At 33.1% G+C, this 288358-nt stretch overlaps 1 pseudogene; it reads left to right on the top strand.

Moving 5' to 3' along the window:
* The first annotated feature begins 5970 nt into the window (after positions 1–5970).
* On the top strand, positions 5971–7517 carry LOC149577789 (T-complex protein 1 subunit beta pseudogene; annotated as a pseudogene).
* The last annotated feature ends 280841 nt before the right edge of the window (positions 7518–288358 follow it).

Genomic DNA, 288358 nt, shown 5'->3' with positions numbered 1-288358 from the left:
TTTAGATTTAGTACTCATCACATGAGCACCCTTAGTCAAATAAGAAAACGTGCACTTATCTACCACACCATATCGGATCTAACCATTGGAAATTAGAAAAGATATGCCCCAAAGGTAGCTTCAAAGTCTACATGATGGAGAAGGGGCCACTTGCATTGATAGTATCCATCATTCAACACATTAGTTACACAACTTATAGAATAAACAATTTGTTTTATGTGCCAAACGTGTATCATGTACTTGCATCCATATCTTACTGGTTACAGGTCCTCTCAAAGATTGGACCAATACTGAGTCATCTTCTCCCTCTTTACTCTATTTAGTCATCCTTATGCATTCTATCAACATTGCTTCCTCACCGAACTAGCACTCACTACAGTTTCCTAAACAGAAAAATTACTATTTCAATACATAAATTAAACTCACTCTAAGAAAAGATAATTACTAACTATCTAGCTCATCAACTACTAACTAATCTAGCTACATTGCCATGCTTTTACATTTAATATTTTAATTACTATAATTACTATACTATTACATTTACTTTTTACATTATTACATCTAATTATTCACCATAAGCTCACTTTCTCACTATCAATATTATTATTATCAAAGCATGTTAAGATTCAAAGTAGTTTCATAGTACGAATTAGTAAGCACATAAAATGAGGAACTCTTAGTAAGTCTAAGGGCCAATTCAAAGTACTTAACTCAATAATAATTCACGATCTATATTTAAACACATCCTACTACACCATCGTATTGAGTGTGTGAATTTAAATTTGTTAGATGAATTGTTTATGAAAGGATTAGGTGCAAGCATATAAATAAGGTTTGTATATAACATACCTTGTCATTCTGACATATATGTATTCATCATTTCATGCAACTAACATAGTAAAATGTAATGTGTACCATTCTGTCACTTAGGAAATATATTAGTCTAGGAGACTCATTAGTCTCTATATGCTATTATTATTTTTATTTTTATTGGATAGCAGTCTAGAATCTGGGAATATTCTTTAATGTTTTATTGCTCTATATTAAGGAAGGGATTTATTTGCCTTTACCATACATTTTCTAGAGAGGAAAATGCATACCTACAGCAATGTATCTCATAGATTTTATTATGTCTTCTATTACAACAAACTTCATTTTGTTATATCATGAAATTAATTTGATGATTTCATTGCTTAGAATTGCATTAAGCTTGGTAATTAAAATCAATGTTATCCATGCATGTGATATGAACATAAAATTTTCCTTCCAAATTATTGAGTGCACAATAAGATTGTAAGCAATCTACTAAGTTTTAAATTTAGACAATCAATGGTATCACATAACATCTATGGATTGTTATTATCAACTAGTCATTTACAATACCACAAGGAGAAAACTTTCTTTCACATTTTCAAATGATAACAATGATGTCAAAGCAAATCTGTGACTCATACCAATGCTTTCATAAAAATATAAACTCCAAATGAAACATGCATATACAACCTTATCAATTATTTCCTCTACACGTACATTAGGTAACAATGATACACTCTCCTTCCATCACAATAACGCAACATAAGGGACTTTTCAAAATAATAAGGAACATGAATTGTGTAATTTCTTCCTTCACATCATCAGATAGCTTCTTATCAAAATGTGGAAGTCTCCCACCAAATGCACATGTTTCATTTTGAAGAGGATCATCAATTTTCTCTCGTCGACTAAGTGCTCTTCTCAAAGTAGTATGATTTAGATTGAAATCAATACAAGTTTGTCTCATATATCTACCCTTTCTCAAATGATGACTTACCAAAGAGGTTATAATGACCCTTCGAGAAGCTCTATTATCCTTCTCTCTACTACTTTTCCCAATGCTATTGAGAGCACTAAAAAGATTCTTCATGATAATGGCATTTCTTTCCAAATTTTTATTGACATGAATCTTCAATTTGGAAAGCATAGGTCTCATCTTTTGCATCTTTAATAAGTGCATGAAAAGCTGACATTGCTCTACCACTGTCTTGTTGACGAAAAACATCTGATATAGTCTTGAAGCCCATAACCGAATGGTTCTTTCTGATTTTTTTCCTTCCAAACTAGTAATAATCATTTCATCAATTTCAATTATCCATTTTGGTGTTTTACAACCTTCATGTTGATTATAATTAGGAGATATGTAAGGTTCTTGTGCATTGTCATCTTTGACATGGTCAATTATGCAATTTGGATTATGACTTGGTGGCATTTCTTTTTCAAAATTTTCATTCTCCACATTTTCAATTTTGACATTATCATTTTCAATAGGTACATTTTCATTCTCCAACTGTACATATTCATTATCTGACTCTATGATTTCACCTTCGATTAATTCATCGTCAACTTGGCTAATATTTAGCATACCTTGTCTTTTTCTTTGGTGTTCTATTTTGTCCCTTTCCCTATATGCCACAATGTCTTCATTGGATATCTTCCTTTTGCATTTATCCTTTCGATGACTGCTGTTCCCCATTTAGATGACAAATTCAAACACATAAGGTTATATTTTCAAATTTTTTTTATTGGTTGGGCCCCAAAACACGACTTTTTGCAAAACTCGTAAAAAAAGAATTGAAAAGTTGATGTTGTCGGGTCTACAGGGATAGGGAAATATTGGGAATTGGTGCCAGTAAAATCCGATATCCGATTTGAAATCGGATATCCAATTTTGTAAAGTAAATTTTTGGGCGGAAAACTTGCTATAATTTCCCTCCTTTTCCATAATTATATTAATATTATGAAAATCATTGGAGGTAAACCGACTTTGGTTTATTACTAAGCTAATAGTATAGTAGTATTAAAATATAATAGTATTAATATAGAGTATCAATAGTATTAATATTATTACTATAGATATAATAGTGTAAATATTTAGTGTTTATTTATATTATAATTATTATGCTACAATATAGTATTAATATATATATAATATTATTATAGCTATAATAGTATTATTATTATTACTATAGATATAATAATATTAATATTTAATGTTTATTTATATCATTATTATTATTATCATAAAATAGTATAAATAGTGTATATATATATATCCTTTCATTTTTTAACCCATATACATACGAACGATTCAAATATGTCCGTAGGGGTCCTAGGACCCCTAGGGACATATGTCATTGTTTAATAGGTCAACGCCCCTTGACCCATATGAATGATTCGAATATGTCCTTAGGGGTCGTAGGACCCATAGGGACATATGTCGTCATTTGTCCTAAGACCCCTAGGGATATATGTCATCATTTAATGGGTCAAAGAGGGTCATAGGTCACCCTATGACCCTCTTTGACCCATATGAATGATTTGAATATGTCCCTAGGGTTCCTAGGACCCCTAGGGACATGTGTCATCATTTAATGGGTCAAAGGGGGTCATAGGTCACCCTATGACCCACTTTGACCCATATGGCCTATTTGAATATGTCCCTAGGACCCCTAGGGACATATGTCGTCGTTTAATAGGTCAAACGGGGTCATAGGGCACCCTATGATCCCCTTCGACCCATATGAATGATTCAAATATGTCTTTAGGGGTTCCAGGACCCCCTAGGGACATATGTCATTGTTTAATGGGTCAAAGCGGGTCATAGGTCACTCTATGAACCCCTTTGACCCATAGGAACGATTCGAATATGTCCCTACGACTTATAGGATCCCTAGAGACATATGTCATCGTTTAATGGGTCAAAGGAGGTCATAGGTCACCCTATGACCCCCTTTGACCCATATGCATGATTCGAATATGTCTCTATGAGTCTTAAGACCCCTAGGCACATATGTCATTGCTTAATGGGTCAAAGGGGGTCATAAGTCACCTTATGACCCCCTTGGACCAATATGAATTACTCGAATATGTCCAGACATATGTCATCATTTAATGGGTCAAAGGGAGTGATAAATCACCTTATGACCCCCTCTTACCCATATGAACCATTCAAATATGTCCCTAGGGGTTATAAGATCCCCAAAGACATATGTCGTCATTTAAAGGGTAAAAAGGGGTCATAGGACACTCTATGACCCCCTTTGACCCATATGAACAATTCGGATATGTCTCTAGGGGTTCTAGGACCCCTAGTGACATATTTCATTGTTTAATAGGTCAAAAGAGGTCATAGGTCACCTATGACCCCCTTGACCCATATGAATGATTCGAATATGTCTCTAGGGGTCCTAAGACCTCTAGAGACATATTCAAATCATTCATATGGGTCAAAGAGGGTCATAGGTCACCCTATGACCCCATTTGACCCATATGACCCATTCGACTATGTTCCTAGGGGTCCGAGGACACCTAGTGACATATGTCATTGTTTAATGGGTCAAAGAGGGTCATAGGGTTTGACCCATATGAACAATTCAAATATGTCCCTAAGGGTTATAAGACCCCCAGAGACATATGTCGTTGTTTAATAGGTCAAAAGAGATCATAGAACACTCTATGACCCCCTTTGACCCATTTAAAAAATTTGAATATGTCCCTAGGGGTTCTAGGACCCCTAGAGACATATGTCATTATTTAATGGGTCAAAGGGGGTCATAGGTCACCTATGACCCCCTTGACCCATATGAATGATTTGAATATGTCCCTAGGGCTCCTAGGACCCCTAGAGACATATTCAAATCTTTCATATGGGTGACCTATGATCCCCTTTGACCCATATGACCCATCCAAATATATTCTTAGGGGTCCGAAGACCCCTAGCGACATATGTCGTCGTTTGATGGGTCAAAGAGGGTCATAGGGTGACCTATGACCCCCTTTGACCCATATGAACGATTTGAATATGTCCCTAGGGGTCTTAGGACCGCTAGAGACATATTTGAATCATTCATATGGGTCAAAGGGTGTCATGGGTCACCCTATGACCCCTTTTGACCCTTATGAATGATTCAAATATGTGGGACCAACATTGTCATTCATTTTTGTAGGGAGAAATATACCATGCATACAAGCATCGATACTCACCATTGATAGACCTTGCGTCATCTCATGCTTCATCCTAAAATTTGGCATCAATGGATCCAAAATATTATAAAATCACGTAGAGGAGATGCAAACTCCACTGAAATAGGTAGTGAACAAATATTTGGTCTTGTGCAACCCATGCTCATATATACAACACTTATAGAGCTGTTGTAGTGATGCTTAAAATTGAATAATCCAAGTGCATGAAAAAATAGAAATTTGGTGACAGAAATCAATAGCAACGAAAAAACTAATATTGATAGGATTGCACCTCTTGTCATGGAGCTTTGGGAAGTTTCCATGAGAGAAAGGTTACAAGACGTGAAGGGTATGTTGGAATTTTTAAAAGAGTTGCTAAATTGGCTGGAAGACATGCAAAGTTCCAGTGATATGCAACAAGAATTCAATATAATAGGTGCCTTGAGTGATGCTCTTTCGGGTGGATTTTCCTGATTCAGAGCTTGTGAGATAAACTACACCATATCAATATTGCTCATCACTGCTCTCAAAAGAAGAGCTTGGGATTACCTACCATCGTTCGGACATGACACCTCCAAATAATGCATGACCTGTTATCTAGTGGATCATGCGCTCAAGGTAGCTCTTTAATTAGCACAACACCTCCTCTTTAATTTGAACTTGCCTGTACAATTTTCATCGAATCCCTTGTGTCATTTATCCATGGAATCATTAATCAATCATAGAAGAAAAAAATATAAACTAGATTTTTCCATAAGATTTTGGAGTTTAAAATATAGGAAAGTTTTCTTATATCAAGATTGTGATAAGCTGGAATTAAGCCAACCCTCGTCTTCTACTTTTGTTTTGCCTACAAACACTTTCTCCATTACTTTTGCAGTTGGCAAGTATCAGCAGCAGCAACAGCTTGAGTGGAAGTTTGACAACTGATCTTTTTATAGGAAGAGTGATACTTTCACCTCATTAGTACTCATGGCGGATGACAAGTTATTCAAAGATGAGGCCACGGATGAGAAGGGTGATCGCGCTGGAATGACATCATTTATTAGTGGCACGGCAGTTGCTGACGTTGTGAAGACAACATTAGGGCCTAAGGGAATGCATAAAATTCTGCAATTGATAGGTAGGGGACACAGTGTGACTGTGACAAATGATGGTGCGACAATCTTGAAAGCTCTTCATATAGATAATCCTGCAACTAAAGTTATGGTCGACATCTCAAAAGCGCAAGATGATGAAGCGGGGAATGGAACCACTTCTGTGGTTGTTTTGGCAATGAAGATCCAACCAATGACAATTATATCTAATTATAGAATAGCTTTTGAATGTGCTCGTAATGCATTAGAAAAGTGGGTCTGGGACAATAAAGCGAATGTAGAGAAATTTCATTCAGATCTGATGAAGATTGCAATGACCACACTAAGTTCCAAAATTCTTGCACAGGACAAAGAGCATTTTGCAGAGTTGGCTGTCGATGCAGTAATGCGGCTTAAGGGTAGCGCAAATTTGGAAGTAATACAAATTATTAAAAAGCCAGGAGGGTCATTAAGGATTTATTTTTGGATGAAGGGTTCATATTAGACAAAAAGATTGGTGTTGGTCAGCCAAAGCGTATTGAAAATGCAAAAATATTGGTAGGTAATACTGCTATGGATATTAACAAGATAAAAATATATGGAGCTCGTGTACATGTAGATTCAATGGCAAAAGTGGCAGAGATTGAGGCAGCAGAGAAAGAGAAAATGAAGAGAAATGTGCAAAATATCATTGCACATAGAATCAAATGTTTTGTAAACAGACAGTTAATATATAATTTTCCTGAGGATCTTTTCGCTAATGCTGGTATCATTGCCATTGAGCATCTTGATTTTGATGTTATTGAATGTTTGGCTCTTGTAACTGGGGGAGAAATTGCTTCAACGTTTGACAATCCGGGGTCAGTTAAACTTGGGCGTTGCAAACTCATTGAAGAAATCATGATTGGAAAAGAGAAACTAATTCACTTTTTAGGAGTTGAGATGGGGCAAGCATGCATCATAGTCTTACGAGGAGCAAGTTTCCATGTTCTGGATGAGGCTGAGAGGTCTTTGCATGATGCATTATGCGTGCTTGTGCAAACTATGCAAGATAGTAGAGTGCTTCTTGGTGGTGGTTGGTCTGAAATGCTCGCGGTGAAGCAAGTGGATGAGCTTGCAAGGAGTACACCTAGAAAGAAGTCTCTTGCTATTGATTATTTTGCACATGCACTCAGGCAAATTCCAACCATTATAGCAGACAATGTTGGATTAAAGAGTGCAGATTTAGTTGCACAGCTTCGTCCAGAGCATTAGAAAGAAGTCAACAAGACAGGGATCGATGTCATCACAGGAGCTATTGGAGACATAGAAAAGCTAGGAATTTTTGAGTCTTTCAAAGTAAAACAAGTTGTTCTGCTTTCAACAACAGAGGTTGCAGAGATGATTTTGAGAGTAGATGAAGTCATTAGTTGTGCTCCTAGAAAGAGAGAGAACAGAATGTAACACTAAGAGGTCTTACAAAATTGTGTTTGGTAACTTTTTCGATTCAATTAGTAATGCTAGAAAAAATATCTTTTTACAAGTTCCTAAAGTTTTTAGTTTGCATCAACTGCATGTTATTTTGTTTATTCCTGGGCCATTTACTGTTCTTGGAAGCCTCTGAATGAGCTTGTTTTATCATCAACTGCTAAGCCCAGTCATAGTTACATGCTAGGTGACTACTAGTTATATTCTCTTATGATTTGTTGATGTCACCAAAGAGTGGGATTTTTGCACTACATTCTCTAAAGCAATTTCCTTTGTTCCTATTATAAAGTCATAAGCTTCATCTAATAACAATGGATACACACTAAACTCATCTCCGGCAGCTATGGTAAGTCTATGTGCACAAATACAGCAAAATCAAGAGAAATGCACCAACCCCAATTTAAAGTTCGTTGTCTTCAAATAAATTCAAACAGCCTATTGCAGCAGATAACCCTGCTTTTCCTGTAAGAGAATCCTTCGGCAATAGTTTTGAATATATTATCCCTTAGTTTGAGAGCCTTATTCAAGTAAAAATGCCAATAATTCAAATGGTTAATACGATCAAATATTCCAGGCTATTTTCGGTGGATGGAAAATGACAGATGGGATTCCTATAGTAACTGCTAAGACCAGAGAATATACAATGCAAAAATCATCCGAATTTCCATGTGTCCAAATTTTCATTTGGTGACATCAACAAATCATAACAGAATATTAGAAATATATAACTGCACAAGAATTTCCATGTATCTAAATTTTCCAAATTTTAACCCATGTTATAAGGGTTGTAAAAGTGTCATTTAGATCTTAGGTCATGTACCTATGATCTTGTTCATGAAATATCTCTCCTCTGTGTTGGAATATTAATTATTGTTGGTCATTTCTCCCTGGAGCCAAATGCCCACCTACCACCTGACGACCATCAAAACAGCCAGAAAAAATTAATACAGTTAGGTGAGTTTTTTGAATTGGAAATGAGAGGGAAAACCACTATTCCATTCAACCAGAAAGAAGAAGGAGAAGAAGTGGAAGAGCTCAGAAGTTGCAGAGCAAAAAAGAAGGAAGAAGTCGATTAGCAGATCCAGTCGTCAAAGTGCAGACAAAAGGAAGTTCATTTCATGCCTGTAGTTGCACGTGTTCATTCTTTGATCATTCTGTACGTTTATTGTTTTTTTGAGTTTCTCTTGTTGAAGCAGTGATTGCTCCAGGCACCATTGTATGCAGCCATTAGAGCTGCAAGTTTAAGGTTTAAAGTTTAAAGTTTATTGAAAGTTTGAAATATTATTAGTTTAGGGTTATTTTAGGGTTTTTTGGTTGAAGCCAAATGCTCCCAAATTTTGTAATAGTTTAAATCTCAGTTGAATAGAAAAAAAAGCAAGCATACTTGAATCTATCTTCCTCTTCTATTCATTGCATTTGACAAGTTTGTTTGAAAGGTTAAAGCTTGGCTCTCTGGTTTTAATCGTGAAAGTATTCATTTTAGATTGTTTCTAAGTTATAAATTTTATTAGTTGGAGCCGACCTTACTTGACATCCATTGTCTTCTTTGAGTGCCAAGCTAACTCGACATCTACTAGATTTTCCTTTGTGTGCTGAGCTCACTCGGCACCTGTTGCCTATCACTCGGCAGCATCAAGTCCCGAGCAATCTGTCACTCGACACCTTCAAGTGCCGACCAAAATTGGCACTCGGCACCTTCATGTCCGAGCAAATATTTATGTGCCGAGCAAAGATTTTTGAGTCAGGGTTGTAAGTATTAAATTGAATTTGATAGTTCTCACATGGTATCAGAGCTTTGAGGCCCCACATCCACAGTGAATTAGGGCATTTTTTTTCTTGTGATATTTGATGCAGGAAAGATATGGCAGCAACCACCACCTTTCAATGGGCAAAATTATGATACATGGGCAAAGAAGATGAAGGCCTTAATGGTTGCAAATGATTTGTGAGAGTTTCTGGTAAATGGATTCAATGATGTGACTGATCCAACTTAGTATGCTGCCCTCAAAAATGCACAAAAGACTCATTTGAAAGAGTCGAGGAGGAAGGATGCTAAGGCATTAAGTTTGATTCAAGAAGCAATGATAGAGACTATATTCCCTAAGATTGCAACAACAAATTATGCAAAGGAAGCATGGGATATCCTTGAGATGAACTTCAAGGGGACTAATAAAGTCTATACTATAAAGCTACAAAACATCAGGAGGGAGTTTGAGAACCTTCAGATGAAGAAAAATGAATTAGTTGCAGACTTCAATTCAAGGACCTCCAATGTGATTAACCAATTGAAGTCAAATGGAGAAGACTATCAAGAGCAGAGGATGGTGAAAAAGATATTGAAGAGTTTACCTCATAAATATGACAATTTGGTCATGACCATAGAAGAGGCAAAAGACCTCACTATTTTGACAATGGATGAGTTGATGGGTTCTCTTCAAACCCATGAGCATAGGATCAATAGATCTACATCTTCTACTTCCCAAGAGCAAGCATTCAAGGCTCAATCAAATCCAAGAGGAAGGGGGAGAGGAAGAAATGGCTCAAGCAGAAACTCTAGAGGTAGAGGCCGAGGAAATGGAGGACAAAGAAATGCTGCAGCAAAAAGCTCAGGAAGAGTAGATGGAGCAAGTAGCTCTCAAAATACCTCAAGAGGAGGTAAGAAAAACTACAACTCAAATAAGAGTAATGTAGAATGCTACTACTATCATAAATATGGGCATTATGCAAATGAATGCTGGAAGAAGCAGAATGATCAGTCAAGACAAGCAAATGTGGCTGATGTAAACATGGAAAGTGGACCCAATGTTGCTGCCTTCATCATGTGTAATGTTGGTGAAGAAGGAAGCCCTAAGGTTTGGTACCTCGAAAGTGGATGTAGCAACCACATGAGTGGCAATGAAACCTTCTTTTCATTCATTGACAAGAGTTTCAAATCTAAAATTAAAATGGGTAACAATGGAACCCTACCAGTTGTGGGCAATGGATCTATTATGGTTCGCACTAAGAAAGGTGAGAAAAGGGAAATACAAAATGTGTATTTCACCCTTGGTGTGAAGCACAATTTGATGAGCATTGGTCAACTCATTCAAAATGGATACAAAGTGCTGATGGAGAATGACATGTGTATCATTCAAGAAAAGGATGGGAGCAAGAATTTACTTGCAGCAGTTCAAATGACCAAGAAGAAAATGTTTCCCTTGAGGATAGAGACATGTTTCTCATCTCAAGTTGGTGCTGCACCTCACACACAATCAGCTCTAAGGAGTGTGATTGAAGACCCCTCATGGCTATGGCACCTCAAGTATGGTCATCTAGGCTATGCTAATTTAAATTTGTTATCAAATAAAAGAATGGTAGAAGGTTTGCCACGTATACGAAATTCATGTGACAAGTGTGAGGCTTGTATTTTGGGTAAGCAACATAGGCTTCCCTTTAATTCTGGAAATTCTAAGAGGGCTAGATATCCATTAGAGTTAGTGCATACTGACCTAGTCGGTCCTATGCAAGTTACTTCCACTGGGGGGAATACTTATTTTATGATATTTATAGATGATTTCAGTCATAGGACATGGGTATATTTCTTAAAGAATAAATCTGAAGCATTTTTTAAAAAGGTAGAATTTAAAGCCCAGGCTGAAAGAGAATGTGGACATTATATCAGGGTCCTAAGATTAGATAGAGGAGGGAAGTATACCTCCAATTCTTTTGTAAACTTTTGCAGGAAACATGGCATAAAGAAGGAGCTCACAGCTAGCTATACACCACAGCAAAATGGAGTGGTTGAAAGAAAGAATAGGACCATTGTTGAAATAGCAAGGAGCATGATGAAAGAAAAAGGTCTCTCAACTAAATTTTGTGGAGAGGTTGTGGTAATAGCGGTTTACCTAATTAATAGGTGTCCTACAAAGGCAGTCCGTGATAGAATTCCAATGGAAGCATGGTCACGAAGAAGATGGATAGTTGAACACTTAAGGGTGTTTGGATGTGTTGCATATCTACATGTGCCTAAAGAGAAAAGGCAAAATTTAGATGATAAAGATGTGAAGTACATCTTCATAGGGTACAACTTAGAATGAAAGGCATACAGATTGTATGACCCATTGAACAACAAGATGAATCTTTCAAGAGATGTGAAATTTCTTGAAAATCAGTCTTGGTATGGTTCAATTAATGAGTCATCGAGCAGTTCAAGTAAAGTGTCAATTATAAATGAAGAGGATGCTAATGAATAGCAAGAAGAAGGAGCAAATAGAAGAAAAGGCAAGCAATTTTAGTCATTTTCAAGCTCCTCTAGGCATGACCGAGTGTCAGTGTCAAGTACCAGTGAAGACCAAGCTAGTCGACAATGCAGCAGCAGTGAAGATTCTAATCCTACACTCTCCTCCCTATTACCAAGAAAGACCAAGAGTCTTAGGGAGGTATATCAAGATGAAAGGTATGAAGATTATGATGAGAGTGTTAATTTTGCATTATTTTCTCATAGTGATCCAATTTATTTTGAAGAAGAAATCAAGGAGAAGAAATGGTGTAATGCCATGGATGAGGAAATAGATGCTATAGAAAGAAATGAGACATGGGAGCTAACTGAATTGTCTCCAAAGAAGCAAGTGATTGGAGTGAAATGGGTCTACAAGACCAAATGCAATGTTGAAGGTAACATTGATAGGCATAAGGCAAGGCTAGTAGTCAAGGGCTACAAATAGCAGTATGGAAGAGATTATGATGAAACCTATGCCCTAGTTGCAAGAATGGAAATCGTGTGTGCTATCATAGCAATTGCAGCTTAGCACAAATGGAAGGTATTTCGAATGGATGTGAAGTCTGCCTTCCTAAATGGTGTATTGAAAGAAGAAGTGTATGTAGAGCAGCCACCTGGTTATGAAGTTGTAGGTGAAGAGAATAAAGTATATAGATTGAAGAGAGCTCTTTATGGGCTCAAGCAAGCTCCAAGGGCATGGTACAGTAGGATTGACTCATATTTGATGAGCAATGGCTTTAGCAAAAGCAATGGTGAGCCTACTCTCTACATCAAGGAAGCAAATGGAAATTTTTGATTGTTGTCTTGTATGTAGATGATTTGATTTTTCAGATCTATGAGATTTCCACAATCCATGAATATGAGTTTTAGTTTTTGGATTCGATTGTGTGTAGTTTTTTATCATCAATGTTTCGGATCATACTACATGATCCATCATTAGGATGCTAGAGAACATGAAGAACAAAAAATGACAAGGCTCTACTTGGTGATTTCAAAGAGAATATGAAAAATGAGTTTGAAATGATAGACCTAGGTCTCTTGAAATACTTTCTAGGCATAGAAGTAAAACAAATGCATGATGGCATCTTTATCTCTCAAGAAAAATATGTAGGGTAGATCTTGGAGAGATTTAAAATGAAGAATAGTAAGGTAGCCCCCACACCAACAATAATAGGTCTGAAGTTGAGCAAGGAAGACTCTAGCAAGAGAGTAGATCCAGCATTATACAAGAGTATGGTTGGAAGTTTAATGTATTTGACTGCAACTCGGCCAGATCGACCTAATGCATGCAGTAAGTCTACTTTCCAGATTTATGGAAACACTAAAGGATTCCCATTGGCAAGTGGGAAAGAGGATCCTAAGGTATGTGAAAGGTACCAAGGGATTTGGGATTTTGTATACTACAAATGATGATTTCAAGTTGGTAGGTTATACTGATAGTGATTGGGCTAGAAGTTTAGACAATAGGAAGAGCACTTTCGGATACATGTTTCATATGGGATCGAGTGCAATTTAATGGGCATCCAAGAAGCAACCTATTGTTGCTCAATCTACAACAGAGGCTAAATACATAGCAACAAATGCAGCAGCATGTCAAGCAATTTGGCTAAGGAGGATCTTGACAGATTTGAATGAAAGGCAAGAGGATGGAACCACAATTTATTGTGACAACATCTCATCAATTGCATTGTCCAAGAATCTAGTCTTCCATGGGAGAAGTAAGCATATTGAGATCAGATATCACTTTATCAGAGAGCTGGTGGAGAATGGGGATATCAAGATTGATTTTTGCAAGTCTGAGCAGTAGCTAGCAGACATTTTCACAAAGCCATTAGGCATTGGATCTTTTGCACACCTAAGAGAGTGTCTGGTGTATTTGATTTGGATCAGTAGTGATCCTTCTTTGTTTGGCTCAGGATAAAGGGGGAGTGTTGGAATATTAATTATTGTTGGTCATTTCTCCTTGGAGCCAAATGCCCACCTACCACCCGACGACCAGCAAAACAGCCAGAAAAGATTAATACAGGTAGATGAGTTTTTCAAATTGGAAATGAGAGGGAAAACCACTATTCCATTTGACTAGAGAGAAGAAGGAGAAGAAGTGGAAGAGCTCAGAAGTTGCAGAGCAAAAAGGAAAGAAAAAGTCGATCAGCAGATCCAGTTGTTAGAGTGTAGAGAAAAGCAAGTTCATTTCATGCCTGCAGTTGCACATGTTCATTCTCTGATCATTCTGTACGTTTATTGTTTTGTTGAGTTTGTCCTATTGAAGCAGTGATTGCTCCAGGCACCATTGTATGTAGCCATTAGAGGTGCAAGTTTAAGGTTTAAAGTTTAAAGTTTATTGAAAGTTTGAAGTATTATCAGTCTAGGGTTATTTTAGGGTTTTTTGGTTGAAGTTGAATGATCCTAGATTTTGTAATAGTTTAAATCTCAGTTGAATAGAAAAGAAAGCAAGCATATTTGAATCTATCTTCCTCTTCTATTCATTGCATTTGACAAGTTTGTTTGAAAGGTTAAAGCTCGGCTCTCTGGTTTTAATCGTGAAAGCATTCACATTAGATTGTTTCTAAGTTATAAATTTTATTAGTTGGAGCTGACCTTACTCAGCATCTATTGTCTTCTTTGAGTGCCAAGCTAACTCGGCATCTAATACATTTTCCTTTGTGTGCCGAGCTTACTCAGCACCTGTTGCCTGTCACTCGACACCATCAAGTGCCGAGAAATCTATCACTCGACACCTTCAAGTGTCGACCAAAATTGGCACTCAGCACCTTCATGTGCCGAGCAAATATTTATGTGCCGAGCAAAGATTTTTGAGTTAGGGTTGTGAGTATTAAATTGAATTTGATATTTCTCACACTCTAGTCTTGCAGTTATTATAGGAATCCTATTTGTCATTTTCCATACCCAAAAAGGGAATAGCCTAGGGTATAACTTTTTGATCTTTATTAAATTATTATATACTTAAAACTTTTCCATATAAACTAATACTGCATCTGATACTAACATAGCATTTGTTACAATGTTCTGCTAGCATTTCTAAAATATTTACTAATTATTTTGACATGGAAAAATTTTGATGATTCTTATATTAACCAAAGGACTCAGAATCATCTATCAAAACTACAATGTTAATTATTTTCACACATTTTCATTTAATAATTACTCCTAACCCTTGAAATAACCCAGGGCCTTTTAGAGCAAGCCATTAACCCTAACAATATTCCAAAGCTTAACGAAAACAAATGCCACAAGGACTAGCATTAACCTAAAACCCCTTGTAGCCAATGGATTTCAAGATAAACTATAATAGATTCATATACATGCAAAAAAATGTGAATGACTTCTCTCCAGAAAAAATAATACATATATACTTTTCCAACCCCAATGAGTTAATAGTTTTAAAAACTTGACTAAAAATTCAATATTAAAAATGAATCGGACTTGATCCAAACTAAGAAAATGCGCTTACTAAGATCTAGGGTTGGAGCACGCATAGTTGCAGATTCTATTCAACGAAGGGACAAACTATTGCCAAATGTGAAATAATATCCCTCAAGATGAGAACTCCAAAACTCCAAAAAAAACTTGGTGGACGCCTGTAGTAGTCTAAGTTTTAAGTTTTGGTTAAAACAAATTATCCCCATTTTTTAATGAAAGAACAATTAGGTAAATCTTTTCTTTTTCTTCAATAGCAATGATACTGGTTCATTTGGCTACGGGAATAGGAATGGCTATTCTGGAATACTTATTCTAGAATAGAAAATGGGGCTATGTATTCCTATTTTCCATTTGGTTCAACCAATATTTGATGGGGAATTCGCAGACCCCAAAATTTATGTTTTCTAAAATAAATAAAAGTGGAATAGGAATACGTATTCCAATAACACCTATTTGGATGGATTTGTAAAACCCCATTTTTGGGCCAAAATTGGAATACGTATTCCTATTTTACTTCGTATTCCAATTTTGATTTAGTGCATCCAAAAGAAGAATTCAAAATTTTAAGAATTTACATATTCCTATTTTGCTTGTATTCCTATTGCCAAATGGGCCCCAAAATGTAGCAATTTGGATTACAATTGGCTAAAATAAAACATATGAATGGATCACATTATAGAGGGCCACAAGATGGAGGGTGAGAATATGAGAGGATCGAGGAAGGTTAATAGATATCAATAACATCACATTATTTCTACAATAATGAGAGAGTGGAGGAGCCATGGGAAAAAGAGATTAAGGGGGAGGTCCAAAAAAGGAGAAGAGTATCATATACAAAATAATACAAATAAAAATACATCATATTGTTGGTCATTACAAGATGAAGTTGCATTTAATCTCATTTGATGAGAAAACCTACTTTACTCTATCCAATTCACTTCATTACATTATATTTTCATGTCTTTCATGATTGTTCAATTATAGTGGTTCTAGCATTCGAATTTGATAATTGAAGATATTTGAATAGACTAATTCAGGATACCTATTTGAAATAAGTAGGATTCTAGTGAATGTTAATTACTAATATTAAAGAAAATATGAAGCAAACAATATTGATAAAAGTATAATTAAATTAATCTTTTGAAGAATTGCCAGATGTTATCCATTTAGGCAACCATATTTAACAAACTAACAGGATCATAAACACAACCTCATTGAACCCCAAATAGGGGTAAACAATTCATTTCGTTCATAGCCACAAATGAAGAAAGGCACACCAAGAAAATTGATTACCTGTATAAAAAATAGGCAAGGGAAGAAAACACAAAACACACACTACCAATAGGGAAAGAAGGTAGGGGCTAAGAGAGATGCATAAATAAATAAAGCTAATGTACAAAGCCATTATTCGTTGCCAAACACTCTAGCAAAGGGCCAACCATAATAACAATAGTTATTTGCAAAATATAAGGGGAAGCATGAGTTGCACCCTAAGCTCTCTAGTTTATTTTTTTATTATATTATCTATATAAAATATTAATTGATATTAGTATAATATAGGTATTAGGACAATTTAAATAACTAAAATATATATTACTTATAAATTAAATCATTATTTCTATTTTAATTTTAAGTTTTTAAGAGATTATTTTTAATTTTAAAATAATTAATCAATGTAAGCTTATTTTAAAATAAATTTAAAAAATAGATATTAATCCTAAAATCTATTATGATTTAATTTTCCTATTATTATTTTTATTTACAAATAGAATCTTTCTTTTTCTATTTCATTTTCTACGCGCATATAATTATATATTTTAAAATAAACTATTCTATTATTTTTCTCTATATAAAATCAGAATCTTTCTAGTATATTATTCTTCATCTTTCTCATGATTTATAAAAATTGAATGGAAATCATTACAATTTCTTAAATTGTGAGAGCTTTTGTCAACAAATCATTCAACTTATGATATTTTTTATGAAAAAATAATATTTTTAATACATTTTTAAAAATAGACATGAAATCTAAAATATATTATGATATAATTTTTCTATTACTTTTTACATATAAATATAATCTTTGTATTTTCATTTTGATTTTCTACATGCACATAATTACATGTAGTTTAATCATTCCAAATTATAAAATTAAATGAAGTTTTATTTGTTTTAAATGATGTTAAGATTTAACAAAATTGAATGCAAATCATTACAAATTCTTAAATTTAATTTATTTTCTAATTTTATGACTAATAAAAATTGTCACTTTATTAAGGCTTTTGTGAAAAATTCATTCAACTTAAAATGTCTTTTGCTAAAGAAAAATTATTAATTTTATGAAAAAGACTTCTTTCTTTTGAATTGTGGTGAACATATGTCTTAAAATTGTGAATTCTAATCTTTCTAAAATGCTTTAGAAGTTAGCCTCTTTGTTATTATTGTTGTTTAATATTGATCTTAATCTGAAATCTTTTAAAGTCTATTCATAAGCTTGTTAAAACAAATAAAACATAAAGGATTAGATTTGAAGATCTAACATTTAAATCTATATTTGTTTCTAGTTCATTTGTCTTCCCTCTTTCTAAGCATTGATTAAGATCATGCATTGCAAAAAATAGTTCCTTCTATATCTTCCCATGTTCATGCATGTAACAGTAGTGTATCACAAAATTGGGATATTTCTATACATCATTATTTTGAAGAGATTCATTAAGTTAAACCATTGAAAATTGATGTACAACTTCTTAATCACATAGTGCATTAAAAACTTATTTTGATATGAAATTTTATCTACAATAGAGAGATGAGATATTTGTAAAGTATATTGTGAGATAGAAAATTCAAAAAAGTTGCCTCCAATAAATTTGCAAGAATCCTATGAACTTCATTAATACATGCATGAGAAAAATGATTAAAAAAAGATAAGAAAAATGCAAAACTAAAATAAGAAAGATGAAGTATGAAAATCCATCCTAGTTAATCTATGTTATTTAAATTGGATGCAAAGATATAAAGAAAAAGCTAAATGCTTAAAAGCTCTAAGATGCTAAAAGAAAATTCATTACGTAAACTAGTAGCATAACAATAGCACAAAGTTGGAATCCTTGGAAATGTGGTAAAGTCTCCCTTTTATAGATTGTAGAAATATTTGGGTAGTTGAGATGCAATAATGAGCAATGGTTGAGATTGGATTTTTGGTCATCCACGTGCTCATAGTTTTGGAAGTTTCCTAAAAGGGTGTACTTAAGTGGTGTCATTTTCTTTTCTTTTATTTTAGAAATTAATTTAAATGTACATTTTAGAAGAGGGGATTTAATTTATTTAATTAAAATGAGATAGATTCTTTTAATGAAATAAACATTTCATTAAGTGATTAAACTTTAGAATTAAATCAAATTAATGATTTTGTGATGAAATGAATAAATATTTGAATGAGAAATTTAATTGTGAAAATCTGATTTAATGCATAATAATTAAGTTTAATATTCAATTTAATTTAATTTAATTCGAATTGGGAGCTCTTAGTTACTAGACCAAAAATAGGTCATTACAAGTATCAACACCTAATTGCAATATAATAATAGTATTAAATGTAAGAAGAATAGAATTATCTTTTGTTAAAATGATAGTAAAGAAATAAGATAAATAAATACATGAAATATAGTTAAAGGAGTAATATTCATTTATTTAGTCATAGAATTAGTCATTTATTTAGTTATTTTTTATTTGTGTGACTAATTATGTAGTTATAATTTTACCCGATGACCAAATTAGTCATTTATTTAGTCATTTATACTTGTAAATTACAAGATATTAATAAAAGTTTATCTATTTTAGTCATGTGACCAAAAGCATTAGTCACGTGAATAAAAGTTTTGGTCGTGTAGTCATTTATTTGTTAAATTTCTACTAGTGTCTTAACATTCGATTAGTTGGTCTCTATTGTAAACTATTAGCTACATTAACTAGTTGTCCACTGTTCTAACATAATAGACTTGTGTTAGAAGTTGTAATCTTTCCTTGGTGTGTTTATAAACCAAGGTTAGATCTCCTTTCTTTATTGTTGTAATATATTAGGATATAAGCCAAGGTATCCTAATATATTTCTTTTTTGTCCTTTCTCCACTACATCTTATTTTGTCATCTAGTGGAATATGTGAGGACAAATATATATTGTAATTTCTAATTTTAGATTATTCCTCCTTAAGAGGAATCTCACACTTGGCCTCACACACTTATGAATGGTGGCATTCATAGACATGGGAGTTACATTCCAACTCCTCTCTCTCATCTCTATTTAAGAGATGACCCTCCTCTCTCATTCAACAACAATGAGGTTTCTTCCTCTTCTCAAATATTGTATGAGCCATTGCTCTTTTGCTCTCTCTCTTTTTCTTCTTAGGCTTTTCATGCCTCATTCATAATGTCACAAGGGGTTTTCTTTGCTTTCCCCTTTCAAAATATCTTGTCTCATGGTGTTGGAGCTTGAAGCTTTCTCTCTCCTATTTTATGGTAATATCTTTTCATGCATTTACTCACTTAGATTCTTTCCTGGTATTGCTTATTTACAGATTTCTTTTTCCATTTCTAACATGGTATCAGAGCAGTTTAATCTTTGTTTTGAGTGTTTGCATGAAGGTACGATTTGAAGGAGACTCTTGAGAGAGATTTCACTAATTTCTTCTCTAATCTTCTTAAGATGGAAGAAATTGAATTTTTTTTTGAGTTTGGTTGGTTTACCGCCAAACCCGATTAACTTCTGTTTGTTCTAATTTGCGCAGGTTACTTCTTATTTTCTATTAGTTTTCATCTAACTCCTTTGGAAGGCTTGCCGCCAAAGCGTTCACAGTTTGTTTTCAAAATTTTATTTATTTATTTTTGCTTAAGATATGGTTCTCTGACTATATATCATGCTTCTATGGTTTTTTGTCTTTTTTTCCATCAACTACTCAACTAGATGCTAGTTTTATCTATTTGGCGGAAGCACTAAGCTCGCTTGTGCATTATATTCTAATCTTCATCTCTTCTTGGAATTTAGAATATATCTCTTTTAAAATTTAAAAATTTATTTGAACCATCCGCAAGAAATTTCTACAGAAAGCTTGCGAAGGGGACAATTTTTGAACTTCTCAGTTTTGGTGAGGCAGTGGCAATCAGTCGGAGGGCACCCGAAAAGCTCTTCAAGATTTTGGATATGTACAAGACATTGAGGGATCTTATACCTGAAATAACCTGTGTATTTTATGGTGAAATTGGTTCAGCAGTGAGGTCAGAAGCTTTTGCAGTTTGGATAGGTAGATTATTGTGTCAGGAGGATAACCCAAAGCTCGGAGAAGAATACCAACCTCTTCAGGCATAAGGGGGCATGAACCGCCGTGACGCTGAACTTCTAAATCAACACTCAGATTTCCTTGAACATAGCCATGCTTGATCATCCACAATCTTCTATGCTGTTTCATTTCAGTGTGCACATCCTGAAAAATTTTGGCACAACCATGATAAGCAAGTGCATCTTTCATCAGGCCAGGATGATAAACTAGGTAAGGCCTCCTAGAAGCTTGCAATGTTTTTACAATTCAGGTGCCAAGTTCCCAAATCTCTTGTCGAAAACGAAGTGCATGGAATGCTACTCTGCATCTAAGCCTCTAGTATTCCACCAGCTTTGGTGGTAGAATGGGCTACAAACAGCCACCTCCAGATACCAGGAGCCCAACTGCCTTTTTCTTTTTAAGACTAGGTAAAACTTCTTGAAGGTAGAAGTTTGTGGAAGCTGAATAATCAGGTGAGAAAACCAATAGGTCATTGTTCTTCCTAGCAGTCTTAAACCTTTTTGGAAGGCTTTTCACAATTAGTTCATCCTTTAAGAGTGCTACAATGAACTGCTCTTCATTGTAGAGGTATCCAAAACTCTTGAATTTCAAACTAATTCTCTTTGTACTTCTTGTCTCTTGAACTTCTGGAATGACTAAGGTGGCATTCAGAAGCCTGGCTACAACTACCACATCACAGATCAAAGTTCTGATCTCTTGGAAGCCTCCTTGAATCTTCACAAATATAAACCCATTGTTGTGCCAGCTTGCAGCTGGATAATTGTCGCTTCTGGGATTTGCAAAGGGCTGCAAAGATTGAAGCGATTTCTCAGGACCCCATAGTTTCCTATACTGCGAAGTCTGATTTCTTGCCCTGGGAACAAACTCCTCATTCTCAACCACAGGGTTACAAATTTCTATTGCAGAGATGGTTATTCTAGCTTATCGTGCATTTCTAGGTCGGTTTCAACATTACCTTTTTTTTTCCTTGTCGTTGAGAACTTATGGCAGGTGTTTTTTTTTTAGCTAGCTATGATTTTATTTGGTTTCATTAGTCTATTCTTGAAATCTATTATTTTTAGTAACGTTTTCTTGTCTTTTCATGCAAGATTCTTTTTCTTTTTTGAGCTCTTGACAGAGGCATCATTTGATTTTATCATTGCCTTTTGTCAACCTATTTTTCGTAGGTAATCATTCATTGTCAGACAAGTGCAATATTCTATTTTAAATCTCTCTTACACATTACAAGCTTTTATTCAAACATTTTTTAGAAAAGTTTTTTAACTCTTTTTAGTATATTCTTATCTGCCAGATCTAACATCTAGGGTAAAAGCACAGATCTGTGTCACCGTTTGTGATACAAAAACCTGTTTTGGTCAAATCTCATTTCTCTATCAAAAGTCAATTTTTTTCAAAAACTAAAAATACCCTTTTATAGATCTTAGATTCAATATCATCATTATATAAATTTTTGAGTGTTTTGATTAGTTATAATATGTTATAATCTCAAAATATTATAACTTGATATTTTAACATTTCAGAAGACGCTCTCTCAAAAAGTGAAAAAAAATAGTAAATCATATCAAAAAAATAAAAAAATTATATTTATCACTAGAGGAGAGAATCCTCTTCATGAATATGTAATTTTTTTTCAAGAAGGTATAGATTTGATAGGGAAGTTTTGACGGGAGGAAAAAACTATTGGATTCTGACAAGGTCGAACTTGAGTACTTATAACAAAGAAAATATACATCAAAAATAATTATTTCTTTTTTTGTTCACTAGCTATACATGTCATCTATAAAATATCTTCAAATTAGAACAAAAAGAGATGATTTGCACATACTTGTTTGGCGGGAACTACATCCTATATTTTTTACAATTAAAAAAGGGACTTCAAAATAAAATAAAATGAATAAATTCTTAGTCATAAAAATTATAAAAATTATAGGCAAAAAATTAATACAATTCTACAAATTTCATCAGTTTACATCATCTTCATATTTTAAACACAAATACCATTTTTTTTGTCATTAATGTTGAACTGTCACATTCTGATATCATGTTTCTTTATAAAAGGTGACACAGGTTTGTGCTTTTACCCTCTATCATTAATTACTAAGTTTTTTTAGTTATATCTTTCTTAATGTTTTATTTCAAAAAAAATTCTTTTTGAATCTCTTCCAATCTTGAAGGCATAGTATGAGAAAAATGGGGAGATCTTTTTGCCCCATGACTTTATGTTCTTATTACTTTGAGGTTATATTTTTGAACCAAGGTAAATATTGTGACTTTTTATAAATTGTGTCTTTCCAAAATATTAAGTATGGAAAGGTGATTATTTTCTTTAACCAATCTATTTTCGTATATATGGGGGCCCACATATATGCCCAGATAAATATATAATTTATGACTATAATATTTCAAAAATTAATATATACCTTTGCCAAATGAATTAAATACTCATGTTTACACTCAATGGAGTTTTATACCTGATATCTATATTTAGTTGATCTTCCTTAAATCATATTTACTTAATTGGATTATGAGTAATCTTACACATTTGCCTTCATTTTGATATTTTGATGTGCCCATAGTTGCACTTTTATGCTTTTATAGCATCATCCTATGCCCATGTTGGCACTTTATGGTTTTATACCATTGATCTACATGATTTAAATAATATTTTGAGTTGCATAGGGAGCCAATTTTTTCAAGGTTAACTATGTAGGTCCCCTCAGTATAACTGATACATAGTTTCCTTATCTGGCCCATGGAGTATTCCTCCTTCCCATATTGGTATGCACTCTTTTTATATGGAGTTTCCCTCCATTTGATCCTATCTGTTCCATTTTGATAGGATAATATTTTTATGGATTTTCCCTCCATGTTGTTCCATTTTCTGTTCCTCATGAAGAGGATGTTATTATTGGAGTTTTCCCTCTAAATTCAGATGATTTGATCCAATTTGAAGGCAATATGTTGTTCTATCCTCATAATCTATTCTTTTGATTATCCTAACAAATCATGATAATTCTAATTTGATCAGCATGTCTCTCCTTTATGTTATTTTCCTATATTAATGTGATAATGATCTGCATACATTATTGCTTAGATCATGAGTCATGCATGTTATGGAGGGACACCCCCATTAGCTTGCAGCGGGATGATTCATTAAGTGGACTGTCTATATCCACGTGATTGATGCAAGATTAATGCAAGTATCATTAGTTGGCCTTGACTGTGGTCATTTGTGCATTAGTATAATATTCTTTTCATGAGAGCATTGATCAGGCTTTTTACTCAATTTGTCCTTGTCGACAATTTTTTGAGCATATAATTTATCTTGATATCAAGTTATCTCCATTGTTTTGTGGTAACATGTTTTACTCAATGTTTCTCTATGAGAGTTTTATTATCCTTATTCAAAAGGATTTCGAATTTCCATTTCTAACAATTTGCATATATGATGGCATTCTACTTGTGGATATTTGTCTTGTTGTTCTTTTTTTTCAGGTGGTCCATCAAGGAACCTTCTTGGTTTTCCACATATGAAGAGGTGTCTACGCTTCCACTTGATCACATTCAAAGGACTCATGTACTTCTCTTGGATCTAAAAATGTTCCATATGGCTTGAAGACAATCAAATTACTTCATATTGAAGATTAAGTTGCAGATTTTTGTAAATTTGGGTTTAATATCCTTTGATGTATTTACCCCAAGTAAAGATTAAAGGGGGGTGTTAGAAGTTTTAATCTTTCCTTGGTGTGTTTATAAACCAAGGTTAGATCTCCTTTCTTTATTGTTGTAATATATTAGGATATAAGCCAAGGTATCCTAATATATTTCTTTTTTGTCCTTTTTCCACTACATCTTATTTTGTCATCTAGTGGAATATGTGAGGACAAATATATATTGTAATTTCTAATTTTAGATTATTCCTCCTTAAGAGGAATCTCACACTTGGCCTCACACACTTATGAATGGTGGCACTCATAGACATGGGAGTTACATTCCAACTCCTCTCTCTCATCTCTATTTAAGAGATGACCCTCCTCTCTCATTCAAAAACAATGAGGTTTCTTCCTCTTCTCAAATATTGTATGAGCCATTGCTCTTTTGCTCTCTCTCTTTTTCTTCTTAGGCTTTTCATGCCTCATTCATAATGTCACAAGGGGTTTTCTTTGCTCTCCCCTTTCCAAATATCTTGTCTCATGGTGTTGGAGCTTGAAGCTTTCTCTCTCCTATTTTATGGTAATATCTTTTCATGCATTTACTCACTTAGATTCTTTCCTGGTATTGCTTATTTACAAATTTCTTTTTCCATTTCTAAAAACTTTCATAATGTAAAATTTAATTAGTAAGACATCATAATAACATCCAAACAAGTTTGACACTAGTATTTAATGTGGAAACCCAATTCAGAAAAAAACACTAGCAACATGTCACCAATTTTCACTCTTTTGAAGTGAGCTCTGTTAGGAGCCAACACTATTAAAGCTTACAATACACATTGTTAAATGTGACCTTGTTAAAGGATATAATCATCCTATTAGGATTTTCCTTGTTAGATGACTTTAGAATATTACATTAGAATGTCACCTTGTTAAAGGAAATTTACAGACTATTAAGTCACTATGACTATTAGGTCAACCTTGATTAAAGGATTTCAAATACTATTCACAATGGTTAGAAAGTAACATGAGGTTTGATCTATTAAGTACAACACACTTTGAATGTATAGATGTATGTTCATCTCTCATGTACTAAATCACTATCTAGTCTCCATTGTCATCTGAGTTCTAATTTTCTTGGCAATGCTTTAAGAAATCACACTTGACTTCTTCTCAACTCAATGTAGCCTTCTACTTAGATTCACCAACCAATATCATTAGTAACAACTTCAACTCTCTATAACATCTCACACATGCATAGTCTCTCTACACTCTTCACTCTTTACAGAGTTCAACTCTGTACCTCCTTAAATAGGTAATTTTGATCTTCTTCCACTTAAACACTACCATAGATCTTAGGGTTCATGATTCAATCCATCAAGTTCAATGTATCTAATCACCATTCTTTTTATCTCTTATTTTCTAGAAGCTTCTATTGGAATCCATCTCTTAAGTCCTTTAAACCTAATCCTGTCCTGGATTTAAATAATTATCTTCAACACACTTTCCATATCCCAAGAAATCAGCTTGGTTGTCTATAAATTATGATTCCTCACAAACAATTAAAATGTTGTTCCTTAGCCAACAATATATTCTAACAATCACTCATCACTAGGTTACTCAATCGCTATTGAGCTTCTTTCTCAGCACATATATTGTCACTCGATCAATAATGAGGCTCGATCAACACTAAATACTCTAAATGCTTAATTTGGCTCAGTTGACACTAGGATCACTTAACATGTTTATCAAAATTCTTTAGTCTTCTACTTTGTAACTTGGTCAAGCCTATGCAATTGATCTATCTTTGTTCACACTTTCAAGACTTGAACATTAATGTCTTCTCCTCTTGCAACATGATTTAAAAAATCACTTTATCTTGTCAAAGTCCAACTAATCAAATGTCCATTTGTAGTTTCCTCTTCATAACTCAACCTATCCTCTATTGGAAATACAATAGGGAAGTAAACTCTAAGAGGAGGGGGGCTGAATCAACACTTAAAATTTTCAACCTCAAAATCATTCACCACACATTCTGTTGGAATAATGATACATTTTTCATTAGTTACAACACTTATTTGATTCTGAATGCTTACCGAGTTCACCACTCAGTTTACAGTTCATACCAAGCATTCGTTGGTTACCAAGTATGTTCAGCAGTGTTTACCGAGCCAGGAAGGTAAAAAAAGGTTTTAGTGTTTACCGAGTCAGAAAGGTAAACAAAGGTTTTAGTATTTACCGAGTCAGAAAGGTAAACAAAGCTTTTGGTGTTTACTGAGTCAAGAAGGTAAACGAAGGTTTTAATGTTTACCGAGTCAGAAAGGTAAATGAAGGATTTAATGTTTACCGAGTCAGGAAGGTAAACGAAGGGTTTAGTATTTACCGAGTCAGGAAGGTAAATGAAGGTTTCAGTGATTACCAAGATAGAAAGGTAAAAGAAGTATTCAGTGCTTACCAAGTGAATCGAAGGAGTTAGTTTCTACCGAGTGACACAATGTTTACCGAGTCACTAGTGGTTACTAAGTTCCAAGCTACTCAGTGTGATTAGTATGGACCGAGCCCCTACCTCTACCGAGTGCATGACGATGTCGTGTAATGTAGTGGATGCCAAGTGTCAGAAGGTCACCGAGTGAGTTTGAGGAACTTGAGTTTTCTACTATCTGGCCGACTCTGTAATGTTTTGTCCACTTGTGTTTGGCCGACCTTGTTGCTGTAAATATTGGAATGGTATATATGTAATGTATTGTGCCATTTGCAATATAAAAATGATGAAGAGAAGTAACAGTGAAGTAAGAGTGAATTGAAAGAGAATCAGCAGTGGAGTATTCAACAAGGTTATCAAGGAGCAACAAAGATATATCCATCACATCAAGTGATTAGTACATAAGATCTAATCAGCAAACTAGTTGCAAGCAGATCCACTGCTTCATCCTAACAGGTGAATCAGTTTTGTAAATGCTTTAACAGGGTAGACTTAACAGTCTTTTGTAAATCTCCTAACAGAGTACATACTTCATTGTATGTTTGTAAATCCTCTAACAAGGTGGATCTAGCAGTCCTACTTGCTCCTAACAGGGCAGATCACCAGAAGTGATCACTGTAAGCCTTAACCAGCCAACTTTATACTGCAGTATTGAAGTTTCGTGGGCATCATCCCCACCCCATTTTTACTTTCAATTTGAAAGGTTTCTGGGTCACCAAATCAGTTTGTTAATCTTTTCATGCGTTTAGTAAAGTAGATGAATGAATGGTGAATTTATTATTATGCTGAATTGGTTTAAATTTTAAAGCTTATTGATTCACCCCTCCCCTCTCAGTAACATTGTTAGACCTGAACATTTCCAACAATTGGTATTAGAGCTTTGTGGTTCTCAGGACAGAGCTTGACAGCTTGAGCAAAGATCAAGGACAATGGAGATATTCAAACTTGACAAAACTATTGAGAATGAGAAGCTAGATTTGGAGATGGCCATGGTTCAACTCAAAGAAGCAAAGGAACATATTTCTCAATCCCTAAAAAGAAGAAAGTAACTTGCAAGACAAATAAATGACCATTTTTATGTTGAAGAAAGGATTGAAGATTTGTTACCATCAAGTAATTCAGAAGAAGTTGACAAAGCAATCAAAGAAGTTTTAGAAAAGAATGGATCTTTGCAAGAAGAGGTAAGAAAGCTTAAAAGAGAGCAAGAAATACAGTCAATCAGGCTATGTGAAGTTTTGGAACAAAGAAACAAAGCACAAGAAGAATTGGAAGATAGAAGTCATGAAACTCAAAATCAATCCCTTGAACATGAAGATCTAGCAGATCAACTATCCAATGCAAATGAAGAAATCAAGATTCTTAGAGAACTAAATGAAAATCTATAGAATGACTTAAGAACTGAGAGAAAAATCAATGAAATCTTGGAAAATGATCTAAATATTGAAAATCAAGTCAATGAAAGGATGATGAAATCTCAAGCAGACATGAGTCAATTGAATCAGCAAAATGAGGAGAATTTTTATAAGCAAAAGGGTAAAGCTGGTCTTAGATACAAGGAAGAAGGTGAATCTTCTAAACAAGGTACCCAAAGGAATCAAAGACCCACTTGTAATCATTGTGGCAAGATAGTCCATACTTCTAACAAATGTTTGAGTAATGGTAGAGGTAAATTCAATGGCAAATGTTTCAATTGCAATCAGCATGGTCACAAAGCCAATGAATGCAAGGAGAAACCAAAGTTTGAAGGCAATTGTCACAAATGCAAGAAACAAGGACATAAGGCATCTGAATGTAGATCAAAATCACTCAATTCAGCAGAACAAATTGTCAAAGCAATATTTGGTTGGGATTACAATACTTGGTGTAGATTTCACTATTGTGGAGAATATGGACACATAGGAACAAACTATAGAAGGCATCACCTAAGGAAGAAATATACAACCATAAGATGCTATACTTGTACTGAACTTGGTCATATAGCCAGGAATTGCATGAATATAGGAAAGGTTGAAGATGAAAAGAAAACTAGAGCTGATAATATTCGAAAGCAAATGAAACAATGGTGGATTCCTAAGTCTACCGAGCAAGAAAATTCAAATGATGGAAATGTCACTCTAAGAATGGGTGACTCCACCATTCCTAATTAGACTTATCAAGAAGGATAAGGGACTGCATCTTCAAGCCATATCCTAAGCAGTTCCAGAAAGAAGGAGTGAAAATGATAAATCAGTATTATAGATACAAGTCATAATTCACAATGTCGCATCTACTGAGCAAGGTTGATTTTCAGACTTTACCGAGCTTGGTCGAGAAAATAAGAAAGGTTTTGTGTGTTCACCGAGTTGCAAGGTTTATCAAGTAAGTTAGTGACTATTTATAAAACCCTAATTCTCAGCTACCTTCATACCCGAGCATTAATGACAGGATTTCGATCAAAAGGGCAGAATTTGATCTCATTTTTCACCGTGAATTCAGAGTTCACAGAGCATATATATTTTCAAGTGCATCCAAGAAATTTCAAGTGATTTGAAGCAATTTTCCAGCAAAGAAATTGTGTTACAAAATCGTTCTCTCACCGAGTAGCAATGGCATCCACAAGCACTAGTGGCAGCAAGGCGAAGAGAGGTTCTGAAATGCTTGTGAAGGGAGTCGAATGGAAGGCGCTCAATTTAAAAATTGTTCCTGCCATTGCTGAATCACTCGACCCGCATGGAGCTCAATTGCAGATCCCTCCAAAGGTACTTCTAATCAATGATATTCGTACTCATTTCAAGTGTACTGTGCAAGAAATAGGGACACTAGATATGGATAGTACCCTAGCCGAGTTATGCATGGATGGAACCCTAAAACTTGAGTTCAAACATTTGGAAACCAAAGGCTTAACCCATATCCCACATCTGCCAAGGAGTTTCCAAGTGAAATGGATGAGTTATATCTTAAGCCGTGTGCATAATGGACAATTGTGGTTAGAACAACCCATCCTCATAACAAAGAAGATGATCCACAAGATCATGGGTTTACCAATGTTGACCAAAGCCAAAACCACCAAAACCCTAGGTCGAGATGAACTTCAGAAATTAACCCAAGCCGAATGGGATGGCAGAGGATTAAAGCTCAACAATGTTTTAGATATAGAACTGAAATTTGGTATTTGTGTTATTGCATACAAACTGTATAGTTCCAACAGGCTGAATAGTGTACCCTATGAGGCTGTAGATTTGGCATATAAAATTGTAAAGAAAAATATGGAGTTTGACCTAGCTTATGTGCTATTAAAACAATTCAATAAAAACATGGATAGCATAAGGACTGCAAAGACAAACCCTTGTAAATTTGGTTCTTTGCTAGTTTGTTTATTTTTCTATGTACAAAAATTCTTTCCATCTAAGGGTGCAGTTGTATGGAGGAAAGATAATCCAATTTTGTATCAAATAAATGAATTCATAGCAGAAATGGGTATGAATTTTGATAAGGTAATGGATAATTATTTTGAAGATTTCAAGGAAAGGATGAACAACAGGTTCAGCATACCTCCAAAACTTGTTGAAGAGTATAAGGATGATGTTTGTTTCATGGTTGACTGTGACAGAGTCTACATCCAGGGAGTCAAACCCCGAGTGGCATGGGTAAAACCATTTCCCTATGAGCTAAATATTGATGATGCTAGAGATATCATTGAGGCACTGGTAAATGAACCAGTGGATCCCAAGTTGCCTGAATTTGGAACCTATGAAGAGGCAAAGGTTAGAATAGAGCTTGAAATCAAGCTTCCTCAAGCAATCTCTAAAGGTAGGAGAAAGATAGAAAAGCTAAAAGCTGATACTGGACCTCTCATGATGATGAGGGTGATGACATTGAAGACATACCAGAAGACCTGCAATCATTAATGAAAGAGAAATGGAGGAAGAAGTAGCCTCTACTAGTGAGATTGTGAGCTCAATAGCCTCATCAATTGATCAATCTCCACCTGTCTCCTCTCAGCTCCAAGTTTCTACAATGCAAGTGCCAAGCACTTCATCTACCGAGCTAGCAGTCACTTCTTTAGTTATCGAGCTTCCAAGCACATCATCAGCCACCGAGTCATCCACTGCAGCAGTCACTTCACCTAGTGTATCTCTTCCACCTGCAGCTTGTACAGTAAGTCTTCCAAGTTTCATATCAATTTTGTCTTCCTCAGCCATATTGGCCCCAATTTTTGCTCCAGTCAGTTCTCCAATTGTAAATATACCAGTATGTACATCATTTTTGACTAGTACATCATTTTTCGGAAGTATATCAAGTTTTGATACAGCCAGCACTTCTCTTAGTTTACCTTTAGTTGGTCCCATTCCAGTTTTGACTGCTAGTCCTGCAGCGTCGACCATTGTATCTACTTCAAAAGGAAAGGAGGGAAGTACTATAGATAAACCAAAGACACCCATGAGACTGCTACTTACAGATAGTGATATAGATTTGGATAAAGAAATTGTCATTCCATGAATAAATCTAGAAACTGCTATAGTTAATGAACTGAGATTGGCTAGTCAGCATCTAGAGCAAAAGGCACAGCAAATGCAGTTAAGAAATGAAAGGGACAGAGAATTCAACATCATTGAGAGTGCTAAGAACATAATAACTGAGGCTATAAGTGTTGATGTGGATTCATCTGAACACATTTTTTTACAACTAGAAGAAGTGGTGAATAAATTCAATGAGGATATTTCAGGACAAGAAAAATTAATAGATAAAGCAGAAAGGAAATTTGAAAATAAGGTGCTTGAGAACATTGCTCAGCACTTAGCAATAAAATAGGATGAATTAACTTCAATTTTGTCTAACATTGAAAATTCTTTTAATAATGTAACCTCACTTTTTGAAAAACTTTGTGATGTTACCAAGTATAAAAAGGAAGTAAAAAAAAAGTTGAATAAAATTGATGCGGATATGAAGGTCAGTGCCCAAATGCTGCAATCTGACCATAGTGCAAGTTCATCCCATCATCTGAGAATCAAATTTTTGTTAGAGAAATAGGCAGAATTGCTGAGAGAGGAAGCAAGGATCAGGTCTACTCTGATTGACATCCAGAATATGATCCTTCCTGTCATGAACACAATGCAGAAGCACATTGCATATTCAAAAACATTGATCCATGACAAAAAGTTCTCTGTTGCAGACCATGTGATTGAACTTTTTGCAAAAGTTCAAGTAGCTCTCTCCACATGTAAAATCTTGCAAGACAATTGGGATAAAACTCTACAACTAATTCTTTAGGTACATTCTGAGTTTATCACACATTTTGGTGTCTCCATGTAAATACACTCTTTATTCTTTGGCATTATTGTCAAAAAGGGGGAGAAAGTAATATATAGAGGAAAATAAGACACAAAAGGGGAGAAGGTAATAAAGTAATAAAGAATAAATTCATATAACTCATGTAAAAACCTTGTGTATATTGTATGGGGGAGTTATATGTAAGGTAGCCCATATATATTCAGCACAACAGAATCAAATCAGTTTTGTCAGATCTTGTATATAAATTTTGGCTCATAAGTGTTTTTGTCACTAATGCCAAAGGGGGAGATTGTTGGAATAATGATACATTTGTCATTAGTTACAATACTTATTTGATTCTAAATGCTTACCGAGTTCATCACTCAGTTTACAGTTCATACCGAGCATTCGTTGGTTACTAAGTATGTTCAGCAGTGTTTACCGAGTCAGGAAGGTAAACAAAGGTTTTAGTGTTTACCGAGTTAGAAAGGTAAACAAAGGTTTTAGTATTTACTGAGTCAGAAAGGTAAACAAAGGTTTTGGTGTTTACCGAGTCAAGAAGGTAAACGAAGGTTTTAATGTTTACCGAGTTAGAAAGGTAAACGAAGGATTTAATGTTTACCGAGTCAAGAAGGTAAATGAAGGATTTAGTATTTACCGAGTCAGGAAGGTAAATGAAGGTTTCAGTGATTACCAAGACAGAAAGGTAAAAGAAGTATTCAGTGCTTACCAAGTGAATCGAAGGAGTTAGTTTCTACCGAGTGACACAATGTTTACCGAGTCACCAGTGGTTACCATGTTCCAAGCTACTCAGTGTGATTAGTATGGACCGAGCCCCTACCTCTACCGAGTGCATGACGATGCTGTGTAATGTAGTGGATGTCAAGTGTCAGAAGGTCACCGAGTGAGTTTGAGGAACCTGAGTTTTCTACTATTTGGCCGACTTAGTAATGTTTTGTCCACTTGTGTTTGGCCTACCTTGTTGCTGTAAATATTGGAATGGTATATATGTAATGTATTGTGCAATTTGCAATATAAAAATGATGAAGAGAAGTAACAGTGAAGTAAGAGCAAATTGAAAGAGAATCAGCAGTGGAGTATTCAACAAGGTTATCAAGGAGAAGCAAAGATATATCCATCACATCAAGTGATTAGTACATAAGAACTAATCAGAAAACTAGTTGCAAGCAGATCCACTACTTCATCCTAACAGGTGAATCAGTTTTGTAAATCCTTTAACAGGGTAGACTTAACAGTCTTTTGTAAATCTCCTAACAGAGTACATACTTCGTTGTATGTTTGTAAATCCTCTAACAAGGTGGATCTAGCAGTCCTACTTGCTCCTAACAGGGCAGATCACCAAAAGTGATCACTGTAAGCCTTAAGGGGCCAACTTTATACTATAGTATTGAAGTTTTGTGGGCATCATCCCCACCCTAGTTTTACTTTCAATTTGAAAGGTTTCTGGGTCACCAAATTAGTGTGTTAATCTTTTCATGCGTTTAGTAAAGTAGATGAATGAATGGTGAATTTATTATTATGCTGAATTGGTTTAAATTTTAAAGCTTACTGATTCACTCCTCCCCTCTCAGTAACATTGTTAGACCTGAACATTTCCAACACATTCATCTTACAATCTATGCATATAAACTAAAATACCAAATTAAGCATATACATCCATAGCATGAAACTAAAACATTAACACATGTATGCCACAAGGTATTTGGTTACCTAGAAACCCTCCAAGGAGAAGGTAAAACAAGGGTGGGGATGACACCCATAAATCTTCACTAATGTAGTAATAAAGTGTATCCAATAAAGGTTACAATGTTTTGATCATAAAACATTATCTACCTTTTGAAAGGTCTACCCCATTAAAGGCTTACAAAATTGTTAAATCTTACTCTATTAAAGGATTTCAACACCCTATTAAAAGTGTTCTCAGTAAAAGGACTTTAACTTAAAATGAAGTAAGCACCATATTAAAGGATTTACAACAGCCTATCAAGACTAATATGTTAAGAGATTTAACTAATCCAACTATTAGAATGTCTCAACAATGATCCTTTATCAAGCACTTTGTCTCTTGATGTCATATCACCTCTTTTCTAATGTGTACTTAATTCTTTCTGATCAGATGTATCTCCATTGTCTTATAATTCCTTTCCTCTATTATCATTTGACTGATTCTGTAATGTAACTCAAATTATAACTCCTTAGTCACCATGAATGCTCTATTTGTGCATGAAAACTTCTCTCCTTTCTCTATACACATTCATAAAAGTCTAGGGTTTTTCCTCCTTAAGAAGACCTAGGTGACTTAGGGTTAAGTATGTATCAATGATTGTGATTTACCTATATTACCACTTAGTCCTTCCTTATTTCTAATTGGATGCATGTAGTTCATAGGGATTCACAATTAATATTCATCCTTATCATCGAAGATTGTAAAACAATCCTAAAGTCAGCCCAAAAATGGTTTACATAAAAGTTTGTGTCATTAGAAACAACTATGTCAAAATTGTATAACTTGGCACTTGAAGTCCTTGATGCTTAGCATCAACTACAACTTTAATGTTATAATGCATCCTCTAAATGACTGAACATCCACTGATCACTCAACATCTAAATAGCTTGACACATACTCTCTGCTTGACATTTGAGTGACTCGACACTTGCTAGTTACTTGACACATACTAAAGATTTGTCACTCGACATATACTGTTTGACAACTTATGCTTAACATGTATTACTTTTTTGGCATGAACTAAGTAAATGACTTAAGTATATTGTCACTCCTTTGTCAAAACAAACCTAAGATTAACAATCTTCCCCTTTGATATGAGTAGCAAAAACACTTGGTCATGCATTAATAACTCTAGCTTTTCAAGAATAACTCAAATAATATCCAATTACATAAAAAATTTCAAAATTTCAAAGTTTTACAAAAACTTATGACTTATCAGTCATATCTCAAAATTAAATAACTCCCCCTGAGCTGATTGTGTTGTTCTATGTCTAAACCAAAATTATTCATCTTGCTGAGTAGATTTGCATTTGCTGATCTATGTACTCCATTTTTGGCATTGACTCCTCTTTTCACAAAAAATAGTAGCTCCCCCAAAAATATTATCTCCTCCAATATCTCCCCCATACTTATTTCTCCCCCTTTTTGAAACTAATGTCAAAGGCTTATACACTTATAGTGTGTTTGTCCAAAAATGTTTTGTGGACCTCAAGCATAATTTTCAAAGCAACATCTCAATCATCACAAGCTACCTCCAATGATTTGATTTGGATGGCTAGCTTGACAACAAGGTGAACTAAGCCTTCATGAGTAGAAAGATGCAGAGCTTTGATCATGAGTGTTTCAATGAAGGCTAGTTCCTTGTGCAATATCTCCATATGTGGAGTCAAGATAGATTGGATGCTGATTAGTTTAGCCTTAATGTTTTCTTCATCTATATGTAGTAGTACTAACTGACTTTGGGAGATTAGGATATTCCTTAAAAAAATTCACTTTGGGCTGGAGACCTTCACAAAGTTATACCAGATGACTGCATATAACTTCCAAACTCAGTATGTGGCTCTTAATTTCTTATGTGAAGAGTGTTGGATTGCCTAATTTGGTGTATAAACAGAAAAAGTTCTCTATTACCTTCTTCCATTACCAATTTTGGTTGCTAACTCAACTTGTGATAGTGCAATAGCACTTGATATATTTTTATTGAACTTACTTTGGAACTTTCTCTTAGACCATGCTAGTAATATCTCATTTGAATCCAAGTCTATGTCATTGACCTTCTCAACTAAGCTAGTTAGTTGCTCTATGATGGTCTTGGTTTCTTTTGGTGCTGGCAGATCAAATGCATCAAGAAAAATCTCCATGATATCTAACAAGGCTTTCTTATGCCTATGCTCCCTTTTGACCAATTATTGTTCCTTTTTCCTTACAAAAGAATTCTATAGTATGCCCATCTATTCAATAGTGATGGTTTCAAAATTAAACTTTTCTAACTCAATCGCATTATCCAGGTTCAGATCACTAGATGATGTAACTTCAATTATCTTAGATATGCTTTGAATCAACCTAGATGATTTTAGGGATATAGATTCTATACTTGACCTATGAAGAACTTGAAATGGAGGAGTAGAAGATTCTAGAAAAATCACCAATGTTTGTATTGCTAGTTGCTCCTCAAGTTTTGTAGTCATACCTAGCTCTTTAGTCCTATCCTTTGCTTGCTCTTTATTTGTAGATGCACCTTGATCTTGTGTTGTAGGTGTAGGAATACCATCCTACCCTATTTGTTCTTGTGTTCCTTTATTTTCTTTTGTTTCATCTTTTTGTTCTCCATGTGTCTCACCCTTGTCATTTTATATTTCCTTTTTATTTTTGGAGACTGGAGCAGTTTGTACCAATGTACTGATAGTAGAAGTTGTTGACTCCTTCCTTTAATATACTACAATAGGTAATGTAGTAGGTATCAAGGGGAATTGAGGATAGGTTGTAGATGTGTCTTATGTTTTAACTTTCTCCCCTGCAGATGTCTTGTCCTCCTTCTCAATCTCATTAACACTTACCAATACAAGATTTTCAATTTTTTTGCCTAGATGGTCGATTCTACTAGTATCTTCTTCAAGTCTTCCTTTGTAAGGGGATTGATGTTCTAAGTGATAGTATCAGAAACATCCTTTATCTTTACAGTATAAATGTCTATATTCAACTCATTTTAAGGACTCACACTCAACACTAGTGTATCTTGGACACTTTGTTTAGTCTTCTACTCATCTTGTATTGGTGCCTATGTGTCTTCATGTGTCTCAATTCCTTCCTCATGTGCAACTATCTCAATGTTAACTATGGTAACCTCAATTACTTGTTGTTGTTCATCTTTTTCCTCTCCTACCTCAATAGGTGTCTGTACTATTTCCTTGGGTGTTTTCAAGCCATATAATGATTTCCAAATCAAAGTGGTCTTCTATACAACATCCTCCATATTATTTTGCACTTTGTTTCCCTGCATTTTTCTTTATTTCCTTAGCCATTGTTTCCATATCTAATCTTTGCATCACTTGTGCAAGTGTAGTCTCTCTGATTTGTCTTTCTATATTGAGACTATATTGCCACTTCTACTCAACTCTTTCACATAGATCTTTTGTTAATGAGTTGGCAATCTCAATTGGAGTTTATTTGAATGTTTTCATCATGGAATATATTGACTCCTCTACTTGGTTCATCTCAACTTTTCCAATTTTATCAAACTCAATATGTGTGAGACCAGATAAATCAACATTATTCCTTATGTTCTCACATGTATTGTCTAAATCGTAGGAAGGATAGTGACTTACCACTTTGAATTGGTTGTTGCCATCAAATTTAGTCCTCTCTTCATCAAATTCAACTGGAGCAATATACTTTCTCTTTGGTCTCTTCTCAGTCTCCTCTTCTTTACTACTTCATTTTTCTCTCTTCTCTTTTGGATTTTATGTCTCTTGAGCCTTTTTTATAGTAACTCTTGTACTGGTTTGAGTTGCTTGTATTGAGGCTTACATTTTACAACCTTCCTTAGTTTTCTAATTGTTGGGGTTTTAGCTTTCCTCTTCTTTTTCTTAGGTTCTTAACTAGCTTCTTCTTCCTTGTTACCTTCTTCAATTTCTACCTCTTCTTGATCTACCACTTGACCTTGAGTTAAGGCTAGTGGTACTTGAGTAGGTATATCTTCTTCTTCTTCTTCATTTTCCTCAGCTCCTTCACCAAATTTCTCCTTAAGCTTCTTGAAAATCTTGTTTTTCTTTCTAATGACTAAGGTAGTCATAAAATCTATTGTTATCTTTGATTTTTCCATGTCATAATTCCTAAAGGCAGTAGCCTTAACATCTACATCTTCTGCACATAATGTTGTGATTGTTGTAGAGGATTCATCCACATTGATCTCATAGCCTAATGGCCTTAGCCACCTTACCCTTGGAACAATAGCTTTAACATATGTTAAACTAGTGTAAACTAGAAAGAAAACATCATTTAAATGTTTCTCAACTAGTGAAATTGGTATCCTTAGTCTCTTCTTCATTGACTACTTGAAATCTTCGAAGTAGTTGGTCATTACAAACTCAAAAATGTTTCCTAGTTGCTTAATATATTCACCTATTTGCACTGCAATTTAGATCTGTTTGTTTTTCGTGCAAGTTTACCAAAAGTAGGAAATGCATTATCTACATAAAATAATATGCATACAAGAATTGAACCAAATTTACATTGTGCACTCTTAGTCTTCCTCATTGCTCCCAAATTTTCTGACAACTATTGTATTTGTAACTCAACAAGGTCATAAGTATGATCCTTCTTAACTATTTTATAACCCATGTCAACAACAATACAAGGTACACTGGTGATCCTACTAGATTGATATAATTCATGTACTATTATCTTCACTATAAAAGAAATAATTGGATCTGAGATAGTGTCAATTTTCATTCCTCATTTGTTCCACACTACCCCTGTATTCTTCTCAATAACTTCCTTAGATTCATTCCTCATGGTTTTAGGTCAGTCAAGGGTTGGATATCTTGTTACTCTATATACAATCTTCTTTGTGATCTTTACTAGTCCATTATCCAACCATATAGAATTATCATTAATTTTTCTCAAAACTATCTTTGTTTATTTATTTTTGAAGACATTGGGGAAATCTAGGGCATGGGTTAACCATTTCATCTCTACAATTTGACTTCTTCTTTCAATACTCCTTTTTCACAAAATTTCCCATAGTTTTCCCTAATTTCCACATCACCTATGCTACCCACCTTACATGTATAGCAACATCTCACATCTTCAATTATTAAAACTTGAGGTGGTATCATCAATAATGGACCAAATGGATTTTTCTTGTAAGCAATATCAGGAATGGCTCTAATATTTGGTTGTCTAATCTCATTTCTTATCAATTGTACATTCAAACTTCTTTACCCTCTTTAACTTTAGGTGATAAATAACTCAGCACCATTATGAAAACCTAGGGTTTCCAAAATTCAAACTGTGTAGCTCAACACATGACAAATACCTTTGTAAATCTATTGAGATGATGTTAAGAAACTATTGAATCCTATTTGTAGACACTTGGAATGATCTCCTCAATTCACCTTTCACTCTTTGTGTTCTCCTTTCAAATCTGAATAATGTCAAATGAGTATAAATTGATCATATAGACCTTAAAACCTTGCATTTAATTCTTAGTGCTCACATAATTGTAAGCTTGTCGTCAATATAGATTTCAACTCACTCGACTTTCATGATGTTTTATTTTTAGTTGGTAACCACTATGTGCTAGTCAGCACTATTAGCTTTGCTAGCCTGGAATCAACTAACACTTCACTCAGCAAACATAGTGAATCTTTTCATGTTTGACAATAACATGAAAACTGACAAAACTTAAAGATTTCTTCGATGTTATAATCAACATCTTGCATTTTTCTTCAAGCATATGTAATATTTTCAAAACTAATTCCTTTGAACTGATGTATAATATATCTTTTAAACATTGCCCCATACATACCTCTTCATTTCCTAATTGGAGGTCATCTGATCACCTAACCCATTGGGTGATGTGATCCCATCTACATTCGATGTGTTGTAATCTTCCTTTCTCTTTCATGTCGTGTTCACCTCATCTCTAACATTTTCAACATATTCCTTTTCTTTGCCTTTGTTGAACTCACTTCCTGGTTCCTTTGACCTTGTTGGACAATTCTTTCTTATGTGACTAGTCTTCAAAGAGTTAAAACATGTAGTTTGACTCAACCATCTTTTGTAGTCAATTCTAAAATGTGATCTTATGCAATTTTAAGAAACATGTCCATAATATTGACCATAATGAAAACTATACCTATTATTATAATCCCAATTATAAGAATTACCATTGTGCTTTACTTTTTTCTACTTATTTTATGACCATTTAGGCTTGGATATGCACTCATATGCTCTATGTCCATACTTCTAATGGTCATAGCAGTATCCTTCAAATCTTTGTGTGTTTATGCTCTTGGTTCTCCATTCATGTGTCTGATGTCCTTGTTTGTTGCATTTGTGGCAATGGCCCATGAACTTCATCTTAGGATTTTTATTTGCAGTCTTCCTCCTACAAACATTGGTAGTATGACCTATCTTACCACAATTATGACAACTAGGTTTGGAATTCTTACCTTTTTTACTTCTTTCTTCACCACATTTGGATGATTCTCCCTTTTCGGTACTAGTGTAACCCAATACACAAGTATCACTGTTGGGTCTAGGGGATCTCATCAATTGCTCAAAGTATGGCTTCACTAGGTTTGTTGAAACTTTCAACAAGCTCTTTTTCTCTTTTTAGATTATTTCTTATTTGTTCATTCTACAATTTTAGTATTATGATCTCAATATCCTTTGTATTTAGTTCATGATTCACAATCATCATTTGACACAAAGTTTCCAATTGCATGCTAGCAATCTTATTTACCTCTAATTTTTTCTCTTCCACTCTATTGGTCAAAATCTATTTGTCATGTTCAATCATGACTTTGTCTTCTTTAGCTTTCTTTTTTTTCTTGGTCACCTCACATAGCAATACTGATTGGACTTCATGTTCTCTCTTGAGATTTTTGACCTCTTTAGTTAGGGTTCCATTCTTTTCCATCAGATCTACAACTACTACATCAAATTCATTGGTGCCTCCATCTACAAACAATTCACTTTTTGTCAATCCCTTGATAATGTGTGTCACTTTCTTCAATATTTATTTCCTTCCTTCTTTTCAATGATCACTTTAACTCATTTCTTGCTTCATTCAACTAATATATGGCAAGTTGTATTTCAATCTTCTATTTTTTAATAGTCTTTCACAACTTTTAGACTTCTATTTCCAAGATCTATCCTCAAAGTGACAAAACTTTACTTTCCAAAGAACTCGGCTCTGATACCAATTATTGGAAATACAATAGGGAAGTAAGCTCTAAGAGGGGGGCAGGGGGGTGAATCAACACTTCAAACTTTCAACCCCAAAGTCATTCACCACACATCCATCTCACAATCTATGCATAAAATTTTAAATACCAAATTAAGCATATACATCCATAGCATGAAAGTAAAACATTAACACATGTATGACACAAGATATTTGGTTACCCAAAAACCCTTCAAAGAGAAGATAAAATTAGGGTGTGGATGACACCCAAAAAATTTCACTACAACAGTAATAAAGTATATCCAATGAAGGTTACAATATTTTGATCATGTAAGATGATCTACCATGTGAAAGGTCTAACCTGTTAAAGGATTTCAACACCCTATTAAAAGTGTATGAGACTTCTCTATTAAGAGATTTAACTACTTCACCTATTATAATGTCTCAGAAATGATCCTTTAGTTAGCATTCTATTGCTTGTTGTCAAATCACCTCTTTTCTGGTGTGTACTTGATCCTTTTTTATTAGATCTATCTTTGTTGTCTTATGATTCCTTTCCTCTATTCTCCTCTAACTAATTTTGCAATGTAACTCATATTATAACTCTGTAGTCACCATGAATTCTTTATTTTCACATGAAAACTTCTCTTCTTTCTCCTTACACATCCATAAAAAGTTTAGGGTTCATCCTCCTTAAGAATACCTAGGTGACTTAGGGTTAGGTATGAATCAATTATTGGGATTCACCCATATTGTCAATTAATCCTACCCTTTTTCTAATTGGATACATGTAATGCATAGAGATTCACAATTAAGATTCATCCTTATCATCTAAGATCATAAAAAAATCCTTATGTTAGCCCAAAAATGGTTTACATACAAGTTTGTGCCATTACAAACAACTATGTCAAAACTATATAACTCGCCACTAGTTGTCCCTTATGCTAGGCATCAACTGCAACTTCAATTCTACAACTCAACCCCTAAATGACTTGGCATCCACTGATCACTTGGCATATGAATAGCTTGGCACACACTATTTTCTCGACACTTACTAGTTAGTTGACGCATACTAAATATCTATCCCTTAGTATATATTATCTGACAACTTATACTTAGCATGTATTACTTGTTTGACATGAACTAAGTGACTTAACTATATTATCACTCATATGTCAAAACCAATTTGAGATTAACATCCTCTAGAGATTCTTTTGTTATGAATAACTTCTCAAATCCTCCTCATCAATATAATAGGTATGACATTTAGATTAGATTCAAAGCTATCTCACCAATAGATTTGACATCAATGACAACATAACAATTGTTCTAGTTGAAGTTTCTAACAATCTTCATCTTTCACATTGATGGCAACACCTCACCTCAAAATATATTTTAGAAATAGTTCAAATTACCATACAATTTAGAAAAATTACATACACAAGCAATACTCTCAATGTATCTGATATTCATTAATATCCTTAGTTTCATTCAGATTCATATCTATGATTTGGAAATACTTCTAAAATAATATGAAATCCTTTTAAGTAATCTCTCCCTCTTCCTTAGCATGTATTTACCAGCTTTGACTATCTCTATCTATAGCTCTTTGATTATCTCTCCCACTTGATTTCTCCTTCTTTATGATAACTTAGCTAATATCCCTCTCTAAGATATTTTCTAATACTAGATTAATACATACTCTCCTTTGATTTTCTTCATATAAACTTTCCCTCTTGGACAATAATTCCAAAGACACTTTTAACTCATACATCTTTCTCATGTAGATACCTTCATGCCATCTTTAAATTCTTCATTTGTCATGTTTTTATGACTGTAGCATCACTATGTCTTGTTTCTTCACTACTACCTTAGGAAACTTCTAAAGTAGAACTATCTGCATCAATTTGTAAGATATTCTAATCAGCACATTTGATGTAATGCTTCACTTTAGCTTAAGTAACTTTGTCTAGGGGAATCACCCCTAGATTACCTCTAAGATATTCATGATCATCCTTAGGTAAATATTTAGTGAATATGTCAGCTATTTTCTCTTTTGTGTTCACATACTCCAATTTCACTTTGTTTTCTTGAACTATCTCTCTCAAGTAATGACACTCGATAGCGATGTGCTTTGTATTTGTATGCATAATATGGTTGTTTGATATGTTAATAGAACTTGTGTTATAATAATGGATAACCAATAGATTAGTAATGTCTTCCTTCATACCTTTCAACAATTACTCAACCCATATAATATTTGAATAATTCATTATTGCTTCCACATACTCGACTTTAGTTATTGGGAAATTTAGGTCTTCTTCTTGCTTGTCCATGAAATCAATCTTTTTCCTAGAAAGAATGTGCCACCACTTGTGCTCTTCCTATCATCAACATTTCCTACCCAATAAAAGTCACTGAATACCTTCAGTTCAAACTTATCATTATTTTTGTAATACAATCCATAGTCTTCTATTCCTTTCAAATATCTTAGTATCCTTTTTACTGCCATCATATTATTATATTTAAGACTTTCTTAAAATCTTGCAACTATCCTAACAACTAATGCAATATCTAGTTTGCTATGAAAAAATATTATTGTTTTCCAATCATTGATGTATATTATGTTTTGTTCACATCAATAGAATCATCATTCTTTGATAACTTATGTCCAATAGGCATAGGTGTACTCACTAGTATTGAATCTTTCATACCAAAAAAATTAAGTATCTCCTTAATATATTTGGACTGAATGATAAAGATATCTTGCTTCATTTGATATACTTGTAGACCAACAAAGAATTTGATCTCACCAATCATTGAAATTTCAAATTCCTACTTCATTTCATTAGAAAATGATTTGCATAATGTTTCCTTACCTCCAAATATGCTATTATCAACAAATTTTTTAGATAACAATACCTCATTGTCCTTTCCCTTCTATAAATATAGACTATTATCATTTTTCTTGCAAAAGCAATCTTCACAAAATTATAATGCAATATTTCATACCATGCTCTAGGGGCTTGTTTCAAAGCATATAAATCTTTGTGCAACTTACACACCATATTCTTCTTGCTAGGATCTTCAAATCCTTCAAGTTGATCAATTTTTACTTCTTCTTCAAGTATCCCATTCAAAAATGTAGATTTGATGTCCATTTGATACACCTTAAATTATTTATAATAAGAATATGCAAGAACTATTCTAATTCTCTCTAATCTTGCTATAGGGGAAAATGTCTCTCAATAGTCAACACCTTTCTCTTGTGCATATCCATTGCGTACCAATCTTTCCTTATTCCTTATGACCTTACCTTTTTCATTCACCTTATTCCTAAATGCCCACTTCATTCCTATAACATTTTTTCCTTTAGCTCTGGATACTAGGGACCATATTTTATTCTTTTCAATTTGTTCAATTTCTTCATTCATAGCTTGTATCCAATTTCCATTCTCATGTTCAATTTCTAGTCTAGGTTCTACATGCTTTACATTGCCTTCCTCTTCTTCGGCTTCACCTAGCTATGAATTGGCACCATTTACCTGTTGCTCGACACCAACAATCTACTGCTTGGCAATTAGTTCTTGCAACTCAAAATTTCTATTGCATTGAGGATTTGTAACATTTTTTCCTTGTTTAGGTGGAGTGCTTGGAGCAATATCATTCACATATATGGATGAACTTTAGTCTTAAAATTCTATCTTGCGTCCAAATTCATTTTTCTTTTTATATTTATCAAATTTAACATTTTAACTTTCTACAACTTTGTTAGTGTTAGCATTTATGTGAACCATTCTTCTCCATCATCAATGTTCTAGCATATTCCATTATTGATCTACTCCTTTTAGCTAGACCATTCTGAGGAGGGATCCTTGGTGCTTATATCTATCTTTTGATTATTCTGTCATTGTAGAATATGCTAAAGTCATTGGAAATTAATTCATCACCTCTATCAAATCTCAAGCATTTTTGACTCTTCCCTATCTCATTTTCAACTCTGGCCAAATACAACTTACATAGCTAAAAAGCATTAGTTTTTCCTTTAAGAAACATCACAATCATCATTCTAGAATAGTCATCAATAAATATAATCAAATATTTGTCTTCATAATAGCTTTGAACTCTAATAGTTCCACATAAGTCAATGTCAACTAATTCCCAAATATCATCAGATGAATACATTTTTTGCTTGAAACTAGACTTTGTCATTTTTCCCAATTGACATTGTTTACACTTAGCATTTTCAAGTTTCTTTAATTTTGGAAAACCTCTTACTCTTTTCATTTTACTAATGCTAACCAAATTGTCAAAATTTATGTGACATAACCTCTTGTTCCATAACCAAATATCTTCATGTTGTATGAACAAACATGTCTCATTAAATAAATCTAGATAAAACAAGTTACCTCTTGTTTAATTGCCACTTCCAATCAATTTACCATCAACATCAAATATTTTGTCCTTTTTGTGATGGAATTCAACTCTATAACTTGATTTGTTTAATTTTTAAACACTCAAAATATTATATTTAAATTATTCAACCCAACAAATATTGTCACATTTGATCTTGTTAGTTAATTGAATTGTCCCTTTACCATTCACAAGCCATGAAACATCACTACCAAATTTAACACAACCACCCTTGTATGGTTTGATGTCCTCAAATTTTCCTTATTCAACTTTGGTACCTCTCTCTTGTATTCCATTATCTTTAGCTTTGAGTACCTTCAAAATTTTACCTACAGGCACCAATTCTTTGATACCAATTGTTAGAATATTTAGAATAACTAAGAGTGGGGCGAATCATTTATCCAAGTTTGAAATGTACTAATTGAACAAATAAACACTTAAACAACTTCAAATTTTAAGAGTCAATTGCTTAGTCTCTACTATAAATTATTAGCAACATTATCTAGTTGTCCATTGTTCTAAAATAACAAACATGCAGAATGTAAATTTTAGTTTGCAAGACATCATAATAAAATCCACACAAGTTTGACACTAAGCTTTGACATGGAAACCCAATTTGGGAAAAACCACCGGAAAAATGTCACCACTTTTCACTCTTCTAAAGTGAGCTTTTTTTAGGAGCCAACACTGTTAAACGTTACACTACACACTATTTAATGTGATAATGTTAAAGGATTTAATCACCCTATTAGGAGTGGCCTAGTTAGAGGACTTTAGAACATTTCATTAGAATGTCACCCCATTAAAGGATTTACATAAATTGTTAAGTCACTCTGACTATTAGGTCAACCTTGATTAAAGGATTTCAAATATTGTTCATAATGGTTAGAAAGTAACAATAGGTTTGATATGTTAAGTACAACTCAATTTTCATGTATAGATCTATGTTCAACTCTCATGTACTGAATAATTTTCTGGCCTCCATTATCATCTCAGTTCTTATTCACTTGGAAACACTTCAAGATATCACACTTCACTTCTTCTCAAATCAATACCACCTTTTTCTTAGATTCACAAATCAAAAACATCAATAACAATTCCAACTCTTTGGAATTATTTACATGCACATAGCCTCTATACACTGTTCACTCTTTCAAACAATTTCCTCTATACCACCTTAAATAAGTAATTTTGATGATTTCCTGCTTAAACACCACCATAGATCTTAGGGTTCATAATTTGATCCATCAAGTTCTACATATCTAATTGTCATTCTATTTATCTCTTATTTTCTAGAAACTTCTCTTGGAATCCATCTCTTAGGTGATTTACATAGTCCTTGCCTAGAATTAAATAATCCAGCACATTGATCCTTAACTTCAACATGCTTTCCTTATCCAAAGAAATCAACTTAGTTGATTTGGAAATTATGATTTGTTGCAAAATAATTTAAATGTTGTTCCTTGACCAACACTATGTTCTTACACTCGGTCATCACTAGATTACTCAATCTCTATTGAAATTATTTCTCAACACATAAAAATTTAGTTTGTCAATATTGATGGTCAATCAACACTAAATTTTCTTCACACTTACTGCAGGTCAATTGACACTAGCATCACTTGCCATGTTCATCAAAATTATTTATTCTTCTATTCTATTACTCAATTAGGCCTATGCATCTGATCTATCTTTTTCACACTTTCAATACTTGAACATTATTGTCTTCACTTTCAACATGATTTAAAAAATCTTTTTATATTGTTAAAGTCCAACTAATAAAAGTTTTATTTGTAGTTTCCTCTTCATAACTCAACCTATCCTCTGGATGCTTTTGTTATGAATAACTTTTGTAATCCTCTTTATCAATAAAATACATATGACATTTAGATTATATAGAAAACTATCTCACCTATATATTTGACATCAATGAAAAGATACCAATTGTTCCAATTGTAGTTTCCAATAGGAGCTAGTAGAACCTTAGAAAATAAAAGTGTAAAGAATATCACAGTTTTAAGTTTGACAGAAAAAAAGGGAAAACTTTTTGATGACCTATAAAGGAAAAAATATGTGACGTTGGATAGTGTTGGTGTGATTTTTCATAGTATAGAAATATTCTAATATTTGGGGTATAAAAAATTAGTTAAGTCTTTGAGTCTTGCAGATTAAGGTTTTATTTTGTGAAATCCTAAAAACTATTAGATTACCCTAATTATGCCCTATTATGTAAGTTGTATCTTCCTTTCAATTTCTCAGGGTTTGGCTCTAAAATTATCCACAAAAAGGCCCTAAGTGTGTGAAAAACCCTTATGCCTTGTTTTTGTGTTGCCCTAGTTTTCAAAATTTTCAAAAGGTTATTGTTTCAAAGCATTTTGGCACGGTATTTTATCTTAAAGATTTGTTTGCATTAGAATACCTTTATTCCTTATGATAAACCTTTTATGTGCTCTAATTGGATATTTTATTACAAAAAGGACACCAAGTTGAAATGTTTTGCAACACCGTTGATTTTAGTTCAGATCTACGGTTCTCACATTCTCGCATTATTAAAATGCGCAATCTTTAAAAAATGTGGGGAAGCGGGCTCACGGTGCATGGCAATAGTGACATCATGGGCCCGCCTTTTGCAGAAAGGTAATTATGATGTGTCCTCCATGGAAATTTTCAAATGACATGGAATGAAGAGAAAAAATTTCATTGATCCATTCAGATTGAATGGATGCACAGTCATCACAAGTTTATGATCACCGTTCATTAAAGCAAGATCAAAGGTTCCCGCATTCTTGCATTATCAAAATGTGCGATCTTTAAATAATGTGGGCAAGCAAGAATGGTGGGACCTGGAAAAATCTCTAAGAATTATGTTGAGTCATGCCACATTGGAAAAGACTAAACGAAATGGAACATGCCCATTGGTGGTGGGAGACAGGTATGCCAAGTCGGAAGTGGCAATATCATGGGTGTAGAAACTTTAATTGCTGTCAGAAGCACATGGACAAAAGAGTAAGTTCTCATTGGTCAAGTTGATCTAGTGGGCTACCAAATAAAGAAATCTTAGTTCGCCTTTGATCAGAGTAAAATCGACAGTTCCCACATTCTCACATTATCAAGATGAGAGGATTTTAAATAATGCGAGCAAGCGGGTTTCCAACACATGTTTAGGGATCCTAAAGTTTTAAAAGGCATCTTATTTTTGAAATGAAGTCGTCCGATGCATGGGAGATCAACAGGTAGAATTCAAATTCAAGATACAATTTGAAAATAGCAGTTGTAGAAATAAATATGATACAGAGTTTCCTTCGTGCAACCTAAATACTCTGATATAGCATGCAAATTTGCTTTTGTTGAAGCATAGTTACAGATTTTTGCAGTACGAGAGGATTTCTAGAGCTAGGGCATAGAATTTTTCAAGGGTTTCAGCGTAATTCACAAAAAACATTGCAGAGAAAGGAGGGCAAATATAGCAAGTAAGTGATCTATAACCAGTAGAAATAATAATTTGCTGTTATAAAATTTTTGAACTCTTCAAGATGTCTCCACGAAAAGATTTTTTTGGGCAAACTGAATATTCAAAAAGGGGTGTGCATGATGATTTTGTAGAACAATTTCCTTTGTCAGTACATGAGATAACTAAAGGGAGGGAGTTAATTCCTAAAAACTCTAGAGTAGCTGTAGGAGAGGGTTTTTATGACAAGGCCAATTGGGTACAAGATGCTCAGGTATCCATGGGAGGTTTGGAATTATTCAAAAAGTGGTTTTCAGAGCGATAACTGGATAATCCTCTGAGTAATGTTTGGGAGTTTGATATTGGAAAATTGACAGTCCCTAAAATTTTATTTGATAGTGATTTATTAATGGATTTGGCCAAGAAGTATGACCCAATTATAGGGTGGATAAAGAATCATGCTGGAGTAAACCTCTTTAGGGTCTGCCCTGAACTGATTAGAGAAGTTTTCAATCTTAACCCTAACCATGTTGTGCATGAAACCATTGACATGGATAACCTACAAGCAAGGTATGATGCACAAAAAATCTACTTGACTTGGGGGCCGCTGCAGGAGCATGCTGCCAAGGTTGGTAATTTGTCTGTAATTACTATCAGTACCCCAGAGCCACTATTAAAAAGACATTTTAACATTAGGGCTAAGGCATTATATGTTTCCCTTTGTAAGATTTTTGGAATAGATGAGGTAGAAAAAATTCCAGGCCCCATTGTCCTCACCATAGCACAAACTCTTCAATTTGGAATGAGCTTCATCCTAGATTTTGCAACATTTGTCGTTAAAGAAATTCACAATGGTTTGGTTGGGATAGCAAAATGAAAAGTAAATAAACCATTCTGTTGGTATTCATTGCCTATGTATATGTGCTTGTACAAGGGATTTGCTTTTTTCTCCACAGGTATGGAATTGCAAACAACCAGGGAAGGGGAGAAGAATCCAATACAGTTATGGAGTGTAGATATGACCTCCAAAGCCACAGGGGCCAGTTATGTGAGGTTTGATAGATATTTTTCATCAAATCTTAGACTGCTTTTAAGAGGAGATAGCCCTAGAATCCCACAAGCATTATTAGAATTGGTCAGACCCAAGGACCATGCTAAAGGGCTACTTGTCACTCATAACTGGGGGGATATAATTCCCTACAATGTTTCAACAGTAATAAGAGTGTATGGTTTTTTGGGAAAACCTCATGTGCTACCATTTCATGTGCTATTGAAGATAGGATTTGTTGAGTTGTTACGGTAGATAGGTACCATAGATGAGAGGGAGTTGACTAGGAAGGGCACATTTTTTCCAATTGTTACTGTGGCCCATGATTTTGTTTTTGTGAGGAAAGGTTGGAAACATTTGAAGTTGTTTTTAGACAAATATAACATGGGAGAATCTCATGCCAGATTTATTGATTCGGAAGGTTTCTATGATATCTTCAGAGAGAGAATAAAAGCTTCTCGCATGGTCCAACAAGTTTATTATCTTGAAGATGTGATTAAAAACATTTTTACCTTACAAGAACAAGAATTGAGAAAAGAAAAGTGGATGGTGTTTAGCAAAACTCTTGAATTCATTAATGCTTTTGATCCCCACTATGACCCATTGAAAGAAAAGAAGTACTGGGGAGCCAAGATGTAGGCCTTGATGAATAATTTTGCTGAGATAACATAGGCTATGAATGAAAAAAGGACTACATATATTAAGGCATACCGAGACAAGGCTGCAGAAGTGCAGAAAAGAGTTAATAGTAAAAACATAGTGGCTCCTGGCCAATATACCTTGCAGAAAAGGTCAGGTTATGTAATGATTCAAAGTGTGCAATAGGGTCCTCCTCATCAAGGAAAAAGACTAGGAAGTCCATTCACAACCAGTGCTCCAAAAAGGCAGAAATTAGAATAGGGATCTTCTTCCTCTCTGCCAAAACAATATTCCCCGAGCCAATCCCCAATCAAGATAGATGATGAAGCATCTTTAGGGGAACAATTAAGACAAATTTGGAGAAGAAGGGGATATAATTGTTACTTCCACAGATCTGGAGATTCGGGAACCACAAGAACCCCCTTCACCTTCCTTGGAGCTTACTGTTGCTGACTATAAAGGTAAGGAAATTGATCCTATAGTTGCACAAGCCTCGAGAGGTTTGTAAATGATGAAAACTTTGTGAAGTCTAGAGCATTTGCACAATTTTTGTGGAGGCTGAATATAGGCAATTTTGAAAATACTTGTAACAAAATAAAAGTAGAGCAACCAGATAAACCAGACTCTGTTATCAAAGAATAGGTAAAATCTAAATTTTTGAATGATTTTGCCCAATTTACACCTGAGGTCAGGAGGCAATTAGTTAAACAATCAGGAGTTCTTGTCTTACCTAAATGGGATATTGTGAATGCTATGGTTTTTGATTCAACAAGAAAACAAAAGGATGTCTAGTTACAAACTGAAGAAGAAATTTTACAAGCTCATAGAGGAGTTAAATTTAGTGATGATCACCAAGCTTGTGTAATTTGGTCAATTGAGGAAAGAGATAAAACTAGAATGCAGGAGATCTCTACTATAGAACATACTGGTACATTGATAGTATACAGGGCTAGTGAAGTAAGTAGCAAGCAAATGGATGGCCTCAGAAGTGCTGAAATTTGGTGGTGTTGTATTTGGTAAGGAAGAAGATAGATTTACCCAACTCAATGCTAGATTTGAAGAAGTTTTAAAAGCATATGAGGAAAGGGGAATATAGATATAGTCACTAGAAAACAAAATGTCTCAAATGAAGAAGATACTTGGGAAGAGAAAAGTAGGAGAATCCAGTGCACCTAGGATTGCCTTCCCTTCACAATCACTTGTTGGAGAAACCCCTATTGTTGAAATACCAGACACCCCTGAAAGGCCCCAATTCTATACTGTAGAGTACTTTGAAGAAGAAAAAAACAAATTACATGAGTTGCATGTAGAATTAAAGAATCAATATGAAGGAAAATTGAAGCAGGGTGTGATGTGTTTAAGGGATAAAATACAATGGTCAACTTTCTTTGATCAGTTGAGAAGAGTTACAACTCTCATGGATGAGTTGAGCAGAGATGAGGTTAAATTAACTCCTCTGGCACAGAAGTGGAGGGAGAGAAATATTGATATCACATTCATGTGTATATCTGTTGTCCAATTCCCTATCATCAAGTAGAGAAATTTTTTGATTTATTAAATAAACTAGGAGATTTTGATGATAAGAGGGATTCTTTGTAAAAAAGATTAACGCATTGTTTTTCCAAAAATATTGCTGAAAAATTCATTTTATTTCCTTGTGCTTTAGAATCTGTTGACACAATAAAGGAGAAAGAAAAGTGGAAAAAAGAGTTCGATGAAATATTTCATGAAAGGATCAAAAACATCATGAATGAAACTGGTCACTAGTTTTGGGCAAGAACAAATGTAGAGTTGGCAAAGATATAGTTATTCTATAATGCCATCAAAAAAGAGCTTGATGATTTAGAGGAATTGGCAAATTCTTTAGTGATTATACAAAGAGAGGCTCTAAATTTTGATTAGCCAGATGATGTTGTTTATAATGAGTGGAAAAATTGGTTTTTTGTACAAATGTCAGAAGATGATGAGGAGGAAGATGCAAAAGTAAATGTTACCCTCATAATTAGTAATGAAGACATGGAAAATCCCCATATCAAAGTAAGTTTGCAGGTAGTTGAAAATGATACATCACTTTTTAACCTTATGGCCACTTACTCTGAGGATGAAGAATAAATGAAGAATCAGATCATATTCTTTTGTTTCAACAACCGAGAAGCATAATAGAAAGGGACCCACCAAGGAATGTTCAATGTAATAGATGTTCTATTGTTTGCTTTTGTCTTTTATGACAGACATTTGTTAGTGTCTTTTAGAAGACACATGTCACTTTCTTTTAGCCTCAAGCTTGTTGCATCTCACACTATTTATGTGAGATTCCAAGGCTAAAGAATGGTTCAAATTCTATTTTTCTAAGTAATATCCTTAGTCTGTCTTTGGCCAAATTTTTTGAAAGCAAATCTATGATGTATTTTCTCTGTCAATTCTCTGAGAATACATGAATATAGAATGAATTCTATTTCTCTCTAAAGGTTATTATGAGTTTATTGTAATGATATACCATTTTCAAACAAAATGAATACAAAATTGTGAACTATTCCCATATTATTCTTTTCTGAATCTTGTCTCCTTCCAATTACTTGGTTATCTTGATATTGTGTAAGTAAAGGCTTGTGCAATTGAATGCAATCTAGTTAGGTTGTATATCTATTTATCACTGCTGTTAATTCAAAGGATTAAATAAAAGCTTTGATGAATGTGATGAGGTTTCTTCAGTAATGGAAAGGATTTTGAATGATGAATTCTGATAAAAGTTACTGATAGGATTTGTTGTAAGGCAACGAATTAGATCTAAGAATTTTCTATAGACTCTGAACCTCAATGTATTAGGCACTGATCAAATTGATTTAGCTAAAGGGGAAATATATCATAAATGGTTATCAAAATGTAGCATCAAATCAAATTTTACTTGTATTTCCCGTAGATCTTCAAAGACTAGCCAGTACTTGTCTGCATGGAATGTTTTGTCCTTAGTTAGCCACTATTGTCAAAGAACATCTGCAGATCTATCTAGAAGAAATTTTGGCCATATCTGTTATATGGGATGTATTTAGCAAATTGTTATGAATTATGTATGTATTTGAGGATTTGAGATGAGAATCAAAATGAACTAAAAATAATCCTCATACAGTTTCCCCAATTTTGAATCATCCCTGGGTATACCCAACCTGGTTTTGCGGAGCTAGAAGAGTAGAAAACCACCTTTGGTTTTGTTGAAGTTGGGTCCAAAGGCGTTGCACATGTAATTGTTAAACAAGAATTGGCTGGTCTTTAGATTGTGTGAACAATGTCATCTTGGTATTAAGCATTTTGTTGCTTAGTAGTTTTAGTGCATTTTAAAACACCAACAAAATGGCGACTCTGCTGGGGAGTTGTCCAACACATCTATGAGAAAGTACTGGAGTTTCTTTGGTTCTGTTGTGTACGTGTGTGTCATTTTATCTATGTTTTGCCCATGGTTATAAGTGGATCTTTTAGTGAAAAACCTTGAGAATTTAAAGAAGATAAAGTCCAAGTACCGTAGCTACACACTGACGTATCCAACTTATCCAAGTGTCTTATCTAACAAGCAAGAGTTGCAGTCTTACGACATCATTGATTTGTCTATCTATGCCAGATATTTTTGTTTCTATTTGTGTATTGTTTTCCTTGAGTCAAAAAAAATTATCATTACATATTTTTCCGAAATAGGGTGTCGACTCAGTCAAGGTTTTGAAGCTAGTGCTTATTGTAATAGAAGGTGAATATGGCTGACAAGAGAAAGAACACAACAGCTTACATGAGAGCCAATCTTGATGTACCAATGTATACTGATCTACCCCAAGGTGGTAGAAAGAACCAAAATAATAAAAAGATAGATCCAAATCCCACCTGAAAACCCAGAGGCAATGCATCCATCAATTCCCAGTATCAACCAGTATTAGAAAGAGAGTCTTCTTCACTTAGTTCTGAATCCAAAACTACAAGACTCTTAGGAGGCATTTTCAATACCTCATTACCTGATGAGAGAGTTTTTCAAGATAAGGATGTGTCTACCATAGGAATTGCTTCATCAAGGCCAGATCCTGTAGTAGATATGAATTACAAGCTAGGATTTAGGAGCTCATTTGATAACCCTTTTAATCCAAGAATAGCCCCATAAATGGAACCAAACCTTATAGATTTGGACGATCCTGCTGATTCATAAGCTACTTTTTCTGATCCTAAAGAAGTGCACTCTGTGATAGGATTTTTTAAGAAATGGATTGCTGAGGAAGAAGCTAAATGCATTCGTCTTGAAAAGGAGAAGGAGAAAGCCACCTTGGATGCCATAATAGAAAGGGATACTTTGCTAAGAAGGAAGGCTACTTTGAAGGAGCAGAATAAAAAGTTAGAAGAAAATACCACAACTCTCCATATGGATGTATTTGGAGATGTAGAAAATCATAGAGCTAAAGTTCAAGAACAAGAAAAATGCCTGAATCAAAGGCAAGAACCAGTCATTGCTCAAGTCCAAGCCTATAAAATTGTTCAAGTGGACCCTATAGAGCCCATTGCAAAAGCTCCAGATAAAGGGAAAGGCAAGGTTGTAGGAATCCAAATAAATGAGCCTCAAGCTATACCAAGAAAACCCATACAACCCTCGATGTCAAAATTAGACTTATATCTGGAGAAGGCTAGAAAAGAGAAAGAAGATCTTGCAAAAGAGCTTGAGTAGGTTGAGAATGAAGCTCAAGCTGCAGAAACTAGGAGAAAGATCCAATTCATAAAATCTAATTCTGCATTGGCTTTGTGGCCTAATTTATCTACCCCACCTGCAATTCCTGCACCAGCTAGTGGTCTAATAATCTCAACTTAGGCAGTACCCCAATCTGCTCTTACCTCATCTTCCACTATTGGCACCCAAGTCCCATTTGTCTTGCCTCAACAATCCCAAGCTGCTCCTCTAAGCCAAGCTAATATAGCTAGTACCTCAAATGTTCCTGGTTTCTAGAAGAAACTTGTATACCTAAAAAAGTATAGATAAATGTCATTTGCTAGTATTCCTGGTGCCCCACATCCCATATCATTTGATTTAAGAGATAAAGTGGTTAATTTCTTTGGGAATAATGTTGTTACTGGTGAAGAACATCTAAGAATTTTTATTGATATGTTGAATGATTATGAAGTTGAACATGAAGATATGGTAATGAAATTGTTTGTGCATTCACTAATAGAGGATGTCGGAGGTTGCCCGATGATAGTATTACTTCTTGGAATGATTTGGAGAAATTATTCAAGGAGCAATATGGAGACAACACTAATGCAGGATTCATGTTGAATGAGTTCAACAACATCAAGAAGACTCCAAATGAGTCCACATTTGATTTCAATGTAAGATTCCAGAAAGGTATGTACAGACTATTTCAAGTTATGAGGTTGAATGAAGATGTCTATCTCATAACATATTTCAATGCTTTTGATAGAAAAATGGCTTATCAATTGAGGGATAAGGATCCTAAGACTTTAAGGGATACCTATAAAATTGCAGTAAATATAGAGAATAGTAGGAAGGCATTTGGAAAACTAGGTAGAAGGGATGATCTTAAGCTTTTCAATCCAAAGAACAATAACAAAAGAGAGGGTGATAAAACTCCTATAGGAAAGAAGCCCGAAGAACCTACTATAGGCCAGGTTTTGGAATTACTCAAAAAGATGAATCCCAGTAATTTTAATAAGCCAAATGTTGCTGAGAGAACCCCTATGAATAACAATAGTTTCAATAGGCAGCCTAGAATGCAAAATTACCCGTACACCACTCAGTGGAAAGATGGTAAGCTAGTTCCCAACCAGACCCAAAATGTGAAGGATAAGGGTACTCCAGATCCCTTGTAAAGGACTACTATGAATATGAATGATGATGTACCATGGTGCATTATATGTCAATCACCTCATTCTACTAATTATTGTGTTGTTGCTCAGTCATTTGCCCAAGCTGAAGGTGTGCAACCTGAAGAAGAAAGTGAAGAGAAAAGCCATGATGATATAAGTTGCAATATGGTAAGCATGTGTGATGATTTGATTGATTCTGATATAGAAGAGCCTGAGAATGATATTACTAGTCAGAGAATTGCTTATCATCTACATCATCAGCAAGTGCTTTCAGATGATGAAAGGTATGATACAGATAAGGTATGCAGTACATTTTTGATGTAGGTCTCATGAGCTTAAGAATGCCCTCCAAAGAGGAGATTGACAAAATTACAGCAGAAATGATTTCACAAGTCCATAGTAATACAATTTGAGAAATAGAGTAATAAATAATGATGTAGGAAAGCCATCCACTGTATTCATCAAAGATATCACTTATAAGATGAATGATCAAAACAAGAAAGTCAATGTAGATGTACCTAAGATCAAGGAAAACAAGGGTAAGAAGTGGGAACCAAGGAAGAAGGTTCAATTTCAGATAAGTGAAGCAACAAAACTAGTTATGCAACCAAAGGAATTAGAACTTGATACTATCAAGCAAATAGTGGTGCCTGCTGCTCAAAAGATTCCAACTCCAGGTACTCTTGTAAAACCCACTACTGTTGAACCTGTTGATATGATATCTATGTTATGTCAAATTACTATAAAAGTTCCCTTGTCTAAACTTCTTAGAATTGAAGAGCATAAGAACAAGTCTTTATCATGGTTGGGTGGAATAGGAGACCATAATACTATTGTAGATCAAACTGCTACCCAATAAACCCCATTAGTAATGGAGGAAAGTGGTATCATATCCTAGACTCCCCAGATGTTTTTAGATTTTTCCTCTGTGGCATTTATAGAAGATATTGACCCTTTTTTCCTTAGCCTAATCATAAAGGGGAAGACCTTAAAAAATTGCATGATAGACTCAGGAGCTTCCAACACTATAATGTCTTTCAAAGTAATGGAAGCCTTAGGTTTGAAGGTCGATACCAAGCAGGGCAGATGCAGAGGAATGGATGCTAGGGAAGTCCCAGTCATAGGTACCATAAATGCCTTACCATTGAAATTGGCTACATATCCTGAAGTAGAGTTAACCATGTCTGTCCTTGTGGTAGATATACCTCCACACTATGGAATGTTACTCTCCAGGAAATGGAGTGCTGCCATGGGGGGAAGCCTGCAATGTGATCTGACTTATGCCACTTTCTACATAGGGGATAGAGCTATTAGGGTAAATTGAGAACCAAGGGTTAATCACATTTTAGGAGAAGAAATTGATAAAGATGCCACTTGTTTCTTAGATACTGGGATTAATGCTTTCAGGGCTGAATTGATTATTTATGAAGTTGAAAAGTGACCTGCTATCATTGAACATGAAGTTGAATGTTGCATGAACTCACCAAAATTATGGACAATGTTCTTTGATGGGGCTAGTTCTAAAGAGGGTGCAGGGGTAGGTGTAGTTTTTGTATCCCCTAAAAATAACACTTTTAGGTATTCATTCACTTTAAAGTTTTCCTGCACTAATAATATTGCAAAATATGAAGAATTGTTGCTAGGACTAAAAGTTACCACACATCATAGAATTAAGAAATTATGTGTCATAGGGGATTCTGAACTAATTATCTCTCAGATCAAAGGAACCTACTCATCCAAGAATAAGAGATTGAAGCAATATAGAAACATAGTTTGGGATCAGATAGAATTCTTTGATGCATTTGGGATCTCATGGAGAGATAGGACTCAAAATAAGATGGCGAATTTGTTAACGAATGTAGCAATCAAGCCATAAGAGATATCATTTGCAGGAATCTCTCATATTGAGGTGCAAAATAGACCTTCCATACCTGATAAAATTGAAAATTGGTAGGTCTTTGAAGATGATAGAGATATTACAAATTTTTTGTTAAATGAAGACAAGTACCATGGTCAGGAAATGGATTGCAGTGGATTGATTGAAACCATAAATGGGAAGGAAGTCATTTTTGGTCAAGAGATTATGCAATTGAAAACAAATAAGGTGCCGAAGGGGTTAGTAGTCTTGGAAAATATTTTTGATAACCAAGACAGAGTAAAATTAGGAGTTAACGACCCCAAACCTCAGGATTTAGAAGAGATAAACTTGGGTACTGATGAAGTTCCCAAAAGGGTTTATATTGGCCAAAATCTGCCTATTAAAATCAAGAAAACATTTATTGACTTACTTAGAAAATACAAACATGTCTTTGCTTGGTCATATGAGGCTTATAGGGAGGATCTTTTCCAGCATGTCATACCATTAAAAGACAATGTAAAACCTTTCACGAAAAAATAGAGACCAGTGAATCCTACCCTTGCCCCAAAAATGCAAGAGCTGACAAAACTAAGGGATGGCGGGATAATCAAAACAATCAAGCATTCCATCTAGGTTTCAAACTTGGTTCCTATTAGGAAGAAGAATGGAGATATTAGGCTATGTGTGGATTTTAGAAACTTAAACATTGCATCTCTGAAAGACAAGTATGGCTTACCTAATATGGAAGCCATGTTGTAGCAAGTGAATGACTCTGAATTAATGTCAATGATGGATGGTTTCTCTGGATATAATCAAGTTCTAATAAAGGAAAGTGAACAGTTCAACACAGCCTTCACAACCCTATGGGGAACATATGTATATGTGAGTATGCATTTTGGCCTGATTAATGCAGGAGCTACCTTTCAAAGAGCCATGGATGTAGCATTTCATGATTATATTGATAAATTTATGGTTGTGTACTAGGATGATCTTACAGCGTATTCTAATAAGGCTGAAGATCACTGCAAACATTTGGAAAAAATCTTTATCAAAGCTCTGGAATATGGAGTATCTTTAAACCCAAAGAAATGCACATTCAAGGTCACAGAAGGCAAATTATTAGGACATACAGTGTCTAAGGATGGGGTGAAAATAGATCCTGAAAGAGTAGCAGCTATTGATAAAGTCTCCAAGCCAAAAAATGTGAAAGGAATTCAATCCTTCTTTGGCCAAGTCAATTTTCTTAGGAGATTTGTTACCAATTTTGCTGAAATCAATAGACCTATCTCAAAGATGCTCAAGAAGGAAGCCACTATAGATTGGAATGGTGAGCCTTCACAAGCATTCTAGGATAATAAAATTGCAATAAAAAATGCTCCAGTACTGAGAACCCTAGATTATGCAAAACCCATGCATATTTTTTCTTTTGCATCCTTCCACACTGTAGTTGTAGTCTTATTGCAGAAAAATCAAGAAGGATATGAGAAGCCTATTGCCTTTTTTAGTAAGTCATTGTAGCCTATTGAACTGAAGTATGAAATAAATGAAAAGAAAGCATATTCTTTAGTAAAGGCTATAAAAGCTTTTAGATGTTACCTAGTAGGTGCTACTGTTATCACTTTTGTACCTAGTGCTACAGTCAAGGATATATTTTCTCAATAGGAAGTATCAGGTAGGAGGTGTAGATGGATCAATAGAATCCAAGAATTCAACATTGATATACAGATAACAAAGTTAGTAAGGGGTCAAGGTTTGGCCAAACTCATGGCTAAAACTAATCTAGAGGCTAATCAGATAAATCTAGTAAATGATGTTCTCAGAGCTAACTTATGTGACATGGACTAGTGTGATTCGTACACCAATGTCATATATTACTTGCAACATATGGAAGCTCCTCCCCATTTTCCTAAAATTGAAAAGAGGAATACTAAATTGCAAGCCATCAGGTATGTAATTATCCAAAGCAACCTATGGTGGAGAAATTTTGAGGGAGTATTGCTGAAATGTGTTGATAAAGAAAAGGCAAAAGAGGTTTTGAAAGAAATGCATGCTAGAGTGTGTGGGGGACACTATATGGCCAAAACTACTGCACATAAGATAATAAGGGCTGGATTTTGGTGGCCTTCCCTTTTCAAGGATGCCCAAGTTATGGTTAGGAAGTGTGACCCTTGTCAAAGGTTTTCTGGAAAACTAAAATTCTCAGGAAATACTCCATTGAAGCTAGTGGAGATTCAAGAACCTTTTCAACAATGGGGTCTAGATTTCATAGGAGATATTTTCCCCAAGTCTTGCACTGGCTATTCTTGGATTCTGGTGGCTACTGACTACTTTACAAAGTGGGTAGAGGCTATCCCCACAAGAAACACAACAAGCAAAGTTGTCAATAATTTCCTACTGAATAATATTATTTCTAGATTTGGCTGTCCACAAAAAATTGTAACAGATAATGCTATGTGTTTTAGGTCTGAGGAATTCATTAAATTCTATGATAAATATGGAATAACAAGGTCATCATCTACTCCATATCATCCACAAGGGAATGGACAAGCCGAGTCCACAAATAAGAGCATGTTGAAAGTCATTAAGAGAACCTTGAATGATAATAAAAAGGCATGGGATTCCAAGTTATAGTTGGCAATATGGGCTAACAAAGTAACTGTAAAGAAAGACATTGGTGTGGCTCCATTTGATTTAGTGTATGGAATTCAAGCCAGAATGCCTTAGAACAACTTGATGGGACTCTACAATTACATCCAGTTGTATGATGAAGATACTACAGATGAAATGCAAGAAAGAATGGATGAATTGGTAGGACTAACAAAAACAAGGAGAGAAGCATCTCTAAAGAACCAAAAGTTGCAACTGCAAGCTAAGACACTCTATGATAAAAGAATTGTAAGCAGAAAGTTTGAAGATGGACATTTAGTCTTAATGTGGAATGCCACAATTGAGGATAAAGGAAAACATGGCAAATTTGATCCTATTTGGATAGGTCCATATTTGATTGAAAATACTTGGGGTGAGGATTCCTATATACTCAAAGATTTATTGGACAATATTCTCGAACTGCCAATTCATGGACAGTTCTTGAAGAGGTATTTTTCTTGAAAGATACTTATTTTTCTCCATGAACAGTAGTGTTAGGGTTTCTTGGTGTTTTGTACATTCTATTTATTCTGTAAATCCTTGTAAATAGCCTTGTGCAATCTATTTCCTTGTTTTTGTGTGTTCCTCAGTTCTCTCTAAAGAAGTTGTCATCTTTACCAAGTATGTGGTCTGCTCTCTCAAAGATTCTGAATTCTCACATAGACTCAGGTAGTCTATCATCCCCAGACAGAGCCACTATTGGTGTGATTTTTCATAGTATAGAAATATTCTGATATTTGGGGTATACAAAATTAGTTAAGTCTTTGAGTCTTGCAGATTAGGGTTTTATTTTGTGAAATCCTAAAAACTGTTAGATTACCCTAATTATGCCCTATTATGTAAGTTGTATCTTCCTTTCAATTTCTCAGGGTTTGGCTCTAAAATTATCCACAAAAGGCCCTAAGTGCGTGAAAAACCCTTATGCCTTCATTTTGTGTTGCCTTAGTTTTCAAAATTTTCAAAAGGTTATTGTTTCAAAGCATTTTGGTGCGGTATTTTATCTTAAAGATTTGTTTGCATCATAATAATTTTATTCCTTATGATAAACATTTTATGCACTCTAATTGGATATTTTATTACAAAAAGGACACCAAGTTGAAATTTTTTGCAACATTGTTTATTTTAGTTCAGATCTACGGTTCTCGCATTCTCGCATTATCAAAATGCATGATCTTTAAAAAATGCGAGGAAGCGGTCTCACGACATGTGGTAATGGTGACATCATGGGCCCGCCTTTTGGAGAAAGGTAATTATGGTGTGTCCTCCGTGGCAATTGTCAGATGACATGGAACGAAGAGAAAACATTTCATTGATCCATTCAGATTGAATGGATGCACAGTCATCACAAGTTTATGATCACCGTTGATTAAAGCAAGATCAACGGTTCACACATTCCTGCATTATCAAAATGTGCAATCTTTAAATAATGCGGGCAAGCAGGCATGGAGGGACCTGGACAAAGCTCTAAGAATTACGCTGAGTCATGCCACATTGGAAAAGACTAAACGAAATGGAACACGCCCATTGGTGGTGGGAGACAGGTATGCCAAGTTGAAAGTGGCAATATCATGGGTGGGAAAGCATTAATTTCTGTCAGAAGAACATGGACAAAAGAGTAAGTTCTCATTGGTCAAGTTGATCTAGTGGGCTACCAAATAAAGAAATCTTAGTTCACCTTTGATTAGAGTAAAATTGATGGTTCCTGCATTCTCGCATTATCATGATGCAAGGATTTTAAATAATGTAGGCAAGTGAATTTCCAACATGTGTCCGAGGATCCTAAAGTTTTAAAAGGCTTCTTGTTTTTAAAATGAAGCCGTCTAATGCATGGGAGAGCAACGGGTAGAATTCAAATTCAAGATACAACTTGAAAATAGCAGTTGCAAAAATAAATATGATATAGAGTTTCCTTCATGCGACCTAAATACTCTAATATAGAACACAAATTTGCTTTTGTTGAAGCATAGTTACAGATTTTTGCAGTATGAGAGGATTTCTAGAGATAGCGCATAGAATTTTTCAAAGGTTTCAGTGTAATTCGCAAAAAACATTGCAGAGAAAGGAGGGAAAATCTGGCAGGTATGTGATCTGTAACCAGTAGAAATAATAATTTGTTGTTATAAAGTTTTTGAACTCTTAAAGATGCCTCCACGAAAAGATTTTTCCAGGCAAACTGAATTTTCAAAAAGGGGTGTGCATGATGATTTTCTAGAACAATTTCCTTTGTTAGTACATGAGATAACTAAAGGGAGGGAGTTAATTCCTAAAAACACTAGAGTAGCTATAGCGGAGGGATTTTATGACAAGGCCAATTGGGTAGAAGATGCTCAGGTATCCATGGGAGGTTTGGAATTATTCAAAAAGTGGTTTTCAGAGTGAAAACTGGATAATCCTTTGAGCAATGTTTGGGAGTTTGATATTGGAAAATTGATAGTTCGTACAATTTTCTTCGATAATGATTTATTAATGGATTTGGCCAAGAAGTATGACCCAATTACAGGGTGGATAAAGAATCATGCTGGAGTAAACCTCTTTAGGCTATGCCCTAAACTCATTAGAGAAGTTTTCAATCTTAACCCTAACCATGTTGTGCATAAAACCATTGACATGGATAACCTACAAGCAAGGTATGATGCACAAAAAATCTACTTGAAAAGAGGGCCACTACAGGAGCATGCTGGCAAGGTTGGTAATTGACTATAATTGCTATCAGTACCCCAAAGCCACTATTAAAAAGACATTTTAACATTAGGGCTAAGGCATTATATGTTTCCCTTTGTAATATTTTTGGAATAGATGAGGTAGAACAAATTCTAGGCCCCATTGTCCTCATCATAGCACAAACTCTTCAATTTGGAATGAGCTCCATCCTAGATTTTGCAACATTTTTCGCAAAAGAAATTAACAATGGTTTGGTTGGGATAGAAAAAGGAAAAGTAAATAAACCATTCAGTTGGTATTCATTGCTTATGTATATTTACTTGTACAAGGGATTTTCTTTTTTCTCCACAGGTATGGAATTGGAAACAACCAAGGAAGGGGAGAAGAATCTAGTATAGTTATGGAGTGTAGATATGACCTCCGAAGCCATAGGTTCCAGTTATGTGAGGTTTGATAGGTATTTTGCATCAAAGCTTAGACTTCTTTTAAGAGGAGATAGCCCTAGAATCCCACAAGCATTGTTAGAATTGGTCAGACCCAAGGACCATGCTAAAGAGCTACTTTTCAGTCATAACTAGAGGGATATAATTCCCAACAATGTTTCAACAGTAATAAGAGTGTATGGTTTTTTGGGAAATCCTCATGTGCTGCCGTTTCATGTGTCATTGAAGATAGGAGTTGCTGAGTTGTTATGGTAGATAGGTACCATAGATGAGAGGGAGTTGACCAGGAAGGGCACATTTTTTCCAATTGTCACTGTGGCCCATGATTTTGTTTTTGTGAGGAAAGGTTGGAAACATCTGAACTTGTGTTTAGACAAATATAACATGGTAGAATCTCATGCCAGATTTATTGATCTTGAAGGTTTCTATGATATCTTCAAGGAGAGAATAAAAGCTTCTTGCATGGTCCAACAAGTTTATTATCCTAAGATGTGATTAGAAGCATTTTCACCATACAAGAACAAGAATTGAGAAAGGAAAAGTGGATGGTGTTTAGTAAAACTCTTGAATTCATTAATGCTTTTGATCCCCACTATGACCCATCGAAAGAAAAGAAGTACTGGGGAGCCAAGATGCAGACCTTGATGAATAATTTTGCTGAGATAACATAGGCTATGAATGAAAAAATGGCTACATATATTAAGGCTTACCTAGACAAGGCCGCAGAAGTACAGAAAAGAGTTAATAGTAAAAACATAGTGGCTCCTAGCCAATATACCTTGTAGAAAAGGTTAGGTTATGTAATGATTCAGAGTGTGCAATAGGGTCCTCCTCATCAAGGAAAAAGACCAGGAAGTCCATCCAAAACCAGTGCTCCAAAAAGGTAGAAATTAGAACAGGGATCTTCTTCTTCTCTACCAGAACAATATTCCCCTAGCCAATCCCCAATTAGGATAGATGATGAAGCATCTTTAGGGGAACAATTAGGACAAATTGGAGGAGAAGGGGATATAATTTTTACTTCCTCAGATCTGGAGATTGGGGAACCACGAGAACCCCTTGCACCTTCCTTGAAGCTTACTGTTGCTGACTATAAAGGTAAGGAAATTGATCCTATAGTTGTCCAAGCCTCTGAGAGGTTTGTAAATGATGAAAACTTTGTGAAGTCTAGAGCATTTGCACAATTTTTGTGGAGGCTGAATATAGGCAATTTTGAAAATATTTGTAACAAAATAAAAGCAGAGCAACTAGATAAACTAGACTTTGTTATCAAAGAAGAGGTAAAATCTAAAATTTTGAATGATTTTTCCCAATTTACACCTGAGGCCGAGAGGCAATTAGTTAAACAATCAGGAGTTCTTATCTTACCTGAATGGGATATTGTGAATGCCATGGTTTTTGATTCAATAAGAAAACAAAAGGATGTCCAATTACAAACTGAAGAAGAAATTTTACAGGCTCATAGAGGAGTTAAATTTAGTGATGATCACCAAGCCCATGTAATTTGGTCAATTGAGGAAAGAGATAAAACTAGGACGTAGGAAATCTCTACTATAGAACATACTGGTACATTGACAATATACAGGACTAGTGAAGTAAGTAGCAAGAAAATAATGGGGATGGCCTCAGAAGTGCTGAAATTTGGTGGTGTTGTATATGAAAAGGAAGAAGATAGATTTACCCAACTCAATGCTAGATTTGAAGAAGTTTTAAAAGAATATGAGGAAAGGGGAATACAGATACAGTCACTACAAAACAAAATGTCTCAAATGGAAAAGATACTTGGGAAGAGAAAAGCACGAGAATCTAGTGCACCTTGGATTGTCTACCCTTCAAAATCCCTTGTTGGAGCAACCCCTATTGTTGAAATACCAGACACCCCTAAAAGGCCCCAATTCTATACTATAGAGGACTTTGAAGAAGAAAAAACCAAATTACATGAGTTGCAGGTAGAATTAAAGAATCAATATGAAGGAAAATTGAAGCAGGTTGTGATGTATTTAAGGGATAAATTACAATAGTCAACTTTCTTTGATCAGTTGACAAGAGTTACAACTCTCATGGATGAGTTGAGCAAAGATGAGGTTAAATTAACTCCTCTGGCACAGAAGTGGAGGGAGAGAAACAATGATATCACATTCATCAGTTTATCTTCTGTCCAAATGCCTTGTCATCAAGTGGAGAAATTTTTTGATTTATTAAATAAACTAGGAGATTTTGATGATAAGAGGGATTCTTTGCAAAAAAGATTAACACATTGTTTTTCCAAATATATTGCTGAAAAATTCATTTTATTTCCTTGTGCTTTAGAATCTGTTGACACAATAAAGGAAAAAGAAAAGTGGAAAAAAGAGTTAGACAAAATATTTCATGAAAGGATCAAGATCATGAATGAAACTGGTCACTAATTTTGGGCAAGAAAAAACGAAGAGTTGGTAAAGATATAGTTATTCTATAATGCCATCAGAAAAGAGCTTGATGATTTAGAGGAATTGGCAAATTCTTTAGTGATTATACAAAGAGAGGCCCTAAATTTTGATTGGCCAGATGATGCTATTTATAATGAGTGGAAAAATCAATTTTTAGTACAAATGTCAGAAGATGATGAGGAGGAAGATGCAAAAGTAAAGGTTATCGTCATAATTAGTAATGAAGACATGGAAATCCCCAGATCAAAGCAAGTTTGCACGTAGTTGAAGATGATACATCACTTTTAAACCTTATGGCCACTTGCTTGGAGGATGAAGAATAAATGAAGAATCAGATCATATTCTTTTGTTTCAAAAACCAAGAAGCATAATAGAAAGTGACCCATCAAGGAATGTTCGATGTAATAGCTTTTCTGTTGTTTTCTTTTGTCTTTTATGACAAACATTTTTCAGTATCTTTTAGAAGACACATGTCACTTTCTTTTAGCCTAAAGCTTGTTGCATCTCACACTATTTAAGTGAGATTCCAAGGCTAAAGAATGGTCTGAATTCTATTTTTCTAAGTAATATCCTTAGTCTCTCTTTGCTCAAATTTTTCGGAAGCAAATCTATGATGTATTTTCTCTGTCAATTGTCTGAGAATACATGAATATAGAATGAATTTTGTTTCTTTCTGAAGGTTATTCTGAGTTTATTGTAATGATATACCATTTTCAAAGAAAATGAATACAAAATTGTGAACTGTTCCCATATTATTCTTTTCTGAATCTTCTCTCCTTCCAATTACTTGGTTATCTTGATGTTGTGTAAGTAAAGGCTTGTGCAATTGAATGCAATCTAGTTAGTTTGTATATCTATTTATCACTACTATTAATTCAAAGGATTAAGTAAAAGCTTTGATGAATATGATGAGGTTTCTTTAGTAATGGAAACACTTTTGAATGATGAATTCTGATAAGAGTTGCTGATAGGATTTGTTGTAAGGCAATGAATTAGATCTAAGAATTTGCTATAGACTCTAAACCCCAATGGATTAGGCACTGATCAAATTGATTCAGCTAAAGGAGAAATATATCATAAATGGAACTATCAAAATGTAGCATCAAATCAAATTTTACTTGTATTTCCTATAGATCTTCAAAGGCTGGCCAATACTTGTCTGCATGGAATGTTTTAGCCTTAGTTAGCCACTATTGTCAAAGAACATTTGCAGATCTATAGAATAAATTTTGGCGATATCTGTTATATGGGATGTATTTAGCAAATTATTATGAATTATGTATGCATTTGAGGATTTGAGATGAGAATCAGAATGAAACTAAAAATAATCCTTATATAGTTTTCCCAGTTTTGAATCATCGTTGGGTATACCCACCCTAGTTTTGTAGAGCCAGAAGAGTAGAAAACCCTAGTTTTGTTGAAGTTGAGTCCGAATGCTTTGCACATGCAATTTTTAAACAAGAATTGGCTGGTCTTTAGATTGTGTGAGCAATGTCATCTTGGTATTAGGCATTTTGTTTCTTAGTAGTTTTAGTGCATTTTAAAACAACAACAGATAGAGTCACGTCATAAACCCAAGGATACTAAGTCAAAAAATCTAGAAAATGAAATATCAAAAGTTGTGAGAAAATAAAGGAAACCTTAGAAGCCCAAGGTAGAGAAACTAAACAACACAATAATCGATGAAGGTAACTTTGTTCAGTTTAATAAGTTTTATTAGTTATATAGCAATTTTGATAAACTATAGTTAGAGAGTACCATAATTAGTTAAACGATTTTGAACTAGAAGAAATTTGAGGATATCAAAAAACAAATCCCAAATGATTTTTTTGAGAGAAAAATAAATAGAAAGAGGAGAGTGATGATCACTTGAATATATTATGAGGCAGGAGCATCCTAGGTGTAAGAGAAATCCTACATCACCCAAAAATATTTTATTTTGAGTCTTTTCTATTATAATAAGGACTGGTAGATAGGGTGGTTGCTATTTATGGGAACTTGCTATTTTTAGTAATTTTTTCATACAAGCTTAGAATGTTCTTATTTTCCAAATGAAGGGTCATTTTAGAGTTATAATCCTACCATAAATATGTCATTTCTCTAGCTTAAGTATCGGAGAAGTCATTGCATATTTTCGGTTGAAATATTTGCAAAAAAATATCCAGGTTCACTATTGGAGACCTTAGAGTGCTTGGATGAGGTCTGAAAACTTGTTAGAAGGGCACTTCCATAGTTTTGAGCCTATAGATTAGGAGCTAGCATTTCTAAACAGTGGTTATAATGGCCAATCAAACCAACGATTCATGAGTTATGGCCTTTCAAAGTTGGACTACCCAAAATATCTAAAATAATTGTCAAAGATATATTTGGCTGACTCTATATGTATTGTTAGGGTCCATTGGTCCTAGGTGTTAAGTTTCAATGTCTAGAACCTTCTTGAGTGGCATAAAATTTCCTATTTAAGAAAGGCTTGAACATTTTCTAGGACAACTCTAGGTGGTAGTTTGCAACATAGTCTTGCAGCTTACTATAATGAAGGTGCCAATGAGGGTTAGCATTTTGTACTTGTGAATCTATAATTTTGCATTTGCAGTGTAAATAAGATGTCCATATTTTGTTCTCACATTTTCTATTCTTTCTTTGTTTCTATTATGAATTTATGGTTTTAACGGGATCACCCTTCATCAAGTGGTATCAAAAGTAGAGTTCTTGAGTGTGTGAATAGATCACCAACTATGAGATAGTTTGCATGAGCACCATGCTTTGGGCTAAGCGTGTAGACAACATTGATTCTAAGGTAGTTTGCACTAGGGTTTCAGTGGGAGTTTGAAAATGCCTCCATGAAGAGAGGTTGGTAGAAGAGTTATAGGTGTTACACTTGAGAGTTTCCTAGCCCTCTAAAAATAAATGTAAGAATTAAAAAAACACATGCATAGAGGAATAAATCTTCTGAAAAGAGATGAAAGTTAGGATGAGGATAAATTAGAATCAAATATCGAAGTAGAGGTGGTTCTAAACTCAGAGGAAGAGAGGATTTTTAGGGTCATCTCCAAGATTTGAAAAAGAGCTAAGTTTGAGGTTCCCACATTTTTAGGAAATATTAACCTAGACCAACTAATTGATTAGATCAATGAACTAGAGGAGTACTTTGAGTATAGAGATATTGAGGGTCGTGATAGGGTCAAATTTGTGAAGGTGAAACTAAAGGGACATGTGAAGATCTGGTGGCAGAAGGTTCAGTTGGAGCAAAATAGAAAGGGAAAGGAAAAAATTGCCAAATGGGAACAGATAATAGCTAAACTAAAGTGATAATTCATTCCCATTGGTTATGAGCTTGATCTTAAGAAAATCTAAGGATTGAAGCAAGTGGGGAAATTTGTTCAAGAGTATACCAAAGAGTTCTACCAAGTTCTCATTAGAACTATACATGTAGAAGATGATAAGGAGAAAGTGGCCCATTATCTTATGGGTTAAGGTTATGCATTAAGGATGAGTTGAGTCTAACTTGAATGAACAATATTGAGGAGGCATACCATTTTACCCTAAGAGTTGAGGAGAAACTAAGCAAGAAGTTTGAGAACAAGATTAATAGAAGAGGTCGCTGTGGAAGATCTAGTAGATGATCTTATGGAGGCCATAATGATAATTAGAAGAACAAGGATGGGGCTAGATGTAGCATTTAGAACCAAAGGGGAAACAATTCCAATCATTTCCATAATCAAAATAATAGTGATTAGAGTGGAAGAGATAGAGGAAAAGGATCTGGATGAGGAGGCTTTTATGGGAAATGTTTTCACTATAGAAAAGAAGGGCACATATCGTTTGAATGTTCTCATAGTTTCACATGTTGATGAAGATGTTAGATCTTCAAATTTTGAAGATGTTGAAAGAGGAGAAGTCATAGTTAATATAAAAGTCCTTTTGAGTGGTGAGAATGAAACTAATCAAAGGAGTTTGTTTCATAGAAGGTTTAAATGTGAAGATAAGTCACATGATGTGATCATTTATGGTGGAAGTACTAACAATCTAGTTTCAAAAATGATGGTCACCAAGTTGAAGTTGAAGAGACAGAAACACCCACATCCATTACATATTGCTTGGGAGAAAGATGACCACAAGGTCATGGTCAATGAGCAATGCTCAGTGAAGTTCAAGATTAGAAGCTACTAGGATGAGGTACTATGTGATATCATACCTATGGGCATATGCCATATGTTTTTGGGTAGGCCATGGAAATTTGATAGGCATACTATACACGATGGGTGAGAAAATGCCCACACTCTAACCAATGATAGAGTGAAACATAAGTTGGAGTTGTTGAAGGAGAAAGAAGAAGAGGTATGTAGTATTGCAAGAATATGTTTTGTTGATGGAAAAGAGATTCTCAAAGGTATGAAGTGTGACCATATGTGTTTTTCTATAATTCTAAAAGACAGTAAAGAAGAAGTAGAGGAGTTACCTATAGAAGTTGTAGATATGTTGGGGTATTTTTCTAATATTGTATCAGATAATGTACTTGATAGATTCCCCCTAATCAGGAAGATCAGTCACCAAATGGATTTGGTTCTAGAAACCAATTAACCAAACAAGGAAGTGCATTGAATGACACCAATAGAAAGTGAAGACCTTAACAGACAAGTTCATGAGTTGTTGTAGAAAGGGTTGATTCAAGAGAGTCTAACTCCATGTGCTATACTAGCTGTATTAGCACCAAAGAAGAATGGAGAGTGGAGAATGTGCATAGATTCTCACACTATCAACAAGATCATAATAAAGTACAAATTTCCATTGCTAAGGATGGATGATATTATGGACTGTTTGAGTGGAGCTGAGTATTTCAAAAAGATAGATCTGAAGAGTGGTTACCATTAGATTCACATCAAAGAATGTGATGAGTGGAAGAGTACTTTCAAGACAAAAGAAGGATTGTATGAGTGGTTATTCATGCCTCTTAGGCTAACCAATGCACCAAGCACTTTCATGAGGCTCATGAATGAGGTATGCAAGGATTTTTTGGGTAATTCTATCATTGTTTACCTAGATGATATATTGATCTTTAGTAAGACATTGGAGGAGCATTTGATTCATATTCACAAGGTGTTTAATAAGTTGAGGGAAGGAAACTTGCCAATAAACCTAAAGAAGTGCAGTTTTGTAAAGAAGGAGTTGGTCTACCTGGGATTTGTAGTTTTAGTAAAATTTTTGAAGATAAACCCATAGAAAGTGAAGGCTATCCTTAAATGGCCTATTCCAAGAAGTGTGAGAAAGGTAAGATCTTTTCATGGACTAGCTAGTTTTTACAAAAAGTTCATAAGAGTTTTTAGTAGTATTTTTGAACTCCTAACTAAAAAAAGGAGAGGGGATAGGAAATAATTTAAGTGGATTGTAGGGGCATATAATATTTTTAATCTATTGAAATAGAAAATTACTAAGAAATCTATTTTATCACTTCCTATTTTTAACAAGTTGATGCTAGTGGTACTACAATAGGAACTGATATGAGCCAAGAAGGTAGATGAATTGCTTATTTTAGTGAGAAATTGAATGATGCCAAAAGAAAATATTCTATTTATGATTAGGAATTTTATGCTATAGTTGAAGCATTAAAGAAGTGGAGACACTATCTTCTTCCTAAGGAGTTTTCTTTGTATACTGATCATCAAGCTTCGCAATATTTAAATAGTAAAGGAAAATTGAACTAAAGGCATTTGAAGGGGGTTGAGTTTTTGTAGAGTTACAAATTTGTTTTGAAACATAGGAGTAGGAAGTCTAACAAAGTTGTAGATGCTCTTGGTAGAAGACAACTTTTACTTATAGAAATGTAGATAGAGGTGTTTGGGTTCAAGGAACTCACTACTTTGTATCCAAATGATCCTGATTTTGGTGAAGCATGGAAGGCTTGTACAAAACTTGTTACACTTGGTAGGAAAAAGTGGTTGGATTTCATGATCCAAGATAGTATGTTGTTCAAAGGAAGCCAATTGTGCATTCCTCATCAAAGAGAAGCATAGTAGAGGATTCACTAGACATTTTGGCAGGGATAAACCATTTCTTTCGTTTCTAAGATTTATCGTTGGCTATAGTTGCATCAAGATGTGAAGAAGTTTGTACAAAGTTGTAGAGTATATCAAATGGAGAAAGGAGTGAAGTAGAATGTAGGGTTGTATCAGCAAATACCTGTACCAGAGAAGTTATGGGAGGATGTCAGCATGGATTTTGTATACAATGGAAGCTGAGCTAGAATTCATTAATGTGCCATGTCACATATAGTGCCAAAGTAGAACACATTATAGTAGGTGTCAAGTAGGTGAGACCAATAAGTGCCAAGCAACTCAGGATCCAACAGGAGACGAGAAATGCAGTAAAATAATAGGTGTTGAGTGACACAAGAATTCTATAGGAGCTGAGTAATGCAGGAAACACAATGGATGCCAATTAATCCAGAATAGATGGTGTTGAGCATTAATATTACTACATGTTTTGAGAAAACCTAGATCTGCATGAAAGTTTGTGCAATCATAAAGAAAGATGTAGAATAGTTATGCATGACTCATGATAGGAAAAAGGGATAAGATCAAATCTGCTCAATTGTCTATGAAATCTTCATGCAGCCAATCAGAAAATTGGAGACTGCATGCAACCAATAGGTGAATTTCAAGGATTTGAGCAGGCACATTTGAATCAAGGATGCATAATGAACCACTAATCTTTATAAGGGAATCTTGACACCAATGAACATAGTGTGGATTCAAGAAGAAAGTGCAAAACCAAATACTAAGGTCATAGTAGGACATTGGTGTCAAAGAGTTAAGTGAAAAGACAATACTGAAACATCTAGTTGATTAGAACTGAACAACAAACACAATCAGTAGATCAGATCTACCAAAGATCAGATATCAAAGAGCATATCAAGATCTTAAGATCAGCATTAGAGTTTGCATTAGATCAAGTGTATTATTCTAATACTCTTTCACAATTGTATTAGGAATTTGGAAATCCTATTGAGTTAGGTGGGTTTAATAGCCTTATGTAAATCCTTTAATAGGGTGGCATTCTAAGTTGAATGTTCTTAAGTCCTCTAACAAGGAACACTCCTAACAAGGTGTAAAAATCCTTTAACAGGGTCACATTTAATAGTGTGCTGTAGATTTTAACAGGGCTAGCCCTTAATAGGGCAAACCATCAGAAGTGGTTGAAATCAATTGCTGTAGTAATTTTGTGGGTATCATCCCCACCCCAGTTTTACCTTCTTATTTCTGAAGGGTTTCTGGGTCATCAAAATTTCAAGGGTTATGTGGTGATGAATGTTTTTTTCTCATGATTTTTTAATGATTATATGCATGCATGTTAATTTTAGTTATATGTTATCAAGGATATAAAAGATGATAAAAGGCTAGTACTTCTGATTACCCCCCCTCCTCTTAGAAGCACTCTTCCCATCGATACATTCCAAAAATTGGTATCAAAGCTAAGTTCTCTCAAGAAGAAGCCTAATAGCTTAGAGGAAATGATCAGAAGATGGAAGTCATCAAACTTGGGAAGATCATTGAGAACTAGATGATAGATGTGCATCTCGCTCTACACAAGGTAGAGAAAGCTAGAGAGGAATTAAGAAAATCCTTAAAAAGAAGGAAGGAAATAGCTATAGCTGAAAATGATATTCACTACAAGGAGATTGACACCACACAAGTATTTTCCAAAGGAGATTCCAAAGAATTTGATGTAGCAATAGAAAAATTGATGGAGAAAAATAGAGTTCAGGCAAAAGAGATAAGAACTCTTAAGATGGAGCATGAATCACAGGCCATGATGCTATGTGAAATCACTAAGCAAAAGAAAAAATTAGTTGAGGATAGAATCATGATGGAAGATGACAAAAGAAATCTTGCAAACAGACTTGAAGAAAAATGTACTAAATTAACAAGGATCTCAAACATGCAGATGGATACACTTGCCCAACTAATGAACCTTCATCATGAACTCAATATAAAATATATTGAGATCTCTACTTTTAAGATGCAGAATGAACAACTACATAATGAATTAAAGAGAGAAAAAGAAATAGCAGAGAATCTCAATAAGTCAAGTGAAGCTATCAAGTACTTTGAATAGTTGCTAAAATCCCCAAGATCAACCCATGATACATCAAGACTTGGATACATCAGCACTAAAGCTGGCGAATCATCAAAGAAGTGACAAAGGTAAGAATTCTAAACCCACTTGTCATTATTGTAATAAAAATGGGCATACTGCTAATTTTTGTAGGAGTAGAAGGATCAATCAACCAAACACACCCAAAAGTAAGGGTTACTGTCACAAGTACAACATGCAAGGTCGCATGACACAAGACTATAGGTCCAAAGTCATAAGGACACAAAGATTTGATGGACATTGCCACAATTGTACAAAATGAGCCTATGTGTCTAATACATATAAGGAAGTATCAAACATCAAGCCCTAAACCATGATGAAGCATTGCAAAGTTTAAATCAGAATGAGATAAGATGCTAAGACAAAACTTGAATGATGATGCTGAGATGTCTTTGGTTGCCAAGTAAAATTGCTTTGGAAGCCGAGTTAAGAAGTCAAGTGGAAGCTGAGTAAAGATTGCAGTGCTTACTAAGTTATCTATGAAATTAGTAGATGTTGAGTGAGAATAACTGCCAAGTGGATGCCAAGTTGTAAACCTTTGGAAGCTAAGTGATAGGTGAAGGTACAAAAATACATTAAATGAAAGGTTTTTGATTCGCTTAAAGGAGAAAATTGATTCATTTTGAGCCATTCAAATGAAGAGCAATTAGCAGGAGAATGATTGAGAAATTTTTGAGCATCCAACTAGCGATTTGTAGCAATTCAACATCTACCTAAGAGATTTAAGAATTTAACCAAGTATTTCCTTCAGGGGCCGAGTTGTACAGTTTTAAAAGTTTGCTCTAAATGTCAAACTCTAGTTTGGTTAAATATGGCATCTAGTTCAAAGTCAACCCTAAGGAAGGAAAGCCATGAGATTTAGCTTGTCAGCAATGAGGTTAAACAACCCAAGTTTAGGCAAATCCCAGAAGTTGCATATAAAAATGATCCCGCTGGTACCCTATCTGCCATCCTTGATAAAGTCGTTATGGTTCAGGATGTGCATAAATGTTATAACTACAAAATAGGAGCCATACGAGACTTGGAAATCTTTAATGCCTTTGACAAACTATGTGATAATGGAATATTGAAGGATGAATTTTCAATCATCGAGAAGAAGGGTTTAACCAAAGCCCTAGTTTTTCAAATTATATTCAAAATTGAGTGGATATGCATAATACTTAGTAGAATTCATGATGGATCATTCTGGTTAGGGCAAGGACCAATTAAAATAACCAAGAAAATGGTTCATAAGGTTACAGGATTTCCAACCCTAGATCGGCTCAAGACATTGAGAAGTGACAAAAAGGAAACAATTGAGAAAAACACAGGAGTAAAGTAGAACAATAGAGGCATGACAATAGACACCATAACTGATCCCCTTCTAGACTTTTTTATAAGGATCATATCACATAAGTTTTATCAATCTAGTAGGTTGAATAGTGTACCCTTCATAGCAGTGGATGTGGCATATAAGCTTGTAAATAAAGACCATACCTATGACATTGCAGAGCTCATGTTGCAGTAGATTAATGAAAATCTTGGAGCTATTAGAAAATCCAAGGGAGCACAATGCAAATTTGAGTCAGTGCTAGTTTGTATGTTCTTCTATGTGATGAAGGAATTCCCTTCATTTTGAAAAGTCAACTAAAGTCAAAACAAAACAATTGTTGATCAAATAAATGAATTTATTGCACAAATGGGAGATAGCTTTGATGATCAAATGTCTATCTATTTTGATGATTTCAAGAATGCAATGAAGAAAAGAATGAGGATACCTATTTCATTGGTGGAAAAGCATGCAAAAGATATTCTTTTTTTGGTTGATATTGAGTATACTTATATCCAAGCAGTCTTCCCAAGAGTAAGATGGCTCAGACCATTGGGATATGAGCTTGATGTTGATCAAGCTTCTGTAGCTATTACAACATTACTTGCAAAGGAAATGGACAAATCTTTCAAGAAATTTAGAACTTATGACATTGTCAAATCAAGAGTTGTTATAGAACTCAAAACAGCCACAACAGTGAAGAAGAAGGAAAAGATGGTGAAGAAGATAAAAAAGAAATTTGGTATTAAAGAAACAAGTATAGCAGGAGAAGTAAAGGAGATTAGTGATGATGAAGAAGAAGGTGAAGACAAAGATAAAGAGGAGCCAGAACAAGGGCCACTTGAATTGTCACAAGGCCAAGGTGAACACAAAAATGAGAGTGTCGAGGAAGAAGGAGTCAAGGAAGCACCCATCAAAGGAAAAGATATCAAAAGGAAGGCAATGACACCTCCTGCTTCTCAGCCTACAACAAAGAAATCTTCCATGCCCACACCTAAGAAGCCAACAACTAGAGGTAGAACAAGGGCCTCCGCACAAAAAGACAAAGAGGAAGCTACAAAGAAGAAGAAAACAATCAAGAAGGAACATGAAGAGTCAAGGAAAATGAAAATATGTGTGGCTCAACTTGATAATAATGAAGAAGATTAGTCTAAAAATGTAAGTCATCATCCTAAGTCTTTAGTTGATACATTATGTGAAAATATTAGGAACGGAGACTTAAGTGAAATGAAAAAGATTGATTTCAATAAGTTCGCTAAAGAGGAACAAAATAGAGTAGAAGAATCAGTCTATGCATTAATGGCACAGTTCAAGTATACACCTCTTGAACTAGATGGACAATTTCCAAAGGAATTGTCTGAAATTGTAGAAGACAGGTGGCATTTTTGTTTGAAAATGGCTAAGGAAATGAGAGAATCAACCCTAGCAAGTATACTACCTGATTTGACAAGGGAATAGATGATAAAAGTAGTCAAAAGGCATAACACTAGGTTTACACCTAAGTATAGGGCATTCTCCATTCTTCAAAAAAAAATTGAAGAAGTTGTATAGAAAACCACAAGATCGTGGAAGAATTTATATAAGAAAATTGAAGATGTCCTTGAAGAGGAGTACAAAGAAGAAGCTACTACTAAACTAGAGGAAAGAAGGAAGAGGAGAGAAGAGAAGAAAGAAGTAGAGAAAAAGGTTGAAGAGGAGGAAAGCAAAGGTATTGATGAGCAAAAAACTATGCAAGACACACAACTACCACCTCCTAGTCCTCCTCACTCTACTATCACACCTGTAGAAATCATAAAGGTTAAGGATGTTGTTGACACCTCAAGTCAAAACATCAATTCACTCACTATAGAGGATCTCACTAAGATCCTTGAGCAAACAACTCTTCAAGCACAGTTGTGTACAAGTCCCATATTGGTCAATGTAGATGAGCTTCAAAAGGAAGTAGATAAACTCAAAGAAGCCAAGGTGTCACCCCAATAACCACATCAGATCACTCAAACTACTAGATTCCCATTTGTACTACCTCCATCACTACCAAGAATAGCCATGCAAGCTCATTAGGAGTCGAGTGCAACAACAAGGGAAGTCATAGGTACACTAGTACAGATAAGCACACCCCCAGTAGTAGTGACACAGGAAGAAGATAAGGAAGAAACATAGGATAAGGAGGAGTCTACAATAAAAACTTTGGTTGAATTACCAAGAATAGGAACTCCTATCAAACTTGTTCAGTAGCTGAGTACTGAAAGGATAACCTTACAAGTCAGTACACCAAGTTCAAGTTCTACTAGGTTAGTCAAGACCATTCATTATGGTATTCTTGAGCTTGATGAAGAAAACCAAATACCCTATTATGATTCAAGCACTCTAACTAAAGAAAAGATGAATGAAATATAGAGTGCATTGGAAAAAAGGAGGCAAGAGGCATTGAGGAAAGACTTCAAATACAAGTAGGCAATAAATGAGATCAAAGATATATTCATGGATGCCTTTAGCCTACAACCTCTAGATTCAACCAGACCAATCCTTGAGAAACTATCTGATATAGTTGACCAAGTGAATAATGAAAACCATGATACAAATGTAAAACTCATGGAATGGTCCGAGAAGAAGTTTCTAGGAAAATTCAACCAGAAGATAGCCAATAAAATTATTTTGGGATAGGTTGATCTAGCCATGAAATTGAATAAGGTAAAGATTGTACTAGGGAATATCTTTTCCCTTTATAGAAAATTGTGTGATTTTTCTAGGTTCACATGAGAACTAAATCCAAAAATTTTGAACCTTGAGAGAAAACTTAAGCTTTCCAGTATGCAACTACCCTCAAATAAACCACAAAGTGAGAATCAATTTTCTCAAATGCTTCACACTCAGAGGGAATTAGCTTCATTATCAAAAAAAGAGGCCACTATTAAAGAAAAGCTGATGCAAATACAAGCCTCCATCACTCCTCATTTGGAAGTCTTACACAAGGAGCAGATGTATGCAAAAATAGTCTTGAAGAAGGATCCAAATATTTCTACGCATGAAGGGCTAGTAGATCTAATAGAAGAGCTTGCAATCCAACACAAGTCATTGGATATTGCATTAAATAGATGGGATGAAACTCTCAAAATACTTCTTGAGGTAAATAAAACATTTTTAGCCAAGCATGGCATTACCATTTAGAACCCTTTGAAATAAGTGTCAAAAAGGGGTAGATAATATTCTAAAGGGGGAGACACATTAATAAAGGGGGAGAACAATTCAATTGCCAAATTCTAAATTTTGAAATTTTTATCAGCTTGAAATTGAATGACTATAAATAGCAATAAAGGAGTGAAGGGACATGCAAATTTTGGTAATCAGGGTCATCAAATAGATTTGATACAACAAATAGGATCAGAAGGCAAGAACATGCCAGAAATAGAGAACATCAGGCACAACGACACAAGATATTATAATTCATGATATGATAAGGCATAATCAACTCAGGGGGAGTCATAAGGTATATTTTTGTTCACAATATCTTTTTGAAATTTTGAAGAATGGACACATAAGGTTTAGATCATGAATGATTAGTTAAGTGTTTTTGACACTCATGTCAAAGGGGGAGATTGTTGATCAAATAAGTAAGATTGACAATTGAGTGTCAACACACTTAACCATTTTTACTATACATGTCGTGTATACAATGGAAGCCGAGCTAGAATTCCTTAATGTGCTGAGTCATAGATAGTGCAAGAAAAAAACATTACAATAGTTGTTGAGTAGGTGAGACCAATAAGTGCCGAGAAACACAAGATCTAATAGGAGCCGAGCAATACAGTAAACTAGTAGATGTCGAGTGACACAAGAATTCTATAAGAGCTGAGTAACACAAGAAACATAGTGGATGCCAAGCAATCTAGAATATATGGTGTCGAGCATCAGTGTTACTACATGTTCTTAGCAATGCAGGATCTGCATGAAAGTTTGTGCAACCAGAAAAAATGATGTAATATGGTTATGCATGACTCATGACTGGAAAAAGGGATAAGATCAAATCCACTCAATTTTCTATGCAATCTTCATGTAGCCAATCAGAACATTAGAGACTGCATGCAACCAATAGGTGAATTTCAAGGATTTGAGAGGGAACATTTGAATCAAGGATGCATAACAAACCACTAATCTTTATAAGGGAATCTTGATGCCACTGAACATAGCATGGATTCAAGAAGAAAGTGCAAAACTGAATACTAAGGTCATAACATGACATTAGTGTCAAAGAGTTAAGTGAAAAGATAGTACTAAAACATCTAGTTGATCTAAACTGAACAAGGAACACAATCAGTAGATCAGATCTAGTAGAGATTAGATATAGAAGAGCAGATCAAGAGCCTTAGATCAGCATTAGAGTTTGCATTAGATCAAGTGTATTATTCTAATATTCTTTCACAATTGTATTAGGAATTTGGAAATCCTATTGAGTTAGGTGGGTTTAACAGCCTTATGTAAATTCTTTAATAGGGTGGCATTCTAAGATGAATGTTCTTAAGTCCTCTAACAAGACACACTCCTAACAGGGTATAGAAATCCTTTAATAGGGTCACATTTAACAATGTGTTGTAGCCTTTAACAAGGCAGGCCCTTAACAGGGCAAACCATCAGAAGTGGTTGAAATCAATTATTGCAATAATTTCATGGGTATCATCCCTACCCTAGTTTTACCTTCTTATTTCTTGAGAGCTTTTGGGTCATCAAAATCTCAAGTGTTATGTGGTGATGCATGTTTTTTTCTCATGATTTTTTAATGATTATATGCATGCATGTTAATTTCAGTTATATGTTATCAAGCATATAAAAGATGATAAAAGGCTAGTAATTCTTATTCACCGCGCCCTCTCAGAAGCACTCTTCCCATCATATACATTCGAATAGATGCAATGTGGGTATGATTCTATTTTTGTGGTGGTTAAAAAGTTTTCAAAGATGGCACATGTTATTCCTTGCAAGAAGACTAGTGATGTTGTTCATGTGGCAAAGTTAGTTTTCAAAGATGTGGTGAGACTACATGGTCTTACAAAGAGTATGGTTTTAGATCAAGATACCAAATTTTTTGGGTATTTTTGGGGTACATTATGGAATAAATTAAAGACAAAGTTGAAGTTTAGTTCATCACATCATCCATAGATTGATGGTTAGACAAAAGTTGTAAATTACAGTTTGGGAAACTTGCTGAGATGTTTGGTTGGAGACAAGCCAAAAGGATGGGATTTGATTTTACCAAAGGAAGAATTTGCACATAATAATTCTATGAATAGGAGTATAGGTAAATCACCATTCTAAATTGTATATGGGAGTAGTCCTAGAAATGCATTTTTGTTGAGGCAATTGGATAAAGGAGACATATGTAGTATTGAAGTAGAAGAATTTGTTGAAAATTTGAAGAAAATCCATGAGGAAGTAAGGAAACACATCATAAAGATGACTACATAGTATAAAGCTATGATAGATGTGAAAAGAAGGTATTAGGAATTTCAGATTGGAGATGAAGTCATCATTCATTTGAAAAAGGAGAATTTTCTAGTGGGTAGATATAATAAGCTGAAGATGAAGAAGTTTAGACCATGCAAGATAGTGAATAGGCATGATTCTAAAAATTCTTATGAAGTGGAGTTTCCTACTGAGTTGAATATTTCACTAGTATTTAACATTTCAGATTTGACATAGTATTATGAAGGAGGTGATGGAGATGACATTGTAGAGGTGCAGTGGAGTATTCTAGTAGCTAGATCAGCTACAAAGGAGATTGAGGAGATACTGGATAGTCATGTTGGGAAAATTACAAGGAACATAACTTATGAGGAGTACCTGCTCAAATGGAGAGAGAGGCCAGTAGAGTATTCTTCATGGATAGCAAGGAAGGAGGTTCACCATCTTGGTTTTCCTTTGAACACCTGAGATGTGATAGAGTCACTTCTCAAATTACCCTAGGTGTTTGATGCAAGAGCATCCTGGGTGTAAGAGCAATCTTGCATCACCTAAAAATATTTTCTTTTCATTCTTTTATAGATTTTAATAAGGACCAGTAGACAAGGTGGTTACTATTTATGGGAACTTGGTGCTTTTAATAAGTTTTTCATACAAGCTTAGGATGTTCTCATTTTTTACATGAAGGTTCATTTTAGAGTTATAAGCCTACCATAAAAATCTCATTGCTCTAGCTTAAGTATCAGAGAAGTAATTGCATATTTTTGGTAGAAATATTTGTAGAAAAATCTTCAACCGCACTATTGGAATCCTTAGAGTGCCTAGATGAGGTCTAAAAACTTGATAGAAGGGTGCTTGGACAATTCTAAGCTTGTAGATTAGGAGCTAGTATTTTGAAAAATAGGTTATAATAGTTAGTTAGAGCAACAAATCGTGAGTTATGGCCTTTGAAAGTTGGGCTACCCAAAATATCTTAACTAATTGTCAAATATGTATTTGGCCAACTCTATGTGTATTGTTAGGGTCCATTAGCCCTAGGTATTAAGTTTCAATGTCTAAAACCTTCCCAGGTGGTATAAAATTGCCTATTTAAGAAAGGCCTAAACATTGTCTAGGACAACTTTGGGTGGTAGTTCATAGCTTAGTGTTCAAAATTACTGTAATGAAGGAGACCATGTTGGTTAGAATTTTGTACTTGTGAATTCTATAATTCCACATTTGTGGCACAAATAAGAAGTCCATATTTTGTTCTTGCATTTTCTATTATTTCTTTGTTTTTTTTATGAGTTTATGGTTTTAAGGGGAGCACCCTTCATCACCTTGTTATAGAGTCTTGAACCTTTCCTAGGGAACAAGACAAGGGAAATATTGATTATAAGGAGATTAGAAAAATTATGATCTAAAACCTTTATGATCTAATCAAACTAGAGAGAATATAATCTAAGAACTTTACGTAGTTGAGAGTGAAGATCACTTGAAGGTATTGGTATAGTCTCAAACCTTTCCTAGGGAACATGACAAGGACCATATTGATTATGAGAGGTAACTATGAGGAGGTGAGAGAAGAAACCCAAGTAGCTATAGTGTAAATGATGAAAAACATCATGTTGCAAATATAAGAGGAGTAACTAAGAAGGGAGGGGTGAATCAGTTACCACAAAAAGAAATCCTAGATCCCTTAGATGTCAGTGAAAAATGATCTCTAAAATTGAAGTTTTTTGATACTCAGTAAACACACAGAAAATGTTGTAAATGAGTAAATACTAAGAATGCTAAATAAACACTTAACATTAATAACTTAAGATGTTATTTATGATTACTTAAACTTAGTTGCAAACACATCAGAAAATAGCATGAGAACATTTGACACCAATATTTAATGTGGAAACCCAATTTGAGAAAAATCATTGATTGCAACTAGTTATTGATTTTCACTCTTTTGAAGTGAGGCCTATTAGGAGAAAACCTTGTTAAAATTTACAAAACACACTATTAGGTGTGACCCTATTATAGGATTTAATCACCCTATTTGGAGTGGCCTTGTTAAAGACAATGCAATAGAAATGTCACCTTGTAAGAGGAATTATAAATAGTTATTAAGCCAAGAGATTTAGATTGTTAGAGTAATTATTTTGTTTCACTTATTAATTATATCATCTTGATTTAGTTAATTAAGTGGTTTATTACTCTAGTTCTTAAGCTTGCCTTTAGGTGCATATAATTAATATTTTATATTAATTATAATATGCAAACCTAGTTAGGGTTTTGTGATTCCTTTTATAAGGATTCACCTCTTTGTATTTTTTCATTCACTTATTGGATCATAATAGAATTTTCTCTTTGCATGTCCATAAGATGTCTCTGGCTTTTTGGCCTCCATAATTTTTTCTTTCTTTTTTTCTTTGCTTCATCCATGTGACAGGGTTATGCATGTAGGTGTTCTTGGGAGATTAGTTTTTCACCTAATCTAACATGGTATCAGAGCAGTCTTGCTGCTCCTTGTTCATGTTTTATTGAAGTGTTTTAGAAGCTGGAGTTTTTCAAAGGTTTTAGAAGATTTTTATGTGGATTTATGGGGGACCTTTTTTTTCTGGTCACTTTGGGCTCAAACAAACATCACCGTTGCGCTTAGAGCACCCAAAAACCCCAAAATCCATATAAAATTTGTCCATTTTGGACAATGTTGGTCCGAGAGGCAAAAAAAATTATCACACAGGGTCATATGACCTCTGCATGTAGTTAAAGGTAGAAAATAATTTTTAAAATGCAAAAAAAATAAAAAATTGTGTAGTTTTTCTTGCGGCAATTTACTAATCGCAGCGAAACCACTGGCAATTACACTATGGTCACCGCTCAGCGGTCTGCTAGCGGCTCCGCAGTGGCTCCATGACAGCTCCACAAGCGGCCACCATAGTGCTCCACTCTGTGATGGCCAACCACCCTCCCCCACTACTCGGCCACCACTTTGTCGGTGGTGGAGCGGTTTTTTAATGTTTTTATTATTTTTTTATTAAAAAAAAAAAAATTTCATGCATTTTGAGAGGCCCTGTCGATTTTTCTTCCATAACTTGAGCATACGGACATATTTTTTTGATCTGAAAAATGCACGGAAAAGCTAGTTCTGAGATAGAGATGATAGTATAGGTGTTTTTGGTTTTTGGTGTAGTTTTGTTGCTTGTTTTGATAGTTAGAGCTAGATGTTCTGGTTTGCATTCCGAGAGCCATATCATGTTCATCCAGACTCTTTTTTGGGCTCGCTTTATATCGTTGGAAAGCTGGTTCTATGAGTTATTCAGTTGTAGGGGTCTTTTATCCAGGTTATGCTCCAAGTTCTTTCTTCTCTGAGTTCTTCACTTTCACACTCTAGCAGATTACTTGGATTCTACAGGTCCTGGGATCTCTTCTTCTGTTCTTTTGGCTCACTCTTCTTTCTGACTTCTGAGCATTGTATGCTTCTCTTTTGTTGCATTCTTTTTTCTACAAACACACTGAGATAAAGTACCTTATTTTGCATATTTGGGATCTTGTACACCTTGTGTTTGTTTGTACTCGCACTCAGTTATAAAGTGCCATGGGGGGTCATGATGTTTTGAATTTTGTGCTCATCCACCTTTGTCAAGTGAGCATTCCTTCCACAACATTAGCCCATGCAGTGTGTCAGTGACATCGCCCTTTATCCTGTGCTTGTACTTCTATTGCACTGTTGGTGTTCTTGATTCTTCTTCTTGCAGATATTTTTGGCATTGCATTTCAGTGTTCCTGTCACCCCTCTCCCTATTCAGCATTATGGGGGGGTTCACATGTTGGCTCTATTGCTTCCTTGGTTTAGTTGAGTGATCTATGTATTCAATTTTTGTTCCTATGTACTAGGCGGATGCAGTGGCTAGGCACCTATGCATTTCGGTGAGATGGTTCATCTACTATATAAACACTCATTCATTCCTACTTTTGGAGGTCACCTCTTTGATTGATCAGCTCTTTAGACTTTGTCTTCTCTACCTGGTCATGCACTATTTTAGTGGGGGTTCCAGCAGTTTCTTTTGACAGTGTTTGCAGCTTCATGCTTCAGAGATGCTTCATGCTCTTTCTTGTTCCTTTCTTTGGTACATTTCCTAGATTGGAGGCTTTGTTTCCTTCATCTAGTTCATTTCCTTGTATTGGGTACCTAATCGGGCCTTGTTGCTGGGACCCATTTTTTTCTGCTTTCATAGCTTTGCTAGGTTAGCTTCCTCCCAAGCTTCGCTTAAGGGGGGGTGTTAGAGTAATTATTTTGTTTCACTTATTAATTAGATCATCTTGATTTAGTTAATTAAGTGGTTTATTATTCTAGTTCTTAAGCTTTCTTTTAGGTGCATATAATTAATATTTTATATTAATTATAATGTGCAAACCTAGTTAGGGTTTTGTGATTCCTTTTATAAGGATTCACCTCTTTGTATTTTTTCATTCACTTATTGGATCATAATAGAATTTTCTCTTTGTATGTCCATAAGATGTCTCTGGCTTTTTGGCCTCCATAATTTTTTCTTGCTTCTGTTCTTTGGTTCATCCATGTGATAGGGTTATGCATGGAGGTGTTCTTGGGAGATTAGTTTTTCACCTAATCTAACATAGATCACTAATACAATGGTCAGAGAGTAACAATGACATGACTTGATTTGGATGCAACTAAATTACTGATTACAGATCTTAGTTTTGGCATGTATCTTTGATCTTTCTTAATTGAATATATCTTTTCAGCTCCACAAGGATATTCTTCTTGTCCTTTTGATTTTCTTCCTCTTAGCATCTTCAATTACCTTCTATTCATTCATACTTTCTAAATCTCAACTTGACCTTATACTTATATCTTTCATATTGTCAAGTTAGCTAGAATACAACTTAGAATAATTAATATTCATCTTCTCAGTCGACTAGAACCAATAGATAAATCAATTGAATTCAATATGCTAAAACAAGAAAATCCTTCATTAGCTAATCCTTCTCGGTAGACACTAACTCAGAACTGATTTTCCTTTGTTAACCAACTAAACTCGGTTAACATTGTATACTCGCAATGTTCCTTTGGTAACTGATTGAGCTTGGTTAACATTAGTTACATCCAACATTTCCTTCATTAACTGAGTGAGCTCGATTAACATTCATCTTCTACAAACTTTCCTTTGGTGCCCAAGTGAACTCAAAAGATACTATCTTCTAAACTAGGTAAACTCAAGAATGCTCAAAAAACATAGAAAAATTTCTTCAATACCCAAATGAGCTTGGTATACATTGACTGGTAATTACATGACATTTTGTGTAACATCAGAGACAATATACAGTTAATCAATTATTTCAACAATCTACCTCTTTGGAATTGATGGCAAAACAACATGCCATAATGCAATAAATTTTTTAGCTCGAAAGAATAAAGTAAGGAACATATCCTTAGTTTTTTTATGATTCTCATCGATGAGAATTCCCTATATCAGTGTGATCCCTTCTTTCCTTCAATTTTTCCCTTTGTTAGAAGATTTCTATTTGCTAGAAATTCTTCTGATAGAAAATTTTGCTTTTGATATTAGACCAAGTTCATTCTCCCTCTTTGACATCTCTTTCTCTTTACAAAATTTCTATATGATAGGAACTTCTCCACAAAATGTCTATGATATATGACATCAAAATTCTCCCTCTTTGACATCTCATGCCAAAGACAATGTTCAATGAATATCAATGTACCTCAAGTATTGATTCTTTTGCAATATTTCCTTATGAATATTGCACCAACTAATTCATCTTCTACATGTCCTAGTTGATGCATCACTAAACTGCATTTGGTGAGCTTTGAATAGAGGAATGACCTCTAGCTTAGCTCATAGATACAAAAATGTATCCTTAGGTAATGGCTTGGTGAATATGTCTGCAATTTTCTCTTTTGTATTTACATATTCTAATCTAACTTCTTTATCTTTTACCCATTCTCTTAAGAAATGATATTTTATAGCAATGTGTTTTATTTTGGTATGCATCACTGGATTCTTTGATATATTGATTGCACTGGTGTTATCATAGTATTTGACTACTGGATCTTTGATCTCTTTCTTCATACATACCAATAGTTGTTTGAACCAAACAATATGAGAACATTTGACTATTGCTGCCACATATTTTGCCTCTATTGGAGACTGAGAGATACAATTTTGTTTCTTGCTTGTCCAAGACACTAGTCTTTTGCCAAGAAAGAATGCTTCACCACTAGTTATTTTTCTATCATCAATACTTCCTACCAAATTAGCATCAATGAATACTTTCAAGTCCAAATTGCCTCTTATTTTGTACCATAAGCCATAGTCTTTAGTACCTTTTAGATATCTCATGACTCTTTTGATTGCCATCATGTGATTTTCTTTGGGATTTTCTAAGAATCTTTCCACCATACTAACTGCTAGTGCAATATTAGGCCTTGTGTTTACTACATAATGGAATTTTCCAATCATTGATATGTATGTGGTTTGATCTATCTCTTTAGAATCATCATTCTTGAAAATTTTATGTCTAGTAGACCTAGGGGTTCCAACTAGTTTTGAATATTCCATTCTAAATTTCTTTAGTATGTCCTTGATATATTTAGATTCAGTAATGTAGATACCATATTTCTTCTATTGAATTTGTAATCCAAAAGAGAATTGTATCTCTCCAAACATAGACATTTCATATTCTTTACTCATTTCTTCTAAAAGTGCCTTTCACAAGTCATCATTTCCTATGAATAAAGTATCATCATCAAATGTTTCTACCAACGCAATCCTTTTGTGTGGTCCTTCTTTTATATATAGACTACTATTATCATTTGTTCTTTGAAAATCAATCTGTGTGAAGTAGTTATGAAATCTTTCATACCAAGCTCTTGAATATTTCTTGAGACCATACAATGCCTTGTGTAATTTGTAGACCATGTTCTTTTTGCTAGGATGTAGACGTTCTGATCAAGAATTCTATTTAAGAATGTAAATTTTACATCCATTTGATAAAATTTAAATCCTCTATGTGGTGCATATGCTAGTAAAGTTCTAACACCTTCTAATCTTGCAATAGGAGAAAAAGTTTCACCATAATCAATACCTTCTTCTTGAGAATAACCTTTACATACTAACCTTTCTTTATTTCTAGATACTTTTCCATCTTCATTTATCTTGTTTCCGAATACCCACTTTGTCCCAACTACATTTTTATCCTTATGTCTATGAACAAGAGTCCAAGTTTTATTCCTCTCTATCTTTTCTATTTTGTGATCCATTACTTCAATCCAACTTTCATTATCCAATGCATCTTTAGCATTTCTAGGTTCAAATTTAGCAAGAAAACATGCACCTTGTAATTTGTTTCTTGTCATTATTCCATCTAATTTTTCTCTAATGATCTAATTAGGTGCATGATGCCTTCTGACATATCTTGCCAACACAAGTTCTTTAGATTTGGAATCAGTTTCACTTATTTCATTATGAACTTTAGTATCAAGCTTTGATCCCACTACCTGTGACTTGGGTCCATTAGACCCGATTTTCTTGTCTAGTAGCTTGGTAGCCTTAGACTATGACTCGGGTCCATCAGACTATGACTCAGGTTGCACTATGTACAACTCAATAATTGTTAAAGATTTTGGGGACTCAAGAGGTGAAGCCTCTTATCTACTAGATAGATTTGGCAGGGTATTAGCTTCATAGTAAAAAAATCTTCTATAATCCTTAGGCTCTTTGTTGCTTTCTTCTTCACTCTTTTTTGCAAACTCATTAATTTTCACATGTGCACTTTCTCTGATTTTATTAGTAGACAAATTCAAACACTTGTATTCTTTACTTCTACAGAAGTGTCCTAGGAATATTCCTTCATCACCTTTTACATCAAATTTTCCTTTTCTAGATTCTTTTAAGATATAACATTTGCTACCAAATAATTTCAAGTAACTTAAATTAGGTTTGTAGCCATACCATAGTTCATAAGGAGTTTGATTTGAGTCTTTCCTCAATTTTACTCTATTCAAGGTATGTACTACAGTGCTGATTGCTTCCTTTTAGTATTTGATTGCAACATTCTTTTCTATCATCAATGTTCTTGCACAATCCATGATGGATCTATATGTTCTTTTAGCTATACCATTTTATTGAGGTGTACTAGGGGATGATAATTGTCTTTTAATTCCTTTTTCAATGTATAATCCATTGAATTCATTGGAGATAAATTCACCACCTCTATTTGACCTCAAACATTTCAACTTCTTTCTAGTTTATTTTTCTACTCTTGCCAGATACCACTTGAATTTTAAAAGCTTCTAATTTTTCTCTTAGATACATTATAATCATCATTTTGAAATAATCATTAAAAAAAAGAATGAAAAATATTATCTCCACTATAACTCTATATTACAATAGGTCCTCATAAGTCTATATGCACAATCTCTAAGACTTCTTTTGAATGATAGTTCTTGCTTTTGAAACTAGTATTTCCCATCTTACCAATTTGACAACTTTTGCATAGATCCATATTAGATTTCCTTAAGCTAGGAATATCTCCTACTCTTCTATTTTTACTTATCTTAACTAAATTATCAAGGTTTATATGACATAATATTTTGAGCCATAAAATTTTGTCTATTTGCCAAATCCAACTAGATTTCATTTTCCATCAAGCAGTTTAGTCTTCCCATTCATAAATTCTATCTTTGTAATATTACTTGCCCAAATTGACTAATTTTAGCTCAAGGAATATTTCCAAACACTTTTATTGATGTCTTTCAAAGCTAAGAAATTTAGAATGTTCACAAATGATATTTCAATGCCTCTTACAATGAACTAATATGCAATTGTAGTTCTTTCGATATTTACAATGCATATACATGGAAACTAAATATGGAATGCATGCCTACAACCAACTAACATTTTGAAAAATAATTGACATACAACTATTATGCTGATCATATATGCTATTAGATGGACATTTCATCAAACAAATGGTATGAAATATGTATCTCCTTTATTGAATTCATTCTCATGTACAATGATGTTATGAGTTTGCCAAGACAAATGGCTTATAATAATGACTACAGAAATGCCAAAATCTAATTCTAAATTATCACAGCAAAATCATATACCCTAATAAATTACAATGATAACTAATAATAGCTACAAGAGGAACCTGATAATAGTAATGCCCAATGATGGACATGAATCAAGCATAAGTACTGTAGCATGGCATCGTTATTGTGTATTATATTAGCCAATAATAAATGTATGCTCCAATTTAAGCACAAATAGAACTCATAAATTGAAGCTCTCCTCAATACAAAATTTATTGGATATTTCATCACCTAAACTGATTACAACACTGAAGAGTTGACGTTCTCCAATGGTTGACTAAAATTAGAAACCCTAGTTTCTTCTCCCAACTTTGTATCAAATGCAATTCACAATAATCAGATGATTAGCAATGAAGCTCTCACCTCTGTTTATTATTTTCCTTCACCCTTCTAGAAGCAAATAAAATATTATTTAATTGCATTCTCTAGAAGCTTCCCCCTTTCCAATACAATAATTAGTTGTATTTCTAGAAAAAGCACTCTCTAGAAACTTCTCCCTTGCAATACAATAATTAATTGTGCTTCTATAGAATTAAATTAATTAAATATAAAGTTAACATTTTTATTTTTATTTATTTAATGACTTTATAAGAAAATAATTTAATCAATTTCTCCTTATTTCTCCACTTAGTCTTTGAAGAATGTAAAAGCTAAGAACTCCACAAAGATGCTAAAACGATGGGGACATTACAATTTTCTTTCCTTGAAATTGCTTGACCTCAAGCAACTTCAAGTCCAAATGCTACAAAATTTTCTCATTCTCCCATGCCACATCCTCTATTGGTAGGTCTTTCCATTTCACCAAATACTCCCTTATAGCATGCCACCTCAAGGTCCTTTCCTTGAAATCAAAGATAGCCTCTAGCACCAATACCAATTTTCCCTCATCATCCAAGCGTGGAAGCACTGCAGAAGGAACAATATGTTTTGCTAGTGCCTTCTTGAGGCATGAAACATGAAAAACATTGTCCACCTTACTCTCTACCAATGAATCTAACTCATAATCCACCTCTCCCACTTTCTTGATAATCCTAAATGAGCTATAATATTGTGGCTTAAGTTTCTCGATGCCACTCTTCTTGGGAGTGGATTGACGGCAAGGCTGCAACATAAGATACACCATATCTCCAACCACAAAGGTCTACTCAGTCCTCCTCTAGTCTGCATACTACTTTTGTTGATTCTGTACCTTGGTTATATTATCCTTGAGAGTCTTAACAATGTCTTGACTCTCTTGTAACAAATCACCTCCACTAGGCACTCTACTATCACTCAAAACTAGGTCCATAAAATTGGGAGCCTCATACCTATACAGGGCCAGAAAGGGTGACATCTAAATAGACATGTGATAAGTGGTATTGTAGAAATACTCATAGAGATAAATCCACTTTACCCATGCATTTTGTTGTGCTACTATATAATTTTTGAGATATCCCTCAACCCATATATTCACTATCTCTATTTTACCATTTGTTTGAGGGTGGTAGCTAGTACTTAGAGTGAGCTCTGTTGCACACAACCTGAATAGCTCTTGTCAAAAGTGACTCATAAACATGTTATCTCTATGACTCACAATGCTTCAAGGTAAACCATGTAATCTAAAGATCTCCTTGAAGAACAACTCTACCACTTATGTAGAATTGTATGTAGAAATGGTTAGAAAGAAGTGTGCAAGGGTATGTGCAGGATCATGATCAACCAAACTATGCTCTTAAGTGGCAATAAAAAATTAGAAAATCAGAGTTATTTCAACTTGACATGAAATTTTCTACTTGTTATTAACTTTATATAAAAAAGTTGAGAGAAAGGAATTTCTAGCAAATTGAATATAGTTTCTAAACTACTAGAACTTATCTCTAAAAAATAAAATTTGATTGGTAAAAATTTTGAGTTTTAATGCAATATTACAAAAATTTTAGAAAAAAAATAAGAAGTAGATGTATGTCTTACCACCTTAATCAAAATCAAATGATAATATTTTTTAATAATATTCTAGATATAAGTAGTAGACTCATGCTTGGATGTGACACATATTTTTTGTGTATTTTTATTCTAAATAAATAATAAATAATTATTTTTTGAATTTAGTATTTTTTGAATAAAAAAACTCTCATGTTTGACCACCTTAACTAATTCAAATCTTTGCAAAATTCATTTTTTCATTTTTTTCCCTTATAATAGAGGAAACATAGAATGTGATGCATCTTTTGGATTTAAAAAATGGTGTATCTTTTGGAAGTTATAGTTATTTTTCAAGTGGTGTGTCAATCAGCACTTTATACATAACTCCATTAGAAAATAAGTAATAATTACTTACTAAACTCATAATTTGACAAACCTTACATTTATAAAAAGATAAGAATATTCTTAAGAAACCCTTTTCATTTCATCAATTTTTTGTGAAGAAAAGGTCATCGGCTACATGTTTGAAGTAAAAATCACATAAAAATAGGCCAAAAGCACATTTTAAGGATTTTTTAAAGTTGACCATATAGGTTTTGTTATCAATAGATATAGTAGACCTTATAAAGATATTAATTGTTTTCATTTAGTATCAGGGTGGGTGGGAAAAAGTTGGAATATATTTTGAAATGGTTTGAGATATTTTAGAACTATAGATTTTTTAGATCACCACTTTTTGGCACACCATGATCTGTAGATATGCAAAAACTTCATAAGGTGATCTACAACCACATATATGCAATCCTTACCTTGGGCTCTAGGTAATCCTATAATGAAGTCGTTAGCTAAACACTTGCACTTCCTATTAGGAATCAAAAGTGGCTGAAGTAAACTAGCTGGATAGGAGTGTTCTTTCTTTTTATGTTGGCAGGTGGGATACTGCCTAACATACTGAAGTACCTCTACTTTGAGCCTTTTCCATGTGTAGCACTCTCTAATCTATCGATATAGCTTGTAGAAATTAGGATGTCCTACCATGGGTGAATCATGAAAAGATTTTAGAACCATCTTCCTTGCTATTGATCCTATACCCACAAATATTCACCCTTTATAAATGATGATCTCATTCACAAAGGTGTATCTTCTATCCTAAATAGTTCCATCTATGAATCTAGTTTTCTAGCATCATTTACATACTCTATAAGGATCAAGTGTCTCCAATCCTCTGATATATCTGTCAATAAGCTCAAATGAGGCCTACATGATAAAGCATTATCAACTACATTTTGTGTCCCCTTAAAATATGTAATATCAATGTCATAGGACTGTAACTTGTTCACCCACTTTTGTTGCCTACCATTGAGATCTCACTACCCCAAAAAGTGTTTTAGTCTATTATGGTCAATTTTGATACAAAATTTGCTACCTACCAAATATTGCCTGAATTTAGCCAAAGCATGCATAATGGCTAAGATCTCTTTATCATATATGCTGAAGCTCTAGTTTGACCCTCTTAATTTCTTGTTCTCATAAGAATTAGGCTCTTCTTCTACATAAGAACTACTCTAATACCCTCTCCAAAAGCATCACAATGTAGCTCAAAAGGTTTGCTGAAATTTGGTGATGCTTACACTAGAAAGGAAGTTATCAACTTCTTAAATTAATCAAAAAACTCCTATAGAAATCACATAATCCTTCCTCATCAAATCTATCAAGGGTGTTGCTTGCCTAGAATATCCATTCACAAACCTCCTATAGAAATCACAAAATCCCATAAAGCCCTTCAACTGTGTAAGGTTCACTGGTGAAGGCCACTCCACAATGGCACAAATATTTTTAGGATCCATGTGTATGCCTTATGTACTAATGATGTGACCCAAATACAACAACTCTGTCATACCCAAATCATACTTCAACTCATTTGCATACAAGGATTCTTTGCCCAATATATCCAACACTGTGTCAAGGTAAACCGAGTGCTCCTCCCAAGATCTATTGTACGCCAAGATATCATCAAAGAAGACAAGTACACATTTCATGATCTAAGGATGAAAAACCATATTCATTGCTGCATGAAAAGTAACAGGTGCATTATTTAGCCCAAATGGAATAACTACAAACTCAAAATGGCCACAATGATATCTAAAGTTTGTCTTCTTGATGTCTTGCTCTCTAAATCTGATCTGGTGATAACCTAATCTCAAATCTATTTTTGAGAAGAAGCAAGCTTTGTGAAGCTCATCTATCAACTCATCGATCCTAGGGATGGGGTACCTATTTTTAATTGTCTTCCTATTAAGCACTCTATAATCAATGCACATCCTCAATGTCCCATCCTTCTTCACCAACACCATTGAAGAAGTGAAAGGATACTTACTTGGTCTAATGTGGTGCTTATCATGTAACTCCTTTATGGTTTTTTCAATTTCATCCTTCAACCTCTTTGGATGCTTATAAGGTGTAATCATGATGGGCTTAGCCCCCTCCTCTAACTCAATGATGTGCTCAGTACCCCTGTCTGATGGTCTACCTAGTGGAATGTAACTAAACACCTTACAATGTTTAACTTTACACTCCTAAATATCAGGAGGATATTCAATCTTATGTTGTCCCTCCTATGATGACATTAACATGCACTCTGCTGCCCACTCTACGTAATCATGTTGAATCAATCTAGCCATCCTCTAAAAAGAGACCATTCTAAAATCACTATCCCTGATTTCCTTAATAATCTATGTCTTCCCATTCACTCTAAACCTCATTTGCATCTCCTTGAGATTAAGAGTGAACTCACCAATTTCATGTAACCAACTCATCCCAAGGACTATATATGTATCTCCCATAGGCAGAACACAAAAATATGCCTTAAAGGCATAATTATTAACTTCCAATGGGAGTCTAGTGATCTTACAATCACAATCAATGATATAGCCATTAGCTACCCTCACTCTAATTCCCCCAAACTCCTCTATTTGTATGCCATGCTTCTCCACCAACCTAGCATCAATGAAATTATGAGTGGCACCAATATCAACCAAAGTTATAACTCATTGTCTAGCAAGTACTCCTCTAATTCAAAATGATCCTTCTTTCTTAGTACCAGTGAGACAAGCTTCCCTAAGTTTTCCATCTCCTTCCTCTATATTAGACTACTAGTCTGAATTATCTAATTTTCATTCCTCATAGTATGCCCACATAACTTTGTTACCTTTTCCCTTTGGTCTAAGAGGATAGTCATGGTTTGCATCATAGGGTCCCTTATAGTAGAAACATATTTTTTTTCTTCCTGAATTATTTAATGTTTCCCTATCAAAAGGTGCTAGAGTTTTATCTTTAGAATCATTTATAAAATTAGTCCTTCCTAATTTTTTATAAAATGGTTTGTTATCCTTACTAGAAGATGCTCCTTTGGATTGAAATTACATGGTCCATAATTCTTTCCTTTATCATAGCTTCCTATAAAGAAATGGGATCAAATGCCTTTATCCAACCTTTCAGTGGTTTAGATAGGCCGTCAATGAAAATAACTATCAATCAACACTTTGAATTGTTTGGCACCATGATTGCCAACTACTGAAATTCACCAATAAAATACTCCAAGTTACCTATTTGTTTTAGCTATGCTATTTCTTGGAAGCAAATATTTGGATCCTTTTTGTCAAATATTTCAACCAACCTATCCACAAAGACCTAGTGCTCTGTCGCCTGATTATTTTGAAGTGTTACCATACCATGGTACCAGCAATCAGGTGCTAATCCCTCCAAATGAAAAATGACACGTACTTGATAGATTCAATGTTTGTTATTGGCCTTAGTGCCAAGAATGTGTCAAGCTTATGAATCCAAGATTGAGTTGTCATCTCACCACTCCCATCAAATGTAGGCATAGTAAGCTTTCCTGTAGCCCTCTTTAGCTCACTATTTTGACCCCTAGGCCTTCTATCCTATCTAGGTGACCTGTAATGTTCTCTTCTCTAATTTACAAAGTGTTCAAAGGTCATCCTCTCCTGAACCTACGATGCTCATAATTCCCATTCATCATTTGCAACCATAAGGATATCTGCAAATGTCTCATCCTCAACTTCCTCTATTGGTTCCTATACTAGTTCCTCTCTAACAAAAGTAGGACATGTGGGCTTGTCTGCTATTCTAGGAGTTCTATGAGTTCTAGGTGATCCCACTACACTCTTGTTATCCCCTTGTTCCAAATTCCATCTGTCTTGCAGGTTCATGCATGCAACCATGGTGGCGAGTGCCTGCAAAGCCTAAGCCATTCATTCTTTTCATGTAATCATTGCTCTAAAAAATTCCCTTGTTTTCTAATTCTCATTCCTATTGTCTCTTGGTGGGCTATGCTCTTGCCTATCACCCATGGTGTCTGATTGCCTAATAAAATCTTGTTCCCTACCAAACAAAGCTCCCTTGATAATGAAAAATCTATGAGAGTGAACCTCAGGTGGCTTGTGATTGCTAAACTCCCAAGATGGTAAGATTTAGCTCTAATACCAATGTAATATCCTTGCAAAAATTGACTAATTTTAGCTCAAGGAATATTGTGAAACACTTGTATTCTTGCCTTTCAATGCTAAGAAATTTAGAATGTTTGCAAATAATATTACAATGCCTCTTACAATGAACTAATATGCAAGTGCAGTTCTTTTGATATTTTCAATGCATATACATGGAAACTAGATATGGAATGCATACCTACACCCAACTAACATTTTGACAAACAATTGATATATAACTATTATGCTGATCATATATGCTATTAGATGGATATTTTGTCAAACAAATGGTATGCAACATGTATCTCCTTTATTGAATTCATTCTCATGTACAATGATGTTATGAGTTTGCCAATACAAATGGCTTACAATAATGACTACAGTAATGCCAAAATCTAATTTTGAATTATCACAACAAAATCATGTGCCCTAAAAAAATTACAATGTTAACTACTAATAGCTACAAGAGGAACCTGATAATAGTGATGTCCAATGATGGTGATGAATCAAGCATATGTATTGTAGCATGTCATCGTTCTTGCATACTATAGCAACCAATAATAAATGTATGCTCCAATTTAAGTACAAATAGAACTCTTGAATTGAAGCTCTCCTGAATACCAAATTGAGTGGATGTTTCACCACCTCAAATGGTTGCAAGACTAAAGAGTTGACATTCTCCAATGGCTGACTGAAATCAAAAACCTTAGTTTCTTCTCCCAACTTTATATCGAATTCAATTCATAATAATTAGATGACTAACAATGAAGCTCTCACCTCTATTTATTTTTTTTCTTCACCCTTCTAGAAGGAAATAATATATTATTTAATTGTGTTCTCTAAAGCTTCCCCCTTTCCAATACAATAATAAGTTGCATTTCTAGAAAATGTACTCTCTAGAAGCTTCTCCCTTGCAAAACAATAATTAATTGCACTTCTAGAAAATTAAATTAATTAAATATAAATTCAACCTTTTTATTTTAATTTTATTTATGTCATTCACATTGTCTTACATATATTGTGAAACATGTAAACATTTAAAAGTAGGAGTTCAATTCTATTTGAAAGTCAAAGGTGTGCACTTGATATTAGAAATTAATTGTCATAATGACCTATTTTTTCCATTACTTTTACATTCAAACATGTTTAAATTAATGTTCCTATATAAATTATTAAAATTATTAAAATTATTTTTCATGTACCATATACTTACAAAATGTGTCATAACATGAATAAAATATATCATAATAAATAAAATGATTCATACTTACAACATGATAAAATAATAATCTATACTAAATACACTAGCATGATAAGAAGTCATAAATATAAAGTACATGGTCTAACATGTCATACCGTGATCTATGAAGTCAAAAAATAAATATAATATAGTTAACTGTCCTAATACAAAGTGTATCAAAATAAAGAATATGTCTTATAAAAACACAATCTAAAGGTGCCAAACTAATCTATATAATATATAGTCCTCTTTAATCCATGTGAAGAGGACTCAGATGCATAATCTTATGTAACATTAGGTGTCTTATCATGTGGGACACACTGTGGTGCAATTTGTGTCACATCATGAGAAGACAATATGTAGATAATTGAAATGGGTTTCAAAATTTAGCTTGCATATAAATTAAATATTAAGTACATAATAAAAATAATACCACATGAGATGGGTGTCTCTTTGTAATAGGAGGAGGTGCACTGTGAAAGCTATCAATTGTTGCAATTGTGAGGTCATGTAATTTACAACACATAAATTTTTAAAATTTGATAACGATCATAATGAACTATGTATGTACATAAATCACAATATTGACCTCAATGGATGATGTATGTACCTCCATCTAGCTTAGTTTGATAGTCTCATCAACACTCATGGCATCATAGTCCTAAAATTATGGATACATAAACCTTGAGTCAAAATTATATACACATGAATTACAAAATATGAAAATTAAAAAGTACATAATTTAAACTATATTTTTTTGAAATAAAAACATATTTATCATTCCTAAGTAGTGGCTAGTGCCATAGGTTTGTCTAAAGATATGCTATCATGATGATCATTGCCATGTCTCAAATGGTCAAAAGATGGAGTCAAAAATAAACTATATTGTGGCCTATATGGATAAGTATGATCCATATCCTAATCATAAAACCAAAATACGTAAAATTATACATGAATCAATGTTGAAGATAAGTTAATAACAATGTGTACATAAAAATAGTACAAATTATTTATCTTCAAAATTTCATACCATAGGTATTTGAGGCTATGCCTCAGTAGTTGATGGATCAAGACCTATACAAACATCAAACTATGTAATATACAATAATCCCTACAAAATTAGATAAAAAGAACATATGAGAACATGTTATTAAATTTGAGTTTAAATGTACATTATTCATAGAGTAAGTCAAAGTAAATACCATATGAAGGATTCCAATGTCTATAGGTCTCAAAAAAATACTATTATGCCTCCTAGGAGGAACAATATCATTTGAAAATTGAGATACATTAATATGGTTAGTATAATTACACATATATGTAGAAAGTAGATAATTATGTACTTAATAAATTTTAATTAAATTTTTACCTATAGCTCCTGACTATCTCCCTCTCCATGTAGAAGGTCAAAAAATGATGACACATCAATATCATCACTACCATCACCATGAGCAGCGTATGCATCATCATCAAAATTAGCCATCATGGCCATCATGTGCCACATCAAGATCTCTCTAGGGGCCTCTGCATATACCTCCACAAGTGGTACAAATGTGTCCAAGTGATTGAATATCTATCACCTGCATCCATTGCTCTTCTAAATTTCCCAAAAAGGCACTCAATGAAGCAAGAGCAGATAACATTTCTCGATGATGGTAAGGCACTAGGACAACTCATGTAGGAGGAGGTACAAGAGGCTGAGGACATATGGGATTCCTCATATTATTGCTCATCTTTTACCTAGGCCTATCCTGAAGCATCCCTCCACCAACCCCTTGAAATAATCTAATATCAAAATAATTAGGTTTCAAACCCAATTCAAACTCAACCAATAGTTTCTTAAGAAAGTATCTAGGCACCTCATGATTTTTGTTTGGTGGATTGTCAAATACCATCCACCACCACTCCCAAAAGTGTGCCGATATATGTGGATTTTTGCACCATCTAATAGAAATGTGATGCTTCTTCGTGCTCATCTCAAGACTCATCTTAGCGTTTACAAAATATCTTTTAAAATATCCTTTATTTAATTTGAGTTGATTAACCTCTCTATAGCATAGGCCATTATAATAGAAGACACACATGTTTTTCCTCCATAATCTAAAGCTGTTGATGTCACTATCCAAATGCTTGATAGAGTGTACAATGCCTTGCATACTATCTATAAGGTGAAGTAGGTGGGGGCAGGGGGGGCTCATGCCTAATGGTCTAAATATCATGAAGGTTGTGCCTCACGATCTCCCTCAAATTCTCTATGATAGGCACTAGAGGAGGACTAGGTGGTCATGGAGGTGGGGGTGGAGGTGGAGGTGGAGGTGGAGATGGATGGGGTAGGGGCACGGGTGGGGGAGGGGGAGAGGTGGGGGTGGGTCCATCAAATATAATTTGCATATATGTTTAAACAACATAAAAAATCACAAAATTACTATTTAGTAAAATAAATCTAAAATATCAATTATACAAATGCACATCTTTAAAACCATATCAATTATATAAATAAAATTAAACACTTAAGTAAACTTTAATGTTAAGGCTAATTGAACATTATACCAAATTTAAGCCTAATCATAAAATAATACTCCAAAAAGCTATTAATAAATAAACTTAAATGTGAATTCTAAAAATAAATTATATTTATGTTTAGGATTATGCCTTAGCATTTACAATTAAGGTTCACTATTAAAACAATTAGGATTTAACATAAATAAGATTGTGGTTTGGGTTAGGATTTAGGGTTACCCATTTAGAATTAGGGTAGAGTAATTAGCATTATGATTGGGGAACAAAATATAAGATTTAGGATTACGACTAATATTTCAAGGCTTATCATTTAAGATTAGACATTAGAATCTAGAATTATAGTTTAGGTTGAGATTTATGATTTATGGATGATAATATAAGATTATAGGTTAGCACTTAGAATAATTTTTTAAAAATTAGGATTAAAATTAAGGTTTACATTTTAGGATCATATGCTAGCTTTAAGGATTATAATTTTAAATTATGATTAAGATTGGGATAATTTAGTGTTTAGTAGTTTAGATTTTAGCATTTATAAAAATTATTGAGCAATTAGGGTTTACCATTTATAATCATGGTTTGGCATTTAGAATTAGGGCTGGGGTAAAGATTATGGTATGGGTTTACATCATTAAATTAGAAATATGATTAGAATTATGGTATGTATTTTCTAGGAAGTTTAATATGAGTGTTTAACATTTATATTTAAATATTTAGGATTATGCTTTAGCATTTACAATTAAGGTTTAATACTAAAGCAATTAGGATTTAACATAAATAAGATTGTGGTTTGGGTTAGGCTTTAGGGTTATCCATTTAGAAGTAGGGTAGAGTAATTAACATTATGATTGGGGCACAAAATATAAGATTTAAGATTATGACTACTATTTCAATGCTTATCATTTAAGATTATGCATTAGAACTTAGGATTATGGTTTAGGTTTAGATTTAAGATGTATGGATGATAATTTAAATTATAGTTATGCACTTAGAAGAAGTGTTTGAAAATTAGGATTAGAATTAGGGTTTACATTTTAGGATCACATGCTAGCTTCAAGGATTATAATTTTTAATTATGGTTAAGATTGGGATAGTTTAGTGTTTAGTAATTTAGATTTTAGCATTTAGGGAAATTATAGAGCAATTAGGGTCTACCATTTATAATAATGGTTTGGCATTTAAAATTAGGGCTAGGGTAAAGATTATGATGTTGGTTTACACCATTAAATTAAAAATATGATTAGGATTATGGTATGTATTTTCTAGGAAATTTAATATGAGTTTTTAACATTTATATTTAAATATTTAGGATTATGGTTTAGCATTTATGATTAAGGTTCAATATTAAAACAATGAGGATTTAACATAAATAAGATTGTGGTTTGGGTTACGATTTAGGATTATCCATTTAGAATTAGGGTACATAGTAATTAAAATAATGATCGGGGCACAAAATATAAGATTTAGGATTGATGGATGATAATTTAAAATTATATTTTAGCACTTAGAATTAGTGTTAAAAAAAATTATGTTTAGAATTAGGGTTTACATTTTAGGATCACCTGCTAGGTTTAAGGATTACAATTTTTAATTATGGTTAGGATTAAGATTACTTTCCATTATGGTTACTATTATGGTTGCATAGCTAGGGATCAAGTGTTAGGTTTAAGAATTGAAGTTGCAATTAGAATTAGGGTTTAACATTTAGGATTAAGTTTATCATTTAAGAAATGGGTTAGGATACTTGTATTAGGGTTTTAAACTAATGATTAGGGTTAGGTTTCCCATTTTTAATTATATAATGGTTAAAATTTTAATTAGTGTTAGCGTTAGTCTTAGAATTATGGTGGGAGTGAGATTTTACATCAAGGTTAGTACTATGTTTAGGGTTAGTGTGTAGTTTTATAAAAAAAGATATGGTCATTAAATTATTGAAAATCTTGTTGTAAAATTTATCTAACTAAACAATGAAATATAAATGGATATGATGACACATAATTTGGAGTAGGAGATTTAAAATTACATTTGATTTGTAAGGGAAACACTACTTATTGAAAATCACAAATAGAATCTAAGAGAGTCTATGTTTATGTCATAATTAAGGCTAAGGTTGTGTTAAGGATTTGGTTACATGATTGTTTAGGATTAGAGTTTTAGTTAATGTTAGGATTAAAGAGTTGGGCTTATGATTAGAGTTACCTGAATCTAGGATTTAGAGTTAAAATTATGGTTTTAAGGTAAGAGAGCACATTAAATACTTAGTTTTATGTTTAGGGTTTAGATCAAATTATTGTATAGTTATGGTTAGGTTGAGGTTTGACTTAGAAATATAGTTAGTTTTACTTTTTTTGTTAGATGGTTTGCAAACTAATTTACAATTAATTACTATTTAGTTGAAATAAATCTAAAAAATCAATGTAATTACATGTTTAAGCAATCTAATTCACATCTATCTAATCATTCATCATGCTAACTTTTATTAAATACATCGAAACATCTAAATAATAATTTTTAAATGAAAATTTACAAAACTAAAACTAAAATGAATAGATACAAAACTATTTAAATTAACAGATATAATAATCTAAATATAAAACTATTAACAATGGAAATTTACAATTTTACATATTAAAAAAAATTAAATGTGGAAAAAAGCAATAAATTAACAATATTATAAAGCATAAAATTGAAAAAAATGAAATAAAATACTAGGAAACAAAGTAAAATACTTGGTACACTGATAAAAAAGTTGTTGGGGGTCAGTAGAAATCCAAAAATGGGCTCCCATTTCTAAGCTAAAATTGGGCTTCCATTTAGGGTGCTAATGAAAATGAATGAAAAACTCAAAAAAGTGGGTTTTGTGGATTTTAGAAGTTGGGTAGTCAATTTTAAAATCATGTTGTGGGTAGCCGATCCATATTCAAAAGTCAGGCACCTAATTTTTTAATACAGATTGGGCACTCGAACCATGATGGGAACCCAATTTGTTAAAATTGGGTACCTATATCTAAAGAGGTCTCATTCTGCAAAATTGACTTTCCTTAGAATTACAACCCAATTTTTTGTATTCACCAATTAGAAAGATAACTAAAAAATACAAAAAATTTACAAAAGCTCCTAAAAAAATCTACCAAGTGGTGGAAACCTAGAAATAGGTGCTACTTAAGACCCTCATGCCTATGTCTATCAACCTCATTTCACACTCATTCATTTCATAATACATTTCCTAGCTTGGAATAGACTCTTGTCCTCCTCTAGTGGGTACTACTTCTTAGCTTATCGAGGTCTTCTTGTACATTAGTGGTTCTCCAACAAGTCATCTAAATCAATGGTTTCCAACACTTCCCCCCTTTGACATCAAGTGTTTCTCAAAACCTCTTGGATACCTTACCTATAGTCTAGGATGCTACGATATTTATCACTAGAAGATATGAGTACTAAAGAAATAGCCATGTGAGATACACATACACACTTAAACATTAAACTTGATGAGATATGATGAACTTTATCTCCTTTGTGTGATGTCTATGATGATTTTTTGATAAGTGTTCCATCTGTAATAGTCTTTTGAGGATGTCATGGATTAGAAGACTGAGGGAATAGGGCATGTTTTACTAGTTTTCTTCTTGTGTGCATACTTTGTTAGTCTAAGTTGGTGAGAGCCTATGTGCTTGTCCTACTTGAGACTTTGGACCTACAATGTATTATCCTTGTCTATTTTTCAAGATCACACTTGGGGATTATCTTGTCACTTATGCCTTAATATAGGTGTAATATTGTTATACTAAACTTAGGGAACCTAACTGCATTAGTCATCTTGACTTACATGTCTTTGATGTATAGGATGGATTCCCACATACCTATCTAATATAGATCATATTCATATCCTCATAGTTATAATAGTGAGCATTCTATGATCTTTTGATGTCCTTAATAATGCTCAATGATGAAATTAGATTCCAAATGTTTTGCATCTCTTGCAAGTAAACCATATTTCATACTAGTTTGCATCATAGGCTCATTCTAGCTTAGTCTCTCATTCTCCATATGCAAAGAGCTCCCTCTTCATCTTTAATAGTCACATTAGCTAACTACATTCATATCTTATCACTCTTTCTCTCAATCATACCTTTCATTCCTTGTCGATCATGTCCAGTTTCTTATTTCTTATATACTTGTCATCACAAGAGGTTAATTTAATCATCACTTCTATTATATCCAAGTACCAAATTTTCAAAACATGAGTCTACATCACAAATGTGAGAGCTAAAACTGTATATGAGAGACATCCATGAGAATATAAATGTAAACATGAAAACTGAGCATACATAAACATGAGTATGAGACAAACATCACATGGAAACAAAAACAAAAGTGCTGAAACATTCATCACATGAGCATAAAATGGGAAAAATACACAATGATGATCGATCAAATCTAGCATCTCATATATATATATATATCAAAGTAAATCAGGAGTACATGTACATGTGAGATCCAAAATCTAGATAACTATCTCAAAATACATATGATACATCAAAAGTGTCACAAGGACATTAGCCTAGACCTACTCCTAGAACTAAGATTGACTACTTCCCTCCTAAGTTAGTAGTGGTAATGGTGGGGGAGCTTGTCTCTAGTCTAGTAGCTATACCAAACACTTTCATTGTCATGCTCACTCTAAGTAATTAGGGATTCCCTCCTTGGTAGTACCATAGGCCTATATGTACCATAGTAACAAGTTGTATGTACTCCATGGTTCTCTAACTCTTAGCTCATTGCATCCCATTCCTTATGGAGCTTGACATTGTGTGCTTTCTCATCAATGAGTTGTTGATCCCACACAAAAATGGTGATTCATTGTACTTGCACCTCTACCTACAATGCTCAAATCCAAGCATCTTTGGGATCTTCCCCATCTCCCTCTGTCAGCTTCTCATCTCATGGCTTTTCTCTCTCCACCCTCCAATTTCTTAGTGGCCACTCCTTCTACTCCTCCCTCGTAGCTTAGGACCACTTTTGTCTCATCGTAGGCCCTCAAGATCTTCTCCCTACTTCCATCTATCTCCCCCCTCTACCTCCACCTCCTCCACCATCCCTATCATCACCTCCTTGAAATTGATGCCTTTGCATCCCATGCAGATACATGGGATCTACCACATTAGGATGATAGTCCCATGACTCTCACATCAAATTTATTGTATCTCTAAGAATTTTTTGAAAGTCTAACATGGGTAGCAAACCTTGATCCTCCTCTCCACAAAAGTAGGCATATGTGGTGGTCTTACTGGATATCACATGCCTCTATCCAAACTACCTCCATACACAATTAATCATGAAGTTCTCAACTATACCAGAGTATCTCTTAACATGTGGCCTACTATAGCGTACATATACTTGAGCTCCCAAGCTTCTTCCCACATCATGCACTATCAGTACAATCTCTAGAAAAATGATGTAAGCTCATCAAATAATCTCTTATAATAGGTTAAATCCCCATTGTGTGTCTAGGGGATGAACCCTATGTACATGTATATGAATGGGTGGCTCTACTCTAATGGCTGCACCTGGGGCCGTATCATCACTACATGCTCCCATGCCTAGATCTGGGGCAAAAATGCACCACATACCTAGGTCCTTCTCTCTCAATACACTATCTTATGCAACTCATGGTACATCTAGAGGTATCTACGGTTCCCACACCATCCATTTCAATCTTCCCACTAAGTCTACAAAAAATCTACCCTAATCTAAAGGGAAGACCTTCTAGCTCCTATCTGTGACAAGGACCTAGGTAACCATTGAATAAATGGGGCAACGCAAGGGATGCAGATCCACATACTCATCTACTATCCTCTCCTAGCTAAGATGGTGGTCTAAAATGGTCACATCCTCAAAATTTTTCTCGACCACTAACCTCCCCTCTGTAAGGGTTTGATTGTAGTATGTGTATGCCATGCAAAAGTTCATATCAGTGCATATGAAAATCAAAAACCTAAAACAACAAATCTCAAGACTTATCAATCATACTCATTGGATATCCATGACATGGCAGACATACAATGCAATATGCATCCTCAAGGGTGATTGTGGCCTTAGCAATGGAAAAATGGAAGGTATTATGCTCATTGTGCCACCTCTTTGCCAATGATGTAAATAACCCATGGTTTTCCCAAATATGGGGCATGCAAAATGACCAACTAAATACCACACTCTATACTACAACCTTCTCATCATCATCTAGATGATGAAAGACACACAAACCCATCACCTTCACAGATCTATAGTATAATATTAGGAAAACTATCTACACAATAAAGTTAGGAAACAAACATTAGTATCATCCATAGTAGATCAAGTGACATCATAAATAGATAAAACAATAGTAACATGCTCAAAATCAATCTCTAAATATGATAAGAATGCTCAAAATTTATCTTTGTGATACTTCTTATAGCATATGCGTGATATATTTTTTTGATACAATATTTTATGATACTTCTTACATTAAACGTGCAATACTTTTAACTTCGATAATATTTTGCATGGTATCATGTGAGATTTGGGTGCCTTCCATCCCATACACCTGATAAGGTTCATGCAATATTTTTTGGTCATCAAAAGTATTGCGGGATACTTCTAAAAGTAGATGTCTGATACTTTTTAAGTATCACACAATATTTCACCCAAAAGACATTGCATATGCATAAAACATGCTAAAAAGAGCATTGAATGACCATAAAAGCACTAAATACGATAATACATACTAAGTCCTTGTAGTCTATAGGTCAGTTGAGCAACTGGTAATGTTCAAAACAATGTTAGTGAGTCATAATTCCTACTAAAGCCATCTCTCTCTCTCTCTCTCTCTCTCTCTCTCTCTCTCTCTCTCTCTCTCTCTCTCCTAGACCACTGAAAAGCTCTCACAATTCACAAAAAGACAAAATGAATTGAAAATGCCCCTTGGACCCCTTATATAGTCCTTTGACCTCATTTTGACTCATTTTTGAAACTCCTCAAAATTTTGCAAAAATTGCACCCCTATCTAATTTTGACATCCTATATCCATTTTGGGATTGAAATGAAATTTCGAGTTCATCTTGATGGTTAAAGTTGTATTTTAAAATTCTATATTCTTTTATGTAGTTAGCTAATCGTCTAAGGTCTAATATCCAAATCTTCATTTCTTCATGTCTTCATCATTTCTACACTTTAATTCACTTCTCGATAATCTTTCTACTTGATTTGACCAAATTTTCATACATTATCCTTCTTGGTCAACTCTAGTCAAAATAGGAGATTCTATCACTTCCTTATGATTACTCTTTGGTTTTAATCACATATCTATCATCATGGACCTTTTCCTATCTCAATTTGATCATATATTTCTCATTTCTACATTCCCTTTACCTCATTTCAATTTTGATCCCAAGAGGGCAGAAATATTCTATCAAAGCTTGTTCAGTACAAATATCTATTTCTCAAGAGCATATGCTTGACCTTTCCATTTTCTCTCAAGCTATCTACTTTGTTTGATGCTAGTCATCTTCTTGAGCTTTGATATCACCTCCCTCTCTCCTAGTCTTTAGTAGTGTTGCTACTAGGCTTCCCATTCCTGACTTGTTATCTCACTCTACATTTTGTTCTTCAGAATCAAATCTCTCTATCTGTTGCTACCTACTTGGTTTCTTTATTCTTTGACATAATGCGTTACCAAATTGATCAAGCATTAGCCAAAGAGGGGAAAATTTAATCACCCAAAAATGGTCATCTAGACTATTAGTCCCCTTGTCAATATTTTGGCTAACTCGCTAAAAATCAATATATTTGATTTTAATCTATAGTTTGACTATAATATCCTAACTACATATTTGATTAAAAGAAGATGTCCACTTTTAATTAAATAAAAGATCACATTCTTCTAACCCACTCAATGTGTACACATAAATTCTTTATCGCTATTTACAAATTAAAAGAAAATAGTTTGTCTCATATGAAAATTTAACTCTCTCTCATTGGTTGACATGATCTTACACATGGATAATGGTAAAAGTCAACCCCCTCCCTTGATCCCTTATTTCTTTATCTTGATCTCAATGGTTCATACACCTTTAAAAGAGGGAGCTCTCTCCCTCTCTAAGGATCTTTTCTTTGAGGTAATGTTATGTTGGAGGTTTACTTATAGGGTCTTGGAGGATTTGTGGATAAATTCTTGCTTCTTGTCTCAATCTTTGCATATTCATGTTAGCATAGTTCATTTTAAAGTAGTTTAGTTTCATTTTCAATATCATAGGTCACTTAGCTTAATTAGCATAGTTTTTAATACTTTCATATGCTTATCTTAGTTGCATTCTTGTATTTAATTCTAGCATAGTTCATCCTTGCATTGCATGCTCAAGGATTTCTTTGAAACTAGCACTCTTTCTCTTGTCTAAATAAATCTCCCATTTCATGGTTTACTAGCAAGGGTTGCATCTCAAAGGTGCAAGTGAGATCTCTTTCTATACCAATGCACACATCTTTGAGCTTGATTACTAGGGAGCTCTAAATCACCATTCAAGCTTTCAAATTCATGGAAAACCTTAGATAGAAGGGTTTAGGAAGGTGCACAATTCTAGTGTACAAGACAAAGGTAGAAAGCTTGAGAGAAAAATTTGATGAAAAATGGTGAAATTGTTTCACAATATTGTAGTTGAATCAAAGAAGTGGCAATTATTGTTAGAGGATCTAGAGGAGACATATGTGATGAGGGTGTGATAAGTAAGGTATTAATAAATTTACTCCCTATCTATGCAATTAGAGTATCTACAATTCAAGAACTAAGATGTACACCTGGCAATGATCTGACCTTTGATAGTCTAATTGCTAGACTCACTACATTTGAATTGTCCTATTTTTATAATTATTCTTCTACTTGTCTTGAATCTAATTTAAAGGCACAACTAACCCTTCATGGATCTAAGGAAAAGAAGAGAATAAAGTAAGCAAAAAGTGGTAGTGGGTCCAATGATGACCTTGATGAACTTGAAGCATTATTGGGCAGAAGAGAACCTAGAGGACAAGGAAAATACAGAGGTAAACTTCCTATTATCCATTTTACATGTAACAAATTTGGTCATACTAAAGCTAGATATCCTAAAAGAGATGAGGAGGAAAGGAAAGATTCCAAGTATAGAGGAAGGAGAGACATTGGAGGAAACAGAGGTAAAAAAGATTTCAAAGACTCTAAGAATCATAGATGGATAATTGATAATGGTTTCTCACATCATTTGAGAGCTAATAAAATTAAGTTTGAGAAGCTAGAACATTATAATGGAAGTAGAGTCAAGTTTGCAAATGATGCACCATGCTGTGTGAAAGGTAAAGAATCAATTAATCTAAATGATAAGATCAAGTGTGACAATACATATTGGGTTGATAGTTTGAAATATAACTTGTTGCCTATGTTACAATCGATAGATTTAGGGTACAAAGTTGATTTCCAAAATAAGAAAGAAAATATCTATGATTCCACTAGTGAACTAGTTGGAAGTGGAAAGAAAAAAAGATATAATTTATTCTAACTAGACCTATCTAAAGATACATTTCTATTTGCACAATGTGAGAATATTTGGTTATACCATAAGAGGATATGTCATGTGAATTTTGATAATTTGGTAAGCATTAGTGAGATGAAAAGAGTTAGAGGGTTACCTAGATTAAGAAAACCTGATAAGGTGATGTGCAAATAATGTCAAATGGTTACAATGAAAAAGTCTAGTTTCAAGAGAAAAAAATATTCTTGTGATGATATTTTTGAGTGTGTTCATACTAACTTCTATGGCCCTTTTGGAGTGTAAAGCTATTATGGTGACAAATGTTTCATTTTGTCTATTGATTACTTTTCTAGAATGATGATTGTGATGTTTCTTACAAAAAAATATGAATCATTTCAAATGATTAAATGGTATTTGGATAGAATTGAAAAGGAAATAGGAAAGAGTGTGAAGTGATTAAGATTAGATAGAGGAAGTGAGTTAATATCAGATGAGTTCAACATATTCTGCAATGACCAAGGTATTAAGAGACAAATGAGTGCACCAAGGAACCCACCAAAGAATAGTATAATGAAAGAAGGAATATATAAATTATGGATTATGAAAGTACATTGATGATGGAGAAGAATGTTTCGCAAAATTACTGGAGAGAAGTTGTAAGTATTGTAGTTTGAACCGAGTGCAAGTGAAGAAAAGTACAAATAAAAAACCTTTTGAACTTTGGTATGGATATACACCTAATGTGAATTATTTTAAAGTCTTTGGAGGAAAGTGTTACATATTGAAAGATACTAGAAAAGGTAAAATTAATGCAAAAAGTGATGAAGGAATATTTCTAGCTTAATCCACTAAAATAAAAGCTTACAAGTGTTTGAATTCTCACACTAAAAAAATTATGGAAAGTTCAAATGTTAGATTTGATTAATTTGTAGAAAAGAATGAAGAATAGTGAAAGAAAGAACCTTAAGAGTATAGACATTTTGTTTATACCTATGAAGGTGAAACTATCACCTCACCTGAACTAGAGAAGGTGGTTGTCAAACACCAACATAAAGGCACTATCGAGGTTCTGTAGAAGTTTTTTATCAAGAATTATCACACTAATAAGCATCAAGATATAGGATTCGAGTCACAAATAGGCATTGATGGCCATAAAATAGAGGGAGCTGAGTTATATCTAGAGATAATTAAATAAGTTGAACATAAAGAATCTAGTGAACAACAAAAAAAAGAAAGAATATTTGAACATATATTGGCAAAGTATGTGAGAAGACATCATTCACTAGATCAAAAAATTGGGGATAAAGATTTAGGAGTCATGAAAGAAACAAAATTGAGCAATGATACATGCTTATTATCTGAGTTTGAACCTAAATCATTAAAATGTTCTTTAGAGAATGAAGATTGAATCAAGGCAATGAAACAAGAGATTGAGAAAATTGATCAAAACATGACATGGACATTGGTACCAAGACCAAAGGATAAAAATGTGATTTGAACTAAGTGTTTTTTTCATAAAAAATATGAATGAGAAAGATGAAGTCACAAGGAATAAGAACAAACTAGTTTGTAAGGGATATCCACAAGAAGGGGTTGACTATTATGAAACTTTTTCCCCAATTGAAAGGTTGGAAGGAGTGACAACTTTCCTTGCCTATGCTTCTTACAAAGGATTCAAAGAATACCAAATGGATGTCAAATCTACATTTTGGAATGGAATTCAAGAGGAAGAAGTCTACATTTAAAAACCTAGATGATTTTTTGATCCAAGCAAAAAGAATATGGTATGTAAGTTACACAAATCTTTATATGGTTTAAAGAAATCTCCTAGAGAATGGTTTGAAAGGTTACACAATTATTTGGTAAAAAATGGCTTTGCAAGAACTAATGACAATAGAAATCTATATTTGAAAAGTGAATCTAAAAACAAGATATTGCTAGCTTCATTTTTTGTTGATGATATCATATTTGACGGAAAAGACTCATTCAGAAAGTTATTTGTTGATCAAATAAAGAAGGAATTTGAGATTTTAATTTTTGGAGAGATCAAATTATTAGTTGAACTACAAGTTTATTAGATGAGTAAAGCAATTAACATTAATCAACCCAAATATATCAAAGAAATTTTGAAGACTTTTAGTATTGAAGACTCAAGACTAGTTGGAACACAGTGACTATACATAATTTATCAAAGAATGATGATTCTACTGAGATGAAACAAACATTTATAGGTCAATGATTGGAAGACTATAGTATGTTATACATAGTAGACCTGACATTGCATTAATTAGTAGTTGGTATTGTTGCTAGATTCTCAACTAATCCTAGAGAAAATAATATGATGGTAGTAAAAAGGATATTGAGATACTTGAAAGGAATCAAAGACTATGGTTTATGGTACAAGAAGAGTGAAATTTTTGAATTGAAGGTCTATAAAGATGTTGACAGGGAAGGAAACATTTAAGATAGAAAATGTGCAAGTGGAGGAGTTTTCTTTTTAGGAAGAAGATTGATTTAATGGACAAGAAAGAAGCATAACTAAATTTCACAATCTACAATAGAGGCTAAATATGTTGCAACAATAGTGAATTGTTCAAATATTGTATCGATCAAGAAATTGTTTTAAGGAATGAAGGAAAAGATAATTAAATATGTTGTGATATATTGTGATAACACAAGTGTTATAAACATATCAAAGAACCCTGCAATCAAGTATCATTACTTGAGAGAGTTGGTACAAGTTAAAGAAGTCAGATTGGAATACGTGAATACAAAAGAACAATTAGTTGAAATATTCACTAAGGAACTACCTAAGGATGATTTTGTGTATGTAAGAGGTAAGTTAGGGGTCATTCCCCTACCTGAAGAAAACTAGGAAAGATGTTACGTTACATCAAATGTTATGATCAAAATATCTTATACATTAATGCATGAGGTCACACTTTAGGAGTTGCCTAAAGGTGTGAAAAGAAAGATACTGAAATATGAGAAGATAAATTTGGAAAGAGTCAAGAAGAAAGATGTTGGAGTGACATTTCTATATTAGTCAAAGTAGTGACATGAAGATGCATGTGAAGGATTGATTTCTTTGGTATTGTTTTCAAAGATGGAGAGAATGATTGGGTTACCATACATGTTACATACAAAGAAGGAGATGTATGATAGTTTTTTAGCATGAATGTAGATGATATTCCTTTTGGGGAGTATCCTAAGAATTGGAGAGTATTGACATCTTGCATTAATGACTATGTTTGTCATTGATGTCAACATAGTAGTAAGTCTATGATGACTACCAAAGTAGATGTAGATCACAGTTGTATGAACAATATTTCAATTGTTTGGTGATGCACGATCATGGACATGTTCTATACTATGTCTCAATGTTATGGTTTGATGTGTAGTAACTAATCAAAGATCTATGGAAGATATGTATGATTGAAAAATAGAAGTACAAATAAAGAGTACTTGAGAAATGGTATAGTATGTTGATATTATATCTTCTAACAGAGATTTATTTTATGATGTGCAGTCAGTCAATGACATAAGATAGTCTACTACTGACATCTATGAGTGTGCAAGCATGAGTATTACATGTGTAAAATTTGTATAGATTGTGAGCCAATAGTGCTAGTGTAACTATGAATTAATTAATTATCTTATTATAATTAATTAGGAAAGCCTCAAGGCTGACTCAAGGAATTATTTTGAAGATATGGTATAAATGAAAGATGTTTTACTTGTTTATAAAATGTCGAATAAGTGTACCAAATGTATTTTATATGTGAAGTGTGAAAAGGACTATGTAAATACAAGTAAGAGATCCAAGGGATTATTGTATGCAAGATTTGTGATGTGGTTGCAAGATTAGAAGGATCAGAAGTCCAATTGATAGTATAAAGAAAGAGGAAGGAGTAATACTATTGATTCTATTATTCTACAAGGAATAATATAGAGATCATTTGGGCAGTGGGTTTATTGGGCTTGCTCCTAAAGCTATTTGGACAGTGGGTTCATCTATCTTCTATAACTCCTAATAGGGTTGGCACAACTCCTAACAAGGTTGGAATCTCCTAATAGGGACTTATATGTACTGAATGTTGTTATAGACTCCTTAAAGGGTCCATCTTCTAACAAGGAATATGTATATTAATACATCTACATCATCTTGTGGGTACCATCTGCTCTAGGGTTTTCCATATGATCTAGGGTTTCCTTAGTTAATAGATCAAATTTTATTGTGCATGAGTATATTGTTGTGGTTTCTAATTATATTGCTCACATGGTTAAAATTTATTAAGGTTGATAATTATGATATTTGTTGGATAACTAATTCAACCAACCCCAAACCCACCCCCCGCTCCCAATTATATTTGTGGAATATATATTATAACATAGTTAACATTCATAAATTGAGGGAGAGAGTGATTGTTGTCAAGAGAGAGACATATGTTGCTAGAGGTGTTGAAGTTGCTAAAGAGGGATAAAGTGTTTAAAGAAAGAACATGATTTGAGTTGTTTTCATCTAGAGATATGACAAAGATAGAGTATGTGCTGAAATGATAGAGGGATCATCCTATGATTTCATTAGATCAGAATCAGAATGAAATTGAGAAAGAGAGCATAAACACAAAGGGAGAAGATAGTATAAGTTTGATAATTTTTGATTGCATGGTAACTATAAGTGTTTCTATCAATTCCAAAGAGGGAGATTGTTGGAAACTACAATTGAAACAATTGTTATGTTGTTATGGATTTCAAACCTACCAATGGAGAGACATTTACTAATAATGTAGAGTGCCATATCTATTGATTGATGAAGATGCTTTGAAAAGAAGAGATATCATGGTTAGCTAGTGATGTTGATGAGTGTTGAGAGGTTAAGTATTATGGAAATACAATGGGCACTTGATAAGTTAGTCATTAAAAAGATAATATATTTGTTAATCATTACACTAAGTAAAGAAGATAGTTGGGTGAAGATGAGGGTTGGAACAAGTCAAAAGGATAAGCTTGATCGAGTATCAATATTGGTCAGTCAATGAGGGAGTCGAAGTAGAAGATTAAGGAACTTGAGTAGAATTTGAATATTAGTTATTGAAAAAAAAGTTGATGGAGGAAGTTTAGTAGTAATCAAGAATAGTAATGGCCGAGGGGTCTTGTTGATTTCGAGTGAAACATAATAGTGTATCTTGAGCTACATAATGATTTCTGAGTGACAAAAAAAAGTTACAGTTTGTGTCAAGATTGAGACCAACACAATTGAAATTCTTGATTAGTCCAAGTGTATGGAAGATAAGGATTGATGAGCTAGAGTATTTAATTCATGAAGAGAGTATTTTATTTGATCAAAGGAAAGCATTTAATCAACATTTTCTAGAAGTGTCAAGAAAGAGAAGGGAGAACAAAAGAATAGAAGGATTCATTGAATCTCACCTAACCCTAAGATCTATAGTGATGTTTTAGCAAAAAATGATCAAAATTACCTATTTAAGGAGATATAAGAGATGTTTTCTAAGGTTGGTTTGTTATTGATAGGAAATTTTATGGTGAAGTTGTGAAGAGCAATATAGTAGCGGTGAAGTGAAGAGTTTTGTGAGTTATGATTTCTTGAGGAGGTGTCAACCAAATCAATGATGGAGATGAGAATGAAGGCCAATCAATGAATTGGTAGATGAGTGAATGGAGATCTGAATTTTCAAAGTGAATTGTATTCTACAAATCAAACCTATTGATAGATTCTAATCATTATGATAGAAAAAATGCATTAATCAAGATTGACCTAAAAATCATTTTGTAAGTCCTTTAACCAAGGTGAAATTCTAATGGAATGATCAAAAGTACTCAAATAGTATGTTGTATGTTGTATAACCTTTAACAAGGTTTTCTCATAACCTAGCTCATTTTAGAAGAGTGAACAATTGGTAGCATGTTACTTGGTGGTTTTTCACAAATTGGGTTTCCACATTAAATCATGGTGTCAAATTGTTATTTACGTGTGTGGATGTTAATTTTAGGCATGATTTTTTATAGTAGTATATTTTACTAGTAGTCGACACATATAGGAAATTGACAGTTAAGTAATTCCATGAAAATTTGATTTGCTATTGATATGCTATATGGACAAAGATTTTTTATGAGATTGGTTAAGTAGTTTGAGATCATTAAAATTTAATTGGTACATTTGGACATAAGGATAATTTATTTATCCCTATTTTAATAGTTCTAAATCATTATAACAAGTATATATTCAATAAATTGAACACCATTGTGGTCAATTTACATTTCTTGACAATAGGTACTTGCAAAATTAGATTTACTTCACTAACTATTCTTAATAATAAGAAATAAAGATTTAAAATTAATAAATGAAATAATCACTTGTATAGATGTCATATGGGGATAATATATACCTTCAATAACAACTGGACCAGTTGGATATGACTTGTCATCATCTGTAGTTTGTTTAGTCAACTTGAATTCCACTTGTGTACATCTTAGTAAATAGTAATCTACACCTTCCACAATGAAACATGCTTGTAAAAATACACTTAGAATAAGTAAATGAGAAACACATTCATAATCAAATAAATAGATAAGATTATGAGTGTCCATGCCATTGTGATCTTCTTCTTAAGGAGGACTTATGAGTTTTTAGTTTCCACTTCCATTCTAGGACATACCCATTCACAATATTCTCGCATTAACTCATTGCATTTTTCTAAATGCATGAGTCATAAAAATGTGTTTCTTCTCTTACTTGAATCACTTGAGGTTTATGTTGCCCTATAGTCATCATTTGGTGCAATATTATAATACTAATAATTGGTTTATAGTTGTAAGGATTGGACCAATCAATATCTATAATGCATGAAATTTGCAAATTTCTATGTCAATAATCTTACCTTTAATTCTAAATATAAAAGAAATTAGATCAAAGTAATATAAACCTTACATTTCACATCCGAAAAAGGTGTTTATTATATGTTGAGTCTCGAGCAGAAAAATTAATAACAGGAAAGAAAAATTAATGATTTTTTAAGAAGAATACAAAATAATTATATAACATTCTTATATACATAAAATTTGATTAGTAAATATAAATTTTATACTTGAAAGTTCATGTTCTATCCTAAAATTATATGCTAAGCTTAAGTATAGTCATAAGCTCTAATAATTTCAAGGATTAGGATTAAACAACAAATCAATCATTAAAAGACTAGTCATCCACACACTATAACTTTGAGGTCTCAATAGATATTAATTATTCATAAAGAAGGCATTTTATACTGCATAATGATATTAACATAATCTAGATGGTTCTTAGGAATTTTAGAGTGTAAATATATTTAGATGAATTATCCTTTTCTTCCAATTTTCAACATTTAGCATTCCAACTTTTTGTAGCGATAGGTCTTCCTTAGGAAATAGACCAGTGTGTAAAGATGGAGTCTGTGATCAATGTGTTTCACATTTTTGAAGCTTGAATTATGGCTTTTAGAGGCTCTGTGAAACCAAAATGCTAGAATAGGCTCCTCAAACATGTTGATGACATGACTAGGGTAGCCATTATTAGGATTTTAGGGGAGAAATCCTTCAATAATGGTTTTACCTAGCGCACCAATAGCCCTATTCTAGGTGCCTTCATCTCTTTCCTAGCTAACACCTAGATAGATCATTGGTATATCATACGATTGTTCCATAATTTGTTTGTTCCAACTTGTTTGGAAGGTTTGGATCAAGTTGTCCTTAGTATCAGTAGGACTTTGAGAATTCCCTATGCTGAAGATTATATGGTTCACCCTCCTGGAAGTTTGGTACTTGCTATTGTGCCTAGGTGTGCCATAATACATATAAGAGAAATTGCATTTTTTCTTCAATGGAGAGGCATTGTGGAAGATCAAAGCATAGATTGGATCCTCAAAAATATCAAAATATTTAAATCCTACATTGAGCTAGGGATTGACATTTTTGATGTGAACAAGTTGGATTTCTCTCTATGGTATGTGCTAGATCATGGTCAACCAAACTATGCTCTTAAGTGGCAATAAGAAATAGAAAATCGGGGTTATGTCAAGTTGATGTGCAATTTTCTACTTGTTATTAACTTTATATCAAAAAGTTGAGAGAAAATAATCTCTAGAAAATTGAATCTAGTTTCTAAACTACTAGGACTTATCTCAAAAAAATTAAAATTAATTGGTTAAAATTTTGAATTTTAATGCAATATTAGAAAAATTTTAAAACAAAAAGAAGAAGTAGACATATAATATTTTCTTAATAATATTCTACATAGAAATAGTAGACTCGTGCTTGGATGTCACACATATTTTTGGGTATTTTTATTTTAAATAAATAATTAATAAATTTTTTTTGACTTTATTAATTTTGGAATTAAAAAACTCTCATGTCTAACCACCTTAACTAATTCAAAACTCTGCAAAATTCAATTCTTCATTTTTTTACTTATAGTAGATGAAACATAGAATGTGATGCATCTTTTGGATTTAAATAGTTTTTTTTTTCAAGTAGTGTGTCAATTAGCACTTTATATGTAACTTCATTAGAAAATAAGTAATAATTAATTACTAAACTCATAATTTGAAAAACCTTACATTTATAGAAAGATAAGAATATTCTTAAGAAACCCTTTTCATTTCATCAAATTTTGGTCAAAAAAAAGATGCCAGCTACATGTTTGAAGTAAAAATACATAAAAATAGGCCAAAATCACATTTTTATGATGTTTTTAAAGTTGACCATATAGGTTTAGTATCAAAATATAAAGTAGACCTTATAAAGATATTAATTGTTTTCATTTAGTATCAGGGTGTGTGGGAAAAAAGTTGTAATAGATTTTGAAATGGTTTGAGTTATTTCAGAACTATAGATTTTTTAGATCAATACTTTTTGGCACACCATGATCTTGCACATAGCCTCTACCAAATTTCAATAAGTGAAGTCAAGAGAAAATGGCCTTCATATTAGCTTCGGAAGTAAAGGCAGTTGTTATCTATGAGATTGATGATCTCATTATGGTATATTGGAATGTTCGAGATCAAGCATAAAATGCTTGGATGGGTGGGTTCTTTATTTTTCCTATCATACTCTATATTATGTTTATGTATAGTTATATATCCAATTTATGGCACTACACCCCTTTTGATAGGGAAACTCTCTATCATCCTTTTGTATACTATTTTTTTTCCTCTTAAACATATTAAAACATATTATATCTAAGTATGGGGGCTACCATATAGTTTTTATGCAAGTCTTTATCTCTGGAGATGCCTTTTCATCTTTAATAGGTGTTATGTAAATTCTTCAAGACACACTAATAGAATATAGTTTTCAGCTCTTTTATCTAGCTAATTCACATATTATTAGCTTAGAATCTTTTGAATTATTTTTATATTTTTAGTTCTCATTTTCTAGTTTCTATCACTAGCTCTCTTATTTTCTTGTTCCCTTTTGTCTTTTCACTTTTCTTTTTATTCTTTGTCCTCCTTAGTTTCTCTCTTTGGCCCATGTCTCCCTATTTCTTGCCCTTTTTTATTTTATTTTATTTTTCTCTTTTTTTTTTCACCCATCTCCTCATTCCTCTTTTCTTTTCCCTTTTCTTCTCCCAACTTTCCATTATCCTTCTTTTTTTTTTTCCCTCTTCCCTTACCCCTCGGTCTTTTAACTCCCTTCCTATTTTAATGCTTTTTGGATTTTCCTTCTCCCCCTATTTTCCTTTTTTGGGCTTTTTCCTTTATTTTTCCCCCTTGTCTTGCTCTTTTGTTCTCTTTTATTTTTCCCTTGGGGTTTGTTTATTTTCCTTAGTTTGTTCTTATTTCTACTCCTTCCGTCTCTTTAGGGTGGTTTTGTGTTTGTGTCTCTTTTATGTGTTTAATTTTCTATAAGGATTTATTCCTCCTTATTTAACTAGCTTTTCACATAGATATTTCTTGCTTAGGGATCTAGGATTAGAAATTTAATTGTCTATTTATAGATAACTAATAAATTTTAAGTATTTATAATTTTTTACTTCTAAATTATATCCTAACTAAGATTTAGATTCACAACCATGAGTTCCTTAATGTAAGAAATGATAATGTTGAGCAAGGAACGAGAAACAATCCAAGTAAGTTAAGTGTGAAACAATGTTACCATAAGATAAAAAAACTCCAAGAGCATACACCAAGATGGTTCAACAATGGAGACAAGCATTTATAAGGGGAAAGCAAAGAAAACCCCTTGTGAGTATTACGAATGAAGGCAAATTCCTAGAGAAGAGAGAGAGAGTGTGTTGGAGAAAAAGTAGCTCAATACAATAACATCAAGTGCTAAGAGTGAAGAAGAAAGAAGGAGGAGCATCTCTTATATAGAGATGAGAGAGGAGTTGCATTTGTAACTCCCATTTCTATGAATGCCACATTCATAATAGGTGTGTGCAAAGTGTCACAATCCTCTTAAGGAGGATAAACTAAATAAAGAAATAAACAAGAGTTATCCTTACATGTGGAATAAAGGACAAACAATGACATGTCCTCCACATGTGTACAAGAGGAAAAACTACATTTAGGGACCCTTGGAATATCCCAATTAATATATCCAAGGAAAGATTAACCTTTCTAACACCCCCCCTTAATCTTTACTTGGGGAGTTTACATCAACGGGTTGTAAACCCAAATTTTTACAATGGAACTGAAATTTCTCTTTAGAAAGTGGTTTGGTTAAAATATTAGCCACTTAATCTTCTCCTTTACAATAAAGAAGAATAATTTTCTTTTCTTCAACTTGTTCTCGAATGAAGTGATGTTGAAGTGAAATATGTTTGGTCCGTGCATGATAAACTGGATTCTTTGCCAAGGCAATAGCACTTTGATTGTCACAATGTATAGGTGTAGGTGATTGTTGAGGTAGACCCAAATCATCAAGAAGTCTTCTAATCCATAAATCTTCCTTAGCTACATTGGTACAACCTTTGTATTTAGCTTCAGTTGAGCAAAGGGAAATAGAGTGTTCTTTTTTGCTTTTCCAAGAAATTACACCTGAACTAACAAAGAAGCAATAACCACAAGTGGACTTCCCATCATTGGGATCTCCACCTAGATCGGAGTCAGTATAGCCATGTAAAATAAATTCAGAATTTGCATCATAAAATAATCCCACATTAATAGTTCCTTTAATGTACCTTAAGATGCGTTTAGCAAATTTAAAATGAGTTTGTTGAGGTTTAGACATAAATCGAGAAACTAAACCAACACTATAAGCAATATCAGATCTAGTAAGAGTTAAATAATTTAAACTTCCTACCAATTGTCTATACAAAGTTTCATCAACAAAAGGAGTATTCATATCATTCATTAATTTAGTTCCTAATTCACATGGAATTGAAACATGGTTAGAGTCATTCATCTTAAATTTTTCTAAAAGATCATAAGCATACTTGCTTTGAGAAACAAAGATACCTTTAGGAGTTTGAAAAATTTGCATACCTAAGAAATAATGTAAGATACCTAAATCAGTCATCTGAAATTTTTGTTTAAGTTGGAATTTGATATCAGAAATCAAAGTGTCTGAATTAGAAGTGAGTATTAGATCATCTACATAAATAATAACAATAATAATGTCATCGTTAATATGTTTAATATACAGATTTGGATCATTCTGACTTCTAGCAAAACCTTGAGAAATAAAGAAAGAATTAATTTTAGAATACCATTCTCTAGGTGATTGTTTAAGACCATAAATAGATTTGTTCAATTTGCAAACCAGATTTTCACTACCTTTCTTAACAAATCTAGGAGGTTGAGCCATATAGATTTCTTCATGTAAATCACCATTTAAGAAGGCACTTTTAACATCCATTTGATGAATGGGCCAATTTAGTTTAGATGCTAAAGCAAGAACTAGTTTGATAGTAGGCATCTTAGCAATAGGAGCAAAAGTTTCATTATAGTCTAATCCTTCAATTTGTGAAAAACCTCTAGAAACTATTCTAGCCTTAAATTTACTAATTTCATTATTAGTATTCAACTTTGTTTTGTATAACCATTTACATGAAACTAGATTCTTGCCATGAGGTAATTTGACTAAGTCCCAAGTTTCATTAGCAAGTAAAGAATCATATTCCTCTTGCATGGCTTTTTGCCAATGAGGTTGAGAGTTAGCTTGATCAAAAGACTTAGGATCGTTATAATTCATAATAGTAGTCATCAAAGCATAATTACAATAATTAATCCTTCTATGTTTAATTCCACCAGATCTAGAAATATAATCATCAGCTTCATTGATTAAGTTTTGAGCCCATTTAGGTTTACATTTAGTTGTAATGGAATTATCACTAGAGGAAGAATCATTAGTAATAAAAGTATCATTAGTATCTACTTGAATATCATGAGGTGTATGTGCAGAAATAATAGGTGGTACTTGATTTGAAGGATTAAGAGGAGGAGTAGGGTTGAGAGAAGGAGGTTGGTCCTCCACCAGCACAATTTTAGTGCCACTGAATTCTGCATCATGTGTAGTAGAGCAATCATGGACTCCATTTTCTGCAATACAAACATCTCTAGCAACTTGAACTTTGTTAGTAGTGGAATCATAAACACGATAACCTTTAGTGTTTTCATCATAACCAACAAACATATAAGGAGATGACTTAGCATCTAATTTATGCCTTTTCTGTTTAGGAGTATGAACATAAGCAATAGAACCAAAAATTCGTAAATGATGTAAATTAGGTTTCCTACTAGACCAAGCCTCTTCTCGAGTGATAAGCTTGAGAGCTTTGGTAGGAGTCCGATTAAGAATATAAGTTGCACAATACATGGCTTCAGCCCAGAATTTATAATGCAAATTCTTAGCATGCAACATGCTTCTAGCCATTTCAACAATGGTCCGATGCTTTCTTTTTGCCACACCATTTTGTTGTGGTGTATAAGGAATAGTAAGCTCGTGTTTAATTCCACTTGATTTCAAATAAGAATGAAAAGCATTATTCACATATTCTTTGCCATTATCAGTTCTAAGAATTTTAAGTTTAAAACCAAATTGCCTTTCAACATATAACTGAAATTCAATAAATATATCAAGAACTTGATCCTTGCTATGCAAAAAATAGATCCAAGTTCATCTAGAAAAATCATCAACAAAGGTAAGTGCATATCGAGAACCTTGGATGGAGGTATTCTCCATGGGGCCCAAAAGATCACTATGGACAAGATCCAACTTATGAGTTGCCCGCCATGATTTTCCACTTGGAAAGGGCTCCCTATGCATCTTACCACTCATACAACCTGTATAGGCAATCTTGGAAGGTATAATGTGAGGCAAGCCATCGACCATATTATGCTTTTGCATGAAAGTAATATAATCAGAATTTAAATGGCCAAGTCTTTCATGCCATATATTGAAGTCAATAGAAGTATGTAGTGAATATCGTGAAGTAGCAAATTCATGGAATTTAAACAAATTGTCATTATCCATTTTAGCATGAGCAATCACTTTTAGAGTTTGAGGATCTATGATATAACATGTATCTTTGTAGAATTCAACTTTATAGTCCTGACATAACTGTGAAACAGAATGCAGATTAGTTTTCAAGTCAGGTACATATAAAACATCATGCAATTTACCATTAGGAATAGTAACATCACATAGTCCTTCAACTTTACAAGTCTGATTATTAGCTAACTGAATAGGAATGTTAGCAATATCAGGTTGTAAAGAATCAAAAATTTCTTTATGAGAGGTTACATTTTGTGATGCACCACTGTCAACAATCCATTCTAAAGGTCTACAAAGATTAAAGCTACAAGTAAAAGCATGGCGAGGATTAAAACTAGTAGAGTTACCTTTTTTATGATTTGAGTTTTGATTATTGGTACTATTATTCATAGGTTTTTTATCATTTTTCTTTTTTAAAACAGTTATTGACAATATGACCATCTTTGCCACAATAAGAACAATGAGGTTTGGGATTGGAATGATTCTTTTGATTATTAGTATTACGAGTGTTATTATGATAATTGTTATTATTATTATATTTCACATGAAATTTATTGTTGGAATTATTTGAATTAGTATTATATTGTTTGTGGTTATTATTATTATAATTAGAATGAGAATTAGTATTTGAATTTCTAGACACAAATGCATGTTCAATTGATTTAAGGGTACCAAACTAAATTAGCTTAGCTTCTTCCTGTCTTAATAAAGTTTGAAAAATAACATAAGTTAACTGAGAAGTTAAAGTAGGAATAGCAAGCTGTGCATGAATATTAGTTATAAACTGTTGAAACTATCTAGGAAGACACTTTTTAAGAATAAGATGAATTAAATGAATGTTCTCTAATTGAAAACCTAAGGCAATAATTTGACTTTTAAGAGAATCAAATTTTAACAGAAATTCATCCATACTTTTAAAATCTGCATACCTGAGATCTTCAAGTTGATCCTGCAACTGTATTTTGCGGTATTCATCTCCAATGTCATACTTGGTTTGCAAGATGGACCATGCATCATGAGCTTTAGAATAGTGAGCAATCAACACATATAAATATGGAACAATGGAAATACCAATTAACCCTAAAGCTTCTTCATTTTTAGCTTTCCAAGTATCTTTCTCGTCTTGGGTAGCGGCTGAACCAGGTTCAAGAGAAGGATTAGTGGCTATTTCGAAGAGGTGTTTAAAATGAAAAATAAATGAGATATGACTTTTCCAAGAATGATCATTAGAATAATTAAGTTTTATTTCTGGAATTAAGGTTGACATGATTACAAAAAAATCCCTTCATTTGAGAATCAAATTAAAAGAAATGATGTCTTTTTATATATAAAAGTAATTATATATATATATATATATATATATATTTAAAGGTTAGAGTGAAAAAAAAATTATAAAACGAAAATGTTACTTTTTGTTAAAAAAAATGAATAAACAATTCTCTTTTTTTTTATAAATAAACCTTTTTTTTTTTTTTCTTTAAGGTTCCTTATAAAAAAATTAAACAAGTTTTTTTTTAAGAGAGGTCTAACAAACAAAGCGGAGGTTTAAAAAAAAAAAAAAATGCGCGGTTAAAATGAAGAAACGGATAAGGACGGAGCCGAGCGAGTGGCGGGGCTGCGCAGGCGACGAGTGACACGTGGCCTGTACGTAGGCCGCGCCTTAGGGTTTACGGGTGTGAAGGGGGCGGCGAAAGGTGACGCGCAGCAGTCGGGGGTGGTGGTTCAGTGGTGGGATGTTTAAAAAACAATGAATGTTTGTAGTTTTCCATGCACGGTGTGGACGCAGGGATTGATCGGGCGGAGGGTGCGCGGCGGTGTAGTGAGTATGTGGTGGCACCTGGAGGTGCTGATGGTGGTGGCTGTGCGTGGTGGCACTGTGAGTATGTGGCGGCACGCTTCGGTGCTGATGGTAGTGGTCGTGCGCGGCGGTGCTGTAAATACGCGGTGGCGCTGTGGGTGCGCGGTGGTGCTGTGGGTGGCGCGCGGGTGGTGCGACCGCCCACAACAAATTTTTAAAAAAATTCACGCTACGCGCGATTAATAGAGATTAATGTAAGAAATAAGACCAAAGTACATATAATAGTAAGAAATTATAATATCATTTCTTCAAAAAAACAATTTAATCAATTTAAACACACCAATATAGATTATAGTATGAAGAAAAACAATAGAGAATTTTTTTTTTTTTTTTTTTAAGGAATAGGAAAATTATAGACTTGTTGAAACTTTACTCATGTAATACTTCTTGTTTTGGCGGCATGCCTTCCAAAACAAGAAAAAAAAATTGAAATTTTATAAGAAAACCCTTTGGCGGCAAGCCTTCCAAAGAGGGTTAGTCCAAAAAAAAAAATATGAAACCTACATACACAAGATATGTTAAAATGAGCTAAAACCACAACACAAACTTCTTCTCTCAATAACGTCTCCAAATAAGGTGTGCTCCAATGAATGGAAACCTTCAACACAAAACTTAAAACAAGGATTAGATAGCCAAGCTCTGATACCATGTAAGAAATGATAATTTTGAGCAAGGAACGAGAAACAATCCAAGTAAGTTAAGTGTGAAACAATGTTACCATAAGATAAGAAAACTCCAAGAGCATACACCAAGATGGTTCAACAATGGAGACAAGGATTTATAACGGGAAAGCAAAGAAAACCCCTTGTGAGTATTATGAATGAAGGAAAATGCCTAGAGAAGAGACAGAGAGAGTGTTGGAGCAAAAGTAGCTCAATACAATAACATCAAGTGCTAAGAGTGAAGAAGAAAGAAGGAGGAGCATCTCTTATATAGAGATGAGAGAGGAGTTGCATTTGTAACTCCCATTTCTATGAATGCCACATTCATAATAGGTGTGTGCAAAGTGTCACAATCCTCTTAAGGAGGATAAACTAAATAAAGAAATAAACAAGAGTTATCCTTACATGTGGAATAAAGGACAAACAATGACATGTCCTCCACATGTGTACAAGAGGACAAACTACATTTAGGGACCCTTGGAATATCCCAATTAATATATCCAAGGAAAGATTAACCTTTCTAACACTTAATAATCTAACAAACATTTTAAATTCTCTTTAGTTGAAATCTCAATGATAGAAATGTGTTTCCCATTAGTAAGAGATACACTTTATTAGTTTTCTAAGGTATCTTCATGGAGATTAAACATAGTATAATCTTTTTCATCCTCTCAATATATATATATATATATATATATATTAGCTTGTAGAGTAGGTGTCCTGATTCTAACATCTTTTTTCATAATTTTTATTTATTTAATGCAACTAGCTATTAAAATATTTTCATTCAACATTACTATGAATGGAAATTTATAGATTCTCCCTTCATGAGTCTCTTTGTAGGTTGAATCCTTAGCAGTTTATTTCTTATTCATAGTAGGGGCTTAATGAACCTCAACATCTTCTGTTATAATGATAGGAGAAAAAGACTCTTAATATTCTATAGACTCTATAGTCTCTAAGATAGGAAGCTCATGTAAATCACACGTTAAGAGTTGATCAGTCTCGCATGCATTGAAAAAGTCTTCTCATAAGTACTCTTCCATCCAGTTGTCTCTAGATGCTAGAAGGACATGAAAATAAATCTGTAAGAAGGTAATATTCCTTTTCATAATTGGGAGTCATTTTACAATCTAGGTTGTGTCAAAGATTGACACCAATGGATAGAGTGGTATGAGTTTCAAACTATCTAAGGGTAGGCCATATTGACAAAGATAAAAATATATACATACCATTTTGAATATTGGCAAAAACCTTATGAATATTTCTTGGATATTCCACCTTAAAGATCCATTTGTAGTGCACATTTAGATTAGACTTGTTAGATTTGGCCTAGCTTCCCATGTCCATGAACATTGATGGTATATCGTTGGGAACTGTATACCACTTAGATTTGTTGATAAACTCCTTGCCCAAAATCTAGTAAACCACCTCTAAGATCATAAAATCAGTATCTAAGAGAGCTGCAGAAAGATGTGTGTTTGAGATAGAATCATCAAAATCCATCCCAAGAACCAAACCCTTTTACTTTATCATAGTTTTCATGTCGGTAACTTTACTATAACTAATTTAATCAACAACACTATCAATCAGTAAAATTAGGTCATTTGCATGAACAATAACAATTTGATATTCTTGATGGTTAACCTTAGATTTATAACAATTAAGAAAAAGCTTAATCACTATCTAGATGTAAGGAAGACAAATAAATTGAGTTTTTTCATTTTCATCAAGGATGTTATTATTCTTTAGATCAAGGTTCTAATTTTTCTATTGGATTTGATCGATCTCTTTTTTTCCTTTTTATGGTAATATCTATCATGCCGATTTTTAGGATCCATCAAAATTGTAATAGATTGAGTTTGGTGATATTCTATAATGTAAGAAGAATGAACTGGCTTAATTTTTTATTAAAAATCTATTTCCAAATGATTGATAATAGAATACTTTTATCTCTAAATTTTTCTACCAAATTACTCTTGGGTAGTGTTTGTATAGGAGCTTCCAGAATGGAAAGAAAAGTTGAAGATCATAGAGAATGATTCTAGATAACCCCTTTAATTTATCAACTGAAACATGTGGAAGACAATGATAGTCTTATAGAACGATTTCAATTCAGAAATGAAGTAAAGTGTACCATTCAATTAATAATATTCTATATGAAAGGATGCAAAATATATAAACTATATGTATCAAACTTGTATTCAGTGGAAAGGGAATATCCCTATTGAGACTTTGTAAACTAGGGTATGACCTTTTTACTCATGTAATAATATAGCAGTTCGGTCTTAAGCAAGACTGGATTATTTTCTTCTCTATTCTTTCCTACTGGTGCCCATTTCAATCAAGGATTCTTATAATTTAATTATATATATAAATTATAGGGCTTTAGCCTTTTACCAAGAAAAAAAATAAATTAAACATTAATGTTGACAAAATGTACACTTTAGATGTACCCCTGTTCCATCATGCTCTCTTTTTCCATGACCACCTTAAAAGAAGTTCCAAATAAATTTAACATTGCATCTCACATGTTGTGTTTCTAGCCAATTCAATTCTTTTCTAGAATTAGACTTCCCTATGAAAAATAGATTTATTAAATTTACTAGCAATCTAATTTGTACCTAATTATTCATTTCATTAAATATAGATGAAAATGAAAAGTTTGAATCTCAAATAGATGTACGTACACAATCATTACACCAAATCCATTATTCTGAAGCACTTATCTCGTGATTTACAAGATCATCAAAGATATTGCAAAACATAAGCTACATAGCTCATATTCTGAACCCTATCATCGCTGATATAAATTAAATAGACATTCTCGATGATAATGCATTCATCGGGATCAATACTTTTTACCCCATCCACATCAAATTGTGCATGTCTATAGGTAACTTTTACAAATATTGCAACTTGATTAGTGTGATAATATTTATCTTGAATTTCAAAATAAGGGAAATATGTATAGTTTGCATACAAATCTACAATTGATAGAATACATTCTAGTGGGAAACAATTTTTTGAATTTTGAAATTACTTAGCTTTTCATCTTTAACCATGAAAATGTTGGATGTGTGGATAAAACATAGTCTTGATTTTTTCCAAAAACTCACCATATGTAAAATTTCTCTCCTTTAATGTAATTATTTTATATTCATCTCCATTCTTTGACCAATATGTCTCATGACTCAAATCTATTCCACACAACTATTGCAATGACATTGTCCACCTCTACCAACCAGCTGTGCTTAATCCTTAAACCATTGTGTTGCCTTCTCCCTTGTGAAATTTGCAATTTTTTAGTCATCCTAAACTTACCTTGGCATACTGAGATGATTAGTTCCTTGGTTATGCTTACTACCCTCACTTGTGCCCACCTCTTTAGTCAGTGAGATATCTGAACACATTACTTTCACTATGGAATCTCCAACATCCTTCAGGATGGTGTCATAGGGGTTGTCCAGGAGCTATCATACTCTTCTATGTTGTCTCCTTCATAAACCTCCAAATCTCCTCACTCGACACCCACACCTTCTCCTGTTGGAATTCCACAATCCTCTTCCACCCTTTCTTTGCCTGTGGTACATGCACCCCTTGTGGATTTTTTTCTGACTGGTCGATCATGGGTTGAAGTGATGAATCCCCTCCCTTGATTAGCCTCTATGGCTCTTCTACCATCTCTAACCCAACACCCAAAATAGCTATGTCCATGATCTCCTCTAACCTCTGTAGTCATTGTGGGTCAACACATGTTGTCACAACCTTATGGACTTCCTCCTTAGTCTCACCAACTAGTAGTTCCAATGCCAGAAAGAGTAAAGCCACATCCAAATTGGAGCTTCTCCTCTAGTAGGATTCCAAATACTCCATTCCATACATCTATTGGATGCAATCCAAGAACTCCTAATCATCAAACATGAAAATTTTCTTCAGATGCCAAACTGTGATTTTCCCTTCATACGATTGCATCTGCTTGTCTGATTCAATCAGAAAATTAGCCCCCATTTTTGTCTCTCCACTAAAAACCCTATGGAGTTCCCTTCCTTTCCTCCTTAAAATCACACACTTTGAACAATATAGAAGCTCTCTCTATATGGGGTTCCAATAAATAATTACAAACTCTGATGCATGCAAGGGATTAATATTTCATGAATGTCATTGAGAGTATTGATTCATAATTTAAATTGTACACCAACTTAAAACAAGAGCTCAGAAGGGTACTAGAGATTCCACTATGAAAGAAATGTGTTTGGATATCTCATTGATTAAAGAGGTAGGAACAAGTGAGGGAAGTAAGCATCACCAAGGAACCAATCCTCTCAACATGCCAAGGTTAGTTCAAGATGATTGAACAATTTCAAATTTCATGAGTGAGGAGGCGGCACAATGTTTTAACGATTAATCATAGCTGGCTAGTGGATGTGGGTTGTGTCATTGCCTTGGGCATCTAAAATGTCTCTTTTTGTGGTTTTTTTGGGCTAGGATGATGTTGTTTTTTGGATGGGGTGTTAATGTACTTTATTTTTGTTGTTTAACATCTATTTATGTCTATGCGGTGGGGAAGATATATGTTTGTACAGATTTCAGCTAACTTAGCCAAATGAAAAATCCAATGTAATTCCTCTTTTTAAAAATCAATGAAAAATAAAAAATGTTATCTATAAAAAATAAATCAATATTGTCCATTTCCTATGAAAAATTATAGAAATCTTCACAATTTGTGCATGCATTTTCTATGCATTGTACATTGAATTCATCTCAATCCTATGATATATCACTAAAAATAGAATTGATAAATTGTTTTTTACTTCTATGAATGATCACATCTAGCTTAAGTCTTTTTGTTTCTTTTCTATAATATTGCAAATAAAGATAAAGCTCAACATGATTTTGACAAGTTTCACATACCTTATTTATGCATACAAAATAGGGTTGCAACCTCTCAAACATTCTTTGAAAATTTTTCACATTTGAAAATTAATTTTTGAAAGCTTCAAATAATTCACTTTGTATTGTGTCTACAAAGTGTTTTGGACATGCATTTTTCATACCCGTCTCTACATCTCTCATCTATATAGTGTCTCTTCTTTTGGAAGAAACACGTGAATGTCTAGACAAATATTTAACAACCTATCTTCTAACATCTTTAGAAATTCTCTATTTTTGAGGAAGTGTACAAATATTAACCCAAATCATTTTAATGTTCTTATCTAGCAAATTTATCCTTTTGATATATCTTTGAATAGTTCTTCTAGATAGATTGAGCAATTCAGAAATTGCTCAAACTTTCTTTTTTGTCACAAGTTCTTTTGGGTAATCATAGTCATCAATACCCTTTGTGCAACACTTAAATCAACTACCTAACATGTGTTATCAATAGCATTTAATGAATCTGTCAAATTTAGAATTATTGTTACTTTTAGATGATGCTTAGAGAATTTCTTATTGTTCACACCAAACAACTCCAAAATAGGACTCATTTCTCTTTTCCTAAATAACTTGACAAATAATTGTGGTTTACCAATTATACATTTTATTTTAAAATATTGGTCCCACATTTTTTTGAAATGTACCCTAATTGTACTTTTAGGCATCATCTATTCAAATGATTCAATTTCTCTAAAAATAGGTTCTTCATCTATCTCCATCAAATTTTCCAACCCAAAAGAAAAATTTGTACATTTTCTACTACTTTTGAAACTTCAACATGATCTTTTTCAACTTCAAGCAATGGCTCTTAAATCAATGTCTCTACACTACATTTTTTTGGTCCTTTATTTTGGTTATCTCTTACTCTATCATATTTTTTCTCTTTTTGCTTTATTCCCCATTGCAAAAAAATTTGAAAGAAAGAGCTTCAAATCACCGCCACACAAAAGACTTTCAAATTCACCTACATTTAAAAAAATACTAGATCATAGACAATTTAGCAAAAACTGTCAAGTTTAGAAGCTTTTTATATGTGGTTGCATGAAAAACTAGATAATCTTAAGATGGATTAGTTGCATTCAGGAGTTGCTATGTTTAGATTAAATAAAATGAATAAATATATTAATTAATTTAACTTGGTTTCTTGAGGTTGCTATAATTTTTAATGCATGACCAAAATATAATCAAATCATTAATTACAGATTATGTTTAAAAAAATTAATTAATTGATTTAAAAATAATAATTTAATAATACTCTAAACAAATTAAAATAAATACAATAAATAATTTAAATCAAATCAAATAATTGATTATGCTTGAATAATATATTTAATTAAATGATTTCAATATAAAAATAATTTATTAAATTTAATTTAGAGAATTTATATCATATAGTTTTTTAAATCAATAAAATTTAAATAAATCAAGTTTCAAAAATTAATCTTCAAAATCTTTGAAGCAGTTCTCATTTAATTAAAATTTAATAAAACAAATGAAAACATTATTTAACACAATTATTAAAAAAATCAAAATTAAAACTTATAAGCCATGGGTGTCGTGCATGTGACTATGTATGTCCCCTAGTAGTCTAGTTGAATCCACTTTGGCCAGATCATGTTTGGCCAGGATTTTGGTGTCCTCTATTATGACACTTTCTCCAAGGATTTTTGCAATTTCGGAAAGCCTTACACTTCACAAGCCTATTTGAACTCAAAAGTTAGGGACTCATAAGAAAAAAGATAGCACATGATAGAGGTTGGAATCAAAATGAAGCACATTTTTAAAAAAAAGAGGTGACTACATATCATATACAATAACTACAAATTATTGCACCAAAGTATTTCAACATTAAATATGATCTACATTCAAAAAAAGATAAAAATAGTAGATAATTGTGAATTTTTTTCAAAATTATCAATTTTTTCTAGAGAGAGTCCTCTTTGACAATGTATAACTTTTTTATTGGTTAACATAAATTTGATAGGGAAAAGATGGTGAGAACCCAAAAAAGCTAAATTATGAAAAGCCAAACGTGGATTCTATTACAGGAAAAATATACAGCTTTTTTAAATCATTCCTTTGAATGGTTCTAGCTACATATGTAATCTTAAACATACTTAAAAATTAGATGCAACAACATTTATTTACATTTAATTTTGTAGTGGGAACTAGAACCCCTAATTCACATTTTTTTTAGGCAATTCAAAAAGACCATTGAATTTATTTTTTAAAAATAATTTTTAAATTTTAATTTTTTAAAAATAAACAATAAACATTAACTTCACCCATTGACACACAATTCATTAGTTTCCACCAACTTAAAATTCAGAACAAAAATATAACTTTTTCATAGTTGAAATTTAACCCATTTATTGTTGTTAATCTTTTCCTTTGTAAAAGGGTCACATGTGTTTGTACTTTTTACCCATCCATTTTTACTTCTCTTTAAATAAAGGTTTCTATGAAAAATTGACATTCTAAGGAGTGACGTTTACTTTTTCAAGCATTCTTTTTTCCTAAAAGATAAAACTATATTTCTTTTGAAGTTGGATTTTTAAAAATTGTGTCTACAAAATCTAATTGGTTGCATTCAATTTTGTTAAATACTTTACAGTTTATTAAAATATCAAGTTTCATTAATAATAACTCAACCTTTGCCCCAAATGTAAAAATTAACAATATCTAGACATCTTGCACTAAATCTGCCACTTTTTGTTAACCCTATTACCTCTGCCATCCCCCAATCCTCCCTTGACCATAGCCCTACCCCTAGCCATAATTAGTTCAAAATAACCTTCCCCCCACATGTCAAAATTAACCTTGAGGTTAAAATTAGCCTAATAGAGTTAGATTTAGACACTAGAAAGGGTAAGAAAAGTGATAGGAGAACTAGCAAAAGTCTCTAGATGGAAAAATTTAAGTCCTCCCATGCATGATTCCATCTTTGAATCCTCTAAAAGTGATGCCAAACATGCTAAAAATAAGCAAATACCTCAAGACAAAAAACCTACCCCCAACCTTATAAGCCCCTCCCATGTCTCTAACACCCTCGAGGCTACCCAGGCTAGAAGTGGGGTGGAAAATATTATTTCACTGAGGAAAGATCACCCCAAATTTGTTAGGAAGAAATGAAAGCATAGCCATAACAAGGTTAGATTGGAAATTTTGGAGAAATCCACAAGGGACCTGGCTGACAACCAAACTCCTATCTTCTAAAGGTTCAAAACCTTGGTGGAGTTTTCCACCAAGCTCATGCACTCTACAGCCACTGCCCTCTATTTTCTACAAGTGAATAGAGAGGAGAAGGACCTCGGCAAAGTCACTGAGACCATTTGATCCATCTATGGGTTTCTAGCAAAGGATTGGTTAAAACCCATCCTGGACAAACTAGTTAGAGGGGAGGGGGAGGATGTGGACAAGGATGTGAATAAGAAGGATCAAAGCCATGGGCTAAAAGAGGGTAGATATCCTTGTGTCTTTTGTTTATTTTTGTTTTTATTATGATTAAGCATATGAACTTGGTACCCCACAGGGTTTTTATGTTTATCTCAATTAAGGGGACTTATATTAGCGATTTTTATAAGAGATGTTGTTTTCTTTCTTAGTCTATTATGCATATTAGTTTAAAGATTTATAGTATTGTTAGGTTGACTATGGACATATATTATTTTTTGATGTTTAAAGTTGGTATTGGTTATTTGATTGGTAGGTTACCTCCAACTAATTTATTAGGGTTTTTGTACTTTGGGTACAACCCCCTATCTTTTTGGCTACTATCAATTACTTCAAAAACAATAACTCAATGAATGTTCATTTTGTGCAATCTAACTTTATCTTTATATATAGAAATTCTTTTTTTCTTCTTTTATAAGAAAGATAATATAAATACTTGATTCCTAGATATTTTTGTTGGAAATATTCAGAAAGGCTAGGTTGGTGAGAGGGGAGGGGTGAATTAGTAACCATACAAAACTTTTAACTTCAATTATCCAATTACCATTTAATCCTTCTCATATAAACTAATCTAATTGCATGCATAAGGAATAGAAAATATGAAAACATTCATAACACTTTCACACATATTTGGTGACCGAAAAACCTTCCAAATAGAAAGTAAAACTAGGGTGGGGATGATACCCACAAGCTTTAGTATTGTAGTATAAAGTTGGCCTGTTAAGGCTTATATTGATTGCTTCTGATGATCTACCCTATTAGGAGCAACAAGGACTGCTAGGTCCACCTTGTTAAAGGATTTACAAAAGTACAATGAAGTGTGCACTCAGTAAAGAGATTTTGAAAAAGACTATTAGGTCTACATTGTTAAAGGTTTTGACTAATCCACCTATTAGGATGAAGCAATAGATGCTCTTTGATTTGCAACTTGGTTTGCTAAATGAGATTCCTTTATGTACTAATCACCTTGATGTGATAGATATCTCTTTGTTGCTCCTTATACTATTGTAGCCTTTGTACTTCACTCTTTTCTACTCTTCTCTAATTCTATCTAATTACATTGCATACACATACACATTTGGATATGATACAATTCATTACATATATACCAATCCAATTATACAATTACAAAGTCAGCCAAAATACAAGTTTACACAAATATTACAAAGTTGGCCCAAATGTAGACACTCAGGCTCTAAAGACTAACTTGGTGAAGTTCTGATACTCTACATCCACTGTCAATGTTTTTCATTGTCATGCACTTAGAAGACATAGAAGCTTGGTCCATACTAATCACTTTCTAGTAGTCTTGAACTCTGTCTACATTGGTGACTTGGTAGATACTATGAAACTCATCATATAAACTTAGTCTCTTTGTTTACATTGTATGACTTGGTAAACACTATCTACTGGAGCTTGGTATAAATTGAGTCACTTGATTAACACTGAGTAGCTTGGTTAACACTGGACTTGCATCACATTAATTGTGAACTCAGTAAGCACTGCATTGCTCACTTTGCACTGGTAAACTCAAAATACAGTGAGATGATTGGTTTACACTATTGATCTTCATGGTAACTGTAAATGTTTGGTAAACACTATAATCTATCCAAAGGATTAAGTAGCAACTATAGAACTTGATGGTAATTGAAATGCTTGGTAAACATAGTTAGTTATACAATAAGCTTTGTAGATATTTATAATCTAAATAAGTGCATGTCACTAATAACAAGCTTGATTGATATGTCAACACTCTCCCACTTTGGCATTAGTAACAAAATAAGTTATCGTCCAAAACTAAATTCAAAAAATTTCTTGAATACATTAATGTTGTGATACTATCTCGGTAGAGAATACTATTTTTGAGATTTTCCAAAATTAATTTTTGTAAGATATATATCTATACATGGTAAAGTTCTTTCATATAGTATACTATACATCTTCTTTCTATATACAACATATACTTACTATACATATATTTCTACCCCATTGATTTTACAACTTATTACATTCTCTCTCCCATAACTTTTTACATCTTTGTCCATCTATCTCCTCCTATACATCTTTCTCATATCTTCTTATTCGCAGTATATACTCCCCCTATACATATATCTTTCTCCCCTGTTTTGACATTAATGCTAACGATTTATTTTATTTATTTACATGTTAATGTCAAAATGAGATAGAAAACCTAAATATACCTTGAGTGTGATTACCAAGGTCCTGTCCTAGTCCTCTTGCAAGACCTTACTTTTGTGTAGTGCAAGTTGTACTTTTGCAAACAACTCTATCATATGGTCTACTATGGAGAAGTTGTTGTCATGGATGAGAGGTTTAAAATGTGCAATGTGTTTCTACAGTACATCCATGTTGGGAAGAATCGTGTTCTATATATCTACCAATGTAGATATGATCCTTCCTTCTGCTTTGAGCAGTTCTTCTTGCATATCTATCAAAAAACTTATCTTCTTGAAGTGTACAGAACTTGGACTAGGGTTAAGCTACAACTATTGACCACTTGCCTTAAGGTCTTCATCTATCTTGGAAAATGTTTCCTTTATTTCCTTGGTAAAATTAGAAACATCACATAGCTTACCAAAAAGTGATGATACATTTGTACAAGATGTTTCTAGAGAGCCCAAAATTGTAGAAAGTTCTACTTGATAGATAGCTATTTGTTGAGCAATATGCTCCAACACTTTATTTTTGAATTTCTTCTCTATGTTTTGTAATAAATTATCTTACCCATTAGTATCTTCATTAAACTATAGAACTACCTCTATTAATTGATATAAAGTTGGCTATGAAGAATCAATCTCAATGCATATGGCCATTGCCAAAGTGTTCTTTGCATCCTCAATAATTTTAATTTTTTTTCCCTTTCCTCTCATAATCTTTGTTGTTTGGCTTTCTTCTGGAGGAGTTCACTAAATGTCTAAATTTGGTCTAAAGTGAGCATGGAAATATCCCAATTTCCTCATATAGATCTATTTCTTCCTCCATCTCCTTTCCTTTTCACAAATATTTTGTGCTTGGTTGAGGCTTGGTCTCAACTTTTATTGTACTTATTGCTTGTGTGCTTGGAATATAAACAATTGTAGACATACTAGGACTAGCTGTAAATATTGATACTATACTTATTGAAGGAATACTAGTATGAGTACCTAAAGAATTCAAAATTGATGCATTCACAACTGATGTGCTCAAAACTAATGTATCCAAAATTGATTTAGTTAACTCGGTAGAAGAGGGAAGAGTCTGTAGCTCTATAGATGAAGTGAACGTCACTTTAGTCAATTATGTGCTAAGCTAAATTGAAGCAAAGAGTGATTGGACATTTGTATTAACACTGGTAGTCACAATCAATCCTGCTAAGGCTATCTCCATGCTTGATGTTGTTAGTAGTTTGCTTGGAGAGTGAGAAAGTGAGGCAATAACTACTACAACTATCTTAACTACATTAGTTTCCTCATTATCTTGTGTTGCTTCCTTGGTAGCCTCTTGTTCTTGTACCTCTTCATATTCTACATTATGAAAATGTGTTGGCTCTTCATCATTTCCTTTTTCATCCTTTTCCTTATCCTCATCATCATCATCATCATTTACATTTACAAGGAAATCACTCGGTTTATGAAGATGATAAACATTTTTCCAAGTGTTAGTTGCATTCCTTATAACATATTCAATATCTTTCATCAAAATCAGACAAGTGTTGAATTTCATTGTCAACTTTCCTTGATTTTTCTTTAGTGGCTCTTTTACCTCTATATCTGATATGCTCAATATAAGCTACCTTAGAGTTTTCCCATAGATTTCTTTAATATTTTGCATGGAAAATTCCCATCTTGGCTTTATTTTCTCCATCAAAGTATTAGGAATCTGAGAAGTAATCTGATCGAGTGAGTATTTCCACTTACCCATTTTGTCCATCACTATATCTTATATTTTCTTCTTCTATTCATTAGTCCTAATCTCATATTTTAATGCCTTAAAATTTCTTATACTGACTCTAACTTCTAGGTCTTTCAATCTATCTTGGAAGGTGGGTGGAAGTTTTTTGAATATAATGGCTCCTCCTTCCTTGTCAACTTTCTTTCTTGACCTCCTAGTAAAAACAAAAGTGGATGGCTTAGTAGGCTTTGTAATAATCACCTTGCCCTTTTTATTGAGTGCTTCCTATTCCTCTAATTCTTCTTCATCCTCTGCCACTTCATCCTCACCTTTTCCTTTGGTCAATAAGAGAGTAGAACTTGTTATTAGTTTAGTAATTCTTTTCTTTCCTTTGTTAACCGCTTGAGGGAGTTTGATCTCTAGTTCTATCTTAGCTTTAGCTTCATCATAGGTGTCAAAATATGCTCCCTTAGGATCAACTATTTAATTAACAAATTCCTCAAGAATCTTTGTTTTCATCAATATTAACCTCATATCTAAGAGGTTTCATCATGCAATTCTAGGCTTGACTTCTTGAATATATACTTTATCACTATCTACCATAAAAGACACACCATCTTTATAATCTTCAACAAGTTTATTGGGGATTCAACATATATTATTCATTTTCTCCTTGAAAGAATCAAAATAGTTGTCCATAATACTATTATAGTTCTCACCCATCTCATCAATATAGTCATTGATCTGACAAAGCATAGGCATGTCTTTTTTCCAAACAAAAGTGCCTTTTGAAGGGAAGAATTTTTTAACATAAAAGAATATACATTTTAATAGAGAGCCAAACTTACATGGATTATTCTCTGATGTCCTGATGATCTCCATATTCTTGTTGAATTGTTTCAATAGTAGCTCGGCAAGGTTGAAAGACAGATTATTCTTCACTATGTTGTATACAAGGTCAACTGCTTCACATGATGCAATGTTTAATCTACTCGAGCTATAAGTCTTATGTGCAATAATATCGATTCCAAATTTTAACTTCATGCCTATCACACTACTAATCTTCATTCCTCCATCATCCCATTCTCCTAGGGTTTTCTTTTCTAGTTCAACCCAACCTAGGGTTTTGGTCATTTTAGCTTTGGCTAATATTGGGAGACCAATGATATGATTAGTCATATTTTTTGTGATCAATACTAGTTTTTGCAACCACAAATACCCATTATGCACTTGACTAAGAATAAACCTAATCCATTTTACTTGAAATTCATAGGGCATGTGAGGGATGTGAGTTAACCATTTAGTTTCTAGGTCTTGGTGTTCGAGTTCCAAAATTCCATTTACACATAGTTTATCTAGGGCATCATCCATTTCCAAAGTTCCAATCTCTTATATAACACATTTAAAATAAATGCAAATATCATTGATCAATAGTACCTTCAGAGGAATTTGAGACTACGCTCCACTCATATCTAGAGTTTCGATGATTACAAGAGTGAGCTTGAAGTCCAATGCCTTCCATTCCACTCCATGAACTAGCATGTCTAAACCTCAGTTTTCCTTGCTTCTACTAGATTTCATCTTCACTCAGTAGGGTTTGAGAGAATTTGAAATCTTTCACTATCAAATTGCTCAGATTGCTTGGATTCTCTAAAGATTGCACTTTGTAGTAGGTCTCAAAAATTTCACGATAAGAATGACTTCGATTCCATGGCTTTTATCAAAAAATGTCCATAAATTCTTTAGTACAAAAGGTAGATTGATTGACATCATGTTGACAATTGTTGATAGACTGTCATCCACTTTGCTTGCATTGATTACTCAGTAGAGTCTTCCATCACTTGGTAACCATATAAAGTTTAGCTACTCCCAACCTCACTTGGTAGAGTTTGTTACCCAACCTCACTCATTAATGAAAGTAACTCAATAAACACTAGTACCATTTTATTTGGTGATCCCTTTGTATCTTGAATAAAAATATGGATCTTTTTGAACTTTCAATTGGAACTAATTTCAATGCCTTCTTGATAGCCTAGTTCTAGTTTTCCTTTGAGATCTTAAGTAGAAATGGTAGAGTCACCCAATTCTTGAGTGACTTGATCACCATTCCTTAGACTTGTATTCTTGGTAGACTTCCAAACCCATTGTTGTCTCATCTCTTTTCAAATGTTATCAGTATTTGCCTTCTTTCAAATTCTATTCTACAATATTCATGTAGTTCTTGGCAAGATGACCAAGTTTTGTATAAATGAAACATCTTTTAGTGGTATCTCTCTTCCTCATATGATTTTTTACACAATTTATTCTGATGTGTCCAAATTCTCCACAGTAATGACATCTACACTAGGTGTTGTAGTCCTAACCAAATATTTCTTTCACAATTTGCTCTACTAGATTTAATATCTTGGTTTTGCATTATGATGACTTGTGTCCATGTTCTTAAATTTGTAATGTTTTCCTTCAAATCTTGGTTTTCCTTTGCATTCATTAGCCTTATGATCATGTTGATTGCAATTGCAGCACTTTCCATTGAATTTTTCTTTCCCATTGCTCCAACATTTCTTTAATGTATAACCTATCTTACCATAGTAATTGCAAGTAGGTCTTTGATTCTTTTGAGCTCCTTACTTGGAAGATTCACCTTCTTCTTTATATCTAATTCTTGTTTTTCCCTTTTGTCTATAGATATTTTCTCATTCAAATGATTCATGTCAGCTTGGGATTTCATCATTCTTTCATTGGTTTCCCTTTCAGAGTTTAGGTCATTCTACAATCTTTCATTTTCAGATCTTAGGCTCATGATTTCTTCATTTGCATTGGAGATTTGATTAGTGAAGTCTATTTTCTAAAGGGATAGGTGTTTAATTTCATGGTTCTTTCCTTCTATCTCTTCTTTTATCTTGTTCTTCTCTTCCATAACTTCACATAGCCTTACTGACTGAATTTATTGCTCTCTTCTTAGTTTTTTTATTTCTTCTTGCAAAGAACCATTCTTTTCTAGGAGTTCTTTGATTGCTTCATTGGCTTCATCTGGACTACTTGAACGAAGATCTTTAATTCTTTCTTCAATGTAGAGATGATCATTCATTTGAATTATAAGTTCTTTTCTTCTTTCCAGGGATTGAGAGAGTTGCTCCTTTGTTTTCTTGAGTTGGGAAATAATCATTTTGAAATCTAGCTTCTCATTGTCAATAGCTTTGTCAAGTTTGAATATCTCCATCGCCTTGATCTTTACTCAAGGTGTTAAACTTTCTCTTGAGAACCACAATGCTCTGATACCAATTGTTGGAAATATTCAGAAAGGCTAGGTTACTGAGAAAGGAGGGATGAACAAATAACCCTACAAAACTTTTAACTTCAATTATCCAATTAGCTTTTAATCCTTCTCATATAATTTGAACTAATTGCATGCATAAGAAACTAAAAATATGAAAACATTCATAACACTTTGACACATGGATTTGGTGACCTAGAAACCTTCCAAATAGAAGGTAAAACTATGGTGACAATGATACTCACAAGGTTTAGTACTGTAGTATAAAGTTGGCCTATTAAGGCTTACATTGATCACTTATGATGATCTACTCTATTAGGAGCAATAAGGACTGCTAGGTCCACCTTGTTAAAGGAATTACATATATATAATGAAGTATGCACTCGGTAAAGAGATTTTGCAAAGGCTATAGGTCTACCTTGTTAAAGGATTTGATTGATCCACATGTTAAGATGAAGTAGTAGCTGATCTTTGATCTGTAACTTGGTTTGTTGAATGAGATTCCTTTATGTACTAATCATCTTGCTGTGATAGATATGTCTTTGTTGCTCCTTATACTATTGTAGTCTTTGTAATTTCTCTTTTCTACTCTTCTCTGATTATATTTGATTAAATTATAGATACATAAAAACTTGGATATAATACAATTTATTAAATATTTACCTATATACCAATCTAATTATATAATTACAAAGTTACCCACAATACAAGTTTACCCAAATATAAAAAAGTTGGCCCAAATGTAGATTCTTAGGCTCTGAAGACTGACTTGGTGAAGTTTTGATACTCAGCATCATCATGCACTTGGTAGACATAGAAGCTCGATCCATATAGATCACTTTCTAGTAGTCTTGAACTCGGTCTGCACTAGTGATTCAGTAGGTATTGTGAAACTAAGCATAGAAATTGAGTCTCTTGGTTTACATTGTATAACTTGGTAAACACTATCTTCTTGAGCTTGGAATAAATTGAATCACTTGGTTAACACTAAGTAGCTCGGTTAACACTTGACTCACATCACATAAACTATGAACTTGGTAAGCACTGTACTACTCCATTTGCACTGGTAAACTTGGCATACACTAAGATGCTTGATTTACATTGTTGATCTTCATGGTAATCGTAACTATTCGATAGTAGTTGTAATTGGGCTTTCATGTAATGGCACTTTATTTATTACTCACATGGGAGCAGGTGTGTCATATATTTTGAGTGTTTGGTGGGGATTTTATAAGTGATCAATGGTTTTCTTTTTTATGACTCCTTCTTCCCTACTTCCTTTGCTTGCCTTCTCAATTTCCAGAATATCATTCTCATTGGATGCTTGTGGGAAATGTGAGTCTTGTCATCAATATCATAGAAGCATCCTACCTAAAAATTAGAAAAAAATTCTTCAACCATTGGTAGATGAAGATGCACTATCTCATCCCTTGGATGATGATATGTTGGATATTATGTTCATTCTGCTTTCTTCTTCCACCCGTCATGTGATTAAGAATATCATTGGGGAGGACTTCTCTGCAACTTCTAGACAAGTGTTATATCCTTCAAGTTTAGTCTCCATTTTTCTATCTAATGCTATGGATCTTCTTTAGTCAACATCAAGACTAGAAATCATTGCTTACAAGGTGGTCGGACCAAATTTTTGGGCTCAAAATAAACTAAAGTGGTCTATGGAGAGTTATGATTTGTGGTCCAGAAATTCTTTGGTGGGAGGACTATTTTCAAGGACCATGCTCATGTAAAAAAATGAAGTTTTGGTGACTTTTGAGGCATTACAGAAGTCATGTGAAAAGCACAACTCATAGCTCTTGACCAAGACCTTGCAAGTCACAATAAATGCTCTAGTTTTCAGATGTTTGAAGGTGTCAAAAAAATTGGTTTTGCACTACTTGACATCTTGGGTCTTCCAATTTCTAATGCACATGTAGTATCTGTATATAAGCAATGTTAGTATGCTAATAGAAACCAAATTAAAATAAAGCTTCTACAAACTAAAAAAAATTCGTAAGCTTTAAGATAGACTAAGATGCACTCTCAATTGAGAATATGAGCCATTAATGGACTCTCTCAATGAGAAGCTCTCTTGTTGAGTAGCTTTGTCTAAATAGATAGGATGTATTCTCAAGCTTATACTTCAAAAAGGGCTTCAAATGGATTTGGAATTTGGGTGTGAGTGTATGGTTTTGATGTAAAATGGCTTCTCAAAATGGAATTATGACTTTACTTCATGGATTGTGTTGTTTTACAAACGGGAAGGATCCAATTTATAGGCAAGAGGCTTGAGGGATTGAGGGCTAAGATGCAAGGATGCGAAAAAGCTCATGGAGGGCTTAGATTGCATGAGAGGAGAGCACATGGATTGTGCTTCCTTACAGCCAATCAGGGAGTGACACATGTCACAGGGTGAGAGGATGGAGGAAAGGGGAAGGATGAGTCAACAAAGGAGGCTCAAGGGATAAAATATTCATAAAGACCCTCATAATGGCTTGTAAGAGCAATAAAAGGGCTTGGAAGAGTCATTTATGGCCTTGTGGGCTTCATAAAGTTTTATGGTTGAGATATTTTCAGGGAGATGAGAGCAATTTTGACTTGGGCTTGATTAGGAGGGTTTTGAGCTTGGTTAGGATTGTGCAAATGATTAGAGGATGGATTAGGATGGTTTAGGATTAGCTTAGGGATAGGCAAGTGGATGGCATTTAATGAGGGTGGGTGAAGGAGGAGATATTTGATAACTTTGGCTTGGGTTAGTAAGTCTTAACCCATGTTTAGGGAATGTGACAAGGTTAGGTTGGGATTAGGATTAGGTTTAAAGACATCTTCTAGAAGAGTTTAGACTTTGGATGAGGATAAAGACTTTCTAGAATACTCTAGAATTTCCTAGGATGAGGATGAAGACTTTCTAGAAGAGTCTAGAACTTCTTAGGATGAGGATAAATTAGATTTTTAGGAGCTTTATTTATTTCAAGGGTTTGAGTTGAGGAGATATTTATTAAAACTTTTTTAATAAACATGAGGATTAATATTTAATCTTAATTAAATATTTTGAGTTGGGATTAGGGGTAGGAAATGATGGGATTAGCCTTTAATCAAAATTAAAGAAGGATTAGAAGATTTTGGAAGAGTTTAGTGGTCTTAAGGAAATTGGCCAAGTTTTGGGCAAAAAATAATTTTTTTATTTTTTTTGGATTTTTTGATCAATTTATTAATTAAATAATTAATAAATAAGGAAATAATGTTTAAATAAGATTTAAACATTTTTGGGAGGGATTCCTTAATTAAATATTTTTAATTAAGATAAAGGGATTTAATGGCAAAAAAATAAATAAATAAATAAAATAATTAATTAATTAATAAATGATGACGTCGTCAAGAATTTTTCAAAAAATAAAAATACTTTATTTTCTAAAAGTTTTAAGGTGTCTACGTTTTGCCCCTCTTTGATGTGATGCCACAACTGGCATGGCATCAAAGATAAGAAAATAAGATGCCTAAGGCTAGAGCAGAAGAGGAGAGAATGGACTATGAGATGCCCCCTCAAGAAGGCGGCAGGGAGAGAAAGCAAGGCTCGATGGCTTTTTGAAAAGTACAAGAATATTGGATGAGAAAGGAAACTCAGATTGGCAAAGAGAAGGGGCTGAATTAGCTCAAACTCTCACTCTGGGAGAATGATAAAGGAGAATCAGATGCATAAGAAGAAGCAAGCTTAAGACTTTAGGGAAGGTGGAGGATGAAGGAGCAGAGTGCTATAAAAAGGAATCCAGGATAGGGAGATGGATGAGGGGATTATAAAGCTGATGCAATAGGATTTCAAAGAGTCAAATTGGCGGAAGATGGGTTTCAGAGATCCCTAGGACTAGGATTGTGGATCTCGAAAGATGAGGCTTGGTGGATTGATTTGGATTGGTGGATCCCTAAGACTAGGATTGTGGATCCCTAAAGCTAAAGGTGAGGAGTGATTCAAAGAGATACTGATGCATAAGTTGGGGTAGGAGAGACAGATGTTGGATATGGATGGGGAATAATGGAGATGAAGGAAAACCATTGAAGCTTTTTGAGTGGGGGGATACTTCAAAGAGAAGTACCACCATGTAGTTGAGTACTAGATTTGCTATAGGACTATTGGTTAATTGCCAAGGTTACCAAGAACATCAAGGCCTTTTCACCAATTGTCTAGAGGACTGACGAACTGACTAAAAAAAAACACGCAAGGATTTCCCCAGTATCACACATGAATCCCAGAGGAAGTAGTGTGGAAATGACACTAGGTAACCCGCAAGCAGAAAAGAAAACAAGAAAAAGACATGATCAAGACCTTACGCTCTGATTGCCCCATTCGTAGTATACCATGATATGGAAGATCGTGGCAACCTTGAGAAGGGAACAAGGAGATTGATTGGAAAAGATATTTCAAAACTCAATAGGGAAGATTCCAAATCAAAAGAAAGCGAAAATCCAAAAGAGAACTATTTGCCAACGAGATGGGTAGGACGGGGTACTAACGGACCAAGATCAGATATGAGAAAAGCTATATCTTGCAAGGACCTATTAGAGATCACCTAAGCTGGTGGATTTGGATGAGTGATGCATCTGGCAAGCTGAACTAAGAAAGATAACACTTTGGTGATAGGAAATCTAGCTAAAGGATGCATTGGAATAGCTAACTAATATGTGCAATGTGTGCAAGATGCTGATCAAGGATGAACTGACACAAATACTGGATAGATACAATGGTACTAAGCTAAAGAGGATGTACAAGCTGACAGACCAAGATATTTACAAGCAGGCTAATCAAGATATGGTACAAGCTAACGGACCAATGATAGGTATGATACAGATGGATAAAAAGCTCAGGATGAGAGGATAGCAAGATGGCTCAAGTTGGTGCAAGAGGCAGAAGCTAAGGATGAGGTGATAATGAAAGATATGGATTTGACAAGATGCATCCAATGATAATGATGGGGACAATGCTAAGGTTGGTGGTAGCTGAATGGATAGATGGCGCTAGAGTGAATGGCTAATGAGAGGATGGCATTGGATTTTCATGAGGATAGCCTAGAGCGGGATACTAATAACAAGGGAGGATGGACAAGACAAGATCGCCAAGGAATATAGTGCCCCTAGTCAGAAGATGACATGTGGAAGGAGGTCTTACGATTGATGTGATAGGATTCAAGCTAGGATCAAAAAGTGAAAGGTACTAGGGAGATGGACGATAGCTGGGATGATTGGTTGAAGCTGCAGAAGATAAGTGGATATTGATAGATAAAAGCTGGAGGATAAAAGATAGGTCGATAAATTGGAAGATGGAGCTAGATGGCAAGATGTGACCAAAAGCATGAGGATGATAGGCTAAGCTGGGGATGGCTGGATTACGCATGATGCTTGTTTGCCAAGTTTTCATCATGGTACTTGTCCAAGGTGCTTGAATTGCCAAGTTTTCACTAGTGGACGCTTTATTTTTCTTTACTTTTTTTTTGACTCTTTGACTTTGGAAGTAGCTGGAATGATTTTGGCTTTCTTCAACTATTTTTGGCTCATAAATGTTGGTAGGATGGATGAAAAAGGATTGGATTGAACAAGTGGAATGGTGGGTGGGAGTTTGACAGATAATGGATGCGAAGACATAAGGCTTGTGGGTAAATGGATGAGGAAAATGGAAAAATCATCATTGGCACACACCTTGAGAGGTGATAAAGTAGTGGGAAAGATGGTTTTGAGTGAGGTTGAGGAGAAAATGGAGGAAGAGAAAGATAAGGACTAAAAGTAGAGTTGGAAGATGGAGGATGGGAAATTCAGGATAAGAAGCATATGGACTAAAAGTGGATTGGGGGGATGAAGGATGCTTATATGGGGATTTGGATGAAGGATGTATGGATGAGGCTTTTTGAGTAGCATGAATGGATTCCAATTGAGATTTTTCTTTGAGATGCATTTCTTTTATGAGCATATTGGGTGTCCACATGATTTTTGACTTTTTTAGCTTGGGCTTTTGTGGCCTCTTGACTTTTTCTTTGATTGGGATTAAATGTTTCTTGTTTTGAACATGTATTTTAGAAGGGACATGTTGAGACTTGGATTTTTGTGGATTTTTGGATTTATGCTTTTGTATTTTGGCATCCAATATGCTTCTATTAGCCATGGGATGGGAACAAGAGCATCAAGGAGATGGAGGGATAATTGATGGAGTGATAGGGTTTAAAGGTTGGAAGGGATTCAAGGGTGAGTTCCTTTGATGATCTAGCTGGTGGATTTGAGGGGATGGAAGGATAGATTGGAGCATAGGATATGGATGGATATAATTACCCAAAATGGATGGAGGGAAGGAAGGATATGGGCCCAAAATAGATGGAAACGGCGAAGGTGTAGGTCCCAAAATAGATGGAGGGGATAAAGGATTCATATTAGGTATGTAAGGATGCAAAATGGATGGAAAGGGTGTGGGATTTAGATAAGGGATATATAGACCCAAAATGGAGGGTTGGAGATAAGGATTAGGATGAGGGCCCAAAATAGATGCAGAATAAGATGGATGGGAACTTTGGGGTGGAGATGGAAGGACTTGGGACCATGTAGGAATAGCGGGGATACCAACATCTAGAAATACATTTTCATTTCTTTTTTCAATATGATGTTCATTATTTGGAATGCAAGATGTGAGTCCATTACAAGCTAAAGGAGTTGGAGCTTCGGATATGATAATTAGTTCTTCTTCGATGGATCTATCATCATGGATTATGGGAGATGTATGATCATGAAGCAAAGGAGATGGGAGGATAGGATCTTGAGTTGGGTGGGATGAGAGAAAGGGATCTTGAGATGGAGTAAGTAAGATCATAGGATTTAGATATGGAGGGGATGGTAAAAGTGGATCATGTAGGGGAATAAGTGGGATAGTAGGATTTCCTATTCTGTCAGAGGATATTTCAACATGCTTTTGGACAAGATCTTGATAGGAATGGATGGGAGTGGATGCATGAGGTTCATTATATGGGATTTGGATAATGCTTGGAGGAGGAGATGTGGATGGGATTTAGAGCGATTTGATGAGTGGTGGGAATTTGATGCTTGCGGGAAGTGGAAGGATTTTAAGCAATTTGATGGATGATATGGGGATGATAGCTATGGGAGATGGGGGTGATATTATAGATGGGGAAGCTTCATCACTAACTACTTCACATGGTTGGATTAGATGACATGGCTCATCAACTATTGGAGGCGACTTTTCTTTTATTTCCTCTAGGAGATTCCTTGGAGACTCGTGTGTCAAAGGTGGAGGTGGATTGACAAGAATAGCTAGTGTGATGGGGGTGGAAGATTGGAAGCTTGGTTGATTGGGTGATGGAGAAGAAGCTGGGATATCAAATGGCATGACTAGATAGTTTGGAAGAATGCATGGATTTTGTGAGATGCTTGGGGGAATGTTTCTAAGGCTTTCAATATACCCATCATAGTCAACAAGATTTTCATCATCATTGGAATAGGAGGTGGCAGGAGCAAGAACAATATGATCGAACACATCATGATAGGTATGGAATTTCATGTTTTGATGATGAGTCGAATGGGGATGGGGTCTTGCATATGGATGAACACGGAAGCTCATGGTTGGATTTGGATTAAGTGTAGATTTTGGATTTGCTGATGAAGGATTTCCTAGGGAGAGTCAAAGCTGTATGACAGAACTAAGGAGGATTGGCTAGAGATTTTTTGCTTTCTTGTGGATGGGAGACTTCAAGGGCATGCTATCAAAAAGTGAGAGTTTTGCTTTCCTATGCACTGGATTGGTGGAGATTGTGTCAACTTAAGGATAGACTAATGATCCTATGGGCATGACACGAGAGTGACCACTTGTGGATCCCAACCTTTTGCTCAAGGTGATGAGGGATAACAAGTGACAGAGCTAGATTACCCTAGAAAAAGCTATATCAAAGGGATAACCTTGGTGAGGCTGGTGGATTGGTCAGATTGATTGGATAGCAAATTCTAGCAGAATTACAACAACTCTCTAAAGGCTTGGGTGTGATTTTGGATTGGGTTGCTAGCTGGCTGGGGGGATGATTTGGAGAGACTTTGTATTTTGGATTGTTCTAAAGCAAGGAACTAGATAGATTCGGTTGCAGTGGGGGAGCTTGGATGATTTTTTGATGAGGCAGCGACTATGCTAAGTATGCCTTGAGCTGGGAGATTTCAGCTTTTTTGGGATTTTGACCAAAGTTGGCAAACATTCATTCAAAAGCTATGAACAAACAAGCAGACAAAATTTTGGAGCAAGCACATCAAATACACCAACATCCTAGGAAGCTTTATACAAGGATGAAAGTTGGTTTAGCTAGGGAGCCCTCGATATATGTAAGGTACGTGAGGCCCAAATCCATAGATGAAACCAAAAAGATGTCACACAGCTGAGCGGAGTGGTAACCCACTTCTCCTCTTTCACTTCTCAATGGTATAAAGTTCCTTGAGGCTTAGCTCGAGTGACAAAATATTGATTCCAAGAGAGGTGTCTTTGGATTCACCTTCCGATTTTTATACTCCACCAGAACACTGGAGTTGATGTCATCCCAAGGGGTGATGAAATCCCCAAGCAGGTCTCCTAAAAAGTGTAAAACAAGACCACATACATGATCTTGGGCTTTAAAAGACATGTGTTTATTCCAATTGATGATTTAGATTTTGTAAGCTATGATTGAAGACACTTGTGATTATGGCATACAATGTTCATTCCAATTTGACAGCATCGTCAGCATAATGAAAGTCAAGAGATCGTCAACACAAGAAATGCGAGCATCATTGAAACTGCGTCCAAACCATGAAATGTTCATTGATTGTTAGGCATTCAAGATTGAGTGTGAGTTTGTTTTAAGCCCAAAAAAAAGATATGTGAAACTCGATTGCCAAGCGTGCGCTCGAAGGCCCTCCATGTCAAGATTTGTCCAATTTTTATGCCCAAATGAAGTGTGAGTGAGATTAATGCACATTCAAAGAATTTTCTAGCTTAGAAAAACCACTAAAGACCCAAGTGAGTGGAGTTTGATCTTTATGGAGCACTTAACACCCTCTTAGGTAGACACATCCCCATAGATGGCACTGAGATTGCAACCAATGATTAAATTGATGGGTGATTAAAGAGGGTGAGTCCAACTACAAACTTACTCAAAGCATCTTTATTAGTTTTTATAACTTAGAAGATTTCAAAAATGTGGATTCTTTTTATGCCCCAAAAGATGATTATTTGATCTATGGAATTCAAGATTGGATTTGTTGTTTTAATCATGCATTCATAAAAAAAACAAACTTGATTTTAATCCATGGCACTCAAGAGTGATTTTAGCAACATGCATTCAAAGACAAGTGATTAAACATTCAAGGTTTTTTCCTTTGAGCATTCAAGATTGAGATTTTGTGTGTTGTTTTAAGAACTTTGAAGTGCTTTGTTTTAACCTTAGATCATTCAAGATTGTTTTGGACTCAAAAGTGAAAATGACTCTTTGGACTTTGGTTTTCATTCAAGATTTTGTGTTCTAGTTTTCATATTTTAAGCCCAAAAATGATATTCCTAGATTGTTTTGATGCATGAAAAACTTAAGAAACATTCAAGATTTTGCAACAAGAAATTTGTTTGGAACAAATAACAAAGCTTTTAGGACAATTTTTGGCAACCATTTAGGACTCTTAGTTTTCATGAGATTTTTAAAAGGACTTTAAAATATTTGCAAATAAGGTTCATTTTATCCTTGATTGATGCTTTGAGTTTGATTTAGATTTTAGTGTTCACTTAGTGTTAATTTTAAACCTTTTGAAATGGAAACTTGAAGTTCTTTTTAAATTCTCAAAAATGAAGTGTTCCTAACTTTGCATGAATGCATCTAAAACCTTGATGTTGCAAGGATGCAAATGATTGGATTGGTTTAGTTTCACTTGTTAAAAGATTTTTTCTTTTTGCAAATTTTTAATTTTTTAATGGATTTAAGTATGATTTGGGGGTTCATTTTAAGCACTAAAAAGAAGTGTGTATGATTTTGCTTCCTCAAAAAAAAAAAAGGCCAAGATCTCCTACAAGAAGAAGAGGAAGAAGTGGATGGAATAAGAAGAATATAGACAAGAAGAGGAAGAAGAATTCCAAGTGCTTTGTCCACCTATAAGCTTGAAAAATCTGCAAATACTATGAGATAGACTATGAGTTCTTTTCTCTTCTTCATGCTCATGTGGACCTACAAAACCAATTTATGCAATCCTACCAATCACAAAAACAAAAAAAATTAGCCAAAATTAGCAAATGACATACAAAACTTGACTAAAAAAGCTAATGAAGATGACCCATGCGGGGTCCCACCGGGCGTGCCAAAATGTATATGAGCAATGTTAGTATGCTAATAGAAACCAAATTAAAATAAAGCTTCTACAAACTAAAAAAAATTCATAAACTTCAAGATAGACTAAGATGAACTCTCAATTGAGAATATGATCCATTAATGGACTCTCTCAATGAGAAGCTCTCTTGTTGAGTGGCTTTGTCTAAATAGATAGGATGTATGCTCAAGCTTATGCTTCAAAAAGGGCTTCAAATGAAGTTGGAATTTGGGTGTGAGTGTATGGTTTTGATGTAAAATGGCTTCTCAAAATGGCATTATGACTTTACTTCATGGATTGTGTTGTTTTGCAAAGGGGAAGGATCCAATTTATAGGCAAGAGGCTTGAGGGATTGAGGGCTAAGATGCAAGGATGGGAAAAAGCTCATGGAGGGCTCAGATTGCATGAGAGGAGAGCACATGGATTGTGCTTCCTTATAGCCAATCAAAGAGTGACACATGTCATAGGGTGAGAGGATGGAGGAAAGGGGAAGGATGAGTCAACAAAGGAGGCTCAAGGGATAAAATATTCATAAAGACCCTCATAATGGCTTGTAAGAGCAATAAAAGGGCTTGGAAGAGTCATTTATGGCCTAGTGGGCTTCATAAAGTTTTATGGAGACTTTCTAGAAGAGTCTAGAACTTCTTAGGATGAGGATAAATTAGATTTTTAGGAAATAAATAAAGTTTTATTTATTTCAAGGGTTTGGGTTCAGGAGATATTTATTAAAACTTTTTTAATAAACATGAGGATTAATATTTAATCTTATTAAATATTTTTAGTTGGGATTAGGGCTAGGAAATGATGGAATTAGCCTTTAATCAAAATTAAAGAAGGATTTGAAGATTTTGGAAGAGGTTAGTGGTCTTAAGGAAATTGGCCAAGTTTTGGGTAAAAAATAATTTTTTAATTTATTTTGGGTTTTTTGGTCAATTTATTAATTAAATAATTAATAAATAAGGAAATAATGTTTAAATAAGATTTAAACATTTTTGGGAGGGATTCCTTAATTAAATATTTTTAATTAAGATAAAGGGATTTAATGGCATAAAAATAAATTAATTAATTAAATAATTTATTAATTAATAAATGATGATGTCATCAGGAATTTTTTAGAAAATAAAAATACTTTATTTTTTAAAAGATTTTAGGTGTCTACAGTATCTTCTCATAAGAAGATGCCTCTAGCTCCCTCAATTTAGTTGGTTTGTGAAACTAGTGACTAGTCAGTTCCTTCTCTAAGTGTTGTTGGATTGAGACACTTTTCCAAAAAACCCATTTGGATCATGTCAAACAAATAGTCTGGGGGGTTATGTTTCTATTCAAGGCTCGAGCTTAGGATGGGAGGTGGCTCCACTACCATGTTTTGAGATTGGCTGGGGTTACTCGGTAAAAATTGGTTTGATGTCCACTTCTATAGCGGGTGCCAAGGAAATGGAAGAAAAATAGTTTATTGGCATTCTTCTATTTTTTGAACTTTTCTTCTAAACTTCAATCATGTTTTGTAAAACGTTTGAAAATTTTGGTTGTATTAAGTCCCTTATGCCTACTGATTTGATGTGCTCAAAAATGTAAAATTTAATAAGGTTTGAATTTTATTGAAATTATATTTTTTTCCATTGATAAAATATGAATGTCAATACTGATGCTTGTAATTTGTACATATTGTGATGATGTTGGGTTTTCTTTACTAGTTCTTTCCCAATTGAGCTCTTGAACTAGTTTTAAATTATACATACATACATACATACATACATACATACATAGTGGCTCATCTACTGTGCCAAAAAAAAAATTGTAACTATTCAGTAAACCCTAGAATCTATCCAAAGGACTTGGTAACAACTGTAGAACTCGGTGGTAACTAAAATACTTAGTAAACACTATTAAGTATACAATAAGGTTAGTAAATACTTACGATCTAAATAAGTGTATGTCACTAATAACAAACTTGACTGATATGTCAACAATTTCTCATATTTTCTTTCCTAATTTACTATTTGTCTACAAGCAACAAATATAGAAGTTGTTATATGGTCAAGACAATAAGCATTCAATAAAACTAAAAATTGAAAGTCACACTGAAATTAGTATACATTAAAACCATAATCATCATTCAATTTGGTTAAATACTTTATAGTTTATCAAAATATTGAGTGTCGTCGACAATAACTCAACATATGCTCCTTTTGTATAGTCTAACCATATCTCTATTTATCAAAATTTATTTGTTCCTTCTTTTATAAGAAATATAATATAAATACCTAATTCTGAGATATTTTTCATATTTTCTTTCCTAATTATGTTGAGAGGCATTCTATATAATGGAGCAAAAATGCAAATTATAGCATGAGAGTATGCCAAAAATATTCTTCGTCAATAAAAAATAACTAGGAGTAGTTACAATCTTCAAAATTAAATATAAAATTATAAAATAAAAATGAATTTTCAAAATAATAGTTGGCTGAAATAATAGGAAGCCAAATGGGGACCAAAAAAAATAGGGCCCGAAAAAATAAGACCTAAAAAAAATAGAAACAAAAAAAATATGACTAAAAAAATGGGGCTGAAATAATTTCTTTGAAATTTTAAATATGAAACATTTTCTTTTTGTTAAACATATTCTTGCATGCACATTCATGCTTATTTTTTGTGGAGAGTGGAGGAATTTGAAACAAATTCATGGAATGTCAATAGAAATTTATTGGGTGATTTGAGAAGCCTCTCATATGTTATAAAATAAATGCTCCTCATTTTAGTTTCATTTTGTGTTTTTGCAGGGAGGAAGAGGTGGAGATTACTGGACTAGATTGGAGTTTTTGAAGAGGAGTAGATTAAAGTTTTGGAGTATTTTTTTTGTAGGTGAGATTTCTATTTTTATTTTTTATTTTTTATTTGTCTTTGCATTTAGATTTATATTTAGTTATGTATTTGGGTAAAAGCACAAATATCTATCACCCTTTTGTAAGGAAAAAGGCTAACAAAAGTATAATTGTTCACCTTGAATGATATAAAATTTGTATTATTATTTTGAATTTGAAAATGAAGTAGACTAATAAAATTTGTAGAAATGAATGAAGTTTAGGATTATAATTTTTAATCATAATTTGGAATAAGAATTTATTTATTTTTCTATTTTTTATGGATAATTTTTTAGCCACTAAAAAATGCAAAAAATCAAGGATCTAGTTCTCACCACAAAACTATATGAAAATTAATGTATTTCCCTTTAATCTGAGATTTTTTTATAGATAAAATATATAGCTATAACAATCAAAAATAAAATTTGGATTTAGACCTATATTTTTGTAATGCCCTCCCAAGGGATCCAAAGAATTTCACTAAGTTTGCCAAACAATTTTTTTTTTTAAAAACATGAAAGTAAAACCATTCATAACATTTGCGAAAGCAATAGAAAAAATTCAAATAAAAGTAAACATAATATACATAACAATTACATTCTTTAAGGATCCCTTAACGTTGAATCACATCTAAATTAACCATTCATCTAACTTCACACTTTTATGAAATAACAATGATACATGCTACATTCTTAAACAATATACAAGTGTCCTTCTTGTAACTACATTTTAGTTTAGCTCAATCATCCATTGTACATGTTACAAGGTATGAAAAGCTTAAAAGAATAAACATCCATGTAAATAAAGTACATCATCATCCAATATTAATCCATGATGCAATTAAAGTAAATAAAACCACATATCATACATGATACATCATCACAAAAGATATAAACATCCATCACAAAAGATAACCATATATCACAAACATAAATAACTAAGTGCACGGTTCCTTCCAACCATTAATAGCATCATTAAACCATCGTGAATCCTTGCCATCCCTCCGTGCGTAACATTCCAAAGCATTGAAGAGATCATCGGTATTATCATAGTAGGAATGTCACTCTTAAAACATCGTACTAACATGCAAAGTAAAGCATAATAAATCATCAACTAAAATATGCAAATCATCAATATAAGAAACATACCAGTAAATGCATCCATCATAAGGTATATCATCTATCATAATGATCTAAGAACAGAATGAAGATAAATACCAACCAAGAATACTCCAGCCATGTTGTCTCAATGGATCTCAAATGATAATAGTGGAAAATACACTACCACCCGACTGCATGGAACCTAAGTGGTCCACTCCCAACATGCTAAGGAGATAATCTCAAGTCCCAAACAAGATATCAATTCATAAAGCACAAATCTCTATAAGTCCAGGAATCGTAAAAGTATATTAACTCAAAGGTTCCATCACACAAAATCGACATCTAATTCCCAGAGGCACACAATGACATCTAGGAAACCTACTCTGCAAGCGGGAAAGTGTCATCGCAATTATTACGTACAAGTTACCCTAGCAGTTAGCTAAACTCCACGGGTCCATACTGATCTCATACGGCCACTAGTATCCTCTCATAGTGACGAGGCATACTACGGAATGCACGGTCGCAACCATGTATTCTCACTACTCCCATCCTAGCCTGTATAAGCACTCAAAGCATGGGCGAGAACCAAAACAATTATCTTTTTAGGTTCATTTAATCCCCATTTAGTGTGTAAATGTTATCACTTATTAACAAAACTTACAATGAGCTACCCTGGCAGCCACTTAGGGCCCCGGCCCCCATTGCAAGCCACTTTTTGACACTACAAGTAGATTACCTACCCTAAGCTCATGGAATCATAAAATCACCACAGTCCTGTACAAGCGACTGTAAAGAAAATCCAAAAGATAATATAAAAAGAATCATCAAATATCCATGATAAAAGCATCAAATATCCATAAGAAAAATCATCAAATCTCCAAGATAAGAATCATCAAATCTCCATGAGCATCTAAAAAAGCATCCATAGAAAATTATGACCACAACAGTTCTCTATTGGAAACTGAAGGTATCACTGATAATCATAAGTATCTATTGGTTCTCAATAACCAAAATATATCTCAAAATAAATAACAATATCCATTAGTTCTCAATAACCAAAATATATCTCAAAATCACACTGATCGAAGACTCCAAATGGTTGAGTCAAACATGTCACAACATGACATCATCAAGAAATAAATCCACATTTAGTCCCATCATGGTGACTAGAAATAAACCAAGGATAACTGATTGATGACTCAAAAATGATTAGCTCAAGTGTCTCACACATACATCTCATCTTCACACATGAAGATTGATAAACAATAACAATAAGTAAATACAAACATTTCATAGAGCATACAATCACATTACCATGGTTGGGCTTCTAAAGATTGAGACCAAATAAGATCAACATACCATCATATCTCATAACTCCTAAGCCTCTGGTCACAACCTAGGATTGGTCAACACTAGTCAACCCAAAACTGAAAACAAGAAGCATATAGAATACACGATGCAAACACATGTTTTGGTTTTGCTAAAATCTCATAGTTGAATCAAGTGTAGTGATTTCTAGTTTTTTGTTTGCAAGTATACTTTCAAGTGTCTTAAGTTTCATCATTTGACCTACAAGTCAACCCAATTGTTCCCCGATAGCATTATCCTTCCATTATTAAGAATTACATTAAAAATAACTTAAGGATAAATATTCACTAAACTAATCATCATTGACCTTTAATTAAATTGTTTTCTTTATTTAATTAAGATCCATATTCTAATAGATTAACTCTCTTTTAATGTTACTTCAACTTTTAACATAAATTAAGGATCATTATTCATTTATAAAAGAACCAATTATCAATCTTCGAGTAAGAAGAAGATAACTTTATTTATCTCAATCCATTAACATAGGTACACCATCTATGACCTATTAACATCTTATTAGTTTTCAATTAGAAACTTAATTAAGTATTACTAAAGTTTGAGTCTTTTAATTTAATCGTCACCATTGTTGACAACCATATAATATCTAAAGTTATAATTTAAGTCATAAGAATAAGACCTATCAACTTGATATCAATATTTCTACAATCCCATTAAAAGAATTATATCAATTAAATCTCCATTACATAACTTAATTATTAATCAAATCTAATTAACACTCATTAATTGATTTAATTAATAATTGCATAACCATAGTAACCTTCCAATTAATATCAGCTGACTAATAACTAACTAAAATTCTGTAAGATAAAAGTCAACTATAATTCAATACTCAAATGATCATATTAATAATTCAATAATAATAATTTGTTAATATCTAATAACAAGCTATATTGGAAATCTTATTTATAAATCAATAATGACCACATTCATCATACTTTCAATGAATACTAATATTCTCTTGATAAAATAATTAAAACTCTATTATCAATTAAATTTAATTAATTTTACGATTAAATTAACTAGTAGCTATGTTAATAACTACAAGATTATCAGCTGATAATAGTTTCATTCATTAAGAGTCAACTATGTATCATTCCATCAATGTTCAAATTATTACTTTACTAATAAAAATTATAATAAATCTCCAATATTAATATTTCAACTAAATACGTCCTATGTTGGTTGATAAATAGATTTATTATATTTCTTCTACTATTAACTAATGTTAATTAAATTAGATTAGTTAATAAATCATATAAAACTAATGCATAAAAATAAGATTCTACTAAGGGCAGATTGCAATAACATCTTTAATTCATTCCATGCTTTGACATATTATTTTTGTGAAGTTTAAGCATAAAGAACTCTTGGTTATGAGAAATGGAGAAATATCTATCCTTGAATAAAATAGTCTCAGTACAACAGTCATATCTCCCTAATGAACTGTTGGATTGGGCTGAAATTGAAATATGTTGGACCAAGTTGTGTCAATTCTGACCAGAGCGATTGAATAACTTCGATCTCGATAAAAAGTTATGAATGAATGAGTTCGGGTCTATCCAAAAGGCAGCGATAGGGCAATTTGTGATGAATTAAGAATTTCCTTTTAAAAAGTAATTGTTCTCTAAATTTACCCATTCATCCATCTAATAGGTTTGTCCTTACGCATCTGAAAATATAATTTGATAGAGAGATTACATCTAACCATTCAAATTTTCAACTTAGAATTTCTATTTTAATTTCAAATCTTGTCTATTCAATTTCACAATATAAATTTGAACCCAAACCCGATTCAGATCTAATTTCTTCCTTAATTAGATTTAGGATTTTCTATTGTTTTCTTCTCAACCAATAAAATATCTAGATTCCAATTTAATTGTAGATTCAATCACAAAGAGTATTTAGACACATATAACAGACACGATGAAGACAGGAAGAGAAATAGTGCAAAGAGAGTATGCGAATATCACAAGTGCACCTGGACACTGATGCTAACTTTGTCATGCCTCAGAAGTTCATAGAAAATCTCTTCCTTCTCCATCATTTGCAATTCCTCTAAGATCCAAGGCAACTAAAAACCACCAAGTGACTAGAAGTGCTAGAAGAAGTATAGAAGCATGTAGAAACAAATGAGCATATAAGCTTCTCCAATGCATGTAAGCTTTGAAGCTTCCATTTTAACTTGAAGCTTGTAGCTTCCATTAAGCTTGTAGCTTGTCCAAACACACTAGGAGAGCCTCTATTTAAAGGCCTCTAAGATGCATCTAGAGTGTCTCTAGAAACAATTAGAAGATAAGCATGACAACCAAGCATGGTTCTTCTCCAACCTTCTAGATGAGTCTTAAGGTTGTAGACACCATGTGCTTAAATAAAATGCTAACTTTTAAGTGTAGACAACTTGTGCATTCTTAGAGTGCAAACTCTTGTGTTGTCTACATGACAACTCTCGAGAATTTGCCAACTCCTATGTGAGTAAATATTAAAATAATGCACAATCATTAATATAATATTTACTTTACTCTTTCCAATTTAATTAATTTATTTATTAAGTCTCATGCACTAACTTTAATATCTCCACTTTTCAATCTTAATATATTTATATTTTAAGCACATGAAATCTAGAATCTTTTAATAATTTAAAAAATATTTTCCACTTTTAAATTTTATTTTCCAAAACTTAATTGCTAAAATATTTATTAGCTTTAATATTAATATTATTTAGTCATTTATTTGAAAATGAGCTCCAAATATATTATTATTAAAATAAATATTGTCACATTCCAAATTTAAACTTTTAACTTTTATTTTCAAATTTAATTATTTTATTTAATTAATTTTTCAATTAATTAAATAAAATAAATATTAAAATACCATATTAATTTTTCATTTAATTAAATCATTAATTAAATCTTTTAATTAGGCTTAATTAATAGAAAATACATCAAAGACTCATAAAATAAAATACGAAAATCTCATCATAGCCAAAATACATACAAAATCAAACCAAGGGTTAATATCACGAATTATGTCATCCGACATATTCAAAAGGTACTCAACTCAGATACTTGACCTAATTTTTAATTAGAACAAATGGCTTAAAAGGGTTGGGATTTGGACTTGAGAATTTATCTCTCCTCTCTTATCATTGAGATAATGTGATAGGGTACGCTCATCTTGGCAATTCAGGGAAGTCGATACCCAGTTCCTGCAACTTGCATAAAAACAATGCATGTACAAGCACAATATACTAAACTAAATAGGCAATGGTAGGAAGTGGTGCATTGTGTAGATCTCGACTAGGAAGTGACTATGACTCCCTTCCTTAACCACATCAGACACGCCATACAAAAGCAAACACGCAAAGCAAACACAGACACCATACACATGCAAGTATGGGGTAAGTATCCATAAGAAAGCATATATGATAATAAACCATCTAGCTAATAGCCATCAATAACTGCAAACACTGAAAATAATCATCATGCATACATGAAATATAAAGTACCAAGTAATCTCATCACATAATAAACTGAATCCATAGCACAATATCTGATAATCTCAAAACAATGCTACTAACCAACAACATAAAACTAGCTCTAAACGAGTTCAACAATGATAACAAAATGCGAACTAGGGCAGGCACTACAATTTTCTATTTTATAATGATTCAAATTTCAACACACCTAAAATCGCTAGTTTTCATCTCCCACCATATTTTTCAAAAAAACAAAATTCTAACAAGGAGAAAAATTATACATTCTAGAAGAGTACTCTCTCCTCTATAATGTCACAAAAATTTTAAATTTTTTTATATTATTTAATATTTTTTTCTTTCTTAAAATTGGCATCTTTTTGAGTGTTAAAATATGTGCTTGTAGAATTTTTTAATATCAATATACTATATCTAATTAAAACACTATCAACTCTATATGAGAAGATTCTTGATTCTAAGCTCTACAAAATGATGTTTATATGTTATTAAAAAAATATCATAAAAAAGTAAGAGTTATTGAAACACCACTTTTCTAAAATAATTTTATTTCTTTAGTAATTGGATACAAACTAGTATAAAACATGAATTTAATAGAAATTTCCAATTGGAAAAGTGTGAAACTGTATATAAATTAGCTAAAATGAATTTATCTAGATCATATGTTTGAAAAAAATTGGTTTTTAGATAGAAATATGCTAATTCAATCATTCTAATAAAGCTAGCCTGAAAGGTGATATAGATTTTTACTTTTATCCATTTAGATTTAGATGTAGATTTAGTTTCAAAATTAGTTATAATATTCTACTCTGATTTAGATTTCAATTTTAATTAGCTTCATCTCCGATTTAGAATTGCAATCAAATTTTTTTAGATTTCGATGTAATAGTTTACCCTTGCATGTTTGATTTACATTTTGAATTTGAATTGCATTCAAAATCAATTTGATTAATATATTTGATAATACTTTTTGTTTGCACGTTTTTAATTTGCATGTTTCAATTTAGTTTTAGATTTGGATCTTTCATATTAGTTTTAGATTTGCATATTTCAAGATGCTTTCGATTTTCATCTTTAAGAATTGCATATTTCATAATACTTTTATATTTACATGTTTCAAATTATTTATATTTTCATATTTCATAATTAAATTTTATCATTAATGTGGATAGCAAGGTTGCCATATCAATAAAATTTGTATTTACTAAAGTGAATAATTCATTTAATATAGATGAATCATATATTTAGTTTGTATTTTGTCATTATATAATAATATTATGTATGTGTTTTATTTTAATATTTTTCATAGTATATATTGATTTTTACTAATATTTATGTTTATAATGTTTGAAAAGTGGAAGGCAATGCCACCATATTTCAAACATTACAAATGAAATATTTCATTTGAAATTGTTTTGATTTTTTATTTATTTGATTTTGATCATTATTCATTTGAAATAATTTATGTTAATTATTGATACTTCTCTATTCGAATTATTTCTATATAGTGATGTTTGTTTATAAGTTTGTAGGTTGCTAGTTGAGTTATGGATGTCTTGAATAGAGAATCAAACATTATTGATACTAGCCTAACTACTTCAATGACCTCAAATCATTTTTTCAAGACTTAGTTTGACAAATGCCTACAAATAATTAAAGATGTGGAGAACTCAATATTGCTAATTGACTATGTTGAGGAAATGGAAGTAATGCATATGAAAGATGCAAAAAAATTCATGCATTACACATCTGCAAAAGTTGATGGGTTTCCCTCAATGATGAAAGAAGTCCTTCTCAATCATTGTTCAAATAAACGTTGCAAAGCAATCGTAACCATTGAAGAATAAGACATATATTTACACCATTACAGAGAATTGTTTTTTTATATAGTTCATTTTTGACTCAAGTTTCATAATTTGACTACTAATTAATTTTATTGGGAGATTTATTTCCCCATTGTTCTATGTAACTTTCATGAAAAAGATATCTATATGTGTGTGTGTGTGTGTGTGTGTGTGTGTGTGTGTGTGTGTGTGTGTGTGTGTGTGTGTGTGTGTGTGTTTGTGTGTGTGTGTGAGTGTGTGCATACATACATACATACATACATACATACATATATATATATATATACATATATATATATATATATATATATATATATATATATATATATATATATATATATTTGTGCAGAAGATTTCTTCAATGGATGTGGTTACTAAATATGTTAATTAAGAAAGAAAATCATAAGTATAAATAGATGTCCTTAATGATATGTATATTTATTGATTACATTTCTTAATCATTGCAATAAAACTTGTATAAGCATTATTAAAAATTCAACAATATTTAATGTTTTCACATCATCATGGAGAAATGTTTTCTATAAAATTGATTCTTATGTATTCTTTCACACTTTTTACATCATCTAAATAGTTGTTTTGGCACTTATTAATTCCTTTTTATAAACAAGGAACACATAATTTGTTTTCACTATTTGAGTCATATGTAAAGCCTATATCACAAATTTGACATAGTTGTACCCCAAATACTCCAACACTATAGTTAAATCACATACTTCCCTTAACCATGTCCCTTGTTTTAGTGTAACATTAAACTACTTATGAACCCTAACCATAACAATAAGTCTCATATAAATGAAATTCTAAACCTTGGATCTTACCTCCAACTCTTACTATATATGTGATTGTACTAAGATTTTAGTAAATTATATACCTTAACCTAACCCTGTATGTACTAATAACTAAAAATAATATCATATCTTTTATAGATAGATAGATAGATAGATATTGGAAACATATCTAGAAACAAGAGGGGCCTCATATTATGTTTTCAGGAGAGAGAGAGAGAGAGAGAGAGAGAGAGAGAGAGAGAGAGAGAGAGAGAGAGAGAGAGAGAGAGAGAGAGAGAGAGAGAGAGAGAGAGAGAGAGTACATTATAAAAAAAATTGAATAACATGTGTCACAATAGCACTAATCATGGGTCATTCATTATAATAGGACTAACCCAGATAAAAATATAACCTGACAATTACTCTAACACTATGATAATGTGTAATAATAGCACTAACATCATTTATAATATAATTAGTAACTACCAAAATAGCCTTAACCACAATAATAACAAAAACCCTAACTCCAACTCTAATTCTATCTCTAACTCTAACTCTAACTCTAATTGTAACCCTAGCCCTAATTCTAACCTTAACCCTAACTCTAACTCTACCTCTAACTTTAATTCTACCCCTAACCCTAACCCTATATAACCATAACTCTAATCCGAATTCTAACCCTAACCCTAATTCTAGCCCTAACCGTAGTTGTAAACTATAACTCTAATCTTAAATCTAGCTCTAACTCTAAATCTAATGCTCACCATAACCCTAACCCTAACACTAAATCTAACTCTAAATCTAACTCTAGTGCTAATTCTAACCCTAAACCTAACCCTAGTTTTAACCCTTATTCTAACTCTACTCTAACTCTAACCCTACCTCTAACTCTATCTCTAATTCTAACCCTAACACTAACCCTAACCCCATTTCTAACCCTCTATCAAAATCTAACTATAACTATAGCTCTAATTGTAACCCTAACCCTAACACTATCCCTAAACATATCTCTAACCCTAACCTTAATTCTAATGCTAACCCTAATCCTAATTCTAACCTTGACTCTAACTCTAGCCCTAAATATAACCTTAACCCTAACCCTAAATGTAACCCTAACCAAAATGCTAACCCCAATTCTAAACCTAACTATAAAACTAACTCTAGCACTAACACTAACACTAACACTAACACTAGCACTAACACTAACACTAACATAAACACTAAGAGTAACACTAACACTAGCACTAACACTAACACTAACACTAACACTAACACTAACACTAACACTAACACTAATGCTAATGCTAATACTCACACTGAAACTAACAGTAAGACTGACCCTAACACTAACCATAACCCTAAATATAACCCTAAATCTAACCCTATCAACAACACTAACCCCAATTCTAACACTAACAATAACATTAACACTAACACTATTACTAACGCTAACACTAGCACTAACACTAACACTAACACTAACACTAACACTAACACTAACACTAACACTAATACTAACATTAACACTAACATTCACACTGACACTAACACTGACACTGACACTGACACTGACACTGACACTGACACTGACACTGACACTGACACTGACACTGACACTGACACTGACACTTACACTGACACTGACACTAACATTAACACTAACCCTAACCCTAAATATAACCCTAAATCTAATCCTAACTACAATGCTAAACCTAATTCAAAACCTAACTCTAACACTAACACTAACACTAACACTAACACTGTCACTGTCACTGACACTAACACTGGCACTAACACTGACACTGACACTGACACTGACACTGACACTGACACTGACACTGACAATGACAATGACAATGACATTAACACTATCACTAACACTGACACTGACATTGACAGTAACACTAACACTAACAATAACACTAACACTCCCACTCACATTGATACTAACATTGACACTAGCACTAAAACTAACACTGACACTAATACTAACACTTTAACCATAACTCCAAATGTAACCCTAACCCTTATGCTAATTGTAACTCTAATCGTAACCCTAATGCTAATCCTAATTCTAACCCTAACCCTAATTCTACTCTAATAACTCTAACCCTACCTCTAACTCCTACCCTTACTCTAACTCTAGCTCAAACCCTAACTCTAGTTCATACCCTAACCCTAACCATAAGTCTAACCCTAACTGTACTTATAACCCTAATTCAATACCCAACCCTAATTCTTACCCTTACCCTAACCCTAACCCTAACACTAACCTTAATTATATTTGTAACCCTAATCCTTACCCTAACACTAACACTAACTTTAATGTAAACTCTAACTCTAATTCTACCCCTACCCTAACCCTAACCATAACCCTAACTCTAACTTTAACTCTAACTCTAACTCTAACTCTAATTCTATCCCTAACCCTAATCCTAACCCTATATAAGCCTAACTCTAATCCTAATTCTAACCCTAACCCCAATTCTAGCCTTAACGCTAACCTAATTATAAGCCTAACTATAACTCTAATCCCAACTCTATCCTTAACTCTAACTCTAACTCTAATTTTTACCCTAACCCTAACTCTAGCACTAATTCTAACCCTAACTCTTAACTCTAATGTTATTTTTAACCCTAACCCTAAATCTAACTCTAACTCTAACTCTAACCCTAATTCTAACTCTAACTCTATCTCTATCTCTAATTCTAATCCTACTCCTAGTTCTAATGCTACCTCTAACCCTAACTATAACTATAAATCCAAATCTAATTGTAACCCTTACCCTAACACTAACCCTAATCCTAACTCTAACCTTTAACCTACCCCTAATCCTAACCCTACCACTATATAGCTTTAACTCTAAACCTAACCCTAATTCTAATCTTAACCCCAACCCTAATTCTAACCCTAACTCTTACTATAACCCTAAATATAACCCTAACTGCAACTCTATCTCTAACTTTAACTTGAGCTCTAATTTGAACCCTAACTCAAAATTTGACCCTAACCTTAATCCTAACCCTAACCCTAACACTAACCCCAATTCTAACCCTAACACTAACACTAACACTAACACTAACACCAACACCAACACTAACACTAAAAATAATACTAAGACTAACACTAACGCTACCTCTAATTTTAACTCTAACTCTAATTGTAACCCTAACCCTAATGCTAACTGTAAGCATAACCACAACCCTAACACTAACCCTAACTCTAACCCTACTTCTAACCCTCAATATAACCCTAACTTTAACTCTAATTTTAACCCTTATTCTAACTCTAATTCCAATTCTAACTCTAACTCTAACTCTAAACCTAACTTTAATTCTAACCATAACCCTAACCCTAATTCTTACCCTTACCCTAGCCTTGAATCTAACTCTAACCCTAATTCTAACTTTAAACCTAACTCTAACTCTTACTCTAATTCTAAACCTAACCCTTGAAACCCTAACTCTTAAACTAACTATAATTCTAAATATAACCCTTACTCTAGTTCTAATTGTAAGCTTAATAATAACCCTAACTCTAATTCAATCTCTAACCCTAACCCTATCCCTAACCCTAACTTTAATCCTAATGCTAACCCTAAATGTAACTCTAACCCTAACCCTAACCTTAACACTAACCATAACCACAACTCTACTCACAAATGTAACATTTTAAGTAACAATATCCTTAAAATAAGAACAAATTAAAGTCATGCAAATTAAACACCATATATAGAATCAAAACATTGGAATAATTTTATAGTAAGTTTATATGACTATATTTAAAAATAAATAAATAATTTGATACTAACCTTATCAAAAATAGAAATACTAAAATATACTTTTTCCTGTTGTGCCATGATTGCCACCAACTTATATGTATGTATGTATGTATGTATGTATGTATATATGTATGTATGTATGTATATATATATATATATATATATATATATATATATATATATATATATATATATATATATATGTATATATATATATATATATATATATGTATATATATATATATATGTATATGTATATATATAAGTATGTATATGTATGTATGTATGTATGTATGTATATATGTATGTATGTATGTATATATATACATATATATGTATATATATTTATGTATACATGCATACATCTATATACATCTATATATATACATATGTGTGTGTGTGTATACATATACATATACATATATATGTATGTATGTATGTATGTATGTATGTATTTACGTATGTAGGTACGTATAAGCTAGTTTACAATTTTTCTACAAGAATTAAGTATAGAAGTTGTTATATGGTCAACAAATATATGTTCAATAAAAGTAAAAATTGAAACTCTTAGTGAAATTAGTATACATTAAAACCATAATAATTTAAATATTACTTTCAATAGTGTCATTTGATGCTTGGGCTTCTTAAGATTGTTCTGTATGATCCTTGATTGGTATATTAATAAGGTAGATGCTTTTAGAAATAATGTTTTCTTTGGTGAGGCAGACCAAATTGAGGGGGTTCTCTTGAAGATCCCTTCTATAAAACACCCTTCTAGTGAATCCATGATGAAAAATCTCATCTTTTACACTAATTCATTGGGTTCAATCAAATTGAGATAGATCCAAGGGAACCATCCCCCTTCCTGCCATTTCGCCTAATTTGAACAAAGGGATTTTATAGCTTCATGTGAGCACATCCATTTTATCAAAGGGGTCAAAATAATAAAAATTAGGATCACACAACTTTTCTTCACGGGAAAAAGTGGCAAACAATTCTGTAAGATCACCCTCTAAATACTAAGAAATTTATTTTGTATCTATTAGAAATAAGGAATATTTAGAGAGGGGGTGAATCTGTATTCCACAAACTTTTTCCCAACTATGGATATCATTAAAAATCTTTAAACATGCATATATGATTGAACTAAAAAGTAAACCTATCCATAAAATAATGCAACTCATAACACTCTTATTTGTTAACTAGGGAAACCCTAGCCAAGCAAAATTTTTGGTGGGGATGGTAACCTCAAAATGATCCACTCATCAAAAGAATATTGTTAAATATATTATGTTGGAAATGTAGTACGGACTAGGTTACTAAGAGGGGAGGGGTGGGGGTGTGTGGGGGAGGGGTGAATTGGGAACCAATAAAACTTGAAATTTAATTCACCACTTAATTATTCATTGTGTAATTTGATCTAATTACATGCATGAAATACTAATAGGAATAAAACATTCATAGCACTTGACACAATATTTGGTGCCTTCCAAATGGAAAGTAAAACTCAATTGGAGATGATACCCACAAACTTTATTATTGCAGTATAAAGTTATCATGTTAAATCTTACAATTGATCATTTCTAGTGATCTTCCCTATTAGGAGCAATACAGATTGTTAGGTCCACCTTATGAGAGGATTTACAACATAAAATGAAGTATTCACTCTGTTAGGAGATTTATAAAATGGAACTAAGTCCACCTAATTAGAGGATTTGGTTAATACATCTATTAGGATGAATCAATGGCTAATCTTTTCTTTGTAACTTGGTTTGCTAAGTGAGATTCATTTGAAATATAATGATCACCTAACTATGATGGATAAGACTTTTCTTTTTCGTATACTTCTTGTAGCCTTCTTAATTTGCACTCATCTATTTCTTGGTTTTTTTTCTTTGATATATTGGGTTTGAAAAGATGTATTACATATATAACAATCTAACCAATTACCTTCTCAAGTTGGCTACAATACCAAATTCAAACAATCTTCACAAAGTTAGCTCACTATTGTAGCCTGGGTTCTAAAGACCACTCAGGTGATGTTCTAACACTCAACAACACTATCAACACTCTAAAAGATCTGGCACAAGGTTGAAATATATTCTTGGTCCATACTAATCACTTGGAGTAATAGGAACTCTATTAGCATTGAATGACTTGATAGATTTGGTTGACACTAAATGGCTTGGTGTTTTTCACTTTGTTAACACTGACAACATAGTAGATATTGTAAACCTTGGCAGACACTATATTCTATCTCAAATGCTTGATAGACATTATGAACCTTGAAATGAATTGCAGTCAAACTGATTAGGTAGGTAGCAACTAAAACACTTGGTTTGTACTACTAGAAATATGATAAGCTCAGTTACAATTATAGAGCTTGGTAACAATGTAACCAAGTCACTAAGTGTTAGGTCACTAATAGACAAATTATTTGACCATAAGGTCAACAATTTCCCCCTTAGGCATTAGTGAAAAAAAACACTTATCATAACAAAATAAAAAATACTCAAAATGTAAGTCAAATCTCCTCCTATCAACATGTCTAGGTCAGTAACTCGATTTTGACTATTGATATTACTCAGTAACCACTGACTCTATTTTTCATTTTTCAAATTTGATTTTTTAGACATATTCTCTTTGTTGTATATACATCTTTTATACTGTGCATATATTTCCTTCTTGTATATATACATTCCTCTTGTGTATGATAATACTATTCTCGATTTTACATTTTCCCCCTTTTTGGACACAAATGCCAAAAATACATAACTACAAGGTAACCAAAATGTGAAAGGAAATCACTGTGTACCTTCAAAATTATGGACGTTGTCTTCTCCTAATTCTCTTGCTAAAATTTTGATTTGTGCAAATCTATTTGCACCTCTGCTAATAGTTCTATCATGTGATCAACTATAGAGAAATTGTTGTCATGGATCAATGTTTGTACATATGCAATATACTTTTGCATTGCATCCATGTCGGGAAGTAACATGTCTTGCATTACTATTAGAGTATCTTTTATCCTTGCTTCTCCCCTCAACAATTTTTTTTGAAGATCTGTCAAATATCTTATTTTCACAAAAGGTTGGGGGCGAGGGGGGTCAATCTGTCATGCCCTAAAAATGGGGTAAAAACACACCAACATTTTTTTTTTTTTAAAGATTAATAATCTGCTATATTAATACATGCTACACTAATTAGGTTATGGAAGGTTAAAAAAAGATTAAAGTCAGTTTTGAATACATATCATAAAGATGTAGAGTTGATATTCCAACACAATCCATAGGTTTGAAACCCTAAGTCCTACTACTACAAGAAAACTTGCATTGATTTGATGAAGTCAGTTGATTAAACCATAGTTTCATGTTTAGGAAGGTGTGACACCATGTTTGAGGAACATTTGATTAGTAACATATGTTACGTAAGGTTTGATTAGATATCTTTACACTTCATTAACTATACTAGTTTAACCCTTCTTATTAATATTTACTTGAATAAAGATCTCACATGGTTTAACCATCTATTTGAATTACTAGAATAAGGAAAGAACAAGTCTATAGTCAAAATTAAATAAATAAAGGTTTATTTTAAATTTGATAAAACACAATTCCAAAAATTTAAACTAAATGAGAACCTTAGTACAATTTAATTTATTGAATTTAATCATATTAACTTCAATATAATTAACAATTAAATTTAATCCTAATATACCTTATTAAATTCAAAAGTAATTAGTTAAGTCTATTTATATTTTTAATTTAGAGATCTCTCAATTTAAAACTTGATTATTGAAATATATTTACCCTCATTTAACTTATAAATAAGTTTAATATAAAAAAAACAATAATATTTTTTATACTTTTCTACTTTCAACTCTCCCTTTAAATAGATTTACCCCTCCTCTTATTTGGGTGGAAAAATAGAAAGAATATTTTTGCAATGGAATTTGTCTCCACCTTAGTAGGAGGAAAAATAGGCCAAAAAATAGTATTATGACTCATTTTAAGTATATTCAATAACTCCATAAGAGATTAATTCTCATTGCATTTAGTATTGAAATCTTTTTTTTTAATATCAAGTGGAAAATCTATTTAATAATAAAAAATTTAGTAGTAGAAATATATTTAAATGATGAGAAGCCTAAAAATATAATAAGAATACAATTAATGTTATTTAGAGATATAATAGTTTAATTATAACCAACCAATAGAAATCAAGTAAATTAAACTTATTTACTAATTCAATGCTCTTCCTTACTAATTTAATTTATTTTCAAACTAAGTTACTTCTTTTTATTATCTACTAAATCAATTGAATATTTTTACAACTAACTAAAAATCAACTTAAGTGAAATACTATCTAAAAAAATTTGCAAATAAAGACTACCCACTAACTAGCTAATTTTAACTTTATTAAATACTAACATGTTTTCTTTATCTTAAAGTTATCTACTATATCTGATTGACAATTACTAACTACCCTCTAAACCTACACAAAAACTAACTTACCTTAACATTTAATCCTAACTTTAATTTTAACATAATCTAATAAATTAAATAACAAACTAAATCTAACATAAAAAATTATCAACTAACTTTAACACTAACTAAACCCTTTAATTAATCCTTCAAAGTAACACCTAACCCCAACTACACCCCAACCCTACCTACTTCTAACTTAACCCCAGGCATCTTAAGTCCATTTAACCTCTTAATCACTACCTTTGGTGGCTTCCTAAGTCCTTGCACATGGTTTCCAAGGACATACCTTGACTTTGAAAAAGGTTAAATGGGCCTACATTTACTTGGCCACGAATCCCCATGCTTGGTTTGAAAAAGGAGGGGGGAAAAGGAATTTCAACCCCATTTGATGCATTACACATCAACAAACTTTACTCCTTTTCAAAAAAAACTGAATTTATACCATTCCATGTCATGTCATGTAGGTGAGTTAGTAAGAAAAGAAATACAATTTCTTTGGAGAGTGAGGGGGTGGCATGACTGACCTTAATGCATTGACTATGTTAGAAGTTTAGTGGGTGGTTAGGATAGACAATGGGTAAGGTATGTAATTTCTCTTCTTCTTCTTTCAATTTTAATGTTATTCCATTTAAAATTTATATAATTTTCCTTTTACATGGTACCAAAGGTGGAATCAAAGTGAATATTCCATGTTGTCATGAGGGGCTCTAATTTTTTCCTTCATAAAAATTCTAGAGAGCTTTAGCTCCCAAATGCATACATTATTTTTTTGGTCTATATTTTTTTAAGGTGTTTTATTTTCAAATTAAATTTACATGGCAAGGGGGGATATATATTTTTTTCTTCTAGTTGGATTGTAACATAGAGTTTAATATTTTGTTGATACAATAATGTAGGATTTTTTCCCCTTTCAATTAATTATGAAAATACAAGATGAAATTTCATTCATGTAATTTTAATTTTCTCAACATAATTTGAAATAAAATTGCATAGCATTATATATATGATCATTTCATCTAATTAACATTAATCAAATGAATACAAATTTGAACAATAAGGATGTGACAGGAAAGGTAAAACATCAGTGCATCCATTTTTCGATAAACATATGCATGTAAATTGAATTACAAGAAATATCACATGCAAGGATAATACTAAACTTTTTTATTCAATCATTTGATGCAAGGAATCCCTCAGGAAAGAACTAGGGAAGAAAACTTGAGATCATAATAGTTTCAAAAATAAGTTTAACAATAAATTTTTATGATAGGATCATTATCCAAAGGAGAAATCTCCCAACACTTTTGTAACAAAAAAACAACTTTGAGATCCTACTTGGCTCCATAACAAGGTAGCCACTACGAAATATGCAATTTTATCAAGGTAACCATGGAGAGAACAAAACTAACGAAGAGAAAAATAATTTTAACATGAAGACACAATCAACCATTTACTCCCATCTCAGGTTTGCATAACAGGTTCATTATTGAACCAGACTAGGGAGAAGGTGGACTTTTTTATGCAAGAAAAGTTAACCACAACACCACAACAGATGCCCTTTCAAGGCAAATATCACATGAACTTGTGTTCTTTCACAAATGCCCTTTTGAGGCTAATATCACAAGAACATTTGTTCTTTCACTTCTCAATTTCCCAAAATGCAAACATGGTCTGTACTAATGTGAAGGGGCTCATAACACCCTACTCTCTCCCTCTCCTCATCATGAGGAGGGACTCTACACTATTTAGAGTCCAAATGAAGCCCTCCTCCCATACATGGCCACTTCTGCCCTATCTGAGTGTGAGTAATGCCAACACATCCCTTACAATTTCCCTCAAAATTAAAAGTAAAATAGGAAGGAAATTTTTTTAATAAAACCCATTACAATCCCATCGCTAACATGTTTATCATACACACAGACACACATATGCAAAACCTACTTTAAGAAATTAAACACAACACGAAGATATGAGCTTGAAGGATTCCTACCTTCAAAATATGGTTATGGAAATTGAAATTTGAGAAGAGCTATCCTTCCTTCTCCTTGACTCCTAAATTTTCTCTCTTAATCTAGAGGTTGAGTGAACAATGTTTCATTCTCAAATCTGCCACTAAAATTGGCTCTGAACTCAATAACCTACAAAATGCAATAACTCCCCCACTTGACTCAGGTTTGTAGGGTCTTCTAACTTAACCTAACCACTAAAGAAAACTTGAAGGTGAAGTTTGACTTATCAAACCCATGGTGAAACATCATTTTTCGCAATAAAGAAAAATTGGGATATTTGGGTGGTCACCAAAGTCAACAAAAGGGACTAGAGGGATGGAAAATGCTCTCAACCCATACATATACCCCCTAGGTACTTAGTTTTCATAATTTTTGGCCTTTAAGACTATTTAATGACATGTTAAAATGCTTGAAATATTTGGACTTCAAAAAACCCTAAGAATGCAAATCTATCATTAAACCATAATTAGGGTAATTAATCCTAATTACTAACTAATTAGTATTAGGTCACTAAACTAGTCCAACTCAGACTTTTAGGTTACTTAGCTAACCCTAATTATCATGCTAAAATGCATATATGAATCATGAGTGTCAAGTGACACTATAAAATCACTACTACAAAACATTAACAGTTAACAATTATAGAATGATACACACATTCAATTTAGGATACAAATAAAATATGAATATCGAGGTCTGCATCTTTTATTAGACTCAACCCTAATTTTCACAAACTATACATAGGGTCCAATTCCAATCCTCTTGTTAGATTTCTTGGTTAATAATCCTGCACCCTCATTTCACACATCAGTAGCTCGAAAAAAATCACACACACACACACACACACACACACACATACTTCATACCAATCTAGATAATGACATCAATCTTTTATATAAATATTTTTATCTCATTTTTTCTCATATATGTAACCATTAAAAGTTGCATAATTAGTATAACATAACCTGTTCATTAATTTGAAACAAAATACTAGAATAATCATCATTAGAAATGCATATATTTAAACATCATAAACATCGTCAATAGAGAATATTCAACTATCTTAATGCATATAGCCTAATCATCAACGTACCATAATGAACATCATCTCATAAGGTGAAACACCTTGTATTATTGTTAATAAAATTTAATGTTTAACGAGTCGAGATAATGTAGTAGCTCTTGAATTGTTGAGTTTTTAAAACATGAATGGATCAGTTGATCTTAGTTACTATTAGGGCATCTATACCATAAAACATTAGTTCATATCCTTTCCAATATCCTATAATAGATCTAATAGAGAATTTTATATTTAATAAGTACCTATTTACCTAACAATTCTTACTAAAAGAGAAGTTCAATCCATAACTTTGACATGGTTACATTTTCTAGGGACAAACACTTCTTAAACCATATAGGTCACATATAAACAACCTTTTAATCTAGTATAAAATAATTATAGAGGCTCCAACAATAATAATATCATAAGATATTATGAATTCCACATACCCACTCATTAGGGGAACATCTATTCGAGCCTCCCTCAAATGAGTTTCCTTATAATGCCACTTGGATCTTTATTCAAGGTTAATCACTTTTCCTTTAGAGGTTCCATGAAATATTGATTCTTTAATAGGCCACTAAACAAGTCCATCACTACAAGTGCACCTTTTGCATCTAGAAGTCCATTAGGTTAACTCATAACCTTCACCAATTTTATATTGGCATGCAATCCATTACTAATAATAGTCTACAGATAACATTAGTCATATTCTTGAAGTCTTGGGAGAGGGTGGGGCATGAATACTCTCACTAATAACCCCATACCCTAAAGCTAAACATCCACTTGATTGTCAAAAATCCCTTTGGCAAGCCCATCATGTCACTTTTGCCATCAAAATTAAGAAAGTGCCACAAAATTTAAATTCAATATCAAGGATGAAACATCCAACACAAACGTCTAAAACAAAAGAAATAAAGAGTGGCCACAATAGTAAAATTTTAAATCAAGAAGTGAAGGCATGACTTAGAGGCAAAATAGAATCATCAATAATATAGTTGGCTAAACAATGCTACATCACATCATTAGAAAAAAGGAAGAACCTTAAAATACCAAAATCTGAAATTAGACAAATAAGGAAATTAATCCAATTATTTACAAAATTTAAATTACTCACATAATGCAGTTGTACTTGGGTCTCTGAGGGAAATGAGGAATCTTAAGTTTTCCAAATAGATTGTAGGGATCTTGAATTGAAATTAGATGGTGGTCAAATGCCCATGTTGCTCAAACTATGATTGATCCCAAATACTAACTACATAGCTTACTTTATTGATATCGCCCTACAATTAGGGTTTTCTGTACTAAGGGGTTCGTCTTGATCAAAAAACACTCAAAAGTGCAAATACAAGGATACTAAAATGAGCCCCCTTCCATCCTCTTGTTCTTACATTGGTTTCTTTTCAAAGAATCTAAACATGTGGGAACTTCAATGTTAGTAAAGTTGTACATTAAGTTACAATTACAAAACCAAATCTCTTATCCATAATCTTAGGGCTCCTCCCCATAGTCTTTCTTAGGTCAAATTCACCACAATTACAATTACATATTAGGGCTCCTACCCATAATCTTTCTTCAGTCAAATTCACCACAATATACTAGCTAAAGTTGTGTTATCAATTGCACCAAATTTGGTATGATATATATATATGGGTGAACCCACAATAATGGGCTCCACTTTAGTGGGACAAACAAAAATGAAAAAAAATTGCAAAATGGGAAATTGAGTTTACCATATGTTCATGCTTGTGTTCGCGCGAACTTTTTTTAAAAACATGTTCATGCCAACATATGTGATAAATATGTTCATGCAAACATGATTTTCATGTTCGCACGAACATACATTCATGCGAACATGGTAAATGTGTTCACGTGAATGCCATGTTCATACGAACATGCAAAATCACAAAAATTTTAACCTTTTTTTCATTTTCTTTTTTGCTCTTTTGACTTCCATAATTGCAGGAGAATGATCTCCTACTATAAAATTAAAAATGTCAAAATTTGTTGGTTGGAGCAAGCTTTCCAATGACTATAATTTTAATACATAATTTAATCATTAAAGCTTTCAAATATGAGTTTAACTCATTATAGATTCATTACCAATTGAACATCAAATGACTTTGACACCTCGGGAAAATTAGTAACTTAGGTCAATTTTTTTTTGAAAAATATGGAGGAACTGGCTTATTGAGATACCTTTCTATTCAAAAAAACAAAAATGGTTTATGATAAATTGACTTCAGATTATCTATGTCAAACAGAACGTATGTCTGAATTACAGTTCATGTCACTTCAAAACCTCATAAACTATACAATATTGAACCAAAATAAATCAAACCAAATGCATCCTCTGGATATTGATGTTATAAATCTAACGTCAAAAGAACTACTTCATTATCATTTCTAGAAATAAAGTTATGTGTGTCAAACGGACTGTCACTTTTTAAAATATTGAATTTTATTATGTACCACTTTTCGGAGGAGATAAAAAAAATTGATATAAATAAGTTTTTTTTTAGATTAAAAAATATGGTTACATAGTAGGAACAAAGTACTCAAAATCAGTAGTTTATGTCATCTTTAAATTATTTATAGTTTTGGAGATATAGTCACTTGAACATGACGTTTGTTGCAAAAATATTCATTTTAGTGTCAAAATTGGTCAAAAAGTGGAACCCATTATTGTGGGATCACCCATATATATATATATATATATATATATATATATATATATATATATATATATATATATATATATATCGCTATCCTATTTTTATTTCATTGTTTACAAAAGTTCTACTTATCATCTAAGAATGCACTAAATGCTACTATTCTTATCAATAATTCTAGATTTCATGTCTCCCAGTCATAAATGACTTATGAATTCATTCTTAGGTTGTAGGTTTACGACTAGATACGTATAGAACCATTATTTGGATGTTGTCAATGTTTACTTATTCATTCTTACAACTGTCTCCTTGCTAATGATATAGGTCATCATCATTGTTCTTATCATGTCTCATGGCCTATAATCCACATATTACTAAACTCTAATACCTAAACCTTTAGTTCGTATGAGGTTGATGACCTCATCTTGACATTACATTCTCTAAATTGTAGGGTTCTAATTGATCTAATAATTTCAATACCAATCTAAAAGCATTCACTTGATAGTTAAAATTTAGTATTACTCATGCTTATATAATAATCTTGCTAACATAATTAGACTCACATAATCCTAACTCAGAAGTTTGCATTTTCTATCTTACTAGTTTAATACTAAATATTACATCCTTCTCACTATTTAAAATTTGTTCTTACTATTGACATTCCAGTCATACTTGTTATCAGTGACATACACTTATTCATATTGTGCAATGTTTACTAGGTTCATAGTTGAGGTTACATAAGTCTTCTGTTAACCAAGAGAATCAATTCATACCAAGCTCGAGGTGACAGTGTTTACTAATTCATGTAGTGTAATTCAAGAGACTCACTTTATATGTCGAGTTTCACAATATTCGTTGAGTCACCAGTGCAGACTAAGTTCAAGACTACTTGGAAGTGATCGGTATGCACCAAGCTTCTATGTCTACTAAGTGCATGATGATGTTGAGTAGTGATAGTGGACTCTGAGTATTAGAACCTCACTAAGTTAGTCTTTAGAGCCCTAGTTTCTACACTTTGGCTGACTTTGTAATATTTGTGTAAACTTGTATTGTGGCCAACTTTGTAATTGTGTAATTGGATTAATATATATGTAATATATTGTATCACATCCAAAGTAATTATTTAATTGATAAGGAAGTAATGTAATCATTAGAGAAGAGTGAATTATAATGGCTACAATAGTATACGAAGCAACAAAGATTCATCTATCATAGCAAGGTGATTTGTACAATCTAAGGAATCTCACTTAGCAAACCAAGTTGTAGATCAGAGATCAGCTACTATTTCATCCTAATAGGTGCATTAGTCAAATCCCTTAACAAGGTAGATCTAATAGTCTTATATAAATCTCTTTACTGAGTGCATACTTCATTGAATGATTGTAAATCCTTTTGCAAGGTGGACCTAGCAATCCTTATTGCTCCTAATAGGGAAGATCATCAGGAGTAATCATTGTAAGCCTTAATGGGACAACTTTATACTACAGTACTAAAGCTTGTGGATATCATCCCCACCCCAGTTTTACTTTCTATGTGGAAGGTTTCTAGGTCATCAAATCTAGTCTCAGAGTGTTGTGTATGCTTTCATGGTTTCTTATTTTCTCATGCATGAAGTTAGATCTGAATTCATTCAAAGGATTAATTGCCTATAGAGATTAAAAAATTAGAAGTTACTAATTCATCCCTCTCCTCTTAGTAAAGTAGCTTGTCATAATATTTCCAACAATTGGTATCAAAGCATTATGGTTCTCAGTGAAAATTTTAGCAGCTTGAGCAAAGATCAAAGGAAATGGAGGTATTTAGACCTAACAAAGCTTTTGGCAATGAAAATCTAGATTTGGAATTGGCCATTGGAAAACTTAAGAAAGCAAAAGAGCAACTCTCCCAATCCTTGAAAAGAAGAAAAGATCTTACAATCTAGATGAATGATTCACTCTACATTGAAGAAAGAATTGAAGACATCATTCCAAGCAATTTAGATCAAGCTAATGAAGTAATCAAAGAACTAATAGAAAAGAATAATAATCTTCAAGAAGTAAGAAAACTAAGAAGAGAGTAAGAAATTCAATCAGTAAGATTGTGTGAAGTCATGGAAGAGAAAAAAAAGATACGAGAAGAGATAGAAGGAAAGAGCAATGAAATTCAACACCTATCCCTTCAGCAAGAAAAATTCACTAATCAAGTCACCAATGTGAACGAACAAATCATAAACTTGAGATCAGAGAATGAAAGATTGTAGAATGATCTAAACATTGAAAGGAAAACTAATGAAACAATTTTGAAATCTCAAGTAGACATGAACCAGCTGAATGAAAAAAGTCACATCAGACAAAAAGGAAAAGCAGGAATTGGATATACAATAGAAGGAGAATCATCTAAGCAAGGAGCTCAAAGGAATCAAAAACCTATTTTCAATTACTATGGTAAGATAGGTCACACTTCAAAAAAATATTGGAGCAATGAGAATGAAAAATTCAATAGAAATGCTACAATTGTAATTAGCATAGTCATAGAGAAAATGAATGTTTAAAAGAGTTATGTTTTGATAGCATTGTGAAACATGAGCACCAACATCTCAAAGCCAAAGGTTTAACCCATATTCCTCACATGCCCCAAGACATCCAAGTTAAGTGGATTAGGTTTATTGTTATTTTTGTGCACAATGGATAGTTGTTGTTGGAGCAACCTATTTTGATTATAAAGAAAATGATTCATAGGATCATTGGTCACCCTATGCTGGCTAAACCAAAAAAAAATTTAAAAACCCTAGGTTAGGTTGAACTAGAAAAGAAAACCCTAGCAGAGTGGAATGGTAGGGGAATGAAAATTAGTAGTCTCACTAACATGGAGTTGAAGTTTGGCATTCATGTCATTGTACACAAGATCTATAGTTTGAGTAGGCTAAATAGTGTGTTGTGAGAAGTAGTTGACCTGGCATACAAAGTTGTCAAGAATAACCTTTCTCTTGACCTTGGTAAGCTACTACTAAATAAATTCAACAAGAACATGGAGAACATTAGGGCATCAAAGAATAACCTACATAAGTTTGGCTCTCTGTTGAGATGTTTATTCCTCTATGTTCATAAATTCTTTCCATCAAAAGGCACTATTGTTTGGAGGAAAGATGTGCCATTACTCTATCAGATAAATGAATATATTGCTGAGATGGAAGAAAATTACACCAGTATTATGGATAATTATTTTGATGCTTTCAAGGAGAAAATGAACAATAGATACCAAATCCCCAAGAAACTAGTTGAAGACTATAAGGATGATGTATATTTTATGGTGGATAGTGACGAGGTATACATTCAGGTGATTAGGCCTAGAATTGCATGGTTGAAACCTCTAGGTTATGAAGTCAATAATGATGAAACAAAAGATATAATTGAGGCACTAATTAAGGAACCAGTGGATCCCAAGGCTACATATTTTAGTACATATGATGAGGCTAAGGCCCGAATAGAACTAGAGATCAAGCGTCCTCATTGGGTTAACAAAGGCAAGAAGAGGATTGCCAAGTGGAAAACAAGTTCTAGTCTATTGTTAATTGAGGGAAAAGGTGAAGATGAAAAAGAAAAGGATTAAGAATCAGAGGAAGAGGAACCACTAAAGAAAAAGGGCAAGGTAATCATTACTAATCATGCCAAAATATCCACTGTAGTGTTCACTTGGAGATCCTCCATAAAGAAAGTAGATAAAGAATGGGGAGACATAATTTTCAAAAGGTCTCCACTCATATTTGAAGAGAGGATGAAGGAATTGGAATCAGGTTTTGGCATAACAAATTTCAAAGTATTAAAATATGAGACTAGAGTAGTTGAAGAGCAAAGGAAGATTGAAGATATTCTATTATCTAAAATGGGCAAATGGAAATACTCACCTAGCTAGCTCACTGAACAAATTCTAGATGGTTTAATGAATAAAATCAGGCCAAGATGGGAACATGCAATGTAAACTGCTAAGGACATTCATGAGCATACCCTTAGGAAACTTATACCAAATCTAACTAATAAGGAAGTGAAGGAATCCTTAAAGAAAAATGAAGAAAATTTAATTTTAAGATTCAACACTTGTATTATTTTCTTAAATGAAATAGAGCATGTTGTGAAGAATGAAAGTAATACATGGAAGAATGTATATCTACTTCATAAACCAAGTGATTTTCTAGTCAACATAAGTGATAAAGATGATGATGATGATCAAGAAAAGTATGAACAAAAAAATGATGAAGAAATAATACATTTTTATAATGAGGACGATGAAGAGGAACAAAAGCAAGAGGCTGCCAAGGAAGGAACACAAGATGTTGAGGAAACTGACCTAGTCAAGATTTTTGTAGCAGTTATTGCCTCACTTCCTCACTCTCCAAGAAAAATAGTAACAACATTAAGCATAGAGACAACCTCTATAGGATTGATTATGTCTAGCACTTGAACAACAAACATCCAATCAATATTTGCACTAGGTTAGCTCAACAAATCATTGATTAAAGAATTAACTACTTCATATACCAAGCTACAAACTCTTCCCTCTTCAACAATTTTGAATACAATAGTTAGATACATCAATTTTGGCTTCAACAGGTAACTTTTCTACAGATATTTCTACAATAAGTGTAGTATCAATTTTTGCAGAAAGCCTTACTATTTCTACGATTATTTCCATTCCAAGTACACAAGAAATAGGTGCAAGGAAAGTTGAGACCAAGCCTCAACTAGGTACAAAATTTTTGGGCAAAGGTAAAGAAAAGGAGGAGGATGTTGAGGTTGATGAGGAAATTGTGATTCCTAATTGGGATATTTCAAAACTCAATCCTGATCAAATGCAAACTTTGGACAATTACTCCAAAAGAAAGCCAAGCAACAAACACTAGGAAAAGAAATAGATAAAGAATTTAAAACAATTGTGGATGCCAAAAATATTTTGGTAGAGGCTATAGAGATTGATTCTTCTCAGCCAGTTTTGCATTAGTTGGAAGAAGTAGTCCAAAAGTATAATGAAGATCTAGATGGACAAGACAAGTTACTATAGAAAGTAGAGAAAATTTTTGAGAGTAAGGTCTTAGAACATATTACTCAAAATATTTCCACTTACCAAGTAGAGTTATCTACTATTTTAGGTTCTCTTGAAACTTCTTGTACAAATGTAACTTTACTTATTGGTAAATTATGTGATATTCCAAGCTTTACAAGGGAAATGAAAGAGAAATTGTCTAATATTGATGAAGATCTCAAGGTGAGTGCTTAGCAATTGTACCTTGACCTAAGTTCAAGCTCTTCCCATTTCAATAAAATCATAATCTTGAAAGATATATAGGCATAATTTCTTAAAGAAGAGGCCAAAATCATATCTACTTTGGTAAATATTCAAAATATGAAACTCCTTAACATGGATGCACTATAGAAGAATATTTCTTATTCAAAAACTCTCATCCATGATAATAATTTCTCTATTACAGACCATATGATTCAACTTTTAGTATAAGTGTAGGTGGCATTGCACACATGTAGGGTCTTGCAAGAAAATGAGGACAAGACTTTGGTAATCATACTAAAGGTACATTTAGATTTCTTGTCTCATTTTAGCATTACTATGTAAATAAATATAGTATAAATCTTTGGCATTAATGTCAAAAAGGGGGAGAAGATATTGGAGAAGATATAAGATGATATAAAGGAGAGAATCTATAGAAGTCATAAGGAGAAAGATGTAAAAAGATAGGCAGAGAAGATTGTAAGAAGAATGTGAAGTATACTATATATTATCTATGGAGAATCATTACCATGTACAAAAAATTATCCTTTACAAAACAATTTTGAAAAAACTCAAAAACAATATACTCTATCGAGTTGGAGATATAAGGTGATGGATAATTCAGTTTTGAATGATAAGTGTTTTTGTCAATAATACCAAAGGGGGAGATTGTTGACATTCCAATCATATTTTTTATTAGTGACGTACACTTATTTAAACTATGTAGTGTTTACCAAGTTTGTAGTTGAGGTGATATAGGTTTAGTGTTAACCAAGCTTCTCAGTGTTAACTAAGAGAATTAGTTTATATCAAGCTCAAGGTGATAGTGTTTACCAAGTCATGCACTATAAATCAAGAGACTTAGTTTATATGATGAGTTTCATAGTATTTGCCAAGTCACCTATGCAAACTATGTTCAAGACTACTTGGAAGTGATTAGTATAGACTAAGCTTCTACATCTAACAAGTGCATGACAATGCCAAGTAGTAACAATGGATGTTGAGTATCAGAACCTCACCAAGTCAATCTTCAGAGCCCAAGTATCTACATTTTGGCTAGCTTTGTAATATTTGTGTAAACTTGTATTGTGGCAAACTTTATAATTGTGTAATTGGATTGATATATATGTAATGTATTGTATCACATCCAAAGTATGTATAGAATCAATAAGGAAGTAATGTAATCATCAAAGAAGAGAGAATTACAAAGGCTATAGTAGTATAAAGAGCAACAAAGACTCATCTATCATAGCAAGGTGATTTGTACACTCAAATGAATCTCATTTAGGAAACCAAGTTGTAGATTAGAGATCAGCTACTATTTCAACCTAATAGATGCATCAATCAAATCTTTTAACAAGGTAGACCTAACAATCTTATGTAAATCCCTTTACCAAGTGCATACTTCATTGTGTGTATGTAAATCCTTTGGCAAGATGGACCTAACAATCCTTATTGCTCCTAATAGGGTAGATAATCAAAAGTGATCATTGTAAGTCTTAATAGGCCAACTTTATATTGCAGTACTAAAGCTTGTGGGTATCATTCTCACCCCAGTTTTACTTTCTATTTGGAAGGTTTCTGGGTCACCAAATCTTGTGTCAAAGTGGTTTGTATGCTTTCATATTTTCTCAGTTTCTCATGCATGAAGTTAGATCATAATTCATTCAAAGGATTAATTTCTAATAGAGATAAAAGTCTTAGAAGTTATTGATTCACCTCTCCCTTCTTAGTAACTTCGCTTTTCATAACATTTCCAATAGTTACCACCATGTTTTCAATAGATTTATTCTCCAATTAGTGTTCTACTCCTCATAGGTAGACTAAGATACTCCCTTTCTTTGTGTGTTCCTAACTGTCTCACTTGTTGAATATCTTCTTGCATTAGTAATCCTATCATTTGGGGTTTCCAAAGGTTACTTGCATATTCAATTTAGCTCTTAATTTCCTTTTGAGGATTACTGGAATAATACATTTTAAATTTGTAATAGGGTAGAGGTATCCCAATAACTTGGTAGTGTGGTATATTCTTCAAGTGTTACATTCCTATTCACTCACTATTAATTTAATCTATTCAACATTTTAATTTGAAGGTACAAAATTAAATTATGAAGATTATAGTTTTTCTTCAAGGTGATTGTGTCCAATATAATATGGAATTCTTTATGAGATTATAATCTACCTTAATATAAATGTAACATTCTTGCATCAAAATAGTTGTTTTCAAATCCTTAAGACTAATTTATCTAATATGGTTGACCATTTTCAATCATTAATATCCATTTCAGGTTTTTTCTTAGGTTTAGTCATCGATATCATTGTTTAGGAAGAATACATTAGCTTCTTAAAATTTTGCAAGGATAATTTTCTACTTCATATGGTACTATTTGAACATACACACTTAGCATGGACCCATTATTGCCCAAGTCTCATGAAACTAAGCTCCGATACCAAAATGTCATGCCCAAAAAATGGGTCAAAAACACACGAACAATTTTTTTTTTAAAGATTAAAAATCCACTATGCTAATACATGCTACACTAATTAGATTATGGAAGGTTGAAAACATATTAAAGGTATTTTTGAATACATATCACAAAGATGTAGAGGCGGTATCCTAACAGAATGCACAAGTTTGAAATCCTAATTCCTAGTGCTACAGAAACACTTCCATTGGGTTGATTAAGTCGATTGATTAAACCATAGTTTCATGTTTCAGAAGGTGCGAGACCATGTTTGAGGAACATTTTATTAGTAACATAAGTTACATGAGGTTTGATTAGATACCTTTACACTTAATTGATTATACTACTTTAACCCTTCTTATTAATATTTACTTGAATAAAGATCTCACATGGTTTAACCATCTGTTTGAATTACTAGAATAAAGAAAGAACAAGTCTATAGTCAAAATTACATAAATAAATGTTTTTTTTTAAAATTTGATAAAACACAATTCTAGAAATTTAAACTGAATGAGTAACCTTAGTACAATTTAATTTATTGAATTTAAACATAGTCAATTTAATATAATTAACAATTATATTTAATCCTAATATACCTTATTAAATTCAAAAGTAATTAGTTAAGTTTATTTATATTTTAAATTTAGAGATGTCTCAATTTAAAAGTTGATTATTGAAATATATTTACCTTCATTTAACTTATAAGTTAGTTTAATCAAAATAATAATAATAATACTATTTATACTTTTCTACTTTCAACTCTCCCTTTAAATAGATTTAACCCTCCTCTTATTTGGGAGGAAAAATAGAAAGAATGTTTCCATAATAGAATTTATCTCTGCCTTAGTAGGAGGAAAAATAGGCCAAAAAATAGTATTGTGACTCATAATAAGTATATTCAATAACTCCATAAGAGATTAATTCTCGTTGCATTTAGTATTGAAATATTTTTTTTAATATCAAGAGGAAAGTCTATTTAATAATAAAACTTTTAGTAGTCAAAATATATTTAAATAATGAGAAGCCTAAAATAATAATAAGAATACAATTAATGTTATTTAGAGCTATAACAGTTTAATTATAACCAACCAATACAAATTAAAAAAATTAAACCTCTTTACTAATTTAATGCTCTTTCTAACTAATTTAATTTAATTTCAAACTAAGTTACTTCATTTTACTATCTACTAAATCAATTGAATATTTTTACAGCTAACTAAAAGTCAACTTAAGTTAAATACTATCGAAAATAATTTACAAATAAAGACTACCCACTAAATAGCTAGTTTTAACTTTATTAAATACTAACATGCTTTCTTTATCTTAAAATTATCTACTGAATGTGATTTACAATTACTAACTACCCTCTAAACCTACACAAAAACTAACTTTAACATTTAATCCTAACTTTATTTTTAACATAATCTAATAAATTAAATAATGAACTAATTAAAATATAAGAAATTAGCAACTAACTTTAGCACTAAGTAAACCCTTTAACTAATCCTTCACTAACACCTAACCCCAACTACACCCCAACCCTATCTACTTCTAACCTAACCCCAAGCATCTTAACTCCCTTTAACCTCTTAACCACTACCTTGGGTGGCTTCCTAAGTCCCTACACATGGTTTCCAAGGACAACCCTTGACTTTGAAAAAGGTGAAATGGGACTATATTTACTTGGCTACCAATTCCCATGCTTGGTTTGAAAAAGGATGGGGGTAAAGGAATTTCAATCCCATTTAATGCATTTCAAATCAACAAACTTTACTCCTTTTCAGACAAAACTGAATTTCTTTGGAGGGTCAGGAAGAAAAGAAATGCAATTTCTTTGGAGAGTGAGGGGGTGACATCACCCACCTTAATGCATTGACTATGTTAAAAGTTTAGTGGGTGGTTAGCATAGACATAGTGTAAGATATGTAATTTTTCTTCTTCTTCTTTTAATTTCAATTTTAATGTTATTGCATTTAAAATTTATATAATTTTCCTTTTAAATGGTACCAAAGGTGGAATCAAAGAGAATATTTTGTATTTCCATGAGGGGCTTTAATTTTTTTCTTCATACAAATTCTAGATAGCTTTTGCTCCCAAATGCACACATTATTTTTTTGGTCTATATTAATTTAAGGTGTTAGATTTTCAAATTAAATTTACATAGCAAGGGAGGATATATATATTTTTCTTCTTCTAGTTAGATTTTAACATAGACTTTAATTTATTGTTAATACAATCACGTAGGATTATTTCCCCTTTCAATTAGTTACAAAAATATGAGATGAAATTTCATTCATGTACTTTTAAATTTTTCAACATAATTTGAAATCAAATTGCATAACATTATATAAATGATCATTTCATCTAATTAACATTAATCAAATGAATACAAATTTGAACTATAAGGATGCCATAAGAAAGGTAAAACATCAGTGCATCAATTTTTCGATAAACATATGCATATAAACTGAATTACAAGAAATATCATATGCAACAATAATACTCAATTTTTTAATTCAATCTTCTGATTCAAGGAGTCCCTTAGGAAAGAACTAGAGAAGAAAACCAGAGATCATAATAGTTTCAAAAATAAGTTTAGCAATAACTTTTTACAACATGATCATTATCTTGAGGAGAAATATTTGAACACTTTTCAAATGAAAACAAAAACTCTGAGATCTTGCTTCACTCCATAACAAGGTAAACCATGGAGAGAATGAAACTGATCGGGAGAAAAACAATTTTAACATGAAAACACAATCAACCATTTACTCCCATCCTAGGTTTTCACAATAGGTTCATTACCAAACTAGACTAGGGAGAAGGTGGACTTTTCTAGGTAGGAGAAGTCAGTCACAAGAGCATAACAGATGCCCTTTTTAGGAAAATATCACTAGAACTTCTATTCTTTCACAAATGCTCTTTCAAGGCTAATATCACAAGAACTTATGTTCTTTCACTTCTCAATTTTTCAAAACTCAAACACAGTATGTACTGATGAATAGGGGCCCATAATACCCTACTCTCTCCCTCTCCTCATCATGAGGAGAGGCTCTACGCTACCTAAAGTCTAACTGAAGCCCTCCTCCCATACATGGCAACTTTTTCCCTATTTGAGGGTGAGAAATGCCAACACATCCCTTACAATTTCCCTCAAAATGAAAAGTAAAACATGAAGGAAAACATTTAAAGAAAACCCATTACAATCCCATCCCTAACATGTTTATCATACACACAAACACATATATGCAAGACATACTTTCAGAAATATAAGACAACATGAAGATAAAAGCTTCAAGGATTCCTACTCCCTTTCTTTTATACTCCCTTTAATTGTGTGTTCCTAACTATCTCACTTTTTGAATAGCTTCTTGCATTAGTAATCCTATTGTTCGAGGCTTCCAAATGTTACTTGTAGTTTCAATTTAGCTCTCATTTTCCTTTTGAGGATTACTAGAACAATACATTTTAAATTCATAATAGGTTAGAGGTATCCCAATAACTTAGTAATGTGGTATACTCTTCAAGTGTTACCTTCCTATTCACTCACCATTCATTTAATCTATTCAACATTTTAATGCAAAGGTACAAAATTAAATTATGAAGATTGTATTTTTTCCTTCAAGGTGATCATGTCCAATATAATATGGAATTCTTTATGAAATCATAATCTACCTTAATATAAATGTAACATTCTTGCATCACATTAGTTGTTTTCAAGTCCTTAAGACTAATTTATGTAATATGGTTGACCATTTTCAATCATTAATATCCATTCTAGGTTTTTTCTTAGGTTTAGTCATTAGTATCATTGTTTAGAAGGAATAAATTAGCTTCTTAAAAATTTTCAAGGAGAATTCCCCACTTTGTATGGTAATATTTAAACTTCCACACTTAGCATGGACCCATTATTGCCCAAGTGTCATGAAATTGGGCTCTGATACCAAAATGTCATGCCCAAAAAATGGCACAAAAACACACCAATTTTTATTTTTTTAAAGATTAATAATCGACTATGTTAATACATGCTACACTAATTAGGTTATAGAAGGTTAACAAAATATTAGAGTTTCAAATACATATCATAAAGATGTAGAGTCGATATTCCAACACAATGCACAGGTTTGGAACCCTAAGTCCTAGTCCTTCTCCTTCAATCTTGAAGTTGCTCTGTAAATCTAGAGGTTAGGTGAACAAGCTTTCATTCTCAAATCTACCACTAAAATAGGCTCCCAATTCAACCACCTAAAAATGCAACAAATACCCTACTTAACTAAGGTTTCTAGAGTCTTCTAACTTAACCTCACTACTAAAGAAAACTTCAAGGTGAAGTTTAACTTATCCAACCCATGGTGAAACTTAAATTTTTGTAATAAAGAAAAAATGGTATATTTTGGTGGTCACCAAAGTCAACAAAAGGGGCTAAAGGGGCTAAAGGTGTGGAAAATGCCCCCAACCCATACATATTACCCCTAGGTACTTAGTCTTTATAATATTTTGCCTCTAGGACTATTTAATGACCTTCTAAACTGCTTAAAATATTTTCACTTCTCAAAACTGTAAGAATGCAAATTTATCACTAAACCCTAATTACGATAATTAATCCTAATTACTAACTAATTAGTATTAGGTCACTAACCTAGTCCAACTCAAATTTTTAGGTTACTCAGCTAACCCTAATTATTATGCTGAAATGCATATACAAATCACGAGTGTCAAGTGACACTCTAAAATCATTGTTGTAAACAAAATATTAATGCTTAATGATTACAAAATGATACACACATTCAATTTATGATATAAATAAAATATGAACAATGGGATATGCATCTTTTAAGAGACTCAACCCTAGTTTTCACAAACTCTATATAGGGTCCAATTTTGATCCTCCTATTAAATTTCCTGGCTAATATTCCTACACACACATTTCACACATCAGTAGCTCAAGAGGAATCACATATATATATTTAAAAGTTATTTGGATAATCACATAAATCATAACATCAATCTTTCATATAAATACTATTATCTAATTTTTTCTCATATATTGAACCATTAAAAGTTGCATAATTAGTATAACATAACTTGTTCATTAATTCGAAATAAAATACTAGAATAATCATCATTAGGAATGCATATATTTAAACATTATAAACATCGTCAATAGAGCATACTGAACTATCTGAATGAATATAACCTAATCATTAAGGGATCATAATCAACATCATCTCATAAGGTAAAACACCTCATATTATTATTAGTGAAATTTAATTTTTAACCAGTTGAAATAATGTAGTAGTTCTCAAATCACTGAGTTTTTAAAACATGAATGTATTAGCTTATCGTAGTTACTATTAGGACATCTATATCATAAAAAATTACTTCATATCCTTTCCAATCTCCTATAATGGATTTAATAGAGAAATTTATATTTAATAAGCACATACAAGGAGGGACCTTACTAAATCAGGAACCAATAAAACTTGAACTTTAATTCACCACTTAATTATTCATTATGTAATCTGATCTGATTGGATGCATGAAATATTGAAAGTAAAAAGACATTCAAAACACTTAATATAATATTTGGTAACCCAAAAACCTTCCAAATAGAAAGTAAAACTAGGGTGGGGATGATACTCACAAGCTTTATTACTACACTATAAAGTTATCATGTTAAAGCTTACAATTGATCACTTCTGATGATCTTCGTTGTTAGGAACAATAAGGATTGTTAGGTCCACCTTGTGAAAGATTGACAACATACAATGAATTATTTACTCTATTAGGAGATTTATAAAATATAATTAAGTCCACCTAATTAGAGGATTTGGTTGATACACCTGTTAGGATGAATCAGTGGTTGATCTCTGATCTGCAACTTAGTTTGTTGAATGAGATTTGTTCAAAATACAATGATCACCTAACTGTGATGGATTAGACTTTTCTTTTCCTTATACTACTTGTAGCATTCTTAATTTTCACTCATCTATTTCTTGCTTTTTGTTCTTTTATATATTGGATTTGAAAAGATGTATTACATGTATCCCAATCCAATTAATTACCTTCTCGAGTTAACTACAATACCAAATTCAAACAGTCTTCACAAAGTCAGCTCACTATTGTAACTTGGGTTTTGAAGACCACTCAGGTGATGATTTGACCTCGACAACACTGTTAGAACTTAGCAAGCTCTAGCACTCATTTGAAGTATATGTTTGATCCATACTAATCACTTGGAGGAATAGGAACTCAGTGAGCATTGGATGACTTGGTAGCTTTAGTTGACAATGTATAGCTTGGTAAACACTACCTTTATTCACTTCGTCAACATTGTCAACTTGATAGATATTTTAGACCTCAAAAAAAGCTATATTCTATCTCAAATGCTTGGTAGACATTCTAAAGCTCGACATAAACTACAATCAAACTAGTTGGCTAGGTAGCAACTGAAATACTTAGTTTGCACTACTAGTAGTATGATAAGCTTGGTAGAAAGTGTAGAGCTTGGTAACACCAAAATGTTAAATTAAATCACTATGTACCTTAAAAATTATGGACATTGTCTTGTTCCAATTCTCTTGCAAAAATTTTGATGTGTGCAAATCTATTTGTACCTCTACTAATAGTTCCATCATGTGATCAGCTATAGAGAAATTATTCTCATAGATAAATGCTTTTGTAGGTGAAATATACTTTTGCATTGCATCCATGTTGGTTAGTAACATGTCCTATATTGCTATTAGAGTAGCCCTGAAATCTTTTCTTCTGCCCTCAACAATTATATCTAGAGATGTGTCAGATATCTTATTTTCACAAAATGTGCAAAACTGCAGCTAGGATCAAGTGACAATTGATGTGAAATTTCCTTGGTGTTAGCATCTATCTTAGACAAGTTTTCCTTTATTTTCTTAGTGAATTTAGATGTATGACTCAATTTTACAAATAAGGAAACAACATTATTTATAGAATTTTCAAAATTTGAAAGAATGGTAGATAATTCTATGTGGTCAATAGCAATCTTTTGAGGTACCTTCTCCAAAACTTTATTTTCAAACTTCCTTTCTACCCTCTATAGAATTTTATCTTTTCCATCCACTTCCTCATTATACATTTGAACAATTTCACCAAGTTGATCCAAAATTGGCTATTTAAAATCAGCCTCAATATTTAGTGCATCAATGAATATTCCCTTGATATCTATAAGCACTTCATTATATTTTATTTTCCTCCCTGAGCTTTTATTGTTTGGCCCTCTTCTTCCATAGCTCATGAAGTGTATCAATTTGATTAGGAGTTAGATCTTAAAAGGATCCCAATCTAGTATTACAATGTCCTCCTCTACATCAATTTTTTTAATAGAGTCTTATACCTCTTTACACTTTAACTTATGAATAACTAAAGGAATAATTTCCTTGTCTTTCTTCAAAACTTTAGTGCTTGAGTTGGTTAAGGCTTGACCTCAACTTTTATTGCACTTGCCACAATAGAAATAATAGTAGAAATAACAATATGATAAATAGTATCAACAACAATTATAATAGAGAAACTTACTGATGCTAGGTATGAATTTGATGCTAAGATAATTTGAGCTTGTTGCTCCATATATGAAGTGATGGAAACTTCACCCATTATTGCACTTGATAGTATTGCTTGAATGGTTAGTTGGGTGCTTGGTGAAGTATTGTTTACCTCATCTAACTCGATAGTGGCCTTCTCTAAGCTAGGTGGCACTAAGGTTTTTCTTGCAGAGAGAGAGGGCAGGAGGCCATTACCTATGTTGCTATCTTTTCAGGATCTAAGTCTTGAATACTCTAAATTTTAGGAAGATCTCCTCCTATTACTTCTTGATCCTCTTCATCCGATGAATCATCCTCTTCTATATTATCAATTTCATCATCATTTATCTCCTCATCATGTTTCTTAACTCCTTCTTCATCATCTTTATCATCAATTTGCACAACTTCTCCACTAGGCTTGTGTAGCTCATAGATTTTCTTCCATGGAGATGTATTTTACTTCACAATAGATTCAATTTCATTTGATAAGATCATTCTTCTTCAATGATTCCTTCACTTCCTTATCGAAAAGACTTGGCATAATTTGTCTCAAGATTTGTTCTCTAATGTCTTTTGCAACCTTTAATGCATTGTTCCATTGAGGTGCAACTATCTTCAATAAGTCATCAAGAAATTTCTTTTTTAGTTCCTTTGGAGAATACTTCCACTTTTCCATCTTAGCCACTAAGGCTTCTTCAATCTAATTTTGCACCTCTTTGGTTCTTGTTTCATATCTAACAGATTTGAAACCTATTATGTGCCTCCTCCATTGTTCAATCTTTCTAGTTTATCTTGGAAGGTAGGGTTAGACCTCTTGAAGACTATTTTCTCTTTTTCATCTCCATCACTACCAAATTTCAACTTCTTTCTAGACTTTGTAGACCTTCTAGTCAATATAGTAGGGGAGGACTTTGTAGGTATGGTTATGATAACCTTCCCTTTTTTCTTGGGTGGTTCCTCCTCCTTAGATTCTTCTTCCTCTATAGGTTCCTATGCCTCTTCTTCTTCCTCAATGTCATTTCTTTTTCCCTTTTTTAGTGGAAGAGGAGAGCTGGACTTCTTGGTTTCCTTCAAAATCTTTTCCACTTGTTTTCTTCCTCTCTTCATGGCCTAAGGAAGTTTAATCCCTATTGAGATCCTAGCCTTGGCTTCCTCATAGGTACCAAAATATGGTTCCTTAGGGTTTACTGGCTCATTTAAAAGAGCCTCAATTATATCCCTCTTTTTATTTATGTTAATCTCATATCCAAGAGGCTTAACCCATGCCACTAGGCCTTACTATCTAGACGTGCAATTTGTCACAATCCACTAGAAAATAGATATCTTACTCATAATCTTCCACAAGTTTCTTTGGAATCTTATATCTACTCTACATTTTCTCTTTCAATGTCTCAAAGTAGGCTTCCATAATGCTTTCAAAATTATCAGCCATTTCTACTATTAATTCATTTATTTGATAGAAAATTTGTGTGTCCTTCTTCCAAGCCACCATGCCTTTGGAAGGAAAGAACTTTTGTACATAAAACAATAAATAGGTCAAATGAGATTTGAACTTACATGGATTTTTCTTTCATGTCCAATTTTTTTCCATTTTCTTTCTCATCTCATTGAGTTGTAGCTTAGCAAGGTTGAAAGATAAGTTGTTCTTCACAACTTTGTATGCAAGGTCAACAACTTTGCATGGAACATTGTTCAATTTTCTCGAGCTTTAAATTTTGTGGGAAATGACATGGATGTCAAACCTGATCTCCATGCTAGTTATACCATTCATCTCCATGCCTCTACCATACCACGTGGCAAGAGTCTTGTTTGTCAATTCTACCCGACCTAAGATTTTGGTGGTTTTTGCTTTGTTTGGCATTAGCAACCTTTTGATTCTATGCATCCTCTTCTTGGTGATCTGAATAGGTTGATCCAACCAAAAATTCATGTTGTGAACATGGCTGAGGATTAGCCTAATCCATTTCCCTTGGAAATTTCTTGGCATATGTATCATATGTGTTAAACCTTTCATCTCCAAATTCTTGTGCTCAAGTTTCAAGCTCCCATCCACACACAATTCATTGTATGCCCAGTTCATTTCTAGGGTTCCTAGCTCTTGAATAGAATAGTGATAAGATGATAAATATCATGAATCAAAAGTAACTTTGGAGGAATTCGGGATTGTGCTCCTATTGGGTCAAGTTCTTTAGCAATACCAAAATTAGTTTGAATCCTATGATGTTACAATCGACTCCTTGAACTAACATCTCCAAATCTTTCTTAACTTTACTATTAGTAGATGCCATACTGCTCAATAAAACTTCAAATGTTGCAAAGAAGTTTCATGAAATTTCTTTGAATAGCTTGAGGATTCTAGAATACTCTTCACTCTACTTGCTCTAAAAATCATGGTGGAACAATAACCTTTGATTTCCCCTTTTAACAAAATTGTGTCTTCAAGTTGTCATTAATGCATCATTGGATAGTTACCTTGGTGATAGGCTATTCAACTTCACTAAGTCTTTACTGCTCAAAAGATACCTTATACTCAGTAAGGTCATCAAACTCAACAAATTCCTTAACTTGGTAGAGTCCTGAACTCAACACAAACTTCAATCTAGCCATCTACATCCAAGCCCAGTTAGGTCTTACAGCCTAACCTTGTTGGGTAAGATCTTAGAAATCACTTGAACTATCATCTTAACTCTGTGATCCTTGTGCATCTAGAATGTTGATATGAATTATTTGTTTCTTGAGTGGAACTAGTGTGAGATATCTCCCTCGGAATCATAGTTCCACTAATCTCCATGGCTAACTAGGTTGAAATGGTTGAGTCACCCAACTCATTGACTTGGGTGTAAACACTTTCATAACTCTAATTTTTATTCTCATCAGATTTCCTTACCCATTGCTACCTCATTTGACTTCTAATACTGTCAGCCTTTACTTTCTTTTCAACTTCAAGTCTTCCCTAGTTCATATAGTTATTGGCAACATGTCCAAGTTTAGTACAAACAAAGCATCTCTTTGTAGTGTCTCCCTTCCTTGTGTGATGTTTTGTGCAATTTTCTCCAATGTGCCCATACTCACCACAATAATGAAATCTATACCATGTGTTGTAATCCAAACCAAATATAGCTTTGACAATTTGTTCTGCTAGGTTCCATTTCTTGGTCTTGCACTTCAAAGATGTGTTCCCTTGTTTATTGCAATTGAAATTCTTTCCTTCAGACTTAGATTTCTTGATGCACTAACTTTCTCTATGTCCTAGTTTGTTTTAACTATAACACTTTCCATTGAAATTTGATTTTCTATTTCTCCAATGCTTGTTTCATGTATGTCCTATCTTTCCAAAATGATTAAAAGTAGGCCTTTTATTCTTTTGAGCTCCTTTCTAAGATGATTCACCTTCTTTTGTGTATCCTAATCCAGTTTTACTTATCTGTCTAAATTGAGTTTTCTCATTCAATTGATTCACGATTTCATGAGATTTCATCATCCTCTCATTGGTGTTCTTCTCTATGCTAATGTCATTTGGGAGTCTTTTATTCTTTTTCCTTAAGTTGATATGCTCTTGATTTTCATCATTGAGTTGATCAATCAAATCTATTTGCTAATAGTTGTTGAATTTCATTGTCCTTTTCTTTTATTTCTTCTTTGGCTTTGTCCTTTTACTCCATGACTTCACACATTATGACTGATTGAATTTCCTGGTCTCTTTTTAGCTTTGTAAGTTCTTCATAAGAGTAATATTCTTTTCAAGTAAATATGTGATTGTTGCATCAGCTTCATCTAAACTTCTTTCTTGACAAATGTCTTCAATTCTTTCTTCAATGTAGATATTGTCATTCATTTTTTCTATAAGATCTTTTCTTCTTTTTAGGGATTGAGAGAGGTCCTCCTTCATTTTCTTGAATTTATCCATGGCCAATTGTAGAACCAAATTTTCATTTTCAATAGCTTTCTCTAGTCTATATACTTTCATTGTCTCTAATATATTCTCAAGCTACTAAACCTCTATTTCTCTAATACCAATTGTTTGAAATGTGGTATAGACTGGGTGACCTAGAGGGGGTAGGGAGGTGGGGGTGAATCAAGAACTAGTAAAACTTCAACTTTAATTCACCACTTAAACACTCACTATGTAATCTAATCTAAATAGAAAGTAAAACTGGGGTGGGGATGATACCCAGAAGCTTTATTACTATAGTATAAAGTTAGCCTCTTAAAGCTTATGATTGATCACTTATGATGATCTTCCCTATTAGGAGAAATAAGGACTATTAGGTCCACTTTGTGAAAGGATTTACAAGATACAATAAAGTATGCACTCTATTAGGAGATTTGGAAAAGACTATTTAGTCAACCTAGTTAAAGGATTTGGGTGATATACCTATTAGGATGAATCACTGGTTAATCTTTAATCTGCAACTCAATTTTTTGAATGACATTCCTTTGGAATATAGTGATCACCTGACTATGATAGATAAAAGTTTTCTTTTCCTTATATTTCTTATAACCTTCTTATTTTTCACTCATCTACTTCTCTATTGTTGAGGGATATGACAACATGTATTACACATATACCAATCCAATTAATTACCTTCTTGAGTTGCCTACAATACCAAATTCAAAAAATCTTCACAAAGTTGGCTCACTACTATAACTTAGGTTTTGAAGACCACTCGGGTAATGTATAGATACTTGGAAACATTCTTAATGCTCAAAAAGCTATGACACTCAGTTAAAGTAGATGCTAGGTCCATATTGATCACTTGGTGTAATAGGAACTCAGTTAGCACTAGATGACTTGGTTGATGCTAGAAAACTCGATAGATTTGGTTCATACTAAATGGCTTGATCAAAACTAACTTTATTTACTTTGTTAACACTATCAACTCGATAGATATTTTAAACCTCAAAAAACACTATATTTTGTCTTAGATACTCGGTAAAAATTATAAATATTGACATAAACTCCAATCAAACTGATTGGCTCAATAGAAATTGAAACACTTGGTCTACATTGCTAGAAGTATGATAAGCTTGGTAGCAATTGTAGATCTTGGTAGCAATGTAACCAATAGACTAAGTGTTAAGTCACTAATATACAAATGGTTTGACAATAAGGTCAACATATTGATCCTTTTAGGACTTTATTACATCTATATATTCTATATATTCTTGCTAGAGGACTAGGCCTTGTTAGAAGAATCAAATCTTTTTGGAGTTGGTATTACAATACAAAAGTATGCTAAAAGAGCCCACTTCTCAAATATGCAATAATATCTTTATACTTCTATCAAGAAGATAGATACAAAAACCTTTTACACAATGTTGATATCTTCTATATATGATTTGTCCATGTAGATCTATCTTTAAAATTGATCATGCTACAATATTTCTTTGCATTAGCATCAAATTTACATCAATACTGATCATAGATATTATGCATTAAAACATTACAATTCCATAATTCACTAAATAAAAAGTTATTCCTTTATACCAAAATATTTCATCCTATTGGTCTTGTTTCTTGATAGTTTGCTATATATTTTGAATTATCATTTTCCATTTGTGAGTTAACATTTATGATCTCATCCCAACATTGTTAAGTCATTGTTTTGGTAAATAAAAATAATCCCTTTACCAAAATTCCTTTACTTGCCTTTACCTTTGTTTTGATTGTTTAGTCCTCTAACTAGTAAATTACTTATAGCTCTATGCATACTTGTCCAAATATTGATTTATATTACCTACATGATCTATACTATCCATACTAGCTTCATCTAAGAGTGCACAAGATCAAGTACCTCTAGTGAAGTGCACCAAAACAATCTCTATGATTGTTCATTGTTTCTTTTTGTGATATTGAGATAAATTTCTATGTCTTAGTATGCAAAAATTAATATTATATATTTCCTTCTTAATATAGGGTATATGTTTCCATAAATGACAACCCTAAGAAATCTCCTTGGCCAAATTTCCAACAATCCCCTCTTTTTGCATCAATGGCAACATATCGAAAAAATTGGCTAAGAGTCAAACTCTTCAAAATATGTGGCCTTGTGAAAATTTCAAAATTGTGGATCATCTTTGAAAATAATAGCATCTTATATTATACGCTACCATTTGAGTATTCTTATAACTTTATCTGACTTATAACTCACACTATATACTATTCTTAAAATAGAGTATACTAACAATGTTTCTACCCAACATTCCCCCTTTGACATGAATGGAAAAGGTTATTCAAAATTTATGTAAATGTCCAAATTTTGGTTCCACTCATCTACTTCATGTTGGTTGATTTCCCCAAAGCCACATACAATAAAAAAAAAATTCCTCAAGTTCTACAAGTCTACATCCCATGAGGTTTTCATTGCATCTGCTATACTTATTATTCCACATAATCCATAATCTACTAATATTTTTTCATTTAGATAGGTGTAGAAAACTTTTGATAAAATGTCTTCAACTACAGAATTGTATCCAACTACTTTTGAATCACAACCACATTTGGTGTAAGATGATCTTGAAGTAATGTGAATCTTTTATGTATCTTTTCCTTATCATACTCCCACAATTAAAGTTCATCATTTTCCTTAGAAAATTTCTCATTAAACTCAATAAGCTTCATATCTGGAGTCTTGAATTCTTCAAAAACCTTTTCCCAAGTATGGATATCATTAACAATCTTTAGACTTGCATATATGATCAAACTAAAAAGTAAACATAACTATAACACAATGCAACTTACAACACTATTATTCATTAATTAAGGAAACTATAGCCAAGGAGAAAAAATCTATGTGGATTGTACCCACAAAATTATCCACTAATCAAAAGTATCTTGTGAAAGAAATTGACCTTGTTAGGAGTCTATTACATATGCATAGTATATATGTCCTTTTTAGAGGACTAGACCTTGTTAGAAGCCCCAACCCCATTTGGAGTTGGTGTTACAATACAAAAGTATGATAAAAAAGTTGAGTTCTCAAAAAAGCCATAATATATATTTACAATGCTATCAAGAATATATACAAAAACCTTTTACACAATGATAATATCTTTATATATGATCTTTCCATGTACGTTTGTCTTCAAAACTGATCATCATACCATATTTCTCTATATTAGCATCAAATTCACATCAATATTGATCATAGATAGTGCACATTCAAATGTTCAAACATTACATTACAATTCCATACTTCGCTAAACAAAAAGTTCTTCCTTTTACAAAAATAGTTCATCTTATCAGCCTTGTCACTTGATACTTTAGTAAATTTCTCAAATGAACTATATTTTTCCACACGTATGTTAACATGTAGTATTTTTTCCCAACATTTTAAAGTCATTGTTTGGTAAACCAAAACAATCCCTTAACCAAAAAGCCTTTACTTTTCTTTACCTTTGTTCTATCTATTCATTTATGTAGCTGGTAAAATGCTTTTAATTTGGTTGTGCATATCCAAACCTTTAGCATGATTACCCACATGCTCTAGATACTATTTGTATTATCTCCGTCTAAGAGCACCCATCCTCAAGTGCCTCTAGGAAAGCATGCCAAAAAATCTCTATGATAGTTCACTATTTCCCTTCATGATACCTAGATAACTTTCTAAGTCTTAGTATGTAAAACTTAATATTATATTTTTCCTTCTTAATAATAGGATTTTTCTCTAACTTTCTAAAATTTATATCAATTTTTTTACTTCTAAGGACTTAAACAGGGGTTAATGGCTCCATATTCTGAAACTAAATATACCATATTATTGTACTTTGAATAATTTTTCCAATGAGTATACTTTTAGTATGTATTATTTTTATTGTGATGCTTAATTTTTAATTCTATTAAATATAGGTTGTTTGGTCATTTCACAAATTTCTATTTGAAGCTCTAAAAAAAAAAAAAGTAAATGAGATAAAATATTTTTAAAAAAATATGTGGTATAAAGGTATATGTTACCTTTCTATAAATATAAGAAAAAATTTATTTCAATTTATACAAATTAAATTATATTGATCAAAATTAACCTATGTCTAATTTATCATTAATGTCACCTTATCATTGAATAAAATCTACATTTTTTAGGAAATTGAACAAAACTAACTAGAGTTGCTAATTATTGGTGTTATAATTCCATCCTTGAAAGATTTTTTTTGTTATCATATTTAAAAAAAAAATTGTGTTGATCAAAACAAGCATCACTCTTTAAAAACGTTGTTTTTTTCATATAAACCACTTCTTAGAGGAAAAAGAAAAATGGGCTTCAATCACTTTAGAAAATAAACAAAAATATATTATTAGAAAATAAAAATTAATTCTATAAATCACTAGTTTATATCATCCTCAAATTCTTTACATTTTTTAGTAATATGTATCCAAAAGTGAATTTATTTTTAAAAATATATTTTTTACTATCACATTTGGCCAAAAAGTGGTAACCAATATTGTGGGACCAGGGCAACATATTCATTTATGATCCCAAAGGACCATTTTCGTTGATTAAATATCTCAACGAATCTTAGAAGATAAATTTTCAATGGTGATTCCTCATTGGTTAGATAAATTTAAGAGAAAATATGTCACTTATCCTAGTACAATGATATGCAAAAATCATTAACCATTCTTATATGTGTAGATCTAATGCTTTTTTATCTTCTATTAGGGTTCAACCTGATTTTAACATTCATAAATATAATTTATATAATCTTACTAATGATTATTATTAATTTCTCTTGTAGATATCCATGTTATGCAATTACAAACTTGCCTAACCTTTATGTTAATAGAATTGAACTATATCAGCCCCTCTAGCATTTAGATATCATTGCAAATCTATCTAGTCTTTATGTTTTGGTTTTTTTAATATTGTCTAGGTACTTGTGTTATGCTCATCATGTTTACATCTACTAGTTCCAAATATTTATTTGTGTGTTTCTATAAACTAATGAAATAAAGAACTATGCAAGTTCTTGGCCATTTTAATTAATGTATTTTGCATAAATGTATTTTCATCTTGGTGTGTCAACCCCCTTTTCTTGTCATGCATTTTCCATATATTTTTCCTTTTAAGAAAATACATAAAATAGATGTTGTACAAATTGTTATGTTTTGATTTTATTCTATGCTTAGCACTAGATCATAAAGGAAACTATCTTTCTCTAGACATTCATCCTCAATAGTGAGGGTCCCATACTTTGAAGCTATTTACATTGTATTTTCATAATGCTATATACAGTCAAATACAATAGAATTTAAAATGATTATAACACTTACAAGGTACACTAGGTGCACCACTAAAGGGTTTTCTTGGTGTGTTCATAAAGGAAGTATTTTTCAAGGAAGGATAATACTTCATTAAAAAGTTAGGCATCATACAACTTCTAGTAGATTGTTTCTTTGAATTTGGAGGGTAATACTAACATTATGTTCAAAATATCAACGCCAAAGATACATTGTAGTGTCTACCTATAGTTTGCTTTTCCATTATATATACCAAACATTTTTATGCTTATTTCGTGGATGTATTAGTTTCAAGAATATTATTTCATACCTTGGACTAGAGATATATCAATGATGATTACTTAATTGACTATATTTCATGTGTTGTTTAATGATTATGGTTATTGTTTCATTAATGATGCTTTAATGATTCATACTTAATAATAAAGATTTCTTTCATAGCAGTGTGAGATGATGCTAAAATGATGATTACTTCACATTTGTAATGATGCATTATTTTATCTACACTTTTGATGTTTGACTTATAATAATTATGGTACTTACCCCATACTTGCATGTGTATGATGCGCATGTTTGTTTTACTATTCTATCTAACATGTTTGATGTGGTTAAGCGAGGGAGTCATAGTCACCTACTAGTTAGGATCTACATGATGTACCACTCCTCGTCATAGTTTGTTTAGGTTATATATATATATATATATATATATATATATATATATATACATGTTTAGATTTTATGTAAGATTGTAGGTAATGGGCATCAACTTCCTTGAATTTCCATGATGAGCGTGCCCTACTACAATAACTCAATGGTAAGATAATGTTCAGGTCTAATCCTAGTTATAGCCTAAATACTTGTCTTGCAAGGAGGACTCATAACTGACTTTCCACTATTTTTAAAACCCCTGCAATTACCTTTGTCTGTGCTATTTGATTTTGAGCTTTAGTCTATTTTGGTAATGTTGCTTTTATGTAGATTTCACTCTATGATTTATTTGGTAAATGATTTAAATAAAAAATTATATTGTAGATTTTAAAAAAGGAAAACTTAATAATCAAGAAAACTTGGCTGAGAAAAATTATAGAAAAATTGTAGAAAATTATTGTGGTTATATTCTTATAAACCCCTTTCTAATATAACAAAAATTTGATTATTGAAAATTGGACGAAAATAATATTTTGAATAGTTAGGGTTTCAACTTTGAATTTGTCATTAGAACTATGTTATTATCATGAATTTTCTAAATATAGATAAATAATATTCTTATATCTAAAATAATATAATTGCAAAATCTATTGGGAAAAGAAAAAGATTAATTGAGAGGAAAGCATATTGTAATTGAACTTATGCATGCATGTGAAAACAAATATGCTAAAAATAGAAAGCTAAGTATAGTATGGTTACATGCATGTGAAAACAAATATACTAAAACTAGAAAGCTAAGTTATGGTTACATGCATATGAAAACAAATATGCTAAAAATAGAAAGTTAAGTATAGTAAAATTGCATGCATGTGAAAACAAATATGCTAAAAATAGACATCTGGGTATAGTATGTTTGTATGATTTGAGAGATCAAAGATGTGTGAAAATACTAATTGCATGTTTATTTTTATTTTATAAAAATATAATTTAAATTATAGGTATATTTATTTAAAAATAATAATTTATTAATTTTTAAATGAAATAAATATTATCCATTTAGTTATAAAGTGAATGTTAGTATTAGTGATTATTTCCTTCCACTTGTAGGCGAGTTGGTTTGTGCCTTGAGGTTTACTGCCTTGAGGTCACAAGTTTGACTCCCCTTTGTAGCGCAGAATGGCTTTGGCCCAGTTTCCCTTATGGGAATTGTGTGCCACATACCTACTCCATTGGCCCAATGTATAGGTGTGGATTCTTCCTCAAAAGTTTTATGGTGATTTGAGTAGGCCATGTCATAGGAACATAGGATGGTAATAGGGGGTTTGTAGAGACAAGGCCATGCACAAAAACATAGGATGGTAAGTAGGGATTTGCAAAGACAAGGTCTAGCATGGGAACATGAGATGGTAAACAAGGGGTTGTAGAGACAGGACCCAGCAAAAGAACACAGGATAGCAATCTGAGGACTATAGAGAAAGGTATAGATTTGGGGGCTAGTGTAAGGTCTGGCGTAGGAACTTGTAGGTTTGTAGGGACAGGTATATGGTCCAAAACAAGGCTAGGAGTTCGAGTTTGGTGCAGGATCTAAAATTAGACATGGACTACAATAGTATCCAAAAAAAATATAACTTGACATCTTTTCATCTATGCCCATTGTACAACCTATTCTTGAGTCTTGTTCTGATTTGTGTTTCAAGCAATTCCATTTTTAGGAAAAGAATAATGGTCACTTCCAACACAAGGTTATGAAGTCAATTTTTCATTCCAAAGTAATTGTTCAACCTGCTAAACCATTCTTCATAAATCCATGATTTCATGTTCAGCACAAATCTAGTCTGCATTCAAGACTCCAACTTGATGATATTAAGGTGGATTCCTCCAAGGAATTGCAAATCAACCTTGGCTACCCCTACCTCTGTCTATATTTGAAATTGGTGAATCCTCCACTTAAGCCATGATTCTCCCCCCACATGATCCTCATCCACATGAACATGGATTAGGTGAGAAAAATAAAAATTCAAAATATTTTAGCCCTCCTCCTCATTTGTGGGTTTGAAAGTTTTAAAGGGACAACCTTCAATCACACAAATCTAGGAAATTGGGATCACATGGTAGTTGGTGTCAACAAAAAAAGTAGCTTGTTATTTATATTTTTGTTGGCCATCCTTAAAAATTGACAAATGTTGGAAATGTTGAGTTAGAGAAAGATCACGTGTCTTTAAATGCACTAGGTGGATCTATTGGTACGAAGCCAAAAAAGAAGCCAATATGTCTATCCCTGATCTCACAACTCCTGCCTTTCCTAGGGTCACTAATCCAATAGACACTCATTAAGTTTGGAAAAATAAATAGATTTAGAGTGTAGTATCACTAGGGATAAATGATCATCCTCTTAATCCTCTAATGATCACATTACTGGGGCATTTCCTTTAGTATCCAATTGGTCTCCTTCATCAAACTGCACTTAGAGTTAAGTTTAATTGTTCATCTCTCCCATTTTCTACTATCAAGGAATGGGCATTCTTTTCTTGGCTTGGGCTTAAAAATATCTTCTACTTGGATTTAGAGACCCAATTTTTCATTGCCATTTTCTCCTCCAAGGAGTCTAGGGATTCTGTCCACAAACAAAAAGGTTGGTTCTATATGGGGTTTGAACTCTTTAGTATGGTTTGGGTACCCAATTTCAAGCCTCAACCTATAGATATTTACTTATTCCCTTTTTGTATCTCCTTGCCTCTACTTCCTTTTGAGTATAGAGATCCACAAATTATTGAATTTTTTGCTAATAAAATTGGGACTTTTCTGAAACATGATTTCGATGTCAAAGTTTTCTTACTCTTCAACATGAGGAAAATTCTCCCTCTTAAATTTATGATTAAATCTTAATTGGGCCTTTGGAATCAAACCATTAAGATACAAGATGCGGACACCGTGCAAAAAATTCAATATAGATTGGGTCATTTTAATTTCCAATGTCAAGAATTGGTGTTTGGTTCTACAAAAGTTTGCCCTAATTTTAATTCTAACCCAGAGTTATGCACTTTAAAATGGGATAAAAATTCTCAAAATGACAAGAGTCTCATCTTGCCCCTTGTCCCTTTTCGAGATCTTTGGCATTTGAATTTTTTCAAGATGTCATATCACCTATTTTTTCTTTTATTGTAGTCAATTTTGCAATCTATTTACAATCTGTTATTTGGTGAAGTTGCATGTGTTTCTTCCTTCTCATTATCAACTGACCCTTATTTGTTGATTTCTAAAATGCTAAGTCAAAAATCTCTTCTAAGTTCCTCTTCATTTTTATTTATTCCATGGGGTCTACCCATTAATTCCCAATTTGCTAATTCGAAGGCTAGGCAGGCCAATGATCAAATCCTTCCACAGATTTCAACTTCTATCATTTTTGAAATACCATAGGAGGAGGGAATCATTTTAGAACATCAAAGGCCCATTTCAATTGATAGCTTGCTTAAAGTTTTCCAATTCTAGAATTAGCAATCTTCTCTCACAAAGCCTCATAATGGTCTAGTCTTAGCTTGCGAATATTCAGTACGAAATTTGGACAATGATAATTTTCATGAAGATTCTTTGGGTTTAGAAGATTGCATTAAAAAAAGCTTCAAAATGGACCAATTTATTCAAGCCCATGTATGGATGTTCATCTTGATAAATCTGAGAATATCAATGATTGCTCTATCAAGGAATTTGAGGGTCTTCCTATAGTTGGATTATTTCATCACCAATAAATCCTTTCAATTGTCCAATCTCCTTCCTGGTGTTAGCAGGTTCCTAAAATGCCCAAATTTAGAGGTACACCTAAAGGGTCTAAGACTAAAATTAAAATTTTAGCAAGTATTTACACTACCCTAGATGATAGAATTTTTATTACCAAATGAGTGACAAGGAGGACAAAAGGTTCTTCTTGTTTGATATGAAGATTAATTCTTGAAATGTTAGAAGAATTAATGCCTTTGACAAAAGATGTAGGATCAAGTAGTTAATTGATTATATGAATGTAGATATTGTCTTATTATAGGAAACTAAGTTATTGTTAGGATAAACCACAGACAGAAATAAAAACTACACGCAAATATAGCCAATAACAGAAAATAATAGAACACACAGAAATGAATGCAAGGCACCAAGATTTAACGTGGTTCACCCAATCCCTGGGCTACGTCCACCAAACAGCAAGTCTGATCTTATTACAATCCAGTGATTACAACCTGATTACAATCCGTAATCCCTTACAGCTCAATACCGCCGCAAGAACCAATTTTGTATCACCACATATGAAAAATACCCAACCCTAAGCCCTTTTTATACAAGTATTAAACCGCTTTAGGGTTATAACATGTCGGCCATATGTCGGCCATAATATGTCGACTACCATGTTGGCTACTTCCCAAAAAAAAATTTTCAGGGCGATGCCCCGAACCCCACTATTTATGAGGTATGTACAATACTTTCCTGATCAGTCACCACAATCTAACAATCTCCCACTTGGGGACTGATCAGGCTCCACACTAAACAACAATCTCTCACTTGGAGACTGATCCTGTAGCAATACAACTACCACATGGGGCTCCCACTGGATCAAACCACCTTGGACTCTGCTGTTCTTTTATTCACATTTAGTCTAAAAGACCAACTAAAGCTGAAGAGGAGTTCAGCTTCTCCCTTGTTACAACCTTTGTCAACATATATGCTAGATTTTCATTGGTATGTATCTTCTCCAGCTTTAACTGTCCATCCTCCAAAACTGATCGAATGAAATGGTACCGCAACTGTATGTGTTTGGTAAGGAAACTTGGCAATAAAGAATATAACCATTTCCACATAACCCATTATAGATAAATCTGAAATAAACATGGAATTAAAATCCACATGCAAGAGAATAGACAACATACCCACAAAATTGTGATACAAGATATACCCCTGGGAAACCCTCATTGAGGGAAAAACCCAACCTCCAAAAGCATCCATCATCATGTATTATTCAGCAAAAATACCATTGCCATACAACCATGGAAGCCTTCATGGCCATAGCCACAACCGAGCAAACTATGTGAACAAGCATGAATCCACACATCCCATGCCATGCTTTCAACCTTCACAAATGCTCCCTTGGCTAACCTGTCAAGCCTTGTCCCACTCAACTCTTGCCTTTTGTCTTCTCCTTGTCACTCTCTCTACAACAACTACCCTTGTGGCTACTTATATAGTAGCAAGTCCCACAAAACCACTAAGTGGTATTACATAAACCATGTGCTAAAACCATGTGCTACCTAACCCATTGACCCCACATTTAATATTGGGCATTTAATTCTTTTTCCCAATATTAAATAATTACATGAAATATTATCACAATGTTACAATACAACTCATCAAGAATATTCCATGAGAATCTTTACATGTTGTATGTCCATCTAGGTACAACATTACATAATAAAAAATAAAAAAATAAAATAACAATATTATGCAATGTGTGCAACACCCATTATCTCAACAGTTATCTGACGAATCATTTGACAAGACACTTGCTAAATGGTCTAAGTTGTTTTCTCTACATTCCCTTGCGATTGGAAAATTCTTAAGATGCCTCATTTTGACCTTTCTTTCATTATTATTAATGTTTATGGGCCTACCTCAACCCAAGATAAATTAAAGGTCTAGAACAAGATCACTCATTTGATTGAAACCCAAGATTTTCAAAATGTTATTCTTGGGGGAGATTTTAATACATTTTGGAATCAATCAGAGAAAGTTGGAGGGATCTACCCACCACTTAAAACCATTCATGACTTCTCTCATTTTGTGGAAAGAAATAATTTAATAGATATTCATCCTACTTATGGATCATTTACCTAGACAAATAGAAGAGTTGGCTTTGCACAAATTGGTGTTCACTTGGATAGGTTTCTCCTTTCTCAAGATTGGAAATTACATAAGCTGAATTTTAAGTTAGAAATTATGTCTTTGCCTGGTTTAGATCACTTCCGAGTATCTATTTCAATTTCTCAAGCTTCTAATGGGGTCAACAATCAGGAAAAATCCTCTTTTAAATTTGAAATGATGTGCCTCCACCATCCTCACTTCCTTTAGTTGGTCAAATAATGGTGGGTTAGTGCAACCTTTGTTCATGGCTGCAATATGTATCAATTTGCCAACAAACTGAAGCATATCAAAGTACTTATCAAGGGTTTGAATCATCATGTTTTTAAGAAAAACTTTCAACAAAAAGAGGTTGTTAAAGCACAACTAAATGATATATACAACAAAATCATTCAAAATGGCAAGAATAATGATATATACCATAAGCAAAAAAGCCTTCAATCTTAATGAGATGAATTGTGTAATAGGGAAGAAGAATATTGGAGATAAAATCTTAGGGAACTATGGCTACAACAATGTGATAAGAATACTAAAAAATTTCATGCATTAGCCAAACAAAAGAGTGCAGCTAAAACAATATTTTAGATTCGGGATGCTACTTCAAGTATGATTTTAACCAATGAACAAAATATTACAAATGTAGGTGTTAACTTTTTCAAAAATCTTCTTGCTCCTACAAAATATCCAACAGCGTTGGATTATCAAGTCAATGAACTTCTTGAGGATATTCCCACAATGGCATCTCCTTCACAGAATTCTATACTTATAGCTCCTTTTTCCATTCATGAAATTCATAAGGTTATCTTCTCATTCCTACCAGATAAATCCTTGGGCCCTGATGAGTTTACTGCTCTCTTCTACCAAATTTGTTAGGACATCATTGGTTGGGACTCATTTGTTGGTATTGAGAAATCTAGGAAAAATAGATCTATGCTAAAGTATTTCAATACTACCAATATTGCTTTGATCCCTAAATTTATGAACCTAAAAATTTGGTGGATTTTTGATCCATTTCCTTGTACAATCTAAAATATAAGATTGTCACCAAAGCAATCTACTTGCGACTGCAACTTCTTTGAAACATTACATCTCCTAAATGATGTAGTTTTGTTCTAGGTAGGGAAACTATGGAGGGAGCTTTGGTTGATCATGAGGTCCTTCATTCTATTAACTCTTCAAAATCTCCAAATTTTGTAATCAAACTTGATATGATGAAAGAATATAACAAAGTTTGTTGGACTTTCCTCTTCCAAGTTCTTAAGAATATGGGTTTTTCAAAAATATTGTGTAAATGAATTAAAGCACATATATCTAGAGCCTCATTTTTAGTTATCATTAATGGGAAAGCTTCTAGTTTCTTCTCTTCTACATAAGGTGTTAGATAAGGTGATCTATTATCACTAGCTTTATTCATCATTATGGATGAAGCTTTTAGCAGGACCATCAAGCTTCATAACTCTATTGGAAAATGGAAGGGTGTGCACATACATGGTACTTCTTTATCCACCACACATTCATTATTTATAGATGACATGCTTTTATTTGGTATTTCTCATGTTTTCGAGGCCAAGAAAATTAAGCATGTTTTGCAGTTATATTCTAATGTCTCTAGGCAGAAAATTAACTCTCAAAAGTCAAAAAAATATTCTCTTCAAAACCAAAAAATTCATCTCTAACAAAATTGTGCAAGTTTTGGGACTCGTTGAGGACTTCTTACCTTCTAATTACCTTGGAATTCTATTTTTCATGGCGTACAAAAAGACAAGTTATTAGACTTTTTTCATGGACAGAATTAAAAGCTAATTTTTCTGCATGGAAAGTTAGATGGCTCTCTTTATTAGGCATAATTCTTCTTATTAAATTAGTACTTGCAACTACCTTGCTATCCTTAAAGCTCCAACCTTAGTCACCTTACAAATTAAACCTTAGTCACCTTACAAATTAAAAAATTGATCAAAGTTTTCCTTTGAATGGGTAATTTTTTGAAAGAAAAAAAATTTCTCTTATTTTTCTCCAAGACATCACACATACTGTAGTTGTTGGGGGTGTGGGTGTTCATGATTTATCAAATAGGAATATTGCATTTGGTAGTAAATTAGCTTGGAAAATGTATACTAAGTCTCACACTACTTGGTGCCAAATAATGTAGCAAAAATATTTGGATAAAAATGATCCTTCAAGAATTTTCTCAATATCGGATCCTCCAAAGGGGTCTATGGTTTGGGACTTTTTGGTCTCTTCAAGAGACATTGTTCTTAAGTATATTACTTGGGAAGTATAAAGTGGAGACAAAGTTAAATTTTGGAGGGACTCTTGAAATGGTCAACCTCCCTTGATCAACTTGTCCAATACAAAAGATTTTTTCTTAATTTCAACAATTTGGCTTTTTTGTAGGAAAGTCTTTTGGAAGGATTCAAATCTTCTTCCTCTTTCCTATCAAGATCAATAGTATTTTTGTACCATTTTAGATTAGAAACATGTTCTTTTATCCAATTTTGAAGATAAACTATTGTGGCACCTACCAAGGATGGTAATTATTATATTAAAGAGGGATATAAACTAATTCAAAGGATTGCTTTAGAATGAGTCCTTGTACAGCATACTTTTTCTGCTAGAACAATGTAGTTCTTCCAAAAGCTGGTTGCTTTGCATGGCTTGCTATTAAGCATAGGATCCTTACAAGTGACAGACTTGTAAGATTAAATATTTCTTTAGTTTTCAAATGTGTCTTATGTAATGACAAATTTGAAACAAGTGATCACCTTTTTGTCAGATTTTTGTTTGCTCATAACTGTTGGACCTTTCTTCTATGTAAATTAAGCTTCTTTACCCCTCTCCAAAATAACACATGGGATGTTTTCTAGGCATGGCCAATCATCCATCATCATGCTCTCTTTATATGGTTATGGAAGTGCTCCCTAGCATTAGTCATTTGGGCCATTTGGTGGTAAAGAAATAAGAGGATATTCAAAAAAGAGTTTTCCATTATTGATAAGTTGCTTGAAGGTATCGAAAAGTCAATTTTGGAAGTAAAAAATGCAAGCCTTAGCAGAAGTTAGTACAATTCTATCATTACTCAATGGGATGCCAACATTACGTGTAAATGGAAAACAATCTTTATTTCTATGAGTGGTGGATTAATCAAAAAATCACAACCTAAAGCTAACTATTCTAATGTACACTGGTATCCTCCCAACTCAAGGTATGTGAAGATCAATTTTGATGGTGCCTATAGAGGAAATCTAGGTAAACTAGGGTTAGGAGCATGTATTCATGACCATAATGGGAAACTATTAGCATTTATGTTTGGACCCTTACCATTGGGCACCAATAATATTACAAAAGCTCATGCCCTATTTGTTGGTTTAGTTCTTGCAAAAAAAGGTAACTTTTAATGTCTACATATTGAAGATGACTCATAGGTAATCATTGATGCTTTCATTAAAAGGTAAACATTCTCCTGGCAACTAAAGTACATTCTCTCTCAAATTTGGAATTTGTTAGATCAGTCTCAAGAGTTACGTATTTCACATCCTTTACAAGAGGGAAATCAAGTTGTTGATTACCTTTCAAATCTGGGTTGTGATGGCATCATGATTTCCACCTTTCAGCTATCCTCATTTCTTGATAAATTCAAAGAGCTACAATTTTTGATCACCTCAAATATTGTTAAATGTTGATGTTGATGACATATTATTGGGTTTGTATGCCATGATGAATTTGGTTTTCTCATAATTGAGATTATTGATGCCATATTTGTACTTTACATGCATTGATGCCATATTTGTACTTTACATGCCTTGATGCCATATTTGTACTTTGTGTGCCTTGGATGGATGTGTGGTTTACCTCTTTTGCCCTTTCGATCATTTTGACATTCTATGATATTGCATCTCACACGAGTATCTATCTTACATATCCCTCAAACATGTGGATTTATGATGGAATTTAATTCACACGAGTTGTGGTTCACACTCTTCACTTATTCCCATCAAGCCATTAGTTTTAGTACACTTTCATTATCGGTGGTTTGGTATTACTCTTTGACATGGAGGCTTACATCAAATGTTACTCTTGTTCTTAGTTCTATTGGTCAATTTTTCCAAAAAACAATCATATTTGGCTTCAACCAAAAATGGATGAATGTGTTCTCCCTTTGATGGTTACAAATTTAGATATGGATTTCATGTTCTCTATTCATTTACCTTCTATAAGGTGGGTGATTAGACATGTCATTAGGGAAGATATTCTTTGCCCCTCTTACAGGATGTTGGGCTTTCAATTGGCTAAGTGGGTTATGCATGTAGAGCATGCCATCTTGGACCTATTAGAGTTTCCAAACTCTACTTCCTTGTTGCCTCCCACTCCATGGATTTCATCTCAGTCATCTCTCATCTCTCACCAATGGTTTGTTGATTCATAGGATACTCATTTTTCTAACTTACAGGATGGTTTGGGTGTGTCGAGGGATTGTCATCTTTCTTATTTAAACTAGGTTCTCTCCACTCATGATGTCCCAATATCTTTGACCTCTTTAGGTGCATCTCACGGATTAGGTTGGGATTCATCTCCTTAGCCCTTACCCTATGTTGGTTAGGGATGGGAAACTCATGATGCCACTATTTTAACCCCATCTAACATGCATGCATATGATACAATGAAGGAGTGAGAGATGGTTCCATCTCAACTGTCAATTTTTTAAAAAATTTACAATATTCTCAATTGGATGAAAAACTTCAGTTTTGGAGGAAGTATAGGGTTTTTATTAGAATTAGGAAACTTATTTCATCGATATGGTATTTTGTAAATATCAATGTTTCTTATCTTTTGTATTTAACAAGGATTCTGGGTTTCCTTTCTTATTCTTTCCCAGTTGAGCTTTGAATTAGTTTCTGTGTGTGTGTGTGTGTGTGTGTGTGTGTGTGTGTGTGTGTGTGTTGAGCTTTGAATTAGTTTATGTGTGTGTGTGTGTGTGTGTGTGTGTGTGTGTGTGTGTGTGTGTGTGTGTGTGTACATTGGCTTGCACATTTTTGCCTAAAAAAAAGGTTGCATATAAATGATTTTTAATTATTAGTGCAAGAGGGAAGTTAATAAATAAATATTTAAAATTTTATTATATTTTAAGAGAAGTTGTGGTAGAGTTCACTTTGTAATCATTTATTTAATAACTATTTGACTTTATGAGAGAAATTATAAATAATTAAAATAAATTTATAATTTTATCTCTAGTTACATTATGAATTAAAGGAAAAGTAGATATTAATATTGGACTTAAATAAAAGTCAAATTAATATTTCAGAAATGAACTGATATTAGTATGTAATCTAATAATATATAAATTTATGTTATTAATTAAATAATTTATGATTTAATATTATTTAATTTAATTACATGATAATATTGCATGATATTTTATATGTATAAAAAAGATTGGATATTTAAATACTTGTTGTTTTATATAAGTTTATTAGCATTACAATTTATATAACATGTATATTCTTACTTTTTTTGTAAACACATCCTTATGACCAAAACTAAATAAGAGAAATTGGTAGAATTAAATCATGTGGCTAAAAACTATTTGTTTTCTAATATTTTATTTTATAGTCTTGTTATGTTTATTCACTTGATAGTTTTTTTTTGTGGTTGTTTAGTTGGCGAAGTTAAGATGTGTACTAGAGGCATTTTTGAGCTTTCTTTATGATTATATGACTGGATGCCATGATGAACTTTATGATTTGAATTGAGATTTACATTTTATGAGCTTTATACTATTGAGAATTTATGAGAACTTGGGTTTTGAGAACTAATGTTATTTTTTGTGCTGCCTATTAAGGAACCAAATTTGATCAATAATGCTCTTGTGGTATGGTACACTATTGTGGTTTGTGATTTTTGGTAATGTAGTCTAGGTGCATGTCTATGGGAGTGGTTTGTAATAGGGGATGGGGCCTAAAGTGGCTTCCAAGGTAAATCATTGTAAGTTGTGTAACAAGTGATAACATAGTAATTAAAATATCTTGCCTAGCCCATTTCCTTGAGATACATTAAAAATATAAGTTAGATATTTTTTCTCATCCATGTCTTGAGTGCTTGTATAGACTAAGGAAGAGATTGAGATGATACCTTGAGAGGAATGACTAGTTTCCTAATATTCACAAGAAGGTATCCTAGCTCCACATAGATTCGCTGGGGGGTCAGGGTAACCTTGGAGTTGGCTTATGTGATGGCACTGCATTAATATGTAGCTTGAGTCTCCTTCGTGGCTTTTTTTTAAATATATTTGTCTCTAGTGGTGTACTTGTTGGATACTACTTTTGATAGTGCATTTATCATGAGTTGTTACTCATTGATTGGATTTTATTTATTGTTGACAATTGACTTTTATTAATCATTGATCAGTTATTCATTGGTGGTATTTTTATTGTTGGAGTTAGTGATTGATAGTTTACTTTTATTGATGAAGATTGTTAAATGTTATTCATTGTGTGTCTGACACTTGATATTGATTTCAAGGTGGTTGTATATTTTTGGTCTTGGTATTTTTATGTTGACTTGGTATGAGATGTTAGTATTGGAGCAAGTGTCCTTTTAATTTTAATTATCTCTTCTTCTTGAGTAGTTTGTGTTACCCTTGAAGTAGCTTTGGCTATCAAGATTCCTTCCTTAGGATTATTTTATGATTTGATTATCTGTGTGTGAATTTTACATTATCTCTCCTTCACGATGGGAGTGGGAGCCTAATTAGGTGACCACGTGGTTAGGAGCTAGTGTATTCTTACCACTTGGGTCCCGCTCAAATTGATAGATGTTGAATGTGCCTTGATATAGTGGTACCATTATCATTCTTCATTTTATCTTGAAGACTTCTATTCATTTGATGTATCTATGTATCAAGTGTGTCGAGATCCTATACGATAATGTATTGCATATTGATGTACTTGTATCTATTTTCACATATCCTATGACATGTGCAATGGATGTTATTCATTAGATGTGCTTTCATATTATTAGTTGTACTTATGCATTTTCTTGTATGACTATGTATGTGTTTATTCATTTTATGATTATGGACAATGTAATTGAGACTTAAACTTATAAATAAAACTTTCTTAAATGTGACTCAACATGAAGGAAAGCTTCAGGAATTAAAACTCTATTTGTAATTGATTACATGTTCCTGATGTGTATGTATATATTTCTTCCACATTATTTTTACTTTGATGTTGTTTAAATTTTTTTTTAAAAATTGTTCAGTAAAATTTGTAACATATGAGGTTTATTTCTTTCATGTTCTTGAGTGGTGTGTTACATCAAGTATTAGAGCCTAATTTTCTACATTGGGAGCTCTGGGTATATTGGAACACCACTAGTTATTAACTAGTTGAACTAAAGCAAAACTTGAACCATTAAATGTATCTATTACAAACTTGCACACTTGAACTAGTTGAACTAAAATGAAACATAAATAGTGTTATGTATCTTTTGCAACTTTAACACTTGGAAACTTCAAACTTGAACATTTGAAACTTTAGACTTGATACTTGAGACATAGAAAAAGGAAAAACTTGTGAGTTGGATTTCAGACATGCTTTCTTATGATTGTGTTTTTAGGTGGTTATGCCTTTGATTAATTTGTTGAGTATTTTTGTTGTTCTTGACTTTCAATTTATGTCTATACATTATAACTTTTATGCTATTTCGATGGAATTAGAGAAGTTGATCTTTTATTTGTAGTATTTTAGGGAATCTATTTAAGTATTTATTAAAAATATGAACGTTGGATCAATACAGTTTTCAAGTTATTATTAAACCAGAATCTTATTTCTCTAAGTGACTGAAAGTGTATACATGGTTAACTTATTTGTATTATTTCCTTAAATGATCCTTTTGTTTAACATTGTAGACAATACTCTTTTACTTTTAGTTACCCTAGTCATTGTAGAAGGCTTCTTGGAGTAAGCTTAAATTTAGGGGGGGTGGATGTAGTGCCCACCTATAGTTTTCTTTTCCATTATATTTACCAAACTCTTTTATGCCTATTTCATGGATGTGTTAGTTTCAAGGATATTATTTCATAACTTGGACTAGAGATATATCAATGATGATTAGTTAGTTGACTATATTTCATGTGTTGTTTAATGATTATGGTTACTAGTGCATTAATGATTCTTTAATGATTTGTAGTTAATAAATGTGATTTCTTAGATAGCAATGTCAAATCATATTCATAATGATGCATTATTTTATCTAAGAATATTATGTTTGACTTATAATTATTATGGTACTTACCCCATACTTGCATGTGTATAGTGTGCATGTTTGTTTTACTTTTCTATCTAACGTGTTTGATGTGGTTAAAGGAGGGAGTTGTAGTGACGTGCTAGTTGGGATCTACACGATGTACCACTCCCCACCATTACTTGTTTAGTTTCTAGATATATACGCATATGTACATGTTTAGATTTTATGCAAGATTGTAGGTACCAGGCATTGACTTACCTAAATTGTCAGGATGAGTGTGCTCTATCACAATAACTCAATGGTAAAAATGAGGGGATAATGTTTAGGTTCAATCCCAGCCATAGCCTAAATATATGTCTTGCAAGGAGGACTTGTAACTAACTTTCCACCCTTTTAAAAACCCATAAATTTATATTTGTCTGTGTTGTTTGATTTTGAGTTTCAGTCTATTTTGGTAATGTTGCTTTTATGTCAATTTTGCTATGTGATTTATTTTGTAAATGATTTAATTATAATATTTGGGTTAATCATATAATTAAATATTTTTTGATTAAAAACAAAATATTAAGCATGGGAGTATTTAAAATAATTAAAAAATTATTTAAATATGTGTTTTAATTTAACAGTCTTAATTTAGAAGTCTAAATTTAGAAAATTGGTAAAAGAGAAATTAGAATATGGCGATATTTAATTAATTATTAATTAATTAAATATGTACTTTAATTTTAAAGATTTAATTTAAAGTCTAATTTAAGAAGTTGGATAAAAAGAAAATTAAAATATTAAAATATTAACAATTTAATATCGCTTTATTATAACTATTTATTTAATAATAATTAAATTAGAGTTGCATTTAAACAATGAGCTTTTATTATTATTATTAATTTAAATAATAAACAATGCTTTAATTAGTACTTGCACTAATTAATAAACTAGAGGAAAATAAAATATAAAAAGAATGAAATTTAAAGATAAAGTTATAGTTCTAATTGTGGCATAGTTATATTTATTTAATTTCATGATAATTATTTAGGAGTTTTATTTTAATAATAAACTCTAAATAATGTTACTAATTATATTAATAAATATATTATTAAAAACACTTCAAAAATTAATTAAAGAGAAAAAGTTAATTATTTAAATTAATATATTTTATAACTAAATATCTAAAAGAGTTGTGCATGAAAAGGTAAAAGGTAATAAAGTAATAATAGTAATTGATCAGTGAGTTGTGGTGCTTGCCCCTAGTTTACATTTTGTTATTATTGCTGAACTCTTTTAGACAAGTTTATGATTGATCATTAGTAGCATTATCTTTCAAATTATAAGATTTGTTTCATACTCAGCTGATTTTATGATTAGACTATTTGGTACTAGTTACTTCATATATTCATGATTATACCTTGATGATGATTATTACAATGATTTTAGTCATTTGATGATGATCAGTTAGATGGATTATTATATGTGTTTTCATATGGATACTTACCCCACATTGCATGTTGATGGTGTGTATGTATATTTTCTTTATGTATGACATTTATGATGTAGTTAAGGAAGGGAGTCATAGTCACTTGCTAGTCAAGATCTATACAATGCATCACTTCCTATCATTGCCTATTTAGCATAGTGCATATGTGTTTGTACATACATAGATTTTATGTAGATTGCAGGTATCGGGTATTGACTTCCTTGAATTTCCAGGATGAGCATACCCTATTGCAATATCTCAATGGTAAGAGACAAGAGAAAAATTCTTAAGTCCAAATCTTAATCTTTAAACCAATTGTCCAAGAAAATTAAAACAAGTATCTATGATAATTACCCTTTTGAATTCATCGTATGACATAAATTCATGATTATAACCCTTGAGTTTGATCTTGTATGTGGTATTTTACGATGGGTTTTCATATTTTGTCTTGTAGGTCTTTGGTGATTTTTTTTCTATTAATTAAGTCAAATTAAAATATTAATTAATGATTTAATTCAATGGAAATTATTGTCTTGCCCAAAAATACAGGGCAAAAACACACTAACAAATTTACTTTTTAAGGGTGATAATAGGATGAAATGTAATACATATGTATTTGAATAAAATTACTTTACTTCCCCATGCTCATGTATAATTACAAAATTTAAGTACAAAACAAATGCGAATTTTCTTAACATATTTTATACTTAAAATTTGCATAGCTAAGTATATATCAAAATGTTATCTGATTAATCTAAATTAAACAAATGTGATTACCAATCATAAAAATGTGCAGTAAGGTAACACCATCACATTTGATTTTTAAGTAACATACGCAAAACTAAAAAAAAAAACTATAAGACTCAATGCAAGAATATTTACTCAATCTATTTTTCTATTAAACTACCTGGTTTAAAGGCTCTGCTATGAAAGAACTAGTAAAACTTGGCTTCGTTGCCACTTCAACAAAAATTTAAAATACATTTCTACACAGGATTCTAATCCTAAACATAATTGAATTTCAACAATCAATATACATTTCCATCATGGCCCTTAACAAGGGATCCCTTTCATTTTCTACAATGCATTGCTGAGATTATTGAGGAAATGAAAACTGGCTAGGTGACAAACAAACATAACAAGGAACAAAATCAGACATTCATTTCCATACTGGCTTTTCACAATAGGATTCAACATTGAATCAAAACTAGGGAAAGGTGAATTTTTCCAACAGGAGATGTCAGACACAACACCAAAATAAGTGCCCAATCGAGGTTAGATTACTACATATCAGTTCATAATTATTTGTGTATGACAGTGTTATCAGTCCTGATTTGATGCAAGTTGGTTCTGTGTATTGGAGAAGTTTATGCACTTTTGAATTGACATCAGTTCACTATCAATGCTCTCAGTTTATGATTGGTTGTGATTATAGAGCATTATAGTAAATTGGCATTGTTATCATTGGAGTATTAAAGAATGGCTATGCAGATTTCATGAATATCATCGATACACAATGTTGGAGTGTCATCAAGTACTGGTGGTTTTTAAATTTGTTAGTCTGTTTTTGCCTTGTATTTTTGGGCATAAAAATTATTATGATATTTTTAATATTTAATTAATTTAATAATAATATATTTAAGAGATCATTTTTAAATTATTGCTAAATATTATTGTTACTGAAGTTAATAAATATTATATTAGGAAACACTTCAAAAATTATTAGAGAGAGTAGGTAATTATTTACTAAAGTTTATTTTAATTAAATTACATAAAGCTTATGCATGAGATTAAAATAAAATAAATTATTTAGAAAGAGAAAGGAAATAAATTTAATAAAGATATTTTTTATTGCAAAGAGTATGCATGAAAATGTAAAAGAAAAGACAATAAAGAGTTAAAGGATTGTGATCAAGCAGTTCCTTCTAGTGATGCCACAATTAGTGCCCTGAATTTAGGGGAGAACTCCTTATCAATAATTGAGAGTTCATTTTCTAGGAACTGAAGTTTCTGAGGACCTAGAATTTTGGAAAAGAGAATATTCAGAGAGGAAATTCCTTCTGAAGAGAAGAGGTTTCTCTCACAATCTTCAGCTATTTGTAAATTAGCATCAGAACCAAGTAGATCCTTTTGTTTTGTTCACCCAATTAAATTATGTAATTTAATATTTTTGTCTTCATGGTGATTGTAAATTGTTTATTTGAATTTCATTGTGATGAATCTTTCAATATTTTATTTTGAAATTACTGGTATGCATGTTGATTTCTTCTATATACAAGAGGATTAAAATATCAGTAAAACTCTTGTTCTGTAGATTCAAAGTTGCAAATTAAACTGGGAAAGGTTTTGAAAGAAATGGAAATTTTTAGAATAAGATTTGGCTAGTTTGTCATAATTCCTCTATCAGAGTGTTGATAGAATTCTTTATAATAAAAAAAATAATATATAAAGAATTTTAAGGGGGGAAGGACTATTATTAAAATTTATTTTAAAAAAGTAATAAATTAAACAAATAATAATATAATATTGGTGGGTAGGTGGGGCCATCAAACTCCCACCTCCCACCAATCTCCCCACCAAGGCAGCCTAGGACTACTGGTGGCCATTAAAGGTCGCACAACAAGCCTACTACCATGAACAATAGGTACACTTGCTGTCATGGCAACAATAAGCCTATAGGCTTTATTTAATGAGTCATGAGGTTGTTATATATATATATAAACTATTATTTTATTAATAATTATTATTAATAATGTTATTAATAAGGTTTTATTAATTATTAATGAAATTTATTAATGAATTTTTAAATATAGTTAATTTTAATTAGTTATTAATAGTTTTGTTAATTATTATTAATTATTAATTAATGATATATTAATATAGCTTCATTCATAATTATTAGTTGTATTTAATTAAATGAAGTTTACTTTAAAAATATTGGATTAAGTTTAAATTAATTCATTATGTTATTATTTAATGATTTTGATTATTAAAATAATCATTAATTATGAAAATAATAATTTAAGAATAAAAAAATAGATGAGAAGACAATTAAAGTGGGAGGAAAAATATAGGGAAGAGAGGTGAGGAAAGCTCAATGCGCTCTGCAACTTGATGTGCTCGGCGTTCTCTTGTAGCCCATTGGCCATCCTTTGTGCATTCTACAACATTAATGGTCTCTACCTCTCCCAGGGACATTAATGGCTCCACTTTAAAGGGTTTTATACCTCATAAACATGGAAACCTGCCCATTTTTTTGGGTTTTGGTAATAGTAACCCTAGGTCATCTCTACAAATTTTGCAAGAATTCCCAGTAGGTGTTGTGGTTGAGAAATCTTCTTAGGTTGGAGGAGAAGAAGGATGTTCCATGCCCAAGCTAAAGTCCTTCAAACAAGTAGTGTAGAACATGAGAATCATCTTGTAAGGGGCAACCTTCATCTCAAGTGTCACCTAGGAACTTTCAGCTACTGAAGGAGATGGAGGTAAGATTTTTCTTCTTTCTATGATTGTCATTAAGCCAAATTTGCAGATGAATGAAGTTATAGAATAGGAAAAAACTAAGCTTTAGGATTGTGCCATTTTTTTTGCTATTGATAGTTCTAGGGTTCCATCAAGAAATTTTTTGAATGATTGGTTTCATAAAATTTCGGGGCAAAAGCTAGGGTTTCATTTTACTTATTGTTGAATGCTACAAAAAGGCCCTTTTATCCTTTTTTCTATGATAATGAAGCCCAGAAAGTGATTGTAGATAAACAATTTTGGAGAGTTGGCTCCTATGAATTTAGCGCTATCCCCAAGACCCTCAAAGCCACCCAAGATGAAGTTATGGCATTATCTAGCCCTAGATGGATCATTTTAGGTAACCTCCCACCTTTTATGTTGATTCTCTTTCCTCAAGCACTAGAGCCTTTAGGCAGGGTGCTTAGGATTGACCAGTTGAACACCGTCATTCCTAATGCTAATGTTTGTGTGTTTATCTCGCTCAAACCTAGTGTTGACCTCCCTAGATTGCTTCAATTTGATATTGATCCTACTCCAATGTGTTGTCTGATTATTTTTATGGGTGGTTTGGGTGGTTTTTTTGTTTGTAGAAAAGAAGGCCACAGGAAACAACAGTGCCCTATTATTCTTAGAAGGAAAGCCCTCAAGAAGAAGTCAAACCCTAAACCTAGCTCTACTAATATTTTTGGTTCTATAGAACCCCATTTTTCTAGCATCACTCCCTCTGCTCCTTTAGTTAATATCTCTCCCCTGTAGAATTGGAACTAGGACCTTGAATCACTCTCTACTACACTTGAGAAACTTAAAGGAAATTTTGATTATCCCATAGATAAACCTAATAATATCCCTGCTTTTGAGAAACCCCAAGAGATCTCCTCTAGTGATAATAATATTGACTTTGGTTTAATTCAAGATAAACCCAAGAAACCTAATAGAACCAAAGATGCTCAATAATTTTCAGTTGAAAAAATTAGAGACAAAGCTATGAAAATCAAAGCTTCCTCTCAACCCAAGTGGAGAACTTATTATCTCCCAAAGTCTCATAATTCTTCTCCGTCACCTGCTCCTCCTTCTATTAGGGCTAATAACTTGGGGTCTAATTTTGAGCATGTCTCCTTTATAGATATAAATATTGTTTCTATGCCAAGTGGTGAAATGGGAGGGGGTATTTCTTCCTCTGAGATTAATGATATTTTAAATAATTTCTCTGTAGTTCTGATTTTGTCCCCCACCCCTTCCACCACCTCTAGATATCTGGAAGTATGAGAAGAGGAATGATGTTGGTTCAACCCTAATTGAAGGGGGGGGGGGGCATAGGTGGGTGAGGCATTGGGAGACCAAGTGGTTGAGGTGGATGAAGGTAAAATCCTTCCATGTAAGAGTGTTAGCGAAGAGGAGGAATTAGAGATCTTTATTTCTAATGTTGGTCCTTCTAATATAGATGATTTGAAGGGTCTGGGGTCCAAATCTATTACTTATCCCTTGATTAAGAAGAAGAAGAAGAGAAGGAGACCCCCATTATTTAGTGGGAACCCTAAACCTCTTAAGAAGTCCAAAGCTAGCATACCTGAATGCTTTAAAGGATTCAGGAAACCCATGGAAATAGATTGAGCATCCTTTTTTATGTCTCTAAATTGTATTTCCTACAATGTTAGAGGATTGGAGGCCTCTAACAGGAAATATGTCATGAAAAGATTGCCTAATTTTCATAGAAAGTTGGATTTTCTATTGCTTCAAGATGTCAAAGCTATAGGATTTGAAGACATTGCTCTAAAATGTATATGGAGAGATGCTACTTCATTCTCCACAAAACACGCAAAAGGAAAAGGGGGTACCTCTATCATAATCGTTCCTAATTGGAAAGAAAAGATGATTGGATGGGGGATCTCTCCTTGTAATAGAATAGTTTGGATTAAGTTGAAGTTTAAAGATTTTGTCTTTGGTATTTTCTTGATCTATGCCCCAAATGAGCATAGTGGTAGAATTGAGTTGTGGAATTGGCTAGCTGATCTAGAACCGATTTCTTGGATATTGGTAGGTGACTTTAATATTATTAAGAGAGCTCAAGAAAAATCTAAGGATCTTAGATTTGAATGAAAAGGGAATGAGCCACTATTCTAGTATAGAATGGTTAATAAGTTGAACCTCTTTGACCCCCTAGCAAGTGTGAGACATGAATCCAAAGGGATATGGTTCAAATGGTCTAATTTCCAAAAAGGCGATAGGAGAATTTATTTGAGGCTTAACAAGTTCTATTTAAACAAGATGTGGTTTAGCTGTAAACCTCAATCTAGTAATAATTGTGTGAAAGTTATGCCATACACACAGTCATATCGTCATCCCATTGAAGCAAAAATCTAGCTAATTGGGGAACAAATTTGTGAACCCCCTCCTAAACAAGGTTTTTCTTTGAATAACTCTTTGCTAAGAGATGATGTTGTTTGGGAAGTTATCAGGGTTATTGCATGGTATAATGAGAAAATTGTCAAGCATGATTCTACTATAAATAGATGGGAACAAACCTCCAAATCTTGGTAGAGCATGCTTAAAGAAACGGGGAGGAAGAAAGCTAAGGATGCATGGAGAAGGGAATTTGTGTTGGTTGAAGCTTTGTAGGAGGCTAAAGAGGAGATCCAAGTCAACCCCCACTCAGATTATCTTCTAGATAAAGTTATTTCTTGCAAGAATTCCCTCAAGAAGCTGTAGTTTTTTAAGACTAGAAGGACCAGAGTAAGAGCCAAGATTAATTGGATTAACCTAGGGAATAGAGGGTCAAAGTTCTTCTTCTAGACCCTGAGAAAAAAAGGAAGCAGGTGAAAAGATTTGTAGTATTAGAAACCAAGATTTAGTGGTCTCATCTCATGAAGAAATCCTAGAAGCATTTTCCTTCTTCTATCAAGAGTTATTTACCTCTTCAAAACTTGACCCCTGCATGGGCATTGCCAAGGCCAAGATTAGATCCAACATCCCTAAGAAGATCAAGGAAGATGAGGCTAAGCTTTTTGATGGTGGTTTATCAAAGGAGGAAATCAAAGTTTCTATTAAGAGAATGGCTAATGATAAAACCCTAGGACTTGATGGGATTCCAATTGAATTTTATAAGACCATTGACTATGTTGTTCCCAATCTTTTAAAGGTTTATGAAGAAGTCATTGGCAGAGGGTCTTTAGGCCCTGAACTAAATGCAGGGATTATTAAGCTCATTCCAAAAGAGTGTGATAGGCTTCTTATAAAGAACTAGAGGCCTATTGCCTTGTTGAACATAGTTTATAAGATTATTGGCAAGACTCTAGCAATAATAATTGAAAAGATACTCACTAATGTTGTCAATAGTACTCAAACTAGGTTTGTAAAAGGAAGATGTATTTTAGAGAATCTTATAACTTGTTGGGAGGCCATGAATTGGGTAAAGATGTTAGGTCAAAAGAGTGTTATACTCCTTATAGATTATGAAAAGGCATATGATAGATTTGAGTAAGGATTCATCATGATGATGTTGGAGGCCCTTGGATTCCCACCCCACTATTGTAAAATGGTTTCAATACTGATGTTTGGGGCCATGGCTGTTGTAGAAATAAATGGGGTTAGATCTAAAAAGTTTAGTCTTTCTAGATCTATCAGATAGGGATGTCCATTGGCCCCACACCTATTTGTGATTGTTGCTGACTCCCTCCACTATCTCCTTAGATATAACTTTCTTTCTCCTTATGATAGGGTAATCCTTCTTCCTAACAATCAAGAAGTTGCCAATGTACAATTTGTAGATGATACATCCATTGTTCTTGATTTGGAAGTAAAGAATATGACCCACCTTATGGACAAGCTTGACACATTTTGCCTAGCCTCTAGAAGTAAAGTATCCATCTCTAAATCTATCATGCTAAGTTAGGATTATAAACAACCACATGATTGGTGGAATAACTTAAATTTTGCATGGGGCGGGGGGGGACAGCTAATCACCATGTTAGATACCTAGGAATTCCTTTCTCTATGGATCCCAATCTCAATATTATGTAGGAGTGGGTATTTGAAAGAACTAGTAGAAAACTAGCAAATTGGAATAGCAATCTACTTTCTTTCCCCAACAAATTTCAAGTTTGTCAAAAGATCCTTTCCTCCTATCCCATTTATTTCTCCTCCATGTGGCTCTTCAACTAGATGTAGATTAACTCTGTTTAGAAGATTATTAGAAATTTTCTTTTGCCAGATGGAAAAGGGGTGAAAAAAATACATTTTATTTCTTGGGAGTGGTACACTAGGATCAAGGCTTGGGGAGGATTGGGTCTCAAGGACCTCAAATATCAAGCAGTGGCCCTGGCTATCAAATGGATAGCTAAAGTAGGAGAAGGAGAGGAGCACTAGAAGGTGCTAATTAGGAATAATCTGAGGTTGTCCCAGTACAGTAGGCCTAGAGGGTGGAAGTACTTTTGTTTCGAAGACTCTCTTAGAATTGATGCTCCCATGGTAGTTCAAGGCTCCAATGTTTTTAGAACTATTTCGAAGGACTAGAAATTTGTTAAAAAATTTCTAATCAATAATGTTCCAGTTGAAAAATAAGTTCTCTTATGCAGGAAAAAATCTATCTGGTGGAATTTGAGTCACGGGGGAAAAAAGCTTTCCCTCCTCCAAGGGAGCTCAACAAAAAAAATGGTCTAAATGAAGTATTTTTGTGTTTGGTGATATCATTCTGGAGGATAGTATTATTGAGTGGGAATGGCTAGAAGATAAATATAATCTACCCAAATCCCAGTGGAGAACATATTTTATTCCTCAGAGGAGCCTTGTTAATATTAAGATAATATCTTATACTTTCTATAATAGTCAACTACTTGTCTGTAGTCCATCTTTCAGTCTAGATAGGAATGTTTCCTATCCTGTCTCTTTTTTCTTCAGTCCAGATAGGAATGTTTCTTATCCTGTCTCTAGTTTTTTTTCTAATTCCATCTTCAGTCTACGTTGTTTCTTTTAGAAACAATGTCCTTGTAATTCTTTATAAGGAACACATTTGTTCCTCTGTTAATTAATGAATCATCCGAAAATCCGTTAATCTGCCAACTCTTCTTGAATCTTGTAACATGGTATCAGAGCCAACACTTGATTCATAATTTCATTTGAAATTATTTGCTCAAATTTTTCGAATCTCGGCTAGGATTTCTATTCGGTCAGCAAATCACGATTTTGGAGTTTTCAAGTGCAGGGTCTACAAATCGCAGGCAGATTTTTCTTGGCATTTTTTTTGCAAAACCCTACCTCAGCTTGTCTGCAACTCCATTTTTTTTCAACACCCATTTTCTGCAACTCTGCATGGCATTAATTGTCTGAGTTTTTTTGGCAAATCACGGGTCTAATTGTTGAAAATCGTGGATTTATTTTGGTCTGCATTTTTGGCTGTCATTTTTAAACAGCTCTGCGTGTTTTCCAGCTCCGTGAGTTTTGTTTTTTTGCAAACTTGAACTCCCATGCTGCCTAGACTTGGACAAACTCGTGATCAGATCAGGAGGTCATTTTTTCTAACATTTTTGCTAAAAATGGCTCTGTGATTTCCGAAATCACATCTCTGCTATTTCATAAATCTGCCACTATTTTTGTAAGGTCAAACATGACTTTTTTAGTCCTGTCTCAGTCTGTCATCATGCTCTGGGAAGCAGATTCGACCATTTTTATCAAGAAATCTAAAGTTTTTTCAAGCTTTTTTTTTCAGCCAGGGCCGTTTTTTTCGAAACCCTAATTTTTTGGGTCAAAAAATTTTTTTTGTTTGCAAATTCTTGGTGGGTTTTTCGAGACTTCATCTCGGTCTTCGTTAGAAATTTTTGGGTACCTCATTTTTCGTGTCTCAATTTTTGAGTTGGCAAATTTACATTGCGACTGCAGATTCCTTCTGGGTTTTCTGTCTACTCTTCTGGGCACTTGTTATTTTTTTTTGGATCAACCTCAACATTTCCTCGAACTTCGTGCAAATGGCATCTTTGACTAATCTGATGTTGGATGGCAGTCTACGATTCAATGGCCACAATTATAATCATTGGAAGCAGCGCATGTTAACCATCTTCGAATATCGTCGTTTGGATGAGCTTGTTCTAGGTACAGAGACTCGTCCGACCTCTGACCAAGCAGAACAGGACAAGTTTAATGATCGCAATCGAGAGGTTGTTATGCTTCTTAAGCTCTCTGTTATCGATGATCAGTTACCACAAATTCCTTCAGGCAAGTCAGCTGCAGAAATCTGGAAATATCTGAAGGAGCTGTATGAAACATCTGACAAAAGTCGGGCATTCTTTCTAAAGAATCAGTTGTTGTCCATTATGATGGATGAATGTATGTCCTTACAAGAGCATCAGACAAAGATTAAGGACATCCGTGATCAGCTCGAAGCTATTGGTCAGAAAATCGAGGAAGAGGATATGGTAGTCATCACTCTGAAAATTCTACCATCATCCTATGAGCACTTCATAGAGACACTCAACATTACGTCAACTAATGTCGATCTGAAGTTTCTAGAATTATGAACCAAACTTCTGCAGTAGGATCGTTGGAAACAACAGTTTGGTAGCAGTGCTTCTACAGCCTCCTCAGAGCAGGCATTTGCTGCAAAATCCTTTCAACAAAACATCGGCAACCATCAGTCTTCTCAGCCTTTCCAGCATCAACCTTCTGCTCAATCCCTGGATGGCTCTACGAAGCAAAATGTGCAGTGTAATTACTGTCACAAGTTTGGCCATATGAAGTTCGAGTGCTGAAAACGTTTGGCTGCCCAAGCAAGGAAAAATGCTTCCTTGCCAACAGCACAAGTCGTCGAGCTTCCTGATCAAGGCGAAGCTGCATTTTTTGCCTTCTGAATCTATTTCTATTTTTCATGGGTTTGTTGATTTTCTCCTCAAAAATCATTTCAAGTTGTCAGTAATACGCAAGGTTGTGTGAGATTCTAGGCTTTATCATTTTTTCCACAAAAACGAAGTTTTGTAAATGCAACCTATTTTGAGTCATAGCACTCTTCTGGCGAAGCTTCTTGGTTTCAACATTCTGTAGATCCAGGGAGGGTCTCAATTATCACAGAATGTTTCAACATCTGTACGTTGACCATTAAGGGAGGGTATTAAGATAATATCTTATACTTTCTATAATAGTCAACTACTTGTCTGTAGTCTATCTTTTAGTCTAGATAGGAATGTTTCCTATCCTGTCTCTTTTTTCTTCAGTCCAGATAGGAATGTTTCCTATCCTGTCTCTAGTTTTGTTTCTAATTCCGTCTTCAGTCTACGTTGTTTCTTTTAGAAACAACGTCCTTGTAATTCTTTATAAGGAGCACATTTGTTCCTCTGTTAATTAATGAATCATCTGGAAATCTGTTAATCTGCCAACTCTTCTTGAATCTTGTAACAGTTAAATCTTGGTCCTATTAAAAGTTGTTGTGATCTCTCATGTTGTAGCTTTCAATTTCTTTGGCTTGATAATAGCCCCCTACACCTTGGGAAGTCTAAATACCTCTATCAACTGTTAACTAATAAAACTAACATTTTTGTTCATGAAAACTATAAATGGGGAGTAGAAATTGAAAATTTGGAATGGATGAGGTATTTTACCCAGACGTGGACAAGACCTATAAAACCCAAAGTCTCTTGTTTTCTATGAAAACTTTTTTTGCACAAACTCCCATTCAGTTTAGGGGGGAACCTAATATGTATACTATTTGTAAACAACTAGAATCTGTTATCCATGTATTTTTTGAATGCTTATTTGCCTCTAAAATATGTAATATATTTGACCTATCATTCAAAACACATTTTAATGTCATAAATATAATCTCTAGAACTATCAACAACAAAAAATTTTGCAACTTTTTCTAGTCTTTGCTTTCTTCTATCAATTTATGGTTCATCTAGAAATATCAGAATAATTATGTGCTTTTAGGGAAGAATAGAAATCTTACTAAGTCTTGTAAGAGGCTCATATATTTTGATATTGCTATGTAGGTCATAGTGATCTTGAAGGTGAAGGAAAGAAAGTTTCTGTAGGTCCTAAGGGATGGGAGAGCTACCATGGATAGATCAAAAATTTCTTATGGGTACACAATAATGAAGAAAAAGGATGAATTTGAATACACTGTGAAAGGGTTCATCCAACAAATCAAACTTGATAGCATGCAGAAAGAGCTACGGTAAAAGGTTGGATATGATTACAAGGTTTTGGTCTATAATGATGTTTCTCCTGATACTAATGATGAAGAAGAAGAAGAGGAGGATAATCCTCCTTGAAGCATTTATTATATACTTTTTTATAGTTTTTTGATATAGCCAAGCTACTATTTTGGTTTTAGTTAGTCGATACTCTTACTCTATAATGTTGTATTTTGTGTTACTATAAGCAGTGATCTGATACTATGATGTACTTATTTATGATTACTTGATATGCAATAGAAAAAATAAATTAATTAAAATAATTTAATTACTAAATTGATAAAATAATGAATTATTGTCTATCTCATACGATAAGGGTAATTTTGCATTTTACTCAAATACAAGAAATGGGTTGAGTAATAAGGGTTACAGTGTAAATCTTATGTTTGAAAACTTAAATTGAAAATGAAAACTTAAACCTTAGTGTTAACTCAACTATGTGTTTTCAAAATGTAACCAAACTACGAAACTACATTGTTATCTATATGTTGTCTATGCTTTGGGTTTGGCTTTACTACAATGTTGACCAGTTTTAGGATGTTTACTAGAGGCTTGGGAGTTCTATTTTTGTGATATTATGATTTGATCTTGATCTTTTAATGTCAACCATGGTAATGTGTTTTGAATTCTCTATGATGAGTTTGGTTATATTGTTCATTATTACTTTCAGTGTCTTCATGTGATTACAAGATGAAAGTTATGACATACTTGACTTAATCTTTTTTGAGTCATCGATCAATTACAGTTGGGATGCTTTCTAGTCACTTTTTTAGGGCTAAGGTGAAAATTGTAATTCTTTCATTTGTACTTTTATGAGCCTAGGGTAGATAATTTGTATGTTAAGTTGGGAAATGCCTTGCAATGGAGATCGGGGCCAAAAGTGGCTACCAAGGTAACCCATTGTAATTTATTAATAAGTTATAACACTAAACTAAATGAGAGTAAAATGAACCTAATAAGAGTCTTTTTTTTCCTTGTCCATGTCTCGAGTGCTAATACAAACTAGGATGCGAGTAGAGAGGACACTTGGTTGTGACCAGGCATCGTTAGTATGCCTTGTTAGTATGAAAGGATACTAGTACTACATAGAGTCACTAGGGAGCCAGAGGATTAAAAGACTAGCTATGTAACCCTAGAGTTGGTTTGTATGATGACACTTGCCCACTAGTAGTATAGATTTCCTACATGCCTTTGTTTGCCTCTGGCTATAGATGTCAACTTATCTTGGAACCTTTGATTTAGATTCCTTTTAGGGATTTCCTTGACCTAGATATTCCTTTTGATTTTTGGGATTGTTATCTTGTGTGGGACTTGAGACTATCTCCTTAGCGTGGTGGGAGTGGACCTTTTTGGGTTACCATGAGGTCAGGTGGTAATGCTTTTTTCTTTTACCATTGAGATCTGTCTGTAGATGCCATGGCTGGAGTTCCTTGTTTTGCATTTCCTTTAATTCTATCTTTGTGTATTATGATGGATGGTTATATCTATATGATGGATGATTTTACTTATTGTATTGTACTTTGTTTCATGGATTTGAAAATGATGATGTAATCTATTTTTATAAATGTATATTCTTTTAGCCTTTCATACCCTATCAAATGTATAGTGGATGATTGAGCATTCTAAATTTTATTCCCAAGTGGCATTCAGAAAAAATGTATATTATTTAAGTGGACTTGGACTTGTAATTATTCTTTCATATGGATGTGTTATTTATTTCACTTAGTATTAATTAAATTTAAATTTAACTCCATGTCTTGGGATCCTTAAGGAATGTAATCTATTATGTTTTCTTGTGTATGATTGTATGTTATTGCTTCCACCACTTTATGATTATTGTACATGTTATTCTTTTAAAAAAAAATTTTAGAATGCTTAGTAAAACTTTAGGTTAGTTTTTTTGGATCCTTTTGCAGGGTGTTACATGAGTTCCCTCTCGTGATTGCACAATCAGAGCCTTAATTTAAAAAAGAACTCTTTATCAAAAATCTAGAGCTCATTTCACAAATACATATATTTTAGGGAGAAATTTTTTGATTTGGATCAAAAGAATTGTTGAGAGTTTCAGAGGGTTTGGATTTCCATGCATTCATAGATTGTCTCATATTTTGGCTATGGTTTTGAGGTTTTGAGAGCGAACATTCAAAATTGGATAAAAAGAATTGTTGAGAGTTTTGAAGGGTTTGGATTTGTATGCATTCATAGATTGTCTCAGATTTTAGTTATGGTTTTGATGTTTTGGGAGCAAAAATTAAGACTTGGATAAAAAGAATTGTGCAAAGTTTTAAAGGGTTTGGATTTGCGTGCATTCACAGATTGTCTCAGCTTTTAGCTATGCTTTTGAGGTAGGGTTTGAAAACCTATTGTAGAATTTTATTGGAAGATCTGTCTACTTTGTGTCTTCCTGGGTGTTTGCATATTGCTTATTAATTTACTGTATTGATAAGAAAAACTTATTAATCAAGAAAACTTGACTAAGAAAAATTATAGAAAAACTATAGAAAATTATTGTGACTATACTCAAATTATAAATTGCTTTCTAATATGATGAAAGCTTGATTATTAAAAATTGAATGAAAATAATAAATAGAATAGTTAGGGTTTCAACTTTAAATTTTCATTAGAACTATGTGATTATCATGAATTTTCTAAATATAGATAAATATTATTCTTATATCCAAAATAATTTAATTACAAAATTTATTGGAAAAAGAAAAAGATTAATTGAGAGGAAAGCATGTTGTAACTGAACTTATGCATTCATGTGAAAACAAATATGCTAAAAATAGAAACCTAAGTATAGTATGATTACATGAATGTGAAAACCAATATACTAAACATTGAAAGCTAAGTTATGGTTACATGCATGTAAAATCAAATATGCTAAAAATACAAAACTAAGTATAGTAAGGTTACATGCATGTGACAACAAATATGCTACAAATAGAAAGCTAAGTATAGTAAGGTTACATGCATGTGAAAAAAAATATGCTAAAAATAGAAAAGTAAGTATCGTATTCTTGCATGACTTGAAAGATCAAAGACATGTGAAAATACTAATTGCATGCTTATGTTTATTTTATAAAAAATTAATTTAATTTTTAGATTTATTTAATTAAAAATCATAATAATAATAATTTATTAATTTCTAAATGAAATAAATATTATCCATTTTGTTATAAAGTGAATGTTAGTATTATTGATTATTTAAGTTTAATTAAACTCTTAGTTGCATATAAATAATTTTATCATTATTAATGCAAGAGGGAAGTTAATAATTAAATATTTAAGATTTTATTATATTTTAAGAGAAGTTGTGGAAGAGTTCACTTTGTAATCATTTAGTTAATAACTATTTGACTTTATAGAGAAATTGTAAATAATTAAATTAAATTTATAATTTTATCTCTAGTTGCATTATGAATTAATATTGATATACTTGTATCTATTTTCATATACCCTGTGACATGTGTAGTGGATGTTACTCATTAGATATGCTTTCATATTATGAGTTGTACTTATGCATTTTCTTGTATGACTATGTATGTGTTTATTCATTTTATGATTATGGACAATGTAATTGAGACTTAAACTTATTAATAAAACTTTCTTAAATGTGACTCAACGTGAAGGAACCCTAAAGGAATTGTTACTATATTTGTAATTGATTGCATGTTCTTGATGTGTATGTATATACTACTTCTACATTATTGTTACTTTTATGTTGTCTAAACTTTTGGAAAAAAATTTGGTCAGTAAACTTTGTAACATATTAGGTATATTTATTTTGGGTTTCTGAGTGGGGCATTACATACATAAAAGTGAATCCATTAACACAAGTATCTATGAGTGGAATATCGTAATTTAAAACTAGATAAGAGTTGGGAGAGTGGAAGTGGCTAGATTTAAACATCATACACTAAAGAACAAATTAAGCCTAGAAGAAAATATGCAATTTTGACTACTTAGCACTTTTAGTCTAGGAATCAGTCATTAGTGTATGATATTAGTGTCAATCTAATGGAAGATGATATATGTTTTACCAATTGTTATGTTCGAATATAAAATTTGTTTATAATTTATGATAGTTATTTACATTATGTCTAATTAAATTATATATCATTTAACATTTCATCAAGTCATATGTTAGAATTGAATCTTCTATTTTAATATTTTTTATTGATAAAGAATCTATGAAATAATATTCAATGAATTACATTTCTATCCTTTCAATTATTTTGTAACTAAATTTCATATGGTTTCGTCTATGCAGAACCACTTGAATTCAATATTATTGAATTCTTATTTGCATGCCTTCAAAAATGTTGTACGCAATAATTGTAGATAGGCATTATAGACTCTTCAATAATCTACAATTTTATATAAATAGTAAATTAAGAATAGATAGACCAATGTTTTCTTTCTCCATTGGATGAGATCTATAAAGATTACGCAGACTAATATGGAAACAGTCAACAAAAATGGAACCAAATTATTGATCTCAATTATAGTTCATTTCATTTTGTTTGAGATTTCTTTTGTTTCCCTTTTTGTAATGTGCATGTAGTTAGTCCATTTATATCAAGAGGTCAATGTAATTATAAATAATACCATAATGGATTGGAATGAAAAGAACATTTTAGTGTTCAATATCTAGTGCATTATGACTTCAGTTAAAAAAATTTAGAACTTCCCTTTAAAATAATAGACTCTATTTATTCATCATTATCTTATTGTACATAAACACATAATTAAAATTATTATATTAATGATAAAAAAAAGAAGTAACAGCATACTTTTACATTTCTAATAATAATATATATGAGATTGTGTATAGTTACATTCACAAAGAAAATGATAAATGTTTCAAACAAATCTATATCACTTGATAAAGAATTGTCACATAAAATGTAATATTAAATTTTAGATTTGAAAGAAACCTCTCATCCCTCCTAGCCTTGGATGGAACAAATTGATTTTGATGGTTCATCACTTTAAAATCCATGTCAGGTGGATGAGGTGGCCTCATTAGAAATTCTAGATGTAATGTGCCACAAGATAATGCTATATATATGGGCATCCAAGCTTAGCCCTTTTTCATAGTGTCAAAGTAGGGCACAAAAAAGGCTATGGGAAAATAGTAGTGGATGGTGATGCTCTCAATTTTATAAATATCTTGAAATAGAAAGGTTATGTGGACCTATAAGGAAAGGATATCATCAACAAGACTATATGTTTTCTTGATACAATAGATGAGATTAACCATCAATACATCTATCATGATGGTAACACTATTGGGACAAGCTTATCATATTATGGAAAGTACACTAAGTACTTCAGCATTTGTGAAGACATGCATTTGATGCCCATAGAGGCTTGTGCAGTGATTTTGCAAGATATTGTCATTTCTTGTGATAATGGCAATGTCATCAATGATATTTAAGGGGTTCTTATTTTATATTATTTCTTTCCTTTTGGGCTAGCTTACCTTTTATGCTTTCATCCATTATTTTTCCTAACTAGATTTCTTGTGGCATCTTCTTGTCTACAACTTTGTCAAGGATTGCCTTGGTTAGATTTTTTTTGCTTTTTTGGGGTCTCTATGTTTGCACTCTCTAATGAAGGAGGGTTGTGTATTATGATGGGTGGAGCAATGTATCAAATAGAACTAGATTGTGTGAGCACATTAGAAAAATACCAATTTCTAGTAGAATATTGAAAAAGGGAAAATTATATGGAAGGTATGAAAGGGTTTAACCTGGATTTATCTCAAAAATTGGAGGAATCTTGTGAAGATGGTGAGGTCAATAAAAGGGTTGTTTCTATCTTGGTGATGTTGAAGTTGATTACTGCGGCAACAAAAATGAGAATGAATGGTTCTAGAATCCCAAAGAAAACTAAGGTTTCTAGCTTCAAAGATGATCTCTAGTTGTTCTTGGACCAAGAGAAGATAATTTTGAAACTACTGAGTAGTTTCAATCCTTAATAGCTCTTGAGAGAGTCGAAACTTGTGGAAAAAATTATTTTTAGGTTTCTCACTTAGGAAGGAAGGTAGAAGCCCTTCAAATACCATATTTTCCCCATGCTTAATCACTTTAGAATGAATGTGAGTTATGTTTCCCTTATTGAATTTTCCCATTTCTACCACTTTCTATTGACAAAGGAAAGGTTACAGGTGGAGATCCTCTTCGTTAGAGCTTTCATTTTTAGTATTTTTGATTTTCATCATCTTTTGACTACTCAAGTTTGTCCTACCCCTACTTAGTCTATTGAGCTCAATAGTTTGTCCTTTACCCCCATTTCTTCCTTGGGTAGGTAGTTACTTGCTCCCCAAGGCCCCCAAAATATGTCTTATATTTTCAATACTAAGGTTAGTCAAAACCATAAAGCTAAGCATAGGACCCTCTCTAAGAAAAAGCAATTAGAAGACATTGTGAATATTTGAGGTGATTTGATTTCAAGCTCTTATTGGTATACTGAGTCGACTTGGATCTTGGATAACTTTATCCCTTATTTTGTGCCTAATATGCCTTCCACTTCCATTTTCTTTCTCTCCCTTGACACTCAACTAAGTTATCCCAAGGTTCCCCATATCCCTTATTTTTCTTCTACTACCCAACATCCTAAAGTTGTCGATGGAGGAATTGAGCTTGAGGGTCTTGCTCTCAAGTCTTATGAATTGTACATTTTCCATAACTGGCTCAAATTTATTACCAAGTGGCTTCTCTTTTAGCTTCAAACTACAACAAGAAAGATAAATAAATTGCAAATACTTGTTGTAGATGAACACAAAGCAAAGGACTAGACCAAAGGAAAGAGGGATGAAGTGTTGTGGAAAGTGGGTAGAGATTTTGGGAAGAAGTTACACTACTAGGAAATGTGAAAAGAGTGGATTTTAGATATTACTGCCCTAGTACCTTCCAAGGAAGAGAAGAATGAGATTAACATTTCTCTAGCATCTATGAAGGAGACTCGGGTTTAGCAGAGTAATCAAATCAAGGAATTGGCTTCGCAACATAGAGATTCCCATGATAGAGAGAAAAAGGCCATTGGTGGTATTCATAGAAAGCTAGATAAAATGAAGCATAAAAGAAAAAGAGGTAGATTTCTCATGGTGAAGAGGAGGGTCTTCAACTGGCTTCTAAGCAAGAGGCTGGCCTTGCGGGTGTGGCTTCTTCAAGACCTTCAACGTGTTCCTCCATCTTGGATAAACTCAAGGAGATGAGAAAGTGGGCATCTTTCATTATGATTTGGTGGCATGATGAGGCTTGGTGTTGCTGTGTGTCTATTGGTTTTGGTTCATGTTGGGTGCTGGTTGTTTCAGTTGGTTCATCTCTGCTAGTTTAGTAGTCAATTTTTTTTTTGTTCGATCTATTTAGTCCTAGCCTTAGTTTTTGTTTTTCTACTTTTTCTTTTTGTTTTCTTTTGTAGGATATCTTTCCTTGTGAGCCCCTATATCTCTATCCACTAGGCTTAATGGTTTTTTTCTAATTAGGTTTGGACCCTTTCCTAGTTTATCTAGCTTATCTAATCAAAAGATTTTAGATTTGAAAGTATAGATCCATCGTGAAGGAAAAAGAGAATATAAGATAAATGGAATTTGAACATAGAATCAATATAAGATAAGTAATGAAATATTGCAATTTGATCATTACACTTCCATCTATGTCATTTATGGCACCATATTCACATTCTCATTCAATTAAGGTTGCCTAAGAGGCTTGTATTTCATTACAACAAGAAATGGGAGCCTTGAAATTGTGTAAAGAGTAAGAATTGACAAGATGAGAGTGCCAATAAGCACACGGTATGTTGACATACTATAAAGTCAACACAAACTTCCCTAGCAAACAAAAGTGTGTAACATTAACCATTGTTTTACTATGTCTTATGTAAGAATAAAGATTGGTTTGTCTCTTTAAGCTTCTAGGTACACCCACCATCACTTATTTTTAATGTTTTTTCTTTGGTAAATTTTTTAAAAAATTGTGTGGAATAGATAATATTTAAACAATAGATGAAATTTTTTTTGAAGTATTAGATAGCAACCAAAAAGATGGGGGATTGACCCTAGAGTAGAAAAGGGTATAGAAGTCAACCGGAGGTTACCTCCTAGTCATATAATCGATACCAACTTTAAAATTCAAAAAATATATAATGTCCATAACCAAAATAATAGTACCATCAGTTTTGAAACTAGCATCAAGAAAAAATTGAAAAATATACTAATAGCACCTAAACAAACCACTACTATCAATCCCACATATCAACATAAGCTTATAATGTAAAACCCCATAGGGTAACTAGCTCATAATAACCAACAACATAAAACTAAAATAGAAAGACACTAGACCTAGGGCTAGCTACCCTCCTTCTTCCCAAGCTCCTCATCCTTCTTCTCCTTTGGCATATCCTTATTCATGTACTCCCCCTCCATCTTGATCAGTCTGTCTAGAATTTTCTTCAACCAATCCTCCACCAGGAGCCCATAGATGGATTGGGTTGTGTCACTTTGCTTGCCTAAGTCCTTCTCATTTTATTCACCTACAAAAAGTAAAGGGTGGTGGCCATGGAATGCATGACTTTGGTGGATAATTCCACCAAAGTGTCAATTTTTTGGCAAATAGAAATGTGATCATCTACCAGATCCCTCATCAACTACTCAAGCCTATCTAGTCTAGCCTTTTTGTGGCTATTTCCATGGTTTTTATTGGCCTTTTACCCCCACCTTTAGGAGTATCTTTCCTTGGGGAGATAATGTCTTCCCTTCCACTTCTATTTGGGGTAGCTACAAGGTTGTCATAAATATGTGAGGGGCTAAGGGGGTTGGGGACAAGTTGTGTATCTTGAGGGAGTCTTTTCTTTTTGGCAAGTTTAACATCGCTTTCATTAGATTCAAAGATGGAATCATGCTTAGTGGGGACTTAAATTTTTTCAACTGGAGGAGTTTTCTAGTTCTCCTAGCATTCTTCTTACTCCTCCTAGTGTTTGTATCTCACTCAATGAGGCTAATTTTAACCTCAGTTTTGGGGGTTTTCTTGATCCTTTTGTGGCTAGGGCTAGGGCTAGGGTCCAAAGAGGCTCGGGGGTGACAGAAGCTAGTGGGTTGACCAAGAGCAGTAGGTTTTGGGAAAGATGGTGGATGTATAGTTTTTTGATGAGCCCCTAATGGATGAGGTAGAAATTTTTACCCTCATCATGTTTCCTCCTAGCCTTATAGATACAATCTTCCATAGAATGCAACAAAGCAAACACGAAGGAAATATGATCCAAGTTTCTAAAGTGATTAAGAATTGGGAAATGGTACTAATAGAGTGCCTAGAACTGATCGTTGAGGGTAATGTACCTCATAATAGCATAGTAGATGACATCCCAAAATTTGGGAAGGGCTTCCCTTCAAAATCCACCAAGCATTTGCATTGATTTCTCCTTGAATTTGCAAAATTTTTGCAAACAAGTTTCCTCATTAACCTTTACCTACCTACGCTAGCTCTTACTGTCAATGACAAGCTCTCCAACCTTCACAATTATTTCCTCTAAGATTTCAAAACCCATCCCATTGATATTCACTTTCTTGTCCTTCTAGAATTAAAGAACTGCATAGAGACATTCTCACTATGTTTTTTCATTACTTCCATAAACGATAAAAGGCTACCCTTCTACAAATAAACCATCATTGCTTCACTATTACGGATACAAGCCTCCACTCCCATAGGTTCAATATGATCACTAGTGCCCATGCCATCACCCAAATCAACTACCAAGTCTTCAAAATTTTCTCACATAGCGTTGTTGTAGGTTTGGTAGTTACTAAATATTAAATAAAAGGCACCAAAGATTAAAAGGAAAAGGCAGTGCATAACCATCATAAGTCCACAAGGTTTCCTAAAAATTGAAAACCCACCCTTAGTGACATGTGCTAGTAGTCCCTTTCCATCTATAAATGGTCGTTTCTAGTTGTAGTTGGAGCGAGAATTTGACAACTTTTTTTTATCATTACTTGATAGTTTTTTATATCTTGGCAAATCCACCCTCTACATCTTTTTTCGGCAATAATTAAAGCTCATGACAATCAAATCATTAATGTGAATTATCATATGATCTTGCCAAATGAACCCTTCATGAAGAGCCTTGTCCTCTAACCTAGATAGATAATTTTTGGCCTGCAACCTATTGTGATGATTCATATGGCATTATTGTAAGTACACTCTCTTTCCATCATCACTTGAGTTGATGATGGAAATTTTCTAGCATCCTCCCATTCTATTAACCGCATGACACTATGGCCAAATTTTGCTAACTCATCCACCACTCCATTCTCTTCATGATATATGTGATCCATGTGGATTTCATGGCATTCTTCCATCAACCTTTAGATTTCTTCAATTATTACTTTGATCAACCAATTGTTATAGCCATCTTCCTTAGTAAAATTAATGATTAACATTGAGTCCCCCTCAATAGAAAGCTTGTTAAATCCTCGTGCTCTTGCAATTGTCAAAGCCCACAAAAGTGCCAAGGCTTCCACTTCATTGTTAAAGCCCCTTCCATAGTTTCCAGTATAGGCAACCACCTAATTTCCCATACTTTTGTGAAGAACACCTCTTGCTACAATGCTATTCATAGTGATAAAAACATCAAAATTGAGTTTGATCCAGGACTTAGGGGGAGGGTGCCACACTATCTTCTTTATAGCCCAGACTTTGGAATTGTCAAATTGTGCCATTATTGAGCTAACATCCCAAGCAGAAGCCCATTTCATATTAATTTTTCTTGGGGAATTTAGGGGAGGATTCCACTGCTAGATCAGACTACATTCTTTTAGGAGTCTAATAACCTGTTGGGCCACCCTTGAGCTAGCAGTGGCTTGTTCCCTAAAAATTTGATTGTTTTGCTCCTTCTAGATTTTTCATGAAACATGTGGAGGAAGAATAGACCATAAGTTTTTGAGGTAAGGGTGGGTAGACGGACCATCGCAATGAAAAAATTACTGCAACTCACCATCCATGTACCACTAGACCTCCCACAAGGCAAGAACTTCCCTCCAAACATATGTGGCAAAAGGGCAGTGGATAAGGACATGTGGAATAGATTCAAAATCCTAGAGATATAAAATGCAATAGTTAGCGAGTTCACACCCTCTTCTTTAGAGGTTATCCATAGAGAGGATAGAACCATGAAAAGTCATTTACCAAAAGAAGTTTATCTTTGCAATATCAATAGAGAGGATAGACCTTTATCTAATCAGCTTGGGCCACTTCCCTCGTGAGCCTACAAAGGTAAGCTAACTTCACTAGGAACTCACCTTAGGGGGTAAGTTTCCAAACTAATGAGTCCTCCACCGAGGTAATAGGAGCCTTATAATTTTGGAGAAGTTCTTTTAGCTCCCAGGCAAGGCCTAACTCCATAGGCTCCTAATCCTCAAGTTTAATTCATTGTCTATTGGGGACAATAAAGCTTCGAGTCAAAGAGCCATACAATCTAGTACACATCTCAAATATAGGAAGGAACTTAGTGTGCATCAGAGGGTTGTCTTGGGGCCATTGATCTTCCTAGGAGTCAATAAAGTTTCCATTCCACATGATCCAGTGACAATCCCTCTTCAAGATTTTTTGGGTCTTAACCACATTGTTCCGAATCTTGGAACCGTGTGGGAGAGCATGTGCCCAAGGGAATTGATGGAAAGAAGACCCTCCAAGGTATTTATCAATCATAATGTTACACAAACTACCCTAAGAGTTCACCAACTTCTAGTTGATTTTTGTTAGGAGGGCCTTATTCAAGTGTCTTATTCCTCTTATATTCCATCCTCCAAGTGCTTTAGGATGATAGACTTTCTCCCAGCTTACCAAACTCATTCTAGACTTCTCTTTAGTGCTAGAACATAAAAAATTATGTTGTATTTTCTCAAGAATGTCTTTAAATCTACCTAATATTTTGAAGATGGATAGGAAATACACTGGGATGCCCTACAAGGAGGACAAGAGAAGCTAGAGTTTCCTAACATTGCTCAAAATTTTAGCTTTCTAGCCCACTATCTTTCTCTAGAAACATTCAACCAAGGCATTCCATTATTGATTGAGGACTTCCTTTATTATGACTGGGAGACCAAGATAAGTGTCTGCGAGAGATGCTTCTTGGCAACCAAGGATACTAATCACCTTTTCTCTTTATAAAAGATAGGTTAAATTTCAAAATGAGAGAGACCACAAGACAAAATTTTCCTGTGTCATTACATAATAATAATATAGAAAACATGACTTTTTCTTTAAGAGTCCATAGGTGAGTCTAATGTAATGTAGGACAAAATTCAGTTAGATTCTTCAGCACCAATTGGTAGAATATATTAAGGTAGATGGTGAATTTTCATGAACAATTGTGAAACATATCTAGATTAATTTCTTATGAGAAAAATGAGTGATTATTGGTGTCAATGTAGGTTTATACCATTAGGAGGTATCGAACTTACTTTATGAGGAATTAGACTTCTTTTGTAGCTCTAATAGTTAAGGTTAAAAACAACATAAAGTTTAGTTTTCTTTTACAAGATTCTTTAAGTAGTTTAGTCTATAAATTGTAGTTTTGAGATAACATTCTCATTATGTAGTGGATCAAAATAAAATCATTTTAATAGAGTGGAGTTATATTTTAGAAATAAAAATAGCTTTGAGATTATTTCATTATACGAAAGGAATATTTTCAAAATTATTATCATGTGACTTTTAGTTTAGGCACATTGGATTTAGTGATCATTGGTGAGCTAGACACTATTCATGGTTGCATTATGAGGGTATTTCTTTTGATTTGAGTAAATAAAGGTTTATTGAAACACTTTGTAGCCATGTGAAATCTATAACATAATGTCAAAGAGTTTCAAATCACTTATTTGTTCAATCATATCAAGTGTTATTAGTTTTTAGAAATATATTTTTAGTTGTTTATTGTCATTGATATCAAACATTGTGATTTAGAAGTGTTTGTGTTATCTCAAACATTGTGGTCCATAAGTTTTCTATATTTGGATAACTAAGATCATGTATTGGGTATGCTAGCCAACCAAATCTATAGAAAAGTGAAAGTCGAGTATGTATTTAGGTGAATACAAGTATCTATTGAAAGAAAGATAAGTATGAATTTAGTTCTAAAAAAATGTTAGAGACAAGGATGTTTTTTGGAGATTATATTCTATGTTTAAGAGTTATCTTTTAGGTCCAAAATTCATTGGTTATGTCTAGAAGTTAGAGGTTTAGGGATAAACTTATGCAAACAAAATTAATAGGCATTTAGGTGTGTTCTCCATAAGGTTTCTTCTCTAAAATTTAAGGTTTATGATATGCACATGTAATTTTGATTTTATATATGTTGTGTTCTTGATTGTGGCATCTTTTGGTTGTTCTCAAAGTTATTCATAGTATTTTGAAAATAGTCTCAATTGGTGTTACAATAAAGACATGTCTTGATCTAATTTAAAAATCTCTTGTGGTAGCTTTTGATGTGGAGTGTTGGTCATTAGAAAAATTAATATGTTTTTGATATTGCATGTGGAGGTCTAAAACATGATTGGAAAGTTAAGAGGTTCTTTGGATAGTGTATTTTTACACATTTGAGATGGTTATGGATGTTATTCTAATTATTGTCAATCTTGCATTGGACTATATGTAGCCAATTTAAAGTCTATCTCTCTCTTGGAGTGCACCATGTTAGATGTTTTTGGTTCAGATATTACATTTAAATTTTATATCTTAGTTGTATGGATTTGTGCTATGTGTGACCTATGTATCTAATATTTATCTCTTATCTAACTATGTCGATTTCTAGTATAATCTTTGTTCTTATCTACATACTTCTAGCATGGGGCCTGATTTTATTTGATGTTTACATGAATGACTTGTTACTTAATTGAAATATGCTTTTGGCATGGTTTACCTTTTTGTAATATCCAATTAACTATCTTGAGTATAAGTACACTTTGTTCCTTGATAAGATTTAAGGGAATGTGAGTGAATTGTGAGAGAGCCAATGAAGATCTATTTGTAGAGTTTCAAAATAGAAAAGTTTGAATTTTGAAGTTCTTATTTTGTCGATATGATGGAAAGAAAAATAAGTAATACCATACTACTAAGGGTGACACCATTATGTATATGAAGTGCATTATGAAAATAAATTTCTTTTTTTCTATTACAATCCTTAAGGAGTTAAACTTACCTTGTCCATAGTATAGAGATTATTTGGTAGATAAGTTTGTTGTAGTATATTGCTACTTTGACAATAAGCTTTTGTTGACAAATATAGACCATCAAGATCATATTTGAATAAATCATTATTGTTCTTGCAAAAAGCCTATGGTTTCATGTCTAGAGTAGTGAGATATTTCTATTTTTTGTACCTAGAATATATATAAACACACACACACACACACACACACACACACACACACACACACACACACACACACACACACACACACACACACACACACACATGGGTATGTCTAGGATCATGGTCAACAAAACTACACTCTTAAGTGGCAATAAAAGATCAGCAAATCAAGGTTATGTCAACTTGACATGCAATTTTCTACTTGTTATAAACTTTATATCAAAAAGTTGAGAGAAAAGAATAACTAGGAAATTGGATTTAGTTTCTAAACTATTGGGCATTAGCTGAAAAATAAAATTGATTGGTCAAAATTTTGAATTTTAATGCAATAGTACAAAAATATCAGGATAAAAATAAGAAGTAGACATATGTCTAACCACCTTAATCAGAATCAAATAATAATATTCTAGATAGAATAATTAGACTCATGCCTAGATGTGACACATATTTTTCGGTATTTTTATTCTAAAAAAAAATTATTATTAATTTTTTACTTTAGTAATTTTGGAATAAGATAACTCTCATGCCTAACCACCTTAACTAATTCAAAGATTTTCAAAATTTAACCTTTTTTTTTCCTTATAGTAGAAGAAGCATAGAACATGATGCATTTTTCGGATTTCAAAAATGTTTTACCATTTCAAAGTTATAGTTGTTTTTCAAGCAGTGTGTCAAACAACACTTTCTACATAACTCCATTAGAAAATAAGGAATAATTATTTACTGAACTCGTAATTTGAAAAACCTTACATTTATGGAAAGATAAGAACATTCTTAAGAAACCCTATTCATTTCATCAAAATTTGGTAAAAAAAAAGTTGTCAGCTACATGTTTGAAGTTAAAAACACACAAGTATAGCCCAAAAACACATTTTTGGAACCTTTTTAAAGTTAACCATATAGGGTTCATATGAAAAGATATAGTAGGCCTTATAAAGGTATTAATTCTTTTTGTTTAGTATGAAGATGGGTGGGGAAAAGTTGTAATAGATTTTGAAATGCTTTGAGGCATTTCAGAAATACATAGTTTTTAGATCGCCACATTCTAGCACACCATGATCCTACACACACACACACACAAACACAAAGATGTATGTGTGTGTGTGTGTGTGTGTGTGGGGGGGGGGGGGGGGGAAGTGCTCCCCATAGTTTCTCTTAATTTGGGTTGTCAACATATAAAATTTGTGTACTCATATGTCATTGGTTCTATTCATTTATGTCTTAATTTTTTATGTATTGAGTATTAAAGTTTATTTATGTACCCAAGAATGATTTCAAATTTTATGTTAATTCACTTCCATCCCCTCCTACAAAAATCTTGAGTTTGTTCAACAATTATCATTAGAGTCAAGTTCATCTTGAAGAAGCTTAATTTCTTAATGTTTATCTAGGATTGCACAAAATATATAGTTTAATGCTTCAATATTTAATAACATTAATTTACCACAAGATGGAATCATATCAAGAAAAATATGGGTAAAAGTACAAAGTTATGTCACCTTTTAGGCTAACTTATCAGAACGACTGAATTTGAACATTGCTATCTAAAACTCAATTTTGTTTAAACATGTGATCTAGATAAATTCATTTTAGCTAAGTTATATATGGTCTCACACTTTTCCAATTGGAAATATCTATTAAATGCATGTTTTATACTAGTTTGTATCCAATTACTAACAAAATAAAATTATTTTAGAAAATTGACTTTTCATTAACTCTTACTATTTTTTTATAATATTTTTTCAATAAGATATAAGCACCATTTTATAGAGCTCAAAGTCAAGAATAATCTCATATAGATTTTATAGTGTTTTAAACAGATGTATTATATTTTAATTAAAAGAATCTACAAATGTGTATTTTAACACTTGAAAAGATGTTGATTTTGAAGAAGGAAAAAATATTAAATTATATTAAAAAAAAAAACATTATAATGTTCTAGAGGAGGGAGTCCTCTTCTAGAATGTATAATTTTTCTTTTGGTTAGAATAGATTTGTTTTGAAAATTGTGGTGGGAGATGAAAACTATCAATTTCAAGTGAGTTCAAATTTGAATCATTATAAAAGACAAAATATAGGCCTAAAGAATTTTTTTATTTTTGATTTGTCTAGCTATATATGTTATCTATGACATACTCTTAGATCAAAAAGAAATAATTTCATTTCCATATAGTTTTGTGGTGGGAACTAGACCCCTAATTTTCAACATTTTTCAGCAACTAAAAAATTATCTATAAAAATTAGGAAACTATATCAATCATTATTCCAAATAATTATTAGAAATTATAATCCTAAACTTAATCCACTTCTACACATTTCATTAGTTTACTTCATTATAAAATTCTAAATAATAATAATAGATTTATGTCATTGAAGGTGAATAGTTATACTTTTGTTGGTCTTTTCCTTTACAAAAGGGAGAAATAGGTTTGTGCTTTTACCCATACAGAATGCTAGTTGGGAGGGTATACAAGCTAGCTTATATCCTTCCTTTGGAAGTGGTTAACTAATGTGAAAAAAGACAAAAGGAAGCTAATGTGAAAGAAATCAAATTTATTTTCACTCATTCATTTGATGCATTTTTTGGGATGGTGAAAGGTTTAAAAGGTGCAAATGAAATATGGAAATACTTCTTAGTCTTGATAGATTAAGAATATTTGAAAACAAAATAAAAAGTACTAATGGATATCAAACACAAGTGTAAGGTCTTAAGAAACAAAAAAATGAGAGTGTTGAAAGATACATATATAGAATCAAAGATGGTGATGGAATTAGAATTGTTAGTAGACATCTATAAGATACCAAAGTTATGCTCAAGAGATCTTACTAACCATTGAAATGGATTTCATATTAATGAGTTTGTTAATAATAGAACAATGATAAAAGTCAATATTTTGTTGGTATTTAGGAGTACTAGGGGGTGAACTAGTACTGACCTATAGCTTACTAGTTTAAACACTAATCTAATAAATTTAAATAACTAAACTTCCAAAATAAAAAATAGATAATTGATGCAATTTATCAAAATTAAAGAGCATTAAACATCCACAAAAGTAGTTCCCAGATTTTTGAAAAAGAAATATGAGTGCTATAAAAAAAATACACTTTAGATCATTTCATGAGAACTAGGGGTGTTCACAAAAATCCTCCTTGAGGTTTCACGCATAGACCATTCCATGGAGTGTTTGTGCAAACACCCCTTGGGCAGAATTTTTATTTTAATTTTGGAGATGAGCCCTCATTTTCACCTTTTGAATTTGGTGGATTTTTGGAGCCTAGGACTTAGAGAAAACACTGTTACATCCAACACTTGCATCAACATCTTTTTATTAGTTTTGACAACATTCAATCATCCCACATACTAGGTACACAATATTCTTCCCTTGCTTCTATTTATGAATTGTAAATTGTTGATTTTTCAATATTTATTAGTTTTATATATTTAAAAGAAGCCAAAATGGAGGATGGCTCAAAAATAAGAAACAAGGCTAAGAATCAACCAAAATTCATGAACCATAGATCAACCAACTCCCTTCCTTGATAAAAATAAATCCCCAAATTAGCATATTTCTATATCTAAAACTACTACATATATCACTAAACCTACTATTATGCTTACAATTATAACTAGCCCAATTGAAGTTTTGGAACTTAAATAAAGTTTAATAAAAAATTTCAATAAAAGGCCAATAGGCCAAAATCTAAGTTGTCAACATAAATCACCAAAATGTTCATTTTATCCAACAAGAGTCATAGCCAATAATCTACCAAGACTCAATAGAGAAAATTAGTAGTCTCAATATATTAGTTATTTAATATTTGAGAAGTCAAAAGGTTCTTGAGGTGTATTTCCAAATGGAAGTTGGTTGTGTTCCATGTTGAGATGTTGAGGATGAGTTGGATGCAAGGCATGTCAAAGGGTCGATCAGTATTCAAGCAGAGTGGCATAGTGGAAGGCCTGGTGCCAAGGTTGAATATAATGACTTGGGAAAGTGGATTGGGGAGCTATTAGGTGTGGTTTGATGTTATATTGTGTCAAGTGCATGATCTAAGCAAGGTTTGTGTAGGTACTAGGGTTTGCACAATGTTCAAGAGGTGAATCTGTAGATGAGTGTTGGTGGTCATTTTGGGTTGCAATGTTGGAAGCAAGTTAGGTGTGGGACGCGCTAGAGGTTTCTTTAGTAGGGGGATGGGATGGTATAATAGGAATTCAAGGAGGCTAAATGTTAAACATGAAAACTTGGTCAAGTAGTTTGGGGGCTTGTGCATTAGGGATGTGGCAATCTTTTCTTTTAGTGGATGTTAAAAATGTTTCCTTGGGTAGTTGAATGTGGAAGAAAAAATTTGAGGTGTTTTTAGTGCATGACAAAAAGGTGGATGAGTGGAGAGAATACATTTAGATGTAGCTCTTAGGGTATCATTTGGTATGGCTAGCTCACTAGAAGTAAGACATGGAGTGGAATCATGAAAGTGTGTCAATATTTGGGATACTGACGACATCAACTATGTTATGGAAATAAAAAGGGTGTAGAGGTGTGTAATGGTGTTGATGAAAATTAGAATTTGGTACACAAGGGTATCTATAGATCCCTTCAATGGGTTGTGGTTGTGGTTTTTGACATCAACAACATCACCTCTTTTAGAGTGGGGGGCAAGGTGGAGGGGGGGATGTAAGGGGTTATTGGTTCACAACATGATAGTTTTATTTTATGGGCATGTGTGGAAAAGTTGGGTGCACATAGGTATGGAGTAGGAAAGGCATAGTGCCAAGCTGAGGAGTATCTGATGGGGTTATGCCATGTGTTAGGCATTCATAGAACTTGTGGCATATGATCCTAACTTAGGATGGATCTAAGGTGTATCTAAGGGTTTTTCTATGAGTTGTTCCCTCTCGCATGGTTATGGTTTAGGCAAAGTGTGGAGCTAAGCTAAGGTGGAATCTTGGGGTTGTGCTATGTGTTGTTCCCACTAGCATGGTTGTTGTGTAGGTGAAGTGTGGAGTTGAGATGTATCTATAGAGGGAAGTGTTAGTGTACATGAAGGGTGACTTAGGTAGTTGACCTCCCTCAAGAGGGACGAAGAAGAGTAGTTTGATCCTCTACTCTGAAAGAAATGGAGGTGACACATAGTTTTAGGAGTGAAGAAGAGTAGCTCTACCTTATCATGATGTGGTAAGGTTTGGTGACAATGAAAGGGTCCTTAACCTAGTGAAGAAGAGTAGCTGAGTCAATTTTTGTGATGACTCAATTGGAGTTGTCTAAGGTCTAAAAGTTGGAGAAGTAGATGACCTAGTTCTATGGTAGGAGGCAAACAATGTTTTCTATTAGGAGCATTGGGAGCTTATGGTGAGCTATGTGGGGGATACATTATGGAGCCAATTATCTATGTAGAATGATACAAAGAAGTGGGCCATGAAGAATACCTAAAAGATATGGCTTGTGGTGCATGAGTGAAATGGGTGAAGTGATTGATAAGTGAAGTTTTGGTGGGGTATCTAACTTGGAAGGAAGTAGAACATCAAAGGGATTGGGTGATTCATGGAACAAGGGTATGGTGCTCAAGTAGGTCTATATTGCAAAGGAATCTATGATGAATAAGATAGTGTGTATGCATGAAGGGTTTGTTTGAATACAGTTGGTGAATGAGTAACAAGGTTTTCTCCAAGGAGGGCAGGTAGACATAGATTTGATGTGAAGGTAGTTGGGGCTCAATGTTTGGCTAAGACAATTAGTAGTTCCATGGGTAATAGGGTTAAGCTTCTAGGTTCAAGGCAAGATGGGGGATACCAAAAAGTGATGAAGCATCATGGAGATAGGGGCATGCTAGGGTAGCATGCAAGGTTAAACTTGAGGACTCTTGGATGTTCTAAGGTGCATTATGGGTGTTGAGTATACTAGGATGGTGTGCATAGCGAGAAAGACATGAATCAGTGGTCTAAGAAACTTAGGGTAGATGTAGTGTTCCCAATGTAGTGGTGTAGTGATTGGCTTGGGTAGAAGGCATAGTTGAGAAAGGGGAGCTATGGTAGTTCTAGGCATTCAAGGAGTGGTTATATGGAAAAGAAGGGTAGTCAAGTGACTCAAGGAGTTGAGGTCACATATGGTTAGTGTTGGAGTAAGGTTGCCTTATGGGGGAAATTGAGGAAAACACATAGTAGGGCTTAAGTAAGGGGTTCAACATGGTTTAAACAAGAGTAGAGCTTAGAGCTCAAGGATACATGCAAGGGGAAGGAAAAATATAAGAACCAAGGTGATTTGACATGTTCTTCTATTTCATAGAGGTGTATGTTTTGGTACTCAGGTGTGTGGACACTTGATGAAGTTTCAAGGTAAGGCATAGTCTAGGTGAACAAAAATGGCTAGCCCAATAGGGGAGTCAAAAGTAGTGATCGCTAGTACCACACCTAGTTGGAGATTCTAAGAGAGAAGGATCATCCTAGGTATGAGCTAAATCCAATCCTATGATAGACGGTATTAGATCATGATTTAGAAAATGTGTAGTTTTGGCTTATCTCAACTCATGAAGAGTTGACATCGAAGCAAGATCTTTAGTAGATTAGCTTTGGGTTATACAACCAACTCTTGGAGTTGGCATCAAGGATACAAAGGAGATGGTCAGATTGATATGCAGCTTGTGTAGAGTTGATATCAACATTATTGCAAGTGGTTGCAGAATTGGAACTTAGTTGTGGGACTCAAGATGTGGCATGGTGGCACAAGACCGTAATGCAGAGGTGGACATGGTGCAACAAGGTGTTATGGGTTCATCAGAATGCAACTTAGGTGAATATGGTAGTGTCAAATACATTTAGGACCAGTGTGTGGCATAGGAGTTGCTTGGCACAACTCTCAAGAGTAAAAGGTTGGACTATATGGTGGCTTTGTTGGTTAGTCTCAATGTGGAGTAGGATGGTGTGTAGGACATTATCTGAGGTGAAATTGAGGGGCTGCATGGAGCTGATTGGGAGAATGGGTTGTAAGATATAGTCATGAGTAGGGTCTTGAGTATGGAGTAGGCCTAAGGAGTAACAAAGGAGCTACTTGAAATAGTGCACTATAGGGCATTGTCAAGGACTTGATCGAAGGTATAAAGTTTTGGGTGCTTGGGATAGTGTGGTGTATAATTTGTAGGGTGTGGGTTCAACGATAAATGTAGTTGTGTGGAGCAATGAAGTGTGGTCTTGTATATGGTATTTCTAAATGTGGAAAGAAGGTTGGGGCCATGTGATATGGTCTAGTGTAGGATTCTCAATGTGGAAATATGAGGAGTATGGGTTGATGGTATCATAGGTTAGCTTGGAAGCTATGGGAGTAAGCTAGGAAACAATGTCATGAATTAGTGAGATTGGGTTATGTGGTATTATTCAGTGTAGGTTGATGTGAAGTATATCATCTAAGGTGTAAAGTTTGGGCTACTATGTAGGTGCAAAGAGTTGAAGGGTTGTGGCTTGTACATGTGTTAGTCAAATATGAGCATAGGAAGAAAGTGTTGAGAAGATTTTAAGGTGAAAGATCTTAGTGGTAAAATCTTAGTTAGTGAAAGCTCTTGTGATAGAATCTTTGAAGGTGAAAGATCTTAGTTGGGAATCTCTTCTTGGTGAAGCTCTTTGGGTTCAAGCTCTTTTTTGTAATCTCTTCTTGTGTAGAATATCTTGGTGTGAAAGCTAGTTGGAAGTTCTTAGTTTGTAAGCTTTTATATTGGAAGCTTTCTCATATTTTATGAAGTTGGAGCTCTCTCATTTAGTAAACTTGTAATGAATTTTAACTATTAATGGATGATTTTGAAAGCATTTTTTCTTTTCTTTGTCTCCATTTTGTTATGTTTTTAGAAATCAGGTTGTAAGACTGGTGTGGCCCTTCGTCAGTGGTATCACCATGGGCCTTTGTTTTTTTTTTTTGTTTGTGATAAGTTTAGTATCCAAAAAAACTAGAGGAGAGAGAAAGTGAACAAATTAGAGAAATTTTATTTTAAAAATAGAAAATGGAAAAAAAAGAATCGAGAAAAAAGTTTTTCTCATTTATTGAGGTGCATGGGTGCCATAAGAAAAAATAAGAAATTTTTTTGGTATTTTATTTATTAGTTAGGCATGTAGGTGGTATTTTAGAAGTTTTTGGAAAGTTCCTTAAATTGTGCATTTAAGATTTGTCATGATCCACCAAGGCAATGCAATTTTCTAATTGGACCACATGGTGGTGCTTGGTTGTTATTGAGTGATAGTTTAATATTTCTTTTAAGGTAGTTTCATTTACCTTTTATTGCACATTGGTTATGTTTTTAATATCTTGGGTGGTAAGTGCCTATATAAGCAAGGCATATGAGCATTTGTAAGCAAGATTTTGAGGTGAAAGATCTTAGTGGTAAGATCTTAGTTAGTGAAATCCTTGAGATAGAATCTTTGAAGGTGTAATCTCTTGTGATCGAAGCTTTGGATGTGAAGGATCTTAGTGTATAATATCTTAGTTGGGAAGTTCTTCTTGGTGAAGCTCTTTGGGTTCAAGTGCTTTGGTCTTAAGCTCTTCTTTGTGGATGATCTCTTGGTGTGCAAGATAGTTAGAAGCTCTTGGTTTGGAACCTTTCTTTTTGGAATCTCTCTCATATCGTAAGATTTTAGAGTTCTCTCATTTAGAGAACTTGTAATGAATTTCAAGTATTAATAAATGCTTCAGAAAGAATTTTTTCTTTTGTTTTTCTCCATGTTGTTATGTTTTTAGAAATGAATTTATAAGAGTGAAGTGACCCTTTGTCAATTGTATCACATCATACCTTCATCAGTCATATCAAAGAAAGGGTTTCTAAATGTGTGGATAGACCACCAAATGTGAGGCAATTTTCACTAGAACCTTGGGTTGGGTGAAGTTTTTCAAGAAGAAGTTTTTGAGTGTGTAGATAGATCATAGATTGTGAGACAATTTTCATGAGGATTTTGATTTAAGGTAAGTGTGTAGATAGGTCACCAACTATAAAGCAATTTGTATGAGGTACTTTTTTTGGGTCTTATATAGACTTGAGTATGAAGAAGAGAAAGAAGAAACAACTTTTGTGATTAGATGGATTCTAAGGATTCCTATAGTTGAGATATTAAGAAATAAAATGCAAGAAGAAATTATTTTGGATTTGCAAAACTAAATGAATAAGTTAGAAGCAGAGTTGAAAAAGAGAAGAGTTATTAATTAGAAAAGAGATGTTAATAATTATTTGGATGCAAGAAAGAAGGAGGACCAAATGGAGTATCATGCATGTAGTACAAAAGAAGAGGAGGAACATGAAGATAAAAAGATTTGTAAACCTAAAGTTGAAGAAGATGAAAAAGAAGATGAAAAGAATGAAGATGGTCAAAAGAATTATGAACCTAAAATATATCAAGATGATTTGAAGACTATAGATATTGAGGAAGAGTAAAATTCCTTGGTTAGAGTTCAAATAAGTGAAGCAGTTGCATGCCTTGTTGAAGACATGAAAGAAGCTAACATAGATGACTATGTGAAAGAGGTAAAATTTTATGAATCATAAGATGCATAATTTGAGATCAGTTTAAAAGATAATGATAAAGGTCTACATGAGGATCTTGTTAGTGATGTGTGCTATGCAAAGGAAGATTGGTATGGTGTTGTTGAGTTTATTATAGATTTTTTTATTTCAACAAGATTAGAGGGGGGTGAGAATTAGACTTGGTCAAATTTAATTGCATAGAAGTATCATCAGTAGTAGATACTTGTTCCAACTAGGTGTTGGAAAATAAGAAAGAAGGAAATATATCAGTACCATATACTTGTTCCACTGAGGTCTTAGAAGAGAAAAAAAATGTCAACAGTGGCTATGTCACTTTGTGGATTCATATTCACAAAAAAATTCCTACCATGGGTGTCTGAAGGAAGGGCATCTTGCATCACAAAAATAAAAGGGGGCATGATAAAATATATATATTTTAAAAAAATGGACGAGAGAGAAAGTGACAAAAATTGGAGGGAAAAAATGGAGAAAAACGTTTATTCATTTATCGAGGTGCATGGGTGGCATAAAAAGAAAAATAGTTGGCATTTCATTTATCAAGGCATCTAGGTGGCACTTTTTAAGTTTGTGGAAAGTTCCTTAAATCTTGCATTTAATATTTGTTCAAATCCACAAAGGCAAAGTAACTTTCTAATTGGACCACATTGTGGTGCTTAGTTGTCATTGAGTGAAAATTTAATATTTGTTGTAAGCTAGTTGTATTTACCTTTTTATCTCACATTGGTTGTGTTTGTAATATCTTGGGTGGTAAGTGTCTATATAAGCAAAGCTTATGAGCAATTTTAAGCAAGCTTTTGAGGTAAAAGATCTTAGTGGTAAGATCTTAGTTAGTTCAAAGCTCTTGGTTTGGAAGCTCTCTCATATTGTAAGAATTTGGAGTTCTCTCATTTGAAGAATATTGTAAGGATTTTCAAGTATAATAAAAGCATGCTTTGTGAAGCATTTTGTCTTCTCTTTGTCTCTATATTGTTATGTTTTTTTTGTAATGACAAAGGCCGACTGCACTTTTATAAACTAATTTGTAAAATCATAACAATATGGAGACAAAGAAAAGACAAAATGATTTACAAAGAAGCCATTATTACTTGAAATTCATTATAAGTTCTCCAAATGAGAGAACTCCAACTTCTTACAATATGAGAAAGCTTCCAATATAAGAGCTTACAAACTAAGAACTTCCAACCAGCTTGCACACCAAGAGCTTCTACACAAGAAGAGCTTACAAACAAAGAGCTTGAACCCAAAGAGCTTCACCAAGAACAACTTCCTAACTAAGATCTTATACACTAAGATCTTTCACCTCCAAAGCTTATATTGGTAGATTTGATCATGAAGAAATTATATTTAAATTTGTGGGATTTATTAATAAGTGATACAAATGCTCTTGTTGTTTTTTTTGTCAAACTAATTTTATGTCAAAGCTTTGAGATGTTATTCTTGGACATATAAATTATAGAAAATAACAACACATTATTAAAATTGATATGGTTAGAGAATTAAAAAAATTAGCTTCTAATGGTGTCTATGAAAGATACATGATAGGGAAACACCATCAAGATCCTTTTGATTTAGGTAAAGCATTGAGATCTAATCATCCATACAAACTTAATTCATAGTGATTTATGTGAACCAAGTTACCCTTCACTTTAAGGTGTCCAGTCCCTTCTCACTTTTATTGATGATTAAATTAGGAGAATATGGGTTTCTATTATTGAAAGAAAAAATAAAGTATTTGAATTTTTTCAAACTTCTAGGCATTTAGTTGAAAATCAAAGTGGGAAAGAATTAAATGGTTAAGAACATATTATGAGGGTGAACATTAGAAGTGTGGATTTATTTAATTTTGTAAAAAAATGTATTATTAAATTGAAAAGAATAATTCCTTATAGTCGTCAAAAAAATGGGGTTGTTCAATGAATGAAAACAAGTATTTTAGAAATGTCTTGTGTTATTTTATATTTTAAAAATTTGGATAATAAATCTTTGGGTTTGGATATTTCTTGTACTACACATATTGTGAATAGAATTCCTAGAGAAGCCCCAAAATATATCACCCCTTAGAGTGGTCAAAATTTTGATGTTCGATATTTTAAAGTATTTCAGTGTGTTTCTTGGGCACAAATCCTAGATAAAAGAGTAAGGAAATAAAAAAAAATAGTCACAAGTGTATGTTTATGGGTTATAGTAAAGAAAGAAAGGCTTATAGGTGTGCAAGAGGAAAATGGAATCAATCCACCCAAACACTAATGAAGGGGGAAGACCATGATCCATCCTTGGATTAGGTTTGAATGACATAAATAGAAGTATCAATGCATAAAAACAATACAAATAGATGAATTTATCAAGTTTACTTACCTCTCACCTCTACCCTAAGAGGGTTGAAAAAGAAGATAAATAGTATAATGCTAAAATGTGAAGTATTGAATTAGAAATGAGCAAGATAATATATCTCAAAAAGTTAAAACAAAAATTGAAAAAGGGTTGTCAAATGATATCGATAAATATTGTAAACTAGGATCTAGGATGAAAACTATGTAATAGACAAAACCAAGAAATCATTCGAGGATCTATCAAGGTGAAACTAGATGATCAAGGATGACCTAGTCACCATTGAAGTGTCAGAGATATCCTGATTGACCATAAAGGAATGTGTGTGACACTGAATCTAATTTTGGTGTTTCAAACAAAGTTGTAAAGGGTTTCCAAATATGCAGGCTGTTTACCAATATGAGATTGAAAACCTATAAAATATAGAGTTTATTTGTATTTTGGTAGGGGGTTTCCTTAGTCAAACCCTAGTTTAAGAATTAACCTTGAATTTAGAAAAAGATAGCATGCTAGAAAGTAATAGTGATATATCTAGCATGAAACAATTTAATTCTATGAATATGCTCTTGAATTTGGAATATAATCAAGTATGTAGATGCAATAGCCTTGAATCAACTTCAAAAACCCTAGAAAGTAAATCAAAGTGAAACCAAGACATGAACAAATAATCTTGAAATCTTCCCTAAGAATGTAGAAGATGTAATAGAGGATCCTGAATGTATGAAGGGAGATCTTGAATGTTGAAATTGCAATAGAAGATTTAGCATAGAATTCTTCAATGACTTGAATGCATGAATCCTTGAACTTCAATGGAGATATTACTTGAATGTCTTCAAAGCATGAAGAATGCTTGAGAGCTTAGGCATGAGTTCTTAAGCTTTTGAATGCATTGATAATAGAATACTTGGATTATGGATGCTTGATGTGAAAGTGAGGAAATGGAAGGGTTTATAAAGTATTTAGGTTTGACTAACTCCAACAAGTTTACATTCCTAGGAATTAACACCATAAAGATATCTAAACATGAGACTAGAGGAGAGGACCCAAAATAGGACCCAGTAAGGGGCATAGTGCATCTCTAATTGGCCCATCAGAGGTGGGTAAGGCCATAGTAATGGTTAGCACATTTTGGCCAAATTTGACACTAAAATTCATATTTTCAACAAAAACTTGATTTTCAAATGCATATTGCGACAAACCATAAAGAATTTGATGATGATTTAAACTAGTGATTTTTAGAATTTTCTATCTAGTTTCTAAAATTATTTTTAAATTAAAAAAATTAAAATCAATTGGAATCCTTTTTTCTATCTACTTTGAGAAGTGGTTTATATGAAAATAAGCATTTTCAAAGAGTGACAAATCATTTCATCAAGATAACTTTTTTTTTAAAAAATGATCATGGAAAAATTCTTTCAAGGATAGAACAGTAACATCAATATCTAGAAAGTTTAGTTGGGTTCATTCAATTTCATAATAAAATATAGATTTTATTTAGTGGCAAAGTGACACTAATGATAACTTAGACATAGCTTGTTTTTAATCAGTGTAATTTGAGTTGTATTTATCAAAATGATTTATTTCTTGATTTTCTAGAAAGCTAACATACATACCTCGGATGGAAATATTTTTGAAACTTTTATTTTCTCATTATCTATTTTTCTCAAAGCTTCAAATCTAGATTTCTGAAATGGCCAAATGATCTATATTTAATAAAACTGAAAAATAAACATCATGATAAACTAAAAATTAAACATCATAATAAACACAATATATACTAAAAATATAATTAGTGGAAAGCTTATTTAGAGTACAACAATTTTGTACATTTAGTTTTAGAATATGGATCTATTTAGCCCTTGTTTAAGCCATCAAAAGGGTAAAAATTGATAGAAATTTGACTGAGTTTGTAAAATTTCCTATTTTGGGACCTTCAAATGAAGGGGACTTCAAATGAATCCCTTGGAGAGGCTTCAAATGAAGGGGCTTTATTTAAAGCCCCCTAATGGGTTATCTAGGTGGCCATAGTAGGGTTCAAAAGAAGCCCCCTGGCCCACTTTTTGGCTACTTGGTGGCCCTAAGGGTTCGAATGAAGCCCCCTAGCCCACTTTTTGGTCACCTATTGGCCCTAGAGGGGTTCGAATGAACCCTCTTGGCCCACTTTTTTGCCATCTAATAGCCCTAGGGGCTTCACTCAAAGCCCTAAGGCTTCATTCAAAGCCCTTGTGGTAGTTGGCACAAGGGGCTTTGAAAGAATCCTAGGGCCACGACTTTGAATAAAGCCCTAGGGGGGCTTCATTCCAAGAATAGCCTTCATTAAAAACCCCTAGATGGTGAGTTTCCCACTTTTAATTGTATTTCTTCATGATGAAAAGTGGGAACCATTATTATGGCCTTACCCAGGTGAACTATGTTCCTTATTCTTTAGGGACACACTACATCCGTGACAATCATGGCTTAGAACCTCTGGGATCCCTTCAAGATCTGAAATTAGGTGTTTGATCCCATAAATTAGGGATAAAGTCCAAGATATATCCATCTCAGTGTAGATAAGAGATTCCATGTGATTGGATGATGGAAGGAGACAAACTAGAATGGCAGATCCTACCTTAAGATTTATGCCATAAGAATAGGGTATTTTAAAGAGGATATATTAGGTTTTACCCCAAGTCTACCTAGGAGAAAGGTCATAAATAAGATGAAAGAAGAAGAGGTGTGAGTAGATTGATGATCTCACATTAAATAAGTGCTAAACCATTATTAAATTGAGGTGATTCCAATTTAAGATGGTATATTTATCCCCCACTTTAGCAACAATGTGGATCAACCCACACTTGCGATAAAGTAGAGAGAAGAAGTATAGAATCTAGTGAATCACAACAAGGTATAACATTATGTCAACCAACATTAGTGGCAACATTCAATAGCAGACAAAGGAATGAGTAGTAGTGAGAGATCGGCTAGGGTTTTTAGTGTAGAGGAGGCCAATGATGGCAGCAATAAAGAGTTTAAGGATGATGATTTTGATGTTTGGTAGGTCCTTTCCATGTCTGTACCTCCTTGGAGTGGTATTTTTTGCAATGACAAGAGGTGTTTTGTTATTTCCTGGGATTCTTTTGGGCCAGGGGATGTAATCTGTTCTGAGAGGTTTTATGCTCTCTAGTAGGTGGAGACTACCTATGGTGGCCTTGTTGGTTGTATCCATAGTTTCTGTGTTACTACAAACACTTTTCTAGGCTAGATATAGTGTACAAGGGTGTGGAGTTTGTGGCTAGTGGTGTTTTTTTCTAGCACCCCTATTCCCCACGATGGGCTTTGAACGTTTTGGGTTTTTTGGCCTAAATCTAGTGTTGTGCTCTACCTTTACTAGACTTTCTTGTTTTTGGAGTTTTCTTGAGATGAAGAGGCAAATGGGTTTGGTTTGAATGGCTATGTGTTGTGGCTCATATGGCAGTGGGGCATCGTGGTATGGCTCATGGGGCTTCTATAATTCCTAGGGTCTGTAGGAGCTTGGACATCAATGGTCTGATCCAAATGGAAAATATTTTCCCTGTCCCTATTGCTAGTTCTAGTAATGGGTTTGTTCTCACTAGATGAGTCTTCACTTTAATGGGTGTTTCTATTAGTGGACCTCATTAGTTGGGCACTGTTGTGGAGTGCACTTTTTTCCATCATTTGGGGATTCACTTGCCTCTTGACTCTGATGTCTATATGGTGGAGGTGTCCTCCTTTGTTCTATTCTTTCATTTTCTTGCTGTTTATTGAGGTGGAAGACCTTATTAAGTTGGGGGCAAAGCTTATGGAGGTAGCTAGTTGTTGGGGGAAAGTGGTGGTGAATGGCTTCAATAAGTACTCTCCTTCTATTATTTTTGATTCTCTCTTTTATTGTTAGAGATTTGGCTAGTAAGAACATGCTCAGATAGTGTACTTCACACGATGAAGGGACCACTCCACAACTAAATGCTTTGATGTGAAGAGGTGTGTTATTGTGCTCAAGGATGGACTAGGTCTTCCTATTTGCTTCTATATTCACAAATCCTATGGAGATTGAGAAATTTCCTATTGAGATGGAAATCATGTTTGGGTGCTCGAAAGTAGAGGAGATTCCTATTGAGATTTTTTGTACTTGTGCTACTTTTAGTAATCTTGTTTGCCAAAGAAGGGGGAGAAATTATTATCACTAGGTTTTGGTCTTTGTCCTCACCTTTCCTCTGATACCTGTATTATGGTACTCTGGAAGTTTATAGGTGGGCCAAAGACATTTGACTACAATTTCCAAGGTTGGGGGTTGAGCCTTGCTTCCACCCATGCTTGGAAGATATGTATTGTGTTTTTCAAGGCTGGAGGTATAGTCTTGTTTGGTCTAATATTTTTTCTTAGAGTTGTGATAGGTGTGGATGATCAGAGTTTGCTCCATTGTTGTTATGGTGATTTCCTCTTTTATTTTTTCTTTTCACTATGATCGAGTGATTGTTGGTAGTTTTAAAGGGTGCAATCTAGTCCTTTGTTGTTGTTTTTGGTTTAAGTATGCAGCTATTGTGGGGGCTTGTCCCACGTCTTTCATTGAAAGTGATGACCATAGTTGGTGAGTCAATCACTCATGGACCTTTGTATTTGACAAAGGGAGATCTAATTTTGGCACCAGTATTGTTCTTTATTTGTGTCTAGAGTTTTGATTGTACTTCAAGTTAGCACCCATCAATTTCTACTTTTCTTAATAAAAAACAAGGTAGAATATTGCTTATTCAATAGGAGAAAGCCTTCAAGACTAACGGTCCTAATTCCACATCCATGCACTAGGGTGCAAAGAAAAGAAAAAAGAAACAAAGATGGTAATAAAAAGACAAAGACACAACAAGGGGTTAGTACTGAAAATAAACCTAAATCATCCAATGAAAGAGATCTCAGCTGAAGAAATGCCTCACCCACTAATATTATATTTGGAAAGCTATACATGACCATAAATGATGACATAATAAATGTAAGAGAAACACCATTAATCAACATAGATTTAGGATCTATCTCTACTAGCGTGAAAGTAAACAAGAAAGAAGGGAGAGAAAGTGATTACCTTGACTAGTAGAGTACCTACCCTATTTTGAATAACCAAAATAATTGATGCAAAATGTTGTGTTAAATGGTCTAACCGTGTTGTAACCTACTAGTCAAGATAACAAAGTTACATCCATAGATCAATATCTTTTGTAGCACCATGACATGACCTTTTAAAAATGTGTTATCTGTGTACAAGACTTAGCATGTTATGTTTGAATGTGTCATTTATATTGGGACTTAGAAAGTTGTTATGCATTAACATATATAAGATTTAGCATATATATCTAGATGCATCTCCTACATATTAGACTTAGCAAATTATTACATGCATTACCCACATATGAGATTTAGCATATATGTTTGCATGTGCAAGAGAGATACATGAAGTAACAATGCATATATTAGATAATATATTAGAAAGCATACCAAGCATCTAAGGCTAGAGTATTGTAAGCCATGCTAAGAATCTATATTTGCTACCCCATGCAAGGAAAAACTATATACAAGGATGGTGTATATTGTCTGTCCCCCTCCTTATCATGTCAAGATACTAGACATAAGAAGGAAGAGAAAGAGGATACCTACTTTATGTAACAAGGAGATATACTTAAAGAAACAATATTTAATTAATAGAGAAGGGACTATTCATCAAAAAAAAGCAGACTAAATCCTATATTGGTATGTGATACAGAATAATTTAGGCTTGACAATCGTAAATAGGTTCAAGTTTACTAAAACTTTATTTAGATATGATCATAAAACTTTTAGACAAAATTATCACTTGTTATATTGAATTATTTTAACTTTATTTAAAATTCATCATTTTAATATTCTAATCAGTTTTCATATAATAGTGATAATATATAGATGAAGACATATTAACAAGTACATATTAGATTTTGGAAATATTTATTGAAGAGTCCTAAATAATATATACTATTATCTTAGGTATAGATCAATAACACATTACCAAACATATTGGTTTCCAACAAGAATTGCTTTCCCCTATTACCTTTTTCATTAATGTACATAGCTTCAAATATCATGTATGGTCTACACATAGTGGGATTTCAGATGAGATGTAAAAAGTGTTACATAAAGACAATATGGACATGCCAGCTTAATCATGCCAACAAAAACATATCCTAAATAATATATTTATATAGAAAAGGTGCAAATTATTCATCATAATTATGTTTTTCATTTTGTTATGATTTTTTTTTTGGTCCTAATTCCAGATATATTCTCCTTAACTTTACACAGACCCAAACTATTGTCTTGAGAGATAAAATATTTAGAAACAGTAAATCAAAAAGAATATTTTGTAGTTAGATGTCCACTGCATAATGATTTATACAATAGATTTTACTATTGCTCAAGGATATAACTCTGTGCAAAATATTTTTCAGCGACAATATATAGAGAGATCTAGATATACTATAGAGTTTACTACCTCCTCTAAATAAAAACTATTTGGAAAACTAGTCACAAATTAATTCATGAAAAACAACAGCCAGAACATCTATTTCGTTTTTAATAAATCTTATTGGTATCGTACTGCATATCTTCAGCATCTGATAAAATAGATAAACGTGTAAAGTAATTGTGTCAGTTGACACAGAGCTGTAAGATGAGAAAGAACCTTACATTTTGAAATCTGAAAGTGCAGACCCATCATTAAGGAGACGGAGAATCTTAATCCACCGAGACTAATCACTCATGACACTATGCATCATTTCCTGTTATGGCAACACAGAGACCTCAGATTGTTTTATTAAAGAAGAAAAAGAAACTATCCCTTACTCATTCGATGATGAATCAAACTTGAGATTCCTGTAGGACGGATGTGATGGCACAGGAATCAGATCTGAAACAAACATACAAACCCCATAAAATAGTTTCCCTGTAAAATCTTCCTGAATCTAACTCCAAACGATCATTTTTATAGACAGATAAATTAAGCTTATCAGATAGAAAATGTATCCAATTCAAAGATTATTCTCAAACATCAGATACCATGGAGAAAATCAAACTTAGAGAAAATAAATTATTTAAAACTATTTAACACTTTTATTCTTGAAATGAAATTTAATGTATGATGTTTAATTTATAGAAAAACTTTGGTCTAAATCAGGGATACCCGCGTAAATAGGATGTGCGGCAGATAGGACATGTTCTTCCCTTGCTTTCACCCCACCTGCCGAGACACTCCTCGTGATATCTGCTTCCACAACAGTGGATTCGCGCAATTTCCTCCTCTTCCTCAAATTCGCTGAGGCATATCACACACAATGCTATTTCTTCCATCTGCCCGCGCCTGTAATTCATCACCGTCATCAAAACACTACGTAGAGGAAGAGACACGTCAGGCACTATTTCTTCTTTCCCCGCCTGGATGTAGATCATATAAAGTGCCACCATCATCACAATTATATACCCACTTATGACACACGGCGTGCTCAAAACAGGCGAGAAAACAAGTGGGAACAGTAGAAATCCCACCAATGTCCACAAAAACGGGAGCAATATGATGAGACAGTTTCGCCTCATACTGTAAAAGATCTTACGGATTAAAAAACTGGAAATTTTGTTTCAACAAAATCTGAAATTGGATATAGAAAATATATGCTGCAGGATTCCTGTCACTGCGCCTTTGACTCTGCCATTTGTATCACTATGCCCACATTCAATTTTGGTTTGGAAATTAGAGCTTGAAATTAGGTGATGGGATTTCCAAGAATAGTAAGAAGCAAGAAGCGGAGTATGACATTAGAGACGCGGAATTTTTGTCTATGTCGACATAACCTGAGCTCAGCTGATCATAAACAATAGTTTGCTTGATATAAACATCTAGGTATACCTGTCGGGCATTGTTGTTTATCTCTCTCTTGTTTGGTAGCTTGAAAGATAAATTGCATGAAATAGGTTTATTTAGAGGATAGAGATGAGAAACTGTTTTGGGTGCAAAGGACAAGAACTAAATTGCTGAAAGTAGGGAATCGCAATATTAAATTTTTCTATTTATTTGATTTATATAAAAAGATAAATTCTTATATATAATAAGATAGAGACAATCGATTTTCTCAATGAGATACAAATAACTGAGGCAAATAGTTTATTATGGAAGAAGGTAGATTATTCTAGATCCTTATGTTGATGGGACAATCTTTAATTTATATGTTGTCCTTTCTCCCTAAAAGATTAGAAGATAACAGCTTTTGATACTAATAAATAAAGAATTCATGTATAGTTTTCAGGTTATTTTCAAATAAATAAATAAAATCAGCATATTGCAGCTTCAGACATTTAGGTAGCTAATGAATGCTAAAATAAAAGTTCTGATGAGAGGTTGAAAACATCATTTCTTTTATTTGAAAATGAAAGATTTATTTATTTTTAATACATAAAAATAGCTTTTCTAAGAGTTTTTCTTCATGTAATAGTGTAATTTTCTAGAGAACATATAGATCTTATATTATTATAAAAGAAAGGTGCAATCAAAATTGTTGTCTTAGGAGTTTTATTTAAGTACTTGTCAAGGTTGACTCTATTTTAGTATTGTTGTAATGAAATTTGTATATGGATGGTATTGTTTGAATTCTCAATAGATTTCTCTATAGCTAAGAAAACCCTCAATAGTAAGAGCAACTTCCACATATTTTTCTTACTTGTAATGGTTAAGGATTTAGGGAGAGCATTACATATACTAATATCATCATAAAATCTAAAAGCTCATCAAATTATTTATATCTTGAGAAATACTATCTATATTTTATTTATTTGTGAAATTTATTTTGTAGAGGTCTCAGCCAAAAAATTTAATATTTCAAAGAAATATTGATCAAGTTTGAGAAGGTCAAAGGGTATTGATTAGTGTATTTTTTTTTCTATCAAGGACAACTATGGAAAACCCTTGAACATTCAAAAAATTTAAATTTTTTAGGTGGGTAAATTTTATAACTTATGTCTAGGAAGACTTTTATCTGGGTACAAATATCTTTAAGTTGGAGTGGAATTCTTTGGTTGAAAGGATCTAACATATGCTCTCCTCTTAGAAAGAAATATCGCTTTCACTTGTAGGAACAACTAGTCTAAACAATTTATCACATTCAAAAATTTCATAACAATATAGAGATGGTGATTACTATTAATTATATAGAAGCCTAAAGAAAAACATAAGGACATGAGAAAACCAATATGACAATAGCACATTGTATTCTCATATAGTATGCAACATAATTAATTAAGATAATTATATAAGCTCATCAAATTATTTCTATTTTGAGAAATGCTATCCATATTTTACTTATTCATGATTCTTTTGTAGAGGCCTCAACCAAAAAAATAAGTATTTCAAAGGAATCTATATCAAGTTTGAGAAGGTAAAAGGGTATTACTTGTCGTAGAAGGTAAAAGGGTATTAATCAAGTTTGAGAAATATATTTTGAATATTTAAAATTATTTAAATTATTTTTACATGTTAAATAAAATATGTTAAAAGTGATTACAAGGTATTTATGATTTTAAATTTTAAATTAAAAATAAAGTTATATGATTCACACAATTAATAATATTTCATTAGATTTTAACCTATATCTAATATTACTAAAAATTGTTATTAAAACAATTAACAAAATATGTTCTTAATATTCCATAATCAATATTTTAAATATTTCTAATATAGCATATTCTATTTGACATATTTTACTATTTTAATATATTAAATAATAATATATAATATACCAAATTTTAATAATTATTTTTAAGCTAAAATTGTGCTATAATTAATTTCTAAACTATAATGACAAGTAGGACACTTGTTCTCTTTTACAATTATGTTAAATGTGCAAATCCATGTGGTAATAAAATTAACATTTTGTTCGGATTGTGACATCCTCTCCCCCTTAGAAAATGTGTCATCCTGATGCATTAATATATAAGTATTCCAATCATATCTAAAGACATTTAAGAAAATAATATGAACAAGTTTAAACCTAACTTTCATTACTCACAATATGGCATATGTTGCATTCATTTCTATCAACAATATTGGTTTCCATCTAATGAACAAGGTCAAATGCATTATAATACATTATACATCAATTGTGACTAATCTATTAAGTAAGGTCATGCAGTTTAGTATTCATCTTCATCTATATGAAGGCATGAATTTAAAAGATTTACTATCTACCATTTTATGTATCCATTACAAGAGCTTTAAGTAGAAAGAAAACTCAAAGCTGACAAGAGATAAGGGACAAACAAAGTCAAAAGTTCAGCAAAAAATATAATGATGTTCTATGTCCAGGCTAACCAAACAATCTGCCCATCCCCTTCCAAGGAGCTATCCTCCTCTACATCAACCATACTCTCATCTTAGTGTCCCTACAACCAAATAGACAATCAAAATAGAGGATAAGTCAGTATCCACATGTGAATGTCATACACAAAAATTTATAAATCACTTCAACTTTCATGTTCATATAATGAGATAAAAACCATCATCATTATCATCATGCTTCATTATAGTCTAATTATGTGCTTCTAGTAATCGCAAGAAGAATTACATCCATTGTATATTCCCATTGAAACACAAAAATAACACAAATAACATTTCGTCTATACCATCACAAATTGAATAATCATGAATTATAATGACATCCACATGTAGCATCATTAATATGTTCATTAACATTTAATCATCATTAATGAATTTCAATGATTTCAAAAGTTGACATCCAATTGTATCATAATACATCATTTAGCTCACCAATAGTGATTAAATATCTAAAAAATATAGTGATAAAAGTACACACTGTCAAGTGTGTCAAGCAATATTGAAAAAAAATAAAACTAGAATTTATCCGCACACATCTACCAAAAGTCTTAGTCAAATACCAAATTACTAAGTCTATGTTGAACAACCTATCGACTAGGAGTCCAAAATAGACAACTCAAGATGGCCAAAGCATTGGTTGACGTTCATCAACCAAGTTGACCAGGCCAAATGTGTCAACAACTTCCTATAAAATAAGAATCAGAATATCAACTTTTCTTTAGATTATAACTCTAGTAAAAACCATACTTCCATACATAGACCACATAGGCCAAAAATTCAAGTCAAGTCAAAAGTTGACTACATGTAGTCTAATCAACCAATAGTTAAAATATATTCCAATTAATTATGTATGTTTATACTATTTTCCATCCTACATGTCAAAATGATAGGTGCCATAATGATTATATTTCATATGTTGATTATCGACCAAACTGTCAAGAAAAACATGTCATCACAAAACTATGCCATAAATAGATACTCTCAAGAAGTTGACCTACACATCAAAATTTTAGTTCATATAAAATTATATATAAATTCAAATGTCCTAACTCAATGAAGATTATAGAAAATATTGACCTACAAGTTGGACATGGAGCAATAAATACACCATATAAGTACAATACCATCTATCATGCAATCCATACAATTAAAATAGTCATCTGGGTATGTTCACCAATCATTTGTGAAGATTAGTAGACCTATTTCATGTGACCTAGGCCCTCAAGCCCATTTCATTACCATACTATTTCAAATAAATTCTAAGTCGATAATTGTTACATCTTAGTATTCAAATTTTCACTTATATAAGTGTGCTTAATCCACATATAAGCTCAAGATATGATATATGACATTCTCACCATTTAATCACTGGCAGGAAATTACAAAACATAAAAATATGGATGTGGTTCTTTCCTACCCCACTTGTGAGGCCTTACAATTTCTTGGGATCACACATAACATGTAGAATTTACAACCTTGCAATGCTCATACAATATAAAAGATAGGAGGTATCTAGTGCAACCATGAAACATACTACTTCTCGCATTTGTCCAAATGGTGCGGTAGGGACATGGAACATGGAAAAGCAAATTGAATAAACATATGCACATAGCTTTAGCCAAAGTTTTTTAATATGATATTTATATTGGTAGGTAGAGTGAAAAGGAAAGCATCACTTCTACCCCTCCCTTTTTGTCCACATTCGACACCCACACTAGAAGATAAGCTTTCACAATCTCACACATAAGATGATAAAAATGTAATGCAAGAGGGAGAATGACATCTTCATAATCTACTCCTTTATACATCCTACCAATGTTGCACACTGAACATGATAGATGGCATCACATTTCTTTTTAATAGAAGAGAATGATTAATTGGAATTAGAAGCAATTTTTCCTCACTCCATAGGCCATTATATGATTTTTTTTCATGTGGTGTAGAGAAAATATGAAATATGAAAGAAGTAACCACAATCAGAGGTTAAAATGTACAAAAAGATAAGAAGTAACCACAAGCAGAGGTTAAAATGCACAAAAAGATACCTTCACACCCCTGCACTACTACGGTCTAATGGTTATATTTCCATTGTTTTTATAGGTATAACACATCTCATTCTCATTAATTAGGGTATCACTAGTTTGTTTCAAAATTTAAAGTGGCAGTGAAACTCTCCCTAATGGTAGGTGGTGGAAATTGTGTCTAGAGCTGACAAAAAATGAAAGGACGCTTGGGAGTTAATTACAACCCATGACTTTTCTGCCAATATGTGCATTTCCTTATTCAATCAATTTATGGATCACTATGAACCTAAGAGGTTGGGCCAAAATTGGCTATGCTTTCTTAGCATTGAGGAGTAAATCACTTACAATCCAATTTATTAAAACCCACCATCTTCCATTTGGCTAGAATTGGTTATAGGCTTGCTACTTTAAACTCACATAGCTAAATCATAAGCTATCAATCTATGATTAAGTCACCTTAATTCATTTTGATGCAGATGTTATCAATTCAAGAAATTGACAAATCATTTTGATGTAGGTGTTATCAATTCAAGAAATTGACCAACATATCAATTGTGTTGACAACTTAAAATTTAAAAATTCTTAAGGCAACTCTCTAGGTACCTACAAGTCAACAAATCAAGCATGCCAAAAAATGAGATTAGAAAATAATACAAACACAAGGATCTTAGTTCAATATTTAAATAAATCTACCAACATTATCAGGCCTTTTTTACATGTGTAACAATAAATAGTGAATTAGTCTAACATAAAAGAAAGAACTTGGCATTGATGATCATAATTTCTACCCTACTGACTGAGGCTCTCCACCTTCCTTCCCATCTTTCCTTCTTATGTCTTCCCCACCCTCCAACTGTTTCTTTTTTTCTTCTTTGCAACTTGTTGCCCGGTTATAAAATTCTTTCAATTTTATAAGCCATTGTTAATTTTTAAAACTTGCCTGGTTTTAAGCCTTAAATGGATCATTCTATCTGTGAAATTTGTGAGTCTTTAAGCCTCCACATCTTCGGCTTGTTCCCAGCTCCGCATAACATTTGAAATTTTTAAAATCCAACTTCTGAGCCTCCAGATATAAAAGGTTAATGATTGCCGCCAAAAACACGTATTTCTTAACCTTTAACTTCTTAAAAGGTTTATGTTAACCATCAAAAACGTGTTTTTATTAACCTCTAAATAAAAGGTTAATGTTAGACACCAAAAATACATTTTTCTTAACCTCTCCTATAGGTTAATGATAGCATTCGAAAACACGTTTTTCCTAACCTAACCCCTCAAAAGGTTAATGAGAGCTACCAAGAATACGTTTTTATTAACCTCTATAAGGTAGTTATTAACCTGGTAAGGTGATACATGCAACATTGGTTAATAATGCAGTAGCTAGATAGAAGATGAAGAAAAGCTTCTTTACACCCAAGGAGTTGCAGAGGACGAAATTTGCAAAATGAGAAAGGTGTCGTACCAGGTGAAATTTCGAAGAATGAAGCCGTGTGCAAAGAAAATTAAGTTACTAAAGGATGTCTGCGGTTTTCAAAAGACATTATCGGTATTTTCTATAATCCATGTACCGGTTGGCAAAGATTACATTGGCATCCTCACTGCCTGTGCCAATTAGAGCTATAGAACAAGGTATGAGCATCCGTCAAACATAAAGAATGGAGATATCCTGTCAGAGTTGTGATCAGTTTTATGAGGTTATTTACATCCTCTAATTGGCGGAAGCAGCGTTGCTCACTACACTAGGTTTCTGTCGTACGTGAGAGTGCTATAGTTCAAAGCAGTTCAGGCAATCATAGATGTCATGGGGGATGCGAGGACAATTCATGTGATTGTTTTTGCTGTATAAAACTGGATTACAATATGGAGTTTCTTGAACACAGAACTGCTACTTCTCATGTCTGTGGTCCCCAGATGCTGAAGATCACGACAGTTAGCAAGAATGGTCACGAGATTAGGAAATGTGGGGAAAAGCTTCATGAACTCTCCCGATCTTTGGAGTTTCTGTTTTCATACAAGATTGCAGAGATGCAGCACATGGAGGAGATTAAGGAAGGATTCAATTAATGATCAAGGCATTGGGCCTCAAGGTAGAAAGTGTCAGATGTCTTCATGGCAAGATGAACCTACCTGATGTTGATGAAAGATGTTTCAAATATTATAAAAGCCTCAATATTTGAACCCTATTGAGACAAACATGCAGCATAGAAACAAATGCAGATTTCTCTCCACGTAAGCAAGGTAAGACATTTTGAAAGAAACAATAAACCTGCAAGCAGTCCCATGCCACTTCATACACCCCATTGCCAACCCATGACTCCACCATATTAAAATTATTCTTAATCTGTGGCTTTCCTTCACAATGGGAAATGTTCAACATTTTGTAAGGCCACGACTTAAATGAATTTAGACAAGCTTTTCTTTTTCCTCACATGAGCATTGGTATAGTCATACCGCTAGTATTATATCACCCAGCCTCACGCTAGGGATTTGAAATATTGATGTGGCTTAAAACAGTGGCACATATTCACAAATCTGCTATATATATATGGACAAGTTGCAACATACATATCAGCTACCAACTTTTCAAGAAATCTGGACTGTGGTATTAACCCGAGGGCTTTCCCCTCCCCACATAAGCAATTGATATGCTTGTGCCACCACCACCGAGCCTAGGGAATACGCAAATCCATCACCAACCTCATACCAAGGATATGAAGTATGGAGATGGCTAAGTCAACGGCTGCCATCATATAGATATTCATGAACGCAATCACTTCAAGGGCTAATCAGGTATCTTTGAAAGACGGAAAACAATTCAAGAATGAGATAGAATTGTTATCATGAGTACATTATAGAAATATCGTGGGATTGCTTGGATTTTGCTTCGAGAAAGACGAAAAGATGCTCGTGTATGAATATATACCAAATGGATCTCTCAAAGAAAATATCCATGGTCAAACTAGTATTTGATTGGATTGGAAAAGAATGATTCTGATAGCATTGGGGGCCGCCAAGGGTTTAAACTATCTCCATGAGTTTGCGAATCCACCCATAATTCATAGAGACGTGAAGTCCACTAATATATTGTTGGATGAAAGGTTGGTTGCCAAAGTTGCAGATTTTGGTATTTCTAAAGTTGTTTCAGATGGCGGTGTGCTTGTTGGAGGTCAAAGCCATATAACAACTCAAGTAAAAGGAATAATGGGCTACTTGGATCTAAGAGAAACTACCAGAAAAATGACCCAACATGGATATAATGGTGAAGGAACTAGAATCCATTGTAGAGAATGAGAAGCTTCTTAACTCTTTTTCTACCTAGATTTGATTAGAAAAGGTCAACGTGATGCATGTTTAGCCAGTATATTATGATGTTGACTACTGCAGCTACTCAATTCAATCAGGGAAAAACCAACAAGTTAGTGATTCGACCATCTGAAGACATGTTCCAAGCTATACATTTCAATCAATGGTCATTGTTATTTGAGGTTAATTAACCTCACCCAAATCACATATTTGGGAGGTGGTTATTAACCACGAAGAGGTAGTTATTAACCTCTATGTCTATATAAAGGCTCTTTTGGGCTTTGTAAAGAGGACTTTTTGGCTTTAGAAGAAGGGAACACTATGCAGAAATTTTGATTAGAAGATGATATTTGGAAAGTATGTACAAATTTGTCTTTATAATTAGAAATTCCTCTTCAGTTCTTGGTGCAAGAAAGTAAAGGAACATGCAATTTGAGTTCTCTGATTCTAAATCTAAATTGTTTAGAATGTTGATTCTCTTTGTAGTGAGCATTCTCATGGTATGGTGCAGATGTTTATGAATCTGTGGATCAACATTGTGCTAGTAATAGTTTTCAAGCATAGATCTTGATTGTTATTATTAGCGATTTTAATTTAGTAGTTTGGGAAAGCCTTGAAGTCGTGTGGTGCATTCGTCATCATGAGCTTTCTCCCCCTTCAATTTTAATTTTATATCTATTTGAAAAGCTTCAAAATTATATCATACGAGGGAGCTGCCCCTCTAAACGCAGAGGAAGGCCGCATACCAAGGGCCTATCCAACTGTTGTGAACGGTTTGCCACACACACTCCGTTGGGCAATTCTTCTATGACAAATCTGTTTACCAACACAACTTCATGCCCCATTTCTTTTTGTCCTTCTAATCTAATTAAAGAAATGGGATAAAACACAATATCTTGTGACAATCAAGTATCTATGATATCAATGTTCAATTTCTTGAGTAATTTGCAAACATTCGAAAGAGTTGTATGCAAACTAAAAGCCATCATATTATTCTAAAATGTAAGAATATATAATGATGAAACATCAAAAGTCACCATAGTCATGAATTCTAAATTCTAAATATATATATATGTGGATATAATAAAACAACAATATTTAACTAAAATTATTTGAAACTAGGTATTTAATTACCCCAACTTGTTGGGGTCATAACTTTTGACCTAGACCTCAAAAATCAAAACAGTTTACATCATTGGAAAGAAAACTAAAAATCTAATTCCAATCCCTAAAATAGTGAGGCTTCAACTATCCACTTTTAGCTACCATGAAAGTTTCGACTTCAAATTTTGAACAGAAACCTCAAAATACTATTGAAAAAGACTTAGGAAAACGTTTTTTTCTTAAATTTGATTATTCTAAATAATCTGAATCACATTCCCAAGATTAGTTAGAATATTTAACAAAACTTTCTTGGGTGTGTAACTGACTCAATTTTTCCCATCTTATTCAATTCAATAAGAAATCGTGATTTTTTTAAAATTATCTACTTAATCATACTATCAAGTAGTTAGTTTTCCTAAGGAAGAATCACTTATTCTCTTTTGCGATTATGTTAAATGAGAAAATCCCCGTGGTAATAAAATTTCCATTTTGTTGAGGTTATGGGGAGACCGGTTGTTACAGGTATGCAATCAGAGACATCAACACCCACGCACTACAAAACTTGTATACTCTCTTGATCGTAGTTATTGATGAGATCTAAGGACCCAACTCATACCATTTCCTAATCGCAGTTGATTTGCCCCAATTTAAGATGAAGGAACACCTATAGAGCGTTCACCGCATACTTCACTAGCCTCAAGACTATCTTCACCTTGCAGGAGTAGCTAATGTACCGGAGTCAGCTTTGTATGAGACCTTTTATGTCCATTGCTGGAATATTCTCATCAACGTTCAATGGAGCCAATCCATTTATATTACATAAAAGTGTTATAATAAATTGAAATAAAATTGAAGTCTTGAAATTGAAGGAAGAGTACGAAGTCAACAAAAATTTCCCCATAGAACAAACAAGCGTAAGGTTAACCTGGCATTCCGAGGGCTTGTCTAAGCATAGACAATCCTTACGTCCCTTTAGGCATCTTGTTATACCCACCATTACTTGTTTATGTTTATCTCTCGTCTTTTTGGACAATTTGAAAACGAAATTGCATGGAACAGATGTTTTCGAACAATACGAGGAAATGTTCTTGTTACAAAAGACAAGAACTAAATTTCTAAAGGAGAGGGACCGCATGTTTCCCGGCATTGTCTCAGAGGAAATGATTTTCTTTGAAGAGTCCAAATCGGTGAGACTCCGTTTGGTTGGGGAAGATGAATTTGTCGCATAATCAGGGTATCTTATAACCAGGGTTTCGAAAACCTTGTTTTGTGGTTTGGAAAGACAATGGTCCGTTTGGTTGATACGGAAGATGAATATACCGTGGACCCCACACTATTATTAAAAAAATTGTCATAAAATTCAAAACTTGGTTTTAATTTCGAATTCCACCTTTTTATTGGAAGAAACATCTTCCAATTTTTGACCAAAATTGGAAGATGAAATTGAAAACCAGGTTATAATTTTAAACAACCAAACTCCCATGTTTTTCTGCAAAACTTGGTTTTAACCCTGATAACCCGGTTTTGGCCCTCATCTTCCAGCAACCAAATGGGCCTTGAGGAAAATGTAAGATAGAACAAACGAGCTATAGATTCTCCACACCTTCTTTAGACATATTGAGGGAGATAGTGAATTTACATGAATAATTAGGTAGCATATATACATTGATATCAGAGGACCAAATTGAGTGACTCCCTCCATCTTTCACATTGGTCAAAAATGTCTTTTATTAATGCTTATAGGTATTTTACAATGGTATAAGTGGTGTGAACATGTTAATGTTAACAATTGTCTTTTAACTTAAATTTGACAACCATCTGTACATCAAAATATTAATATTTATTATAAATATAATATACTTTTAAAAAATAATTTAATAAGCATCACATTAAAAATAAAAATAAAAATTTTAGTTGCTAAAATATAAGTTTTGAAGATAATTTTTTTAGAAATTAAAATAAAAAACCAAAGTCAAGCCCACAAAAACAAATATAGATACAATGAAATTAATTTTTTTTTTGATGTAATAAATTAGATTTTAAGTATTTTATAATTGATATCTACTGTCTTTTTTTTAGATAGATTTATTTAAGATATCTATACTAGTATAGAATCAACAAAATTCTAGAAAGTGGATAGTTTGTATTCCTCCAAAAGTTTTACTATATAAACATAGGTTTACAAGTTTAGGAGGTAGATAGCGATTATACGAAGACATAAATTCTAAATAAGATAGACATTTCTTGCATCCCTAATAGCTAAGGTTAAAAAAAATAGTTGTAGTTTTTTTCAAACAAGATTCTTTATGCACTTTAGCCTACAAATTGTAATTTTGGGGTATGCCCACCATTTCCTAGTGGTTTTAAATGAGACCATTTTAATGGAGTAGACTGAGTTTTAGAAATAAAAATAGCTTTGAGATTATAGTATTACATCAAAATTAGTATCTTGTGAGTTTTTATTTATGTACATTGGGTTTAATGAATATTACGTAGTATAAAATTCATAGTCGTATTGTGGGTCTATTCTTTTCAATGCTAGTAAATCAAATAAATTGCTTTGTAGCCAAGGGAATCTACAATACAATGTCAAAGTGTTTCAAATTATTGTTGTTATTGAGTGATATCAAATGTCATTAAGTATTGGAAATATATATTTGGTTTTTTGTTGTCATTTATATATCAAACATTGTGATTTGGAAGTTTGTGTGCTTCCTCAAACATTGTGCTCTTAAAGTCTATGATATTTGGAGGAGTAAGACTGTGTTTTTGGCATGAGAGTGCTACTAAACCTATAGGATAGTGGACGGCAAGTGCATATTTACTGTTAACAAAAAGTAAAAAATAAGTATGTATCATATGGAAGATAGGTATGCATTTAGTTCTAAATAACTATGGGAGATGGATGTGTTGTGTGGATTATATTATTTTCTTTAGAGTTGTTTTCTTAAGTTCTAAGCTCATCAATTTTGTCAAGATGTTATTGATTTAGTGAAAATTTTATGCAATAAAAAATAATAGGTATTAAATTATGTTTTCCCTAGTGTTTTTTCTTTGAAATTCAAGATTTAAGATATGCATATGTGATTCAATAATCGAGAGTAATTATCAAAATCACTATTCAATTGATCAACTTATTGTTTTGGTCTCTACATTTAAAATTACAAAAATCTAGAGAGAGAGAGAGAGAGAGAGAGAGAGAGAGAGAGAGAGATGGTTGAAGAAGCCCAACACGAGACTAGAAAGATGTCAAAAGAATCTAGTACATATATTTCAATAAGACTCAAATGAGTTATACATGGATACAAAGGTATTTTAAATCTTCAATGATTTAATTATGGAAGGGTATATAATTTTCTCATGATTACATGTATAAGGAATACCATAGTGAATTAAAAGATGATGATAGAAAAGGAAATAAAAAGAAGGTTATTTTACAAAGATAATAAATTTCAAAAGAAAGGGTATTATGAGATTGTGTTCAATATAAGAATAATTCTACAAAGGTTAGAATACTAATGAGGTGGTTGATAAATCTATATTTCTATCTATTTACAAAGGAAAAAGGAGATCACATTGCATGTTAAAGTAGTTGTGGGTGCATGGATTATATCTTTTAGATGTTCAAATCATATGAATAGAGACAGGAGAAGATTATTAAGTTTGAATAATATGATGGTGGAGAAAGAATGATTTGTAGGAGAAGGAAGTGTACAAATAAAAAATATTGGAACTATTTCAATTAATTTTAAGTCTAAAATTGAAAATGTTTACTATGTTGAAGTTATGAAAAATTACTTGTTAAGTATTAGTTAGATGGGCAAGAAAGGTTATGAATTCATGATAAAAAAAATGTTTTATGTATTATAAAATAGAAACAAAATTATAAAAGAGTTGTTGAAGGTTCTAAAACTACTAGAAATATCTATAATATTGAAGACACGTGTGAAAATATAATTTTTCTAACATACTACAATTTGATAAAGATAGAAAGGACCTAAAATCTATGGATTGTATAGTTAGAAAGGTTAGGGGTATTAATGATAACATTATTAAGAATCTGACAATATAGTTAAGATTTTTTTGTCTAGTTTGGCAACTATGATCCACTATTTTTCTTTTTTGTTAGAATCTAATTGTTGTATGGTTGTGTACTAGTTTTATCTTGAGACAAACTACTTATATTTGTTTTAACTTGGGATTCTTGTCCTTGTAAATCCAATTTTCCCCTCATAAAAAATACAATACAATGAAATTAGGGGAATAAAGTTGGTATGGAGCTTAAATAAGAAAAAATGGAATATGCATTTCTAAAGAATACTGAGGAGAGAAAGAAAGAATTCTAAAACTTAGTGGAGGCTAAATGGGTCATAGTGGAATATAATTGGGAAGAAGAAGAAAGGTTATTGTAGACTAGAGGCAAGAAGAAGAAAAATCAGATACATGATATTGAGAGTCTAAAAAAAAAAATTATTTAAAGGTTTTAGATTAAAATAGGTTGAAGGAAAAAAATATAAAGAATTTTGTAGTTTATATACAAAATGAAAGAAAGAAGGAAAGGGGGTGTTGAATCAAAGATCTCCTCATATTGATTCTATATGTTAATATTTTGATAGCCTTTTTTGTGAATTCAAGTAGGACACATAGTTACTAGACACAAAATCATAAAAAGGGATTATATTTTTTATGGAAGTCTTTTTTTTTTATTGTAATTATTTAGGGCATAATATAGTTTGGTAAAAAAAAAGACTAAATTTTAAGAGCTTTAGAAATAAATGCTAAGAACTTCAATGGATATTGCTATGGTAGCAATGGATATAAGCACAAAAATGTTGAATGCAGAAGAAATGTCAATGTCAGAAGGGATGTTTTTATTTTCTATAAATTTAACATGACTAGAAATTTAACAAGGTAGCAACAAGACATAACTGATAAGCAACAAAATGGTGATGTTTATGTTCCAACATCTACTATGAATGTTGTTTCCTTTGTTAAAACTTAATGGTCTAGTGAACTCGTTCTTTAATTGTATTTTTGATTCATTTTTCCCCTTGTGATATGTAGAAAAAATCCTCTTTTATAGAGATAAAGAGTGGATATGCTAAAGAAAGAATTTTTATTATGAGGGATCTTATGCTAGCTTTTACTCAAATATTATAGGGGCATTTCGAAAACCCATTAAAATGGTTATGGGAACTTATCAAGATCCTATATCTTCTAAGTTTTCCAAGGGCTTCAACCTTTTGATTTTTTATCTTACTATTTTTCTTAGTCTCGTTTAGGATGCTAATGGTTAATATACTATCTTAAATTTGAACCAACTTAGTTTAATGATGGTTTAGCACCCATTTAATGTGTTTTCATCATTCATTTGTATTCTTGTCCTTTCTTCCCCTTTCACTTAGGTGGAATTAGGCTAAGACCTAATTAATCCTCTTTAAAAGATCTCATTTTCATGGCATAAATCTTGAGGAAAGAACTAACCACATAGGTCCTTCCTTTCCTTCATCAAATCACTCAAAATACATTATGTGTACTCTAATGACTATATCTTCATATTTGCACCTAATTTCTAGGATGTATGACCTAATTCTAAACTCCAAAGGAATTATAAGGGTTATGGGCCTTCTTTGTCAGGTATGTAGTGCACTACTACTAAACCAATCAGAGACGTAATGAACCCTTGTTGAGATAATAAGTGAGGTAGTGTGTTCCTCCTTAGGCCGTATTTCATGTTTGCTTCCCAAGTCCCGTATCTAGATTTTTTTGGAGTTTTAACTTTAAGGTTGTAGCCTGTGGGAGAAAGTTAATTTAGAGCCCTTTATAAACCCATCTATTTGCTCCATTTTGCATCTCATCTTATATTCATCATCCACAAACATCCATCACATGATCAAGCTGTCAAGTTCTCAAGAATTCTTCAAGCATTCAAGGCATTCAAGAAATCACTCATTGAAGATCAAGGAATCATCCATTCAAGCCATTAAACGCATTATGCAAGATGTAGTACTTGCAACATCAAGGATCTCCTTTCATATATTCAAGATCCTTTTTTGCATCTTTTGTATCATCCTCTCAAGATCTACATTGATTCCTATGGTGGATTTTGAACATATTGATTCATGAAGGTTTTGGTTTCACTTTCATTTCCTTTACTAGGATTTTTGAGATTGAGTCAAGACTATTGCATCTACATACTTGATTGCATTATAAATTCAATAGCATATTCATAAATTTGCATTGCTTCATGTTAGATCTATCACTACTTCTTCCTAGAATTCCATTTCTATTTGAATTCAAGGTTAATTCCTAAATAGGGGTTTGAATGAGGAAAAAAACCCCACCCCTGCCCCCAAAAAACAATAAATAAAAACCTCTTATTTTGCACTTTTCAAATCTTTCATTGGTAAAACAATTATAGATTCAAATACCCTTTTTTTATTTGTCAAAATTGTGAACTCAAAATTAGGTTTGGATATAGTTGATTAGAGTCACACAACACTCGTGCTTTTGGAGAAAGTTTCCCTCACGTCAAAGTCACCCCTGCTAGATTGTTGAATAATTTATGAGTTTCATAATCTTGCATTTTGTGGCCTAGTTCGTGAGAATAAATAGTTTTGGAGTTTTTTTGACAACCCATTTAGAGGTTTGTAACTTGTAAGGTATATTATTTTCCCCTTTTCCATTTCAATACACTCTATCCTCTTATCATATATTTATATTTTAGTCTTACATTGCATATATATACTTTCTCAAACCCTCATAAGGTAGACATGAGATGGAAGTAAATGCAAGTAATGCATCCTTTTGTGTTAATCGAACCTATCCTAAGAGGTGAATCTTCATTTTCCACCTTCATTGTGTGTAGAGTGGATTGCTTCCATTCCCCCCCATACAAATATTTGATTATTATTTTATTGGATTGTGTTCTATCTTTTTGTAGCTTTATGTATTTTCATTTTTTATCCTAGCAAAATCAAGTTGTATGGTTTTGGGCTCCCTTCAAAAACTATCTGACCCTTAATAATAAAAATACGTAAAAATGAAATACATCTATATAAGCGTGGAAAGATACATTATCAATATTTTAAAATTTTTAATTTATTAAATAGCAGCCAAAAAAGAGGGGCTAACCTTTGTTTACAATAGGCTAGATACCAGTTGGTAGTCTTTCAATAGTAGGTAATCCTATTCCTTTTCTAAACATAAAAAACCACCTATCATCAAAAGAAAGATTGAAATCCTTCCTAATAATAGTACTAACAAAACTAAGCATATTATCTAATTGACTAAACCAAAAAACATAGTAGGAGCTCATACTATAGGTGTTGCTATACTTGAGATAGTGTTTCAAATTATACATATTAGCTCCACTGGGCAAAAAGTGTATAATATACAAAAAATTATTAAAAAAATTAAAACAAAAGAACATGGGCTAGATCCCCTCTTTGTCTCTTCAACCTCACTCTTAACAACCCTATCTTTCTCCTCCTTCATGTATTTGTCTAGCAAGGTTTTAAACTAGCCATCTGCTAGGAAGCTATATAGAGAGTGAGTGGTTACATTTTATTTTCTCGTAGCCTTCTCCTAATTATTGAACTACATAATATATAGTGTTGTGGCCACCGAATTAATTTTTTTAGTGGTGTACTCAGCAAGGGTCTCTAATTTCCTATACAGGGTCTCCTAGTTATCCACCTGCCCCTCTCTATATTCCTCATAGGGGAAGTAATATCACCACCCAAGCTCTTGTCTAGGGAAGGGTCACCTTCAAGGGCATCTGAAATATGGGATAGGCTAGGGTTATGTTTATTCTTGGTGCCAAGGTGCATCATTTTCATTTTCCTCTTCCATGTAAGTTTGACCTCCATCTCTGTGGATTCAAAGCTCGCATCTCTTTTAGGCGGGATTCTAAATTTTTCCATTTTGAGGCTCTTGCTTGACCTCCTAGTGACTTTATTACTTCTACAAGTATTTTTATCTCATTCAATAACACTAACATCTTCCCTAGGACTAGGGGAATTTTTTACAATTTTTTTGGCCAACCCAGGGCTTGAGTTGCTAGAAACCTGAGGAGTAGAAATGTCTAGGGGTTTCTCATTCATGGGTGGGTTGAGGGTTTGATGGAATTTTTAGAGCTTGAAAAGAAAGGCCTAGTGAAAAATGTAAAAATTTCTCCCTTCTTCCCTCTTCTTCCAAATGTTAAAAACACTATGTTCCATATAATACAAAATGAGATATGGGAAGGAGATTAAATCATGGTTTCTAGAAATGGTTTAAAAAGGGAAAGTGGTAATAGTAAAGCACTTGGAAATGATCCTCAAGCATGATGTATCACATTATAGCGTAGAAAAGACAAGGCTTAAGAAGATCTTCTTGTTGGAAATGATTGAAATGATCATAACAAAAGTTGTTGGAATAATATATGGAACTGGTAAAGAAAGTCCTCAATCATTGTTTTGTCATTGATGTCAAACTTGCTACTTGCAGGAATGACAATTGCTTTAGTGATCCAAATACTATCAATTAGTTGATTTTCAAGGAGGAGGCAATCAATAAGATGTAACTAGAACACCTAGAGAAAGGTTGAAGTTATGATGTTGTAATGAAGTATAAGGATCAGCTAAGCCATTGATGAAAAAGTGTATTTGATGACATATTATAAGATATAAAGAATGGGAACACTAGAACATATCAAAGATTTAAGGTTTTAGCTAAGCTCAACTAAGTTCATTAGAGACAAGGAGTCGAGCAAGCTAGTAAGAGCCGAGAAAATTCCTAGTTAATGCCAAGTAAACTTCAGATGCTGAGTAAACTTCAGATGCCGAGCAAGTTCAGATGTTGAGTGACACAAAGTTTATCAAGTGCCAAGTAGAACCAAGTGCCGAGAAGGTATAGGTGTTGAGTAACACAGAGGTGCCAAGCACTAGTAACTCAATAATGTTGAGTTGGTGCATTATTTTGGAAATCGAAGATTCGCTAGATCTAAGCCGACAAGGTTGTTATCTAGAAATTTGTGAATTAAAAGGAAGATAAGAATGATGAGTTGGTGGCATAGAACACCATGTAGAATGTTTTTAAGGATACAACTGGCAAAGTTTCTAGAAGAGAACAAGATATGGGGTAGATACATTGTATCCTACCTAATCCATTTTGAAACCCTAAAATTGGAGAGGGAGAATTGAGCGGCAAAGGCAAATCAGATTTCTATTTAAGAAGACACAAGTTAATGAAAAAAAGAGGAGAGAGAGAGAGGTGGTCAAGCATAAAAGAATGAAATATTGAAGAAGGTGCTAAGAAGAAGAAAGCACAAGAATTCTATTTGGATAGATGACCACAAGGATGATTGCATTGGAAAAATGAGTAAGAAGACTCAAGGAGACAAAGCTTGAGAGGAAGACACACAATCAGAGCTAGAGTGACTGAAGCCAAGCATAAGGATTGAACTGAAAGTGTGATCTAAAATCTGCAAAGTATGTTGTAAGTTATATCAGATTAAAAGACTATTATCACTACTTTCTATCAATTGTAACAGTAAGTTTAAATCCTATGGACGTAGGTTGGTTTAATAGCCATAGTATAAATCCTTTAACAAGGTGACATTCCAAGTGAATGTTCTAAAGACCTTTAACCAGGCCCATTCCTAACAGTTTGGTGAAATCCTCTAACAGGGTCACATTTAACAATGTGTTGTAAGCCTTTAACAGGGCAGGCCTTTAATAGGGCATCACTTCAGAAGAGTGAGAATCAAGTAGCATGTTACTGGTGGTTTTTCCCAAATTGGGTTTCCACGTAAATCATTGTGTCATGTGTTGATCTTTGATGTTTTATCTTTGCATGTTGATTTACTATAACTTGCTAATATGGTTGAATTTAAAGTTTGGATGGATGAAAAGTGTATGGATTCATTAAAAGTAGTAAAAAGGTATTAATAGGGCATTTGGACCTTGAATAACTAATTCACCCCCTCTCTCAGTTATTCTAAAGAATTCTAACACTTCTCTAGAAAAGTTACCACAAATATGGATAGGTTCCTTAGAGTGGATGAATTTCCACAAGCTCACCTCATCCAAAATTATGGGTTCCATATGCCAACTCTTTTTTTTGACAGATAAGCCACCCACATGTGCAACGAATTCCTCTATAATTTTAGAAGATATCTCATTAACAGTCACCTTTCTGTCAGCCCAAGAGTCCACAAATTTCATGGATACATATTTTTCAAACCCTTCAATACACTCCATGAAGGAAAAAATGCCTCGTTCCCTCAAATAAACGCATCCTACTTCACTGTCCCTAATGCAATACTCAATCTTGTCCAACACAATGTGGTTAGAGTTGGCACTGTAGACACCTAAAAACCTTTAGAAAATAAAGTATTTTTATTTTTTGAAAAAGTCCTGATGACATCATCATTTATTAATTAATTATTTAATTAATTAATTAATTAATTTTTATGCCATTAAATCCCTTTATCTTAATTAAAAATATTTAATTAAGGAATCCCTCCCTAAAATGTTTAAATCTTATTTAAACATTATTTCCTTATTTATTAATTATTTAATTAATAAATTGACCAAAAATCCTAAAATAAATAAAAAATTTATTTTTTGCCCAAAACTTGGCCAATTTCCTTATGACCAATAACCTCTTCCAAAATCTTCTAATCCTTCTTTAATTTCGATTAAAGGCTAATCCCATCATTTCCTACCCCTAATCCCAACTCAAAATATTTAATTAAGATTAAATATTAATCCTCATGTTTATTAAAAAAGTTTTAATAAATATCTCCTCAACCCAAACCCTTAAAATAAATAAAACTTTATTTATTTCTTAAAAATCTAATTTATCCTCATCCTAAGAAGTTCTAGACTCTTCTAGAAAGTCTTCATCCTCATCCTAGGAAATTCTAGACTATTCTAGAAAGTCTTTATCCTCATCCAAAGTCTAGACTCTTCTAGAAGATGTCTTTAAACCTAATCCTAATCCCCTCCTAACCTTGTCACATTCCCTAAACATGGGTTAAGACTTACTAACCCAAGCCAAAGTTAACAAATATCTCCTCCTTCACCCACCCTCATTAAATGCCATCCACTTGCCTATCCCTAAGCTAATCCTAAACCATCCTAATCCATCCTCTAATCATTTGCACAAGCCTAAACAAGCTTAAAACCTTCCTAATCATGTCCAAGTCAAAATTGCTCCCATCACCCTCAAAATATCTCAACCATAAAATTTTATGAAGTCCACTAGGTCATAAATGACTCTTACAAGCCCTTTTATTGCTCTTACAAGTCATTATGAGGGTCTTTATGAAGATTTTATCCCTTGAGCCTCTTTTGTTGACTCATCCTTCCCCTTTCCTCCATCCTCTCACCATGTGACATGTGTCACTCCTTGATTGGCTATAAGGAAGCACAATCCATGTTCTCTCCTCTCATGCAATCTAAGCCCTCCATGAGCTTTTTCCCATCTTTGCATCTTAGCCCTCAATCCCTCAAGCCTCTTGCCTATAAATTGGATCCTTCCCCTTTGCAAAATAACACAATCCATGAAGTAAAGTTATAATGCTATTTTGAGAGCCAAATCCATACTAAAGCCATCTATCCACACCAAAAATCCACAATCATCCATTGAAGCCTTTGGAAGCATATTGAGCATACATCCTATCCATTTAGATAAAGCTACTCAACAAGAGAGCTTCTTATTGAGAGAGTCCATTAATGGCTCATATTCTCAATTGAGATCTCATCTTAGTCTATCTTGAAGTTTATGAATTTTGTTTAGTTTGTAGAATCTTTATTTAAATTTGGTTTCTATTAGCATACTAACATTACTCATATACATTTTGGCACGCCCAGTGGGACCCCGCATGGGTCATCTTCATTAGCTTTTTTAGTCAATTTTTGTATGTCATTTGCTGATTTTGGCTAATTTTTCTTGTTTTTGTGATTGGTAGGATTGTATAAATTGGTTTTTTAGGTCCACATGAGAATGAAGAAGACAAAGGAACTCATAGTCTATCTCATAGTATTTGCAGATTTTTCAAGCGTATAGGTGGACAAAGCACTTGGAATTCTTCTTCCTCTTCTTGTCTATATTCTTCTTATTCCATCTACTTCTTCTTCTTCTTCTTCTTGTGGGAGATCTTGGCCATTTTTTTTTAAGGAAGCAAAATCATACACACTTCTTTTTAGTGCTTAAAATGAACCCTCAAATCATACTTAAATCCATTAAAAAATTAAAAATTTGCAAAAAAAAAAAAATCTTTTAACAAGTGAAACTAAACCAATCTAATCATTTGCATCCTTGCAACATCAAGGTTTTAGATGCATTCATGCAAAGTTAGGAACACTTCATTTTTGGGAATTTAAAAAGAACTTCAAGTTTCCATTTCAAAAGGTTCAAAATCAACACTAAGTGCACACTAAAATCTAAATCAAACTCAAAGCATCAATCAAGGATAAAATGAACCTCATTTGCAAATATGTTAAAGTTCTTTCAAAAATCTCATGAAAACTAAGAGTCCTAAATGGTTGCCAAAATTGTCCTAAAAAGCTTTGTTATTTGTTCCAAACAAATGTCTTGTTGCAAAATCTTGAATGTTTCTTAGGTTTTTTATGCATCAAAACAATCTAGGAATATCATTTTTGGGCTTAAAACATGCAAACTAGAACACAAAATCTTGAATAAAAAGCAAAGTCCAATGAGTCATTTTCAGTTTTGAGTCCAAAAACAATCTTGAATGATCTAAGGTTAAAACAAAGCACTTCAAAGTTCTTAAAACAACACACAAAATCTCAATCTTGAATGCTCAAAGGAAAAAACTTGAATTTTTAATCACTTGTCTTTGAATGCATGTTGCTAAAATCACTCTTGAGTGCCATGGATTAAAATCAAAGTTTGTTTTTTTATGAATGCATGATTAAAACAACAAATCCAATCTTGAATGCCATAGATCAAATAATCATCTTTTGGAGCATAAAAAGAATCTACATTTTTGTAATCTTTTAAGTTATAAAAACAAATAAAAATGCTTTGAGTGAGTTTGTCGTTGGACTCACCCTCTTTAATCACCCATCAATTTAACCATTGGTTGCAATCTCAGTGCCATCTATGGGGATGGATCCACCTAAGAGGGTGTTAAGTGCTCCACACAAATCAAACTCCACTCACTTGGGTTTTTAGTGGTTTTTCTAAGTTAGAAAATTCCTTGAATGCGCATTAATCTCGCTCACACTTCATTTGGGCATAAAAATTGGACAAATCTTGATGTGGAGGGCCTCCGGGTGCGCGCTTGGCAATCGAGTGTAACACATCTTTGTTTTGGGCTTAAAACAAACTCACACTCAATCTTGAATGCCTAACAATCAATGAACATTGCATGGTTTGGATGCATTTTCAATGACGCTCGCATTTGTTATGTTGACGATCTCTCGACTTTCATTATGCTGACGATGTTGTCAAATTGGAATGAATGTTGTATGCCATAATCACAAGTGTCTTCAATCATAGCTTACAAAATCTAAATCATCAATTGGAATAAACGTGTGTCTTTAGAAGCCCAAGATCATGTATGTGGTCTTGTTTTACACTTTTTAGGAGGCCTACTTGGGGATTTCATCACCCCTTGGGATGACCTCAACTCCAGCATTCTGGTGGAGTATAAAAATTGGGAGGTGAATCCAAAGACACCTCTCTTGGAATCAAGATTTTGTCACTCGGGCTAAGCCTCAAGGAACTTTATACCCTTGAGAAGTGAAAGAGGAGAAGTCGGTTACCACTCCTCTTGGCTGTGTGACATCTTTTTGGTTTCATCTACGGATTTGGGCCTCACGTACCTTGCGTATATCGAGGACTCCCTAGCTAAACCAAATTTCATCCTTGTAGAAAGCTTCCTAGGATGTTGGTGTGTTTGACGTGCTTGCTGAAAACTTTTGTCTGCTTGTTTGTTCATAGCTTTTGAATGAATGTTTGCCAATTTTGGTCGAAATCCCAGAAAAGTAGAAATCTCCCAGCTCAAGGCATACTTAGCGTAGTCACTGCCTTATCAGAAAATTATCCAAGCTCCCCCGCTGCAACCGAATCTATCTAGTTCTTTGCCTTAGAACAATCCCAAATCCAAAGTCCATCCAAATCATCCCCTAGCCAGCTAGCAACCCAATCCAAAATCACCCAAGCCTTTAAAAGAGTTGTTGTCACTTTGCCAAAATTTGCTATCCAATCAATCTATCCTACTAATCAACCAATCTCACCAAGTTTATCCCTCTGACAGAGCATTGTCTAGGGTAATCTAGCTTTGTCACTTGCTCCCTCATCACCTTGAGCTAAAGGTTGGGATCCACAAGTGGTCAATCTCGTGTCATGCCCATAGGATCATTAGTCTATCCTCAAGTTGACACAGCCACCACCAAATCCAGTGCATAGGAAAGAAAAAATCTCACCTTTTGACAACATTCCCTTGAAGTCTTCCATCCACAGGAAAGCCAAAAATCTCCAGCCAATCCTCCTTAGGTCTGTCATGCAACTTTGACTCTCGCTAGGAAATCTTTCATCAGCCAATCCAAAATCTGTGCTTAACCCAAATCCAACCATGAGCTTCCATGTTCATCCATACGCAAGACCCCATCCCCATAAAACTCATCATCAAAGCATGAAGTACCAATCCTATCATGATGTGTTTGGTCGCATTGTCCTTGCTCCTGCCACCTCCTATTCCAATGATGATGAAAATCTTGTTGACTATGACGGGTATATTGAAAGCCTTAGAAACATTCCCCCAAGAATCCCCCAAAATCCAAGAGTTATTCCAAACTATCTAGTCATGCCATCTGATATTCCAGCTTCCCCTCCATCACCCCATCAACCAAGCTTCCAATCTTCCACCCCCATCACACTAGCTATTCCTATCAATCCACCTCCACCTTCGACACACGAGTCTCCAAGGAATCTCCTAGAGGAAATACAAGAAAAGTTGCCTCCAACAGTCGATAAGCCATGTCATCTAATCCAACCATGTGAAGTAGTCAGTGATGAAGCTTCCCCATCTATAATATCACCTCCATCTCCCATAGCTATCATCCCCATACCATCCATCAAATTGCTTAAAATCCTTCCACTTCCCGCAAGCATCAAAATCCCACCACCTGTCAAATCCCTCCAAATCCTATCCACATCGCCTCCAAGCATTTCCCAAATCTCTCGTAATGACCCTTATGCATCCATCTTCTACTCACCCATCTCCACTACTGAATCTCCCAGCTATCCATCCGCTGCCTTTGAAGAATCCATCCCTTCACCTCCTATCGCACCGTCCACTCCAAACCAATCCTATTAAGATCCTGCCCAAAAGCATGTTGACATCCCCCAAAGCATAAATGAAGATATCATCGTACCATGTCTTCTATCCATAGTG

This window comes from Cupressus sempervirens, chromosome 1 (assembly GCF_028749045.1).
Source record: "Cupressus sempervirens isolate cs-2001-9-10 chromosome 1, ASM2874904v1, whole genome shotgun sequence".
NCBI classification, from domain to species: domain Eukaryota; kingdom Viridiplantae; phylum Streptophyta; class Pinopsida; order Cupressales; family Cupressaceae; genus Cupressus; species Cupressus sempervirens.
The sequence above is the reverse complement of the archived record's forward strand: the minus strand, read 5'-3'. Positions and strand labels throughout refer to the sequence as shown.